This window comes from Cupressus sempervirens, chromosome 3 (assembly GCF_028749045.1).
Source record: "Cupressus sempervirens isolate cs-2001-9-10 chromosome 3, ASM2874904v1, whole genome shotgun sequence".
NCBI classification, from domain to species: Eukaryota; Viridiplantae; Streptophyta; class Pinopsida; order Cupressales; family Cupressaceae; genus Cupressus; species Cupressus sempervirens.
In genome coordinates this window covers 857,512,559-857,800,916 of record NC_143120.1, presented here as the reverse complement: position 1 = coordinate 857,800,916, position 288,358 = coordinate 857,512,559, and the positions used below count along the sequence as shown (strand labels likewise).

The 288,358-nt window shown below is 34.6% G+C and overlaps 1 protein-coding gene across 2 annotated transcripts; it reads left to right on the top strand.

Annotated features, from left to right (window-relative positions):
- Positions 1 to 61,275: 61,275 nt before the first annotated feature.
- LOC149569484 (uncharacterized) lies at positions 61,276 to 283,242 on the top strand. Of its 2 annotated transcripts, XM_089822183.1 has the most exons (13): positions 61,301 to 61,852; positions 61,941 to 62,048; positions 71,700 to 72,016; positions 72,120 to 72,262; positions 72,365 to 72,448; positions 192,130 to 192,177; positions 204,826 to 204,876; positions 258,590 to 258,640; positions 258,762 to 259,753; positions 260,135 to 260,401; positions 260,618 to 261,715; positions 281,699 to 282,286; positions 282,440 to 283,242. In XM_089822183.1, exons 1-13 carry the CDS (start codon positions 61,619 to 61,621, stop codon positions 282,989 to 282,991), a joined length of 4,533 nt encoding a protein of 1,510 aa, XP_089678309.1. In that variant the 5' UTR covers positions 61,301 to 61,618; the 3' UTR covers positions 282,992 to 283,242. The 2 variants fall into 2 exon arrangements, with proteins under 2 accessions (XP_089678310.1, XP_089678309.1); XM_089822184.1 differs by lacking the exons at positions 260,135 to 260,401; positions 260,618 to 261,715 and having other exon boundaries at positions 61,276 to 61,852.
- Positions 283,243 to 288,358: the final 5,116 nt, after the last annotated feature.

Here is a 288,358-nt window from a genome sequence, read left to right as displayed (position 1 = left end):
AAAATGAGGAAAAATTTTAGACTTTTCAAATTTTAATATTTTATTATTGTTTTTTCTCAAATCTCACGTCAGGTTCATTTTAATAAATTTGCCAAATTTATATAGTTTAAACTATATGAAAGTTTTAAATTTTGCAAAAATATATGTTTCAAACCACTGAGTAGAGACTGAGATTTTCAAAAGGCAATATCTGGGGCAATTTTAAACCAAATTGGGCACTCCAATATACCGTTGGAATCGGGAGAGGACGAACTTTCAGATTTTGAAGTCAGTTTTTGCACAGGTATCAGTCAGTTTGAGCTACACGAGATTTTTTATTAGGTACCTAAAGTGCCACCATATTCATACCAGGAAGTTCAGATTTGTTTTTTGTTAAGATAATGACCTGGATATCAGTAGAAGGCAATGGAAATGCAGTTAGGGTCGAATTTGTTCTGATTTACTCAGTAAAAACTCATTTTCACTGGCCTTTTCATGGGGCAATCAGATATTTTGGCAAGTAAAGGGTTTTCATCATTAGGCAAGGATATTTTGCAAATTTGTTACAGATTAATGATGAAACAAAATCAAATCAAAATGGGAGATGGAAGGAAGAAGTTATTCAGTTACAGAGGATTGAATTTCAAGTGGACACTTGTCATCTTGAGAACAGATCCGGGAATTCTTTCTCTTCTATATCTTTCTTTCTCTGATACTTTGTAAAGGTTCCAGTTTTTGCACGGAGAAACCATTCTTCAGCATTTCTTCTTGTATTGAATAGAATTTTAAGTTTTGTAGATAGTTCTTTTCTGTTAGGTGATCTATGAGTTATTTTCTGTACATTTCATGTATTTGATTTCAAGGAAAACAAATAAAGTGCAGCAAAAGTTTGAAGTTCAGTTTGAATCTTGTCTCCTGATTATGGCTTTGTTATTTCTTCTAATTTGTGATCAAAGAGCATGAATTAGGTTGCATTACATTTTGAAATGTATGTGGTTAAAATATCTTGCTTATGGAACAAAGAACCATGTAATTGCTTAATATTTGTCACAGGGTTTGCAGATTTCATGATAGGATTTTTTGAGTATGAGATTCATTCTGTAGCAAATGTCTATCCACAAGGTGAAAGATAGATCAGGGATCTTAATGTAGAGATACGTTTGAGGTTTCCAAGAGATGTATGGTTATGATTCATTTAATTTCCCAATAGATAAGGCACTGGTCAGAGATAGGATCATTAAGTTCTGTTGTTCATACTTGGGTCTTGCTGTTATCAACATATTAAATCAATTTTCCCTTTTATGTTGAAAGCTACTCAATGTTAACCCACACTTAGCTTGCCAGTTTCATGAGTTATGTTCTTAGCTAGTTCATGCTTATGATTCCTGGTTGAGTATAGAAGAAATAAGGGTTTCTATCTGCTTTGTATTAGATTCAGTGTATGCTTTGACAACTGGTACCATATAAGGAATCTAGAGGTTCACCCGCCTAGGTTTTGCAGAGCCTGAAGAAAGAAGAAGGGTCATGCCTTATAGTTGGCCTGGTGTCTGAGTGGATGTGTTGATAATGGGAGTTAGCTGCCCCTAGATGCATCTTGTTCTCATCAGGGTAATTGGAAATGGGTAACATTTTCAAACACCAACAGTTGGAATCCCCTTAAATATTTTTGGGGTCTTGGGGTCATACTCTTCCATCCATTAGCCTAATCCAAATTAGGTGAAAATAGGACTTTTAGGCTTAACTAGTTGGTTTAGCAACATTTTCTTGGGATTGTTATGGGATTGATATGGACCTCTTTCTCTCTCATGGGATGATGTTAAGGCCTTCTTATTAAATATAAAAAAGGAATTTGGACTGTATCTTTTCTCCTCTACAAGCATTGCGCTCTAGCCGAACTCAAGACAGACACACCTAGGGAAAGACCTTAAAATTGAATGTTTTACATTTGAGGACCCTTTATTTTGTACACATGATTTAAATGGAGTCTAATCACTATCCCCAAGAGGTCATATAGATTGAACAGTGGGGAAGTGAGTTAGAGCTCCATCTTCAAGAACTGCCTGGACAAAACTAGTGATAGTGTGGAATCAAAGTAATTTCACAAAAGGTAATAAAAATATTCAAAACCCCTATCTACCAGCACAAAGATTGAAGAAAATATACAAACCAAAATATTTACAAGTGACAATATGGATCTTGCACACCTAACTAACCATTGTCATAAAAAACTAAGAAAATGCTCACAAAATGCTTTAGATTGTTATTTGCAAAAATATACCATCCATGCAATGGACTTCCAACCTTGCTCATAGGTCTTCTCCATCCCTATATAGGATGGTCGGGTGGCTATGGACTCCTTAGAAATCCTTCCCAATGATTTGCAACTATTTTGCAAAAAAATGCTCAAGCAACTTCTAAAAGTTGCAAAGTTATACACTACAACTTTTTACAACTTTCTATCAAATTGGTCAAATGACCTTTCTATCTTATCAAACTTAACCACAAGCCCCAACCATGGTAAAAACCTTACCTTAACTCTTCCTAGATCCTAATGACCTCATGATGATGTCATGATCATGCCTTATGCCAATCAAAGGGATTTCCAACTTCATAGCCCCTAATTACACCTAGTAAAAACATTATTCTAACTCTTCCTAGATCCTAATGACCTCATGATGATGTCATCATCATGTCTTGTGCCAATCAGAGGGCTTTATAACTTCCTAGCCCCTAATTACACCTAGTAAACAACTCTAAAAATCTATGAACAAAACTCTCCAATGTACTCAAACTATGGTCAACATGACCTTATCCTTCACATCCAAAATTCCCTAAGGCTCACACTTACACAAAAAATAAGAAACCTTAGATTTCCTAAGCAATCCTTAGGTGCTCTGACACCATTCTCCCCCTCTCCATAGCTTTCAAAGAACATGAGGAGAAATTAGAGACATGTCAATGCCCAGCTTCTTGAAATTTGCTTCCTCTACCCATGTAGCTTTAACTTATGGTTGTACTTTCCATTGGATTAGGTGTTCCAAGTAGATCATGTGCCTTGCAGACTTCTTGAATCTAGATTCCAAGATCCTATCAACTTGTTGCTTCACCTTAGGAGGTAAGACCTCAATTTTGACATCCTCTAATATCTCTGTATTGTCCTAACCTACCTCTAACAATGGCCCCTTTTATTTAATCATATCAGCCACATTGAACACTAGTAAAATGTTCAAATCTATGGAAATCTCTACCTTGTAGGCATTATGTCCATATTTTTCCAACACTTTGCATGGACCCACTCTCTTCTTTTGCAACTTGGTTGAGACTTCGTTTTCTAGTCTAGATTTTTTAAGTAATACATAACATATTCTCCCACTTCAAACTTTATGTCTTTCCTTGACATGTGCACCTTAGTCTTCATTTTTTTAGTAGCCTTTTTTATGGTCCTTTTTACCTATTCTTGTATCTCTTTCATGGTATGAGAGAAATTCTCTACATGGACACTTCTATACTTCATAGCTCCTAAATCTTTAAGTTCAGACACTCCCCTTAGGTGCATACCATACACTATTTCAAAAGGACTTCTCCCTATTGTTCTATTCACACTATCATTGTAGGCATATTCAGCTTTATGGATGATCAAATCCCATGTCCATCCATACTCCTTGGTTAGGCATCTTAGAAGATTCCCTAACACTTTATTGACCACCTTAGTTTGACCATCATTTTGTGGATGGTAAGATAATCAAAATGATAAATTAGTTCCTAGCCTGCTCCACAGAATCTTCCAAAAATGACTCATTAACTTCACATTTCTATTAGGGACTATGGTTAGGGGAAACCCATGGATTCTTACAATCTCTTTAAAAAATGAATGGGAAATGTAGCTAGCATCATGAGTGGTATTACAAGGAATAAAATGACTCATTTCACTAAACCTACTTACCACCACATAGATATTATCCAATCTTGTTTTAGTCTTAGGAATACCTACCACAAAATCCATACTAATGTACTCCCATGGCCTATTAGGAATAGGTAAGGGTTGGCACAACCATGCATTACTGGATCCTCTTTTTTTCTTTCATGCACACCACACATTTCTCTACATACCTTTTGACATCTATTGGCAACTTGGGCCAATAGTAGAACCTCTGAACCAACTCCAATATTTTATTAACATCAAAATGGCCACTAAGACTTCCATTGTGCTTCTCGTGAATAAGGTTCTCTCTCATTGAACCTAAAGGAAAACATAAATGATTCCCCTTAAACAACAAGCCACTTTGTAGGGTGTATTCAGAGAACTAACTCTAAAAATGATTTTGGAAATCAACACATACCTTATAAGCTTTAGATAAATCTTCATCATCCTTGTAGAGATCCTTGAAACTTTCTATGCCAATGCTCTGCAATTGTACCTCTTGTACTATCAACATTCTCCTACTTAATGCATCCACCACCTTGTTTAGTTGTCCCTTCTTGTGCTTGATAGTGAATGTGAAAGCTTGCAAGTACTCCATCCATTTCAAGTGCCTATTACTCAACTTCTCATGCATATTGATGTAGCTAAGTGCTTGGTTATCGGTAAACACTAAAAATTCCTTAGGTAGGAGATAATGTCTCCATTTCCTTAGTGACTGCACCAAAGCATATAACTTTAATTCATAAGAAGGATACTTCTTCTTGGCTTAATTAAGCTTCTTAATGAAGAAAGCTATAGGTCTTCTTTCTTGGCTCAATACTCCCCCTACTGTAATTCCACTTGCACCACACTCCAATGTGAACAACTTGTCAAAACTAGGCACTAGTAGGATAGTTTGGGTAGCTACTTCTTTCTTTAACTTTTCAAAGGCCTTTCTTGCCTCAAGAGTCCACTTGATATTTGTCTTCAATCTACCTTTAATAGTGTCCAACACTAGTGCATAGATGCCACTAAAGTTCCTAATAAACTTTCTATAAAATTGAGCTAACCCATGGAAACTCCTTAACTTTTTCCTTGTGGTTGGTGTTGGCTGATTCAAGATAGCCTCCACCTTGCTTGGGTCCATCTTTAATGAACCTTGTGATACAAAAAACCCTAGGTATATTGATTCTTTCTTAAGGAAGTCACACTTTTCCAAGTTGATAGACTACTTCTCTTCTTGCATCCTTTTGAGCACAATCTCCAAATGTCTCATATGTTCCTCCCTAGTCTTGCTAAAGATGAGTATGTCATCTAGGTACGCAACTACAAACCCACCAATGTAGTCCTTAAGCACTTCATTCATTAACCTCATGAATGTGCTAGGGGCATTTGTAATCCCAAATGGCATAACCTTCCAGTCATATAACCCTCCACTGGTCTTAAATATTATTTTCCATTCATCTCCCTGTTGGATCCTAATATGATGGTAGCCACTTTTTAAATCCAACTTATTGAATTACCTAGATCAATCCTAGGTATGGGAAATCTATGTATGACTATGATTCTATTAATAACCCTAGAATAAGTACAAAATCTTCACTTAGAACCTTTCTTGGATGCTAACACCATTGGTACTGCACAAGGACTAATGCTTGTCTTTATCAATCCCTGCTCTAGCAACTCCTACACTTGTCTAGCCACTTATTGGCTCTTCTCTGGAGTGAACTTGTAGGCTTCCTTGTTAGGTAATGAGGCCCCTAGAATGAAGTCAATCTAATGACTATTAGCCCTTTCAAGAGGAAATGTTGTAGGTGTTACATCACTAATGATGTCTTTGAACTTACCAAGAAAATTTTGTACTTCTTCTTGTATAGGTATTGGTATGACCTACTCTTCTTCCTTAGGTTGTACTATGATTGCATATCCTTCACCACCTTCTTGGAGAATATTAACAAACTCTTTACCACTACTCAAAAACATACTAGGAGTCTTTGTCTATGGTTCCTCATCCTCCACTAGTGACTATAACTTAAATGTCCTACCATCCTTATTAAAATAAATGGTATTCTCCTTTCCATCATAAATGACACCTCTATCATACTACCATGATTTTCCCAATCAAAGATGACAAGAATCCATAGGCAAGGTGTCACAAGTCAACTTATCCTTTTATTCAACAATAGAGAAATATACCCATGCTTGTTCATTCACTAGGAAACTCTTCAGTTTATTTAACCATGTCACCTTATATGGATTGGTATAGGGTATCTTCTCAATCTTGAGCTTCTTCACTAACTCTTTTGAGATTATGTTATCTGTGAACCTTGAATCCATAATAACCTTGGACACCTTATTAAGTATTTTGCACCTTATTATGAATAAGGCTCTCATTTTCTTTGGCTCCTCCATTACAAGTTGTCTAATCAAAACCCTCCTAAACATCATGTTTTCCCCCATTTCTAACTCAATGTGCTTTATCTTAGGTGACCTGACACCTGATATGTCTTCTTGAGAACATCCAATCCTTTTCTCACTGTTAGAAGATGATGCTTTCTCAATACACCTATAAAAAGGATGACCCAACTATCCATAGTTATAACACTTCATGCTAGCAAAGTAAGAATTACTCCTACCTAAACCCCTTCCTCTATTAGAACCTACTTGATATCCTCTACCTCTTCCATGGCCTCCTCTTGGAGTAGTTTCACCCCCATGCTCTGGAGCTTTAGACTCCCCTTGACTTCTTGATTTAGTTCCTCTACCTTGGTAACCACCTTTATGACCTTTCTGATCTCTTCCTCTACCTTTGGAGGACTAGTCATGCTTTCTGTTGTTCTTTTTTTCAATCTTTATAGCCAACTGATAGCACTAATGTACTATTTTAGGGCTAATATGTGTGATCTCTTCTTGGATGTTCCATCTTAGGCCACTATGTTATCTAGCTACCTTAAGGTTTTCATCCTCTACCACATGTGAGCTTATACAAAGATTTTGAGACTCCTCAATGTAAGAACTTACATCAAAATACCTTTGCTTCAGATTCTGCCTCTTTTGATGCAACTGAATTTCATAGTCTTCTAGCATATATATATGATTCTCTCACCTTCAGAACCATTTCTTTCTATGATGTGATAGGTGTCTTGTCTTATTTTTCCCTATCTTCCTGAATGAATTTCTACCATGTCAAAGGAGGACCTCTCAATATTTCCTTTTCCACTATGACTTTAGAGCCTTTGTGATGCCATCACACTCAAAAAAAAATTTCATCCCTTCTATCTAGTCCATGACTAGGTCTACCTCCATCTTTCCACTCAAGAATCTTCCCACTCATAGTCTTCAACGCCTTAAAGAAAGGATCCTCTATGAGAAAAGGGTCTAGTATAGGAACTTCATCCTCTACAACAACTTTTGGCTATTTTCCATCAACCTTTTCCTTGACTTCATCAGTCTTTTCTTTCACCTGATCCTACTTATCCTCTAGTTGGGCTAATCTCTCCTTGAGAGATTTGTTTTCTTCCACTTGCTCATCCATCTTCTTTGCCAATTCTTCACTAGTCACCACTATGATTTCACCTATTTATTCTTCTTTAGTCTGAAACATCTATCCACAAGCCAAATATTTTATGGCTTTGATACTACTCTGATAGGGAGGTTGGATGAGTCACTCACTTACTCATGCTCATAGTCTTCTTGAAAGAATTCTAGGGTGACTCTTCCTCACCACTTGCTACCTATAGGACCTTAATATTCCTGAGGGTCCCCTAGTTTCACTAGCCAAACCAACTATCAAGAAAGACCATTCTATCAAGCCAAAACTTGATGCATTCACACCTCCTTCACTCTAGCCCTTAAAGAAAATAATAGGGCTCGCAACCCTCAAATCTTGAAATAGGACTTACAGAGGTATGGAGGTATTGAAAGACACTTCTACTCAACCAATTACATATGTTTGATATCCCACCAAGTTTATCTTCCCATCCGATCTCTTACTTTGTTCACAAATAGGCCTAATAGGCTAAGAGCCCCAATTAGGTCTCCTATAGCAAGAAAATAACATTTCTCTCCTATTCCTTCCAAGTAACCATGAATTATTATTTTGGTTTCTTGGTCCATTTTTCATCCCCTTAAATTTTTTTTGCATCTTGAGGTCATACTCTCCCATCCATTACCCTAACCCAAATTAGGTGAAAATAGGGATTTTTAGGCTTTACTGGCTGGTCCAGCAAGCAAGGTTGCCTTGGGATTGTTATGGGATTTATATGAACCTCTCTCTCTCTCTCTCTCATGGTATGATGGTAAAAAATTCTTCTTCAATTTCCAAAAGGAATTTGGACTCTAGCTTTGCTCCTCTATAAGCATTACATACTTAAATGTGCTCTTCCCTAGCCGAACTCACCATAAGCACACCTAGGAAAAGACCTTACAATTGGATGATCTTCATTTAAGGGCCCTTTCTTATTTACACATGATCTATATGGAGTCTACTCGATATCTCAAAGAGACCATATAGAATAAACTATGGGGAAGTGAGTTAGAGCTCCATTTTCAAGACCTACATAGACAAAACGAGTAACAATGTGGAATCAAAGTAATTTCACAAAAGGTAATAAAACTATTCAAAAATCCTATCTACAAGGACACAAATTCAAGAAAACATGCAAAACAAAATATTTACAAGCGATAGTACAAATCTTGCACACCTAGTTCTAATCATTGTCATCAAAAACTAAGAAAATGCTCAAAAAATGCTTTAGATTGTTGTTTGCAAAAACACACCATCTATAAAATGGACTTACAACCCTTCTCATAGGTCTTCTCCAACTTTATATAGGGTGGTTGGGTGGTTATGGGCTCCTTAGAACTCCTTCCCAATGATTTGCAATTTTTTTGCAAAAAGTTTCCCAAGCAACTTTTAAAAGTTGCAAAGTTGCACTATGCAACTTATACAACTTTTTGCAACTTTCTATCAAATTGGTCAAATAACCTTTCTATCTTCTCAAAAAAACCATGGTAAAAACCTTACCCCAACTCTTCGAAGATCCTAATGACCTCACAATGACATAATCTTCATGCCTTACTCCAATCAAAGGACTTTACAACTTCCAAGCCCTTAATTGCACCTAGTAAAAAGGCTTAAGAACCTATGAACAAATATCTCCAATGTGCTCCAACTATGGTCAACATGACCTTATCCTTTAGATACAAAATTCCCTAAGCTCACACTTACACAAAAAATAAGAAACCTTAGATTGCCTAAGCAATCCTTAGGTGCTCCTACAGCCGATTGTTTCTAGAATGAATCCTAAGGGAATTACTAAATTGAGAGCTCTAAACTTTGAGACAAAGAGAGTTTTTAAGCCAAGGAATTCATAGATTTCATGAAGAGTTTACATGAGAAAGTTAAAATGTGTAAAAATTTTCCTAAGGGAAAAATTCACACAGGAACTAAGAACTCAAACACGAACACAACTGTAGACCAAGAGAGACAGTATGGTCAGAATGATGATATATTCAATATGTCATCTTCAAAGTATACTAGGAGTGCCTGTATATAAAGGCCTCTAATATACATCTAGAATGCCTCGTAATCAGCTACATGATAATTCATACAACTAGGCACATGTCCACCAGATATGGGTTATCCTCCATTAAGCACGGAAGTAAGTGCGGTGATGAGAGGATAAGCCTACAAGGGTGTGACATGCAAATTAGTGTTATAGACATCATGTGCTAAAATAGAGTTGCGTACTCTTGTGTTGTCAAGATGATAACTCAAAAAGGTGTAGAAACTCCTAAGTGTCTCACAAATAAAAATAATAAAATAATGCAAAATAATAAAACAATGCATTAACCTATGTAGACTTAAGTGTAAATAGTGAATACTTATTTACACCAACACCCCCCCTTAAGTGCAACTTAGGGGAATGCCCTTAAGCTTATGAAAACTAGGATGAAGATGCAAAATGGGTCCCAGCTACTAGGCCATGTTAGGTACCCATGTACATAATTAAATGTAGTCTCTCATAAAGTAGAGAAAGAGGGAAAACTTCATGGGAAAAACCCTCCCCCAAAAAGAGAGATAAATAGGGATGGATGGATGGATGGAGTAATCAAGACCCCCCCATTACAACATACATCTAGTATATACAAAAGAGAATGAGAGAAGGAAGAGAGACAGAATAGGCTCCCCCCCAAAAAGAAGAATTATGACAAGTGATAGCCGCTCCAAGGAAGAAGCTGGTCTACGAATGCAGAATGGTGTTCCTCACCTTAGGAAGAAACAATGCCAAAGGTACAATCCTGAAGATGTATGGTGGCCCTAAAACCTACTCAAGTATCCCTATGCTGATGTTGATGCTCACCCCTTCCAACTGTGCTGAAAAGAACGAATGCAAATTAGGCAAGGATGTCTATTGAACCTGTTGACTGAACCATCTATCTCCTCAACTAACAAAGAGACCTCCACTAATTGTTGTTCATAAGGATCCATAATCACACCAACCTATGAAGATTGATCATGTAGAGAATGGACATGAGGGTCAGAGTGAGCCCTCACAACAACTATAGAAGGATCACCTTTATTAATGAGAAGATGTAAGTCCTCAAGTTCATCTCCCAAGTCAACTAAAGATGGAGTTGGAAGATGATATGTACCATGTTGAGTTGGACCTTTCACTATGGCAATGTAAGCATGTGGACTATATTGATGAAGTGACATCTCACTACAACTATCAATAGAACCCCACATGTCTGAACCTGTTGAAGCACTATCACATGTGTCACTATTAGTTTCCATTATGTATGATGTGCAAAGAGGAGTAGAGGACAAGCTGGGTGAACTTTCCTCAAAGTGAACATCCTTCTCCATAAGGATCTCACGAGTCTCTAGATCCATAAATCTATAAGCCTTCACATTGTCTTCATATCTAATGAAAGTACAAGGCCTAGGTGTCAGTACCTTGCAACTCTTGGAAGATAGGTTTGCCCATGTTGGACAACCGAAGACTCTAAGGTGACTCACAACTGGTTTTCTGTTGCACCATGCCTCAAAAGGAGTCTTCCCTTCTAAGGCATTATGAGGAGACCTATTAAGTATGTGAGTAGCACTGCTAATGGCTTCAACTTCAAGTGTAGGATCGAGAGACTTGGCTTTTATCATGAAACTTGCCATGGTCTTGAGAGTCCTAATCCTCATTGCTGCAACATCTATCTTGTGTGGATTGAATGTTGGCGGATTCTGAAGATCAATGCCCTCAATTCTGCAAAAGTCCTTATGTCTTTTATCTACATATTTGTTCTCATTGTCCACCCTTAGTACCTTGATGGCTTTCCTTGACTTGTGTTCAACATGAGTCTTGAAGTCTTGAAGCTTATGAACCACTTCATTCTTGTGATGAAGGAAGTGGACCCGAGTGAATCTTTAAAATTCATCAACAAATGTGAGGATTTAGTGGCCTTAACTGATTGAAGTCACTACAAAGGGTCCTGCTAAAACCATGTGAACTAGCTGAAAAACAACTAGAGCTCTAGAAGACTTTCCTTTATCATACTTCTTGAGATTCATATCCACTGAACAAGATGAACACTCTCACTTAGAAAAGTTGATGTTTGGTAGACCTTTGACCGTGTGTTTAGAGAAAAGTTGCTAAAGAGAGCGAAAGTCAAGGTGACCAAACCGCTCATGCCATAAGTTGATTTGTGAATTAGAGTGAGTCAACAAGTATTGAGAAGGAGACTTAGGCACAAAGTGGGAGAAGGAATAAAGCCTTTTTTCATCATTGACTTTCCCCACTACAACCAATGAATCATCTCCTAGACTTCCCACCATCACTGAATCGAGAAGGAACTCAACTTTATAACCATCTCCAAGGTGAGTGATTTGGTAAATTGATAGGAGATTGGAGCTAAGGTTTGGAATGTAGAGAACATTTTTGAATTCCCCATTTTCCATTTCCACATGTCCTTTCCCTTCAACTTCCATTTTAGTATCATCTCCCATGAAGATGTGTGGTACCTTTGACTGCTTCAATGAAGAAAAGTCTCCCTTTGAAGAACCCATATGATAGGAGGCACCTGAGTCGAGTATCCATTCAGAAGAAGAACTTGTGTTTGCCATAAGTGCTTGCCCTTTACCCTTTGAAGAGGTTGGAGTTGAATCCTTGAAAGTACTTGGCACTTGAACCTTGTTCTTCTTGAGTAGATTTTCTAACTCATCGATTCTTTTTGCCTTGCAATGATGCTCGTCATGATTTGACTTTTTGTAGTATGCATAAAAGAGTTTTTCCTCTTTTTCATTACTTCCCTTCTTGTTTGAAGAAGAACCACCTTGTTGAGAGGAGGATTGTTGTGTCTCAGATTGTGTTTTCTGCTTCCACTACTTCTTGTTGTTGTTACTTTTCCCTCCTTGACTTGATTTGTGCTCATCACTAGCCACCAAGGCTTTGGTCTTTGAAGACTTGATAAGTCCTAAATCCATCAAGTGAGATTGTTCAATAATCAACATCTCTGCGAATGCATCAAATGAAGGCTTCTGGTAAGCAAATCCCATGGTCAACCTATGAGTATTGTAACTTAAAAAAAAGGAAGCGTACTTAGAAGATAGCCTCTTTAGGATGTGATGAATCAACTTGTCATCCTTCATGGGATTTACACAATCTTTTAGAAGTGCCCTATACTCATTGGCTTTGATGATGTAATCTTGAATTGTGTCAAAATTATTTGGATCCAAGAGAAGTAGATCATCTTCAATCTTAAATCCCTTTTCTTCATCCACCTTACCATACAATTGTTTAAGTGTATCCCAACCTTCTTTAGATTCTGAACAATTGGTAATGTGAAAGAGTAGATCCCCTTGTACACAACTCCTAATAACTCCTAAAGCCTATCAATCTTGAGTTTTCCAATTAATGAGTTCTTTAGCATCAATAGGTTTTCTGATTGTACCATCAACATAAAGACTATATCCTTTTTCCATTAATCTACTCCATGAAATATCTTTTCATGTAAAATAGTTGTGTGAAGTTAGAGGAGGAAATTTAAAACCCATGATGTAGAAATGAAACGAGCACAATAGAGAGACACAAAAACACAACACACACCCCCCCTTTTCACTCAATCAAAAGACCCCCCCCAAAAAAGATGCTTTTGGCACTTTATAAGTAGTGTGTGTACAATGGGCCACTTGTCAAAATGAACAAAGTGGACTTTCTAATTTTGCTTTTACAACTACCTTATGAGGCTAAAATCTATCACTAAGCACTGTAGCTCAGATTTACAACAATTTTGAAAAAGAATCAAAGCTTTACAATGCCAAAAAAGGCCTAATTCTAAAAGTGAGATTTTGGTCCACACAAATCTAGAATGTGACTTCAAATCTAGAAAGTAGCCAAAAAAATACACACTTTCAAATAAAATGGAACCTAAAAAGGTGACCAGATGTGCCCGTATGGAGCATTTGAAGTTGCAAAATGCAAGATTATGCAGGTATAGTCACAAAAAAATGAAATTTCTACAAAATCTGTGCACAAAAACTAGAAAACAACACCACCACTAGAAAATTTAGGAAATTCTACCCAATTTCAAAAAAAATTGCACCTGAATCAGAGTCCAGATGGCTATGCTATGGGCTCGCAAAGTCAGGCTGCCAAACTGAAAAGCTATCTGGAGAGGGGTCTAGAGAAAAAATTGCTAATCTAAATTTGATGGTCAAATGCTCATCACTGTAGTTGTAAAATGACTAGGTTTGATGGTCAAATGGCTATCAAATTTAACCTAGTGTTCTATTTACGTCAACAAAAAAGCAGCCTGGGTGACATGGTAGACGACTCAGTGTCTATACTTTATGGACTGTACATGTGGAAAAATTTTCATACGATGACATGGAAAAATATGGTGACTTGGATCTACGTGAGGTGTCAATTTGACATGTCTGAGCAAGCTAGGATATGGCAAAGAGTAATGGTCCACATATGTGTAGATGTGTCCACAGTATGCGTGTAGCAAATGTTTTGATGTTGCGTGTCCAAACAGATGTGGCTATGAACAAACCACATGGTAGGGTTACTGTGTAAATGCAAGCTAATATCAAGGTGTAGCGTGTCACAACTGTGAGGCTTCCACATCTAGGAAGGAAGACCTTCCATGTGCAGGCGAGAAAGATTGAACCTCGCTAGAAATCATCCAATCACCGAAAATCATGTAGTTGTCAAAATCTGAGCATGGGCAGAAGGATTGAACAAATACAAAATCTTCGATGGAATATGTGCCTAATGTCGGAGGAGTCTACGACACAGGGAAATGTAGGGCCAGGGCTAGAATTCGCTTACATGGCTGGAAAAACTAAGAATCTGTCGGAGTTTCTTTAATCATGGCCGAAATTATATCTTTCGCCAAAATACCCTGTTGCCACTAGCCAGGATCTTAGTTGTTGTGCCAAAATCTGTAAAGATGCACCAGGGTTTGCAAATCACGATGCAAGAGGTCAAATGGGATTATCCCACATTGATCTCGCAAATGGCATAAGCAGTGTTTAAAAGAAACACTTGTAGAAGTATTAAACAAAGTCTCTGAGTGGGACTATGTAGCCGTTGCGGTGGCTAGTGCTACTGGTCATTGGTATGGAATTGAGGCTAGAATAAATGCCAGATTTTATAGCCAAAAATTGTCAAGTGCTAAATGTCAGGAAATTTGTTGGAATACAATGCGTTCTCGAACAAAAATATGGTACGGCCTCTGTGCCAAATTTTTCCTGCGAACATGCAATAAATTCTTCCAAATGGCAGAGCTAGGGTGTCATTACCTAGTTCTACTAAAAAAATTCCTCTGCTCGGTGCTCAAAGGGCAAAAAAAAATTTGCAAATTCTGACAAAAATAGCAGAGAAAGATCCAAAAATTAAATTAACAAGATCTACAAATGACCATACCCAAACTGCAAATTGGGGCCTTCGAGTTTCGATTTGCACAATTTTTTTTACTTCATGGTCAACTTTGGGCCAAGGTAGCCGAGTTTATAGTTGATCTTCACCAAATCAGTGTTCCAGATGCAATGGTGAGATCAAATCTGGCTTTAGATGCTCCCAATTTTTGCAGTACTCCAAATTCAGGCTGAGGTGCTGAAGCAATAGTGGTCTCAAATGGCTATGTGATGAGAATGTCTCCAAACTCTAATACCATGTAAGAATTTTCCTAAGGGCAAAATTCACCTAGGAACTAAGAACTCAAATACAAGCACAACTGTAGACCAAGAGAGAGAGAGCATGATCAAAATGATGATATATTCAATATGCCATCTTTAGAGTACACTAGGAATGCCTGTATATAAAGGCCTCTGAGATACATCTAGAATGCCTCGTAATCAACTACATGATAAGTCATACAACCAAGAACATGTACACCAGATATGGGTTATCCTCCATTAAGCACGGAAGTAAGTGCGGTGATGAGAGGATAAGCCTACAAGGGTGTGACACACAAATCAGTGTTGTAGACACCATGTGCTAAAATAGAGTTGCATACTCCTGTGTTGTCAACATAACAACTCAAAAAGGTGTGCAAACTCCTAAGTGTCTTACAAATAAAAATAATAAAATAATGCATTAACCTAAGTAAACTTAAGTAAGTGTAAATAGTGAATACTTATTTACACCAACAAAATGGACTTGAGAGACATTAATTTGGAATACAAATAGAGAGATAATAAGAGGATGAGACATAAATATTTTGAAGTTGGTGTTGAGGCTATGATTCATTTAAAAAGGAACAGATTTCTTGTTGGTACCTAAAACAAGCTGAAGTTGAAGAAATTTGGTCCTTGTAATATTTTCAGGAAGTTTGATAGTGGAAATGCTTTTGAAGTTGAATTTCTAGAAGATATGGATATTTCATCTATATTCAACATTGTAGATATCTTCAACTATTTTGAATTAGATGATGAGCTGAAAAATAACTTGGATTTTCCTAAGGAGAAAACATATAGTATTGGAAAGATCTTGAATGACAAAATAACTAAGAGCACTAGTGGAAAATAGTACACAAAATACCTAGTTCAGTGGAAAAATAAACTAGTTGAAGATACTTCATGGATTGCACAAGACAAGTTGGATCTTTATGATTCAAGTCATAATACTAGTCATGTATGATGTGGATACCATTTCTTTATTAACCCTAGGTGTTTGATGCAGGAATGTCATGGTTCTTTGAATAATCTTGCATCAACCAAAAATATTTCTTATTTTATTTACTAGTTTGTTGTTTGAAAAGTAGCCAATGTTGCTACTTGTGTTTTTGTGTTCTACATAGTTTTCATTATGTCAAGGACATAACTTAGATCCTAGTTCTAAGTGTGTGAGTGTTATGTTTGGTCTAATTCAAGTTCTGGGATATTCTTTGCGATCTCTTTTCATTCTATATTTCAGTGAGCAAAGTGATTTGTTCTTATTAGCATGGCTTCTATTAATTATGTGGCATCTTGCACAATTGGGAGATGACTCCTAACATGTGTAGCCCTATCTTTAAGTTTTCATCATTTCATATTATTCTTTAGATTGGTTTTGGTTTACTCTTCCAAGTATGGACCTATATTGGATGAAATTCTTAACTAGTTGACTTGTGGCTTAGCTAGTTGTAAAAGAAGCTTAAATAGATGTATGAGCACATAATATGATATGATATGATCTCTTGATAGGGAATATTAGAAGATAGAATATAGAAGATAGAAGATAAAAGCTAAGGCTTCCATATTAAAATTCTTATTTTTTATAAGGTTGTACTGGAAGGCCTCACATCCAGATATGTTGTGGCTTCTTTATATGCAAAGTAAAATTATTAAACCTACAAATATACTACATTTTCCCTTGTGTTCTTTGTGGTTTCATTGATTTATGCATATCTTATGGATGGTAATCTCTGAGCAGGAGTGTTGGATGACTTAAGTTGACTTTATTCTACACATTGTTCTTGAATCCCTGCATCACCATACCTCTTTTCACCACCTTCTAGTGTATCCACTAGATCTTGTCTATGAGATCTATTGGATACCTTTCTTACACCTTCTAGTATATCCACCAAATTTGTTCTAGTGGATTAAATGGGCCCCTAGAATCTCCTCTATAGAATATATGTCACATTTCTTGCCTTCTTGTTCTTAACATATTAACAATATGTGGTTTAGTGGATGCACTTGACCCCAATCTCTCCTCTCTATGTTCTTATTTGAATGTGATTTGGTGGATATGTGTTGCACACCTTCTCATTTCTAGCATTTCCACTAGATATAGTCTAGTATCTATACATTATTCCCACTTCCCTCTCCTCTTTGGAAAATCTAATATATGTCATTCATTGGATATGGAAAACACATGCCTTATCATTTTGACATATCCATCAAATATCATCTAGAAGGTTCAAATTTATCCATTACTTGTGTTGTTCATCCTCACCAACTAAATTAATACCTAAATGAATCTAAGTAAAATGATGATGGACCTACTAATTTAGGTGGATCTACACAACCTAGTTTCACATGTATCTTCTATAGAAAATGCCAAAAATCAAGAATTTTCAAGTCAACTCACACATGCCATTTTTTGGCTGAAAATTGTTGTGACATGAAGAAATCAAAGACATTTCAAAGGGAAAATTATGTGTAAGAAAATATGAGTAAAAGTAATGCAAATTAAAAGTTACTCAAAACATAAATGCAAAGCAATGTACACTAAAGAAAGCCATAAACACAAGAATGCAAACTAAACAGTGAACCCATGACCTCCTTGATGTAACAATTTATCCATTTATATTTTGTTATATGTGTGATTGCTCAAGATTTTGGTAGCATAATGACACCTCAAGTGAAAAATGGGTGAGTTGATTAATAATGATGGTGAAGTGTTGGATTTATAGAGTTGGAAGGAGATAAATAGATGATCAAGATTGAATGCAAAGATTAAAAGTGGAGGATGATTGAGAGGAATAAAAATAATTTAAAAATTCTTTGTTGAGTACTTAGGGGACAAGGCCACGTAACCAAATATATGGGCCCACAAGCATGATGTGATGGGAAAGTTGACTTTCTTTCCTCATCTTCAAGATTTTAATTGTGAACATAATTAGAGAGGGTGATTAAATTTGATTAAGTGGAATTAGGTTGCATATGGGAAACGTAGGAGGATGTGATTGGAGGAGAGAGAAAAGGTGGGGATTAATCAAGTAACTTATGCTTTTACCTAATAAATTTTGGATTAAATGGTGCAAGTGGGCTTTTTATTATTTTGCAAGTAGGTGGGGTTTCATGATTTTTTAGTTTCTTTTAATTCAAAATAGAGAAATATTGTTTAATTAGATAGACGAGTTTATTTAATTAATAGGGTTTGGGGTTTAGATAAATTAAATGAATTGATTCACCTAGGACTATAGAATAGTTAGAAATTTAATTAATTAATATGACTCTAGACGAATAAACTACAATAACTTAATATGACAAAACCTCCAGTGATCAAATTTAGGTATAATTATACTTAAAAGTGATTAAATATAATAATAATTCCTCTTGAAAATTTAATAATTGCATTAACATACCAGAAAGTAGTTGTTGGGACCGCAAAACATATACAAGTATTTGTATACCCAAATCATCATATGCTTCCTCTATGAGTTTGCATTGCCTTCCAATATTTTTCTTATACTTTATTGGATTCAGTATAACCCTATGCATTAACATTCAAATTCAATAATCAATGCTCTTTCTAGCCAATATTATGATGTAAAAAAAATTCAATAGTTTATGGATAAAACTTACTGCTCATATTTCTTCTCCTTTATCTGAAAAAAACATTGGAACGATGCATCCACAATTGTAGACAATATAGGATCTTCATCTACATGCATTTGATTAAGTATGGGGTAATCCTTAAGCTGATAAAAAAGTCTGGCCAACTCATACATTTTCTTAACGAGATTCCAACACTCTTGTTTATAGAGAAGGATCATATCAAAATTTTCCATAATAGTTGCTATGATTAAGATACCCTTTACTATCATTATTTCTTTAGAAGTGTCATCTGCTTCCATGAAAGATGAACTAGGTATCTGCACACAAAAAAGTACATAATTTTTTCTTATAATAAATAAATGTCAAGTTAAAATACCACATTTTGAATTTCCATTTTTTTCTAGTATGGTTAATTAAAATGATTAAATTTGAAAATCTGAAATATCGGATAAGTCATCTAAATAAATCAATATGTAAAGTGCATATGCAAAGTCAAATCCAAAACAACCAAATAAATTGTTTATTTTTTCTACTAATCAAGCATTAAAATTAGGGGTTGATTCTTACAAAATGACAAGGGTTATGAAATGTTAGACAATACATTACAAAAGGTGATAGATGTTATCATTGAATGCCATAAAAGACATATTTTAGAAGATTAACCAATTTCCTTAAAAGGCCTCTATAGAACAAAGAGTTAAGACTAGCCAATTATAATGCAATGGCCAAAATAGGTCATTAACAAAAGACAAACAACACATAAACAATTGCAAAAAATACCTAAGAATTTGAAAGGCTCGCCAACTATTCACAAAGGTTTGTAAAGTGGTGTAAAAAATCACCCTATAATTAAAGACAACACCCCTCCAACCGAAGCCCCCATATACTACTTTCCACAAAAACAACCTAAGGTCTCACCTCAATAGGAGAAAAAACAAAAGATGATAACACAGTGGATAACCAATAAAAAACACATCACATCCAAATAGCCATAGAAAGGAGAAGACCACCCAAAGTTACAAAACTCCTCATCCATGAAGATGATTCTCACTTGTGTAGTGACCCATCCACCTCTATAGCAATGAGAAAGAGGAAGAAACTTGAAATTAACAACATCCATCACAACCAACTAGAAAGGGTGAAGGAACTCAATCTTGGAACCTAAGGTAAACATTGAAAGAAGCAAAGAAAACTTGTGAACATTCCCTAGCCCATCAATTAAGACACAACATAACACACCTCTAGTCATCACAAAAGCATTATTTTCATTAACATAAATAAATCACATGTTATGATTAATCTACCAATTCCAATTATCATTTTGTCTAATAAAAAACTAAAACTTAAAAAACTAACAAACTCATCTCTAAAAGAAAATATTTCATATTTGTTATTATTCCACTTTTAACAATTATCTTAGTATATTATTAAATCATCATTTTATCAAGTTCTTGTAATAAAGATTAAATTATAATTAAACTATAATTATATAATATTTTAATATATTTTATTATATTTTAATGTTTCTATTAAATTCTTTATAATATCAAATATTATTACTATCAAATTATTGTTATTTTATTATTACATATTTACATTTACATTTAATTTTTGACAAATTGAAGAACATCATTGTGACTATATTTAGCACTCTCATTTATAGAAGTGATGCCAACTCAAGCACTTATAGAATTTCCTCAAGATTAAACTCACTTAACTTGCTACTCTTATTTGTAAAACCTTGAACAAGTGTTGTTTATCAAGCTAGTATCAATAGTTCATTAGATTGCACCTTATGAAACATTCATTAACAAACTAATATAAATGATACAAATACTCAAGCAACTTTATTGACCCTTTGAAAATCTTAATATAACCATCTATCTACAAATCCTAAACTTGAAGACTTCAATGAATTTTATTGCTCACCATTTGAAAATCTCAATGAAACCAAGATCCTAAACAGACGAGGGAAAGCTCTAGGAGTCACTCAAGCTAACTTCATGTACCTATATCTCCTAAACCGTAAGTTGAATTATGTCAATTTATTTAGTGTACTTTTGTATGTGACTCAAGAGCTTTAAGCTAAGGTATCAATGTATGGGAATTTATGAATCTTTCCATAGAGACCATGGAGTGTGAAGTGGTAAAAAAATTGTCATTTTAAAACACTCTCCTGATACCCATTATATTCACCCCCAATAGTTGCTCACCAAAGAGTACTTGAGGTGAAATGTCTCATTATTAGTCATAATGAAATATCCCAATAGTAGTACACAAATAGCCAATCACCAACTAAAAAACTTTAAAATGATGACTAATAGAAATTATCCACCACATTTCCTCTACCATGATTATTAGACCTTCTTGTTCATTATTGGGATCTCGCCCCCTAGAAGATTTGAGAATAATCTTGAAAACACAAAGCGAGGAACAAAGAAAAATATTAGAACTGGACTAAAAGGTAAATGTATAGGGTAGCCATTATCTACCTTTCTTGGCAACCTGCACATGATGGTATATAGCGGCGACGAGGAGGACTGCAATGCATTGACAGACTTGTTCAGATTTTGTTACAAAATATGATGAGCAAACAGATAACAAATTAGAAGGTAGAGAGGGAGGGGGAAACAAAAGAAAGTACCTGAACAGCTGCATCTATACGCTGGATCAAAAGATTGATATAAAAATCATTGTTTTCATGGTTTGATTGAATTGGGCTTACAAGATCAGAGGTTTTTACGTAGAAATTATGTGATGTGCCCAGTTTCCTCATTCTAAAAATTGGGTTTTCTATTCCATTCCCAATCAATTGAAGCGCTATGGAAAATCACCCTTCTCATAAATAGGATAAATAGACAAATTAAAGACTTTTGAGTGATTCACACTGAAATTCGTCTCTGTGGTGTACCAAGGAAGTTAAAAATGCAAGAATACTAGGAAGAGAATGAACACGTAGCACTCTTTTCTTTTGTCATGTCACATCTAAATTGTTTTGATTTGATTAAATCATATTTAAATAAATTTTTATTTTATTTCACCACTGTTATCAAAAATTTTAATGTCTTATTATTATTAAATATTATGTTATATTCTCTTTATTTTCATAAATAATAAGAGTCCATTTTTCCAAATAAAAGAGATGCTTGTGGAAATATCAATGTGTTTGTCTTGGTAGGACACTTAAAGCTAGTGAATATTACACTTTTTAATACTTTGATAATTAAGAAAAATAATTGCTATGAAGTTTTGTTATATTATCATTCTTTATGTCACATCTAAAGAATCCCAAAATTTTCCTAAGAAGTCTCGTGTTCCTTCTTCAATTGTTATGATTTGAATAAGTCATGTATTAATAACATGCTAACATATTCTCTTCTCATTTTATAGTTCAAAAATAAGAATGCTTTTTTAAAATAAAAGAGATGCTTGTGGAAATATGCATTTGTTTGTCTTGGTAGGGTAATTATACCATCATTAAAGCTTGAAACTAGTGCATGACTTAATCTTCTTTAGGCCATGATAGCTTTTCTAAAGGTTAACATTAAAGACAAGTTACTTATTTAGAGGAAAACATATTATTGTATATTAATTTCAGTTCTTTAATTCATATAAAATTTAAATAATAGATGAGAATGTTACATTACAACTAATTTGATGCTAAACAAGTAGCTTCATTTTCATTGTAAATCTTGTTTGTTTAATGTTACATTTAAATCCATTGCAATTTTTCATCTTTATCCATCTATAATGATTTGAACAAGTTATGTTTATATATTCTCTTTTGAATAGAAGATATGTTATAATGTATAAGCACCAAATAGAGTCCTTGATCTTTTTATAATGTTTTGATATATTCTCTCTTCTTTTTTTAGATCAAGAACAATAATTCTTTTTTAAAAAAATAAAAAAGACACTTGAGAAAATATTAATTTGTTTGTCTTGGTAGGTATATCAATATTGAAGCTTTAAAGTAGTGCATAATTTAATCCTTTTTAGACCAAGATAACTTTTTTTGGAAAGATTAATAAATCAATATATGTTGGTTGTTAAAGAGTTGTATTTTGTATTTTTTTCAAATTATTATGATATTAATTTGAGTGTATGTAATTAATGAAGATAGGCATTCTACAATGGATGAGTGGAGTGGGATGGTGTGATCATGTTAATGTTAACTTTTATTCTTCTAGGTTAAATTTGACAACCATCTACATGTCAAAAGTTTAAAAATAATTTAATAAATACCACATAAAATATTTTTTTAAATTATAGTATTTGGAGATATAAAAAATCATCTATTTTTTTATAAATTAAAATAAAAACTTTAAGTTAGCAAAAAGCTAAATAAATGAAGATAAAGGAAATATAAATAATTTTAGATGTAGTACATTAAATTATAATTATTTTGTAGTTTATATCTATTGGCATTTCTTTAGATAGATTTATTTAAGATATCTATATTAAACAAAACGTTCTTTTTTCCAAACAAAGTTCTTAATTTTTTTTAAATACTATTTTGTATTCTCTCTTCCTTTTCCAAATCTAAGATAAGAGTGTTGTTTTTAAAATAAAAGGGATGATTATGGAACTATCCATTTGTTTGTCTTAGCAAGGTAATCCTATCAATATTGAATCCTCAAACTAGTGTTTAACAATTTAGGTAAGTCAACTATTAGAATCTTTTGCATTTTATATAATTTTATAAATTAAGTTGATATTAATTTAGGGTCTATTTGGTTGCTGGAATATAATTTAAGAATTGGCTTCTAGAATGTTGAATTTGGGATTCCAGAGCTTGAAATTTATATTATACTTTTGAGAATTTGGTTTAGGACCATTTGGTTCACCAAGAATTCATTGTGAGAATACACATTTCCTCCCTGTGGTTGCACATTTATAGAATTTGAATACCAACTAGAATAAGCATTATTTATTTATTTTATTTTTTAACATTAATGAAATTAGTTTTTAATATATTTTATTTAAATGTTTTATCTTTATTAGCCATTACAAATTGATTCAGCAAACATTTGTATGACAAATTGTTTTTTCATGACATATATAGACATTCATTATATGATAAATTTATGTAAAGAAAAGAAAAGAATTAATATTCAAACTAAAAATCTATTTTTCACAACCTTCTACTAGCCATAATGAATTGATTTAGTAGACAATTGTATGACAATTATTTTGTCATAGACATTCATTATAAAATAAATTAAATTTATTATCAAAGAAAAGAAAATAAACAACATTTCCATTATTGGTTTGTACACAACAGTGAATCGCTCACGATAATAATATTTTTCCATAAATTGGATTGGAACATGTTCACATAATCACAAAATCAAGAAATGGAATCATAATCTTCATTTTATTTGTAACAAAAGTGATATTCTCGTCTACTACTATTTGTCGCATGCATTAATAGATCTTGGATTCAAATGTGCATAGTCATTTTATTTTTTTAAATGCACTTTTTAAAAATACATCTGTTTCTAAAGCACAAGCAACTTATAGAAATTTGGAGTGAGAACAACTTAATCATTTGAAAAGGAATACTTTGCAATGGGAATAAATGAATCATTTCCCTCAAAAATCTTTTAAACACTATTCAGAGCTATATGTTCTTTCTCAGTCCATACCTGCAGAGGCAACAATGAGTAGAGAAGATATGTGTAGAGTTAGCAATGTTGAAAAATCCATTGCAAAATGAGTTGTCAAAGGAGTGAATATGAAAAAATAATTTTTTTTCAATAATTTGTAGTACTTATTTTTGGAAAAATGGAATTAAAATGGGTATTTGGACAATTCCAACTATTTAGAAGAATACTGAATCCTAGTTTTGGGGCCTAAATAAGGATGTTGAATTTTATTTTTTTCTAATTCCCATTCTCATTTAGTAGACCCAAACAGTGGATTTGAAAATTTTAAGAATTCCATATTCTAATTCCTAATCTAATCCATGATCCAAATGGGCCCTTAAGTGATGTAACTTATTTGAAATTTAGATAAAAATATAAATGGCTATTTTATATTAATTTTTAATAGTATTATAAGTGTTTTAATTTTTTTGACGGGTAATGGGCTAAAGTCAAGTCTAATTATTATTATTTATTGAGGCTAATTATTATTATTTATTAAGCTCAAGTAAACACAAACTCAACACATCCTAGATAAGAGGCTCACAAATTACTATTATGTTGTAGGTTCTTGCCTTATATTTGATGAGGGCACAACTTGAGACAAAATGAATGCAATAGAAAAGAAAATTTATATTATTTGAATGAGTAGCTACACCATTTAATCCAACAAAAATAGACCCAATTACATGCCCTATGAGCTTATAATATTATCAGATCCTAGAGAAAAATCCTTCTCATAGTACATTGTCCCAAACTCCACCAAAAAACTACCTTTACACCTCAAGAATGGGCCTTAAGTAGCCTATTTTAGGTTTAGGTTTAGGAATACATTTTGCATTTTAACATTTGGCAAGTCGCACCAAAATAGAGCTTATAGAAGTCACTTCAGAAGTTGGTGTAAATATATAAGATTCTAGAAAATGGTAGTCCCACTTCCAAGAGGCATAAATTTTGATCTGGGACTCTGATTGATGAAACATTTATATTTCTAGAAAGCTCTCTAGGTGCTCTATAAACCCATGGGCTTCCTATAAGAAACCTCCATTTTTTTTTCTCCATACAAATCCATTTAGTGCCTCTAATAGACTTCAAAGCAATTCTAGGAGGTCTCTAAGCAACTTAAAATTGTAAAAACTAACAAATTGTAAAACCATTTGACCTTTTTTTTTTAAGCTCTTTAAATTTCAATTAAAACCTTTCCTCCAAGTTACACCCTCTAACGCTTCATAATTATGGCTCTGTAACAAAACAAAACAAAAAAAACAAAACTCATTTTTTGCATGTGTGCATATCCCGATGTGCACAAAATCACTAACCCAAAAAATTAATAATGGGCATCTGATAATTGGAATCTCTATTTGGCCCAAATAGATATCCAAAAATAAAAACACATTAAATATAAACTATCAATAAATATATTTTTGGGTGATACAGGATTGCCCTTACACCGATGGATGCTCCTACATCAATATTTGAAGTATATTATTTTAATATACACTTAATTTAATTTTATCTACAAATTAATTTTAACAACTTGATTTTATCAGCCCTATCAATTTTTTGTAGTTAAAATTGAATATGTTTTTATATAATAGAATATATTATAGGCTAAAGATTTAAAGTTGTGTCTCCAAAAAATGACAATGTAAATTAACATGAATCACCTATTTCAAAGGGAGTGAAAATTAAATGGCCAAGACACTATCAAATGAGGTAATTATTGTAAATAGGTAGGCAGAAATTGAGAGGGGGGTGAATCAGCTACTTCCAAAAAATACTTAAACCTTAAAACCCTTGAAATAGTAAACCCTTATTCATATAAACTTTATTATTGATTTACAAAATGTAAGGCATGTAAACACAAATCATAAATCATCAAATCACACAGCACAAATATATTTATCATTAAAACCCAAATAGGGTGAAAATCATAGTGGGTTAAATACCCACAATAAGAATAATACCTTGCTAGAAATATAGCTTATTACAAAATGATGAATGCACATGCATTCAGGTACATTGCATAGAGTTAACTACTCAGTTAGCCTTGAACATCTACCCTAAGGAAGTCTCATTGACTTATAATCATAGTTCAAAAATTGAATTTCCTTACATACACATTTAAAACACCAATCTAATATTGGATAAATTGTATAGTATCATCTCGCTATGCCTTGTTCAATTCCATTTTAGTACAATCAAATATCTTGTTATAGTCATTTACTCAACACTCAAAAAATTATTCCATATATCATTAGATCCATTTATAAGTTCTTCACTAGAAACATCTTCCTTTGGTGATCATCCAAACTCTAGTGTGTATGCACACACACACACACACACACACACCACTACACAATTCAAATCTAGACTCATCATATTTATCAAGAATTATGTTGAAAAAATCTAATCCTCTAACTTCAATCTCTATATGCAAAAATAAATCATTACAATCACTACACACTTTCCAAACATTACATGGGTTTATTGCTAATATCTTGATATCATAATTATAACCCTAAAATATACTACTGATCTCTCATAAGATGGTTTATCATCTTCCCTTAACATGTCATCTAAGAACATAAAAAGACTTTTCAAATTTATTATGGTTGGTCATATCAATCAATGTAAACTACCATGTCATCACACATACAATTATAGATCATCCCAAGGCATCATTAAGCTAAAATATAATCAAATTTATCATACTTTTGGATCTAACAATATTACTTTCTCTAGCTCAAGAACACTATCATCCCCAACTAAATTTCTTGTGATTACCTTGTGGGTTATCATAATCAAGAACCATTTGAATGATAGATATATTATTGTGATATCACTATTAGAATTTAACTATGTATTTTTTGAGTCAAACTCATTGACCCATTTATCACAAGTAGTGATTCAAACATGGATCCTTCTCTCATGAGAATAAATGGAACACTTAGAACTCATTGGATCTAGGTGATGCTCACAAAGGTGAAGCACCGAGACTTCTCGAGAAGTCACCTATCTTAGTACTACTCTAGATCGAGCCGTTTAACTATGAAGTTTCCTCCATGGTTAAACCCACTATACTTGCAACCTCATTTGCACAAAGATACATTACTATTTCATTAAAATTTCTTGGTTTTGTGATCGAATATCTCATCATATGTTCTTGCACAAACTTGATCTCTACAATTATTAAACATTGTTAAATAGTAAAATAAATAGCCTTTATTTGTGACATGATAGCTTGGTCAAATCACTATTTGAATATTAGAATGTTAAGGTTAATCATGTGTAGACAACCTCTACATTATCCCACAAAGTGCAAAAATTCTCATCTTTAGTAACCTTCTTATGTCGCTTATTTGAAAAGCCCTGTTACTAGAAAAACCACATAACTAGCATCATATTGTATGGTAAACATTTAAACTATATAAATAGATGTCCAAAAATCATAATATATATGTTGACATAAATCACAAAAGATCAAAATTTCCAATAATCTCCCCTTATAACATTGATGACAACATGTAAGGGGTAAACAATGTTGCAATAAAAAACTAATAGTAATACCAACTATATCCAAAAACACATCATTGTCTTTTAGAGTCTATCTAACTATGTTATGATATTGTTCATAATTAGGAAAATGTTATTTGATATGGTTACATACTCTTTTCTACATTAGTTTCTCCCTCTTGGATTTTGTCTTCTCTATTGAAACTCCTTATGTACAACTATATAAACTTGATCTTCACATCTGATCTTCTTTCTTCTTCTCTTTCTCTTCATAAATGATTCTCTCTCTCTCTCTCTCTCTCTCTCTCTCTCTCTCTCTCTCTCTACATCCAATTTCACTTTGATTTGTTCATGACTTCTCTCCCAATATTATTTTTCACATATTCTTTCTCTCACCCTTTGACATCAATGACAAATGTGTATCATCAACTCTAGGTCACAATAAACATCCTTACTTTTGATGCAAGAGCATCTTGGGTGTAAGGGAAATCTTGCATCACCTAAACATATTTTTGTTTCTTGCTTTCTCAAAAAGGGTTGTTTTAATGAAAAGTTTCTATTTTTGCAAACTTACTATTTTTAGTAAGTTGGTCACATGATCTCAAAATGTTTAGATTTCATAGGTGGAGGTTCATCTTGGTTATATCATCCCGCAACTGAGTTCCATTGCCATACCATCGGAATTGGTGAATTCATTGAGTATTTTTTGTACAAAATATTTGAGCTCTATTTTGAAGGCCTTAGAGGCTTTGAAATGAGGTCAAACCCAGGTTGACAGAACATGCATCATTAGGGCATTGTAGATCAAGAGCTTCTTTTTTAAAAAATTGGTTATAATAGCAATCAAAGATACAATTAAAATTATATGGCTTCTAGAAATTGGGCTACCTAAACTTATAAATTGATATTATTTTGATCTAGTTCTAATGTAACAAATGTGAAAAATAAAATAATTTAGGGTTGATCAACCTTAAGGGTTAGGGCTAAATTATAGAATCTTCTCGGTGTAAGGAAACTTGCAATAAAGAATATAACCATTTCCACATAACCCATAATAGATCTGAAATAAATATGGAATTAAAATCCACATACAAGAGAATAGACAACATACCCATAAAAATATGACACAAGATATACTTGTGGGCATTAAGTCAAGTTTGTTATTAGTGACAACACTTATTTAGATTATGTATGGTTACCGAGCTCTTTGATTAGTCTCCAGTGTTTGTCATGTAATTAAGTGGTTACCAAGCTTCACAGTTCCTACTGAGCAATCCAGTGGTTACTAAGTGAATTTAGGCAGTGTGAAGTCCAACAGTTCTTATCAAACAATTTAGTGGTTACCAAGCTTTGTAGTGTCTACCAAGTCATCAGTTCTTGTGAAGTGAAGTTAGTGTTAACTGAGCGATGAGATGATTAGTGTTTATTGAGTGCAAGCATGGTAAATGTGGAATTCAATTTCTACGAAGTGACACTATATCTACCAAGTCACCAATGTATACCAAGTTTGAACTATGTTGAAGTGATCTATATGGACCAAGCCTCTACTTCTACCGAGTGCATGATGATGTTGAGTAATGATAGTAGACATCGTGTATCAAAAATTTACCAAGTCAATTTTAGAACTTGAGTATCTACATCTGGGCCAACTCTGTAATATTGGTGTAAACTTGTGTATTGGCCGACCTTGCAATTATGTGAAATGGATGGGTGTATATGTAATATATTGTATCATATCCAAGAGTGAAATGTAATAATATGAGATAATGTGAATGGAATGTAAGCATGCAAATGTGAATTAGTAGTAGAACAAAGTGGATTAGAAGGCCATATAAAGAGCAACAGAGTTACATCTATCACATAAAGGTGATCAATACTTCAAAGATCTCAATTAGAAATTTAGTTGTAAGTAAGAGATCTATTGTTTCATTCAAACAGGTGAATCAACTCCAAATCCTTTAACAGGGTAGACTTAACAGTCTTTTCTTTAAATCTCTTTACCGAGTGCATACTTCATTGTATGTTTGTAAAACCTCTAACAAGGTGGACCTAGTAGTCCTAATTGCTCTGAATAGGGTAGATCATCAAAAGTGATCATTGTAAGCCTTAACAAGCCAACTTTATACTACAGTATTGAAATTTTTTGGGTATCATCCCCACCCCAATTTTACTTTCTATTTGAAAAGTTTTTGGGTCACCAAATATTGTGTTCAAAGTGTTATATGCTTTTAGTTTCTCATGCATGCAGTAGATTAGATCTATTAATGGTAATTGGATTATGCTATTAAGTTTTGAATTTGTTAAAAGTTTTGAGGTTACTAATTCACCCCTCCCCTCTCAGTAACCTAGCTAGTATTGAAATATAACAATTGGTATCAAAGATTTGTGGTTCTCAGGATAAAGTTTGATAGCTTGAGCAAAGATCAAGGATAATGGAGATATTCAGACTTGACAAATCTATTGACAATGAAAAGCTAGATCTAGAGATGGCCATAGCTCAACTCAAGAAAGTAGAAGAGCATCTTTTCCAATCCTTAAAAAGAAGGAAGAAACTTGCAAATTAGATGAATGACCACAAGTATGTTGAAGAAAAGATTGAAGATTTTTTCTGCTCAAGTAGTTCAGATGAAGCAAATGATGCAATCAAAGAACTCCTAGAAAAGAATGGCTCCCTACAAGAAGAAGTAAGAAAATTGAAAAGAAAACAAGAAATTCAGTCAATAAGATTGTGTGAAATCTTATAACAGAGAAATAAGGCAAAAGAAAACTTGGAGGTAAGGAAAAATGAAATTCAAAATCAATCCCCTTAGCAAGAAAATCTTATTAATCAGCTCTCCAATGCAAATGAAGAAATCATGAGTCTAAGATCTAAAAATGAAAGATTAAGAAATGATTTGAACTTTGAAAGGAAAATCAATGAAAGGTTGAAAGTTGATCTAGATTTTGAAAAGCAACTCAATGAAAGAATAATGAAATCCCAAGCAGACATGGATCAAGTGAATCAACAAAATGAGTAAAATCTTTATAGGCAAAAGGGAAAGGCAAGACTTGGATACAAAGAAGAAGGTGAATCCTCCAAACAAGGTACTCAAAGGAATCAAAGACCTACTTGCAATTACTATGGTAATATAGGTCATACATCAAATAAATGTTGGAGTAATGAAAAGGTAAAAGTCAATGGAAAATGTTGCAATTGTAGTCAGCATGGTCATAAAGCTAAAGAATGCAAAGAAAAACCAAAGTTTGAGGGCAAGTGTCACAAATGCAAGAAATAAGGTCACAAGGAATCTGAATGCAGATCTAAGTCATTCAATCCAACTAAACAATTTGTGAAGGCAATATTTGGTTAGGACTACAACACTTGGTGTAGATGTCATTACTATGGAGAATATGCACACATTGGCATAAATTGTGTTAGACATCACATAAGAAGAAAGTATACTACTATAAGATGTTACACATGTACTAAACTTGGTCATATAGCTAAGAATTTCATGAATATATTTAGAGTTGAAGATAAAAGGAAAGAAAAAGTAGATAGCATTAGGAAGCAAATGAGACAGCAGTGGATTCCCAAATCTACAAAGCAAGCTAGTTCAAGCGATGATAGTCATGTCACTCAAGAAGTGGTTGACTCCACCATTTCCAATTAAGTTATTAAGCAATAACTGGAACTATGTTACTAAGGTCACATCTTAAACAATTCCAATTGAAAGGAAGCAAAGACTCATATTGGTATTCAAGATATAGAAGAATCATCAGTAAGATCGGCAATAGTTATCACCAAATTGACTTCTCTACCAAGCAAAGTCGAGAGAAGCATGGTTATGTTTAGTTGCTAAGTCACAAGCTTTCACTGAGTGATATATATAGATAATGGATGATAAGCTGTCATGCACTATGTCATTATGGCTCTCATCGTACCAAGCATTAATGGGAAGTTTTTATCAAAAGGCAAGAAATTGACTTCATTTTCACCATGAATTCAGTATATTGAGAATAGAGTGATTTGCAGAGCATCCTAGTGATCTTGAGCAGAATTTGTAGCAAAAGTTTTTTGAATAATTTTCTCAGCTTATTGAGTTATCATGGCATCCAGTAGCACCAGCAAGGTGAAGAAAGGATCTGAAATGTTGGTGTGAGGTGTTGAATGGAAAGCCCCTAACTTCAAATTGGTGCCAGCGATCACTAAAACCCTCGACCTAAATGGAGCTTAGTCACAGATACCACCTAAGGTACTTCTTATTAATGACATTCAAACTCATTTTAAATGTGTAGTTTAGGAGAGAGGAACCCTTGAAATGGATAATGCCCTAAGTGAACTCTATGTAAATGGAACTCTCAAACTTGAGCACAAAAATTTGGAAGAAAATGGTTTAACCCATATTCCTCACCTGCCTTGAAACTTTCAAATCAAATGGATCAGGTATATCTTAAGTCGAGTTCATAATGGTCAATTGTGGTTAGAGCAACTAGTTTTAATTACCAAGAAAATGATGCATCACATTACTGGTCTCCCCATGCTTACCAAAGCTAAAGTCACTTAAACCCTAGGTCAGGATGAGTTACAAAAGAAAACCCTAGTTGAGTGGGATGGTAGAGGAATGAAAATTAGCAATTTATCTGACACAGAACTAAAATTTGGCATCCATGTGATAGCACATAAGATTTATATCTCAAGTCAACTCAATAGTGTGTCATGTGAAGTAGTTGACTTAGCTTATAAGGTTGTAAAGAAGAATTTGTCATATGACCTAGCAGATTTGTTGTTGAAGTAGCTAAACAAAAATATGGAAAGAATTAGAAGCTCAAAGAATAACCCATGTAAATTTGGTTCATTGTTGACATGTTTGTTTTTCTATGTTCAAAATTTTTTCCCCTCTAAAGGCATAGTTGTATGGAGAAAAGACACACCAATTTTATATCAGATCAATGATATATCGCTGAAATGGGTGAAAATTTTGACAATATCATGGATAATTATTTTGAAACCTTCAAAGAAAAGATGAATAATAGATTCAGGATACTAAAGAAGTTGGTTGAAGATTATAAGGATGATGTTTGCTTTGTGGTTGATAGTGACAGAGTATACATCCAGGCAGTAAGGCCTAGAATTGTGTGGGTAAAACCTCTTCCATGTGAGGTTAACATTGATGAGGCAAAGGAAATCATTGAAGCCTTAGTAAATGAGCCTATAGATCTAAAGGCACCTCTCTTTGGAACCTATGATGAGGCTAAAGCAAGAATTGAACTTGAGATCAAGCTTCCATAGGCAGTGAACAAAGGAAAGAGGAGGGTATCAAAATTGAAAATAGCAAGCACCCCTCTTATGATTACCAAAGGAAAAGAAGAAGATTTGGAATAATCTGAAAATGAAGAGGAAGAAGAAAAGGAAGAAGAGCCTACAAGGAAGAAAGGCAAGGTGATTATCACCAAGCCACCCAAGCCATCCACTATAGTATTTACAAGAAGATCCAAGAAGAAAGCAGGAAATGGTGGTAGTGAAGTTGTGTTTAGTAAGCCTCCTCTCACCCTCCAGGAAAGACTGAAACAAATGGAAGAAGGTGCAAGTATAACCAATTTCAAATCATTAAATTATGAGACCAGGACTGAGGCTGAGAAGAAGAAAATTAAGGAATTGGTACTAACCAAGATGGGAAAATGGAAGTATTCCCCTGATCAGATAGCACCTCAAATTTCTAAGGATCTATTAGAAAGATTGAAGCCAAGATGAGACTCAGCCATGCAGACAGCAAAAGACATATATGAACAAACTTTGAGATAGTTGTTACCAAGCATTACCAATGCTGAGGTAAAAGAATCTATGAAGAAAAATGAAGACAAGATGACTATTAGATTTCATACTTGTTTAATTATGTTAAAAGACATAGAGCATGTTGTCAAGCATGCGACAACTATGTGGAAGAATACTTATCACCTGCATAAACCAAGTGAAAATCTTGTTGAAATCAAAGATGATGAGGATGATGATAGTGACAAGGATGAAGAAAATGAAGAAGACTCCACTCCATTTGTTACAATTGATGCTGAAGAATATCAGGAATTAATGAACGATGATGAAGAAGAAAAAGAGGAAGAAACTGAAGAGGAAGCTAAGCAAGAAGAACAAGAGATTAAAGTAGTCAAGATAGCTACGACTATCAAAGCCTCCCTTCCTCACTCTCCAACAAAAACTACAACATCATCAAGCTCAGAGATAGCTTCAACATCTTTGATTGTGACAACCATTGATACATCAAATGTCCAATCACTCCCTACTACCTCTTAGCTTAGCACATCATAGATAGAAGTATCTACCACTTCATCCACCAAGCTACAGAATCCTTCAGTTACCAAGCCAGTCTTAGCAATAGATATAGAGTGTTCCACAATTTTAAGTTATTTAGCAGTAAGTATAGTTTTGGTTTCTTCATTTTTGACTACTTCAGTTGTACATGCTCTAGTAAGTGCTTTAGTTGTAAATACTCGTGTCAGTACTCCACTTGTGAATACCTCAATTTTGGGAAGTTTGGTAAATACGTCAATTTTTGATTCTATAAAATTCCAGTAAGTATTCCACCAATAGGCACTGCACAAATTTGCACTGCTAGCCCTACTATTTCCTCTATTGTTTCTATTCCAAAATCTAAAGCATTAATTTCAGAAGTTGAACCAAAGACTCAATCAAGACTTTGGACTAGTGGAAAGGAAGTAGAGGAAGATATTGATTTGGATGAGGATATTGAGATTCCCAAATGGGATTTTGACAATGCCACTGTAGATCAAATGAGATTAGTTAGTCAACTCCTCCAAAAGAAAGCCAAGCAGAACCAATTAAGAGAAGAGAGAGACAGAGAATTTAGGATTATTGAAAGTGCTAAAAATATTTTGACAGAAGCTATAGGTGTTGAATTTGATTCTTCTCAACACGTTTTGTTAATAATTGAGAAAGTAGAAAAGAAGTTTGATGACAAAGTGCTTGAGCATATTGCTCCGCAAATAGCTATCCAATAGGTAGAGCTTTCCTCAATTCTGTCAAATCTTGAAATTTCTTACACAAATGTGACATCTCTTTTTGCAAAGTTATGTGATGTTACTGAGCATACTAAGGAAATGAAGAGCAAATTGAATAAAATTGATGAAGATCTGATGGCTAGTGCAAAGCAGTTGCAACTTGACCCCAGTTCAAGCTCTATACATCATATGAAGATTTGATTCTTATCTGATATGCAGGCATAATTATTGAGAAAGGAAGCAAGGATCTAGTCTACACTCATAGAAATTTAGAATATGATCCTTCCCATCATGGATACAATGTAGAAGCACATTGCTTATTCCAAAACATTGATTCATGACAATAATTTCTCAATTGCAGATCACATGATTGAGCTCTCTGTAGAAGTACAAGTTGCTCTTCAAACTTGCAAAGTTTTGCAAGATAACTGGGAGAAGACCTTAACTCTTATTCTTATGGTATATTTTGAATTTATCTCACATTTTGGTGTCTCTTTATAAGTAGGTTGTGTATAAATCTTTGGCATTATTTTCAAAAAGGGGGAGAGACATGTATATATTCAAGAAGGAGAGATATTTGTATGTATCATGAGAAAAAGATTCCATACGAGGAGATACACTTAGTATGACACAATATGTATATTGTCTGGGGGAGTTATATGCAAAAAATGGTATATATAATAGAGTTACAAAGACAAATTTTGAAAAATCTCAAAAAAATCAGTATGCCATACCAAGCTAAGTATCACACTACATTGCATATAAGTTTTGGATGATAAGTGTTTTTTTCACTAATGCCAAAGGGGGAGATTGTTGGCATTAAGTTAAGTTTGTTATTAGTGACAACACTTATTTAGATTTGGTATGGTTACTGAGCTCTTTGATCAGTCTCCAGTGTTTTCCATGTAATTCAGTGGTTACCAAGATTCATAGTTCCTACCGAGCAATCCAATGGTTACCAAGTGAATTCAGGCAGTGTGAAGTCCAGCAGTTCTTTGGTTACCAAGCTTCATATTATCTACTGAGGCATTAGCTCTTGTGAAGTGAAGTTAGTGTTAATTAAGTGCAAGCATAGTAAACGTGGAATTTAGTTTCTACCGAGTGACACTATATCTACCAAGTCATCAGTGTATACCGAGTTCAAAACTACATTGAAGTGATTAGTATGGATCGAGGCTCTACTTCTACCAAGTGCATGAAAATGCCCATTAATGATAGTAGACGCTGTGTGTTAGGAATTCACCAAGTCAATTTCAAAACTTGAGTATCTACATCTGGGCCAACTCTGTAATATTGGTCTTAACTTGTTTATTGGTTGACCTTGCAATTATATGAAATGGATGGGTATATATGTAATGTATTGTATCATATCCAAGAGTGCAATGTAATAATATGAGATAATGTGAATGAAATGCAAGCATGCGAATGTGAATCAGTAGTAGAATAATGTGTATTGGAAGGCCATATAAAAAGCAGTAGAGTTACATCTATCACATAAAGGTGATCAGTATTTCAAAGATCTCAATCAGCAATTTAGTTGTAAGCAAGATATCTACTATTTCATCCTAATAGGTGAATCAACTTCAAATCCATTATCAGGCTTTTCTTTAAATCTCTTTACCGAGTGCATACTTCATTATATGTTTGTAAAACCTCTAACAAGGTGGACCTAGCAATCCTAATTGCTCCTAATAGGGTAGATCATCAGAAGTGATCATTGTAAGCCTTAATAGGCCAACTTTATACTGTAGTATTGAAGTTTTGTGGGTATCATCCCCACCTCAATTTTACTTTCTATTTAGAAGGTTTTTGGGTCACCAAATATTGTGTTCAAAGTGTTATATGATTTTAGTTTCTCATGCATGTAGTAGATTAGATATATTAATGGTAATTGGATTATGCTATTAAGTTCTAAATTTGTTAAAAGTTTTGAGGTTACTGATTCACCCCTCTCCTCTCAGTAACCTAGCTAGTCTTGAATATTTCTAATAATACCTTGGAAAACCCTCATCAAGGTAAAAACCCCACCTCCAAAAGCATTAATCACCATGTTTTATTTAGCAAAAAACTATTTCAATACAACCATGGAAGCCTTCAAAGCCATAGCCACCATCGAGCAATCTATGTGAACAAGCATGAATCCACACATCCCGTGTCATGCTTCCAACCTTCACAAATGCTCCCTTGGCTAACCTATCAAGCCTTGTCCCACTTGACTCTTGCCTTTCTCACTCTCTCACCAACAAATACCCTTGTGGCTGCTTATATAGCAGTAAGTCCCACAAAACCACCAAATGGCATTACATAAACCATGTGCTAAAACCATGTGCTACCTAACCCACTGACCCCACATTTAATATTGGAAATTTAATTCTTTTCTCCAGTATTAAATAATTACATGAAATATTATCACAATGTTACAATACAACTCATCAAGTATATCCCATCAGAATTTTTACATGTTGCACGTCCATCTAGGTGCAACATTACATAATAAAATAAAATAATACAATATAAAATATTATGCAATATGCGCAACACCCATTATCTTAACACCTGGGTGGTGAAAGACTACCTATATAAGGAAGGCTTTTAGGGTTGTCTAGGGTAGTTATGTGTGGTGGTTTGTGGATATGGCTTACAAAATATTGTAAGGAAACACTCATGCGGTTTTGCATGTCATATTTCTAAAAATATGTAACTCTATACTTTTGGAGATAATAAGAAACCCATTTTCTATTCTTGAAAATTGTTGGTGTTTCTTTGTGTGTGTGTGTGTGTGTGTGTGTGTGTGTGTGTGTGTGTGTGTGTGTGTGTGTGTGTGTGTGTGTGTGTGTGTGTATGTGTATATATATGTATATATGTATATATGTATATATATATGTATATATATATGTATATCTATATATATGTATATCTATATATATGTATATATACATATATATACATATACATATACATATATATATACATATACATACATATATATATACATATACATACATACATACATACATACATATATATATATATATATATATATATATATATATATATATATATATATATATATATATATATATATATATATATATATATATATATATATATATATATATATATACATATATCATAAAGTTGAAATTCGATTAAGGATAAAAATTAGATATATATATATATATATATATATATATATATATATATATATACATATATCATAAAGTTGAAATTCGATTAAGGATAAAAATTAGAGCATCAATCACAATAAATATAAAATCCTCATGATCCCAAATTAGGGTAACTAACTATCCTATTATGAATTTCTAGGGTCAAGGTGCCTATATGGATCATGGTTCCATCACCATATCAATAAATATTATGGACGATTTATACTTGTAACTACACACACCTACATCACCAACCAATACACATGCATATCTACATTATCTCATAATACATCATACAATATTATAACAATCAAGTGGGTTAGAAATCCATGAAACTAATAATCCTCATATGAAAAAACATAAATTATATATGTAAATAAGTATATAAGAAATGTATCTCTAAGAATCTCATGCAAAGTAACATCACATCTTCTATCACTAGAAGGAAACATAGATCTAGTACATAATAAGTCTCAAATAAAGTCACTAGGGTGTAACTACATGTGGTATTAAGGAGATTAGCATTCAACAAGTGGTATTAGATTGGAGTTTCCTAAGTGTGTAGATAGATCATTGATTGTGGGGCAATTTGCACCAAGCTCATAGTCAATTCTATCTCATCAATTATCTTTGTATCATAAATCTTAGAGCCAATCACAGTTCTCATTCTATGATTTAAACATTAGACTATTATTTGAATCAATGCATTTCTCACACATCAATTCAAAGAGGGGAAAATGCAATACCCTAAAATTGGCACATTGATATTCTAAACCAGTTTTGATGTATTAGTCTCAAAATATCAATCTCTTAATCAATAAAGTCCTAATTCACTAGGAATTTTTTATCCTAATTGACTCTACTTAATTTGAATATCAATTGTAGACAATCATTAATATGCAATAATCACTTAATCTTAATAAATTCTTAAATATTGAAATAAATTGGCTACTAAACCTTTTGATCAATTAATATAATATCAATTCCTAAAACTTATATTAAATTAATCTCAATTTGCCAATAAACACATAAAAAAGGAATTTATTAAATTAATTGAATTAATCTCTCAAAATATCAATTATTAGATTTTAAAAATTCGTTAATTGAGAAAATAATTTTAAAATGAGAAAATATTTAATTAATATCTTCAAATATTCTTCAAAAATTACCTCTTGAGTTAAAATAGAAATAAATCATCTCTTGAGTTTGAAATTATAAACAAAGCAATTAACTAATTCTCAACTGAATAGTTAACTCCTAAAAACTCTCTAAACCTCCCTCTTTGGTAGAAACTTTTTATTTAAACTCAACTCTAAATCAATCTTGACCTTTCATTCAAATCAATTTCGACCATTGATTTATCTAGGTTTCTATAAAAGGATGTTTTCTACCTCTCATTTGATATGTGCAATTTAAGTATTGAAACTCTGTAGAAGTTGTGCTAGAACTCTCATTGTGTTTGGTCATCATTATTTGCATACCATTTAAAATAGTTTCATTTCTCTCATTTCTAGATTTTAGCTGTATACATTTAGATTGAATTTTTATTATCTAGATTAATACTTGTTTTGCATATCATCTAGAATAGATTTATCCTACTTGCACTAAAAATACAAAAATGTAGATGCATTCATTCTCTTAAATCCTTCATTCTAGTATAGTCTCTAATCACTAAATGCCTTGGTTCTGAGAGCATTTAAACTCTTACTAGATAGAAGGCAACTTGTCACCTTTCTTGATTATTCATGATGGATTTCTTTATATCGACTTGTGAATAAATCATGCATGTAATGACTATGTTGAAGTGTGTTCCTTAATCAATTTTAGTATATACATTTCTTACCTGGTACTCTGTAGCAATTGTGATAGTAAAATCCCTTAATTGGTTGATCCTAACATCTAATATAAACTATTTAACAAGGTGAAATTCTTAGATTAAAGAGTTTAAAATCCTCTAACCAAGTTACTCCTAAATGGGTAAAGAATTTAACTGGTCTCTAGGTAAATCCTTGAAGTACTTAGAATTTAACTATGCTTTTGTAACCTTTAACCATAAAAACTTCTAATAAAGTGTATTAAAGAAGAGTAAACTATTTGAAGGAATCAAGCTCGCACAATAATTTTCACCCTAATCGAGTTCCCATGAGATATATACCAATGTTATTATCGTGTGATTGTTTACTTGATGTTGGATGAATGTTTAATGTTTTTGATATAAAAGTAGCCAAAACTAGGGGGCAGGCTCATTACAACAGTGGTGGCACAACTAGCAAAAAGCCAACCAACAACCAACAAATAGCCACACACAACTCCCTTAATGATTTACATAAAAAAAAGTAATAGAATAATGGTAATTAAAAGTACTAGGGATCTAACCCTTAGGACCAGCAAAGTTTAACATTTTAATAAAAAGCATATAGGTGGTCATCGCATCATACCACCTATAACCCAAAACAAAGTTTAACCAAAAAAACAAAACCATCAACAAAGGATGGAGAGTGAAAACTAGCAGAGTACCACACACAACAAAAAAAAAAAGTCCACTAAGTGGCATCTTTTTTCTTTCCTTTTCTAGCCAGGAGCACCTTGGCCCAATCTTCAGCAAGGAAGCCATAGAGAAGCTTTGATTCCTCCTTCCCCAAGTTGTCCTCCTCTAATGCATCAACCAGCAATCACGTGAGTCACCTTAAGGGTGAACTTTGAGAATAGGGAGAAGCCCTCCTCCACAACATTGCACCTACCTTTAAGCTCCTAGAGATCCTTCTAGGTAACCTCCCCTTTCTCCTTTGTTCCCAACTTTAATTCCTTTTTTTGTGCTAGAGTTTTGCTACTATCCTACACCACAAGATTACTAGTGGGGGCCTTTAGGTTAACTAGACCATCTTTTTTAACCGAGGAGGATATGGTGTCAGGGGAGTTAATCATGGTTTTGGAGTTCTCCTAGTTGTTAGTTGGAGGTTGGGTGATGGTAGCAGAGACATGGGTGGGGTTAAGGGAGGGGTCCTTAATGGGATTGTCCACTTCAAATCTCATGTGCCATCTAGGGTATCATCCCATTTCTCCATCTCCTTCTCCATTTCATCTTTTCCCTTCTCCTAGCCATCTCCCAAGTCCTTGTCACTCTCCTCAGAGTTAGTGTCATCCTCTTCATCCTCCTAAGAGTGACAAGACAATTGCTTAACTCTTCCATGGGTCTTAGCAATTCTTCGTAACCTTCTTCTACCCCCACCAACTTCCTCATATGAATCCCCAATTTCCACCTCTACCCTCTTTTCCATTTTAATTCTCTTATTAGCAATCTATTCTAGGGCCATCTTGTTCTTCCTACCCTTAATAGGGGTTTGTCTAGGGGAAGACTGAGGAGTGGGGGCATAACTACAACCTATAAATTCCAAGTGCAGGAGGCCCCCAAGAGGAGAGGACATTGTCAAAAGAAATCACACAGGGCAGGCAAAGGGAAAAGTGAAATTGGAAAAGGAAAAACATGAGCCCTTGGTGAAGGATAGTGAAGTTGGCCCCTTTCTTCCTTTTTTCTCTAACATCCATCATAGTCTCTTCAAGCACATGCATTAAAAAGAAAGGAATGCAAACAAGATCCCTATTACAAAAATGGTTAAGAATCGAGAAGTGAAAAAGTAATAAACATTGTGCCTTCCATCTAGCATCAGGTGTTTCGTGGTCATCAGAAAAAAAAATTCTGAGGGTTTTAGCATTTTATCCCTCCTAAAACCATCACGGTAATGGTCCAGGGCCTCATTGCCTCTGAAGAAACTAGTCATACTTGCCTCATCCGCCACCTTAGTAACCTACTGCCATTTCCTCCTAGTAATGTTCAATCCTGTCGCCATGGCAATAGACTCCTCATTCACCTAAAACATAATACCATTAATGGTCACACACCTATCCATCCAACTAGAAAAAAATTGTTATAATAGTTCTCATCATAGCCTGTCATAACCTGCATGTAAGGTATGAACCCTCCCTCTAATAGAATCCAAGTGGCCTATCTTTTGGAGAAGTCCTCCATTTTAGTGTGCTGCAACCTATTTAGGTCCTTGCCTATGTGAACAACTTCCTTAGCGATATCCCCTTCCTCAATCTCAGTAATTCTCATTTGCACTCAGAAAATTGCGAAGGGAGGGCTAGAAATGCAGTAGCCAACAGTAAAAAAACTTTCTTTCTTATGCTTCACAAGATTGCAAATTCTAGAATGTACTAACCAATTTAAAGTATCATTATAGGGAGTGTACAAAATCCACACATAATACCTTAAAGATCTAGCCTTAGTCATAATGTGATTTATTTTTGTAATCCTTCCATAATGCCAAAAAATGATGGTGCAAATTTTGAAGCCTATATTATTAATGACATCCCTTTCTCCATGTCCATTCATGAATTGATCCACATAATTAAACCTTCTGAAATGTCTTGTTCAACTCAAGACAATCTTAATTATCATAATGATATCAATTCCACCAAATTGGCCCATTCTCTAAAATTGGAAGGTCGTCTAACCTAATTTAGAGAAGTCTTTACCCTATTGATTAGGGAATTTATAGAGTTAGGCAACAATTAAGTACTCTTCCATCATTTTATGGTCTACAAATCAAAATCCAAACTAGCCAAGGCGTCTACCACTGCATTGCCTTCCTTGTAGGTGTGTTGTAAGTCATAATGATCCAGGGTTGTGAGGTGCTGCCATATGTCACCCAATATATGATGTGTGTTCCACCTAGGTTGTGTACCCCTCTATATAGAGTCAATGATGAGTTTAGAGTCCCCCTCTATGGTTAATCTTTTCACCTTTAATTCCACAACAAATTTTAGCCCCAAAAGTAAGGCAGTAGCCTCCACCACATTATTGTTTCCCTAACCCAAATGTCTTGAGTAGGCAACCAACACATAACCCTTTCCATTCCTAGTACACTTTTAGCTAGCACTTGCGCCCCCCCCCCCCCCCCCCCCCATGACCATAAAAATTGACCATGGACCAATTGGGGGGAAACCAACAGGTATTTTTTTCTAGCAAATAATTTTGAACTTCAAAATTTTGGAAGTCAGGGAGAATATTCCACTTCCCAGCAATATCTACCTCCTTCCTACTCAGCGGTTCCTGTGGCACTTTAAAGTTTTCCACCATAGCATTCTCCATGATGAGCTTACTCAAAATCTCTCCCACCACTTCCTCCCCCCTTTCCTCCTCCTAGAAAACCCTATTGTTTCTCTCCTTCCAAATCCCCAACAAACATGTGGGCGAAGGAGATTCCAGAGGACTCTAAGGCATGGGTAGATGAAGGGGCAGTCCCAAATCTCCACAAATTGTTCCAGACATCTATTAATGACCCAAGCCATCAGGAATTTATTCTAGATGTAGGACTAGACTTTCAGAGAATAGGGGCACTGCAAAAAGAGGTGAACAATACTTTCCTCTTCCTCCTTGTAGAGGTAGCATTGGTTTGTTATCAGAATACCTCTCCTTAAAAGGTTTTTAGTAGTGAGGATTTTACCTTGCATGATTGTCCACCAGAAAAAAAAAAAATTTGGCAGTAATTGTCTATTCTAGACCTTGCTCCAACTAATTGAGGTCTGAGTATTCTCAAAAACAATCTGGTAATAAGAGCCAACCGAGAACTGACCATTAGTCCTCCTATCCCAAATGACCTCATCTGACTCAACATGTATAAGGAGAGTGTGGTGGCACATCATTTCCTCCAATTCTTTAACAAGGGAATCCTCTCTATTAGGGATATCCAAGGTGGCTAACAACTTCCATTTCCTTTGATTATCAATTGATAATCTTCCACCTTTGTTCCCACATTACTCTTTAAGGGTTCATGTATCCCATTGAACTTGATGTAGATGAGTTGTTTCCCTCCTATCAAATTGTCCTCCCATAATCTTATTCTTTTACCATTCCCAACTAGCTATTTCACACCCTTCCATAGGAGGGGCCTGCATTTGAGGATGATGTTCCAAATCTTTGAGCCATTAGGGAGGTCATTATTAAAGAGGTTATATCTAAAGTGAATGTTGGCTAAGTATTTAGCCTTCATGATCCTTCCCCAGCTGGTCTTATTTTCAACCATTCTCCACCTAACCTTGGTGAGTAGAGCCTTATTCATATTAACAATTCTTCTAATTCCTAGCCCCCCCTTATCTTTATGTTTGCACACAGTCTTCCAATTCACAAGGCTCCATTTGTTCCTTTCCTCCATGCTAGATCAAAGGAGGTTCCTTTATAGTTTTTCAAGTTTATTCACCATATTCTAGTTTATCTTGAAAATTGAGAGGAAGTATGTAGGTATTCCTTGAAGAGCTGCCACTAGGAGTTGAAGTTTACCTGGATTACTTAATAATTTTCCTTTCCACCCAACCAACTTTTTTTCCATTCTTTCTAGAATAGAGTTCCAAAAGGTGGTAGAGACTTCCTTGATAGTCAAAGGAAGGCCAAGGCAGGTATTCGAGAGGTTGTTCAACTCACATCCAAGTATATTTTTAACTTTAACCTATAAAACTTCAAGTGTATTAAAAAAATAAATCTTACTTTTAATAAGATTAATTTGCTGACCTGAGCAATTCTCATAATTGGTGAGGAGGGTCCTCCAAGCGCTAGCTTCCTGGATAGAGGATTATCTGAAAAGAAAAGCTTCATCAACAAATTGTTGGATAACCTTAGGTGTTAGCATAGTAGCTAGCTTGATACCTTTCAAGCTGCCCAAACTAGCTAACTTGGTAATTGACCTTCCTAACACTTCAGCCACCATAATGAAAAGGTAAGGGGAAAGAGGATCACCCTATCTCAGGCCTCTTCCAGCTTCAAAGTTACACTAGGAGTCCCATTAAGAAGCACCTCAAATTGGGTAGTTTCCACCATAGTTTTAATGATATTCACAATATTCTTACTAAACCCCACTTGTTCTAGGACATCATAGAGGAAAGACCAATTGACTCTATCATAGGCCTTGGAGATTTCAAGTTTGAGGGCCATACCTGGTATTCCAATTTTATCCATGGAGTAGATGATTTCACATGGTAATCACAACATCCAAGATTTGATGACCCAGGACAAAATCCTTTTAAGGACTCCCAATAACCATGTCTAGGAAAGGTTTAATCATGTTAACTATTAACTAACACCTTAGAGAAGACCTTATAGATGGTATTCCAAAGACTAATTGGCCTAAAATCCCTTATGGTTCTTGGTGTCTAGATTTTAGGCACAGGGACAATAAAGGTTTTATTGATCCTCTTAGCATCCTCCTAGCTCTAATCATATCCTTAGTGGCCCAAATAAGTTATTTTATTATCACTTCCAAGAATTGCTGAAAAAGGGCTGACAAGAAGCCATCTGGGCCCAGAGCCTTATAGGCTTTCATGGAGAACATAATGTTCTTAACCTCCTCTTCTGAGACTTTCTCCTTGAGCTTATCATTTTCTTCCCCCCTAAGACAATTGGGATATTGTTGAGCATACTTCTTTTGATTAAATTGTTGCTCCACTCATCTTCGCTTTTATAAGAATTCATGAAGAACTTCACCACATGTCTTCCTATATATTCTTGTTCCTTCAGGGTCCTCCCTCCTTCCTCCTCTAGAGAGGTAATGGTATTTCTTTTTTTATGATTCAAAGAAGATTTATGGAAGAAGGAAGTATTCATGTCACCTTCAGTCAGCCAAGAAATGCAAGACCTTTACTTCCAAAAGATCTCCTCCTTGCCAATAGTGTCCTTCCACTTATTCCTAATTCTCCCCCTCAAGAGTGGTATCCTTAGTGAAATATCCCACTACCATGGCTAATTGTAGCCTTTAAAGCTCCTTTTCTATTTTAAACACATCCCCAAAGGATCTTTTTGACCAATCCTTAACATTCGTTCTGACATTATCTAGTTTCTGAGTTAGTCAAAACATAGTAGTCCCATTCACCTTGATGTTCCACCATTCTTCCACTTTATTCCTAAAATAAATATGGGAGTGCCACATGATTTCATATCTAAAGGGTTTAGGCCCACTCACAATCACATCCTTCTAGTTGAACAAAATTAGGGAGTGATTCGAAATAGTTCTTGAGAGGTTGACTAGGGATGAGGGGATAATGTGGAGCTAGTCTCTAGAAGTCATGAGTCAATTCAACCTTACTTGGATCAAGTCTTGGCCTTTCCTATTGTTGGACCAAGTAAAGGGGTTGCCCTACAGGTCCACATCCACAAGATCATGGGTGTTAATGAAATCCAAAAGTTACTGCATACGCTCAGAGAAGTCATTGATCCCCCCAAGCTTTTTCGAAGGGCAAAGTGGGGAGATGAAGTCCCCCATACACATCAATATTTTGTCATTCAATTTTTGCACCTTTCTTCCAACCTTATCCCTGACTTCCCTTCTACCAACCCTAATATTTAGGGCATAAATCTTTACCAGATTCCACATCATTCTGTCATTATTGAACTTTGTAATCATGTAGTTCTTTTCTTTATGGATCTCACTACCATTGGGGTTCCACATAGTAGCTAGGCCCCCTGAAGTCCCTTCCACTTTCGAATGGAAGAAGGCTGCCCCAGGCCATATCTTATCAACCAACTTAGTAAAGTTTTAATCAGTCATCTTAGTTTCCTGAATGAGGATATAGTCAATCCTTTCTTAAAAGATACATTATCTAAGAGCATACTATTTTTGGGCATTGTTCAACCCCCTAATCTTCCATGAGAGGAATTTCATTTCTTATCTTTCTTAATTGTTTCCAGTGTAAGCTATCTTCCACTAGCCACCTCCCTTGTTGCTTGCTTCGTATGAGTCGTTTAATGTTATAGTAATTGATAACACTATTATTGGTTGACTAAGCTATAACCAATAAATTTGTTAAGGAATTTTGGGACTACAATTTATTATTTAAGTTAGTGATTACTATTTCACCACCTGCCCATCTCCCCCCCCCCCCACCCACCCCAAGTAATATTTCCCATACTTACAATGTCCTATTGGAGAACTAAGAGAAAGGACATTTTGTAGAAGGCCTAAATGCAAAATGATGGTCATTAGCTCAAGTGGTTGATCTAAACACTAGAGGAATTTACAATGACACTCACGTAGTCATAATATAATCACATACTCTTTCTTTCCTTTACTTGTTCCTATGTTTTTATTTTGATTTTTTCTATACTATCTTCTCATGATTGTTAAGGTGTTCTCCTCATGCTTATTAGGTTTTTTCATGTTTATTGTGATATTTTGGGAAGGGTTAACCCTATCCTTAGATTGCCTTAGAAACATATATTCATCATGGTCTTATCTCCTAACTCAGGGGAGTGATCCATTTATGGTTCCATGTGGTTGGGTGGTAAACTAGTTTTGAGGTATAGTTCATGTTCATAGATGATGTTATATGGATCTTTACTAAGTAGTTGTTGAATATTAAAGTCCTTATATTGTATTTCTTTGGGATAAACCTATGCAATGCATTATAATATGAGCTTTCTTTTGTTTTTAAGGTCATATGTATATGTATCATGAATTGAAATCTATAGGGAGAAGGGTATCTGTAGGAGAAAAGAAGTAAAAAGTAACATGTGTTTTCTCAAATAGTTTAGTAAAGTAGTGATGATGTTATGTCACATATATTTCCCTACACTTATGAATAAGTGATGGTAATAATATGTAAAAGAACCCTATACTTTACTAAAGGTTAATAAGATCTTATAGAATGAATGGTAGGATAGATGTAGTTAGTGAATGAAATATGGTTGGCAATTATGTGAAAATTAAATATACAAATCTAAAGAATATATCATAAAAAAATAACAATACAAGATAAGTAGGATAGTAAATGCATTTGATTTACTAAGTCTTGCATGTTATTTTCTAAGTTGAAAATGGTTAAAATAGTGAGTTGAAGTTGAGTTATCACTTGGAATCAATAAACTAAATGAATATGAAATATTATCTAAATGTTTGGTCTTAGTACCCTAACTCCTATAAGGCTAACTATGTGAAATAACATAAATAGCAGTAACTAAGTCTTACTTGAGATTTAAATATAGAAAAAGTTGATCTTATACTTAATTGATATAATAGAGAAATGGACATTGAGATGAATGATGTACCAAATAAGAAGTGATAAGTGGATGTGAACTAATAGATGGTTTAAATTAAGTAGAGAAGTTGAAATGTTTAAAGGGAAATTAATTGAGTAACATGTAAGCCACTTGCAACTAGGTGATAATGGTTAATCAAATAGCTCATACAAGCAAAACTACTTGAATTAAAAAACTAAGCAATATTATCAAAGAACAATGTTAGGGAACCTATTAGGACTCTTAAATCTATAATTAGGTGAACAAAGAAAGCAAAATATATTCAAGAGAAAAATTCCATCACTAAACTTAGTAAGATTTAGCCTTTTCCTTCCAGGTTCCTTGGTGGGGTGTTAGACTATGTTGAAGTAATAAATCATTGATGATTTGGTCTATTGGAAGCATGCACGATGATCATATTCCTATGGGGGAGTATTGTAGAAACATGATTAGATCATTATTTTGATGATGTATTACATTCATGACTGTGTTTATCATTGATATCAACATAGTAGTTTTCTGTGGTATCTAATAGAAGAACATCGATAAAGATCAAGTTGGCACAGATAGATAATTTAGTATTTTCACCATCAAGGTTAATGGAAGATACTACTAAGTGTCTAGCATATGTAGATAACCTCAGGAACAAAAGATATTAAGTACAAAAGAAGTTATGTAAGTTTTGGTGAAGATTGTTTTGAGATAGAGTTTACTGAAGCATGTTCTAGTAAACTTGTTATATCTCTTAGCAGAGTTGTTATTCAGAGAAGCAAGGTTAAATGTGTGTAGAAGACATGTTGGAGATGATGTGGTTAAGATCACTCATCATAATATTACACATATGGAAAGTTATTCAAGTTACAAGATGACATATTAATGTTATCGCTAAGTATAATGTGTTCTTAATAAGGTCCTACAATAATTAATTGAGGAAGTGTAATAGTCAACTTAGGGAATTGATTTCTGGATTCAGTATAAAGGAAGGACATTTTCCTTTGTTATGAAGAAATGATTGTATGAAGCACAAAGAGTAGAATAGAAGAGAAACAAGTTGATATATGAGGATAAGCAGAGCAGAGTGAAGTTGGAGAAAACTTTGTTGCTAAAGTTTTATTTTAAGATCTAAGATTTGACATTTGGATCTGAGGTTCATGACTTGATCTACAAGCTCTAACAATGATCAGTCTAGTTGAAAGGACAAAGGAAAGAGGATAAAGCACACCACAAACAATTATTTTGCATGGAATAGTTTAGAGATCAATTGGACAGTGAAGTTTAGTGGTCTTGCCCTAGAAGTTATTTGCACAGTGGGTCCTTCTGCCTTCTACAACTCCTAACAAGGTTGGCACAAATCCTAATAGGGTTGGAATCTCCTAACAAGGATTCAAATTCTCCTAATAGGGACTCTTATGTACTGAATGTGTTTATAGACTTGTAACAGGGTCCATCCTCTAACAAGGAATATATATATATATATATATATATATATATATATATATATATATATATATATATATATATATATATATATTAGTATATCTTTGTGGGTATCATTCCCACTGGGGTTTTCCTTCTGATCAAGGGTTTCCCTAGTTAACAAATCTAGTGTAATTGTGTATGTGCATCTTGTTATCGTTATTGTTTACTTTGATTGAATGGTTAAGATTAATTAATATTGATAAATGTTTTAATTGGATAACTGGTTCACACCCCCCCCCTAGTTATCTTGGTGGACTATTATTTCTAATAATTGGTGTCAGAGCATTAGGTCCTTGAATAATAAGCTTAACAACTTTGGGAAATCATGGTGAGAAAAGATAGTCCTAAGTCAAATAGAGGAATTTTTGACATAGAAGAGATTAGAATTGTGTACAGAATTGAGCATTGAGTTTCTGGATAGAAGCACAAGTAAAGACAAATCTAGATCCAAAGAAGACATGGAAATCAAGGAAGGTATTGATCTACTTATGAAAAGAGAACAAGAAGGTCTAAAAAAAATTTCTTGTTGGACATGTAACGAGTTTGGTCATTTTTCATCTACATGCCCTATGAGAGTAAGAAAATATAGAAAGAGTTTTCTTTCTAATGAAGATGAAGAATTTAAAGCAAGTATGGAAAGATTCTTGAATGATTATGATGATAAGAGTGAATTGAAAAAGTAAGTATTAGAAAAGATAGCTTTGGTAACTATTATTGATGATTGTAAAGAAGAGGATAATTATGGAATTGTTAGACAATATGATGAAGTATTCTTTGAGACTAACAAAGATTTACAAAATGAAGGAGAGAAAAGGCAGAACAAACTTCAGAACCTAGAAGTGAGCTAAGAGTTGAGATAACAACTCCTACTTCTAGTAAGAATATGACAAAGAACCATCCACCAAAGCAAATCATTGAAAGTAGAGATAAAGGTGTGATGACAAGAAGCAGATTCAATGAAGAACTATATCTGATATCTCAAGTAGAACCAAAGAATGTAGATGAGGCATGCAAAGATGACTATTGGAAGTAAGCTATGAAAGAATAATTGGATCATATAGTGAAGAATGAGACATGGGAATTGGTCCCTAGACCAATAGACAAGAACGTGATAGGAACAAAATGGGTATTCAGGAACAAAATGAATGAACAAGGTGAAGTTGTAAGGAACATAACAAGATTGGTATGTAAAGGTTACTCATAGTAAGAAGGAATAGACTATGACAAAACCTATGCTCCTATGGTAAGAATTGAAGTAGTAAGGTTATTCTTAGCCTATGCAACACATAATAAATTCAAAGTGTATCAAATGGATGTCAAGTCAACATTTCTGAATGGAGAACTTGAAGAAGTGGTATACATAGAAAAAACCTGAAGGTTTTCCTTTAATAGATGACAAGGACATGGTATGCAGATTAAAGAAAGCATTGTATGACTTAAAACAAGCACCCATAACCTGGTATGCAAGGTTGTACAAGAATTTGACAAATCTTGGATCTAGCAAAAGTATGGAAGATAGTAATCTATACTAGAAAGAAATAGATGATGGATTGATGATTTTGGTAATATTTGTTGATGATATCATATTTGAAGGAGATGACAATGAAAGTGACAAGTTTGTAGAAGAAATGAAGAAGGAATTTGAAATGAGCATGATAGGGGAAATGAAACATTTCTTAGGATTATAGATTGTGTAGGATAAAGAAGGAATCTTTATTTCTTAGACTACATATTTGAAAGATCTATTGAAATGGTTTGGTTTGGAAACATGTAAACCGGTTGGAACACCTATGATAACTGGACACAAATTATCTACAAAGGATGAGACACCTTCTATTGAGCAGAAGAAGTACAGATCTATGATTGAAGGTTTGCAATATCTGACTCATACAAGGCTGGATATAGAAAATGCAATTGGAATTATTGCAAGATTTAAAGATGATCCTAGAGAAGCACATTATGTAGCAGTTAAAAGCATATTTAGATATCTAAAGGGAACACCAAAGTTTGAATTGTGGTATGACATATCTAATGATTTCAATTTATATGCTTATATTGATGTTGATTGGGTAGGCAGTATGGATGACAGAGAAAAAGCACTAATGGTGGAGCATTTTTTCTTGGAGGATGATTGGTTTCTTGGTTAAGAAAGAAGAAAGATTTTATCTCACAGAGTACAATAGAGGAAGAATATATTTCAGCAACAAACAATTGTAATCAAATTGTTTGGACGAAGCAGATGCTAAAGGATATAAGGATAGAATTCAGTGAATTTGTTGTCATACATTGTGATAACACAAGCACAGTACATGTCTAAGAATCTAGTGTTGCATTCTAAGACTAAGCACATTTCTATCAAATATCACATGTTGAGAGAAAAAGTTGCAAAAAAGGAAATCAAATTGGAGTATGTAAGCACCAGAGAGTAGATTACAGATATTTTCACCAAGCCTCTTTCCAAAGAGACTTTTGAGTATTTGGGAGCTATGTTATGGGTTATGCCCCTACCTACATTAGAGTAGATGATGTAAGAGTGCATCAGTCTAGTGATACAGAGCACTAATGTTTGTTTAGACTGTATGTTAATGCTTCCTATATAGGGGAGTATCTGTGATGGACGGAGTCATCTAGGACTCTTGATAGCTATTGTTTTGAATAGTGTCTTTGGACAATTAAGTAGGTCAGAGACAATTGTTGCAATGATAGATAGTTGCTGAAACCTTTGACATTGATGTCAATGGGGGAGAGATTATAACATGAAAAAACATTTTGATACATAAAGTAGTTATAGAGCATATTGAGGTATATCAATGGGGGAGAATGATTGATGAAGAGGATTTGAAAAGAAAGGATAACAATCTTTTATAGTTGGTATTCTTGGAACTAGATGTTTTCCATCTATGTTGTCATCAATTCCAAAGGGGGGAGATTGTTGGAAGAATGAATGTTGATGATATTCCTATGGGGGAGTATTGTAGAAACATGATTAGATCATTATTTTGATGATATGTTACATTCATGACTATGCTTGTCATTGATGGCAACATATCAATTTTTTGTGGTATCTGACAAAAGAATAATGATAAAGATCAAGTTGGTAGGGACATATGGTTGAGTATTTTCACTAGCAAGGTTAATGGGAGATACTACTAAGTGTCTAGCATATGCAGCTAACCTTGAGAGAAAAACATATTAAGTATGGAAGAAGTTATGTAAGTTTTGGTGAAGATTGTACTAAGATAAAGTTTACTAAAGAATGTTCTGGTAAACTTGTTATATCTCTTAGTAGAGTTGTTATTCTGAGAAGCAAGGTTAAAGGCAAGTGGAAGACATGTTTGAGATTCCATGGTTAAGCTCACTCATCATAATATTACACATACATAAATTTATTCAAGTTACAAGGCGACAGATTAATGTTGTCACTAAGTACAACATGTTCTTAATGAGGTCCTATAATAATTAATTGAGAAAGTGTAATAGTCAAGTCAGGGAATTATTTTATGGATTCAGTATAAAGGAAGGACATTTTCCTTTATTATGAAGAAACAATTGAATGAAGCACAAAGAGTCGAATAGAAGAGAAACAAGTTGATATGCGAGGATAAGAAGAGAAGAGTGAAGTTGGAGAAAACTTTGTTGCCAAGGATTTATTTTAAGATCTAAGGTTTGACATTTGGATCTGAGGTTCATGACTTGGTCTACAAGGTTTGATAGTGATTGGTCCAGTTGACAGGACAGAGTAAAAAGGATAAAACACAACACCAACAATTATTCTACAAGGAATAGTTGAGAACTTGAGAGATCAGTTGGATAGTGAAGTTCAATGGCCTTGCCCCAGAATTTATTTGGACAATGGGTCCTTCTACCTTCTACAACTCCTAATAGGGTTGGAATCTCCTAATAGGGATTCAAAGTCTCCTAATAGGGACTCTTATGTACTGAATGTGTTTATAGACTCCTAACAGGGTCCATCCTCTAACAAGGAATATATATATTAGTATATCTTTGTGGGCATCATTCCCACTAGGGTTTTCCCTCTAATCAAGGGTATCTCTAGTTAAATAATTTGGTGTAATTGTGTATGTGCATCTTGTTATGGTTGTTGTTTACTTTTATTGAATGGTTAAGATTAATTAAGGTTGGTAAATGCTTTAATTGGATCATTTCCTAATACAAAAAGGATGTAGAAGAAGAAAGAATGCATCAAGAGAGAGTGTCTATCAACAATAAAGATTCTTGTCACTATGAACCCCAAATCTAGAACATTGTGATTACAAAAGAGCCCAAAACTCATATGAAGACAATTATTAATCCAATCATTATTTGGTGTTAGAGAAAACGTCAAGAGCCAAGCCAAAAATTGATATAAAAGTTTCCATGATTGATCTTCATCCAAAATTCCAATTGAGATTGTGATATTAGTAAAAATCCATTCAATGCAAGTGTGAGTCAGGAACCTAAACTGCATACAATATCTTAAAAGAATAAGTGAGATCCATAAAAGTAAAACATGTCAAATCATAGAGAAGCCATGATTTCCTATCAAATAATATTTGAGAAGGGTTGAATAGGATTCTAAGCATATTCTTTTGTCATAATATTAATCAAGTTGGGGAAATCAAGGAGATTAAGTGGGGAATGTAAAGAGTTAATATAAATCCCATTAGTACCTAAATTAGCCAAACAATCAACAAATAGGTTGGATTCCCTATAAGTATGCATAATATGACATTTAGAGATTGAATCAAGAAGAGACCAGACTTGATGCAATATATATTTTATGGACAATTTATACGTATGACATTTAATACACACATTAATAATAATGGTTGAATCCCCTTCAACATGTAACTTACATATATATAGTGATTTTGCAAGTTCAAAACCAAAAAGCAAGGCCAGGGCCTCAACTTTATTATTAGTACCCGGAAGGAGAGGAGATGATTTTGTTGCAATCACACGACCTTTAAAGTCTCTAATGACTATGCCATGGCCAGAGTTACCTAGATTTAAATTTATATTAAGTTGTTCTTCAAATTAATTTTTTTATTGGTAATCGATGGAAGGATAGATTATTTATTATTCATTTTTATTATTGTTAAGATTAATTATTACTATGTGTTAATTTTGAGTAGATTCAAACCCAAGACCTCCTCGATTAGAGGCTTACAATTTCCTAATGTGTTGTAGGCTCTTGCATTCGAATTAATTTTTTTGATTTAAACTATATAATGCAATTTTATTATTATTATGTATAATATTTTATGTTACATAAATTATTATATTTATATGTAATTTCCTTTAAATAAATTTATTCTCGAACAGTATCCGAATTACATAATTTTAAGGTCCATTAAAATATAATATTGCATATTATTATACATTAAAATTATACAAAACATATAATATTAGACCAATTTCTTGATTGATTGTTACATGAAAAAACTAAAATGTTCAATTTAAACAATTAATTTGACTTAATTGAATACTTTAAAAAATTAATAAATTGGACCATATATTTTTTTTCATGAAGTTAAACCAATGTTCAAGAAATTTATAATATTGTGATGGTGAAAACCACACCTTTAATGTAGTTTATCAATTGATTTGGGTCAATATTTTAATGTACATTTATAGTTACAAAAAACATAAACTATGAGAAGACACAAAATTCTAGTTTATTTTCCTATTTATTATTTATTATCAACCAATCTTTGTCCACAATGTAATGTAATAATTACACACAAATACAACTTGGGTTTTTGACTCGCTTTATGTCTATAGGTATGAAATTGTCCCTACAACCATGATCTTGATGCAATTAAATATAAAAAGACTAAAAACTAAACATTTAGCTAACTTATACTGTTATACACTTCGCACAATTTTTTCCAAGTTGTGTTATGTCAATGTATAAAAACCCACTGCATTCAATTCAAGTCTCACATCATGCCATAATTAATTTTAAATTATGCACTTAATCACCTCTATTACTTACAAGAAATTACTATTAGCATTCAAAAGAACAATCATTCAAATTTAGCCAAACTTGTTGTAGTGCATATGAATCACCTAGCTATTATAATCCTCTTCATTATCTATCTTGAAAACAATCCTTTATAATTCATCTTGATAGTATTATCAAGGTCTGTAGAAATATAAAACTTGAGTGTTTAAACTTTTCTAGGATTTTTTTTAGTAGGTAGTAGGGGCTTCATACCACTTTATTGTTCTAAGCGACAAGTTAGCTCAAGATTATTGTAGAACTGTTAATGGCAGTTGTTGCCATTTAACTCCTCATTGATTAATATGCTTGATCAACAAAGTAATATCAATCAAGATAACAATGATTCCACACCCACCTTACATGCGTAGAAGAAATACACCCCCCCCAATATATTTGCCACTACATCTTTGGACGACTTAAACATCACATGCTAAGGCTTCATTCCTAGACTAAAAGTGTCAATTAGTCAGAGTTGACTTATTTCCAAGCTCAATTTTTCCACTAGTGTGTGATGTTGAAAGGTGGCACTAGATCTCCACCTCTCCAAATTTCCTCTCTCCCTCCAACCTCCTCTCTCTCATTTGTATACCCCTTCTCCATCTCCATTTCCACATATTCTTATAAGTAGATGTATAATTAATTTCAAGCTATCGCTTCTCTATCAAAACTTTTGTTGCCTAAATAACATCATGTTCTAAATATCTTACATATGCACCCAATGTACGAAAATGGCTATGCAGCGAATTAATCAGAGAATTTATGTTAATTATTGTTAGTTGGACAACTGTTATTTCTGACCCAGAAATAGCAGCACTATTTATGGGTAGCTTGGACAGCTGTTCGTCCTTATCTATGAATAGCGGTTGTATTTATGGGTGGTTTGGACAGCTGTTTGTCCGCTTGCCAAAAATTAGTAAATGGTTATTATTTACTAATTTTAGTGATTCCTTTTGGACACCTTGCAACCAATTCTATTATTGGTTATTGAGTTGTCTTAATCTCAGCCGTTGGTTAGATTTAATCTCGGTCGTTGGTTTACCAACAGGAGTAGTATAGAAAGGGGTCATTGGGTCATTTGGACAGTAAGCTTTGCAGGGTTAGCAAGGAAGCTTTTGGAGAAGCAGTTTGCAGTGTTAGCAAACAGTCTTGCAGTGCTAGCAAGGAAGCTTTGGAGAAGCAGTTTGCAATGTTAGCAAACAGTCTTGCAGGAAGCTTTGGATGTGAAGAAGCTTTTGTGAAGCAGTTTGCAGTGTTAGCAAACAGGCTTGCAGTGTTAGCAAGGGCACAGAAGGAAGAAGCTTTGGGAGAAACGTTTGCAGTGTTAGTAAACAGTCTTGCAGTGTTAGCAAGGGCACAGGCAGAAGCATTTTGGAGAAGCTGTTTGCAGTGTTAGCAAACAGTCTTGCAGTGTTAGCAAGGGCACAGTGTGAAGTTTTGGAGAAGCTGTTTGCAGTGTTAGCAAACAGTCTTGCAGTGTTAGCAAGGGCACAGTGTGAAGCTTTGGTGAAGCTGTTTGCAGTGTTAGCAAACAGTCTTGCAGTGTTAGCAAGGGCACAGTGAAAAGCTTTGGAAGAAGCTTTTGTGAAGCAGTTTGCAGTGTTAGCAAACAGTCTTGCAGTGTTAGCAAGGGCGCAGTGTTAGCGCAGGGATAGCAGTGAGAAATATCAGCGGGAGAAATTAGGAGGTTGTTGGAGTTCTGCCAGTGTGAGGCAAGGAATTTTGTATCTCTTGATTTGCTGAAGTTTAATATAATTTCTCATCTGTAGAACTGGTTTTCCCTTAGGGGTTTTTCCAGGGTCAATTTGTCCGAAAATATTGTGTTGATTCTGTTGCGCATTTCTTTCTGTATTTTAAGTGAAGTTGCAGTTGTGTTATTTTTCGATATTAGCTGGGAATTTATTTTCAGCAGTTTAATAATCATTTGTGATAGGAGATTAATAATCAGTGACTGCAATAGTTTGATTTTTCACATGGTATCAGAGCATTGTTAAGGGTAGAAGAGTTTTTGCCCTAGGAAAGAAATTTTGATCTCTTTAGATTTATTATTGCTTTAAACCCTTGAGATGGCTTCAGCTGGTTTGAGAGATCAGGATAGATTGGATGGTGCCTCAAATTTTGGTGTCTGGAAGGCCAGAATTTCTTTATTGTTGGAAGAGAATGGTATCAAGGATTATGCTACCAGTGGTGTACCTGTACCAACGGATGCAACACAGCTTGCAGCATATAGGAAGGACGATGCCAAAGCGAGGAGGATTATCCTTGATGGTGTCAAGGATCATATTGTTCCACATATCTCGGAGCTAGATACAGCAAAGAAGATGTGGGACGCCATTCTAAATCTGTACCAGAATGCTACCACTAACAGGAAGTTGATTCTCAGAGAGAAGCTAAAGAATACCCGGATGAATCAGGGAGAAGACGTCACAAGTTACCTCACCAGGCTCAGACTTGTCAAGGATGAGTTAGCAGCTGTTGGAGATAGCCCTAGTGATGATGAGCTAGTGAGAATAGCCCTAAATGGGTTTACTAAACAATGGAGTGTCTTTGTTCAAGTTGTCAGTGGACGAGATACTTTACCGAGTTGGGATCGACTATGGACTGATTTCACTCAGGAGGAGTTTAGACTAAGTCTTGTCAATGGGGCCAACAAGAGTCAGAAAAATGAGGTGGAACAAGAGAACGTTGCCCTAGTGGGTAAAGGGAAAGCAAAGAAGGGATCTAGCAAAGGATCAAATTCACAAAGTGAAAAGAAGAAGAAGGACCTTTCTAAGGTCAAGTGCTTTGGATGTCACGAGTTTGGCCACTATGTCAGTGATTTCCCAGAGAGGAAAAAGGGTAAGAAGCAAGTGGCAGCTTCAGCAAGTGCAGAAGAACTCTCCAACAGAATGGAAGATGAGTTTGCACTCATAGCTTGTATGGTTAGCTCAACCTCACAGTGTGTTTGGTATATAGATAGTGGGGCGTCATTTCATATGACAGGAGTTAGAGAGTACTTCTCCAGTTACAAGGAGGAGGACACCAACATCCAGATTTCTATGGGAAACTTGTCCAAACTCAACCCTGTTGGGAAAGAGACTGTTCAGTTTCAGAGGGAGAATGGAAAGATAATTCCTCTTCATGATGTGTTATATGTGCCGGGCTTAGGTATGAATTTGATTTCTGTATCTGTTCTTCAGGATAGGGGGTATAATGTACTCTTTAGAGGGACACATGTGTTGATTAAGCACAAGGATTGGAAATCACCCATAACTATTGGAGTTAGGAGTGGTCGCCTTTATAGATTGCAGTTTGATACTCTTAAGGCACTTATGAGCAACAATAATCCTAGAGATCTTGGAGAGCTATGGCATAGGAGGATGGGCCATATTCATCATGGAGCACTTAGATTGCTTCGTGAGACCGTGACAGGTGTTCCGCAGGTGAGCACAGAGCATGACGATACATCTAAGGAGAAAGATGTAGATCCCACTTTATATAGACAGTTGATTGGTACGCTTATGTATTTGGTCAACACTAGACCAGATATAGCATTTGCAGTAAACTCTCTTAGTCAGTTCATGGTTGAACCAAAGAGAATGCATTGGATAGCGGCTAAGCATGTGCTACGTGACTTGTGTGGTACAGTCGAGTATGGGATCAGATATGTTCAAGGTGAAGGTATCAGGTTGATAGGCTATACTGACGCAGATTGGGCAGGAAGTACAACAGACAAAAGGAGCACTTCAGGGTGTTGTTTCAGCTTGGGATCAGGAGTTGTATCTTGGTTCAGCAGGAAGCAGAAGTCTGTGGCTCTAAGTTCAGCAGAAGCATAATACATAGCAGCTAGCATGGCGACATGTGAAGCTATATGGCTTCGGAAGTTGTTAGTAGCCTTGTTTGGTCAGAAGGTTGAGACTACTGTGATACATTGTGATAATCAGAGTTGCATCAAGTTGTCTGAAAATCCAGTGTTTCATGATAGGTCTAAACATATAGATATCAGATATCACTTCATCAGAGATTGTGTACAAAGGGGAGTTGTTCGACTACAATACATACCTACAGATGAGCAGGTAGCAGACATTCTGACGAAGGCTTTGGGAAAGGCCAAATTTATCTTATTCAGAGATAAGATGGGTGTCATGCAGAACAGCTTCCTCGCTAAGAGGGAGTGTTAATTATTGTTAGTTGGATAACTGTTATTTCTGACCCGAAAATAGCAGCACTATTTATGGGTAGCTTGGACAGCTGTTCATCCTTATCTATGAATAGCGGTTGTATTTATGGGTGGTTTGGACAGCTGTTTGTCCACTTGCCAAAAATTAGTAAATGGTTATTATTTACTAATTTTAGTGATTCCTTTTGGACACCTTGCAACCAATTCTATTATTGGCTATTGAGTTGTCTTAATCTCAGCCGTTGGTTAGATTTAATCTCGGTCGTTGGTTTACCAACAGGAGTAGTATAGAAAGGGGTCATTGGGTCATTTGGACAGTAAGCTTTGCAGGGTTAGCAAGGAAGCTTTTGGAGAAGCAGTTTGCAGTGTTAGCAAACAGTCTTGCAGTGCTAGCAAGGAAGCTTTGGAGAAGCAGTTTGCAGTGTTAGCAAACAGTCTTGCAGGAAGCTTTGGATGTGAAGAAGCTTTTGTGAAGCAGTTTGCAGTGTTAGCAAACAGGCTTGCAGTGTTAGCAAGGGCACAGAAGGAAGAAGCTTTGGGAGAAACGTTTGCAGTGTTAGTAAACAGTCTTGCAGTGTTAGCAAGGGCACAGGCAGAAGCATTTTGGAGAAGCTGTTTGCAGTGTTAGCAAACAGTCTTGCAGTGTTAGCAAGGGCACAGTGTGAAGTTTTGGAGAAGCTGTTTGCAGTGTTAGCAAACAGTCTTGCAGTGTTAGCAAGGGCACAGTGTGAAGCTTTGGTGAAGTTGTTTGCAGTGTTAGCAAATAGTCTTGCAGTGTTAGCAAGGGCACAGTGAAAAGCTTTGGAAGAAGCTTTTGTGAAGCAGTTTGCAGTGTTAGCAAACAATCTTGCAGTGTTAGCAAGGGCGCAGTGTTAGCGCAGGGATAGCAGTGAGAAATATCAGCGGGAGAAATTAGGAGGTTGTCGGAGTTCTGCCAGTGTGAGGTAAGGAATTTTGTATCTCTTGATTTGCTGAAGTTTAATATAATTTCTCATTTGTAGAACTGGTTTTCCCTTAGGGGTTTTTCCAGGGACAATTTGTCCGAAAATATTGTGTTGATTCTGTTGCGCATTTCTTTCCGTATTTTAAGTGAAGTTGCAGTTGTGTTATTTTTCGATATTAGCTGGGAATTTATTTTCAGCAGTTTAATAATCATTTGTGATAGGAGATTAATAATCAGTGACTGCAATAGTTTGATTTTTCACAATTTATTTACTAAATATCTTACATATGCACCCAATGTAAGAAAATGGCTATGCAGCCAATTAATTAGAGAATTTATTTACTAAATATCTTACATATGCACCCAATGTACGAAAATGGCTATGCAGCCAATTAGTTAGAGAATTTATTTAAGAGAAGTTTTTTGATAAAAAAAACTTAGTATAACAATTCCCTCTTCATAAGATATCTAAATAACTAGGTGCATATCCCCTGAACCCTTAAGAACTATTCGTAAAAAGAAAATGACGGATCGCATAGCCATTGCCCCTTATGTACAACACAAATGCACTTTGCCCTCAATAAACTTGAATACGTCTTCGACTCCCACCAAGATGCAATCGCTACCTAGTTCATAAATAGAGTGAAAATCTTTTTCTTACATTAAATTTTGAAAAACAAACACGTTGACAGTTCACGGTAGTGTCTAAAGGCAACGATCACTCACTTTATTCCTTGCGTCTGAAGACGAGATCTTCACAACTATCATACACAAGTCATTGCTCGAGTTAAAGGCGCTTTACAGCAACACAGGATTCACGTTTTTTCAGCTAACTGAAGGTAGATGCCAAGCTTAAATCTGAAGCTTGAAGAGAGCGACAGATTAATCTATACCCTGTTCAAATCTGTAGCACTCTGCAACATCAAATGTCAGTTCTTTGAACGTTTGGCTGTTCTCTGTTAGTTGACTTCCTGGAATAGAATGAGCAAAAGTGAGGAGAAGATTGCGAAGAAAGAATTAGGTTGCTCTGCCGCCGTGTTGGCGTGCTTTCCCTCAAAAGCTTCAACTTCTGCTGCAAATCCAGGGAAAGGGAAGAGCAATGGAGCCGCCTCTGATACCGACGAAGGCGCCGCCGATAACGAATCGGAAGGCCTTGATTTCTACGCAACTCTTACGAATCAAATTGAAAACTTCTTAAATCAGGCCAGAGATGAGGTTCGGATTGAATTTGCTCTGTTCGATTCTTTAAACGGAAATTTCGTCATTCTGAAAAGTAATGTTGTGGAATTAAATGTATGTGCAGGATGAGGCGTGGTCAGAGAAGTTGGGGTTGGTTGCCGCTGGCATGTTCACCGTTTCGGCCGGATGGATCGGCTCCTTGTCCTCTGGCTCCAAGAACGCCTATGACAAGGTAGGGTTTTGTTTACATTTCGTTTTGTTGAAATCATTTCGCGCTTTGCGCCATACAAGGGCTGGGATTCGAACTTTGGACTTTCAATTTCTTCTTGCTCGCTTTACTACGGAAATATCGTACCAATACACAAGTTTGCACCAATACACAAGTTTGCAGAACTTTCGTGTTTACCATTGTCCATTCTCTTAGTGATCTGGAACTAGCAGTGCTTTTCAACTAAGAGATGGATGTTAATGTTTTCAGGTCCATTTTATTCTAGTCACCTAGTTAAATGGGCATTCTGAAATTTTGGACTTTTTAATTAAGCTTATAGGCTTTGTGTGGGAACATTTGTTTGTTGGGAGACCTTTTTGTATCCTGAAGAAATTATTTTATTAAAAAAGTTGTAAATTGTAAGGGGTGTGGGGGTTTTTCAAGAGGCACTCAACGCTACAAACGAGGCGTACATACTCTACCCCACAATGGGATTTGAACTTGTGACGTCTCTTTCAAGAGTACAAGTGCTCCACCACAAAGCCAACTCAGGTGATGTCCTATACTAAATTGTGTTGAAAGGCTTTAGGTAATGAAACCATATTTGGATTTTTCCTAATTTGACCATTTTTATCTTTCAATACAAGTTACTATGTTCCTAAATTTAAATATATTCTAGAATAGTTAATCTGAAAAAGGTGTTTCTACATGTTATGTTTTCGGTTTTCTGTATTTAGTGTCGAATGTAATTTAGGGAGAACATTGTAATTTCACAGATTGTCGGGGGAGCTGACGATTAAAGTGGGGAGATTTGCCATGGCATATTTCATCGTAGAAGAAGATGACTTCAAGTTAGATTTAATTGAAGATAAAATTGGTGACAAATTTTCTACGCTAGGTGGGGTCTGTGAAATAGATGGCTTCCCACTGGGCAGACGATTCGCTACATTGAGTGGAATAAATGATCACATAAAGAAGATGATAGATTCGTTTCATAAAACCCAACATTCTTTTGGTCTTTCGAATTGTTGTTTTCACCCTTAATCCGTACCATCTTTCATAATAGAAGTCGATGGAAGTGACGATTCCTCTATTGCAATTGCCCATTGGAGATGCTAAGTAAAAGTGGAGAGCTCGTGCCAATCATATACCCACACTGTCCCACATAGCTGGCGCTAATGACAGGGACGATGATCGTGAGTTGTGTTTCAAGTGGAGAGAAGCATGATGAAACTCTGCACTAGCTCGCTTGTGGAGGTTGTGTTGTTGGACCATTATAGGAGGTCATAATTGGGTAATTGGGAATGCATATCCCACCATCAATCATTTAGGGTTTGTTTGGCGAGCGGAATAGGAATACGTATTCTACAATAGAAAATGGGGTTACTTCTCCGTTTGGTTCAGCCAATATTTGATAGGAATTTGCGGACCCTAAAATTTATGTTTTCTAAAATAAAAAAAAGTGGAATAGGAATACGTATTCCAATAACACCTATTTGGGTGGAATTGCAAAACCCTTTTTTTGGGCCAAAATTGGAATATGTATTCCTATTTTACTTCGTATTCCAATTCTGTTTTGGTGCATCCAAACAAGGAATTCAATTTTTTTGGAATATGTATTCCTATTCCACTCGCCAAACAGGCCCCCTTAGGGTTCATTTGGTTGTTAGAATAGGAATAGAAAATTTGGAATATGTTTTGTATTTTCGGTTTGGCTCGTCGATTAGAATAGGGAATAGGAATAAGTATTCTTAGTTTTCCTCTGAAATGAATTTATACTCATTCCAAAAAATAGTTGTTATTGGAATAGTCATTCCTATTCCCAATATGTATTCCTATTCTCCATTCCTATGTCTGCAACCATATGGACCCTTGGAGAATAGGAATGGAAAAGAATGAGATTTCCTTAAGCTAAGTTTGTGGTTTGAAGGGAAAATACACAAATATTGCATGGTTAGATAAACTACAAGCTACATAAAACATATATTTTATTTTTTATATAAAGTTATTTTATTCTTCAATAAATTATGATATAATAGAGGTCTTGTAGATATTATTTTATATATTTTATATTTTACTAATATATTAATTATTTTTTAAATGTAACACTTTCAAATAGTTTTGAGCGAAATCATTTTTGTTAGTATTCAAATGTATTACTGATAAAAAAAAGGAAAAAACTTGATAGAAAAGTGAGGACAACCATTGTTTTGTTAATGGTGGTGTCTCATTAAGGAATTTTTAATACGCCACTAACTATGTATTTTTTTGGAAGCTTTATGAAGACTTAAATCATGCTTACGATAGTCACCTATACTTATTAATGTTCAAACTCTTGCACAACTTTTCTTTAGCCTTTAGTTTTAGTAGGGTCAACTAATTTGGTTAGTCTAATTGGGTGTTAGGAAGCTTGACTTCAAATGTCCCTCAAAAGTTTTATCGACTTATTAATAAATCTCATAAAATCCTTTTTTGGGTAAATGTTAGATAGTTGGAGAAACTAACTTAATTAAATTTGTTTTATTTTATCATTGTAGATTTATGTTTTACAAAAAAAAAAAAAATTCATGATTTTGGTGATCTACTCTTTGAATTATACAAAATATAACACTTTCTTTAATATCAGAACTCCTATCAGCTACTCATTGCACCACAAAAGCGTGCAACTGCTAGTTGATAACATTTTGGAGCAATAATTATATTGGCTCCAAAATAGAAAGCTTTCATTATGAAGTTATGAATATCTTTTGTTAAGAAACATCAAATATATATTTGATTTAACAAATCATAAACTTAATTTTTATAAAATAAAGTTAATTTAAAAAAATAAAAATCTAAATCCTTTCTTTGTAATATTACATAATCTCCTCAGGAAATATACTTTATTACTTAATTTGGCTAGGTAATATCAATTCTATGTGTGATGAGAAATGCTATTTTGTATAACATGTACCTTAAAATGTAAGCAAGCACCCTACAAAATATACACTTTCAAATGTATGGAAATGAAGCTATGAATCAAGCCTATGATTGACGAATCAAGCCTATGATTGACTAGAAATGAATCATTCTATATCAAAGGATGAATCCACTTGAATAATCCTAGTCTTTGTAATTATAACTATTAAAATTTGAAAGGTATCATTGAACCCTGTGTCATGTTTCTTCTAAAAGGCTATTCACCTACATAAATATTGAGTTTACTTGGATCTTAATAGTACTAACACCTAGTTTTCAGGCTATGAGGAACCCACAACTTCTATTGGTTCTAAAAGACCATCCCCATGCCAATTAAATGGAGTGAACATGATTGAATATCTGCCATAATTAAAAATTAGACCTTACCTTTATATTCATCCTTATATATGCAAATCTTGATGCATAATTATCTAGAAACTGATTCTATGCATTCTAATTATGTGATATATTTTTAGTTTGCCCTTTCTAAATGACCTAGGACATTTATTTTTCATGAAACACTTTGACATTAACATTTTAATGTTTCATTCACGAGTTTCTAGGTAATGAGTAGTTGAGGCCAAGTCATATTAGGTTCATGGTTAAATTCATTGTTAGAAAATGGGGGTCAAGACTTCTCTATATATCCTAAACTAGGTTTCAACCTACTCTAGTAGGCTTGATCAAAGACCCATAACAATAATATTAATGGCTAGATCCAGGGAATGTAGAATTGGATTTAAGACAAATATATATATATATATATATATATATATATATATATATATATATATATATATATATGCAAATTGTACATTACAGTATTACATTAGGGAAAATGGTCAAAATTAGTCTAAAATGATTGTAGAAAAGTTCTACTTTGCATTTTATGCACTTTCAGTTTGTTGGTATGTGGCGAGTAATCATGTTATTGGGCTTAAACTTTGACAGCTTTGACATTCATGTTTTCCTTTCAATAAATTAATAGTAAAACACAATGAGATATAGATCACGATAGGGGTCTTGGTGTAATATCCCCAATGGAGACTACTAGGGGTAGTACCCTTGATTGAGGGCTTTATGGGCATCACCCTCGAAGAAAAAGATGCCCTCGAAGAAAAACATGCAAAATGACTATAACCCTTGATTGAGGGCTTATGGGCTTATGGAGACTACTAGGAGTAGTACACTTTTATAAAGGAAAATGATGATAACATGCAAACTATTCAATTTTAACGACATATAAGTGACATTTGTGTTTAAAATTTGAAGATGATGCAACTTGATGAAATGTTTAAAATTGGATGAAGTTTATGCCTATAATTTTTTTAATAAAAAATTGTGTAATAATTTATCCATTTAAAAAAAAAGTTTAAGTCTATTTTATAATCATTGAAAAATGTTGAAAATATAGGGTTTCGTTCCTACCAAAAATGTATGCAAATGATTTATTTTGTTATGCTTTTAGAATATGTTATAGTTGACATGTATAGTTAGTGCACAAAAAAAAAAAAGGTTCATTTTTAATGTATATTTTCTCCATTATATGTGTTCGAAGTCGAATTGATTAGAGATCAACAATATTTTTCTATCAAGGTTTTCCTATTAAATATACACCTTTTTGAAAATGAATTAATATGTGAAAAAGTGTGACCACTTCTATAGACCATTATTCCCAAGAGATCCCATAGAATTAGGAGTCTTAGAAGGTGACTTGTAGATTCCTATCTATAAAGTGCAATCTAGATCAAGCTACTATATAGTAGTGGCTTTCAAATGAACAAAATAGATGTTACCCATGCAAGGTGCACCGTAGAAAGGAAGATTCAAAGATAGAAAGAAATAGAGATGCATATATCAAAGATCCTCAAAGTGATAAGCAAATACAAAGTAAGGTAGATGAGATTCAAGAATGCAAGATTAATCTAGTATGATATGAAAGCAAAAGAAAGTCAAAGTAATACAATAAGATGATAAATTTACTCCATGAAAAGCCAAGCTAGATGATAGTAAGATAAACTACAAGAAGCTAAACACTAAGCTATATGGGAATGAAAGAGTGCAAAGTGATCAAGTACTCAAGAATCAAAATGATAACATAATAATAGCTCAAGAAAGATGGATATGCAAGAGTGAGGAGAAAGCCTCCTTTTAAAGAAAAGCAATAGTCAAGATTAAGAGGAAAAAATAACGGTGGAGATTAAATATTGGTTGATCCTTGTGCTCATGTCTCTCAAGAGGCAAAATGAGTGGTTGAGGTAAAGAGACAAAATAATTGAGTTGTTGAGATAAAGAGGCAAAAGAATTAGTGGTGGAGATAAAGAGGCAAAAGCCTTTTTCAAAAGTCAAGATTCCACTCACGTTATAAATTGAACTTCTAGAATATAGACAATTTATTTTTTTCTTTTTAAATGTCTTTTTCATGTGCACATAGAATAAGGGGGATTCTTACTTTAAAAGGGAGCATGTTCTTTTAATAAAATAAAACTTAGGATAGAATGGTCAAACATTATGATAGAATCAAATTAAAAATTAATTGATGATTTGATCAATGATAATTTATTTTTATTTATGTGAAATTGATTAAGCCCATATTATGGTCTAGCATAAAGATTTAAAATATTCAGAAAGGAGGCTTATACTTTTTAGACCAAAATTGGGTGATTAAATTTTCCCCTCTTTGAGACAATGTGCAATCGAGCTGAGTAAGCACATTGAATTAAAGAACGATGATGATTTCAAACAATTGATAAGAGACCTCACTCCAAACTTGATTGAATGATGTGAAGCGGAATGAATAACTCTGAAATTGACCGAATCAAGATCAATAAGGTTGAATCTAAAACTGATTAAATGAGAATTAGAGAGATAATACTGAATACATAGCTTCATGTGAAGTGATGAAACTAAACATTAGGAAAATTTTGACAAGACAATACCATAACTGATGTGATGCAATACAAAATGATATGTCTAAGATTGAATTGCACTTCTGCCCCTATCAATTTGATGTGATGTGATGAAATCACTCATGCATAAAGGCTTTAAAGAATCTCAACTTGATATGAAGTGATGAAGTTGAGATGCCCCTAGTGAATAATAACATAGAATAATCAATTTATAGTGTTGAAATATCAATGATAGATTATTCTTTCCCCCTCAAGATCAAAATCAAAATGATGTAGAGGAGATGCCAAAATGAGATAAATTTGACCAAATCAAAATAAGATAAGGTTCATGATGATTGATAAGCAATTCAAAAAGAATACAACTGAGTTTTGACATCAAGTGATGATAATGATCCCCAATTTGAGTAGACAAATATAGAATGAGAATTCGGTTAAAGAAAGAATGGATATGATGACAAGGGGATTTGAATGATGTTTTCCTCAAAAGAGATGGAAGTTGAACCTCAAAGGAGTAGTCAATTGCATTGAAAAGGAAGAAATTCAAATCACAATTTTGACTAATAAGATGAATTAAGAAGTTAATTTTGATCCTGAAAATGAATCTAGGATGTCAAAATAAGGTAAGGGTACAATTTTCGTAGAAATATGAGACAATAAAAAATTCGGTCAAATTCTATATAAGGAGTCCAAAAGGATGTGATGATACGATTAACCCCTTGATTGCAGGATGAAGGAGAAATTGATTATAAGAGGTGATCAAGATTGAAAAATGAATAAGGAATGATCGAGAGGTAGAAGAAGATAAAGAAAGGATGATCAAGCACAATTGATTACAAAAGATATCATGATAAGATTTGTTTGATAGTGAGAGATGTTAAGCCTAAGATGTGACCTAGGATGAAAATGAAAGTACAAAGTGCAAGGGTCTGTAATGGGTCCTTAGTTTTCATCATCAAGCCTTATTAAGGGACATTGCAAGATCATACAATTATCAGTTGTGAAAATGCAACTATGAAGATATGAATATGATCTATATTGGATACAATGTAGGAAACTAACATATGCATGAAAGACACAAAAGTCAAGATGACTTAGGTTAAGTTTCAAATTAATGTGGCTATATTATGCTAACATCAAGACATAGATGTCAAGATTACCATATGCACAATCTTGCAAGAAAAATAAGAATCTAATAGTCAAGAACACGATTCCAACTCACCTAAGTGTCAAAATGAATCAGGTTGAGGTATATGTGACATTCCACTCAAGAGAAGACACTTATCATAGACACCTAATGCACTTGAATGCATAGGATAATCAAAACTACCTCCACAAGCAGAAGATAAAGAAAATATGCCCCATGCCCCTAGTCCTCTAGTCAAGTGGCATCCCAAAGAGAGTAAGGATGAAACATCAACAAAAATCATTAATAACAAACATCATACAAGAAAATATGATTAAGAATAGCTTAGTCATTTCAATTTAATCATGGGGTAAAGATTGTGTCTGGTATTTCTAAGACTTATGTCTGTAAGTGAGATATATCACACCCCCTAGACTACTAGCAAAGTGTTGATCCAAGGTAGACTATCTAGTAAGTATTGAGAAATGATGTTGTGTCCTAGAGACCTAATACAACACGTGACATGCTCCCTAGACCTAGACAAAGACCAATCCTAATTTGCAAAGGTTGACTGGCTCATGGCCAAAGCCATGAGTCTATAGATGAAAGTAAAAAGGTGCAAGTTGTCCCTATATCCAAGTTTTCACAACTTGGCAGTTTTTTTCAAGACATTTTATAATTTCTTTGTATTTTCTAAATAGTTTAGAGATTATTGGTTCTCAAGAAGGATCACAATATTTTGTCTCAGTGTCCAATAAGGTGTAGGACATGACAGATTAACAATCTAGTGGATAAGATGGATAGGTAATGATGCATGAAGCAAGTGAATATGATCCTCAAGGACTGACCCCTCAAGATTACACAGGCTAGGCAAAATATTCATATGAACCATGTTCTAGATAAGCAATGGAAGACAATGAGCAAGATAGCATATAACATAATGACTTGATGTGATGAATGCATTATGTCCAAAAAGAATGGGCATGTTGGAAGGCTTTGGAGAACCATGTTTTGCTTCTTCTTCTTCTTTCTTTTGATCAAGACCAAGGGGTTAATTAGATAGGATGGTGATAGGATAGAATGATTAGGATGAAGCTAGTTATGGAGGCTATGAGTGAATGACTTTATGCATTGTTAGGTAGTAGAGTTGTTACAAAATTCACATTTTGTTGTGTTTGGAGTCAACTCCTTCATTAATACAAGGAAATATAACTCACACATGCCCTCTCATGCCATGGGAAGATGAAGGGATATTAAAGTTTGATTATCTTTCTCAAGAATTTGTTATGCGTAACTGGAAAGGCTTACCGAGAATATCTTTATAATATGCCATGAAAAAGTAGAAAGCAAGTTTTTTTTTTCTTTTTGGAAAATATGGGACATGATAATTTTCTTCTTTGGAGAGAACACAATCATTTTGTTTAGAAGAGAGAACGGTCTCTATGATTTTGTCCAAAAGTGAAGGGGAACTTTTAAATTTTTGCATTTGTTTTTTTTAATGGTTGTCATTTCTTGAGGGTATTGGGGAATTTATCCACAGAGTTTGGCTACTTTTTTTAATAATTTATTTCCTACTTTTCAATTAAAAATATACTAAAAAACTTAAACTATTTCGTAAAAGGGAGTTGTACTTTCAAAATTCAGAGGAAGATCACTTGTTCAACAAACATCTATCCAATTGTTAGTTCTCATTTGTCTTTCATTGTCTTTCATTTTGTTATTATAAGTCAAATTTAAAACTATTTTAAGAAGGGCAAAAATCTGAACTAACACCATGAAAAGATAAATATAATAAATGTAAAAAATTTACATAAATTTTACGAAAGATAAAGTAAACAAAATAAAATTACTATTGAAGGAGAAATATTAAAGAATGAAAAAATGTTAAATAAAATAGTAATCAATAGTGTAAAAACTAACAGAGATAAATGAAGTACCACAACCAACGAATTATGTTATTAATATCTAGTATAATAATACCATATTTCTCAATAAATTTTTAAAAATTACTATTAGTGAGAAGTATAGTTCATTAGATGAATGTAAGTCTAGATAATATTATTCCTAACAATGGGACTAATGGATTAAGATTTTGATCCTAATTTTTAAGATTATGATCCTAACTTTTAATACTAATTAAAGAATGATAATAATGAATGCATATAGATTCCAAATAAATCAACAAGATTACTATGAAGTGTAAATTTCCTTACTAATGGATGATCTCATAGGTCTCATTGGTTGTTCAAATGACATGTATATTTCCTTATTAGGTTGGATGATCTCATAGGTTGCTCAAATGGCATGAAATTTAGTATCATAAATTTGAAAAGTGAATATCATCATACTTGATTGAATTAGAGAAGTGATGAGTGGAAGATCATATGCTAAATGATTCTAGATGACAACTTGGATTGTGTAATATACCTTATACAGACATTAAAATCATATGAATTGTCATATATTTGATATAGTATGGCTATTTTTAGCCATTGATGGCTTAAACATCATACATTAAGACTTGATTCCTACGTTAAAAATGTTAAATAGTCAAAATTAACTTTTTAAATAAAATAAAATATTTTAATAGATAATTATGTAGTTCAAAGTAATTTGGATGAATTACAAGTCAGGTAGGTGGAATTCAAGTCAACATATAATTATGATGCTTCCTGAGTTTTTCAGTTAAAATCTACCAAGTACCAAGACATAGCGAAGACGGCTGAAGAAATATGTGCAGTAATGGGGAAGGCTCATTGGGCTGCAGCAGGTCTCCTTGTTGTAGCTGCTGTTATACACAACATCCTGAGAGCCAGACGCGTTGACAAAGAATGCATCGAATTGCTGGCATCAATTAACACGGTGGGGAAAAGTCTGAGTAGATTTAGCAGATTGCCAGTCATTCCGGATGAAATGAAATCCACTGTAAAAGAGGCAAAGAGCGTAATAGCCAAAAGTGCCGCCTGTTGTCTGTCTATCATACACTCTACAGGACGTCGCAAGTAAGTTTGTCTATTACAACCTTGGTTTCAATAGTTTAAAATGTTCTCTTTAATTCCAAAGTTTCTCCAGTGGAGTTTAAGCCCATCATTTCTAGTGCTGCAGGTTTATTTTTTCCTCGAAGAATGAAGAAGAAATCAATTCGTGTACAAAGCGATTAGAGAAGCTACAGCACGACCTGAGCTTCCAACTCATCTTTGCTGATTATACAGAACGACATGCGGTTAAGGAAAACAAAAAACAAAAAGGTGGTTAATTTATTCAATGCATTATTCTTTTAAATTATCTTGAGCTCATTGTCATTATGATTTTAGATATTAAATGATTTATGATGTTCATCGTTGTATTAGCACGAGAAAAAGCTGCAACAGACAAAGCAGCAACAGAAACAGCCGCACTAGAAAAAGCTGCACCAAATATTCCTCCGAAGGAAGGTAAGTCAACTGATGAGATGGGATAATTCTCTGGTGTGTAAATTTATATCACTAATTGTTTTTTTATTGTAAGTCAATTAATGAGACGAGATAGTTCTCAGATGTGTAAAAGTTACTATTTTTTTATAGGACGAATAGTCTCTTTTTGTTAAGAAAAATATAAAAGTCGGAGGATAGATGATCACTCTTCGAAAGTTCACTTAGTATCGAGATAAAAAACTACTTAACTATTCATAAAAACAGTTAAAACAATATAAAAAGTCTTCAGGTAACAAGAGTAGTGTTAGCCGAGGGAGGTGGATTATGATGGTCATCAAAACTCCATACATCAGCGGGGTTGGGTTGGGAAAAGATCAACTATCATCATCACTTTTTTCATTTTTCTTTTCCTTTTTCTTTTTCTTCCCTGTGATGATCCCAAATCCAATCCTAGACATTTTGCAAAAGAAATGTTTTAAAAAAAATTTCTTATTCTCCCCATTTCCTTGTTTCTCCCTTTTGGCCCTTGGTCTACTGATGAAGTTGAAAGGTTCATAAAGAGCCCACCAGGGATCAAGTCTTGCTAAATGTAAGGCCCCTGACATCTAAAAGGGATGAGGCTGGGATCGTTTCCTAGGCAAATTTGGTGGAATGGATATTTCTTACTCCTTGTGGTGCAGGAGCACCTATGTAAGGCTATCTAACAACCTAAGGTTCCTAGTTGAGTTTTGGCTTGTACTGGCCTTAGCCAAGCCACTAGTGTAATAAGGGGGCTAGTGAGTCCTAGAGTGTGTCTTTGTCATTAGGAGGTATAATTAGGTCCTTAGGAACAAGCAAGATTATATAGTTGTCCAATATTGCTAAGTGTGATGCAATTGTTGGCATTCTTGTCAAAGGTGACATTAGGCATTTAGAGGGCTAGATTAGTCAACTAAGGGGTGGAATGATGTTTTCATGTCATAAGTGACATATCTAAGCACTTGGTAGAGTTTCATGGAGTTTGGACCAAGTTTGGCCTAAATAGGACAAAAGTTGTAAAGTTGCTTGACAATTTTGCAAAAGTCCAAAAGTTGTCCTTTTATTGCAAAAAGTGCAATTTGGATCAGATTGTCGAATAACCACCTCAAAGCGATTGGAGCGGGTGTAATGGATCTACATAAGGCCTCCCTTGACCTGTAACAAGGGTTGCATGGCAGTATGAAGGAATTTGGTTGAATGAGCAAGTAGTTTTTCAGTGTTATTTTATCATAGTACGGGTTTTTGGCTTCTTGAGGCATTTGATTGATTAAATTCCCTATTGTACCTTATTCATGAGTTGTTAGATGTTGTTTACTATTTTTGTGTGTGATTAGATAGTTTGTGGAATCCATTTCATTTCCTTTTTGTAAATACTTTGGTTTGTGCACCGTTGTTGTCCTGAACTAGGTAGTTTGGAAAAATGGAGTCTTAACTCACCTTTCCATTGTGGCAATGGTATGGTCTCTTAGAATGTGTGAGAAGACTCCTTGTGTTATAGGCATGCAAGAGCTTGGGCCCTAGAAAGCTTGTTTGGCCTTTTTGCAGTAATGCCCTAGGCAAGCCAAGTGAGCATGGTTAGGGATCATAGAGCTTGAAACAACAATTAATCAGATTGAATGCAATGAATGCTTTAGTTTAAGTGGATAGAGAGAAGGACATGAGAGTGGAGAAATTCTCTACCAAAGGAGACCACTTGGTGACATGCCTAGACAAGGATTTGACCAAACCCTTATGAATCTTGTCAGCAAATTTGAAAAACCCCAATTTTAGGCTTAAAATCAATATCCCATTGTACGAATGGGTTCGGGAAGTGAGATTGGGTGAATCACAAAGGTCTTCCAAAAGGGTGTCAAGATATGAAGTTAGTTTGCCACTTCATTATGCCTTTTTCTGAGTTAAGTGTCAAAAGGTGAGTTTAGAGGGCTAATTCCTAGTAGCCCTTCTAGGCCAAAATTGGAGAAATTTCTTGACATCAATAGAGATTTCAATGGATTTTTGGTGGATGAGCATTGGAATGGACTCAAAACCCTAGGGACAATCCTCTCTCCATGTTGAGTAGGTTGTGACCATGTGTGGGTGTTTGGTGTAGATGAGCTAGTGAGGCATCTAAGGAGTAGTGATTGGTTGATGTTAAGTTTCACATTAGTGTGGACAAGTTGAAAGAGGAAGAGCTTAGGACTGTGATCCTCCTAAGTTAGGGTTAGTGCAAGAACCTTGATAGGCTAGAGAAGAGGCCTAGAGTATATCCTAGGAGAAGCTAGGGTTAAGGAGCAAGACTTTGTTGACATTTAGTCAAGTTTGTTATTAGTGACAACACTTATTTAGATTTTGTATGGCTACTAAGCTCATTCAACAGTTTACAGTGTTTTCCATGTAATTCAGTAGCCACTGAGCACTACAATTCCTACCAAGCATTTCAATGGTTACCAAGTGAATTCAGTTAGTGTGAAGTCTACCAGTTCAACCCGAGCACTTCAGTGGTTATCGAGCTTTACAGTTTCTACCAAGCTAGCAGTTCATGCAAAGCGAAGTTAGTGTTAACTGAGTTGTTTGATGGTTAGTGTTTACCAACTACAGTCATGGTAAACAAGTAATCTAGTTTGTGCTAAGTTACACAGTATCTACTGAGTCACCAGTGCAGACCGAGTTCAAGACTACATTGAAGTGATTAGTATGGACCGAGCTTCTACTTCTATCGAGTGCATGAAAATGCCAAGTAATGACAATGGACGCCAAGTATTAGAACTTCACTAAGTCAGTCTATAGAACTTGAGGATCTACATATGGGCTGACTTTGTAATATTGGTGTTAACTTGTATAATGGTCGACTTTGTAATTATGTAAATTGGATTGATATATATATATATATGCAATGTATTGTATCATATCCAAGTGGGATATAAGGTATAATTCATGAAGAATGTAAGTAAGAATGCAAATGTGAATCAATAGCAAACAAAGTGTATTGTAAGGCCATATCAATAAAGGAGTGGCAGAGACATATCCATCACAGAAAGGTGATTAGTACTTCAAGGAATCTCTATCAGTAATTCAGTTGTAAGTCAGAGATCTACTATTCCATCCTAGAAGGTGAACCAATCCAAATCTTTTAACAAGGTAGACTTAACAGTCTTTTCTCAAATCTCTCTACTGAGTGCGTACTTCATTGAGTGTTTGTAAAACCTCTAACAAGGTGGACTTAACAGTCCTAATTACTCCTAACATGGAAAATCATTAGAAGTGATCAATGTAAGCCTTAACCGGCCAACTTTATGCTGCAATATTGAAGTTTTGCGGGTATCATCCCCATCCTAGTTTACTTTCTATTTGGAAGGTTTTTGGGTTACCAAATCATTGTGTTCAAATATCATGAATGTTTTATGTTTTCAGTTTCTCTTGCATGCAGTTAGATCATATAAATCAAGATCAGAAAAAGATGGATAATGCCAACATTAGTCAAAATCATAGGAGGAATAGTTTCACTTGTTTCCATTATTAGAGTAAAAGGTTTTAAAGAGGAAGAGGAAGAGAGCAAGGACTGGTAAGAGTTTTCACTATGAAGAAGAAGGTCGTAGAGCTTATGAATTTCCTTAAAGACAAGGAATGACATATAGGAGAGATAAAGGCCAAACAAGAGTCGCACATGTGGATGAAGATGTGAAGTCAGTACATTATGAAGATGCTCAATGAAGAGAAGTCCTAGTTAACCGAAGAGTCCTACTAAGTGGTGAGAATGAACCTACACAAAGGAGGAACTTGTTTCATACTAGGTGCAAGTGTGATGAAAAGCATTGTGATATGATTATTGATAGTGGGAGCACTACGAATTTTCTATTAGAGGAGATGTTTAAAAATTTAAATATCAAGAGAGAGAAACATCCATATTCATATTGGATTTCTTGCGTGTAGGATTATCAAAAGGTCATGGTCAATGAACACTACCTCGTAAAGTTCAATATTGGGTGCTAGCATGATGAGGTACTATGTGATTTCATACCCATGGATGCATGCCATATGTTGCTAAGTAGGTCGTAACAGTTTGAAAGATGCACTGTACATGATGATTGTGTGAATACCAAGTTCTTGACAAAGGATGTAGTGAGACAAGCTGAAGTCATTGAAGAACATAAAAGAAAATGTATATAGTAATGTGATAATATTTTTTGTTTAAGGATTGAAGTTTCTACGAGGTATGAGGCATGAACATATGTATTTTTCCTTAATTCTAAAAGATGGTAAAGATGAAGTAGAAGATGTACCTACAAAAGTCATAGATTTGTTGGATGAGTTTCAATATGTTGTACTCAATAATGTGGCAAATGGATTACCACCTGTAAGGAAGATCAATCATCAGATGGACTTGATTCCATGAGCTATTTTTCCAAATAAGGTAGCACATAGAATGACATTAGCAAAATATGAGGAGTTGAACATGCAAATATAAGAGTTATTGTAGAATGGATTAATTTGAGAAAGTCTATATACATCTATTGTACCACCAATATTATCACCGAAGAAGAAAGAGAATAGAGGATGTGTATGGATTCTCAAGTCATCACCAAAATAAAAATCAAGTAGAAATTTCCCTTGCCAAGGATGGATGATATTATGGACTATATGAGCAGAGTTGTGTATTTCACAAAGATAGATTTGAAGAGTGAGTATCAGTAGATTTACATTAGAGAAGATGATGAATAGAAGACTTCCTTCAAGGGAAAGGAAGACTTGTATGAGTGGTTAGTCATGCCTTTTGGGTTAATCAATGCATTGAGCACCTTGATGCAGCTCATAAATGAGGTACTAAAACAAAGACTAGGTATGTTTGTCATTGTTTGACTAGATGATATTTTGATGTTCAATAAGACATTAGAGGAGAATATAATGCATATTCATAAGGTGTTTGAGAAGTTAAGGAAACAAAAAAATTTGATTAATTTGAAAAAGTGCAATTTTGTAAAGGAGTTAGTATATCTAGGGTTTTTAATTTCAATAGAGGGTCTAAAATTAGACCCTAAGAAGGTAAAGGATATCCTTGAATGAATGACTCCAAGAAGTGTGACTAAGGTAAGATCTCTTCATGTTTTAGCTAGGATTTATAGAAATTCCATCAGGAATTTCAGGAGTGCATGTGGGCTCTTGATTAAAATAATGAGAGGGACATGAAGGAGTTTAGGTGGAGTACATGAGTGGAAAAGATTTTTGAATTGTTGTAACAGAAATTTATAGAAAAACCCATTTTAGTTCTTCTAAATTTGAATAAGGTGTTTCAAGTGGACTTTGATGCCATTGGTTCTTCAATAGGAGTTTTTTTTTCAGCCAGGAAGGTATACATATTTCTTATTTTAGTGGAAAGATAAATGCTGCCAAGAGAAATATTCTATTTATGATCCAAAATTTTATGTTAGAGTTTAAAATTTGAAGAAATAGAGACATTATCTTCTTCCAAAAGAGTTTTTTTTATATACTCATCATTGAGATTTGAAAGATTTGAATAGTCAAGAAAACTCTGACAGTTGCCGATGCTCTTAGTAGGAGAAAACTTTTGCTGACAAAGATTTTAATTAGGTTGATTAGGAGACAACTTTTGTCTATAAGCATGCTTTAGTTAGCATCTGCATTTTAAACTTCAAAATCAATCCCATTAAAAAGAACCTTGGTTGGTTTTGTTACTAATGCTGCCTTTGTAAGGTTTGATCCAAGAAGAATTAGTGTTCTAAGGTCATTTTTAACTTGAACTTGAACCTTAAAAGTTCAAGTTCAGTGGTTCAAAGTTCAAAGATTGAAATGTACAAGCAAAGTTCAGAGTTCAAAGTTCACAAATTTAAAGAGTCAAGATCCAAAGTTCAACATCATGGTTCAAAGTTTGGAGTTCAAGATGTAGATTCCCTAGTTTGAAGGTTCATGATTCCGAGGTTCAATGTTCAATTCAGAATCTCAAGGTGTAGATTCAGAAGTTCAATAGTTCAGAAAGATGAAACAAGTTCATATTCTCATATACAAATTCAGATCCAAGGTTCAAAGTTCAGATTCATTTTGAAGACATGATTAGCATTGTAGTTCATACTTTGAGTTTTGCCAGTTCTAGCGTACTGGTTGAAAATAAAATTGAAAATGCCAATTTGAGAAAATGAACTCGATATTATGAATCTAGAATTACAAGCTTTAAGTTCCATGAAATTAAAAGAAGAAGTACTGTTCTTGAAATGGGAAATATCTCTTCATCAATCAGATACTCAGATGAAATACTCTGGACCATGGTTTGAAGGACATGTGTCAAGGCAATAGACTATGAGTATTCGATATTCATAGCTCATGTAATATGAGACCGATATAAGATCCCCACATTCGTTATGAAGTGTGTCATTAAAGATGAGAATTTTGAATCTGCACATTTGTAGTCTCCACTGGAACCCCAAACTCATATACCTTGGAGAATGGAGTACAGAATTGAAAGAAATCAGTTACAATTATTATCTATGTGCCATTATGATATCAAGACCTTGATGACTTCAAAGACACAATCTAGAGGTTCAAGCCAACACTGATAAATTGAGAGAATCAGTTCAATATGGTTATGCATATAATTCCAAATAAATAAAATCTTTGTTTAGAGCAATTGATGCTTGATTCCTTCAAATAAATGATGGATTTAAAACATAATCAGGATGCGATAGCAAAGATGCACAGTAGATTTGTATCCAACCATAGAAGTCAGTATTGATAGTAAGGAAAAATTCACCAAGATGCTTGATATAATGCATCGAATCTACATGTTGACCATGAAGATGCTTGCGGTTCCACATTTAAGTGGCAACATGTGATGCGGAGCGCACATCAGAAGGGTGAATGAGTCCAATCTAATATCAAAATCAAATATCTCCTTCAAGAAATCAAACATAATTCATTGCATAATCGATTATACCGAAATTCATAGTCTTCTGATATCTCAACGATGAGAATATCAAAAATGTCAAACTACTAATTCAATTCACCAACAACCCATTTGCATTCACATAATAAATCATGAATTTAAGAATAGGGAATTACGAATGGAAATTGAAGAACCGAGTATATAGAATGGAAAATTAAATTGCTCTTTTATTATTTGTTTCCATCACATTCTTTCTTCCTCTACCGATTCTCCACTCTTCTTCTATGCTATTCTACCCCATTCTCCATTACATTGCAGAGATAAAAAGACTTTTCTTCAAAAGTACCTGACAACTAACTCTCATAACTTATTTCTAACTTCTCCACAACCCATTCAAACAACTGATGCTACTATGTCAACTCCACTATAGTACAAAATATTTATTAAATCAAAATGCTTAAGACTTCACCCGACATATTATAAAATAAATCTTGACAATGTCTACATCATCTTGAAGATGTGAAAAGTCTCGAATCTATGAAATAATTTCAATTGCAGGATGCCCCTGCATCATACTCCCGGGGACAGAAAAATTCAAGTCCCATTGAATTGCTGTGATCTTCTTCCGAGTCCTTCAATTGTATGAAGGCAATGTTGTCACCATAAGAAAAACTGAATTGGTGCCGCTTGTCATAACAATTTGGTTCAAATCTTCATGTTGAATACCGTTCGTGGTATCTTCGCTGAATCCTGGAACAAATACATATGACAGCTACATATCACCTGCATAAAAGTACCATCAACTTGATCCTCAATCTAAGCTTCTTCCTGTTTGTATATCTCTACAGCATCACAATGATCATCAAATACTTCATCTGTTACATCAATAGTCTTCTCCTTAGCAAGTATCTCTTGTACTATGTCCTTGTCTTCTTGATCATTTGTATCAACATTTCCATCATCCAGGAAAATCATTTCTTCAACCATTCCTATACCAACTCTCCCTCATCTACAAGAACCTTTTCCTCACAAGGTTCAACAACAACCTCCTGTTGCTCACTCTCACTCTCACTCTCTACACCAACATTCATCTGCTGTCTGTGCCCTTCCAATGGAATGTGTACCACTTCATGATCCTTGTCTTCATCAACAGCTTCATCTTCATCTGCTGCCGTCTCCAAAAGCAATGCTATCCTCTCCCACTTTGCAATACTCTTATCTAACTCTTCTCTAAGATTCTTGTACCTTTCTTCTTCTTGCTTCTTAGCTTCCTCTTCCTTCTTCTTTCTCTTTTTTCTCTCTCCTTTTTATCACCATATAGATACTCCTTCAATGCCTTAATCATTTCTCTTTCACTCCTTGTCAAAGCCATCTTCTCAAACCAATCTAGGGTTCGTTAGATATCCAGCCACCACCTTGGAACACTCTCGGAGGATGGTTCTACTCCAAGCATCAACAAGGGACCTTCAACCTGCCAAATCCTAGATCTTCTTCCTAGACCTTTTGCTGTGCTCTGATACCAATATGATGCGGAGTGCACAATAGAAAGGTGAATGAGTCCAATCTAATATCAAAATCAAATATCTCCTTCAAGAAATCAAACATAATTCATTGCATAACCGATTATATAGAAATTCATAGTCTTCTGATATCTCAACGATGAGAATATCAAAAATGTCAAATTACTAATTCAACTCACCAACAATCCATTTGCATTCACATAATAAATCATGAATTTAAGAATAGGGAATTACGAATGGAAAGTGAAGAACCGAGTATATAGAATGGAAAATTCAATTGCTCTTTTATTATTTTTTTCCATCACATTCTTTCTTCCTCTATCGATTCTCCACTCTTCTTCTACGCTATTCTACTCTCCTCATTCTCCATTACATTGCAGAGATAAAAGGACTTTTCCTCAAAACTACCTGACAACTAACTCTCATGACTTATTTCTAACTTCTCCACAACCGATTCAAACAACTGATGTTACTATGTCAACTCCACGGCAGTACAAAATATTTATTAAATCAAAATACTTAAGAATTCACCTAACATATTATAAAATAAATCTTGATAATGTCTACATCATCTCGAATTTGTGAAATAATTTCAATTGCAAGATGCCCCTGCATCAACATGCAACCTTGAGAGAGCCTGAGTCACATATGCATAACTACTTGACTGGAGTAGACCTTTCATCCAATCCACATGACAGATAAAGAATCTTGACACATGGAAAAGATTATGGGCTATGAACTTCATGCAACGGGTACTCGATGGAAGAGCCAAAAGGTTGTCTCTCAATCATTTGACAAAATGCAAACATCGTCATGGTGTAGAGTCCCTATTGAAAGATGTCAAAGATGTTCATAATGGAAGGTGTGACTATAGCATATGTGAACCCGCACTTTGATAGGCTAATAGAAATATGTTTGAGACACACTTTAGGAAGCTTTGAATGGCTCATGAGAAGAACTACAAGATGCTCAACCCCATCTCATCGATCGAGTTTTTGTGTTTGGAGAGCATCGGCCAAGTCTTTGGCAAGATATCCTAGTTTGTTTCCATCATCAAAAAGAGGCAAATATTCATGGGGATTATGTCGATGATTAGATTCAAATATTTATGATGACCTACTTTGCTAGACAAAGGAAAATGTCCATCACAATTTGAGATTTTGATCATGCCATCTAGTGCAAGTGTTGCTATTTCAAAATGTCATGCTTCAAAAACCCAATGATGAGAATGGAATACATCTAAGGGAAGCTACCTCCCATCTACAACATGTCCATTCAAACACTGGGGCCAACTATAAGGCTATACTCCTTCTTCAGGCTTTGCAAAATCTAGGTAGGCGTATTTCAGACTCACTCATATGGTACTGGTGTGGAAGCATGCACTTGAATCTAACAAAGAAGATAATATCCTTAATCTTCTAGCACTTATACAAAAAATCATGGATATGAAATAGCTAAGGACATAACACATGAATTTGACAAGCTAAGTGGGGGTAACTCTTTTAAGCTCCTAAATAGAAAGGGAAAAGGATTTTGATTTCAGCATAACCAAGACATTAACAACACAACATATCAATCATGTAACTGATCAGTTCCTTATCTATTGGGCAATTCCACAAATCACTGACATACATTGTTGGAAATCATTGAGACATTTCATGTATCAGGACTTTCAGATCAATCCATTCACCTTGTGAATCAGACATATGCATATCTTTGAATCTCATATTCAACTTATCCCTTCATGAAATCTACAACCCCATTATGGTAAATCAAACATTTACATGACTCCTTGAATCACAAGCAAAACATACCACAATATACAACCTAAAACATATTGCAACTGGACTTATTCTCTTTTGTTCACAAATCATAGAAGATTATTAACATCATGAATACGAGACAAGAAATCAGACTGAAGATAAACTTATTGCTACATTTTTATTCATTTCCTTGAAACAAATACATAAAGGATGCATGAAATTGAAATATAAAACTGCTAAATAGACTAGAACTATTTGTACTCATTACTTGTTGTTCATTATATGAGAAAAATGATGACGAATGGTAGAATCATAGTCATGACAGAAATTTCAACCTAATTGGAACCATCCTTGTGGTATCACAGTAGTAAAAAATGTCCAAGAACTAGAACCAATGAAGTGGTCTCATAGTAACAAGACTGAAACTAGAACCATCCTTATGGTATAACAGTCACAAAAAATGGTACTAGAACCCCTTCCTCCACATCCTGGACATTCTTATAAAGAGAAGGATTGCAACAAGCTTCAGATGGGAGGACACATGTCAAAATTCTACAAATACAAAGATATTTTTATATGTTAATTTAGAAAACATTCTCTACATTTGAACAAAATTTGGGGAAGTAGTTGCAACGCTGGAAGCAAACAATTCTTCAACTACACTTAATCATGTATACCTTCAACTGCTTCGGTCAGCATGGATTTAAACTTTGCAACTACTTCCAAAATAGTTAATTCTTTTTAGGTGGTCATTCGGTGAATTTGATTTTATCTAATTTTCCTTTCTCTCATATTCCACCTGAAAATTCAATCACCATCAAGACGGTGTAACTTGAGCACCAATACTCATCCATCTATTCGATGCTGACTTGTACCTTGTTCTACTCTGTATCATTTAATTTCTCCCTCAAGGATGCAATCTCGACCTTCGATCTGAGCTTTAAAACCAATAATTTCTGCCACCTTAGTCAAATTTTTAATTAACTATGCAACAAGAGCCACGTGTCATCATCAGATAGGCTAGACTCATCATCTTGTCTCCTCACATCCTTGTGGCCTTGAACTCAAACTATTGTGTTATGCTTGTGATGATGTGACTCCTCTTTATCACAACATCACAACCCTCTTTCCTTGTTGACCATGTTGACTTGTGATGTTGCAAAGACCTTCATTTCAACCTTAATCACAACCTCACAACTGTTTATGCTTTCTCTTTATCCCTAGCTGTGACCATGTGAAATGGGCTACCTTAGTTGTTTCGCAACTTCACAACCATTTTTCTAAACTATCATGCATGGCCTACGACACTATGATGAATCTCTGACTCAACTATTGACCCTTGTAATGGCACGATCAGAGCATTTTTCCATTTTTGTACTTAGACCTTTGGTTACCTTTAACTCTGTACAATGTTGAGATACCATTAAACTTGACTGAAGTTGCTAACCCCTTTGCACCATTGTGACTTAACCTTTGAGGCTTATTTGACTGAATTTCGAAGGAGTGATACCGATTGAAAATCATCGGCTTTAGTCAACAAACATCTCCTTCAAAATATGACATTACCTTTTTATATCTTTTACAAACTTACGATCATATTATGCTACAATTGTTCTCCTAGAGCATGCCACATGGCATTTTTTTTGATTTACTCACCCTTACTACTAAGCATCCTAGGACCGCAATGCCACATGGCAGATCGTCACTTCCCTACTTTAGTTAAACTTTGAGCATCTTTAAATTCCAGGAAAGTGACAACTCTAGATTCTCATATGATCAACGACTCTAAAACATACATAATCACTACTTGGAAACTGAAGAGAAGGAGGGGCCCATTGGGATAGATGTCAGCTAATCGTGCCTTCATTACAATTTATCCCTTAATATTTTCACTGGTTGCAACCATGTGAAAAGAGTTATCCTTAACTCTTCATAGCTTCACAACTTCTTTTCTTGACCGCTATGTCTGAGCTGCAACAATGCAATAGCCATGAGCATTAACTACCATGAATCCATCTCACAAGCTCGCAACTTAACCTTTAACTCAATATCTAACCCCTGCGAACATGTGACAGAGAACTTCACCACTTCACAGCTTTGACCTTAGGTTATTTTTTACTCTTTGCTATAGTGTGACTACTTTAAACATTAACTACATGGTTATAGTTTGCGCATTCGTGAGTTAAGAGCCCTTCAACATTTTCTGTCCTATGACAGTGCAATTTCAGGTTTTTGCCACTTTGCAACTTAAAACACAGATTTTTCTTAACCCATTGCGAGCATGCAATAGCCTCAAAAGTTAAATACTGTTGCCTTTCTTATTGTCGCGACTTACAATTTCTGAGCCAAAATTAAACCATTATCATGCGACTACATTGATTCACAACCTCGTAGCTGTTGAAAGACTTAGCAATGACAAAGAAGCAATATTGTGCAATGAATGAATATAAAGTGACCAAAGGTTAAAACTTAGGGACATTAGCATATTAGCATATAAGTAAGATTTCTTATACCCATATTTAATAATTCCAATGAAACAAAAGACAAGACAAATGGCCTAGGGTTTTTATATGAGGAAAGGAAGATTTTCAAAAACCCTAAGCAAATTGGGCACAAAATTTTCTTGATATTCACAAAATTTTACAAATTTTTTGATGGGTGAAAATCCAGGCCAATAGTAGGAATGCCAAACATGGGCCCTATCACATCGTGAGTAATGGAAATGGTGATGTCAATGGTCAATGTGGCCATTATTGGTTCTAATAATTACAAGAAATGCCTCTAATTGAGAATACAATGTATCTGATCCTGGTAAGACGGTGAATGAAGATATAAGCTTTATCAGTTGTAAAGCACACATTCATACGTAGGGTTTATCTCCAAACTATTTGTCAGAATTCTCAAAAGGCTTAGACTACGACATGCCATGTGTAGATAAAGACAAAAACTCTACACACTCTATCTATGTTGAAGTAATATGTTAATACATAAACAAGGAAGCACATATAATAAATCATTTTCTTAGAACAGATAAAAATCCCAAGTGTCAACCACCTACAATGATATATATATATAAAACAAGGAACGATACAAGGCATTGTTAAAAAAGGGAGTGTTTCCATATGTCAAACATGAATATGTGCCTCAGATAATAGTTTAGTTGAAATTCCACATAACCATATTGAAATATTGAAAATATCCATAGTTAAATGTTATGTGCGAATTCAGAAAAGAAGTCAAGACACATTTGAATTTTAGGAATCAGTTATGAAAACTGAAAAAGTCTATTGGTAGCAATGAAGTTAAAAATGTAAAGAAAGTGAAAAAGGGGGTAGGGGGGTTGCATATTTTTTGAATGCTAATTCCAAAAGAAAATGGGGAAATGGGTTTTATTTTCTATATTCTATTTGTAATTGTAGGGGTAGATTATCATATGGTTTTTTGTTATATGTTCATAATAAAGATAGGTTATGTGTATCTGATCTTGAGGTCTGAAGATGTGGTTCTTGGATTGTTGTTGATCGTATGATCACTTATTTCGTATTTTGAATCTAGTCTTGTGGTTATTTGTAGTTGTAGAATAAAATAATATTTTTCTTGACTTCTCTATGATGAGAAGAGGATTGATTGATTGGTCATATGGTTGTTTTCTATTCTTTCTCTCTTTATTCTATTGGTAAACCTTGTAATCACATTCATTCCATATTGATGGGTGAATGTTAGAAAACCTTCCTGTTTTAGTTTAAAGACATATTTAATTTATCTAATTCATTGAATATCTTTACACGAGGGAGCTCTACCTTTGAATTCAGATGTTATCAATAAATGATAACTCATCCAAACTATTACTATCTTTTGTTCTTCCATTTGGGTGTTGAGTCATATTTTTCAATTATTTTAAAGGACAAATTTTACTAATAGATTTTTGGTGACTCTATTGGGGAGAGAAATCAAGATTCTAGTGCTTTCTTTCCTTGGATACTTGAAGGTACCTCCTCGAGGATGGAGGTTGGTGACTCTGATTTGATTGGGTGAAATTAGTCTAGTGTGTTATGGCTTTAGTCATAGCTCAGCCATGAGGTGCTTAGATTGGACCATTTTCTTTATGAGCTCTACCTAAAAGATCAAGCAGATACTTCCCAAAGTTTTTTGATGACACAAATCAAGACCCAGATGATCACACTAAAGTAGCTACAATGGCCTGTGGGGTTCTTGGTGTACATGAAGAGAACATCTTTGTCAGAAGCCTCACTGGTAGTGCAAAAGATTTTTTTTGAAATTTTCTAGATAGTTGCATCACTTATTGGAATGATCTTAAGATAAAATTTCTTCAAAGGTTTATGCTCACAGTTGATGTTGCTAAGTTGTTATTAAATTTATTTCAAATCAAGATGGAAAAAGGGGAAGCCATGAGGGATTTCATTGATAGATTCAATAGAAGTGTTGGCAAGATTCCTCTAACCAGCCAACCAAGTGAGGATAACCAGTTGTGTGTTTTCATTGCCACCATGCAAATTGAAGTTAGATTCTTACTTCAGCATCTAAAAGTATAGAGGTTGCAAGATGCACAAAGGGAGGTTGTTAGCTTGGATTATGATATAATCATCAATGGGATGAAATTCACTAAACCCTCATAGGCTGAAATATACACCTATGAACAACAACATTATCTAAAGGTAAACCCTGCTCAAAGAAGACTTGTTCTAAAAAAGGCTAAATTGGCAGCCCCTAGTTCCTCTTGTCAAAATTTGATAGTTTTTAATGATGAAGATTTTCTATTGCCTATTTTCATTGAAAGTAATTCTCATAACATAGCTAGAGCTTATCATCTACATGTTGAGTATGATGATGAGGATCTTGAAGAGCCCACATCTGCTGAAAATGATTCCTTCGATATGGAAAAAGGTTGTTGTTTTCATGTTAAAAATAATGATGAGAACATTCCTCAATCATATGATCTAACACCATGCCTTGTTTTGTTTCCCACCAAAGGAGAACATGGTAGTGACCAATTAAATAAAAGCCTCCCAATGGTTATCTCACGACCAAAATTTGAAATTTCTAATGCTATTTTAGTCATTGGTCATAATCAGAAAAGTATGGTGAATTAGCATGGACAACAAGACATCCATTGTCTTGATACATAGAGCGAATATGAAATCTTCCATTTTGACTATGCATCAAAAGGAGAAAGGTTGAGTCCTAAAGTACTAGAGGAACTAAAGTTCTCTCAAAAAGGCATGGTTGACCGTGCTACACAACCAGAAGCAATAGCAATTTTCTCAGGTATATCTTTTATTCAACACAGATTTGTTGATATTGAATCAGGTGAGAACTTGCTATCAAATGCTTCTTTTTCAGAATTAGAATTTTTTAGATTTGATACTTCTAACATATATTCAACCAATGACTTTGATCAAGGAAGTATAATGGATTAGCAAGACCAATAAATGTGTAGGGGTGGCAATAGTGAAATGGGAAATTTATTGCATATTGATTATGAATGTTTTTGGTTTGGTCACATGGAAACTACTGAAGAATTGTTACAACCCAAGGCATTCAAAGAAATTGAAAAAATTGAAATGTGTGCTAAAGAAAATTCTTTGACTCCAATACTTACATGTTGCACACAATATGAGTTTAGAGTGTTAAAGTTTGATCACGAAGATGGGTTGATTGATACCATTCCTATGTTGAAGTACTTTTGTTTTGAGGCATATATGAGCCAATTCATTCAAAGTAATGAAAAAGTGTTGTGGCCATAATTCTATGGAGTAGAATGGTTGTTTGGGCTTGACATACTAATTAAAAGTTTTGTCCAAAACATGGTGGTCAGATCTATACTCATGACTACTACTAGATGGTTACTTAAGGAGATGCATATTATGTTCCAACCTCTTTTTCACACTGATACATATTTTTCTCAACTAGTCAATGGCTTTCCATGAGCAACCAAATGCATTATTCAAAGTATGGGTCACTCGCTTTATCCTTTGTACATAAAGTTTTTGTTGTGTCTGGATTAGCTTTCTTTTGTTGTTTTGGTAGTGTAGTTGTATAGCTTGTTGCCTTGTCCCCTTTTTCTTCTTTGCAAGTAGTCACTTTGATCTCTATTGTACCCCATGACTCTTTTTTCCAATGGATAAAGCACTGGTCTCCTTCTAGACGGTTCTAGATTCTTCATGTTCCCCTAACCCACATCTCCAATCAGAGCCAATCGTAAGCATGCTTTACCATCCACATTTAAAACTTCAAAATCAACCCCATTAAAAAGAACCTTGGTTGGTTTTGTTACTAAGACCACCTTTGTAAGGTTTGGTCCAAGAAGAATTAGTGTTTTAAGGTCATTTTGAACCTGAACTTGAACCTCAAAAGGTCAAGTTTAGTAGTTCAAATTTCAAATATTGAAATGTACAAGCAAAATCCAGATTTTAAGGATTGTAAATTTAAAGAGTCAAGATTCAAAGTTCGGCTTCGAAGGTTCATGATTTGGAGTTTCAATGTTTAAGTCATAATTTGAGGGTGTAGATTCAGAAGTTCAAGAGTTCAGAAAGATGAAACAAGTTCAGGTTCTGATATGCAAATTCAAATGCAAGGTTCAAAGTTCAACTTCATCTTGAAGACATGATTACCATTGTAGTTCATATTTTGAGTTTTTCCAGTCCAAGAGTATTGGTTCCAAATTTTTTTTTGAATATGCCATTTTGATAAAATGGACTCAATATTATGGATCTAGAATCACAAGCTTTAAGTTCCATGAAATTAAAAGATGCAATGTTCTTGAAATGGGAAATATCTCTTCATCAATCAAATACTCAGATGACATACTTTGGACCATGGCTTGTAGGACTCGTATCAAGGTGGTGGACTATGAGTATTTGGTATTCATTGCTCCTATAATATGAGACCAAGCTAAGATCCACACATTCATTATGAAGTAATTGTGTCATTAAAGCTGAAAATTTCAAATTTGCACATTTGAAGTCTCCCTTGGACAGTATGGAATTGAAAGAAATCAGTTACAAGTATTATCTATGTGCCATGATGATATTGAGACCTTGATGACTTCAAAGACAAAATGTAGAGGTTGAAGCCAACACTGATAAACTGAGAGAATCGGTTCAATATGGTTATGCATAAAATTCCAAATAAATCAAATATTTGTTTAGAGAAATTGATGTCTAATTCCTTCAAATAAATGATGGATTCAAAATGTAATTAGGATGTGACCACAAGGATACACAACGGATTTGTATCCAACCATAGAAGTGAGCATTGATAGTAAGGAAACATTCACCAAGATGTTTGTGTTGAACTTATTCACAAATCATTTGTCTATTAGTGACTTAACACTTAGTCAGTTGTTTACATAGTTACCAAGCTCCATATGTAGAAAGAAGAGTCTCCTAAGGTTCACAGTGTCTATAGAGCATTCGAGATAGAATGCAGTGTAAGCCATGCTTCACAGTTTCTACCAAGCTAGTCATTCAGATTCCAGTGTTTGCTGAGCTTTTCAGATTCTACCGAGTTCATTAGTGCAAACCATGTAGGATATGGTGTTAACCAAACTCTATAGTGCTAACCAAGTTTATCAGTGTCTACTGAGCTATAATGTGTTAACAAGGCATAACGAAGGTAGTGTTGACTAAACTTTAGTGTGAACTGAGAATTATACTATCTACCAAGTTGTTTAGTATTCACCAAGTCATCAAGTGCTAGCCAATTTCCTACTACTACTGAGTGATCAATGTGAACTAGCACCAACGTCAACCGAGTGCCAGAGCTTTTCGAGTGTTGACAAGTATTTTCGAGTGTTAGATCATCACGCAAGTTGTCTTCACAACCTGATTTCCAGCAGTGAGTTGACTTAGTGAAGATTATTGAATTTGGTATTATATCCAACTCTAGAAGGTAATTTATTAGATTGGTACATATTCAATACATCTTATCATATCCAATGCATATAAGTGTAATAAGAAAGAAGCAATGTGATTTTGAATAAAGAAGAAGGCTACAAGAAGTATAAGTAAAAGAAAAGTCTTATCTATCATAGCAAGGCGATCATTGTATTTCAAGGGAATCTCTTTTATAAAACTGAGTTGTAGATCAGAGATTAGCCACTGATTCATGCTAATAGGTGCATCAATTAAATCCTCTAACAAGGTGGAATTAATAGTGTTTTCCAAATCTCCTAATAAAGTGTATACTTCATTGTATGTTGTAAATTTTTTTACAAGGGGAACCTAATAGTCCTTATTTCTCCTAATAGGGTAGATCACCAGAAGTGATCAATTGTAAGCTTTAACAGGCTAACTTTATACTACAGTAATAGAGCTTGTGGGTATCATTCCCACCCTAATTTTACTTTCTATTTGAAAGGTTTCTTGGGTTACCAAATATTGTGTCAAGTGTTATGAATGTTTTATTGCTTTCAACCTTTCATGCATGCAATCAGATCAAATTATATTGAGAAGCTTTAATTGGTGAATTAAAGTATAAGTTTTATTGGTTCCTGATTCACCCCCTCCCCCTCTTAGATACCTAGTCTATATTACATTTCCAACAATTGGTATTAGAGCATTGGTTCTCACATTAGAAGTTTAGTAGCTTGAGAATAGATTAGAGGCAATGAAAGTATATAGACTAGAGAAAGCTATTGAAAATGAAATGTTGGATCTATAATTGGGCATGTAACAATTCAAGAAAATGAAGGAGTAGCTCTCTCAATCCTTGAAAAGAAGAAAATATCTTGCAACACATATGAATGAAAATCTCTACATTGAAGAAAGAATTGTAGACATTTGTCAAGAAAGAAGTTCAGATAAAGTTGATGCAACAATCACAGATCTACTTGAAAAGAATCTTACACTTTATGAAGAAGTCAGAAAGCTAAAAGGAGAATAAGAAATTCATTCAGTCAGAATGTGTGAAGTCACGAAACAAAAGGACAAAGCCAAAGAAGAAATAGAAGAAAAGGATAATGAAATTCATCAACTATCTCTTTAGCAAACAAATCTAATTGATCAACTCAATAATGCAAATCAAGAGCTTATCAACTTGAGGATAGAGAATGAAAGATTACAAAATGATCTTAGCATAGAAAAAGAAACCAATGAGAGGATGACGAAATCTCAAGAAAGCATGAATCAATTGAATGAGAAAAATCAATCTAGACATAAAGGCAAATTTGGATTAGGATATACAAAAGAAGGTGAATCATCTCAGCAAGGATCTCAAAAGAACAAAAGGCCTACATGTAATCATTGTGGAAAGATGGGGCATACATCAAACAAGTGTTGGAGCAATAGAAAACTAGGATTAAATGGAAAGCGTACAGTTGTAACAAGCTAGGACATAGAGCAAGTGAATGCATAGAGAAATCTAAGTTTGAAAGAAAGTGTTTCAATTGTAAGAAAAAAGGGCACAAATCTTTAAAGTGCAATACCAAGAAGTAGAACCCAACTAAGCAACTTGTCAAAGCTATATATGGTTGGGATTACAATACATGGTACATATGTCACTATTGTGGCGAGTATGGGAACATTGGAGAAAATTGCATAAAACATCACACAGGGAAGATAGACACTACAAAGAGATAATTTTGTTGAAAATTGGCTAATGGAGATATGTAATTGTTGTCATTTATGGCAACACATGATGTACATGCTTATAGGAAACCTCAAAAATAAAGATACTTAGCTTTTGGTAATCAGAAAATTGTCTAAGTATGGAATTTGGTATACAACAGTGTATTGTTTTGTTTATAACTTAATATGCTGATGTCATATTATGACTAGTAAAGTTAGATGGAGATAGTATACATGTTGGCGATGACGTGTATAATGTTGGAAGTTAGTATAGACTGTACAAAAAAATATACTCGTGTTACAAGCAAAATAGGACAATAGAATTGAAGGAAATGATCATTTTGTTTACAAAATAATTGTCTAACTAGGACCGACATCCCAGATGTTTACTCTAAGTTGGAAAAATGTATTATGGTCTTAACCAACATAGCAATAATTTTTGTAAAGGCATGGTATTTATGCAAAGGACAACTTGCAATGAGAAGTGATAGTTATATGTGCTAATTGTGATTGTATACAAACTTTTGTAAGACTGATCTATGTGAAAAATTGTGAAAGCTATTTTCTGATCCAAGATCAAGCTAAAGGTCAGAGATCAATCAAAGAAGAAGTTATAGTACCTATATTCCAGAAGTTTGATTTCTTATTTGGGGCAGTGAGCTCTTCTTGTAATTGGAAGTTTATATTTGGGTAGTGGGCTCATCTTGCATCTATTGTACCACCACTCCTAACAGAGTTGGAATCTCCTAATAGGGATTCAAAGTCTCCTAACAAGGACTCCTTATACTAAATTTTACCATTGACTCCTAATATGGTCCATCCTCTAACAAGGAACTTATATATTAATATATTATTTAGTGTGTATCATCCCCACCGGGGTTTCCCGAGTTAACAAAATATGGTGTTATGAGTTATCTTTGTGCATTGTTATTGTTACTATTCAACACTACTTTATTACTTTGTTATGTATGATTTAAAGTAAGAAATAACATCCAATTGGTCACTAAAGCTTGTAGATTATTGATTCACAACACCCCCCCCCCCTCAAGTACAATTGGTAGCAGAGCTCAGTTACTTTGAAGAGGCTTAATAACTTGAGTAAGATCCCTATGGATATGGAACAATTGGTGAAGAACCTTGAAGAAGCTCTTGAACAAATTGATCTCCTTACTGAAGAAAGAGATAAGCTAAAGGAAAGATATGAAGACTTCAAAGTATACATTGGACAATTAAAGAAAAAGATTGAACATCTCAAATCCAAGCCTGAATCTACTAAATTTGGAACTAGTGATGATGATTATTCAAAGTTAAAGACATAGTACAAGATCTTGAAGCATGAATTAAAGATCATGAATCTGAAGTTGACTTTAAGAAATGACCCTAGCAAAGTTGAATTTGATTTGAAGGCTGAGAATGTAGATCTTAGAGCAAGTCTGGCAAAGAAAACATCTAAATTTGAAATATTGAAAGAAGATCATGAAGAACTTCATAAGTACAATACTATTGTGAAAGGTGAATTAATTCAGTGCAAGAAGCAACTTGAGAAGCTTTATGCTAGCAAAGAAAAGATTTATGATTCAATATCAATATAGAGACCTACTTATGATAAGACTAGTCTTGGTTATCTAATTAACATGTCTTTGAAGAAACCTGAGATTAGATCAAATCTGGAAGCAAAAGGAAAATCTGATGATAAGATTGAATCTAGTCAATCTTATGATAAATCCAAAGAATTGGACAAGACAAGGAAGTTGAAATCTTGGATGAACCAAAGCAAGTGGAATCTCCTAAGGAAACTAGGTATGGATTTAGAGGTAAGTTTTTTGCAAGTAATAAAATAGGTCATCTAAAAAGACATTATATAAATAAGTCATTTAAGCATGTTAAGGAATTTTATTGTCATAATTGTCATGGTATGGATCATAAAGCAATTGATTGTAGGAAACTTAAGTATGATAATGATAAAAGGAATAATAGAATGTCTAGAAATACTAATCCTGTAGATAGAAGAAGATCTAATGAAAGGATATCGAGAGAAGGAGGACCTGATGAAGACAGAAGATAGAATGTTTGTTATAAGTGTAACAACTTAAGACACATTGCTTGAAATTGTCATGCACCTGATGATCAAAAAAATCCTAGAAGCAGAGCACTAGTATGTCAGTTATGCAACAACTTCAGACATACAACAAAGTATTGCATAATGAATAGAAACTTTAGAGATAGAAGGAACAATGGAAGAAACTTTGGGAATAGAAAGAATGATGGAAAGAACATCAAAAATGATAGAAGGAACCATAAAAGGAATTCTAGAACTAAGAAAGACAATGAGGACCAAATAAACATAATCAATAAACTTCAAGTAGAACTTAATGAGGAATTTGTAAAAGGAGTAGATATCTCAAAAGAAAAGCTAGATGATGATGAGACAGGTAGATCGAAGTTAGTTATTGAATTTGATTCAACCAAGTTGAATTAAGCTTGTTTTCAGAACCAGAATTTGAGAACTTCATTCAGAGATTGAATTAGAGGTAGTAAAGTTGGGAAAAGGTGTATCTAGTTAATTTTATATGGTAACTAAGCTCGTTTTTAATTTGGAGCTTATCTAAACAAGTTACGAAGGAATTAAGAGTTACTAGTATTCCAGAAAAGGTTAACTCTATAGCAGAAGATGAAAAGTATGTTTTTGTAGAGAATTTTGTGAAGCTAAGTCTTGAGGAGCATTATCATGATTAAAAGGAGGCTATAGTAAACCTTGGGTGGCATTTGAAGATTAGATAGATGATCTTGAGTAGTTATTTGGCTACAAAATGTAATTAACAACTTTTTCTTGTTTGCAAAGTACACAATTAATGAAAGTTCAAGTTGATGGAATAAATGGAGTACAAAATTGATTTTTACTTCATTGTGAATACATCCGAAATGAAGAGCACTCATGAGTGACTTGTCAATGTGATTTTGAAGCAAACCTTATTTTTAGAATGAGGTATTTTATCATTTTTCTGCAAATTTATTTAGTAAAAGTTCATATTTGAATAGAATCATGGATATGTTAGTAGTGCACAATGTTGGGAAGGAGGACATACCTAAGTTGAAGATTGTTTTTGTGAAACCTATTGAAGGAAACCCTAACTCAACATTATCCATTAATCTAAAAAATGTAGTGTATTTGGAAGTTGTAAGGAGATATCTTAATAGTAAATTTGAATCTATTGGGAGTGAAGACATGAAAAAGGATATGGAATTAGTTTTCAGTTATGACATGACTGTGAAGCTTAGATTTGATCATTTGAAGGAACTAGAACTATTCAAATATCATTTCTACCATGAATTGGACATAGATGAATGGACACAGATCATATTAAGTAGGATACATGATGGAAAAATACGGATGCAATATAGTGTAATTGATATTTCTACCAACCTTATTCATGAGGTAATTGGTCTTAGTAAACAAGACAATGTACCTATAGATGAGAAAATGGTCAAGAAGAAAGTTGAATGTTATACTAAAGTAGTGTATAATAGAAAGGCTATGGTGATCAACACCATTAAGCAAGATGACGTAAGATTCTTGAGTAGAATCATTGCCTACTCTATATGTGCAAGCTCAAAGATTGATGAATTATCAACCAGATTCATCCATGCATCATATAAGATATGTGTAAAGAAGGAACAAGTAAACTTCAATGAAAATGAGAGAATGTAATTACTTGAGAACATAGAAAAGATCAAAAGGACTAAGAATAATGTGTTTAGATTTCAGTCACTAATCAATCACATATTATTTCATGTACTTAAAAGATTTCCATATTTATTAGTCACAGATGTAATGAGCAGTGATAGATGTACAATGGAAAAGATCACAAAAGTATGCATAAGACATCTTGTAGATAAGATATTGGATGGTGGGAAATTAATAATGAAGACATTTGAGAATGAGATGAGACAGAGATTTAGAATTGCACCTACAATTGTAGATAGATTTAAACAAGACATTTGTATTATGGTTGATATAGATTATACTTATATTCAAGCAATAGAACTTCTTGAAACATGTCTTGATCCCTTGAGTTATGAATTGAATGATGATATAGCAGTTGATTATATTGATTTATTATTGAAATCTGAGAAGAATAAAGTAGAATATAGATTTGGAACCTATAATGAGATTACCAAGTCAACTCATCAAGCATCCTTGGAGAAGGCATCTCACAAGAAGATAGAGTCAATCATGAAGAAAGCTTTATTAGAGGTCAGTATGACCAAGAGTGAGTCTGAGGTAGTCAGGAAAACCATGAAACAAGGTACACTAAATGTGCAACCTTTGTTAATATCTTTTGTAGGGACATCTTCAAAATAGAGCATTTCGTATGTAGCGTGAGATGTGCAACCTAGCGAGCTGAAGAGAAAATCTGAGAGATTAGTGGAAGCAGTGACCATAAAGACAAAAAGGGTCAAGCGACAAGCCACTAGACTAGGAAAGAGGCAAAAGACATTGTTGACAATTGTCAAATCCAACAATGAAGAAGAAGAATAAGAAGTCAAACAAGAAGAGAAAATTACAAAGCAATCAACAAGTAAAGCTCGGCAACCCTTGAAGCTGAAGATAAAAAAGATTAACTCAATTATTGCTAATGAAGGTAACTTTGTTTAGATGAAAAATTTTTATGACTTGTATAACAATTCTGAAAAAGATAAGATTGATATCTCTATTGTGAGATACATTATAGCAAATAATCTAAAATTGAAAGATATTGAGGGAATAGTAAATCAAAAAGTCTATGATAGAATTATTGAGAAGAAAGCACCAGTAAGAGAAGAAGATTTAGAACTTTGGCAGTCTATGCTAAGAATTATTTGCAAGATTGATGATGAAGAAGAGATTAAGATATTATTGAATAATCTTGCACCTTACCTTGAGAAATAAAGTAAGACCATTTTTTATTATGGTGGGTGAAAAAGATAAATTAAAAATTGAGACTGTAGCAACAATAAGTTAGATAGTAACAAGGCAACATCTCCACAAGCACCCAGAACCTTAGAAGTATCAGTGAGTGGTGACTCTATGTAGATAGATTAGACCAATGTTACCATTGACATTGATGATACTAATCCATTTGAAGGTTCCAAACTTAATGGACCTAATACTGAAGATATTGAAGACAAACTGAGACAAATTGAAGAAGAAAAGAGGTTACTTGAAGAATAAAAGAAGAAAGTAGAAGAGACCAAGCAGAAATTGCTTGAGGATGAGAAGAAAAGAAAGGAAGAGGAGGAAAATAAAAGAATAGTAGAAAAAATAAGAAAGAAAATAGAGGAATAGAAGAAAGAAAATGAAAGAAAAGAAAAATAAAAGGAAAAAAGAAGAAGAGAAAAAAGTAAAAGAGGCAGCCAAGAAGCAAAGGGAGGATGACACTAAACCTTCTAGTTCATCTACTCCACTTTGACTTGCTAGCTTAGCAACTAATGATGATGATCAAACTGATTTGATCTCATCCCAATCAAATCTTATTCAAAAGAATAGAATAGTGAAGAGCCTGCAGAAAACCTTGATGGAGGTTACAAATAGACTACGTAGTACTTTAGCAGTGCAACACATAGAAGTAGATCTAGAACAAAGGGCACATGTAGTGTTGAAGTCATTTGATGAAGAATTTACTAATTTGTTAAGTGTTGCAGATGAAGAGGTACAAATTTCACATGATGCTAACTTGTTTAGCACCATCTATCAAAATATTAAGAATGATTTGATAAGTCTTGATACTTGTATCAAGGAACTTTAGAAGTGTCAACAGGATGGTAAGATATTGTACATTAAGTATACTCTATCATATAAACTAAATAAGGACATTGAAAGTCAGATAGAAGGAAAGATGAGTGAGCTAGAAGCCTTATTTAGCTAGATTCAGCATCCATCTTGTAAAGTTGATGATTTTGAGGGACAAGTGTACAATATTCACAATGATATCAGGAAACTAGAACTCTAAAAGGAAATTTTTTTGAAAAGGATATTGAATTTTAGAGAGTCTATTGTTCTAAAAATATCTTTTGTTGAAAAATAGTTGGAGGAATTTGTCAAGGCCAAGGACACTCATTCTAACTTTTTGTATAAAGATCTTGATGTAGTTGAAATTGCATCGTACACTTTATGTGCAATTCTCACCTCTACTAAATCCACCAAGGAGATGTGGACTTAAGGTATGGATAGTCTTAAGGAAAATTTTGATGACTGCATGAAGATTCTACTAGCTTAAGTCATTAGGACAACATTTTTGACATTTTGACCTTTGTCATTAATGTCAAAGGGGGAGAAGTATGCATGAAAGTTGTTAAGGGGAGAAGTACATTTAAGAGGAGAGATACAATAGGTAAAAATGAGTATAAAGTATATTATAAGGGGAAGCATATGTAAAGATGGACAAATGTAATATGTGCAATGTTACTATATTGTTTATATAGTTTTTGTTAGCCAATTTTTTCGATTTTGTTGCCATCAATGCCAAAGGGGGAGATTGTTGACAATTGGCTAATGGAGATATGCATTTTTTGTCATTTATGGCAACACATGATGTACATGCTTATAGGAAATCTCAGAAACAAAGATACTTAGCTTTTGGTAATCAAAAGATTGTTTAAGAATGGAATTTGGTATACAATAGTGTATTGTTTTGTTTATAACTTGTTTTTGACGTCATATTATGACTAGTGAATTTAGATGGAGATAGTATACATGTTGATGATGACATATATAACCTCATAATTTAGTACAGAGTATATGAAAAATATATACACATTTTTAAAGTGAAACAGGACAACAGAATTGAAGGAAAGGATTATTTTGTTTACAAAATAATTACTTGTCCAATTAGGGCTGACATCCCAGATGTTTACTCTAAGTTGGAAAAATGTATTATGGTCTTAGCCGACCTAGCAACAATTTGTGTAAAGGCATTGGGTTCATGTAAAGGACAACTTGCGATGAGAAGTGGTGATTATATGTGCTAATTGTGATTGTATTCGAACTTTTGTAAGAGCGATATATGCAAAGATTTGTAAAAGTTATTTTGTGATCCGAGATTGAGTTGAAGATTAGAGATCAATCAAGTAAGAAGTTACATTACCTATATTCCATAAGCCTCAGTACTTGTTTGGGTAATGAGCTCTTCCACTAATTGGAAGTGCATGTTTGGGTAGTGGGCTCATCTTGCATCGATTGTACTATAACTCTTAATAGGGTTGGAATCTCCTAACATGGATTCAAAGTCTTCTAATAGGGACTCTTAATACTAAATTTTCTAATTTAATCCTAACAAGGTCCATCCTTTATCAAGGAACTTATATATCAGTATATTATTTAGTGCTCCCAACAGGGTTTTCCCTTGGCCAGGGTTTCCCTAGTTAACAACATATGGTGTTATGAGTTATTTTGTGAATTGTTACTATTATTGTTTAACATTACTTTATTAATTATTTATGTATGGTTTAAAGAGAAATAATATCTAGTTGGTGACTAAAGTTTGTAGATTATTGATTCACACCCCCCCAATAATCCCCGTTTTCAATAGTTTTGTATGTACAAAACTTGGACATCTTGCCAAGAACTATATGAACTAGGGAAGAGTTGAAGATAAAAAGTAAGCAAAGCATGACAATATTAGAAGTCAAATAAAGCAGAAATGGGTAAGGAAATATCTTGAGGATGCAAATCAAAGTCTTGAAAGTGTTGATACCCATGTCAATGAGTTATCCAAATATATTTGTGGTATTTGGGACATGACCTCTTTATCCTCAACTATATCTGAAGTGTCGGATGATAAGACTAATGGCTCTTGTGTGACAACATTAATTTTTCCTATTCCTTCCAACTAGGATAAATTCTTATTTTGTGTTCCTCTATCCTAAACATTTCTGATAAAGGAACTTTGGCAGTAATTTGTGATAGAATTGAAATCATGTCAATGGGATCATAACTTGAAGGCCTTATAGAAATACATGTGGTTGTAGGTGTTTAAACAACAAGTACCTCCTTTTGCTTGATGGTGTCAAAATCTAGTTTCTTTCTTTGAATACTTGCCTTGATAGTTTCAACTCCTTGAAACTACACCTTTTTCATTGGTTTCCACTTCTTGCCTTTGTTACCCTTGAGCTTGGAAATTTAGGAGTGTCCTTGTTCTCATCAGTTGTCTTAACAATAGTATGTTTGATGAAAAACCAACTAGCTTAGCTAGAGCATTGTTAATAGTCTAATTTCTTAAATTGTAAGTACTATGAATTTGAGCCATCATCTCTACAGTAATTATATCAATCTTCTCCTTAGATGGTTTTCTCAAATTTATGAGATCTACCCCTGGCAATACACTACATATAGTCCTCTCATCATGATTTTCATTATCTAAAAATACCTGTTAATGATGCATTTGATATACATTTCTTTAGCTCACAACATCAATCTCAAATTCCTCAATGTTTGATTCCTCCATGTTGTCACAAAGGTTCACCATATTTCATGTCACATCCTCGTAATTTTCTTCTTCCTCTTCCTCTCCATTTTGAGCTTGCTGATTTGCTGCAAATGATTGAGCAACAACACAATATTTAGAGGAGTGAGGGGATTGACATATATTACACCATGACATATCATCATACATGTTCTCAGTGTTTCTCTGTAATGGATCTTGTGTACCTTTATCTTTGCTTCTTTGAGTAGAATTTTGGATGGGCTTCCCATGCTTCCATTGTGTAGTATAAGGGTAGTTCTACATGCTAGGTGCCCTATTAAAAATATTATTAAAAGGTGCCTCCTCAGTAGTATTTGGCTTGTTTGCTTGGTAAATTGTTGGATTCATTTTCTTTAGTAAGCTTAGAACTTACCCCATTGTATCTTCTTTAGGCTTCTTACCTACTACAAGTATTTCACCATCCTTCTTGTTTCCTTTTGGATTGAAAATCTTTGGGTTATCCATTCTTCCTAATTTACCAGAAGCCCTTTTATTATTCTCAATATTGACAGCCATTGTATAAGCCTCCCTCAGAGTTCTAGGATCTTTATCCCTTAGGTTATATGCCATCTTACCATCAAAGTCATTGAAATAAGTTGTGAGACATACATCCTCATCTAGCCTCATTACTTGGAATAATTTATACATCCCTTTGTGAAATCTCACATTAAAATCAAATGTGGACTCATTAGAGTGTCACCATATTGTTCCTTGAACAACCTCTCTAAGTCATTCCATGAGTTGATATTTTTATCAGGTAGCCTTCTAATCCAATCCCTTGCATCTTATATCAGTAAATGAACAAATAACTTCATCACTACAACTTCATGTTTTTCCTCATAGTCATTGAGCATATCAATGATTTTTCTCAAGTGCTCTTCACCAGATATGGCATTGTTGCCTGAGTTTGACAACCTTATCTCTCAGGTCATTAGAGATATGATGGGGAAAAACTAGGAATACCCACAAAGGACATTTTCTTATATTTCTCTAAATAGTTGGGTCTTCTCTAAGGAACAGTGGTATTAGAAGTGCTTGCTCCAACAACTTGACTTTGGATATAGATCTGTGGTTGTTGGGCTTGTTGAACAATTGGCTTTTGGCTAGTGTTAGCGGAAATGGAAGGAGTTGACTGAGATAAACTTTGGTTAGTTGTTGCAACTCCAAAAATGGGAATCGATGGGATAACATGTAAATATGGGTGAGGGAAAGATGCTTAAGCAGAGTTAACTTTGATAAATTGTATCTTTCTCTTAGTTTTAGCCACATGAGCTTTATTTTCTAATTTCTCAAGTTCCTTGGCCAGATCTTCCCTTTCCTTCTTAGCCTTTTCTAGATCTAGGTCAAGCTTAGACATGGTAAGGCTTTTAGACTTAATAGGAAGAACCTAGGGTCATTGATTTGTATTCCAATGACTTTTTACTTTCCCTTATCATAATATTTCATAGTCAAATATGCAAAACTAGGTTGAATAGGTCTATAGGTTTTGACTTGTGTAATAATATGCCCTTCCTTCTCTTTAAGAAAGCATTCCTGCTCTTCGACCTTGGACCTTATCACTTCTACATCTCTAAAAACATCTCAGTGTAGTTTGGAAGACTTTTCTTATAACCTTTTTTTTTTGCTCTTGTAGTGAAGCCATTCTCCCAAGCAGGTTATCTCTTTCAATAAGGATATTCAAAGTAATTTTTTCTTTCTCTTTTTCCAAATGCATGCATTTAGCCTCTTATTCTAAACCCTTTATTTAAGATGGATTAATTCTAGGAACAAATCTTCAGGGTCTAAAGTGGTGGCCTCATAACCTATTGGGTCATCCAGATATATACAATTTACCACATATGTTCCTTATCTAGGACTAAATCTGGTATCCATATTTTCTATAAAAACCCAGTCATGGTTCATTTCATTCACCAGATTTGGTCTATAAGGAACATATCCTATAGGAGACACATTTTTATCATGAAATACCCTATCCTCTCTAAGTAGGGTGCCAAATGTTTCCTCTAGTAGTGTAGTATGCTCAAACTCAAGACTTTTGGAAGGTGACTCTTTCTCAGCCACTAGGTGATATTGTGAATGGGTGGATACATTACCCCTAGAGATCCAAGTAGGATTAGTGTCTGCTCTTTCCTTATTTTGATTCTTTCTACCTTCAGGAAGTAATTTTATGTACAATGGTATTTCTAGGTGGTCCTTTGTAAAAGCACATGCATTTTTCTTCTTATCTTCCTATGGTTAGGATTACTTGGTATATTTATAGTACTAGCTACAAAACCTTAGACTTGAGTCACCACCCTTTTAAGGCAAAAAGTTTGAATACGGGCTTAAGATAATACAAGAAAACTCAGAAAAGGAAATAACACAATAGGTCAAACTAATAAATCTTCAAGACTACACACTGGGTATTAGAAACCTTACTCCATAGACAATGTACTAGTAGATATGACAATATTCTTCACACAAATCCCCAATAGAGTCATGACTTTGTTGGAGTTCTTGCTGGTAAGGAACATACTAGGTTGTTTTAAGCCTAATACCAGAGTACACATGACAGAGATGAAGCCTAAGGAATAGCTAAAACCTATAAATAGTTGGGTTTATCCTAGCTCTGAACCAACTTCAACAGAATCATTATGACTCCCTTCACTTCAAGCTCTGCAAGGCTAAGGTAGGAAAACCTCAGGGATTGATATGACTACTTCTGTGATCTTCTTCTCTTCAAGACAATCCCCATATAGTAGACAACAGTCAACATTCTTCTATAATTTAACAATAACTTCCCTATCATAGTAGCTAGCTATAACTAAAACAATGTTGCAAATAAGTAACTATCAACAAATTTAGTTCTTCATTACATTGAATGGTAAATTGATTGTTTTTAATTTGTGTATTTCAACAACTATGTGAATCATCAATTTTCAACCTAAAAATCAATGACCAATGTCTTATCCATTGGTATATAGAGTCAAAATCAGTAGCTTAGACCTATTTAGTCAACTTGTAACTAAATCTATCAACAGTGAGCTCTAAGTTTCATTCTTATGATATCCTTCTTATAAACCCTAAACCCTATCGCTTATAGAAAGAATTCACTTAATTCTTTGAATTAACAACAATTAGTAAGAGATATACAATTCATTCAAATTGAATTAAACTAAAAGAAACTTCTTCATTTCAATCTCAAGATCAAAGATATATAAAGGAGAGAAAACTCAAAGGCAAAGATATATATAAGATTTATTTTTCTCTTTTATTGATTTCCCTTTGAAAAATGCTTACAATACTAATAGAGACTCAAAAATAACTCAAAATTTGACAACTAATATTCAATATTCACTATATTCTAGAGTATACAAAACTGATTACATCCATCTAATTACAAAAATTGGGTGGACTATAAAAAGGCATAAAACATGAAAATTATATAGATTACTAAGATTTTACTCCACATCTTGGGAATCCTTATATAAAGGATTGCAACAAGCTTCAGATGGGAGGGCAAGTGTCAAAAACTATTTGTTGAAAACAAAAAGTAAAAAAGTTTTTAAAAGTTACATTAATACATTCTTTGCAGTTGGAGAATAGGCAGGAAAGTGGGTGCATAAAGTAGATGTCATTTATGGAAAGAGCCTTTGCTTTAACTGTTGTGTCCTCTTCTATCTCCTTTTATTTTCTAGTAGAAGCTCTATAGTTGTTTTTGTCTAATCATCCTCCTAGGATGGTAGAGCCTTGATGTCTGCAATTAATTCCCAGATGGCCAAATCTGATTCTACTTCCAGCCAAGTAGCATCCCTTACTACTTTTAATTCCTCTACACATTTATTCGACTTAGAATTTGTAATAGCCTTCACATCTCCTGAGAATTTACTCATATCTAATTCTATTCTAAAAAGGAAATCAACTAAATCATATACAACATTTATATCAGTTTCATTATTAGAATATACCAAAAACCTTGGATGCCTCAAAATATCTTCAAAAGAAGAAGACCATTCATGCCAATCCTTAAGATCTCCATTACTATCTATTATACCAGGAACAAAATTTGGTATTCCCACAACAATCAACTTCATTATTCCTTGGATTAATTGTAACTTTCCTATGAAGAAACCATGTAACTACCTTACCCTATTTATCATTTCTCTGGTATTAATGATAACCAGCTTGGGTAAATCCTTTTTCTGGGGTAGTAGAGGGACCAAATTATTGAATAATTGAGCATAGGGCCCCCAAGTTGTAAATAGGGGGGATAAAAGGTCTAATGCCTCTAAGCATCTATATTCAGCTCCTCGTAGGCTTATGTACCTGCTACGCATAATTTGTGAAAGAATTATCTCCACCTCCTTAGCACCATTTGATTCATCAATATCCATATGTTGGGCCTCCACTACAACTACAATCTCAGCTTCAGTCTGAGTTTCTCTATTATTTACCTCAGTAACAAGTTTGGTTACACACCTTAAACTCCTTATTTCTTCTTCCATATGAGCAATTGTCTTTTCTAGGACATAAGTTCTCTTCAATTGTTCTTCATATTTTTGCCAAGCATCAATGGCTATATTGTAGGTTGTGTATAATTGTTCTTACAATGTATCCATTTTTCTCTTCCCCACTAATGATGTTGTATTCACCAAATTATAGATTTGGTCATTGGATATAGTGGAAACATTCCAAAAAGTCACATGTCCCTGGGGGGAACTCCTTTATTTCCATAAGATTTGGTTTATTATCATTAGGATCCATGCTCCATATTGCCATTTTTCTTTTGTCTATGTTGAATCCAGAGCCTTGCAACTCACCAGTGATATTAGTTTCTTTGAAAGAGACTAATCTTTCATGTTTCCTAATCTGATCCAAAGTAAAAGAGGAATTAAGTTCCCAAATAGAAAAGAGTAGCATTCCACTTCTTGTTACTAATTCTCTTGCCTCCTCAATTGTGAGATTCTCACTATTGGGATCATAATCCTACAACCTTTGCACTAGTTTTGCAATTTTTTTAGGTGAATCCCTAGGTTGCAACTACAGGGAAAGTTCATTATGTTTTACTTTATAAAGGAATGACTTAAATTCATTAGAATTTACAAATTGGTCATCCAACATTGAATTCATTAGAATTATACCTAGATTATTCTTTCATCCAACATTTGGGTTTGCAATTCAATTATGTTGGGGATTTTCTCATGCTCACCTTTTTGTTTGATTAGAAAATTGTGTCTAATTGTATCAAAGAATTTTGATCCATGAGGCATAATTTGCACTACCTTTCCTTTGACCTTATCGGGGATATGAACCATCTTTTGTTTCTTTTTTCCTTGATCCCATGAAGAGCTCTCTGGTTGATCGTCTTCAACCTCTATAGTTATAACATCCTCCTATTGAGGAGGTGGAGATTCTGCTCTATCTCTGAATTCTACAGGGACTTGAGTCATTAGCTCATCAAAATTATCCAAGCACTTCTTGTATCTATCAAGGTATGGCACATCATGGTGGAACCCCTTAAATGATGGATTTGTAGCTTTTATGGCTTCTTCTATCTTCATTATATTTTTCCAATTCAGAGTCCTCTCCATCACATCTTTGTTTGCAAGTAGTTAACGATGCAATCTTCTTCCCAGATTGGTTTGCTACTAGGAAGAGTGTACTTCCTCATTTGTTTAAGAGCATTCCTTACCAAATTGTTTGGATCATAGGTCCTAGCTGGGCAGAGGGAAGTTTGAACTCAGCTAAACATTGATCTATTTCATCTATGGCATCTTTCCCTATCTAAAAATCACCTATTTTTGTGTTTATGGCTACAAAAGAGCCTTTCTTGGTAGCAGGGCCTAGATACTCTCTATTCATCATTAGTAGTTGCTAGAAGAATTCTAACTAGCCTAGTCTTTCAAGGACATACCTAGGTAATACATGGGGAGGTTGAGGATAACCAAATACTCGTATAATAGAAAAAATTTCAAAAACAAACTAGCCCAATCATGGCTAAGTACCTTATCCTCATTTGGGCAGGAAGATAGTCTAATTGACATTCTTACCCTTTTCGGTACTCTTTGATTTATATATTTTAACATGTTCATGGTTGGAAATACAAAATTATTATAGAAAGCAATAGTACTAGCATAGGGATAAAACCTTTACCAGAAGTGAGTCCATAATTGCATAGTTGGGGTTTCTCCATTTTCCTCAGTAGCCGTAATGAACTTTGGACTGATGTGCCCTATGTTCTTGAAGAGGATGATGTGCATCAACAATGAATAATGGAAAACCTTGAAGTTTCCCATGGCCCCTTTCTAAGATGCCTCAATTTCCTCATGCATTCTATCAATGATGTATTCCACAAAATCATAATAGACATTATGATTTGGATCCTAGCTATCCAAAGCTATGATATATACATAACCTAGGGCACTCATAGTACCATGAAACCCCAATACCTTCTCAATTCTGAATATGGTGTATTTGAAATATTTGTACAAGAATTCTAATGGCATTAGTTCCCCTACCTTCTTAGGTAGCTCTCCCTTTTCTTTCCTTGATTTAGGAATGTGCCTCCTCATGACAGTTCTAGTGAAGAAACTTTTGGAATTCTTTAAGGTCTCATTCATTTTTTCTTTCTCAATTTTCTTCGTGACAAGCCCTCCTAGGTCAAAAACTTTAGCAAAGGTCTCCCTATCCAATCTATAGAGGACACTCATATCTTTTTTGTGAAAGATCTTGGTAGTCGGATTATAAAACTTAATCAATGCTTTCACCAAATCAACATCAATTGTCACCTTTGGCTTTATTAATTTTGTCATGTTTCTTATCCATGGATTATAGATTGAAGACTTTGCATACCTATTTTGATAAAAATACCAAAATAAATCATTCTCATTAGTCTTGGGCACAATGATGTCCCTACAAAAGGAGTATACATCTCTGATGACATGGGCATTCAGATTTTAAGCATGTGAGGACCCTGAGAGAAAATACACCCACTCCTCTACATATAGAGTTGCCAACTTTGGCTTCACTTGCTTTATGGCCTATGAAGATTCTTCCACATCAACCTATTCTATCATCTTTCCTTCCTCTTATGGCATGATCTTTGTAATTGAATTTTTTTTGGAGCAATATTAGTGAATACTAGCCCTAAGAACTCTGAAAATTCTTTCAAATTCTTGGCACTCAAATTCTTGTTTCTAACTTATGCAAAATACTATAACTAAGGAATTTGTTACATTAGGCTCTTAATGGAGATGAAAGATAACAAAGAAGCATTTATGTCACTTAATGTCAACATGCATGGGAAATCTCAAATTTTGCAAAGTGCAGAGCCATGACATGTATAGCTAGTCATTTTTATGCGCATTTTTGACAAGACATAATTTTTGGAATCATAATGTGGTTTCCAAAAATGATTTTTCACTTATTATTTCCTCCTTACAACCCAGCGATTGCAACATCTTACTTTTTTTGTTGCTTCGCGTTTTGTTCTCTATTATTGACAAATAACCATGCAATCAAGCAATTATAGGTTATGATCCTTTGTTTTACTTCAATCTTGTGGTCGCCACCTTATGTTAGCATCTATACTTAGCATCAGTGACCCTGAGATCATCTTTAATTCGTGAAGTCATGACATTGCACATGGTTAAGTGTTTTAAAACTTTTCTCTTGCGACCTAGCGACTCTTACATTTAGCTTTAAATTTTATTTCATCACATGGTCATAGTCAAACTTCCTTTCATATTTTTGTGACTATGTGACTATGTGATCAAACCCTTCTAACCGTCTTTGCCAAGTCACTGAGTAAATAATTCTTGTCTCTTTTGGTGATGTGACTAGGTGAGAAAACACTTATGTATCATTATAAGAATGATTGCTAGGTCACCAATTATTTCTCTTACTAGATAACTGACATTGTGACTACATGATTCAACATTTCTTTTAAACCTTTTGTCATTTCGTAGTTAACCACAAAATTTTATCAACAGAGTTCTTGACCAAGCGATCAAAATAATCACCCAGTACCACATTTTGCTAGAACACTTTTTTAAGGCAATCACGAGACCAAGGAAACCTTAACTACTTTGCTCAGTCATAGTCTTTGTTGTTGTAGTTTGATTAGGATCCCTGACTGTGTGACTAATCATATTCACATGCTTGTAATTTTTAAAACATAAGAGCCTTTATCAGAAGATAAAAGGTATAAAATAAGGCAACACCTTTTAAGTATTTTGAAAATTTAAAATACAAGGTTATGCTTAGGGTAAAGTATATTCATGAAAATCTCAGAGAAACCCTCGGTGTCTAGCATAAATAAATTTTATAATAAGGTTTTTGCCATGGGATAAAAACGTACTGTCACTAACTCAAATTGCTCAAAGGTATAGAACAATTTTGCAACACAACTTAGATAAAAAGGGCTACTTGAAGTGAGGGATAACATAGGGAATGATACTTCCCAACATGGATGCAATGCAAAAACATATTACACATACCAAAATATTGATCCATGACAATGATTTCTCTATTGTTGATCACAAGATGGAATTATCGGAAGAGGTGCAGATAGCTTTGCATAGATTAAAAGTTTTGCAAGAGAATTGGGACAAGACAATTTCCATACTTGTGAAGGTACATAGTAATTTCCTTTCACATTTTGGAATTACCTTGTAGTTATGCATTTTTGGCATTTGTGTCAAAAAGGGGGAGAATAGTATTATCATACACAAAGGGGAATATATATATACAAGGAAATATATGTATAGTATGAAAGATGTATATACAGAGCACAAAATATGTTTACAAAAATGATTTTGAAAAATAAAAATAAAAAATTGAGTCAGGGATTACTGAGCAGCAACAATAGGCAACAGTCACGACTGAGTTAATGACCCAGACATGTTGATAGGGGGAGTTTTGGATTGTATTTTGAGTATTTAGATTTTTGGTATGATAAATATTTTTGTCACTAATGCCAAAGAGGGAAATTGTTGACCTTATGGTCAAATCATTTGTCTATTAGTAACTTAACACTTAGTTTTTTTATGTTACTAGTGAGCTGCATATGTAGAAAGAAGAGTCTCTTGAGCTTCACAATGTTTACCAAGCATTTCGGATAGAATGTAGTATAAGTCATGCTTCATAGTTTCTACCAAGCTATTCATTCAAATTGTAGTGTTTGCTGAGCTTCACAGAGTCCACTGACTTCATTAGTGAAAACCATACATATTATAATGTTAAATGAGTTTATCAATGTCTACTTAGCTACAGTGTATTAATGAAGAAGAATGAGGGTAATGTTGACCAAAATTCAGTGCCAACTGAGTATTTTAGTTCCTACTAAGTTCTCCAGTATTCACCAAGTCAACAAGTGCTAATCGAGTTCCTACTACTCTTGAGTGGTCAATGTGAACTAGCACCAATGTCAACAAAGTTCTAGAGCTTGCTGAGAGTCGACAAGTGTTGTTGAGTGTCAAAACATCACCCAAGTGGTCTTTAGAACTTGAGTTTTAGCAGTGAGTCGACTTAGTGAAGATTATTGAATTTGGTATTGTAGTCAACTCCAAAAGGTAATTTATTGGTTTGGTATATATGTAATACATCATATCATATCCAATGCATATAAGTGTAATAAGAAAGAAGTAGTATGATTGTGGATAAAGAAGAAGGCTACAAGAAGTATAAGGAAAAGCAAAGTCTTGTCTACCACAAGAAGCTGAACATTATGTTTCAAAGGAATCTCATTCAACAAATAGAGTTGTACATCAGAGATTAGCCACTGATTCATCCTAATAGGTGTATCAATCAAATCCTATAACAAGGTGGACTTAATAGTCTTTTCTAAATCTCCTAACAGAGTGCATAGTTCATTGTATGTTGTAAATCCTTTCACAAGGTGGACCTAATAGTTCTTATTGTTCCTAATAGGGTAGATCACCAGAAGTGATCAATTGTAAGCTTTAATAGCCTAACTTTATATTGTAGTAATAAAGTTTGTGGGTATCATCTTCACCCCAGTTTTACTTTCTATTTGGAAGGTTTTTGGGTTACTAAATATTGTGTCAAGTGTAATGAATTTTTTATTGCTTCAAGTCTTTCATGCATGCAATTAGATAAGATTATATTTTGAATCTTTAATTGGTGAATTAAAGTATAAGTTTTATTGGTTCCTAATTCACCCCCTCCCCCTCTCAGTCACCTAGTCTATATTACATTTCCAATAGTTTGATATAATGCATCAAATCTACATGTTGACCATGGAAGATGCTTGCAGTTCCACATTCCAGTGGCAACATGTAACCTTGAGACAGCTTGAGTTGCATATGCATAACTACTTAACTAGAATAGACCTTTCCTCCAATCCACATGAAAGATAAAGAATCTTGACAAATGGAAAAGATCATGGGCTATGAACTTCATGTGATGGGTATTTGATAGAAGGGTTGAAAGGTTGTCTCTCAATCATTTGACAAAATGAATACACCATTAGGGATGCAGATTCCCCATTGAATGATGTCAAAGATGTTCATAATGGAAGGTGTGACTATAGCATATTTGAACCCATGCTCTAATAGGTTATTACAAATATGTTTGAGACAAACTTTAAGAAGCATTGAATGGCTTGTGAGAAGAACTACAAGATGCTTGACCCCATCTCATTGATTGAGTTTTTGTGTTTGGAGAGCATCAACCAAGTCTTTGACAAGGTATCCGAGTATTTTTTATCATAAAAAAGAAGAAAATATTCATGGGGATTCTACCAATGATCAAATTCAAATATGTATGATGACCTACTTTGCTAGAAAAAGGAAAATGTTCATCACATTTGAGATTTGGATAGTGTTATCCAACATAGGAATATCGAACATGGGCCCTATCACACTATGGGTAATGGAAATGGTGATGTCAATAGTCAATGTGACCATTATTGGTTGTAATAACTACAAGAAATGCCTCTAATTGATGACATAGTGAGCCTGACCCTGGTAAGTGTTGTGGTATTCACAAAACACTCCATTCCTCACTAGGAATGGGGACACCACTAATTTTTTTTGACTCCCAGACTCACGATTCGAGAGTCGGGAGAAGGAAAATTTGATTTGAAAATTAGTCTTAGACTTGAAAAAAAAACAAAAAAAAAATCACCTCCCCTCTACCCGGTGTGCGCACACACTGAGGCACGGTGCGCTTTGCATTTTGTGCAACAGAGAGAGGGCTATAAAACCCTCCCTCCCCCTTTGTTTCATTTTCATTCTTCATAGGAGAGAAAAGAAGGGAGAGGTGAGCCACAAAAACCCCCCTCCCCCCACGCGTGCAACACCTTGTTAGGCACTGCCTTCCCACAGTGCGTCTGCATGGGAGCACCCACATGGCATGTCTGCAGGCAGCGCATGCACGTGAGGTGCCTGCGCGATGCGCCCGAAGGTGGCACTCTGCAGTGTCTTCCGTGGTGGCCCTAGCGTGGTGCCGCTGTGCGGTGGCCCTCACATGGTGAACCTGTGCCAAACCCTCGCGCAGCGTGCTTGCGCCAAACCCTGCGTGGCACATCTGCGCCAAACCCAGCGTGCCGCCACTGCACAATGTGTGCAGTGTGCCAAGCCTCGTGCCAACGCCCGTGCGGTGCCCTCATGCCACACAATGCGCATTGTGTCCTTTTTTATTTTATTTATTATTTTCTTCAAAGTAAAAAATTTGTAAATTTTTTTTTAAAATTAAAAAAATTAAAACAATTTCTAATAAAATGAATAGGTCCCCAAGGGGGACATTTTTTTTCCTCATGTTTTTCACTATCTGTTGACTAATTGTGTCTTCTTTCTCGTAATGCGTAGGTAACACAATCAGATGGCATCTACATCCGGATCAGCAGCGAAACAAATTGTTTACAAGTTTCAAGGCATGACCCCAAAATCATGGTTACACGATGAGTATGCTGAAATCAAAGACACAGACCTCGAACACATAGACTTGGGAGAATTCCTAAGAGTTTGCAACAGTCCGACATGTTGGTGTGATTTTTCATAGTATAGAAAAGTTTCTGATATTTGGTTGAAAAATCAGTTAAATCTTTGATTCTTGCAGATTAGGGCTTTATCTTATGAAATCCTGAAATTTTTTAGATTACCCTAGTTATGCCTTGTTCTGTGGGTTGTATTTTCCTTTTAAATTCTCAGGGTTTGTCTCTCAAATTATCCTTGAAAAGGCCCTAAGTGTGTAAAAACCCTTATACCTTTGTTTTGTGTTGCCCTAGTTTTCAAATTTTAAAAAGGTATTGTTTCAACTATTTTGGCAGGGCATTTTATCCTAATGTTTTGTTTGCATCAGAATTCGTTTTAATCCTTGTGATAAACCTTTCATGTGCTTTAATTGTGATATTCTATTTTAAAAGGACGCCAAGTTGTAATGTTTTTCAACACCGTTGATTTTCTCAAGATCAAGGGTTCTCGCATTCCTGCATTATGAAGTTGCGAGAGTTTTAAATAATGCGGGGAAACGCATTTGTGACACGTAGCCCCTGATAGTTTTTGAGATTCAGTGCGCCACAAAAGGTCTTGTATGTCAGAGTGGGTCAGGACACTTTTTGTAGATTTGTCAATACATTGTGCACGTTCCTGCGCTGTCATTGGTTGTTCAAATCAATGAAAACTTTATCTTATGATCCATATTCATCAACCATGGATCTTGTTTAGATCTAGGGTTCCCGCATTCCCGCATTATCAAGTTGCGAGGTCTTTAAATAATGCAGAGAAACGGGTGCACGACGCATGGCAATGGTGACATCATGGGCCCGCCTTTTGCAGAAAGGTAATAACAGTGTGTCCTCCGTGGTAGTTGTCAGATGACATGGAATGAAGAGGAAGCATTTCATTGGTCCATTCAAATTGATTAAAGTGCACAGTCATTGCAAGATTCTGATCACCATTGATTAAAGCAAAATCAACGGATTGCGCTTTCCCACATTATCAAGCTGCTCAATTTTTAAATAATGTGGGAAAGCGGGCATGGTGGGACCTGAACCAATCTTTAGGAAATGCGCTGAGTCATGCCACGCTGGAAGAGATTAAAAGTAACGAAGTACACTCATGGGTGGAAGGTGACAGGTTTTCCAAGTTGGAAGCAGCGATGTCATGGGCACGAAAACTTCAATTACTGCAATTAAAATTGTCAGAGCACATAGATTAAAGGGTAACATTTTCATTGGTCAAGTTGGTTTAGTGGGCTACCAAATAAAGAGATCTTGGTTCGCCGTCGATCAGGGTAAGATCGATGGTGCCCACATTCTCGCATTTTCAAAATGCGAGGTTTTTAAATAATGCAGGCAAGCAAGTTTTTGACGCGTGGCCGGAGATTCCAGAGTTTTAAGAGACTTTCTAGTTTTGAAACGAAACCGTTCGATGAAAGGGAGATCAACGGGTAGAATTCAAATTCAAGATACAACATGAAAATAGCAGTTGCAGCAATAAATATGATACAGAGTTTCCTTCGTGCGACCTAAAGACTCTGATATAGCATGCGAATTTGCCATTGTTGAAGCATAGTTACATATTTTCTTAGTGCGAAAGGATTTCCAGAGCTAGGGCATGAAATTTTTCAAGGGTTTCAGCAAAATTCGCAGAGAAAAATGTAGAGAAAGGAGGGCAAATTTGGCGGGTAAGTGATCTGTAATTAGTAGAAATAAAAATTTGTTGTTATAAAGGTTTTGAACTCTTAAAGATGCCTCAACGAAAGGATTTTTCTAGGCAAACTGAATATTTAAAAAGGGGTGTGCATGATGATTTTCTGGAACAATTTCCTTTGTCAGTTCATGAGATAACTAAGGGGAGGGAGTTGATTCCTAAAAACCCTAGAGTAGCTGTAGCAGAGGGTTTCTATGACAAGGCCAATTGGGTACGAGATGCTCAGGTATCTATGAGAGGTTTGGAACTATTCAGAAAGTGGTTTTCAGAGCGAAAACTGGATACTCCTCTAAGCAATGTCTGGGAGTTTTATATTGGAAGTTGACAATCCCTACAGTTTTCTTAGACAGTGATTTATTAATGGATTTGGCCAAGAAGTATGACCCAATTATAGGGTGGATAAAGAATCATGCTGGAGTAAACCTCTTAAGGGTCTGTCCCGAACTGATTAGAGAAGTTTTCAATCTTAACCCTAACCATGCTGTGTATGAAACTATTGACATGGGTAACCTATAAGCAAGGTATGATGCACAAAAAACCTACTTGAAAAGAGGGCCACTATAGGAGCATGCTGCCAAGGTTGGTAATTTGTCTATGATTACTATCAGCACCCCAGAGCCACTATTGAAAAGACATTTTAACATTAGGGCTAAGGCATTATATGTTTCTCTTTGTAAGATTTTTGGAATAGATGAGGTAGAACAAATTCCAGGCTCAATTGTCCTCATCATGGCACAAACTCTTCAATTTGGAATGAGCTCTATTCTGGATTTTTCAACATTTCTCACAAGATAGATTCACAATGGTTTGGTTGGGATAGCAAAGGGAAAAGTAGATAAACCATTCTGTTGGTATTCATTGCTTATGCATGTGTGCTTTTATAAGGGATTTACTTTTTTCTCCACAGGTATGGAATTGGAAACAACCAGGGAGGGGGAGAAGAATCCAGTACAGTTGTGGAGTGTAGATATGACCTCAGAAGCCACAGGTGCCAGTTATGTGAGGTTTGATATGTATTTTGCATCAAAGCTTAGACTGCTTTTAAGAGGAGATAGCCCTAGAATCCCACAAGCATTGTTAGAATTGGTAAGACCCAAAGACCATGCTAAAGGGCTACTTGTCAGTCATAACTGGGGGGATATAATCCCCTAAAATGTTTCAACAATGATAAGAGTGTATGGTTTTTTGGGAAAGCCTCATGTGCTACCATTTCATGTGCCTTTGAAGATAGGAATAGTTGAGCTGTTATGGCAGATAGGTACCATAGATGAGAGGGAGTTGACTAGGAAGGGCACATTTTTTCCAATTGTCACTGTGGCCCATGATTTTATTTTTGTAAGGAAAGGGTGGAAACATCTGAACTTGTTTTTAGACAAATATAACATGGTAGAATCTCATGCCAGATTTATTGATCCTGAAGGTTTCTATGATGTCTTCAGGGAGAGAATAAAAGCTTCTCGCATGGTCCAACAAGTCTACTATCCTGAAGATGTGATTAGAAACATTTTCACCTTACAAGAACAAGAATTGAGAAAGGAAAAGTGGATGGTGTTTATCAAAACCCTTGAATTCATTAATGCTTTTGATCCCCACTATGACCCATTGAAAGAAAAGAAATACTGGGGAGCCAAGATGCAGGCCTTGATGAATAATTTTGCTGAGATAACACAAGCTATGAATGAAAAAAGGGCTACATATGTTAGGGCATACACAGACAAGGCTGTAGAAGTGCAGAAAAGAATTAATCGTAAAAACATAGTAGCTACTGGCCTATATACCTTGCAGAAAAGGTCTGGTTATGTAATGATTCAGAGTGTGCAATAGGGTCCTCTTCATCAAGGAAAAAGACCAAGAAGTCCACATACAACAAGTGCTCTACAAAGGCAAAAGTTGGAACATGGATCTTTTTCTTCTCAGCCAGAACAATACTCCCCGAACCAATCCCCAATCAGGATAGATGATGAAGCATCTTTAGGGGAACAATTAAGACAAATTGGTGGAGAAGGGGATATAATTGTTACTTCCACATATCTGGAGATTGGGGAACCACAAGAACTCCCTGCACCTTCCTTGGAGCTTACTGTTGCTGACTATCAAGGTAAGGAAATTGATCCTGTAGTTGCCCAGGCCTCCGAGAGGTTTGTAAATGATGAAAATTTTGTGAGATCTAGAGCATTTGCACAATTTTTGTGGAGGTTGAATATAGGCAATTTTGAAAATACTTGTGAAAAAATAAAAGCAGAGCAACCAGATAAACCAGACTCTGTTATTAAAGAAGAGGTAAAATCTAAATTTTTGAATGATTTTTCCCAATTTACACCTGAGGCCGGGAGGCAATTAATAAAACAATCAGGAGTCCTTATCTTACCTGAATGGGATATAGTGAATGCTATGGTTTTTGATTCAGTAAGAAAACAAAAGGATGTCCAGTTACAAGCTGAAGAAGAGATACTACGGGCTCATAGAGGAGTCAAATTTAGTGATGATCACCAAGCCCTTTTAATTTGGTCAATTGAGAAAAGGGATAAAACTAGGATGTAGGAAATCTCTACTGCAGAACATACTGGTGCATTAACTGTATACAGGGCTGGTGAGGTTGGTAGTAAACAGATAATGGGAATGGCTTCGAAAATGTTAAAATTTGGTAGTGTGGTATCTGGCCAATAAGAAGATAAATTTGCTCAGCTAAATGCTAGATTTGAAGAAGTGTTGAAGGCATATGAAGAGAGGGGCACACACATACAAAATTTGGAGAATTAGGTGTCTCAAATGGAGAAGATACTTGGGAAGAGAAAGGCGGGAGAATCCAGTGCACCTAGAATTGCATACCCTCCACAGTCATTTGTTAGAGCAAACCCTATTGTTGAAATACCAAACACCCCTGAAAGGCCTTAATTCTATACTGCAGAGGACTTTGAAGAAGAAAAAACCAAACTACATGAGTTGCAGGTAGAATTAAAAAATCAATATGAAGGAAAATTAAAGTAGGGTGTGATGTATTTAAGGGATAAAATACAATGGTCAACCTTCTTTGATCAGTTGACAAGAATTACAACCTTCATGGATGAGTTGAACAGAGATGAGGATAAATTGACTCCTCTTGCACAGAAGTGGAGGGAGAGAAATAATGATATCACAATCATGTGTATATCTGCTATCCAAATGCCTTATCATCAAGTAGAGAAATTTTTTGATTTGTTAAATAAACTAGAAGATTTTGATGATAAAAGGGATTCTTTGCATAAAAGATTAATACATTGTTTTTCCCAGTATATTGCTGAAAAAATCATTTTATTTTCTTGTGCTTTAGAATCTGTTCATACAATAAAGGAAAAGGAAAAGTGGAAAAAAGAGTTGGATGAAATATTTTATGAAAGGATCAAGAGCATCATGAGTGAAACTGGCCACTGGTTCTAGGCAAGGACAAACGAAGAGTTGGTAAAGATACTGTTATTTTATAATGCCAAGAGAAAAGAGCTTGATGATTTAGAGGAATTTGCAAATTCTTTAGTGATTATACAAAGAGAGGCTCTAAATTTTGATTGGCCAGATGATGCTACTTATAATAAATGGAAAAATCAGTTCATAGAACAAATGTCAGAAGATGATGAGAGGGAAGATGCAAAAGTAAAAGTTACCCTCATAGTTAATAATGAAGACATGGAGAATCCCCAGATTAAAGTAAGTTTGCAGGTATTTGAAGAGGATACATCACTTTCAAACCTCATGGCCATTTACTCCAAGGATGAAGAATAATTGAAGAATCAGATCATAATTTCTTGTTTCAACAATTGAGAAGTGTAATAGAAAGGGACCCACCAAGGAATGTTCGATGTAATAGCCTTTCTGTTATTTGCTTTTGTCTTTTATGAAAGATGTATGTAAGTATCTTTTTGAAGACACCTGTCACTTTCTCTTAGCCTGAAGCTTGTTGCATCTCACACTATTTAAGTGAGATCCCAAGGCTAAAGAATGGTTCGAATTCTATTTTTCTAAGTGACATGCTTAGTCTGTCTTTGGTCCAATATTTTGAAAACAAGTTTGTGATGTATTTTCTCTTCATTTCTGTGAGAATACATGAATATAGAATGAACTGTGTTTCTTTCTGAAGGTCATTCTGAGTCTACTGTAAATGGTATACAATTTTCAAAGAAAATGAATACAAATTATGAACTGTCTCCATATCAGTTCTTTCTGAATCTTGTCTTCTTTAAATTACTTGGTTATCTTGATGTTGTATAAGTAAAGGCTTGTGCAATTGAATGCAATGCAATTAGGTTGTATATTTGTTTATCATTGCTGTTAATTCAATTGATTAAGTAAAAGCTTTGGTGAATGAGATAAGGTCGCTATAGTAATGGAAAGGGTTTTGAATGATAAATTCTGATAAGAATTGCTGATAAAATTTGTTATAAGGCAACAAATTAGATGTAGAAATTTGTAGTAGACTCTATGCCCTAATGGATTAGGCACTGATCAATTTTGATCTAGCTAAAAGAGGAGTATGTCACAAATGGTTGTCAAAATGCAGAATTAAATCAATATTACTTTTATTTCTTGTAGATCTTCAAAGCTGGCCAGTACTTGTCTGCATGAAATGTTTTAGCTTCAGTTAGCCACTATTGTCGAGAACATCTACAGATCTATAGAAGAATTTTTGGCCATATCTGTTATATGGGATGTATTTAGCAAATTGTCATGAATTATGCATGTATTTGAGGATTTGAGATGAGAATCAGAATGAAACTAAAATAATCCTCATACAATCTTTCCTAGTTGTGAATCATCCCTGGGTACACCCACCCTAGCTTTGCAGAGCCAGAAGAGTAGAAAACCACCCTTGGTTTTGTTGAAGTTGGGCCCAAGTGATTTGCACATACAATTGTTAATAAGAATTGGCTAGTCTTTAGATTGTTTGAGTAATGTCATCTTGGTATTAAGCATTTTTTTGCTTAGTAGTTTTAGTTCAATTTTAAAACACCAACAAAATGGTGACTCTGCTGGGGACTTGTCCAACACATCTGTGAAGAGTACTACAGTTTCTTTGGTCCTGCTGTGTATGTGTGTGTCATGTTATTCAAGTGTTTCCCATGGTTATAAGGGAATCTTTTAGTGACAAACCTTGAGAATTTAAAGAAGATAACACCCAAGTACCATAGCTACACACTGACATATCTAGCCTATCCAAGTGTCTTATCTAACAAGCAAGAGTTGTAGTCTTACAACATCAGTGATTTGTCTATCTATGTCAGATATTTTTGTTTTACTTGTGTGTTGTTTCTTTGAGTCAGCAATAAGTGTCATTGTATATTTTTCTGAGAATAGGGTGGCGACTCAGTCAAGGTTTTGAAGCTAGTGCTTATTTTAACAAAAGATGAATATGGCTGACAAGAGAAAGAACACAAGAGCTTACATGAGAGCCAATCCTGATGTATCAATGTATACTAATCTACCCCAAGGTGGTAGGAAGAACCAAAATAAGAAAAAGACAAATCCAAATCCCACTTGGAAACCTAGAGGCAATGCATCCGTTAATTCTCAGTATCAACCAGTATTAGGAAGAGAGTCTTCTTCACTTAGTTCTGAATTTGAAACCACAAGACTTTTAGGAGGCATTTTCAGTACCCCATTACCAGATGAGAGAGTCTTCCAGGACAAAGATGTGTCCACGGTAGGAATTAATTCATCAAGGCCAGATCTTGTAGTAGATATGAACTATAGGCTAGGATTTAGGAGTTCATTTGATAATCCTTTTAATCCCAGAGCAACCCCATACGTGGAACCAAATCTTATAGATCTGGACGATCCTGCTGATTCAGAAGCTACTTCTGCAAATCCTAAAGAAGTGCATTTTGAGATAGGAGTTTTGAAAAAATGGATTGCTGAGGAAGAAGCTAAACGCATTCGTCTTGAAAAAGAAAAGGAGCAAGCCACTTTGGATGCCATAATAGAAAGGGATGCTTTGCTGAGAAGGATGGCTGCTTTGAAGGAGCAGAATAAAAAGTTAGAAGAAAATACCACAACTCTCCATACTGATGTATTTGGAGACGTAGACAATCTAAGAGCTAAAGTTTAGGAACAAGAAAAACGCCTAAATAAAAGGCAAGAACTAGTTATTGCTCAAGTCCAAGCCTATAAACCTGTTCAAGTGGACCTTGTAGAGCCCACTGCAAAAGCTCCAGATAAAGGGAAAGGCAAAGCTATAGGAATCTAAATAAATGAACCTCAAGCTCTACCAAGCAAACCCATACAACCCTCCATGTCAAAATTGGATCTAGATCTGGAGAAGGCTAGAAAAGAGAGGGAATATCTTGCAAAAGAACTTGAGAAGGTTGAGAATGAAGCTCATGCTGCAGAAACTAGGAGAAAAATTCAATTCATAAAATTTAATTCTGCATTGGCTTCATGGCCCAATTTGTCTATCCCACCTGCAATTCTTGCACCAGCTAGTGGTCCAATAATCTCAACTCAGGGAATACCCCAATCTGCTCCTGCCTCATCTTCCACTATTGGCACCCAAGTCCCATTTGTCCCACCTCAACAATTCCAAGCTGCTCCTCTGAGTCAAGCTAATATAGCTAGTACCTCAAATGTTCCTGATTTCCAGAAGAAACCTGTATACTTGGAAAAGTATAGACAAATATCATTTGCTGGTATTCCTGGTGCTCCACATCCCATATCGTTTGATTTAAGAGACAAAGTGGTTAAGTTCTCTGGGAATAATTCTGTTACTGGTGAAGAACATTTGAGAATTTTCATTGATATGTTGAATGATTATGAAGTTAAACATGAAGATATGGTAATGAAATTGTTTGTGCATTCACTAACTGAGGATGCAAGGGATTGGTTTAGGAGGTTGCCTGATGACAGTATCACCTTGTGGAATGACTTGGAGAAATTGTTCAAGGAGCAATATGGAGACAACACTAATGCAGGATTCATCTTAAATGAATTCAACAACATCAAGAAGAATCCAAACGAGTCCACATTTGATTTTAATGTAAGATTCCAGAAAGGTATGTACATACTATTTCAAGTTATGAGGTTAAATGAAGATGTCTGTCTGACAACATATTTCAATGCTTTTGATAGCAAAATGGCTTATCAATTGAGGGATAAGGATCCCAAGACTTTAAGGGATGCCTATAAAATTGTAGTAAATATAGAGAATAATAGGAAGGCATCTGGTAAACTGGGTAGGAGGGATGACCCAAAGCTTTTTAACCCTAAGAACAATAATAAAAGGGAGAGTGACAAAACTCCTATAGGAAAGAAGCCAGAAGAACCTACTATAGGCTAGGTTTTGGAATTGCTCATGAAGATGAATCCCACTAATTTTAATAAGCCAAATGTTGCTGAGAGAACCCCTGTGAATAATGACAGTTTCAATAGATAGCCTAGAATGCAAAATCACCCTTACACCACTCAGTGGAAAGATGGTAAGCCAGTTCCAAACCAGACCCAAAATGTGAAGGATAAGGGTACTCCAAATCCCCTGCAAAGGAACATTGTGAATATGAATGATGATGTACCATGGTGCATTATATGTCAATCACCTCATTCTGCTGATTATTGTGCTGTTGCTCAATCATTTTCCCAAGGTCAAAGTGTGCAACCTAAAGAAGAAAGTGAAGAGAAAAGCCATGATGATATAAGTTGCAATATGGTAAGCATGTGTGAAGATTTGATAGATTCTGATTCAGAAGAGCTTGAAAATGACATTACCAGTCAGGGAATTGCTTATTATTTACATCATCAGCAAGTTCTTTCAAATGATGAAGGGTATGATACAGATAAGATATGCATTATATCTTTTGATGTAGGTCTCACAAACTTAAGAATGCCCTCCAAAGAGGAGATTGACAGAATTATAGCAGAAATGATTTCACAAGTCCATAGTGACTACAATTTGAGAAATAGAACAATAAATAATGATGTAGGAAAGCCATCCAGTGTATTCATCAAAGATATCACCCATAAGATGAATGATCAAAATAAGAGAGTCAATGAAGATGTGCCTAAGATCAAGGATAATAAGGGTAAGAAATGGGAACCAAAAAAGAAGGTTCAGTTTTAGACAAATGAAGCAACAAAACCAGTGGTGCAACCAAAGAAGTCAGAAACTAGTACTAGCAAACAAATAGTGGTGCCTGCTATTCAAAAGACTCCAACGCCAGGTACTCTTGTAAAACCCACTATTACTGAACATGTTGATATGATATCTATTTTGTCCCAAATAACTGTAAAAGTACCTTTGTTTGAACTTCTTAGAATTGAAGAGCATAAGAGCAAGGCTTTATCATGGTTGGGTGGGATAGGAAACAATAATACTGTTGTAGATCAAACTGTTGCCCAACAAACCCCATTAGTAGTAGAGGATAATGACATCATATCCCAGATTCCCCAAATGTTTTTAGATGATTCCTCAGTGGCATTTATAGAAGATATTGACCCTTTTTTCCTTAGACTAATCATAAAAGGGAAGACCCTAAAAAATTGTATGATAGATTCAGGAGCTTCCAACACCATAATGGCTTTCAAAGTAATGGAAGCCTTAGGATTGAAAGTGGATACCAAGTAGGGCAGATGTAGAGGAATGGATGCTAGGGAAGTCCCAATCATAGGTACTATAAAAGCTTTACCATTCAGATTAGCTGCATATCCCGAAGTAGAGCTAACTATGTCAGTCCTTGTAGTGGATATACGCCCGCACTATGGAATGTTACTTTCTCGCAAATGGAGTGCTGCCATGGGGGGAAGCCTGCAATGTGATCTGACTTATGCTACTTTCCACATAGGGGATAAGCTGTCAGGGTAAATAGAGAGCCAAGGGTTAATCACATTTTAGGGGAAGAAATTGACAAAGATGCCACTTGTTTCTTAGATACTAGGGTCAATGCTTTCAGAGCTGAGTTGATTATTCAAGAAGTGGAGAATTTACGTGCTATAATTGAACATGAAGTTGAATGTTGTACGAACTCACCTAAATTATGGACAATGTTCTTTGATGGGACTAGTTCTAAAGAGGGTGCAGGGGTAGGTGTAGTTTTTGTCTCCCCTAAGAATAATATCTTCAGATATTCATTCACATTGAAGTTTTCCTGCACAAATAATATTGCAGAATATGAGGCATTGTTGCTAGGATTGGAAGTTGCCACACATCATGGGATTAAGAAGTTACATGTTATAGGGGATTCTAAGTTAGTCATCTCCCAGATAAAAGAAACTTATACATCCAAGAATAGGAGACTAAAGAAGTATAGAAATGTAGTTTGGGATTAGATAGAATCCTTTCATGCATTTGGTATCTCATGGAGAGATAGAACTCAAAATAAGATGGCTGATTTGTTAGAAAATGTAGCAATCAAGCCTAAGGAAATATCATTTGCAGGAATATCTCAAATTGAGGTACAAAATAGGCCTTCCATACCCGATAACATTAAGAATTGGCAAGTCTTTGAAGATGACAAAGACATTACAAATTTTTTGTTAAATGAAGATAATGGTCAGGAAATGGATTGCAGTGAACTGATTGAAACCATAGATGGTAAGGAAACCATTTTTGGCCAAGAGATCATGCAATTGAAAACCAATAAAGTGCCTAAGGGGCTAGTGGTCTTGGAAAACATTTTTGATAACCAAGACAGAGTAAAACCAAGAGTTAAGGATCTTAAACCTCAGGAATTAGAAGAGATAAACCTAGGTACTGATGAAGCTCCCAAAAAGTTTTATATTGGCTAAAATCTGCCTATTAAAATCAAACAGACATTGATTGACATGCTTAGAAAGTCTAGACATGTTTTTGCATGGTCATATGATGACCTTAAGGCTTATAGGGAAGACCTGTTCCAGCATGTCATACCCTTAAAAGATAATGTAAAACCTTTTAGACAGAAACAGAGACCAGTAAACCCTACCCTAGCTCCCAAAATGCAAGAAGAGTTGGTGAAACTAAGGGATGGGGGAATAATTAAACCAATTAGGCATTCCACCTGGGTTTTAAATTTGGTACCTGTTAGAAAGAAGAATGGTGATATAAGATTGTGTGTCGATTTCAGGAACTTAAACATTGCATCTTTAAAAGACAATTATGGATTGCCCAATATGGAAGCCAAAGTGCAGATCATAGCTCTTAGAGCATATTTCATCTAGTTTCAGACATTCACATATATTCAGGTAGGTGGTGCATCCATCAATCTGAAGAAGCTCCCAAGGTACCCAAATAACAAGTTGGTCATAATGGGAATATCCAGGCAGATTGAGTCATCTTATGAGAGGATCAAAAGACAATGAAGACCTTGTTGGGATTGGCCTTTTGTAATAGGGGCATATTAGGTGAAGAGAAAGTAGGATATCCAGACTTTTGAGTGGGAATGGGAGAACTACCCTCTTGAAGAGTATAACTCTCTTCGGCCATTCTTTGACAATGTTGGTAAAGTGGAAAGCCTGGCACGAAAGAAGTTTTATCATGAGGATGCCATTGAAGAGCATTGGATGAATGACACAAATGACTAGGATGTCTGCATCAAAGACTATTGTAGGATGGCTTTGTATCTAGCAGAAAAGGCTCTCTATTTGACCATCCCTGATGAGATAAGGCTATAGGACTCCGAGCAACTACTGGATCTTGTATTCAATGCAGATAAAGTGGGTGAGAGACCCATTCTCAATGAAAAATTTGATAAAGAGGAAGGAGATGATATCAATCATCAAGCGAGACATGTCATTTGAATGACAAAGAGTTGGATCAAGAAACCCTTTCCACTTGATCTAGTTGTTGATACTGTAATCTTCAATGCACATCCTCGCCCAGAAAGGGGTAAGGGAAGGAAATTCAGTTCTTTTTTTTGCACTCCAGTCTCCTATTAGGCTAGAGACGGTCTACCACCTTGATAGCCCTGTGGGATATTATCCCCCTCCTAAAAGGAAGGGAAAGAGGAAGAGAACCTCTCCTTAGAGGATTCAGATAGAATAGGTTACAGAACATGTGTCTTTTTAGCAACATGAAAAGAGCTTGCAAGAATCCCAGGATGGTGGAGCTTCTCATATCTAGGTTGAATTTCCATTGCCTCATGTTTTGTCAAGTCAACGAGAAGAGGGAGAAATTCCAGAGACCTCCATTCCTCCAGTGCATGAAGAGCCTGCTTCTATTGTTCTGTAGAAACAAAAGAGGATCAAAGTTAGAATGAACAAGAGGCAAAGAGTCCATAAAAGATTAGTGCCTAATCTATCTATTCCTGAGACAATTCCAGAGGAAGAATTAGATGAGGATGAAACAAAATCAGATGAGGAGGAAGAACAAGTACCCTTAGAAAGGAGAACTTGGTTGGCAAGAGCCACAGAATTGGAGAGAAGGAAGAGTGCCACGAGTAGCCCACCACCCACCCAAGCAGAAACTATAGAACTCTCTTCTTCGAAAGATGAAGTGCAGCGATGTGTGAATGAGCAAAGGAAGCAAGGTGAAGATATTCTCTCCATCCCATATTTTAATTTCATGCTTGTAGGTATAGAGTTAGTTGGGAATAAGATCAGAGACACCCCTATAGGTGAACTTCAATAGCAAGACTGGACGTAGATGCCACCAGAGACACATGGTCCTCATCTCACTCCTCCATCTCCACCACAGGTCATGATGGTAGATAAGGGTTCAGTAACTCCTCCACCTCCAAGTTCAAAAGAGGAACATGTTCAAAAGGAACCATCATTACAAGAGCAACTAGAACCAAGGGTTATTGATGAGCCATCAAAAGAGGTGCAAATAGTAGAATGTGTGCAACAACCTTCTTAGGAAATTGAGGATCAAACTGCAGGATCTACAAAGACCGAGACTACAAAAGAAGAGTCCTCACAATAGGAGACTCTGAGTAAGAGCGATAAAGGGAAGGAGGTAGTTGAACACATCCCTTCATCATCTAGAGCGAAGGTTGTAGAGAGACATATCCCAAGATGGTTTTAGAAAGAAATAATGAGAAGTGCCAAGCATCAGTTCCGTGCTTTAGAGGATGACATTTGTGATATTGGAGAGATCTTGAATAAGCCTGAGTCTCCATTACTTGATGCAATGCCATTTGCGATCGTCACTACTACACAGAACCAGGACTTATTTGCACAAGTGGCTCACCCTCCTGAAGGTATAGATGCAGAAGTTTTTAGTCTTAAGGACTATGAAGTGAAGGATATTATGTTGGGAAAATCTACACGGGATACATCTCGACAGGTGATGACTATGGGAGTCAAAGACGTTCTCAACCACATGGAATAGGATGAGATTGAAATTAGAATACTTCGAAGGCAAGTTGAGATCCTAAAGGGATATCTAGCTGAAGTTATTGGTCCTCTTGATTCTGAATGCCCTGAGGAGACTTTGAATTCCATTCTTAGAGAAGGGGAAGGTGTACGGCTCAATGCATTTTTGAAAACTTTTTAGGATTGGTGAGGCAACCTTGAGGATAAAGGTGTCACTATAATCACAAGATATTTGAAGTTGTTGCATGCTATGAAAGAGAATGTGGATAAGATTGTGGCAATTTTGAGGCAGGACTTTAGCATCATGGATGAGGTATGGGCATGGGACAAAGATTTGCAAACTCTAAAAGCCATAAAAGGGCAGAGGTACTACATTCTAATTGACGTATATACTAAAGAATAGTTAAACATGATAGATGATTGGATAGAGAAGATTGTAGATGGAAACATTACATGATGAGATAAATAGGCTCAAGGACCAAGCCCAAGAGCGAATTTTGGAAGCACAAAAGTTATATAGTGATGCATGCTTGGAAATTTTTGAAGATGAAGAATGAGTGAAGCTATTTCCAGTTGAGGTAGTCATGGAGAATTTCAAGAAGAATTTAGAGGAAGCATCCAGTGATGAAGTTATCAGACAAGCCTTCAGGACAGAGGAAGCACTGTTAGAGTTAAAAACCAAGTGCGGAGATTTTGCAGAGACTCGAATTGAGTTGGAAAACTATAGATAGAAGGTCAAGGACAAGTATGAGGCTTTAGATCTTCCAGATGCAGCTAAGATTACTAAGATGATAGAGAAATTCAGGCGCAAATATCCAAACATAGCTTTGGGGTGAAGATGAACAAAACCCAGATGTCAGAATTTCACTTTTGACACTAAGTAAAATTTTGAGATTTTGACCCAGTCAATTTCCGTAGCTTCGCAGGTCTGAAGCTCCACATTTTCATGTAGCTCCGTAGGTCTGCAACTCCATAATTTAGAGGTGCACCGACAATTGACTGCCAGTTCCAAAAATAACACTTCCCATGCATCGGGAGCGCATTTTGATGGCAAGTTAACTCTGACACATGCTTAGTGAAGGGCTAGCTTCTATTTTTGGCACCTCCATGGACTTCCACTTCGACTGATGGCTTCCTCCTACTTTCTCTCTCATGCTTTCATTGTTTTTGACATGTAAATGGCTCATGCATCCAATTAATGAATAAAATATGGACGGAGTCCTTCTAAACACCAGTTAGATTGTTAGTTTGTATATATTTAGTTTGGTTTAATGTTTGAAAAGCATTTTATTGCATCAAGATATCTCTCACTCTAAACACAAATTGAGGAGATGATTTCTTATAAATACCCCATTGTAAAATGTAATAAAGGCAGCCATTATTATGCAATAAAATTATGCTTTTGGTGCTAGCATTCAGAGTGTAGTTATTTTTGCCTGAATGTGTCATTGTTTTGTAGATTTTATTCATGAGATTGTGATTGAGCCAAAGGTTTATTACGTTATTTCTGGTTGTGCGATCTTTTAGTTCTGGTGTTTGCTACAGATATATGAATTTTCCTAATGTAATGAGCTTGAGAAGAGATCATCTAATTGTGTCTACATAGCTTTTTCTCTCACATGAGGGCACTTTCCATGGCCTTGCGATTTGATAAAGAGTGAAATATCATTTGATTTGTCAAAGTTTCTCACCGACAATTGCATCAGTGGATTCTAGGAAGCACTACTCCTATTTTCATTGGTTTAGTATCGATTTCTTTGAAGGTATAACTCGCAGCGTGTTGTGTTCTGTAGCTTATGTCCATTTAGGAATTTCAATTTCAAGTCATTTGATTTCATGTTATTTGCTTTTAGTTTCGTTATTTTCTTTGCTAACCCCTTTTTAGAATAGGACCTCATAGTAGCTGCATTGTTAGAGTTGCATTCATTAAAAAATACAAAAATACAAAAAATATTATTCTTTTGGTGTGATATTTTGAGACAGTGAATAGATTTACTTTGATTCTAAGATAAAAGAGTTTTTAGAACCAGCAAAGGCCTCCTTGCACGAATGCTCACATTTATCTTCTACTGAGTGGATTTTGGTATGTCGCAACACAAATACTGAACCTTCGAGCAGATCCTTAAAGATATTTGCTTTTCAAGAGAGGAATTATGCAATGGATTCTTGCCTTTGACCTCGTGCAAAATGAACGTTGAACAGAAGTGGTGCTAGAAGGAGGTGCACAAACTAAAGAACATACTCCCAAAAATGAGGAAAATTTGACAAAGTTTTAGAATTTTGTGCACCCTTGCAATAAACTACATTCCGTACAAGTGCAAAATGTACTTCTGAAATTTTCAAAAATTCAAGTACGTAGCTCCGCAAGTTCGTAGGTCTGCAGCTTCGCAGGTTCGTAGGTACATAGGTGCGCAGGTGCGCAGGTTTGCAAAACTCTGTGGTGCACAAAATCCAGAACAGTGAGAAAGTGTACTTCTACAGAGGTGCACTTTTCTCCAAAATTTGATGCAAGCTGGAGGATATTGATCCAAAATCCCCATTTCAGCAAGCATCAAGGTCTACCCCAAGTACACACGAATTTCTTGAGCTTACCCACTTTTGTAAACCACGTAGTGACAAGGGAACATCCCGAGTTCAACCACTCCCTTTCGAACTTTTATCATCTTCTTGAACTCCACCTCCACTCCAACCACTTGGTGAACCACCACATACTTCGATAGCTACTCCCCAACAACCATCGTTAGGTCCACCAAATCCTCCCATGGCCTTTTTCGCAAATGTTGTAGACTCACCAATAAACTTGAGAGCTGCACTCCATGACCTCCCAAAGAATCCCGAGAAGTTTTACTCAAGATTCATCTATGGTGAAACATGGACTGCCAAAAAGATCATGTCAAAGTTTTCAAAGAAATTTGCAACCGAAAGCAAGTGGCTAATGAGGATGTGGTTCTTCATCTATTTCCTTAATCTTTGGAGGAAATTGCCTTCAATTGATACATCAATTTTCCACCTGGATGCATTGGAGATTGGGATACATTTGAAAAATTGTTTTTGGAACAATTCAAAACATTCATCAATCTAGCTGTGATACATCAACGATTCATATCAATAAAAGGGACCCAACTGAGACAGTTTCACACTTCAACCTTCGCTTTCATATGGCCTACCGCAAATTGGAAATGCTATAGACAATACCGGTTGAAGCTACCATTTAGATTTATTTAAATGCTATGGACCCTCTTACTGTGATCTTTCTAAGAAGACTTCCTACAGCAAATATTGACACATTGGACAAAGTCTTTGCAAAAGCGATCATGTTCACAAAGCAAGCTAATCCTAATGGAGGAGAAATGATGCTTCTAGCACAAGCAATCCCTACGATGCCAACATACCCCATGGGGGCACCCACCATGCCTAGCCAGTTCATAACTATGAACCCAATTCATACCTATGAACCCAGTTCATACCTATGAACCCAGTTCCATTGCAGTAGGCACCCACTCCACAAACTCAAGCAATAACATATCCAAAGTATGAGCCCCCAAAAATAGCTATTTTTGAATAGAAAGCAATGGTTGTTGCGGTGGCAGATAACAATCTTCTTTTGAAAGTTGGTCAAATGAAGAAGACCATGTCACAAATGAACAATGAGCTAACACGTCTTAGATTTTCAAAAGGACAAAATAACAACTTCCAAAGGAATAATGTTGGCCCCTACAACAACAATTTTGGTCACAATTACAACAGGAACTTCAACAATAACATCAACAACAACAATGCAAGAAACAACAATGGTGGAGGAACCAACTCCAATCCTCCTGATTGCAACAATGGCTTCCAAAGGCAAAATTGAAAATGGAACACTTGACTGAATAATGGAAGCATTCCTACTAATAAAAACAACAACAACATTCAATATGCTGATATCAATCGGTATGATGATAGCCAAAATGTGCCTAGCAATGATGGTTCATACTACAATGGTAATCAGGAGGTAAATGAAAAGTCATAAGTGAACGACAATCCTCCTCCTGTTCAATTCAATGCAATGCTATTGGAATCTTATGATTCTACACAGAATACACAAGTGGAACAACAAGCGAGGAATTCTCATTCCCATTTAGTGAAGAACCCAATCTTCAATATGATGAGATGTTTGCCTTCCGAAATGACAATCGAAATACATACTATCTCAAAAATAGAAAGGATCCCTTGACAGATGGGATTCCTCCAGGTCTGCAACCAACCCCACCTGATCCAAAAGTAAATAATAATCTATCACCAGTAAGGCCATCCCAAGGAGAACAATAGTATCAAAATCAAGTGAACATACCAACAATACTGAAGAACCCCGCTTGGTCTACCGAAAAGTATAATGCAATAGAAGATTTGAAGAAAACTAAAGCCAATATGTCCATGTTCGACATGTTGTAGAATTGTCCACAACAAAGAGAAGCACTCATGAAGACATTGGATAATACAAAGGTTTCTCACAATACGAATGTTGTCCCTCAAAAGATGGTGCCACAACAAGTAAATGTTGCAGAAGCGATGCCCACTATGTTCAAAGACAAAGTTGAGGTACCCCCATTTTTGCTGAGCATAAGGATATATGGGAAGAATCTTCACAATTGCCTCATTGATTCAGGAGCTTCATGTAATGTAATGCCATTATCAATAACCCAAAGGCTAGGAGTTAGCCCTCAACTCTCTAATTGAGTGGTGATATACTTGGATAAAACATAGGTAAAAGTCATTGGAGTATTGAAAGATGTGCGGACAGTTAATGGTTGATCCTCAGATCCTAGATATTATTGACATACATGTGGTTGACATCCCAGAGATATATGGATTACTTCTGAGTAGAGAATGAACGAAATGTCTCCCAGTATGGTTCTCTATGGACTTCACTCAATTGTGGTTGCCATCGAATGGATTGAACAATCAAATCAAGATAGACATTGAGCCCAAATTGAAAACAATGATCATATATTACAATGCCCCAAATGAGATAACATTCTTACAATTAGATTTGGATTCATACAAAGTGATGGTATTGGATATGGTTCCAAGCCATACACCTCAAGATCAAAATGAAGAACCTAAGGTGTCGGTACCCAAAAGTGAAACCGTGACACAATTCATAGAAAGTATGGTGACTAATTTACAATGTTTAGGAGAAGAAGCCGACCCTAGCATCCTCCTCCTTCTAGGATTTTATCGATTACACAATGTTAGTCACTATGAATTTGAATGTTCATCATGTCAAGAAGCAGTTGCGAAGGTATTGACCCACATGATGAGAAATAGGGATACAAAGACCTTAACATATGAACTCATAGAAAGTCAAGATTCAGTGAATTCATGCAACCTTGCTGAAAAGACTGAAGAAGAAAGTGAAGATCTAAATGTATCGTATAGTGACACCTCTTCAGATGATGGAGGTTTGTCTTCTCCTCCTCCAGGGATGATTAAAGTTCAAAGAAGAAGATGATATGTGAAAGGTAAAGGATGGACTTCAGTAGTCATTCATCTTGAACTTAAAGTTGAGGAAATCAAAGAGCTAATAGGGGAAATTCAAGATAAACAAGAAAAACACACACTTCCTCTATCTACAGATTATGAAAGGGACTCATCAAGTCCTACATGAGGAAAGTTACAATGGGTTCCTAAGAAACAATCATTCAAGCTTCAAGTGAAAGAGAAGCTAAGGAAAAATAAGCATAATGTTAGAAAACCCAAGGAAGATGCAATTTGGACACTCTAATTTGATGGTTCTAGGTACAAGATGGGAGTCAGCGTGGGTATCGAATTAATCAACCCAAAAGGTAGATCTTTCTATGCCGCATATCGATTGCAATTCAAATGTACCAACAATGATGCAAAATATGAGGCGTTAATACAAGGACTTCTCTTTGCACTCAAAAAGGGAGTCACAACTCTTAAAATTGAGGGGGATTCCCAATTGGTCATACGACAAGTAAAATCCATATATTCTTGCAACGACAAAAGATTGCTTGCTTACAGGAAAAGGGTATGGGACATATTGGATGACTTTGAGGCCTTAAACATCAAATCCATTCCAAGGAGAAAGAACATGGTAGTAGATGCTCTTGCCATCTCAACTAGTGCATTGCAACTAGTTGAAAGGACCAAGTTGAAAAGATTTTCAGTAGAATCTGTTGTCATTCCCTCTATCCCTAATAATATCACAAACTTTCAGTACTTTCAAGATGATCAACATATACTTGAGTTTATCATGTGTAGTCGTCATTTTTAGGGATAGGAAGTTGATGATACACCAGATGACATACCTGATGATGATGGACTTGAAGATGAAGATGGGATTCTGAATTTAAAAACTAACACTATTCCAAAAGCAATGGTTGAACTTGAACACATCTTTGATTGTGATGAATCTGCACTTAATAGAAGGGAAACTCAAGAAAAAGGAATTGAAGAATTTGATTCATACAAATTGGGTACCGATGAAGAACCAAGAATGGTATAGATAGGAAAAGTGTGTACCTCACAAGAAAGGGAGGACATGCTCAAATTACTCACGGAGTATAAGGATGTCATTGCCTAGAGCTATGAAGAATTAAAGACTTAGGATCCTACGATTATCACACATGACATCCCGTTGAAACCCAATGCAAAGCCATTTTGGAAAAGACAAAGACCGGTAAATCCTGTTATTGAACCATTGATCATGAAGGAAGTAAACAAGTTACTGGATCTGCTAAGATCATATTTCCTATCTACCATTCCACATGGGTGGCCAATTTGGTTCCCATATGGAAGAAAACAGGAGAGATTCATCTTTGTGTTGACTTTTGTAACTTGAATCTAACATCTTAGAAGGATAACTATCCTCTACCCTCACTGGATGAGGTATTGCAAATTGTTAGTGGTTCAAAAATGATGTCATTCTTGGATGGTTACTTGGGATAAAATTAGGTGATGGTTGACGAAGAAGATAGGCTAAAGACGACTTTCACAACCAAGTGGGGAACTTTTACCCACAGAAGGATGGCTTTTAGATTGATTAATGTGAGGGCTACATTTCAACAAGCAATGGATGAAGCTTTCAAAGGATTGATAAATAGGTGTATAGTCATCTACATGGATGACTTGACTGTCTTTTCAAAAGATTGAAGTAAACATATTGTTAATCTAAGGTAGCTATTCAATAGATGTCGTAAATATGGCATATTCCTCAATCCCAAGAAATGTTCATTCAGTGTTACTAAAGGAAAAGTCCTAGGACATGTCATTTCCAAAGCCGAAATCTCCATTGATCCAGATAGAGTTGAGTCTATTTTGAAGTTGGCACCTCTACATAGTCAAAAGGAATTGAAGTCTTTCTTTGGAAAGATAAACTTTGTGTGAGAATTCATAAGTGGATTTGCAGAGATAGTTCGTCCCCTTAATGATTTGCTCAAGAAAGGAGCTAAGATAGAATGGTCCCTGGAAATTAAGAAATCTTTCAAAGATATTAAGGTTGCCATCTCCATAGCCCTAGTTTTGGTGAGTCCAAATTACGAGTTGCCATTCAAGATCTATTCCTTTTCTTTCGAACACTCTTGCGTAGGGATCCTGACACAAAAGAGAGAGAAGGAAGATGAGCAACCAATTGCTTTTATGAGTTGTCCTTTGAAGAATGTAGAGTTGAAATATTCAAACCTTGATAAACAGTCCTTTGCGTTAATCAAGGTAATAAAGAAGTTCCGTCACTACATACTTAGAAGCAAGGTATATGCAATTGTACCTTATCCAGCAATAAAGACGCTTTTGATGTAGAATGAACTTGGTGAAAGGAGAGGAAAGTGGATGGCCATACTTCAAGAATTTGATCTCAAGATTCAACCGATGAGATTAGTTAGAGGTCAAGGGTTGTCAAAAAAGATAGCTGATAACCAAGATGGAAATGAATAGGAATTCAAGTTTGATGATGAAACAGATGAAGATGATCAAAAGAAGATGGTTGTGTCACAAGTTGATATCAACCAAGGTGTGGTTATAGATGTGTGGTACCAAGACATTGTTTATTATCTCTTACAAAACCAATGCCCCAAATGGATGAATAGTTCACAACGTAGGGGACTTACGATGAAATGTGAGTCTTACATGTTACTTGATAACAAGTTGTATAAAAGGAACTATGAAGGGATCTATCTAAAATGTTTAGGATGTGAAGAAGCTAAGGATGCCTTGGAACATTTCCATGACAAGTATGGTACACGACATGGTTCAGCAGAAGCAATAGCTCACATGATTCTAAGATTAGGTTATTTTTGGCCATCAATATTCAAGGATACTTTTGAGCACGTGTGTTCTTGTCATATATGCCAAACCAGTGCTAACAAAGAGATGAACCTAGTGATGCCATTACAACTGGTGTATGAGGTGCACCCCTTCGCAAAGTGGGGACTAGATTTCATAGGTTCAGTCAATCCATTATCATCAACTGGACATGCATTCATCCTTACAGCTATGGATTATTGTACATGATGGATGAAGGTAGAAACATTTAGAAATTGCACTGCTAAGGTGGTGACTAACTTTTCTAAAGAACACATTGTTACTAGGTTTGGAATGCCATTTTCCCTTGTGTGTGATAACGGATCTGCTTTCGCATCTACATTCTTGACCCAATAGGCATTTGAAAACAATGTCATTATCAAGTTCTCTTCAAATTACTACCTGCAAGGAAATGGGGTAGTGGAATCCACAAACAAGAACTTGATCACAGTAATAAAACGATTGTTGAAGAAGAATCCTAGGGATTGGCATACACAACTAAAATATGCCCTATGGACAGATTGAGTGAGAGTCAAAAATGCCTTGGGGACTTCTCCATATTTGCTTGTTTATGGACAAGAATGAGTGTTCCCACTCAATCTCAGAATTCCAGTTTTGAAATTCATGAGTGGGTATGCTGAAGATGCTGACAAAGTGCAAATTAGATTGATGAATCTCCTAGAAATGGACAAGAAACAAATAGCCGCATTAGAGCACATGGCTAAACATCAAGCGGTTGTAAAAAGATGGTTCGACAAGACGGCCACGATCAAATCATTCAAAATTTCTAACATTGTTCTACTCTGGGATAAAGCGAAAGAAAAGATGGTCAGTCATACCAAGTTTCAATTCTTGTGGACGGGCCCTTATCAAATTGCAGAAATTCTAGGAGAAAACACTTTTAGGCTCAATTCGTTATAGGGGGGATTTCTTCCCTTGCCCATAAATGGGCAATTTCTCAAGCATTATTTTGAAGCCGAAGAGACAAAAAAATAATTAGTTAGATTTCATTTATGCATTTAGCTTAGATTTTCATTCCTGTAAGTGTGTTTATTTTTGCAAGTGTGCTTGCTTTCATGTTGAGTGTTTGCTTTCAGTCCTGTGTTTCCTTTCAAAGTTGTATCAGTCCTAGGGGGTAGGGTGTACTTGAGATTTTCTCTTAGGATTTCACTAACCACTTCTTGGTCCCGATTTTAGGAAGAAGTATTTCTTTGTCAAAACATTTAAACGACTATGTGTCTTATACAAACCAAGCAATGGATATTTCTTGTGGAAATAGGAGACTCTCAATTTGGAAATCAGAGGCTTAGACCATCAAGTTCTCAACACTTTGCAAATTTAAAGATTTGATTGTTTTAGGTGTTGTTGATTTGAAGTCAAAAAATGGCAAGAGATGATCCAAATTTTGACTAAGCTCAAATAGGAAGGGTCTCCTCGAGAAGTTATTAAGATCATTGATTTGGCGTGAGAGTTTTCCTAAAAGTTCTAAAAGAGGAATGGAAGGGATGTTCACAAGAGATCAAATTCGAGAAACGACACCGATGTTCTGACTACACAGTCTAAGCACAGTCAGGATGCAGAAAAAAAAAAAGAAAAAAGAAAAGAAAAGAAAAAGAAAAGCAAATAATACAGTGTTGAGTCTGAAGGGTTCCAAAGATCTAAAATGGAAAAAGATGCGCTCTCAAAATGAAATATCTTGTATTCAAAGTGTCGTTCCATCAAAAATAACATTTTGAACAATATGGAGCGATTATTGAAAAAGCCAGAAACTCAAAAGAATGTGACACCCCACCAAGAGCCCTCGAACTAATTCTCTCATCTGGTCAAGTAATTGATTAATAAAAAACCTTCGGGGAGATCCTGAATGAATGAGCTGGGAGGAGTGGAAGATTGTTTCAAGTTATTGGAAAATTTTGATTTACTGCATCCTGGCACATCAAGGGGAAATGAATACACAATGCACACACTGAGTTTGAAGGTTTTGACTTATGAGATTTTGACTTATGAGATTTTGATTGAAGATTCATCCGAAAGATGCTCGAGATGTTTGAAGTCTGGTTGGTGTTTGACACACGTTGGAAGAATTTTTTCTGATGAAGAAATGTCTTGATCATTTCTTTCCTTTTTCGAGGCTATTTGTTGTGGTATTCACACACACACCCCATTAATTGCGAGGAATGGGGACCCCCCTAATTTTTTTTCGACTCTCAGACTCACAATTCAAGAGTCGGGAGAAGGAAAATTCATTATGAAAGTTAGTCTTAGAGTTGAAAAAAAAACAAAAAAAAATCACCTCCCCTCTACCCCGTACACACCGCACCAAGGCACGGTATGCTTTGCATTTTCCGCAAGAGAGAGAGAGGGCTATAAAACCCTCCCTCCCCTTTGTTTCATTTTCATTCTTCATATGAGAGCAAAGAAGGGAAAGGTGAGACACAAAAACCTCCCTCCCCCCATGGGCGTGGCGCCCTATTAGGGGCACGTGCACACTACCTTCCCGCATCATGTCTACGTAGGAGTGCCTGCACGCAACGCCCACGTGGCGAGTCTAGAGTGGTGCATGTGTCATGCCCTTTCAGGCGTGTGTACGTGAAGCGCTTGCACAACACGCTCAAAGGCGGCACCACGTGACATCTGCTGCCATGCCACCGCGCGGTGGCCCTCGCACAGTGTGCCTGCGCCAAACCCTACGTGGTGCCACTGTGCGGTGGCCCTCACATGGCGCGCCCATGCCAAACCCTCATGCAGTGATCCTCGTGCAGCGCACCTATGCCAAACCCTACATGACATGTCTGAACCAAACCCGGCGCACCACCACCGTGCGGTGACCCTTGTGCAACGCGTGCAGTGTGCCAAGCGTCATGCTCGTGCCTGTGTGGCACCCTCATGCCACGCAGCACGCATTGTGTCCTTTTTTTTATTTTTTAAATTATTTTTTGTAAAGTAAAAAAAATTTAAATTTTAAAAAAAATTCTGATAAAGTGAATAGGTCCCCAAGGGGGACATTTTTTTCCTCGCTTATGCTTTTCACTATCTGTTGATTGATCATGTTTTCTTTCTCGTAATGCGCAGGTAACACAATCAGATGGTGTTTACATCCAGATTAGCAGTGAAACTAGTTGTTTACAAGTTTCAAGGCATTACCCCAAAATCATGGTTACACGATGAGTATGCTAAAATCAAAGACACGGACCTTGGACACACTGACTTGGGAGAATTCCTGAGAGTTTGCAAAAGTCTGACGGAAAGGTCAATTTTGAGGTTCGCATTAATTCATTTCGGAATAGTGAATGTAGCATCACATCCAAGGACTGTACAGTTAGCCAAGTCAATCATGACCTTCTCCTGGCATTTTGTTCCTAATGAAAGAGTGGTTAAGATCATCACTAGAGAAGTGGTCTTAGATTTGTGACCTGTTAACATCGAGAGAGTTTTCCATCTACCTAGAGCTGATTAGTTGATCAAACTCTTGTGTGAAGTAGCTAAGAGATGGTATAAAGATCGCCACCAGGAGGCCATTGACATCATACATTCCTTATACTTCATTGTGAAGCCACCTCGAGGAAAGACAATTAGCAAAGTGGATATGACTCGAGGAAAGATGAAGAATGACATCGGATATTCAATCATTCTCCTGAGTAGAGTCATGGGTTTGCCTACTTTGGGTCATCTTGCTCCATTCATGGTCAACTTCATTGAGACCGTCAGACACGCAAAGATACCACTAGATTGGGCCACCACACTTACCAAGAACATGTGTGATCAGTTGCGGGTAGTAAAAGAAAAGAAGAAGTTCTATATGACTTCTTAGGTGGTGTATCTACTTGTAGCAAGGGCAACCAACTATCCTGGGTTGTACAAAAATGGCAGTATATAGTTTATCCTTAGTTGGTGAAGAAGAAGCTCTCACCGCAGAGCAAGGAGTTCAGAATTGTAAATGATGCCTTCATCTTTGTCGTCATTTGATTCATCGAGGGTGATTATGGGAAGAGATTATCTAATGAAGGCAAAGTGTAGATCACAACTCTTAGAGCTTATTTCATCCAGTTCTCAACATTCACAGACATTTAGTTAGGTGGTGCATCCATCAATTCGAAGAAGCTCCCAAGGTAACCAAGTGACAAGTTGGTCATAATGGAAATATCCAGGCAAATTGAGTCAGCTTATGAGAGGATCAAAAGACAATGAAGACCTTCTTGGGATTGGCCTTTTGTAAAAGGGGCATATCAGGTGAAGAAAAAGCAGGATATCTCAACTTTTGAGTGGGAATGAGAGAACTAGCCTCTTGAAGAGTATAACTCTTTTCAGCCATTCTATGACAATGTTGGTAAAGTGGAAAGCCTGGCAGGAAAGGAGTTCTATCATGAGGATGCCATTGAAGATTATTGGATGAATGCCACAAACGACTACGATGTTTGCATCAGAGACTACTGTAGGATGACTTTGTTTCTAGCATAAAAGGCTGTCCATTTGACCATCCCTAATGAGATAAGGCTATAGGACTCCGAGGAACTATTAGATCCTCTATTCAATGCAGATAAAGTGGGTGAGAGACCCATTCTCAATGTAGAAATTAGTAGAGCAGAAGGAGATGATATCAATCATTGTGGGAGACATGTCATTCGGATGACAAAGAGTTGGATCAAGAAACCCTTTCCACTTGATCCAGTTCTTGATACTATAATGTTCCATGCACATGCTCGCCTAGAAAGGGGTAAGGAAAGGAAAGTCACAGTTCCTATTTTTGCACTCCAGTCTCCTATTAGGCTAGAGACAGTCTATCAACTTGATCACCTAGTGGGATATTATCCCCCTCCTGAAAGAAAGGGAAAGAGGAAGAGAATATCTCCTCAGAGGATTCAGATAGAACAGGTTACAGAACATGTGTCTTTTCAGCAGTATGAACACAACTTGCAAGAATCCTAAAATGGTGGAGCTTCTCATATCCAGGTTGAATTTCCATTGCCTCCTATTTTGTCAAGTCAACAAGAAGAGGGAGAAATTCCAGAGACCTCCATTCCTCCAGTGCACGAAGAGCCCACTTCTATTGTTCCACAAAAACAAAAGAGGATCAAAGTTAGAATAAACAAGAGGCAAAGAGTCCATAAAAGATTAGTGCCTAATCCATCTATTCCTGAGACCATTCTAGAGGAAGAATTAGATGAGGAAGAAACAGAATCAGATGAGGAGGAATAACAAGTACCCTTACAAAGGAGAATTCAGTTGGCAAAAGCCACAGAATTGGAGAGAAGGAAGAGTGCCACGAGTAGCCCACCACCCACCCAAGCATAAACTGTAGAACTCTCTGCTTCAGAAGACAAAGTGTAGTGATGGGTGAATGAGCAAAGTGATTAAGGTGAAGATATTCTCTCCATTCTAGATTTTGATTTCATGCATGTAGGTACAGATTTAGTTGGGCATAAGATCAGAGACACCCCTACAAGTGAACTTCAATAGCAAGACTGGACGCAGATGCCACCAGAGACATAGGGTCCTCAGCTCACTCCTCCATCTCCACCACAGGTCAAGATGGTAGATAAGGGTTCAGTAACTCCTCTGCCTCCAAGTTCAAAAGAGGAACATGTTCAAAAGGAACCATCATTACAAGAGCAACCAGAACCAAGGGTTACTGATGAGCCATCAAAAGAAGCGCAAATAGTAGAATGTGTGCAACAACCTTCTTAGAAAGTTGAGGATAAAACTATAGGATCTAAAGAGACCAAGACTACAGAAGAAGAGTCCTCACAATAGGAGACTCTGAGTAAGAGCAATAAAGGGAAGGAGGTAGTTGAACACATCCCTTCATCATCTAGAGCCAAGGTTGTAGAGAGACATATCCCAAGATGGTTTCGAAAAGACATAATGAGAAGTGCCAAGCATCAGTTCCGTGCTTTAGAGGATGACATTTTTGATATTGCACAGATCTTGAACAAGCCTAAGCCTCCATTACATGATGCAACACCATTTGTATTCGTCACTACTACATGGAACCAGGTCTTATTTGCACAAGTGGCTCACCCTCCTGAAGGTATAGATGCAGAAGCTGTTAGTCTTGAGGACTATGAAGTGAAAGATATTATGTTGGGAAAACCTACATGGGATAGATCTCGATAGATGATGACTATGGAAGTCAAAGAGTTTCTCAGCCACATGGAATAGGACGATATTGAAATAAGAACACTTCGAAGGCAAGTTGAGATCCTAAAGGGATATCTAGCCGAAGTTATTGGTTCTCTTGATTTTAAACGCCCTGAGGAGACTTTGAATTCCATTCTTAGAGAAGGGAAAGGTGTATAACTCAATCCATTTTTGAAAGCTTGTCAGGATTGGTGAGACAGCCTTGAGGATAAAGGTGTCACTATAATCATAGTTAGTTTTACATTGTTGCATGCTACGCAAGAGAATGTAAATAAGATCGTGGAAATTTTGAGGCAGGACTTCAGCATCATATATGAGGTACAGGCATGGGGCAAAGATTTGCAAACTGTACAAGCCATAAAAGGGTAGAGGTATCGCATTCTGATTGATGTATATATACCGGAGAAGAGTTAGACATGATAGATGATTAGATAGAGAAGATTGCAAATGGAAATGAAGTGATGGAAACATTGCATGATGAGATACATAGGCTCAAGGACCAAGCTCGAGAGTGAATTTCGAAAGCAGAAAAGTTGTACAGTGATGCATGCTTGGACATTTTGGAAGATGAAGAATGAGAGAAGTTGTTGCCAGTTGAGGTATTCATGGAGATTTCAAGAAGACTTTAGAGGAAGCATCCAATGATTAAGACATCAGACAAGCCTTCAGGATAGAGGAAGCACTGTTAGAGTTGGACACCAAACTCGTAGATTTTGGAGAGACTCAAATTGAGGTGGACAACTATAGACAAAAGGTCAAGGAAAAATATGAGGCTTTAGATCTTCCAAATGCAGCTAAGATTACTAAGATGATAGAGAAATTCAAGGGCAAATATCCAAACATAGCTTTGGGGTGAAGATGAACAAAACCCAGATGCCAAAATTTCAATTTTGACACTTAGTAAAAATTTTATATTTTGACCCAGTCAAGGTCTGTAGCTCCACATTTTCATTTAGCTTTGCAATTCAGAGGTGTGCTGAAAGTTGATTGCCAGTTCTGAAAATAGCACTTCCCATGCATCAAGAGCGCATTTTGATGGCAAGTTAACTCTGACACATGCTTAGTGAAGGGCTAGCTTCTATTTTTGGAACCTCCATGCACTTCCACTTTGACTGATGGCTTCCTCCTACTTTTTCTCTCATGCTTTCATTTTTTTTGACATGTAAAGGGCTCATGCATCCAACTAATGAATAAAATATGGACAAAGTCCTTCTAAGCACCAGTTAGTTTGTATATATTTAGTTTGTTTTAATGTTTTAAAAGCATTTTATTGCATCAAGATATCTCTCACTCTCAACAGAAATTGAGGAGACAATTTCTTATAAATTCCCCATTGTAAAATGTAAAAAAGGCCACCGTTATGCAATGAAACTATGCTTTTGGTGCTAGCATTCAGAGTGTAGTTATTCTTGCCGGAATGTGTCATTTTTTTGTGGATTTTATTCATGAGATTGTGATTGAGCCAAAGGTTTATTGTGTTGTTTTTGGTTGTGCGATCTTTTTGTTCTAGTGTTTGCTATAGATATACGAATTCCACTAATGTAATGAGCTTGAGAAGAGATCACCCGATTGTGTCTACATAGCTTTTTGTCTCGCATGAGCGCACTTTCCGTGGCCTTGCGATTTAATGAAGAGTGAAATATCATTTGATTTATTAAATTTTCTCATTGATGGTTGTAGCAGTGGATTCTAGGAAGCGTTGTTCCTATTTTCATTGGCTTACTATCAATTTTTTCGAAGGTTTAACTCGTAGCGTGTTGTGTTCTGTAGGCTATGTCTATTTAGGAATTTCAATTTGAAGTCATTTGATTTCATTTTCGTTATTTGCTTTGCTAACCCCTTGTAAGAATAGGACCTCATAGTAGCTGCATTGTTAGAGTTGCATTCATTAAAAAATAGAAAAATGCAAAAAATATTGTTCTTTTGGTGTGATATTTTGAGACAGTGAATAGATTTACTTTGATTATGAGATAAAAGAGTTTTTAGAACCAACAAAGGCCTCCTTGTGAACACGCACATTTATCTTCTACTAAGCGGATTTTGGTATGTTGCAAGACAAATATTGAACCTTGGAGCAGATCCTTAGATTTTTATTTTATTTACAAGTATGAATGCACATGATAACATGATATATAGGGATCATGAAGATTGTAATGGAAGACTTGACGAAAATCCTGACAACCAACGAATCTCCAAATGCCACTATCAAAGTGACACACTCTACTAAAAGATAAAAACCAAAGATGATAATTGAACACGTAATCATCAATCTATTGAGGCCTTGGAATTTAAGCAATCTAAAAGGGTACTCAAATCATCGAATTGCATTCTCCAAAAAATAGCAGAAGTGTCCCTTATTTTTTGCCTGAGAAAACACAGTTGGCAGTCTCGCGTGAGGAAGTACCTCTTTGCATGAGAAAGTACGCTAAACCACACAAGGAAAAACCATCTCACACAAGGGAGTGTTGGGTTTAGTAGCCAAAAAGCATAGCACGGGTGCTGAGGTTCGTGCGAGGAAGTGCTAGGAGCCACGTGAGGAAATGCAAGGCCCTACATGAAACATCTATCATCTCACGTGAGGAATCACAACACTAGAGAGTACCAGATCCACAATTGAGGTATAGACACTCAAATCAAAACAACTGAAAGACAGAAATTGAATCTAACCATCTAATCATATTAGTGAAGGAAAATGACTGGAAGCAACATCTCAGTGTATGAACATAACAAAACTCATGTTTAGTTCCTCCTAGCCATAATAGCTTCATGAGACCTTGATGGTCCTAGCCATCCCCCACATGTAACATGCCAAACTATCAACTAGATATTCGAAGCTGTCTGATGAGGATGTCACTACTAAATCATAATAACATCATAAAAACATGAAATCTAACATGCTGAACCAATAAGCAATAGATACTCCAACTAAAAAAATCTCCTCATCTAATCATATGCTAAACATCATAATAGTAGGACATCTAACATGATAAACCAATAAGAAATAGATATTCCAACTAAACAAATCACATTATCTAATCATATGCAAAACATCAAAATGATAGGAAATCTAACATGCTATAACAGATATTCCAACTAAGAAAATCACATCATCTAATCATATGCTAAACATCATAGTATAGGAATGCATCAACTAGACTAACATCATCTAAACATGATATCCAAGCATTCCAATGAAAACATAAATCACAAGAAAGTATAATTTGGAACCCAAAGTACCAAGTGAAAACATCCAGCAACAGTCGCACTGGGACAATAGACCATCTTTGTACATCAGTCTCTAGTAGTAGTATAGGTAGTTATGCCTCCCAACCACATGAAACTTGTAGGTTCACTCCCATTGTGCTAATGGAGACAATGATCCAACCACAAAAACACATAAAAAAAAATGTCCATGGCTAACACTCACACTAGATAGTAATGATGATTGAAACCAAGAACATGAGACAATGCAAGAACTACAAGTCCTAGTCAGACACTCAATGGGTTACTATATAGGGGTTGAAATCATGGAGAGTCACTTGGCATCGAAAATCCCAAGCTCAGATCATGTGGACTCAACTCCCCAATGAAAGGATCTCACACTAAACATTTTATTATTTTAAGTTTTATTACCACCTAGTGTTTTATTTAGTTATCACTTACTTAAAAATTCCTTTGCTAACCCACTGGGCAATGGTCACTAGGTAGTGAGATAGAAGCCAACTACATATGCTACTCTACCCTACCCATGCTCATCCAATGATGAGTGCCCATAGGCATGCATATTTCCAACCCAACCCCAAATGATCATAATTGCACCAAAATAAAAATGGGAGATCGGGCCTCGTAAGTCACCCAACAAATGTACACACATGTATTTTTGTGTGGTGCACCACCATCACGAAGATCATATCACAAGGACTAGATGAGAACACAAGAAAAATAATACTCAACGAAAAATAAACTTGGGAGGACAGATTCTACATGAATCCCAAGAAACAATCAAACCATACATCATGAACTCACTCAATTGGCCTCAATCCAGGAATGTGGATTCTACATGGATCCCAATGATGCAACAAGAGTAAACATTATGAACTCACTCAATTGGCCTTAATCCTAGAGCATAGATCCTACATGAATCCTAGTGTCCAGGAAAATAATAACAAAGGTCCAAAAGAAATCATAACACTAGGTATAAAAATCACTCAACTAAACACAATGTTTGGAGTATGGATGCAACATGCATCCCAATGCAAACATGAAAGTGCAACAATGGTCTAACTGACATCCTAGAGATGATCTAGGTCCATGACAAACATCATGCCAAGAAAACTTGAGAAAATTGGGTACCACACAAATCAAGGTAAAACCTCCAAAACTCATAAAGTGCAAAAATAAAACTCATTTGGTCTTAGGGCACAAAAGCCATGAAAATCCAATAAAATATGGGTTTGAAGTTCGTATTAAAAAATGACCAGCATAACAGTGCAAGACCTATAAACACTCATCTCAAAAAATAGGGAGATGCTCATACCTACCCAACTCGGTAGAGCTAGCATATAGAAACAGAGGGCAATACTAGTTCTTAGCATCCTAACAAACAACTACAGAAAATAGATGTAGAAATGGAGCTGAAACAATAAAATAGGAGATCCCTACCTTGTAGCCAAAAGGGAAAAACATGAATCTAAACCATAAATAAAAATCCCACAAAAGTAACCGAAAATCATGACAAACCAAGGCCTCCTTGAGCTGGATCCAACAAGACCAATCTCGTGATGATCCCATGCCCGTAGCTCCCACAACGAATAAACTAGAAAATCCTCATTAAGAGGATTTTGGGTTTTACTCTCAAACTTTCTAATTCAAAATTGAGAAGTGAGGAATTAAATTCCTTTTTGGATACTTATTCACTTTTCAAGTGAATAATGGATTAGGGAAAATAACCAGGAGAATTAGTTAAATCCCAAATCAACCCAACTGAAAATAGGCTATTCCAAATAATTAGAATTCATCTATGGAAAAGTTGCTAGAATTAAAATTAATTAAAATAAAGCCTGAAAACCAAAAAACCTAAATCACAGAAAGCCTTAACAACTTCGCAACAATTTGAAACTCTAAATGCATAGACACATTCATAGGTGTAGTCACATAATGCAATTGAGTTTGAATTTATCAAATCAGTGGAAGGTTTAATTTAAACATTTAAATAGGATATGTCGACCATATAGGGATGACATTGGTAAATATGAATAGTTGAATCACTAACTCGATGTGCCACTGCTAGGGATATAATTATTGCACACTAAAATGCATGATCAAGTGCAATTGCATCTAATAACATAGCTGAATCAATAAATGCATTAAATACCCAATTTAGCCATTTATTCAAATATAGTGAAAGAATCTATTTACAACACTCACATTCGCATAAAGCATAACAAAGAAAGAATGAAGTAAATCACCATAGCATTAAATCCACATCCAACATAATCAAAGATATGTCCAAATACTGGATAACCAGATGTCATCACAAGATATACTGTTATCTCAAAAGAAAGCATCATTATGCAGATATGATGAACTAAACAACACAGTAAACTAACATGGACAAGTCATTTTTAATTATTTAAGCATTTAATAATTTTTGTTTAAACAACATGAAAAGGCACTTAAAACACATAAGTGAACACATCCATATACATGACTAACCACTACTATAGGAACCTAGTCTAGTGTAGTAGGATAATAATACACAGCGCAATCTCTGCACACATCTTAGGGTAGTCATGAAACAACATCATGATACCACATCAATCCTGGTAACCACTGGCACAAACCTTAGTGAATCATCTACCAAATCATAATATTGTAAATCAACCATAAGAATAATCAAAGAAACTAATACAGTAACATAAATCCAATCTCCTCAAGGGTGTAGACCATTGATGGTCCCAAAGACAATCCCTTCTCAAGGAGAAATCAACAAGGTTGCATCCATCAGGATGACATACAAAAGTCAATTGGGAGAGGCACTACAACCTACAAACAAGAACACTATGCACTCTATCTATGTTGAAGTAATATGTTATCATCCAAATTTGATGGAAACACATAAACAAGGGAGCACATATAATAAATCATTTTCTTAGAAAATATAAAAATCCCCAAGTGTCAAACACCTGCAATAATATATATAACTAGGAATGATACAAGGCATTGTTAAAAAAAGGGAGTGTTTCCATATGTCAAACATGAATATGAGCCTCAAATAATAGTTTGGTTGAAATTCCACATAACCATATTGAAATATTAAAAATATCCATAGTCAAATGTTTTGTGGGAATTAAGAAAAGAAATTAAGAAACATAATTAGATATGAAAACTGAAAAATTATGTTGGTAGCAAAGAAGTTAAAAATGTAAAGAAAGTGAAAAAAATGGCAGAGGGGGTTCTTCTTTTCAAAAATCCTAAGTCTACAGGGGAAGAGCATATTTTCTAAATGTTGACTACAAGAGAGAATGGAGAAGTGGGTTTTATTTTATGTATTCTGTTTATAATTGCAGGGGTAGATTATCATATGGTTTTCTGTTATATATTCATAATAAAGAGAGGTTATGTTTATCAGATCTTGAGGTCTGGAGATGTAATTCTTGGATTGTTATTGATTATATGGTCGCTTCTTTCGTATTTTTAATCTAGTCTTGTGGTTATTTGTAGTTACAGATTCTTTGTGATGTAAAGAGGAATGATTGATTAGTTGTATGGCTATTTTATTCTTTCTCTCTTTATTCTATTTGTAAACCTTGTAATTGCATTCATTCCATATTGATGGGTGAATTTTAGATAACCTTCATGTCTTTAGGTTAAAGATAATATCAATTTATCTAATTTTTTGAATATCTTTACATGAGTGAGTTGTACCTCTTAGTTTAGAGGAGAGTTATCGATCAATGATAACTCATCCAATTGTTAGTATCTTTTTGTTCTTCCATTTGGGCGTTTTGAGTCATATTTTTCAATTCTTTTGAAGGAAATATCTATTTATTAATAGTACTCATAATTGGGCTTTGGAAGATTTTAATAGTCGAGAAAAGTTAAGTCAAACACATTTAAAATGTGTTGACTTTTTTTTTCAAAATTTTACATTTTTTTAAAAACACAAGAGAGATAAGTCTTACATAGTTGTCGATGCTCTTAGTAGGAGATAACTTTTTCCTGACAAAGATGTTGATTATATTGTTGGGGTCAAGGAACTCAAGAGTTTGTATCTAAAGGATCTTGATTTTGGTGAAACTTAGAAAGCTCATAAATAACATATAGCTATAGACAAAACCAAGTTGTTGGATTTTATCATCCAGAATGTTATGCTAAATCAATTGTGCATTCCAAAGAGTTCTATTAGAAAGAATATCATCAAGGAGAAGCACAGTAGATGGTTCGATGGAGATTTTGGTCAAGATAAAATCATTGCTTTGGTTAGTGAGAATCATTACTAGCCAAAATCATAGCAAGATGTGAAAAAGTTTGTAGAGAGATGCAAAGTATGCAGATGATAGAAGGAGTGAAGAGAAATATAGGGTTGTACCAATCATTACTTATACTAGAGAATTCATGAGAGGATATCAATATGGATTTTGTTTTCAGTTTACCAAGGACTTGGGATGGGCACAATTCAATTTTTGTAGTGATTGACAAGTTTTCAAATATGACACACTTTATTCCCTTCAAAAGGACTAGATGTTGTTCATGTGCCATTGTTTTTTTCCAAAGAAGTGGTAATACTACATGGTCTACCAAAGTGTATAGTTTTAGAGTGAGATACCAAGTTTTGTGGCTATTTGTGATGCACATTGTAGAAGAAGTTGAAAATAAATTGAGGTTTTTGGGTTCAAGGAACTCAAGTGTTTGTACCCAGAGGATTATTGATTTTAGTAAAACTTAGAAAGTTTGTAAATAAATAGGAAGGGGAACAAAATAAGGGTGTGGATGGGTCCAACCACTGAAAATCTAATAGACTTTTATGTTGTTCTTGCTAAGAATAAAAGTCCATGTACAACTAAGAAATTAATACTTGACATCAATAATAACACAATAACTTGTCATTGCATAATCAAATCATCACTATTATTATCATTAGCATATCATTAGTTATGCCAACAAAATACCTACTATCCTTAACCCTCATAAAGCTATAATACCTAAAACAACCCTATATGTCTACAACATTTCTGTTGAAGGCTTTTGAGACTTAAATAATGCACTACATCCACTAGTTTGAGTAAACAATAGAAACTTAAGCAACCTATAGTCCTATGTATAAAGGTAAAGACCCAATTATATATTAAGGAAATTGACAGTGAGAATGATACTGCCCAAACTAGGAAGGAGAAACAAAATAAGGATTTGGGTTAGTCCAACCACCAAAAATTTAATAGACTTACAGATTGTTCTTGTTAAGAAGCAAATTTCATGTACAACTAAGACGGGGGAGAGGGTGAATTAGTTGTGGCCAAATATAATTAAAACCAAACTTATAAATCTAATATTTAATAATTGAAATAATTATGCAAACTAATATAAAACCATACAATATATAAAATAAAATATGTTGACTACATAAACACTTTATAATAGGGAAAACCCTAGTGGGGATAGTACTCACAAGATAATATATTAATATATAAGTTCCTTGTCAAAGGATGTGACCATGTTACGAGTCAAATACAATGCATTTAGTACATTGTCCTTCTTAGTGGACATATTCCTATTAGGAGATCTTTTAAACCCTTGATAGAAGGTTTTGACCTTGTTAAAGGATGAAAGAAAACAGAAATATGTACTTCCTAAATGCTCCAACAAATTTGAAAGGAAATGCTTAAGGATAACATATTCAAAATCATAAACTAACTAGTTTGCATCATACTTGCCAAAATAATTCCTTTGAAGCTCAATCCAGTCATCCAATATCATCAGTTCTTTGTTATGATCATCCAATATATATACTCTTATCCATATACGTCATACATTCACTTCTTGATGTCTAACCAAGGAAAATAACTTTCCTTTATACTCTTAACAAATAAGTAATTAGGACATCATGTTAGAGCTTCCCAATGTACATTTAATTACATATGTCCAAACTAAGACATATAGATCTTTATAAGCATTATAAAAAATTTACAATCTGATTCCCAACACAATTCCCACACGTTACAAAATTAATACCACATTTTCCGATAATATTTTAAACTCTTCCTCAACATAGTTGGCTGCTAGTAAAATCTACCACATGCTACACAATGATGACCTTTCTACAATAATGAAAATTATTTTCAATTATGAACATAAATGCATAGGCAAGTCTTCTATTGCATCCCAACCTTCCTAATATTGATTCTAGCTCACCAATGATCACATTAGAACACTAATCCTCACTCTTACACTTAATACAAAATAAACTCTTCCTCTAATCCAAATCCTCCTCTTCATTTATCAAGGTTCTCCTAACAATGAAGGTTTGTCTCCTCTCAACATTATTTGAGTTCTCATACTAGGCTTCTTCTTTAGCATGCAAAACTCTTGATGGGCCCCTTCATCTCTTCTATATATCATTTCTTGTCATTGGGTATATCCATAGACTTATATGCCATTCTTCACCACAATAGAAACAAGTTCCAAAAAACCTCATCTTCTTTATACTTACCCTCTTTCTCTTCCTCTATGGTCCCTATTATTTTGATCACAAAAATGATTGTGTAATGCTACACCAGGGAACCCAAAAGAAATTAATCTAAAGTTTCACTAATTTTGCCAAACATTTTGTTTTGAAAGATAATAACATCAATAGCAATAGATAATATATTGTGGAAGAAATAACTCACATACTTACAACCATCATAAACAAATTACATCTCTTAAGGGTCCCATGATGTTGGATGACATTTAAATTTAATTAATACTAAATCTGATATATAACAAATCGACCATCAAAGAATAACTACAAGTACAAATCTATTTAAATAATATCCAATTATAGGATGCCATTTGGCATAAACAGAATGCATAATCATCCACTATACAAGTCATAGGGTATGAAAATCTCAAAGAATATACATCATCAATAATATAAAACTCATAAGATCTTTGACAATCAAGTATAGTACCATAGAATATAATTGTCGATCAGAAACACAAAATCTAAAAGAAAGGATCAAATGCATACGTACATCCAATGGTTGCAGCTCAATGGTATAAGAAAAATGCACTACCACTTGACCTCATGGAACCTAAATGGTCCACTCTCATCATGCTAAGGAGATAAACTCAAGTCCCATACATATATCAATTCATAAGACATAGCCAACATTTAGGTCAAGGAAACACCTAAAAGAAAACTAACTCAAAAGTACCAAGACATAAGTATCATCTAATCCTAGAGGCAACAAAGACATGTTGGAAATACACCATGTAAATGGGAAAGTGTCATCACATGAGCCAACTCTAAGGTTACCCTGGAAGCCTCTCTGGACTTTGGCCCCCTAGTGTCTCTATGTAGCACTAGTATCCTTTCATAGAAACAAGGCATACTAATGGAGCAAGGTCACAACCAAACATCCTCTCTACTCCCATCCTAGGCTATACTAGCACTTGAGGCATGGATGAAGAAAATATTGGCTCTTGTTAGTTTATTTTAACCCCATTCAATGAAATGATATCACTTATTAAAACAAATTACAATGGGTTACCTAGATAGCCTCTTAGGACTCAACCTCCATTGTAAGCCACTTCCCAATGTACACATAGATTACCTAGCCTAGGCTCATAAAAAGTACAACTCATAAAATTACAATTTTCACCTCAAACCTTTATAAGCAACTGGAAAGAACATATAGATAAAACACAGTAATCACCTCAGTCCTTTACAAGAAACTGGAGAGCACCTAAAGATAAATCATAACATACACCTCAATCTTTATTCAAGTAGCTAGAAAGCATCAAAAGAAAAATCACAATAATCACCTCAGTCTTATATAAGCAACTAGAAAGCATCCAAAATTTAACTGATAAAAAACTCAAAGGTTGTTAGAAGTACTTTAGAATAACTAAGGGGGGGTGAATCAGTTATTCAAGGTCAAAATGTCCAATAAAAACTCTTTCATTAGATAATATAAGCCTTCAAAATTGTTCATTCATCCAAGCTTAAAATTTTCTACTTAGCAAGTTACTGTAAATCAACATGCAAGCATAACACAAAAAGATCAACACATGACACAGTGATTTACATGGAAACCCAATTTGGGAAAAACTACTAGTAACATGCTAGTCAATTCTCACTCTTTTGAAGTGATGCACTATGAAAGGCCTACCCTATTAAAGGCTACAACACACTATTAAATGTAACCTAGTTAAAGGATTTATCCACCCTGTTAGAAGTGGGCCTTGTTAGAGGACTTAATATCATTCACTTGGAATTTCGCCCTATTAAAGAATTTACAAATGGTTGTTAAACCAACCTAAGTCCATATGATTTTTACCCTAACTAATACAATTGCTGGAGAGTAACAATAAGAGGTTTTGAGCTTATTATAATTCACAATTTATCTTGCAGATTTCAAATCTCAATTCAACTCTTCACATTAGCTGGCTTTCAATTTTTGCAGCTCTAACAACTTGTCCTCCTTTCAAGCTTTGTCTCCTTGAGTTTTCATGCTTGATGTACTAGTGCAATCTTCTTTCTAACCACTTATCGAAGTAGAGTTTTTGTGCTCTATTCTTTCTTCTCCTCTTGATGTCTTCTCCTTGACACCTTTCAACCACTTCACAATTTTGACATTCTAGTAGCTCTAGCTTCTTGGCCTATGACTCCTTAAATAGAAGTCTGGAACTACTTTTCCCACTCGATTCTTCCCTCCTTTAATTTTAGTTCAAATGGATTAGGTAGGATTCATTGAATCTCACTCACATTTTGTTTCTTTTAGAAACATCATGAAGAATCCTGTTGAATTCACTCAAAAATGATTTACATAAAATTTTGTGCCAGCAATTCATCATCCTTATCCTCCAACTAGTTCACAAAATTCAAGGTAGCAAACTTGTTGACTCAGATCTGGTGAATCTTTGACTTTTTCAATAATGTAGGAGCTTGACACTATTGAAATTCTGGTGCTCGACACATACTGTGTTACTCAGCATAAACTACATTTTACTAATGCTCAGCACCTACTGTGGATTCACTTGGCATCCACTAAGTTTTTCTAATGCTCGACACTTGTTACTTTACTCGGCAATTGAACACACTCGGCTCCTTCTATATCACTTGGCACACACTAGATTTTTCATTTCCTCAACGCTAACCAAAAATTTTCTCAGCTTGAATTAGCTTGCTTGGCACTCACTGATGAACTTAGTTTAAGCATTTGAATCAACCTTGTTCCAACTTACTCCTCCAATGTTTCTAAGTGTGACCAACCTCTGTATCTTCAAGTATGTTATCAATACATTATTTTAACCATTGTCTTAGCTGATCCTTGCACTTCATTACAAAACTATAATTCAAACTTTCCCTTAGGTGCTCTTGTTACATCTTGTTGACTAAATCCTCTTCATCAATCAACTAAGTTATAATACTTGGATCTTATAAGCGATTGTCATTCTAACAAAAAGCAGGTTTGAAATCAATGACAAAACAATGATTGAAAATATTCTTTATCAACAATTTACCTTCTTTGTAACAATCTCCCTCTTTCAATCAATCTTCTTCTTATAATGATCTTTTCAATAAGATTTCCAACAGTCTCCCTCTTTGGCATTGATGGCAAACCAAACTGATAAACCAAGTCAACAAAATGCTAATTAGGTTAAAACAATAAATCAAATGCCAAAATGAAAATTGTATTCAAAATTATTCATTCTATCAGCAACATATAAGTTATTTGTTGATAAAGTATCTTCCTTTTATTGATTATTGTCTATATTGATTTCTCCCTCTGAGTTGTAATTTCCTTTTGCATATCTAAACATTATTTTGCTTTATTGACTCCCTCTTACATACATTCTTTCTCCCTCTATATGCATTGATCATCTTCTGGTATTCTGGTATCAACTTCTTCTCTCTCTATCCATAAATCTGATCAATTTCTTGTCACTTCTCCTTCAACTGTTGATCAATCAACTATTTATCTCTCTACTCATTTGATCCTCTATATTTGATCAGTTCTTGACTGCTCCCTCTATCTTCTTTCTACTGCTCTATCCTATTCAATTGAATGTTGTGGATCAAATGTTGTTGTTGATCAGTTTCTTTAGTACTTCTCCCTCTTTGACAACAATGCCAAAGATGTATTGTTTCAACATCTTAGCATGCAAGTGTAGCATTTGTAGGTACTCCAATTTCTCCTTATGTCACCTTGCTTTGTGACTAAGTTGGAAGTGCAACACTTTTAATTACTTCAGGCATGATCCTAAAGTAAACATCCTCTGCATCAATTTGTAATGTGCCAACAATCAACTCATTTGATCTAGGGTAGTCTTGCTTTATCTCAAGTAGACTTGGCTAGGGGTATCACCCCTAACTTACCTCTAAGATACTCAAAAGCATATTTAGGTAGTGCTTTTGTAAGAGTGTCAGCAATCTGTTCCTTTGAACTGACATATTCCATCCTTACTTGCTTGTCTTCCACCAATTCTCTTACATAGTGCTACTTGATTGCAATATACTTTGTTTTGGCATGCATTATAGAATTCTTTGATATGTTGATGGTACTTGTATTATCACAATAGAGTATCATAGGTTCAATTACTTCTTCTTTCATGCCTTGCAATAGATGCTTAATCCATACAATATTAGTGTAGTTGATAGCTGTTTTAACATATTTAGCTTCTTATGTGGACTATGAGGTACAACTTTGCTTTTTGTTGGTCCAAGTAATCAATCTTTTTCCTAAGAAAACTGCTCCTCCATTGGTTTTTTTTCTATCATCAATATTACCTCCCCAATTTACATCAGTGTAGGCTCTCAATTCAAACTTTTCATTCCTCTTGTATTATAAACCAAAGTCATTAGTTCCTTTCAGTTATCTCAATATTCTCTTTATTGCCATCAGATGATTTTCTTTTGGATTAGTAGAAAATCTTGCCACTATTCCAACATCTAATGCAATGTTTGGTCTACTATGTACAATATACTACAACTTTCCAATCATTGATCTATACAATGTCGAATTCACTTTAGCTCACTCATCATTCTTTGATAACTTATGTCCCGTTACCATTGGTGTGCTAACTGGTTTTGAGTCTTCTAATCCAAATGTCTTGAGTACCTCCTTGATATATTTTGATTGGGTCACAAATATGCCATGCTTCAATTGATGTACTTGCAATCCAACAAAATTTTTTATTTCTCCAAACATTGACATTTCAAACTCATGTTTCATTTGATTAGCAAAATCTTTACATAGGGCATCTTTTCCTCCAAATATTATATCATCAACAAAGATTTTAGATATCAAAATGTCTTTACCTTTGTCTGCCTTGATATACAGATTGTTGTTGTCATCTGTATACTCAAATCCTATCTTCACAAGGTATTTATGCAGTCTTTCATACCATGTTGTAGGTGCTTGCTTCAAACCATAGAGTGCTTTATGCAATTTGCAATCATATCCTTATTGTTGTCATCAACAAATCCCTTTGGTTGTTCTATGTAGGCTTCCTCTTCCAGTATACCATTCAAAAAAGCAGACTTCACATCCATTTTTCTAAAGACCCATTTTGTACCAATTACATTTTTATTAGCTGGTCTAGGAACTAAAGTCCAAGTATTGTTCTTCTCAATCTGATCTATTTCCTCTTCCATAGCTTTATACCAATTATCATCGTGTAATGCATCTTTCACTATTTTGGGTTCAACCTTGTTCAGCAGACACGATACATTCCTTAATCTATTCCTTGTCATTGGTCTTACATCCTTGTCACCAATGATTTTTTCTATAGGGTGATGTCTTCTCACATACTTGGCTAGTCTTGGTTATGTCCTTCTTTCCATATTTGATCCTTCAACTTTAGAGTCACTTAGCTCTTCTCCTTCTGGTATTTCATCATCTCTTCCATGTGTGCTATTTTCAGAATTAGAATGTGCATTTTCTTCATTCCGCAACTTGGCATTGACTGGTTGTGACTCGGCTGATACTAAAATTTGTTGTTGATTCCCAACTTGATTGGCAGCTTCATCTTGAATTGGTATTCTTTCATAGAAGTATACAAAAGATTTATAATCTTCTAGTTGCTTGGATTTATCAACTTGGACTTCTGCATGATCATCAAAATTTACATTTGAACTCTCCACAATCTTGTTAGTGTTAGTATTCAAACACTTATATGTTTTGCTTCTAGTGGAGTATCCAAGGAATATGCCTTCATCACTCTTTGCATCAAACTTTTCATTTCTAGTATCTTTAAGAATATAACATTTACAGTCAAATACTTTGAAATGTTTTACATTACGCGAGTGACCATACCATAGTTCAAAAGGTGTTGCATTTGTTCCTTTCTTGACTTGTACTTGATTCAGGGTGTAAATAATAGTACTTACAGCTTCTCTCCAGTACTTTAGAGCAACATTTTTCTCCATCATCAATGTTCTTGCGCAGTCTATTACTGATCTATTCCTTCTTTCTGCAATCCCATTCTATGGGAGAGTTTTTGGTGATGATGTTTTCCTTTTGATTCCTTTATCATTGTAAAATATCTCAAATTCTTTTGATGTAAATTCTCCTCCTCTATCTGACCTTAGGCACTTTAGACTCTTACCTGTTTCCTTCTTGAATTTGGCCAAATACCACTTAAACATTTGAAATTCATTAGACTTTTTCTTTAAGAACATGGCAGTCATCATCCTAGAATAGTCACCTACAAATAGCATTATGTATCTATCTCCTAGGTAGCTTTGCACTTCTATTGGGTGACATAAGTCAGTATGCACTAACTCTAGTACTTCTTTGGAAGTGCAGGTCTTACTTTTGAAACTTGAGTTGGTCATCTTTCCTAGTTGACATTGTTTGCACATTGTATTTTCGAGTTTCCTCAGCTTAGGCAAGCCTCTGACTTTCTTGTTTTTGTTGATGCTAATTAGATTGCCAAAGTTAACATGACACAACCTTTTATGCCATAACCAAACATCATCAAGTCTAACAATAAGACAAGTTGCCTCTTCCATATCTAAGAAAAATAGATTACTCCTAGTTTTCTCACCTTTTCCTATCAAATTTCCATCAATGTCATAGAGTTTGGCAGTTTTATTTCCAAAGTCTACTTTGCAACCTATATTGTCTAACTATGATACACTTAGCAAATTGTAGTCCAATCCTTCAACATAATATGCATTATCACATGAAATTTTCTTTGTAAGTTTATTTGAACATTTTCCTTTGATTTGACATGGATCATGATTTCCAAATCTAACAGTATTTCCATCATACTGGGTAAAGGTAATAAACTTACTTTTGTCTCTATCATGTTATGTGAACATCCAGTGTCTATGATCCACTTGTCATTCTTGTTTACATAAGTTACCAGTGTTGTTGCCTCAATTTCATTTGATTCATCCTTCATGGCTACATAGACTACTTCATCATCATTTTCATCAGAATCTTCTTCAATAATGTAGCATCTTTTGCCTTTGTCCTTGTAATCTCTGCTATCATCCTCTCTTTTGTTCTTGTACTTGTTTCCTTCTTTGTAGTTTTTCTTCTGTGTAAATCTTGCAGCAATATGTCCTACTTCATTACAACTGAAACAAATGATAGGTAGCTTACCTTTGAATTTACCTTTGCCTCTGTGGAATCTTCTAGCTAGTAGTGCTTCCAACTGTTCCACATCTTCCTGATCTGTGTTGTTATCACTGGATGCATGTTTTCCTTTTCTACTTTTCTTCTTTGATTTCACCTCCTTAGTATCTTTTAATGATATCTTAGCCTTGAAAATAGACTCAAGATTCTCAGGTCTGTAGTTATCAAAATTGGACAATCCAAAAGCAATGAGTCTTCCTACTATTCCTTTAAAGGTTAGTATGTTTTATGGGACACAAATTAGCTCTTGGATGGCTGAAACTCTAATGGCATAGATGGGGAACAGAGTTCTTAAGTATTTGCTATTGACAGTATCATCATCCAAACGACCACCTAGTGTCCTTATTGTATTTATGACTTCTTTCATTCTAGAGGCATATTGTGTAGCATCCAAAATACAATTGATCAAAAACTCAAATGTTGTTAAAAGTACTTTAGAATAATTGAGGGGGGGGGGGGGGGGGGGGGGGGGGGTGGCGGTTGAATGAGCTATTCAAGGTCCAAATTTTCAATTAAAACTTTTTCATCAAATATAGTAAGCCTTCAAAACTATTCATTCATCCAAGCTTAAACTTTTCTACTTAGCAAGTTACTGTAAATCAACATGCAAGCATAACACATGAAAAGATCAACACATGACACAATGATTTATGTGGAAACCCAATTTGGAAAAAATCAACAGTAACATGCTTCTCAATCCTCACTCTTCTGAAGTGATGCCCTATGAAAGGCCTACCTTGTGAAAGGCCTACCCTATTAAAGGCTACAACACAACATTAAATGTGACATAGTTAAAGGATTTATCCACCGTGTTAGAAGTGGGCCTTGTTAGAGGACTTAAGAACATTCACTTTGAATGTCACCCTTTTAAAGGATTTACAAATGGCTATCAAAACAACCTAAGCCCATAGGATTTTTACCTTAACTGATACAGTTGCTAGAGAGTAACAATAAGGGGTTTTGATCTAATTACAATTCACAACTTATCTTGCAGATTTCATATCTCAATTCATCTCTTAACATTGCCTAACTTTCAATTTTTGTAGCTCTCACAGCTTGTCCTCCTTTCAAGCTTTGTCTCCTTGAGTCTTCATGCTCAATGTACCAGTGCAATCGTCCTTTTGACCACTTATCGAAGCAGAGTTTCTGTGCTTTGTTCTTCCTTCTCCTCTTGATGTCTTCTCCTTGACACCTTTCAACCACTTTAGCTCTAGCTTCTTGGCCTATGACTCCTTAAATAAAAGTCTGGAACTACTTTTCTCACTCGATTCTTTGCTCCTTTAATTTTAGTTCAAATGGATTAGGTAGGATTCATTGAATCTAACCCACATTCTGTTTCTTCTAGAAAAATCATGAAGGATCATCTTGAATTCGCTCAAAGATGATTTAAATAGAATTCTATGCCACCAGCTCATCATCCTTATCCTCCAACTGGTTCACAAAATTCAAGATAGCAAAATTGTCGGCCTAGAGCTGGCAAATCCTTGACTTTTCCAATAATGCAATAGCTCGACACTATTGAAATTCTAGTGCTCAGCACATACTGTGTTACTCGACATCAACTACATTTTACTGATGCTCAACACCTACTATGGATTCACTCAGCATCCACTACGTTTTTTTGATGCTCGACACCTGTTACTTTACTCAGCACCTGAACACACTCCGCTCCTTCTATATCACTCGGCACATACTAGATTTTTCATTTGCTCGTCACTAACTAAAAATTTTCTCAGCTTGAATTAGCTTGCTTGGCACTCACTAATGAACTTAGTTTAAGCTTTGTAGTCAACCTTGTTCCAACTTAATCCTCCAATGTTTTTAAGTGTGACCAACCTCTATATCTTCAAGTATATTATCAATACATTATTTTAACCATTGTCTTAGCTGATCCTTGCACTTCATTACAAAATCATAATTCAATCTTTCGCTTAGGTGCTCTTGTTACATCTTGTTGACTAAATCCTCTTCATCAATCAACTAAGTGATAGTACTTGGATCTTATAAAAAATTGTCATTCCAGCAAATAGAAGGTTTGACATCAATGACAAAACAATGATTCAAAACATTCTTTATCAACAATCTCCCTTCTTTGCAACAATCTCCCTCTTTCGATCAATTTTCTTTTTACAATGATCTTTTCAATCAAATTTCCAACAAAGGTTACATCAGGAAAACACACCATTCACCTCAGTTCTATACAAGCAACCAAAAAGTATCAACAAACAACGAATCAAACTCATCATAGAAGACATGTGACTACATCATAATGGCTAGGTAGAAAAGATCATATACATGACATCATCATAAAACAAAAACCCCCAAGCCTCTAGTAAAACATCATGTTTGGTCAATGCACTAAAACAAACCCGAACCCAACATATGTAACCACATATTACTTAAAGTGAAAAACAATGTTACTTTCATAACTTGTTAGGTTTTGGAAACACAAAAGGTTAAATTTTTACTTATAGGTTCATTTACATTGCCAAGTATCGTAAATACTAAGTTTTTTGGACAAAAGAAATAAAATTTCCATAATATAAAATTGTTTACAAAGAAACTAAACTATTTAATAAAAATTCAATTTTTGTTGAAGAAACCAATTCATCCTAATTTACAACTATCAATTGACTTCACAGATATATTTTAATAATTGATTAATTAAAAATATTTAATTAAATATTATTAAAATTCAATTCAATACTGCTTAAGTTAATAATGATAATAATAAAATAATTTATGTTAGATTATCAATAAAATAATTATTAGTCTATTAATAAAATAATATTTATTATTATTATTAATTTTTAATTACATTCAATATTTAATAACAATTATTAATTATTAATATTTATCATAAAATGAAACTATTTTAAAATAATACACATTAAAAAACTATTGATAACAATTAAAAACATTTAAAAAAATCAATTTAAAATAACTTAATCCAAACCCCAAATTGGGATCGTTGCCATGCTTACACTATGTATGGTTGACTGCTTTCGATGCCTCAGGTGTCATGGCAGTCAAGCACTGCACGACAGCCTTGGCTGCCATCGCAATCAGCGATGGAATATGGAGGAGAAGGGGGGAGGGGAGGTGGTGGCCCTCGCCGACCCAAAAAACATTTTTAAATTTTTTATTTATTTAAGTAAATTCATGTCCCCCCACCAAAAATCTCAATTTTAATTTATTTTATGTATACATTTATAATTATCACAGTAATTACTAATATATATATATATATATATATATATATATATATATATATATATATATATATATATATATATATATATATATATATATATATATATATATATATATATATTCTCCCATAAAGATCTGATATAGAAACCTGGGAGAAACAACCAAACTTAATTTAAAAATATGAGTTTTCTTTTCTAAACCCATATCCCTATTTAAACAATCCAAATACAAATCCTCAATATCATTATACAAGGGTTTCAAAAAGGTGAAATTCATTCATAGATGTCTTGAAAAAAAAAGAACAATAAATTCACAAACAAGGGCTTCAACCCAAATATAATCTAAAATAATTTTCAATCAGACATGGAGAAAACAGATATTTTTTATGAAAGAACTATTGCACAAAACTCACAAGGTCCTACCTAAATCTAATGCTAAAACAATGAATGCGTAGAGATTGCAAGCAATTCTTTTTCTTCTGAAAACCCTCTTCTCAGAAATTCACTCGTCCAAATCTTAGTATGGAGAAATGAAATCTCATTTCATAATAAAGAGCTTTCCCTAGATTAGGGCTTCAATTGTGCAATCATGTGAAATCTCTTTTCCTTTGTTATTTTTATTTCATGAGCAAACTTTTGCAATTTGATTTAAAATAATGTTTATTAAATTAATGCTTTCTCTCTCTCTCTCTTATTAAATTATGAGATATTTTTAATAATATATTTATTAATTTAACTAATAATATTATTTAGAGTTTATTATTAAAATTAAAGTCCTAAATAATAATTATTAAATTAAATAAATAAATTATACAAAAATTAGAACTTTAATAAAATCTTTTAAATTTAATTAATTTCTCAATTAATTAGATATAATTAAATATTGAATTTTTCTAATAACATTTTCATTAAATTAAATCATGAAATTATCTTTTAATTTGATTTAACTGTAACTAAAAATCACAATAGACCCACAAGACTAGATACAAATACTCAACTAAAAGACAGGATACATAATCAAACTCCAAGGTCAAAATCATGAATTTATGTCACTTGACAAATTTAGAAGGCTAAACAACTTAGATACTTGTCCTACTTTCTAGGATAATTGGCTTAGGGTCAGAATTTGGACTCAAGAATTATCTCCCTTCTTTCATCATTGAGATAATTTGATAGGGCATGCTCATCTTGGCAATTCAGGGAAGTTGATGCCTAATACCTACAATCTGCACAAAATCCATGCATATACATTGTAATGCCCTACCCGGAGATCCTTGGCCCAAGGATAAATAAAAGCCAAGATATATATTTTTAAAACCATGTAAGGATGCACATGACAATCAACATACAAGGATCACAAAGATCAAAACAAAAGACTAAAAAATTTCCAAACGCCAACAAATCTCCAAGTGCCACTAAAGACCAAAAATGACAAAACTACAGAGGTTGCAAATACATTTGAATCTGAAACATCCCAGATTCGAAAGGTCCAACACTATAGTTCAAGAACTCTGTAAAGAGTATCCAAATCACCTGTCAAAACCTTTTGATCAAGTTGAAAAGTGCCCGCTAGTCACCTGAGCATATTTTCTTACAAGGTCATATGACATTTCCAAACAGTCATGCTATACTTTACTAATATCTTACGATATTTCTCAAAAGGTCGTGCAATACTTTGAGAAACTGGGAGACAGAGTTTCCAAGGTTATGCGATACTCTTCTAGTATCATATGACATTTCTCCAATGAGCTTGTAATACTTTTAAGTATCACACAACATTTTTCCTTTGGGCATGTAATACTTTCTAGTATTTCTCAATGCTAGAGCACCATCACCCAGAAATGCAAGAAACATGCCTATGAATGAACATAAGGGAGAGATGGAGCTAGAACCTCCACACTAGGGAGTACTAGATCCACAAGTTGAGGCTTGGACACTCATATACAAGAGCAGCAAGATGGAATCACAAACAACCATCTAATCCATAGCAATAGAAGAAAACATACTGAAAGCAACATCACAATGTACAAAAAATAACTAAACTCTTGTTTAGTTTCTCTCAACCGTAATAGTGTCATGAGACGTCGAAGGCTCTAGCCATAACACATGTGTAACATCCCAAATTGCCAAATTGATAGCCAGAGTTGCCTTATGAAGGCATCATTACTACAATGTAATAACATCATAAGAATAGGAAAGTCTAACATGCTAAATTGATAAAGGAATAAATATTCCAACTAAGTAAATCACATCATCGAACCATATGCTAAACATCATAAATAAGGAATGCATCAAATAAATTAACATCATCTAAACATGATATCCAAGCATTCCAATTAAAGCATAAATCACAAAGAAGCATACTCCGTCATTTCGAATATACCAAGTAAAACATGAAGCACCGATTGCACTGGAATAGTAAATTGTCTTTGTACACTGGACCCCAATAGTGGTATAGGTAGTTACGCCTCCCAACCATGTGAAACCCATAGGTCTACTCCTTTCGTGCTAATGGAGATAATGATCCAACCACAAAGACACATAAATAAAATATCTATGGCTAACACTCATGCTAGACGGTAAAGATGATTGAACCCAAGATCATGAGACAACGCATGTGGATCAAGTTTTGGTTAGACACTCAATGAGTCAACTATGTAGGGACTTGTTGGAGAGTAAATAACTTGGCATCAAATAGCCCAAGATAGTATCATGCAACATAAACTCCCCCGGGGAGGCACATACATTGTGTCCTCGGGTCATCTCTGGGTGCTCACAATGAAGTGTCCTTGGATGAAATCCTACTGCTTACCAACATTTTATAATCTTAAATTGTTACCCTGTTAAATTATTTAGTAATCACTTAATTAATCCCTCCTCATGGAAACCTAGGAAATAGTGACCAAGGTTACAATAGAAGCCCCTCCATGGTGATAAGCTAGCCTACCCATGCTCATCCAACAATGAGTTCCCATATGCATGCATATTCACAACCCAACCCCAAATGAGCATGACCCTGCCAAAATACAATTAGGAGTTCATGTTGGACTGACTATTAGCCTTCCCCTTTAGAATTCATGACATGGTTTATCCACCTCCTATGTTCTCTAAGTCTAGTGGTTGTATCGGGCATTGATAAGTCGATCTTTTGGTGCAATGACAACTATAGCTTGTGACAAGTGATATCAGAGCTTGGTCATAGGTTTGACTCTCCTAGGGTAACACTAAGAAGAGAATTGTTGGACTAACCACCAACCTTCCCCTTTAGGATTCAACTGCCTTCTATGTTCTATAAGTCTAGTGGTTGTATCGGGCATTGATAGGTCAATCTTTTGGTGCAATGGAAACTCTAGCTTGTAACAGTTTGAGCCTTGCAATTTAGCTAACAAATGCATGCACATGTGCTTGTGTATAGGTGCACCACCATCACGAAGATCATAATACAAGGATTGGATGAGAACACAAGCAAAATTGCACTCAACCAGATACAAGCTCAGGAGTATGGATGTGGCACGCATCCCAATACAATATAAAAGTGTAATAATGGTCCAACTGATATCGTATAGATAATCCAAGTCCATGACTAACATCATGCGAAGAAAACTCGAGAAAATTAGGTGACATGCAAATTGAGCTAAAATCCTCAAAACAAAAAAAACTTCAAAATTAGAACCCATTTGGTCTTAGGGCACAAAAGCCATGAAAATCCAATAAATTTGTGTTTGACCAGCATATGAAAAAATTTCTTGCATAATGGTGTGAAACTCCAAACCCTCATCCAAGAAATTAGCTAAATGTTCATACTTAAAAAACTAGGTAGAACTAGCAATCAAAAATAAAGGGGAACACTAGTTCTCAATCTCCTAACTATAACTACTAGAAATGGAAGTAGAAATAGAGGTAAAACATATAAATGGGAGGGCCTACCTGACAACCAAAAGAAAAAAAATGGCAATCAGCCAAATAAAATAAATATCTCACGAAAGTTGTTGGAAGTCGTGGCAAACCAAGGTCTCCTCGAGCAAGATCCAATGAGATCAATTTCATGAAGATCTCATGCCCATAGACACAATCCTCTAGAAGATGATTTGGAAGAAAACTCTCAATTTTCTTATTTCAGAAAGTGAAAAGTGAGGAATAAAATTCTTCTTTGGATACTTATTCACTTTTTGAGTGTATAATTAATTAGGCTAAATAACCATGCAACCTAGTTAAACCACGAATCAATCCAAATGAAAACAAGTTATTCTAAATAATTAGAATTCATTTACGACAAAGCCATTGAGAATTAAAATTGTAAGAATTTGCCTAAGGTAATAATTCAATGCCAAGATGAAGAAGCTCAATAGATAGCACAAGAGAGACAAATGATGATCAAATGAGAATGGATATCAGATGATTGGATGAATACATTATAAAAGTGTCTTGTATATAAAGGTAACTAATACGACTAGGAGTTAGCAAAGAGATAAGCATAAAAACTAAGAACATGTCCACCAAGAGTAGATTATCTTCCATTTTTCATGAATGTATGTGCAACAATGAGAGGATAAGAATGCAAAGGTGTATCTCATAAAGAGATGTAGTAGACAACATGTGCTCAATTGGAGTGTAAACTACTATGTTGTCTATATGACAACTCATATGAATATGCAAACTCTTAGGTGTCTACATAACAACTAATATGAATATGCATTATCTTAAGTAAACTTAAGCAAAGTGTAAATAGTAAATAATTATTTACACCAACACCCCCTCCCGAGTTCAACTTAGGGAAATGTACTTAAGCTTACAAAAGCTAAAAAATAATGCAAGATGGGTTCCAGCTATTAGACCATGTTAGGTACCCATGTACAATATGCAAGTACAAATGATATGCAATGCAATCTCTCATAAAGTGGAGAAAGAGGGAAAACCACATGGGAAAATCCCCCTCCAAAAAGAAAGATAAGCATAATAAAAGAAAATGAGAGAGAAGAAGACCTCATATGAGGTAAAGATCCCATCCATAAGAGAGAAGAAGAGGAAGAGAGACCAAAAAAACCCCCTCAATGTAGAATATACACTAATGGTAGATGCTCTAGGCTCTATGTAGAAAATGATGCATGAGTGTAGAACAATATTCCTCCCCTTAGGAAGAAACAAAACCAAAGGGGTATCAAAGAAGCCTCCCCCATGTGCAGGAAGAAAACTCAAAATGTATGGAATCTCTGAAACCTACTCAAGTGTCCCCATGTCAATATTGAAAGGTGCCTATTCCAAATCATGTGTACTATGCCACTCTGTTGAAAAAGATAAGTCAAGCTCAATTGAGGATGAATATAGAACATGTATCAAAGACTAAAATATCTCCTCTAGAAATAAAGTGACCTCCTCCAACTATTGTATCAAAGGATCTATCATCATGTCAACCTCGAAAGACTGATCAAGTAGAGAATGAAGATGAGGGTCAGAGTGTTCCCTTGCAACAAATGAAGAAGGATCATCTTCACCAAAGAGAAGATGAATGTCATCAATTTAGTGTCTCCCAAATCTGGAATGTAGGACTCCACAAAAAAACTAGAAATATCTGTCAAGTAGTCATCCCATGGAACTAAGTTTGGAAGACAATGAATATCTTGTTGCACTAAATCACTTGAATCCATGGCTATGTGAATACAACTATCATTAGGAATAATAGTAGATCGAATATCAGTAAGAGGAGAAGCAATGGATGGCTAAAGAACTTGATCACATGTGAGAACACCCAAGTTCAAGTAGCCAAAGTTCTCAAAATCTAAATCGTCACTAGAAATATTATCAAAATTGGTTGAAAAATCACTATCATCATCATGACCAAACTATGAAAAGTAGTATAGCTGAGATGCATGATCAACCACCCCTATAGCAATGATCTGTCTAGTCTCCAAGTCTTTGATAAAAACTAAATCAGGTGTGAATTCCATAGTCCTTCTTTCTCCATTAGTGAGCTGATAGATCGAAAGAAGATTATGACTTAGGTGAAGTATACACAACACATCTTTGAACTATCCCTCCCCTTTATCAATAGTTCCTTTCCCAATCACATTCATGTAAGTATGATTTCTCATCAAGATAGGTGAAGTATGACAAGGATCAAATAATGAAAACATAGATTGTAAAGATGCCATATGATGAGAAGCCCTTGAATCTAGAAACTATGTCCTTGAATCTTGACTTGAACTAGCTAAAATGCTTGACCTTTGTCCACGTGATCCTTACCTTTATCAAAATCTGAATGTGAAGAAGAGGGTGAAGTATTCATTCTTGAAGAAAAACTAATTTGATTCTTCTTGAGAAGATTCTTGAGTTCATTAATTTCCTTCTAGTAACAATGATGTTCTTCATGTCCATTCTTCTTTCAATATGGCCAAGTAAGAAACTCCTTCTTGTTATTGTTGGAAAAATACTTGCCTTGTTGTGACAAATTTTGATGTAAGGAGGTAGGTTGATGTGTGGAGGTAGATTGTTGTGTCATATTGTGGCTTAGCCTTCCATATCTTTTGCTGTTGGAATTATGATATATTTGTCATTAGTGCAAACACTTATTCAGTTCTGAATGCTTACCGAGCTCATCACTTAGTCTACAATGTATACTTTGCACTCAGTGGTTACCTTGTAAGTTCAGCAGGTAAACAAAGGACTCAATGTTTACCGAGTGCAAAAGGTTAATGAAGGACAAAGAAGATAGTTTCTACCGAGTGACAATACATCTACCGAGTCACCTATGGTTACCGAGTTCAGTACTACGTCAGGTGATTAGTATGGACCAAGCCTTCACTTCTACCGAATGCATGACGATGCCAAGTAATGTAGTGGATGCTGAGTATCAGAAAGTCACCGAGTTAGTTCAGTGAACCTGAGTTGTTTACTGTTTGACCGACTCAGTAATATTTTGATCACTTGTGTTTTGGCCAACCTTGCAATTATAGTTTTTGGAATGGTATTTATGTAATGTATGATATCATTTGTAGCATGAGATAGATATGAGAACAAAAAGAGAGTGATGTTCGCATGTGAAAAGGTATTTCTATATTTTGAGAAAAGTGAAAAGCGAATCAGCAGCAGAGTAAAAGGAATTCAGCAAGGTCAACATAGGAGCAGAAAAGTTATATCTATCACATCAGGTGATCAATGCAAAAGGATCTTATCAGCAAATAGTTGTAAGCAGATCCATTACTTCATCCTAACAGGTGAATCAGTTTCTAAATCTTTTAACAGGGTAGACTTAATAGTCTTTTTGTAAATCTCCTAACAGAGTGCATACTTCAGTGTATGTTTGTAAATCCTCTAACAAGGTGGACCTAGCAGTCCTTTGCGCTCCTAATAGGGCAGATCACCAGAAGAGATCAATGTAAGCTTTAATTGGCCAACTTCATATTGCAGTAATGAAGTTTTGTGGGTATCATCCCCACCCCAGTTTTACTTTCTAATTGGAAGGTTTCTAGGTCACTAAATCTCTATGTTCATGTGCAATGAATGTTTGTTCTTTCAGTTATACAGTAGATCAGATGAATGAATGGTAAATGATTAAAATGTTGAATTGATTTAAAGTTTTAAAGTTACTGATTCACCCCTCCCCTCTCAGTAACCTATCTTATCCTGAATATTTTCAACAATTGGTATCAAAGCTTTGTGGTTCTCAGGATAAAGTTTGGCAGCTTGAGCAAAGATCAAGGACAATGGAGATATTCAGACTTGACAAATCTATTGAAAATGAAAAGCTAGATCTGGAAATGGCCATGGCTCAACTCAAAGAAGCAAAGGATCATCTTTCTCAATCTTTAAAAAGAAGGAAGGAACTTGCAAGACAAATGAATGATCATCAGTATGTTGAAGAAAAGATTGAAGACCTTTTACCATCAAGCAGTTCAAGTGAAGCTAATGAAGCAATCAAGGAACTCCTAGCAAAGAATGGTTCTGTATAGGAAGAAGTAAGAAAGCTTAAAAGAGAACAAGAAATCGAATCTATTAGGCTATGTGAAGTGTTGGAACAGTGATACAAGGCAAATGAAGACTTAGAGGTAAGAAATAAGAAATCCCTTCAGTATGAAGATCTTGTAGGTCAACTATCTAATGCAAATGAAGAAATTATGAATCTAAGATCTGAGAATGAAAGTTTGAGGAATGATTTAATCACTGAAAGACAAATCAATGCAAGCTTACAAAGTGATCTAAGATCTGAAAGACAAATCAATGAAAGTTTGGAAAATGACTTGATTACTGAAGGACAAATCAATGAGAGAATGATGATATCTCAAACAAACTTGACTCAGTTAAATCAACAAACCGAGCAGAATCTTCATAGACAAAAAGGTAAAGTCGGTCTTGGATTAAAGGAAGAAGGTGAAACCTCCAAACAAGGTGCCCAAAGGAATCAAAGACCTACTTGCAATCACTATGGTAAGTTAGGTCATACATCAAACAAGTGTTGGAGCAATGGAAAAAGAAAATTCAATGGCAAATGCTACAACTGCAGTCAGCATGGTCATAAAGCTAATGAATGCAAAAAGAAACCAAAGTTTGAAGGCAAATGTCACAAATGCAAGGAACAAGGTCACAAGGCATTCCAATGCAGATCAAAAGCATTCAATCCAATTGAACAATTTGTCAAAGCAATCTTTGGATGGGACTACAATACATGGTGTAGGTGTCATTATTGTGGAGAATATGGACATATTGTCAAAGACTGTTCAAGGCATCACTTGAGGAAAAGAGATACAACAATAAGATGTTACACATGTACTGAACTTGGTCATATAGCCAAGATTTGCATAAATACTTGAAGAATTGAAGATGAAAAGAAAGCTAAAGCTGATAACATTCAGAAGCAGATGAGATAACAGTGGATTCCTACATCTACCGAGCAAGACAGTTCAAATGATGGTCATGTCACTCAAGAAATGGGTGACTCCACCATTTCCAATTAGATTTAAGAGGAATCAAGAACTGCATCTTAAAGCCATATTTTAAGCAGTTCTAGAGTGAAAGAGTGCAAATGATCAAATCAGTATTTCAGATACAAAGTTCAAAGAAAGGTTATCATTCATCGTGTTGCATCTACCGAGAAAGGTTGGTTGAAGACCTTACCGAGCTAAGGCGGGCGTATCAAAGATTTTGTTCATCCACCGAGTTGCAAGGTTCTACCGAATAGATCGATGACAGACTGACAAGCACTATGTCATCTCAGCTACCTTCGTACTGAGCATTAATGAAAATATTTTTGTCAAAAGGGCAGAATTTGACTTCATTTTTTATCACGATTTCAAAGCAAGCAAGCACATCTGCAAGCACCAGCAGCAGCAAGGCGAAAAGAGGTTCAGAAATGTTGGTAAAGAATACAGAATGGAAAGCACCCAACTTCAAGATTGTTCTAGCCGTAGCAGAATCACTCGACCCAAATGGAGCTCAATCACAAATACCACCCAAGGTACTTCTTATCAATGATATTCATACTAATTTCAAATGTTCTATTCAAGAAATTGGAAACCTAGAGATGGACAATGCCCTAGGTGAAATGAGTATAGATGGCTCTCTGAAACCCGAATTCAAGCATCTGGAAACCAAGGGCTTGACTCATATCTCGCATATGCCTAGAAACTTCCAAACCAAATGGATTAGGTATATCTTGAGTCAAGTGCATAATGGTCAGTTGTGGTTGGAGCAAATCGTAGTGATAACAAAGAAGATGATTCACAAAATCACGGGTCTCCCTATGCTTAGCAAAGCCAAAGCAAGCAAAACCCTAGGTCAAGAAGAGCTACAGAAACAAACCCTAGCTGAGTGGGATGGTAGAGGTTTAAAGGTCAACACTATACCTGATATCGAATTAAGATTTGGCATTCATATAATTGCATATAAATTATACAGTTCCAACAGATTAAATAGTGTACTTTGTGAAGCTGTGGATTTGGCCCTCAAGATTGTAAAGAAAAACCTTGAATTTAATCTATCGGAAGTATTGCTGAGACAACTAAATAAAAATATGGATAGCATAAGGACTTCCAAGAATAACCCCTGTAAATTTGGTTCTCTATTAATATGTTTATTTTTCTATGTACAAAAATTCTTTCCATCAAAAGGAATAGTAGAATGGAGAAAAGACATTCCAATTTTGTATCAAATAAATGAGTTTTTAGCAGAGATGAGTGAAATTTTTGATAGCATTATGGATAATTATTTTGAAGACTTCAAGGAAAGGATGAATAACAGATTCAGAATTCCTCCCAAGCTTGTTGAAGATTATAAGGATGATGTATGCTTCATGGTTGACTATGACAAGCTATACATTCAGGCAGTCAGACCCCGAGTTGCATGGGTGAAACCTCTTCCCTATGAGGTAAATATTGATGAAGCCAAAGACATCATAAAAGCACTGGTAAATGAGCCAGTAGACCCAAGGCAACAAATTTTTGGAACCTATGACAAAGCTAAGGCCAGAATTGAGCTTGAAATCAAGCTACCACAGGCCATAAGCAAGGGCAAGAGGAAAATAGTAAAATTGAAACCTACAACCGGTCCTCTTATGCTCACCGAGGGAAAAGGTGAAGATGTGGAAGGTGAAGAAGAAGAAGGGGGAGAAGAAGAAGAAGAAGAAGAAGAATCTATAGAAGAACAACCAAAGAAGAAAGGTAAGGTAATCATTACCAAACCTAAGAAGAAGCCTACTGCAGTATTCACAAGAAGGACAAGGAAAAGTAAGCAGGAACCTATACTAGTCAGGCATGCACCCATATTCGAGCAAAGGCTTAAACTACTGGAAGAAGGAGCTAGCATCACAAATTTCAAGGCATTGAAATTTGAAACTAGAACAGATGCTGAGAAAATGCAGATTGAGGAACTGGTACTCAGTAAGATGGGTAAATGGAAATACTCCTCGGACCAGATTGCCCCTCAAATCTCAAAAGAACTACTAGAGTGATTGCAACCGAGATGGGAGTCAGCCACCCAAACGGTTAAAGACATCTATGAGCAATCTCTGAAGAATCTCAAACCAAGTCTCATTGGAGTAGAAGTAAAGACTGAAATGAAAAGCCATGAAGGTAAAATGATGATCAGATTCCACACCTGTTTGATTTTGATCAAAGACATTGAGCATGTTGTAAATGATGCTACAAACATGTGGAAAAACATCTATCATCTGCATAAGCCCAGTGAAGACCCAGTGGAAATCAAAGATGATGACATCAGTGACAATGATGAGTTTGATAGCACTCCATCCATCACAGTCTCACCAAGAGAGTTGCATGCACTGATGGAAGATAAAGAGGAAGAAGACAATGAGGAAGAAGCTGAAGAGGAAGATAAGGAGGAAGATGATCCAGTGAAAATTGCAGTAGCAGTTATTGCATCCCTTCCTCACTCTCCACCTAAAACTATGACATCATCAAGGTTGGAGTCAGCTTCAGAAGGTTTGATAGAATCTACATCAAATTTATCATCTGCACCTGCCACATCACAGCTCTAGGTATCATCAATGGAAGTGTCTACCACTTCATCTACCAAGCTACAACCCTCTTCTTTAGCTACCGAGCCAGCCTCCTCAGCTCCATCATCATCAGTCGGTATAGCAGTAAGTTCCACAATTTTGTCAATTCCAATTTGTTCTACAATTTTGTCAGCATTATCTGCATCTACTTCAAGTCCAGTTAGTTCAGATACTGCATTACCGAGTGTATCACCATTTTTGGGAAGTATTTCAGTTTTTGATCCGGTAAATACTCCTATTGGTATTCAAACCTCAAGTTCTATCCCAGTTTTCACTGCTAGTCCTTCCATCTCCACTATTATGTCTATTCGTAAGGTCAAACCAGTTATCACAGAAGTCAAACAAAAGCAACCATTAATACTTATGATCACTGGAAAGGAAATTCCTGAAAATATTGACTTAGACACAGAGATTGTGATTCCAAAGATTGACTATGAAAATGCAACCATTGAAGAAATGAGGTATGCTAGTCAACTAATTGAGATGAAGGCTACACAGAAGCAGTTGAGGTCTGAAAGGGATAAGGAATTCAGAATAATTGAGAATGCCCAAAATATAATTATAGAAGCTATAGGTGTTGAAGTAGATTCTATTCAACACATTTTGATTTAGTTAGAAGAGGTTGTAAATAAATTCAATGAGGACACCTCTGGTCAGGAAAAACTTATTGAAAAAGCGGAAAGGAAATTTGATAATAAGGTGCTTGAGCACATTGCAATAAAACAGGTGGAATTATCCACAATTTTGGTCAATCTTGAAAATTCTTTTAATAATGTAACTTCACTTTTTGCCAAACTTTGTGATGTTACCGAGTATACGAAGGAGATCAAAGAAAAATTGAATAAAATTGATGAGGATATGAAGGTCAGTGCCCAAATGCTGCAACTTGACCCCAATTCAAGTTCATCCCATCATCTCAAAATCAAATTTTTGTCAGAAAAGTAGGCAGAATTGTTGAGAGAGGAAGCAAGAATCAGATCAACCTTGATTGACATTTAGAATATGATCCTTCCTATCATGGACACAATGCAGAAACACATTGTCTACTCCAAAACATTGATGCATGACAATAATTTTTTAGTCGCGCAGATCATGTGATTGAACTTTCAGCAGAAGTTCAAATAGCACTCTCCACCTGCAAAATTTTGCAAGAGAATTGGGATAAGACTTGACTCTTATTCTCAAGGTACATTATGAGTTTATCTCCCATTTTGGTGTTTCTGTGTCAATACATATTGTTTACTTTGGCATTATTGTCAAAAAGGGGGAGATAGAGTATTAAAGAAGAGATAGAGATATATGTCAATAAAGGCAGCCATGTGTAAAGATAGAGATACTTGTAAATACTCCATGCATATTGTGTGGGGGAGATATATGTAATTCGGTACGTCAAATTTTGCACATTAGTTTTGGTTCATAAGTGTTTTTGTCACTAATGCCAAAGGGGGAGATTGTTGGGATTATGATATATTTGTCATTAGTGCAAACACTTATTCAGTTCTGAATGCTTACCGAGCTCATCACTTAGTCTACAATGTATACTGAGCATTCAGTGGTTACCTTGTAAGTTCAGCAGGTAAACAAAGGACTCAGTGTTTACCAAGTGCAAAAGGTTAATGAAGGACTTTGTGTTCACCGAGCACAACAAGGTAAACGAAGAAGATAGTTTCTACCGAGTGACAATACATCTACCGAGTCACCTATGGTTACCGAGTTCAGAACTACGTCAGGTGATTAGTATGGACCAAGCCTTCACTTCTACCGAGTGCATGACGATACTGAGTAATGTAGTGGATGCCGAGTATCAGAAGGTCACCGAGTTAGTTCAGTGAACCCAAGTTGTTTACTGTTTGGCCAACTCAGTAATATTTTGTTCACTTGTGTTTTGGTCGACCTTGCAATTATAGTTTTTGGAATGGTATTTATGTAATGTATGATATCATTTGTAGCATGAGATAGATATGAGAACAAAAAGAGAGTGATGTTCGCATGTGAAAAGGTATTGCTATATTTTGAGAAAAGTGAAAAACGAATCAGCAGCAGAGTAAAAGGAATTCAGTAAGGTCAACATAGGAGCAAAAAAGTTATATCTATCACATCAGGTGATCAATGCAAAAGAATCTTATCAGCAAATAGTTGTAAGCAGATCCATTGCTTCATCCTAATAGGTGAATCAGTTTCTAAATCTTTTAACAGGGTAGACTTAATAGTCTTTTTGTAAATCTCCTAACAGAGTGCATACTTCAGTGTATGTTTATAAATCCTCTAACAAGGTGGACCTAGCAGTCCTTTGCGCTCCTAATAGGGCAGATCACCAGAAGTGATCAATGTAAGCCTTAACCGGCCAACTTCATATTGCAGTAACGAAGCTTTGTGGGTATCATCCCCACCCCAGTTTTACTTTCTAATTGGAAGGTTTCTAGGTCACCAAATCTCTATGTTCATGTGCAATGAATGTTTATTTTTTCAGTTATATAGTAGATCAGATGAATGAATGGTAAATGATTAAAATGTTGAATTGATTTAAAGTTTTAAAGTTACTGATTCCCTTGATTCCCTTGATTAACATTTTGCTTCTTTTTGGAACTTTTACCACCTTAATTCCCTTGATTCCCTTTATTAGCTACCAAGGCTTTGGACTTGGAAGTCTGGAGAATTTTCATACTAACTTTTTATGTTCTAAGACCAACATTCCTAAAAATGACTTGAATGAAAGCTTAGTGAAGGACTTGCCATTGTTAACTTGTGAGTATTATAACTTGAAACAAAAATTACATATTTAGGAGGAAGATGAGTCATTACATGTTTAATCAACTTTCCATCCTTGATGGGTTCATCACAATCCTTAAGTCATGCCCTATACATGTCTACTTGGGTAAGATAATCTTTTATGGTGTCAAAATTCCTAAGATCCAATTTGAGAAGATTGTCGTCAATGGTGTAGGTCATATCTTCATCTACTATCCCATACAATGCTTTAAGCTTAGCCCAAAATTCTATTAGATTGGTAATGTTCATAATGTGATATTTGATAGGATTTTAGATATTCTTTAGCAAGGTTCCTAAGTTCATCTATTGTTTTCATTCCCTATCTTCTTTATGAGACTCATCAACATCATCATTAGGTTTCTTTGCAGCACCAATTACAATAGCTCCTTTATCTTTTCTTTCCAAGTAGCATAATTATGTGGTGTTAATTTGGAAAAAGAACCCATAATGCAAAAGAAAGAGCATAGTATCAAGGAGATAGAAGAAGACAAGACACACACCCCCTTTTCACTCAATCAAAGAATTACCACCTCAAAAAAAATGATTTGGCACTTTATATTTAGTGCGGGTGCAATAGCCACTTGACAATTTTGGGCCAAAGTGGAACTCTGATTTTTGATATTTACAACTAAAAATATGAAGCTGTATATGACTCAACAAGATAAGACTCAAGACCTCTTAAGGATCTAATTAATTACAAGTGCCAAAATAAGTCAAAAATGACAAAATTCTGAATGTACTATGTCTACACAGAATTACTCCAAATTGATATCAGATCTAGAAAGTAGACAAAAAATTATTCACTTTCAAAAAAAATACAATTGAATATGTGTTCATATTAGCCCGAACGAAGACTCTAAAGTTGTAAAAATTGGGATTGTCTATCTATAGAAAACTTCAAGAATAGAGATCACAAACAAGCTATACCTATCTATAGATCACAAAATTCTACCCCAAAATTAAACAAAAAAATTGCTTAGAAAAAGGAGTTCGTATGGGGGAGATATCACTATTTGAAAATCACCTCTATAATTATTTTTCCTGAACTAGCATCATCACACCTCCAAAAATTAAATGACTTTAGATTTCACTTCAGATGTCCAATTTTGATGAAACAAAATTGAATTTAGGAGATTTTTGACTTTTGAATGTGATGCCAACATTTGATTTACAACAACAAACTCTAATCTTGACCTACAAAAAAAAACTCTCCAATGATTATGCAATGAAACTCTTATGACTTTGATACCATGTAAGAATTTTCCTAAGGCAATAATTCAATGCCAAGATCAAGAAGCTCAATAGATAGTACAAGAGAGACAAATGATGATCAAATGAAAATAGATATTAGATGATTGGATGAATACATCATAGAAGTGTCTTGTATATAAAGGCAACTGATATTAGTAGGAGTCAGTAAAGAGATAAGCATAACAACTAAGCATATATCTACCAAAAGTGGATATCCTCCATTGTGCATGAATATACATGCAACAATGAGAGGATAAGAATGAAAAGGTTTATCTCATAAAGATATATAGTAGATAACATGTGCTCAATTGGAGTGCAAACTACTGTGTTGTCTACATAACAACTCATATGAATATGTAAACTCTTAGGTGTCTACATGACAACTAATATGAATATGCATTATTCTAAGTAAACTTTAGCAAAGTGAAAATAGTAAATACTTATTTACACCAAAAAAAATTAATTAAAATAAATCCTAAAATTTCTTAAACCAAGATCACAAAAATTCTTAATAAAATTTGTGATAAATGCGAACCTCTAAATGCACAGACATGCTCATAGGTGTAATCACATAATGCAAATGAGTCCATATTTAATAAATCACCGGAAGGTTTAATTTAAATAATAAAATAGGATACATTGACCATATAGGGATGACATTGGCTAAATATGTATAGTTGAATCACTAACTCCATGTGCCACTGCTCGATATATAAATCCTGCACACTAAAACACATGATCAAGTGTAATTGCATATAATAACTTAGTTGAAGCAATAAATGCATTAAATAACCTAATTTAACCATTTATTTACTCATACCTAATTAATCTCTTAACATCACTCACATTCACATAAAGCATAACAAAGAAAGCATGAAATAAATAAACATAACATTTAATACAACATATAAACAAAATCAAAGGATATGTCCAAATGCTAGATAACCAGATATCATTATAAAAAACATACTATCATCTCAAAATGGCATCATCATGCAAATATGATAAATTGAAAAACATAGTAATCTAACATCTATGATACTAGAAATCAAAGTATAACATCTAACCAGCAGGTCATCACAATGTAAAAAGATAACATGAGTAACAAGTATCTCTCTAATCAAAAAATAATAGGGTACATGCTGCAAACAAGAGAGGCACTACATGCATACTCATATATTCTAAACTAAATAGGAAATAGTGCGAGTGGTGCATTGTGTAGATCCTGACTAGTACGTGACTATGACTCCCTCCCTCGACCACATCAGGAATGTCAATCATAAAGTAAAGTAGACAAGTACACCATACACATGCAAGTATGGGGTATGTAACAATAGAACTGCATATAAATCCTAAATCTAATTATCATCATGCGATAAATTAAATCACTCTATGAACATACATGCATTATCATAAAAATAATCTTGAACACATGAAATAACTAAGTAACTCATCACATAAATCAACTAAGTATGAAACAACTTCTAATCAAATCTATTAACTAGGTATTGATGATCATAAAATATAATCATAAAATTGGCCTAAAAGAATTTGGTAATACAACATAAAAGTCAACTAGGGGTAGGCATTATAGATTGAAATCATTTCCTCTTTTATTCTAACTACTTCTTACCTCATCATTCATTCTAGCCTCTACACGACCATCCACTAGATATTTTGTTATGATCTCTTTCACCTCACTTTCTTTCAAACTTCTTATTCAATTTATCTTCCACCCTTAAGGAAAAATAGGTATGGCTCTTTAGTATTGGTTAGTCTAACTACACTCAACTTGTATTGAATACTTGGCCTAAACCTAAACTAACACGCAATTTTCCCCTTGTCATCTTCTACATGACTTGTTTTGGTGAGAACTTGATAGAACTCTTATGTATACTCCTAAATCAATCTTCCCTCTTTCTTTAACCCTCACATCTTCTTTAGTAGATCAAGATTATAATCAATAGGAATGAATTATCTCTTTGATTTCTCCACCATTCAATCCCACTTTATGATCTTCTCCTTTCCTCTTCTATTTTTTTCTAATTGAATCTCTTGTAACCAAATTTTTGTATGCCTTCTCAATTTGGCCTTTGCAAATTCAACTTGCTCAAGATCTTTGATTTCTTCATACTCAAAATACTCTTCTAGATCATTGATAAAATTGATCAACTCCTCTAAGTTAAGATTTTTTGAGAATGTGCGGACTTAAATCTTGATTGTTTCTCCAATCTTTGTTGTCTAGCTTTGAAAAATCTATCATCCTCAAGATCCCTAGCCATTTCTACTCCTTTCTATTCAATATTCCCTTCTTCAAATTCATCCTTACATTCATCTCTTACTGCAATATTCATTCCTCTACAAATATCCTCTTGTAATTCTTGCACTTGTCTCTAGAGGGCTTTAAATCCCTTGCTTGTCACACCTCTAGCTCTTCTTTCATTATTCCTTCATGGATACATTTTTGTGCTTATCACTCAAATCCACAACTACAGTCCTAATGCAAGATATCTCACAATTGATGCTCTCTACACACTCAAGTAAACTTATTTTGATACCACTTGATGAAGTGTACTCCCCTTAATAACAGAAACACAAGAGAAATAATAGCAAGTTGCAAGAACATAAAGTTGGCTTCCTATTATCTCCAAAAGTATAGAAATGTAAATTTTATAAACAAAACATAGAAATCCATATGAGAATGTTCTCTTACAATATGTTGTAAGCTAGAGCCACCATAAACATCCCCCAAAATTATCCTAGAAAACCTTATGGGTCTTCTTTATATGGAACATTTTTCACTGTCGTAGAATGGTTTAGAAATTTAACCCTAGATTTTGAGGCCCCAACAACTTTAGGAACCCAAAAGAAATTTGAAGAAATTATATTTCTACCTGTTTCAGATGACATGACTTCTGAAGACTGTAAATCATTGCTTGTCTCTTTCATTAACTATTCGACCCATTTAAATATTGCTATAATGGTAGACTTGCACAAGCTTTAGTCAACTAAGGCTTGACCCCTTTGGAGCCTCTAAAGCCTTCAAAACTGAGTTCAAATTTTTATACTTTTTTGTGAATACCAAAAATCTTTAGTAACTTCACAAATATATTTGATATTGCAATAAAAGTTTACCGTTGGGATGATATATCTAAAATGAACCTCAAAGGATGAAATTAGAACATTCTAAGCTCAAATGACCAACTTAATAAAAATAGTATCCCTCCAAAAATAGTAACTCTGGATGGAGATAACTCTTACTAAAAAACAAATTAGAAGATATCCTAGATGCTCTTATATCACATGATCCATTCCAGGAGATAGGGGCTATTAACACACTACCCAGGACTTGATTACATATCCATATTAGTGGATCAACTTCCATAGCTAGATGAAGTATAGTATGATGCAAGAGTATCCTCAATATAAGAGAAATCTTGTATCAAACAAAAATATTTCATTTTAGTTGTTTGAATAAGGGTTGTCTTAATGCAGATTTATTGTCCATGGAGGCCTACTACTTAGTAAGTCATTCATACAACCTGAGAATGTCCTAATTTCAAAGGTGGATATTGATCTTGGATATATCAACCTACTAGTTAAGGCTCAGTGCCATATCATGTGTATTCATGGATTTGTTGTAGATTTTTGGTTTACAATTTTGGTATAAAAACTTTAGGCTCACCATTGAAGGCCTAAATTTTCCTAGATGAGGCCCAAAAACTCAACAGATGGGTGCTTCCATAGATCCAAGTCTATAAATTAGAAGCTGATGTTTCCAACAAGTGGTTATAATAGCCAATTGGAGAAACATTTCCATATTTATGGCCTTACGAAGTTAGGCCAACCAGAACTTCCAAAAAAAATGTCAAAAATGTATTTGGCCAACTCTATATGTATTTTTAGGGTCTATCAACCCTAGGTATTAAGTTTGAGTGTCTAGAGCCTTCTTAAAAGGCATGAAATTGCCTATTTAAGAAATGCTCAAACATTGTCTAGGATAGCTTTAGGTGATGGTTCATAGAGATTACTGTAATGAAGGCACCCATGTGGGTTAGCATAGTGTAATTCTGAAATCTTTAATTTTGCATTTGTGGTGATAATAAGAAACTCATATTTTATTCTCACAAATTGTTGTTATTTCTTTGCTTTTTTTTATGTGTTAATGGTTTTAAGGGCAACACCCTTCATCAAGTTATATCAAAGCCTAGTTCTCGAATGTGTGGAAAAATTGTCGACTATAAGGCAATTCGCACCAGGACTATGGTTTTCTTTGAGCATGTACACAAATCATCGAGTGTGAGGTAGTTTTCACTAGGGTTTTAGTGAAAGTGCGAAGATGCCTCCATGAAGAGAATGTGGTGGGAGAGTTGTAGGTGTTACACATGACGGTTTTAGAGCCCTCCAAAGATAGATGCAAGCATTAGAAGAATAAATGCATAGAGGGATAAATGTTTCAATAAGAGATGAAAGCAAGGATGAGGACAAAGAAGAAGAAAATGTTGAAGTAGAGGTAGTTCTAAACCTAGAGAAAGAGAGAATTTTTAATGCCATCTACAAGATGCGAAAAAGACCTAAGTTTGAGGTTGCACATATTGGGAAATCTTAACCCAGAGGAGCTAATCCATTGGATCAATGAAATGGAGGAATAATTTGAGTATGAAGATATTCAAGAACTTGATAGGGTCAAGTTTGTGAAAGCAAAACTAAAGGGACATGCAAAGATCTGGTGGCAGGAGATTTCATTGGAGCGAAATAGAAGAGGAAAGGATAAAATCACCAGTTGGGACCAAATGATAGCTAAATTAAAGAGACAATTTATTCCCATGTATTATGAACTAGATCTACTAAAGAAAATGCAAGGGTTGAAGCAAGTAGGAAGATTTGTTTAAGAGTATACTGAAGAGTTCTTCTGAGTTCTCATTAGAATTGGCCATGTAGAAGTTGATAAAGAGAAAGTTTCCTATTATCATAATAGGGTAAGGCCAAACATTAAGGAGTTGAGCCTAGTTCAAATGACCAATATGGAGGAGGTATAGTAGTTTTCCCTAAGATTAGAGGAGAAGTTCAGCAAAAAGTTTGATAACAAAAATAATGGTAGAGGTCATATCAGAAGATCTAGCAAGTGATCTTATGAAGACCAAAATGATGATAAACAAAGTAACGATGAGGCAAGAAGTAGCAATCAGAACCAGAGGGGGAACAATTCCAATTGTTTCCATGATCAAAACAATACAGATTTTAGAGGAAGACATAAAGAACAAGGATCTAGAATAGGAGGCTTTTGTGGACAATATTCTCACTACAGAGAAGAAGGGAATAGAGCATTTGAGTGTTCCCATCGTGAAGGAATGACATATTAGAGAGAAGAAGGAAATTCCAAAGTTTTACATGTTGATGAAGATGCCAAATCATCACATTTTAAAGATGTCGAAAGAGGAGAAGTCGTAGTTAACAAAATTCTACTAAGTGGTGAGAATGAACCTTATCAAAGAAGGATCTTGTTTTGCACATGGTATAGCTAAGAAGATAAGTGTTGTGATGTGAGCATTGATAGTGGAAGAAATGATAATCTGGTGTTAAAAATTATGGTCACAAAGTGAAACTAAAGAGGCAAAAATACATGTCTCCATATCGTATTTCTTGGGTGCAAGATGACCACAAGGTCATGGGTAATGAGCAATGCTCAATGAAGTTCAAGATTGGAAGCTACTAAGATGAGGTGTTGTGTGATATTATACCTATGAAAATATGTCATATGTTGTTGGGTAGGCTATGGGAGTTTGACAGGCATGTTGTACATGATGGGTGAGCAAATACCTATACTATTACAAATGAAGGAGTGAAACATAAGTTGAATTCATTGATAGATAAAGAAGAAAAGGTATCTAGTACTGCCAGAATATGTTTTGTTGATGGAAACGAGTTTCTCAAAGGTATGAAGCATGAGCATATGTGCTTTGCTGTAATACCAAAAGATGGTAAATAAGAAGTAGAGGAGGTACCTACAATAGTTGTAGATTTGCTAAGAGAGTTTCCTGATATTGTTTTAGATAATGTACTTGATTGATTATCCCTAGCGAGGAAGATCAATCACCAAATGAATTTGATTCTAGGAGCTAGTTTGCCAAACAAGCCATTGCATAGAATGACACCAGTAGAAATTGAAGATTTGAACATACAAGTGCACAAGTTATTACATAAGGGGTTTATTTGAGAGTGTTTGAGTCCATGTGTTATACTAGCATTATTAGCACCAAAGAAAAATGTAGAATGGAGGACGTGCGAAGATTATCGTGCTATCAACAACATCACAATCAACTATATATTTCTATTTCCAAGGATAGATGATATTATGGACTATTTGAGTAGAACTATGTATTTCACAAAGATAGATATGAGGAGTGGATACCATCAAAGAAGGAGATGAGTGGAAGACTACCTTCAAAACAAGGGAAGGGTTGTATGAGTAGTTATTCATGCCTTTTGGGCTAACCAATACACCAAGAACCTTCGTGCGGCTCATGAATGAGGTACTAAAGGAGTTTTTGGATAAGCTTGTCATTGTTTACCTAGATGATATTTTTATCTTTAGTAAGACATTAGAGGAATATTTGATGTATATCCAAAAGAAGTTTGATAAGTTGAGGGAAGAAAAGTTGTTGATAGACCTGAAGAAGTGCAATTTTGTGAAGGAGTTGGTGTACCTAAGATTTGTAGTCTCAACAGAAGGTTTGAAAATGGGCCTAGAGAAAGTGAAGACTATCTTTGAATGGCCTACTCCAAAGAGTGCTATAGAGGTGAGATCTTTTCATGGATTGGCTATTTTTTATAAAAAGTTCATAAGAAGTTTTAGCAATATTTGTGGACCTTTGACTGAAACAATGAGAGGGGATAGGAAATAATTTATGTGGACTATAAGACCAAATAAGAGTTTTAATCTATTGAGACAAAAAGTTATAGATCAACCTATTTTAGCACTTCTAGATTTAACAAGGTGTTTCAAGTAGATTGTGATGCTAGTGATACTACAATAGGAGTTTTTCTGAGCCAAGAAGATTGATTGATTCCTTATCTTAGTAAGAAGTTGAATGATGCCAAAAAAGAAGTGAAGACACTATCTTCTTCTTAAGGATTTTATTTTGTATATTGATCATAAAGCTTTGCAACATTTGAATAGTCAAGGAAAATTAAATCAAAGACCTTTGAAGTGGGTTGAGTTTTTCCAGAGTTATACATTTGTTTTGAAACACAAGAGTGGAAAGTCTAAAAAATTGCATATACTATTATTAGAAGAAAAAATTTGTTGACAGAAATGCAGGTTGAGGTGGTTGGGTTCAAGGAACTTAGTAATTTGTATCCAAAACCTATTACAAGACCTATTACACTTGATAGGATAAAGTGGTTGGATTTCATAATCCAAGATGGTATGATGTTCAAAGGAAGTCAGTTGTACATTCCAAGAAGTTCTATGAGAGATAATCTCATCAAAGAGAAGCATAGTGGAGGGTTGGATGGACATTTTGGGAGAGGTACAACCATTTCTTCAGTTGATGAGAATTATTACTAGCCAAAGTTTTAGAAAGATGTGAAAAAATTTGTGTAGAGTTTTAGAGTATGTCAAATGGAAAAAAGAGTTAAGTAGAACCCTAGATTGTATCAACCACTGCTTGTACCAAAGACGCCATGGGTTGACGTCAGCATGGATTTAGTTCTTGGATTACTGAGGATATAGCTTAAGTATGATTCTATTTTTGTGGTGGTTTACAAGCTTTCGAAGATGACACATTTCATTCTTGGCAAGTTGAGTAGTGATGTTGGTCATAAGATAGAGTTGTTTTTCAGAGAAGTGGTGAGACTACATGGTCTGCCAAAGAGTATAGTTTCATATCAAGACACTAAATTTGTTGGTTATTTCTTGCATACATTGTGGAAGAAATTGAAGACATATTTGAAATTTAGTTTATCAGATCATCCACAAATTGATGGATAGACAAAAGTTGTGAATCACAGTTTGGGTAATTTATTGAGATGTTTGGTTGGAGATAAGCCAAAAGGCTAGGATCTAATTTTACACAGGTAGAATTTGCATATAATAATTTTGTCAATAGGAGTGCTAGTAAATCACCATTCATATTGTATATGGGAGCAGTCCCAAATATGCTTTTGAATTGAGGTAGTTGGATAAAGTAGAGATAAGTAGTATTGAAGCAGAAGAATATGCTAAACATTTGAAGAACATCAATGAGGAGGTGAGGAAGTACATTATAAAGATGAATACATAGTACAAAGCTAAGGTAGATGTGAAAAGGAGGTATAAGGAATTTTAGATTAGAGATGAAGTCATGGTTCATTTGCGAAAGGAGTATTTTCCAATGGGTAAATATAACGAGCTAAAAATGAAGAACTTTGGATTAGCAAGATAGTGAAAATGCATGATTCTAGAAATGTGTATGAACTTGAGTTGCCTATTATTTTTGAATATTTCACTAGTATTTAATATTTTAGATTTGAAAGAGTAATATGAAGGAGGTGATGGAGATGAAGTTGTAGAAGTGCAGTGGAGTATTCCAGTAGCTAGTTTGGCTATAGAGGAAATCGAGGAGATATTGGATAGTCATGTTGGAAAAACTACAAGGAACAAAACTTATGAAGAATACTTGGTCAAATCTAAAGGGAGGCTAGTAGAAGACACATCATGGCTAGTAATGGAGGATGATAACCATCTTGGTTTTCCTTTGAATATGCGAGACATTACGAGGTTACTTCTCAAATTGCCCCAAGTGTCTGATGCAAAAGCATCCTAGGTGTAACAGAAATCTTGCATCAACCAAAAATATTTCAGTTTAGTTGTTTCAATAAGGGTTGTCTTAATACAATGTTGTTTTCTATGGAGTCTTGCTACTTAGTAAGTCATTCATACAAGCTCAAAATGTCCTTATTTTAGAGGTGGATATTCATCTTGGATATGTCATCCTACTAGTTGAGGCTTAGTACCATATCACATGTATTCATGGATTTATTGTAGCTTTTAGGTTTGTAATTTTGGTATAAAAACTTTAGGCTGATCGTTGAAGGCCTTAACATTTCCAGATGAGGCCCAAAAACTCGTTGGAAGGATGCTTGTACAAAATACGGGCCTATAGATCAGAAACTGAGGTTTTTGAAAAGTGATTATAGTAACCAATTGGAGCAACAGTTTGAGAGTTATGGCCTTCTGAAGTTGGGCCAACCAAAACTTCCAAAATATATGTCAAAAATGGATTTGGCTAATTTTATATGTATTTTTAGTGTCTGTTTGCCCTAGGTATTATGTTTGAGTGTCTAGAACCTTCCAAAGTGGCATAAAATTTCCTACTTAAGAAATGTCTAAACATTGTGTAGGACAACTCTGGGTGATAGTTCACATTTTTGTCTTGTAGATTACTATAATGAAGGCACTCATGTGGGTTAGCATTTTGTAATTTGGAATTATGTAATTCCACATTTGTAGTGATAATAAGAAGCCCATATTTTTTTCTTGCAAATTGTTGTTATTTCTTTGTTTATGTTATGTCTTTATGTTTTTAAGGGGAGCATCATTCATCATAGTAACACTACACAAAGAACTGCTTAACTTGCTAATTGTATCTGAACCTCCAAAGAATATGCCAGACGCCATGTGATTGGTTTATAAGCCACATGAGAAATCATCACAACACAATTATGGATCACACCAAGAATTGATATTGATTGCAATACTTGAAGACACTATTTATAGATCACTTAAAATGATTCCCAGATCACAAGGAAACATCACAACCAATACCAAGAGCCAAATACAGTTGAAATCAATTTTTAATATCTTCAATCTTGATTTTTAGAATAGTTCAACCTTTGGAAAAATATAATTGATTCCATTTTATATTCAACTACATAGCATTACTGTTGAACCATTGACATCGAGATAGAATTGATGAGTTTTATATGTAAAAAAACAAATCTTTATTACTGAATACAATAAAAACACTTCCCCATCTTCTACTTGATTTGTAGCATTGCAAACATACTTCTCTTCCACTTATGTAACATTAAATACATATCTATCTTTTAGTACTTTGGTTCACTTAAATACATACTTGTCTTCCATGGTTTTATAGGTTTAGTAGCATTAACATGTCAAGTACACAATCTTACTTCTCCAAATATAGAAGACTTCCAACTTACAATGCTTGAAAATGAATAAACACTTCTAGAATACAATGTTTTTCATCAATGACAACATAAAATCAAACATATGCTTATAATAAAGTGAGGTTCCCTTATCAAATTTTGTCATTGTACAATAGACACACAAATATGACCAAGGTGGAAAGATATTTGTATCTAGGAAATAGAAATCTTGAACATGTTTACTTTCAACAAGATGGTTGTAAATATTAGCAATTCTTTATCATTGCCATATAAATTATCCCAATTTTCTATTTGGTAACTACATGAGTCTAACACCATACCAATAGCCATAATTGGAGACCTTCTCTAATGATTTTTTACTTTGTTAGTGCTTCCTTTCTTATGGTGAATGTTGAGGTGAAAATGGTGAAGATATGTTGACCATCTTTGATAACTTTGATGTCTATCATCTATAATTTTTCTTGTATTTGCAAAAACTGAAGATGCTTGTGATATGTGTGCATGATTATTTCCTTGCCTAAAATTTAATGTTTATATTTCTCATAGGCTTGAAAAATTGCATATAATTCTTTGTTATATTGGCATACCCATACACTATATCAGAAAAGGACTTAATATGTTATGCAATCATATGTCCATTATGCATGCATCCATTTGTGTTTGAAAAGACTATTGGACATCTCAAATAGATAAAATTGGTTCTAAGCATAACCTCTATTTTAACTCCTCAAATGTTTATTGTTGAGAACCTATTTATGTGTCCACATTACTTGAAATCCTCCTTCTAGTGACTAATTTAAAGGCGAAACTAGATATGAATTTTTTTAACAAAAATATGTGACAAGAATTTGTCAACCTTAGGAAGTCATGTAGCTCTATGAGGTTTCTTGGATAAGGAAAATCTTTAATTACTTGTATCTTTTTTAGGATCAACATGAACACACTTATTGCCAATAATGTATACTAAATTTTTAATAGTTTGCATATGGAAGAACATTTTTCTTATTTTCATAGAGTGCATGGTATTGCAAGGTTGAGAGTAATTTCTTCACATGTTTCAAATTATCCTCCTATGTTTTTCTAAAAATGAGTATTTCATTAAAATATATAACTACAAAATAATAATTATGACATATGTACATCATTTGTTAAACCCGTGAAAGTGATTTGAGGATTCGTTAGGTCAAATGGCATCTCCAACCATTCAAATATTCCTTCCTTAGATTTGAAAGTAGTCTTCCATAAATTTGTTAGATTGATTGATACTTGATGGTAGCTAGATTTCAAATCATCTTTGGTTAAAAACATAGTCCCTCTTAAGCTGGTCTAAAATATAATCTATTCAAGGATTTGGATAACTCCATTTCACATTAATTTTATTCAATGCTCAATAGTTAATACATAGCATCAATTTTGTATCCCGTTTCTTTGAAAGAACAATTAGGTTACCACATGATGATTAAATTATAGAGATACATCCATTCTGAATTAACTCTTGTATTCATCTTTTGATTTCATCAATTTCTAATGTTAATCTACTATGCATTTTTATTATTAAGAAATGATGTTGTGTTATCAAATACATAGTGTGCTTAACCTAGTTGTGTGATGGTACTCGAGTTGTTAACTCAAATACACTCTAATAATCTATCAATATTCTATCAATTAATCTTTATTGCTTTATTGTAGTGGTCACTTTGGTGTGTGGTTTACACACAATTTTAGTTTCTTCCTTAGGATGAATCATAGACAAATGATCCAATTTGGGAAATCAATTTTATATATTATTTTGTAGAAATGAAAGATGTAGAGTGCAAGATGTACCTTTGGTATTTGATATTTTTCAACAAGTTTAATTTTCATCTTACATGGTCTAGATACATCATGGCATTGATGCATGTATGGTTGCTCTATAAAAAAAAATCACAAACATCCAAAGTAGCTACATCACAAACTACCTCATCCTTAAGTTATCTTGATAGAATATAAATGATAGCATTTCTTGTTCACTTGAATATCTTTCCCTTGGCTATAACCCATCTCATAAAGTAGGGCTATTAGTATGTTGTTTTCTTTAATTTCACTTTTTCATGATCTCAATATAAATTATATTCTTTTGGTTATCACTATCAAAAATAAAAATAAAGTCCTTTTCTCTAACCCACATGTTTGAGTGTAACAATCTCTTGTCATCCTAATGAGGAAATAGTTTTGCAATGGCAGTTGTGGTATATGGGTCTAGCTTAATGCTATGGTCACTATAGTTTTACTTGGAAGAGTTTTTGTTTTAGGTTCAACATCTTTTTCATGTATCTCCATCATTAGATACTTCATATTTTTGCAAAATTTGGTGTTATGGGAGGCAATATTATGAGCTTCACACCATATATATGCAACTTGTTGTATTTTATTTGTAGTCCATGCCTTCTTTGTTGGTGAACTAGAAAATGACTGTTTGGTTATTTTTTCCATATAGGTATACTACTTTCACCTTTTGATTTGGTGGTCATGAAATAATGGACCCTTCTTTTTTTGTTTGACTATTTCCTCAATTTTTGAGTCATTCTTGAAAGCCTTGGATAATATTTGTGTATTTATAAAGTCTAAATTGATTTGGATATACCTATTAAATCTACTACAATATTTCAAAAGTTGATTTTTCTTAGAGTTTGATGTTAAGTTTTGTCAATAGTGACTGAAATTATTTGATATACTTTTGAACTAATTAATCTTTCTTTTGTCAATGCAATTGTCATTGCATGTTCTTTTAATAGCCATCTTAAATAAAGTACTCTTTTATGCTATCCATGAATTCTTCCCATTTAGGTTTTCCATCAAAAGCTATATATCAAATTCTTGTCCATTCTAGGCTTCCTTGGATGTTGATATAAATTTTTATTCTAATTTTACATGTGATTTTTACATCTAAGAAATCATCAATGGAAACATTCCTTTCTCATTTGGATAACCAATTACCAACATCGTGTACATCATTATTTTCCTTCAAATATTGTAATATTAACATTAACCTACACTTTCAATGAGGCGTGTTTGCCAATTATTGAGTTTGTGGTGCACATTGGTTAACTTGATTTTCAAGAATCTAATAAAATTGTACTATGATTTTCTCATGTCATTTGTTTAACACTTCTTCCATCAACTTTTTTTATGGTTTAGTTGATCAATCACTCTGTTCATTTTTCATTTATGATCATGGGCATCTCAAAAGAAGGTCATATGAAGGATCTATTTCTTTCATCCCAAGCTTATGGTATGCTAATCACATGTGATAGAACATACAAAAGAAAACAAGTTCTAATGCGACTAATTCAAGTTATGGACTTGAGATACAATACCTAGTGTATAAATGGTAGAAATGTGGACTTGTTTCAAGAACAAAAAATTCAAAAGAGATGTATATAATTTGAAAGTTAGTTTTCTTAAAAAAATAATTTACACAATTTTCATGAGATCCCAAGGATCTCTAGAACCCCTCAAAATTTAAAATGACTAGTTTGGACTAATATTTACCACGTTAAAAATAAAATATTATCAAATTAATATATATTTTTAGTCTATTTTTGTAGAGCAATAGTTTTTCATTCAATTCTCAAAATTAGGAAGGTCAGTTACACCATTATAAAGATATCAAAGAGCTCTAGTTTCAATCACTTAACATAATGCCTTTGAAAATTGAGTCAAGGGACTACTAAAAGTTTCAAACCTAAATTTTAATATGAATACCTAAAATCTTGATTTATTAAAACATACAAAATCCCAACAAAATAGATTTTTGATATTCTTATTATCATTTGTGCCAACTCCATGTGTTCTCCTAGATTATTTTGTGATAAACTATAATAGTCATTTTCTATAATAAAAAATTTACAATGTCAACTTTATCAGGGATGTTCTTTATGATCTTATTCTTTTTTTAGTCATTTTACTTGAGGATTCGTAGTCCTTAATTCTCTTTTTCTCTCTTTCGCAAAGGAATTCCTTCCCCCTAAGGTTTTCTCCATTTCTTCATTTGTGAGAGTTTCATTGGTTTGTACATGCATATCTCATCAACCTTTAGTGCGTAGGACTCATTCTTGCATTTTGCACCTACATTTTAGTTTAGTTTTTAAAGTTTCATTTAAACATGAGTAGATGGAGGAGAGAAGTGGCGGAGTGTGGTGGGGAGGTAGATAAAGAAAACATATTTGTTGCTTCATGCATATTTCCATATTATTGCATTACTTATTCTTACACATGTTCATGCATAATTGGGGACATACATTCTTAAGTTCAATTTGTAGAAATTAATTGATTTGTAGTTGAGCTTTAGTTGATTTTTCTATCTATTTTTTCACTTATTCTAGAGGTCTTGTTTTCTATAAAGCAATTCTTTGTGCATTATGTTTTTCAGTTTGTATCTTTTTTTATTGGGTATAGATAATCTTTCTTGTTTCTCATATTTGCCAAAGGTCTTTTTTGTTTGATGCATGATCACAAAAATTATGATTACCTTATTATATGAGATGAAAAAACTGTTTAATAGATTATGACCTTATAATATTTAGACCAAGAAAACATAGAATTATTCACATTGAGACTAAAGTGCTACTTAAAAAAAGGTCTATGATTTATATTTTATGTCTATCTTAAAATAAATAAATTTATTTTCCTATCCACCATAATCTCCCATATTCACAATAAATGTATTAGAATGTTATAGATTTATATAAAAGCTTAAGATTCCTTGAGGGAAATACTATTGAAAGAATTAATATAATGTCAACTAGATATTATATAGAAATGATAGATTGTCAAACTAGGATACCTTAAATTGTACATAAACAAAATACTTAAACACACACTAAAATTATAGGTGAAAACTTCTTATACTATATTTATTTGAATCAGATAAATACTCAGTGTTGATGCTATTTGTCATTGAAAGTTAATTTGAAAAAAAAAGAATATTATATATTATTTAATATTTGTTTGGTCATGTCTTTTAATTGCACTCTTAGATACAATGGTATTCTAACAAAAGTAATTCAAAATATATTTTATTGAATCTAATTTCTCAGCTATTCTAGAATGATTGTATAATAATGTCAAGTCTATAGTTCAGAGTATATAATTTTGAATAGATAGTTTTTATCATTTATTGATTAAAATCAAATTTGGAGAAAGTTTATCTAAATTATCAAAAGTCTAATTTTGTTTTCTATATATTTTAAGAACTAATAATATATCTTTTTTATTTTAAAAAAATAGTTATTATTATTTCAATTATATCTTTTTTCATTACATTACACCATACTCAGTCTTATGAATATTATGATAGATGAAACAAGGGGAAGATGCATTCAAATACTCAACATATGCAAACAAGGTACGAACATTCTAAAGCCATTGACTCATTAAGAATACTAAATATATGAATAAGTACTCCTATTTAAATATTTTAAAGCCTCTCTCTCTCTCTCTCTCTCTCTCTCTCTCCAAACACACACACACACACACACATGCACCCATAGAGGCAAAAGGCTAGAGGCGTATAATATATTGCATAAATATATTAAAAAATAGATATAGATAAATTAATTGGATGGGAGACATTGAATATCCACAAATAGGAATAAAAAGTAAGTCATAAAATGTGTGAAGAAGGTAGGAGAGAGTGATAAAGAATCAAAAGAAATGAGATCTAAGAGGAGAGTTGAAATTTCCATTGAAGGACTCTATGAAAAATATTATTTCACAATCTCCAGTGGTAATCCTCCTTCTTAACAAGATCACTTGTAATATTGTAACTATATATTCTACACTCCATCTTTGCCCACACAATAGGCCCATATAGTGCGAAAAGACATTGATGGTCCAATTTTGAAATTGTTGTTATCAATATAGCCTTCTTGACCCCAAATCCATATCTATTAGTGTGTGCAAACAACAAAATATGAGAGGGCTAGTCACTCATGACCATGTATGTCATTTCTTATTGTCGATGTTCAAAATATATAATCCATCTTAATGCCAAGTGGACACAGTAAATTCATATATGGAAGCCAATTTCAAACAAAAGAAGCCAACCTGCAATATTCTATGCATATTTTAATTGCACATCTACTTCTATGCAACTTGTCTTTCTTACAATCTAGCTACATGAAAAAGACATATGTCATAGTATAGATAGTGACCATTAGGTAGTGTATTACTATATCTAATAATAGAAAAAAATTTAAGTTACCCAAATTTTGCCTGCAAACAAAATATTCTTTAAGTTTTATTGCAAAACACAATCTTAAAAGAAATTTCATGATTTTTTGTATGAATTACTTCTATCCACAACTTGTATGTTCAAAACTAATAACTAAGCATTTCAACTATTTTTATACTAGTGTATTCCTTTGTCTTGCCTAAATTATATTAAGTCATGAACCATCTACTTTTGTTGTGTGCTACCTCATATATTGAAAAAATTAAGCAAGTATAGATGGATAAAGCTCTAAGCATAAATTATATGCATTATTCTAATGCTCTTGTACATCTAATATCTCTCCTTGTATCTATATCAAGGTATTATTTTTTCCAAATATAATGGTAATATTTAGGATCTTATTTTACAACATTACTTGGTATGCTTAGTTGGTTAGTGAGTCAACTAGTTAGTCAGTTATTATATTTTGTATATGTCATAATTATAAATAATATAAAGTAGTTATAACATATTCCTAATATTATTATATGTTTTCTTCTCAAAACTTAGAAATAGTTAGAAAATAACATATTAACAAAAAATTAAAATAAAGCATAACTATATTCAATACTAGACTAATCACATTGTGTGATGTCATCATAAATATCTTCTTCCATATAAGATAAGGATTAATTTATGCGTGCATATCAAATTCATTATATTTGAAAATATAGAAAGGTTTGAATCCTTATATGTGCACCCTACCAAAACAAAAAATAATCCATTATACATGAAGTCCAACTCATAAGACCACCACAAGATACTTCTCTAATCTCAATTAAGAATAGGAATGATATCAATGTTGTCATTGTGCCCTTATACCAAAAGAAAAATCATCTCAAAAGGAAAATCATCTCATAAGTCGTGTGCTTCAAGAGTAGATCCAACTAACTATTTTCTAAAGGTAGACCAAGTGGAGAAGCTAGTGTCAATTGGGGTATGCATAAAAATAAAATCATCAATTAGTACAGCGATAACTTTCACTATGAATACCATCAACCAGATTACTAACTCCATTAATGAAAAAATCATCATCAAGTGAAATCTATAAATTATTTTCACTTGGTTCATCCCTACCCCATGGCATTGTGAAGATATACAACCATTTTCATAAAAATCAGTGTTCTCATGGTTTCCTTTATGCTGGTCCTTATAGTCTTCTTTAGTATAATGAACCTCATATAGATAAGGTCAAGTGTAAATATTGTGCTCTCTTTCATTCTTACCAAAAGTATGAATCCCTTCTATTATTTGTATGATATCTTTAGTCTTAGGTTCTTGATCATCATCTTGATGAGTGGTTATACTAGAAATATGATTTTCATCATGATATAATAATTATTGTGTCATATGTAGTTGGGGACACAATTCACCCATCACCTTCTCTTTATTTTCTACCTATTTGATGGCTATATCAATGTCTTTGATTAATTTCATGTAGTGTTATTTCATTCATTCCAATGCCTTATTTAGAGTGTGGAGGTTTGCAATATTGATCCCTTTATTGTTCCCTTCTCCCTTTCAATATTGTTAACTTGTCCCATAGTTTCCTCAATATTTTAAAGGTTTTTATCAAAATGCGCTAAGTTTGTAATGACCATATCATTTGTTACTTTTACCTTATCCTCAAAATTATATTCTCCAAGCTCCTCATCTAGTGATAAATGTAAGGTTCATTTAAATTAGACCATGTTATGTCACCCTCAGGATCTAGCTCAGGTACATAGTTTTGAATAGCCCCTTCGCTAGAAGAACTTTCTTTGTTTGTTGTATTATTTTTAGAATTTTCCACTACCTCAATATTCACAGCCTTACCTTTTATCATGTAATCAAGTTTCAATTATTACCCAACATGGGAGGATTCATTTTCTTCTTTATGATAATTTAAAAGTTCATCAACAACAACCTCCTAATCACTAAGTAAGATGCTAGTATAATCCTTACCATTATCTATAGCTAGTTCTATCACCTGTTAGACACTTGTATAATCCATTAAAATAAATAAAAATTTGTCTTCTACAGAGAGAATCAACAACTCTATTAGACTTCCCACTCTTATGTTTCAAAATAGATGTAAAACTCTGCAAAAACTCAACCCACTTCAAATTGATTTGGTTTAATTTTCTTTGATTGTTCAAATTAGTACGTGCAAAACAATCTTCTTAGGAAGAAGATAGTGTCTCCACTTCTTTAATGCTTGAACTATAACATATTATTCCTTATCATAACCAGAATACTTTCTTTTGGCATCATTCAACTTCTCACTGAAATAAGCAACATGTCTACCTTCTTGGCTAAAAAAACTCCTATTATATTACGAATAGTATCACAGTCTACTTGAAAATACTTGTTAAAATCTAGGAGTGATAAAATAGGTTACTCTATAACTTTTTATTTCAACATATTAAAACTCTTATTTGCTCCTATAGTCCACTTAAATTATTTCCGATCTCCTCTCGTTGTTTTAGTCAAAGGCCCACAAATATTGCTAAAATCTCTAATAAAATTTCTGTAAAAACTAGCCAGTCCATGAAAAGATATTGCCTCTATTGCACTCCTTGGAGTAAGCCATTCAAGTATAGGGTTTACTTTGTTAGGGTCCATTTTTAGACCTTTTTCTAATAGTACAAATCCTTAGTACACCAACTCCTCAAAAAACTACACTTCTTTAGATTTTTTAGCAAATTCTCGTTCCTAAACTTATCAAATGCCTTACGAATATACCTCAAAGTCTCCTCCATTGTCTCACTAAAGATCAAAATATCATCTAGATAAACAATGGAAAACTTACCTAGAAACTCCTTCAGTACCTCATTCATGAGCCTCATGAAAGTGCTTGATGCATTGATTAGCCCAAAAGGCATGACTAACCACTCGTACAATCCTTCCCTTGTCTTGAAGGAAGTCTTCCACTTGTCTCCTTCTCTGATGCAAATCTAATGGTACTCACTCTTTAGATCTATCTTTGTGAAATACATAGCTCCACTCAAACAATCCATAATATCATTCATCCTTGGAAATGGAAATCTATACTTATTTGTGATCTTTTTGATAGCTCGTGAACCTGTGCACATCCTCCATTCTCCATTCTTCTTTGGTGCTAATATTTTTGGTACAACACATGGACTTAGGCTCTCTCAAATTAACCCCTTTTTCAATAACTCATGCATTTGTCTATTCAACTCTTCACTTTCAATTGGTATCATTCTATGTGCTACCTTATTTAGCAAACTGGCTCCTAGGATCAAGATCATCTAGTGACTAATCTTCCTTACTGGGGGTAGTCCATTAGGTACATTATCTAACACAATATCAAAAAACTCTCCCAAAAAATTTGTAATGTCTATAGGTACATCATCTACTTCTTTTTTACCATCTTTTGGGATTACAAATAAACACACATGCACATGCTTCATACCTTTGAGAAACTCCTTTTTGTCAACAAAACATATTCTGGTAGCACTACATACATTTTATTCTTTTCCCTTCCATGACTTCAACTTATGTTTCACTCCATCCTTTGTCAAAGTGTACGTACTTTCTCACCCATTATGCACAAAATGTCTATCAAACTTCCAATCCTACCTAACAACATATGAAATATTTCCATAGGTATGATATCACAAGGCACCTCTACCTAGTAGCTTCCAATCTTGAACTTCACCAGACATTGCTCATTGACCATGACCTTGTGGTTATCCTACATCCAACCAATATGGTATGGATGTAGGTGATTTTTCCTCTTGAGATATAAATTGGTGACCATCTTTTCTAACACTATATTGTTAGTACTTCTACCACAATGATCACATTTCCACCTAGTGTGAAACAAACTCCTCCTTTGATCAGGTTCATTCTCACTATTCATCAAGACTCTCCTACTAACTAGGAGTTCTCCTCTTTCAACATTTTTAGAATGGAATGATTTGGCATCTTCATTAACATGTGCATCTTTGGTCTGGCCTTCTATTCTTTGATCTATCGTTCCTTGGCACTGGGAACATTCAAATGCTCTATGCCCTTCCTCTCCATAATGAAAATATTTTCCACAAAATCCTCCTCTTCTAGATTATTGCCCCTCTTCATCTTCCTCTTTGATATATTTTGTTTAGTTTATGGAAACAACTGGAATGGTTTCCCATTTGGTTCTATCTACTACTACTTGCCAAATTCTTGTTCTTTTGATCATCATTTTGGCATCCATAAGACCATCTACTAGATCTTCAACTGCAAACTCTTCCACTATTCTTGTTATCAAACTTTTTTCTTAGCTTCTCCTTAACTCTTAGAGAAAATTGGTACGTCTCCTCAATATTGGTTTTTCAAACCAGACTCAACTCCTTATGAACCTTTGGCCTTAACCCATTACGATAACATAAAACTTTCTCCTTATCACCTTCTGCATGACACTTTCCAATCAGAACTTAGTAGAACTCTTGAGTATACTCTTGAAAAAATCTTTCCACTTTCTTCAACCCTTGTATTTTCTTTAGCAGATCAATCTCATAATTCATGGGAATGAACTGTCACTTCATTTTAGGTATCATTCGATCCCATCTAGTGATTTTATCCTTCCCTCTTCTATTTCACTTCAATTGGATCACCTGCCACTAGAATTTTGCATTACCCTTTTTGGCCTTTGCAAACTTGACCATATTTAGATCTTCAATATCTTCATATTCAAAGTATTCCTCTTATTCATTGACCTCATCAATTAATTCCTTAAAAGGTTTCCCAAAAATGTGGGAAAATCAAACTTAGGCCTTTTTCCAATCTTGGAAAATAGCCTTAAAAATTCTTGCTAGCCAATTCAATAATAATGTGGATCCAAGATTTTATTTGAGGGGGAATTTATAAAAAATTGAGTAAACTAAACTTATTTTCCTCCATTTTTCCACCTTTAATGCAATTTCATTTGAAGTTATTATATGACCCTTATTGTGGTTAGTGTCAAAAGCTCAAAAGTATGTTTGTCCCTTATTGTTCACTTACAAGATCAATTTATATTTTTAAACTTCATTAAGAAACAAGAGAGATATTATCATTTTGTTGAGAGTATGTTTTTAACTCAAATTATAGTCTTTTATCCCACCAATTTGTCTTAGTCATAATTAATCATAATCTTCTCCTTCCTTGCGAGAATCATGTCTAATTATCAAAAGGGTTGTCATATTTTCATGTTTAGTTCTATATTGTTTCGAAGTTTTTACTTTTGTTAAGAAATTAGAGAGATACATTTTTGTTTTGCTAGGAGCACATCATTGACAATTTTTGGGCACTTGGTTTAGAAGATCTCTAAGTTTACAACTTGGGTGAAGAAATCAATCAACATATACTTGAACAAATAATTTCTCTTAGTCATGAATATCATGCTACAATCATGAAAATATATTAATGTTCATTGTTAACATGAGTTATCCTTTTTGGAGAAAGATTACATCATGTAGAGTGCAACAAGAACTTGCATTATATAAATAATTTGGAAATTAATTTATGAATGATTATTTTTTTATGATTTTACTATTGAGATCTGATTGAAAATATCATTGTTGAAAGAGATTATTAAAAGAGGGAGGTTGTTGAAGAAGAAAATGTGTTTCAATCATTGTTTTGTCACTGATGTCAAACCTACTATTTTTTGGTAAGATAAGTGCTTATAAGATTCAAGTACTATCACTTGGTTGATTGATGAAGATGATTTGATCAATAAGATGTAACAATAGCACCTAGAGGAAAGGTTGAGTTATGGTTATATGTAATGAAGTACAAGGATTAGTTAAGACAATGGTGAAATGATGTATTGATAATCTATGTAACGTTACAAAAGCTGGCTACACTTAGAAACTTTAGAAGAACAAATTGCACAAAGATTGTCTGCCAAGCTTGACGAAGTTAATAGTAGGTGCTCAGAAAATTAAGTGCAAGCCGAGCAAAAAATCAGTTGGAGCTAAGTAAAAGAAAGTTCTAGTGTATGTCGAGTAAAATAGTTCATGCCAAGCAAACACAATATGTGTCAAGCATTAATAAACTTGAATTGATGCCAAGTGAACTCACAGTTGATGTTGAGCAACACAGTATGTGTCGAGTGTTAGAAGATTGATAATTCTGAGCTACTACATTATTATAAAAGTTAAAGATTCACTAAATCTGAGCCAAAAAGTTTGTTTTTTTTAAGTCTGTGAACCAGGTAGAAGATAAGAATGTTGAGCTAGGGGCACAAAATTTGAGGTAAAATGTTTCCAGGTAAATTCAAATAGATTCTAGGAGAAGATTCTAGAATAAAGATGGAATGTGAGGTAGATACATTATATCCTACCTAATCCATCCAAACCCTAAAATGGACAATGGAAAACAACAAAGTATCTTAATTTCTTATTTATAGGAATTTTTGGTCATCAAGCAAAGAGAGACGAGAAGGTCAGAAGATAGAGGAAATAACAGAGAAGAAGGAAGACAGAAAGTCAAGGACTCTGCTTCATCAAGTCGCCAAAAGGCGATTGCATTGGCATACCAAGCAAGAAGGCTCAAGGAGATATATGCTTGAAGGGTGAACAAGCTATTAGAATAGAAAAGTGTGAAAGCCAAGAAAAATTAAGGACTAAACAGTGATCTGAAATCTACAAGAGAAGTTGTAAGTTATATCAGATCATAGCTCTATTGTTAACCTCTAACAATTGTATCAGTTTAGAGTAAAATCCTTTAGACTAAGGTTGACTTAACAGTCATTTGAAAATCCTTTAATAGGGTGGCATTCCAAGTGAATGGCTTAAAGTCCGAAAACAAGGCTCACTTCTAAAAGTGTGATTAAAATCCCTTAACTGGGTCACATTTAAATATGTGTGTGTTGTAACCTTTAACAGGATTGGCCTTTCACAGGGCATCACTTTAGAAGTGTGAAAAGGAGTAGCATGTTATTGGTGGTTTGTCCCAAATTGGGTTTCCACATTAAATCACTATGACAAGTGAGGTGATGAATCTTTATGTTTCATGTTTATATTGCTGCAAGTTGATTTTTGCAATAACTTGCAAGTTTTAGTGATAAGCTTGGATGCATGCACAGATATGATAAGTTTAATGGGTTCACTAAGCTAAGTGGAAAGTTTTATTTGTACATCTAGACCTTGAATAACTGATTCAATCCCCCCCAATTATTCTAAAGAATTCTAACAATTGGCATTAGAGCCATCTACTAAAGAGGACTATTTTGAAGGTACTAGAAGCACAAAGATCAAGATGTCCAAAAGAGAAGTACCCAAGCTTAATAGAGACAACTTTCTTACATGGAAAAGTCTAATGAAGCTACATCTTGGAGGAATAGGAGATCATGCACAATCTACCATCTCAATGGAACATGTTGATCCTACTAGAGTTCCTACTACTGAAGATATGAAGAAGAAGAAAGAACACAATCAGGCAATGTTGGAGATTACCTCTGTCCTAAGCTATGCAAAATTTGATGACATTAAAGGATGTGACACTGCAAAAAAGATATCAAATGCCCTGTACACCATCTATGGAGGAGACAAAAATGTTCAAAGAGGCAAATTTGATGACATGAAAATGGAAGAAGGTGAGAATATTGTTCAATATGTTGCTAGAATAAAAGAAGTTGTTAGTGCAATAAGAGGATCTACTAGTCATATAGATGATTATACTGTTTTAAGCAATGTCTTAAGAAAACTACTACCTATTTATGCTATGAGAGTTTCAGCAATTCAAGAATTGAGATGTATTCTAGGAAATAATGTAACTCTTGAAGGTTTGGTAGGTAGACTTACTGCCTTTGAGCTATCTAACTTCGACAACTACAAACCAGAGAGTCTTGAATATGCTTTCAAGGCTAAATTGTTATTGAAAGATTCTAATGAGAATAAGCAAAAGAAGAAAAGAAAGATAAAACATGTGTCTAGTAACAGTGATACTAATCAAGAAGATGTTGAACAATTGGAAGCACTACTAGAATTAAGATTGCATAGAGGAAAAGGCAAGTTCAAAGGTAAGTTACCCATCATTTGTTTTAATTTCAATGAAATTGGTCATATTGTTGCTAGATGTCCAGAGAAGAAAAACTACAAAGGAAGTGACAAATACAAAGGCCAAAGAAATGAAAACAACAAGGATTACAAAGACAAAGGCAAGAAGTGCTACATTGTTGAAGAGAATGATTTTGATGAACATGATGATGAAGTAATTTATGTTGCAATGAAGGATGAATCTGATGAAGATGAGGCAATTGCACTTGTGACTTATGTGAACAAATATGACAGATAGATCATTGAAAGTGGATGCTCACATCACATGACAGGAGATAAAAGTAAGTCTATTACCTTAAACTATTATGATGGAAATAGTATTAGATTTGGTAATGATGCTTCATGTTTGATAAAATGAAAAGGTTCCATCAAACTTACAGAAAAGATCTCATGTGACAATGCTTACTATGTTGAAGGATTGAATTATAATCTATAGAGTGTGTCGCAACTAAACAATTTGGGATGCAAAGTTGAATTGGGAAACAAGACTACTAAGATATATGACACAAATGGGAAATTGATAGGAAAAGGAGATCAAACTAGAAGTAATCTATTTTACCTTGATATGGAGGATGCTACTTGTCTTGTTGTGAAATTTGATCATGTATGGCTATGGCACAAAAGGTTATGTTATGTTAACTTTGATAACTTGATTAGTATCAGTATCATGAAGATAGTTAGATGATTTCCTAAGCTTAAAAAGTCTGATAATGTGATACGAAAACAATGTCAGCTAGGCAAAATGATAAAGTCAATTTTCAAAAACAAAACTTATACCTCTAAAGAGATATTAGATATTGTTCATACTAACTTGTGTGGACCAATAGAACTGCAAAGCTACAAGGGAGACAAGTACATAATGTTATTTGTAGATGATTATTCTAGAATGATGATAGTAATGTTTCTAAAACAAAAATATGATGTTGTTCAAATGATGATAGCCATGTTTATGAATGATTATTTCTTTATGATTTTACTATTGAGATCTGATTGAAAAGATCATTGTTGAAAGAGATTATTGCAAGAGGGAGATTGTTGAACAAGAAAATATGTTTCAATCATTGTTTTTCATTGATGTCAAACTTGCTATTTGTTGGTAAGACAATTTCTTATAAGATTCAAGTACTATCACTTAGTTGATTGATGAAGACGATTTGATCAATAAGATGTAACAATAACATGTAGAGGAAAAGTTGAGTTATGGTTATGTAATGAAGTACAAGGATCAGTTAAGACAATGATGAAATGTTGTATTGATAATCTACTTAAGGTTACAAAGGTTGGCTACGCTTAGAAACTTTAGAAGAACAAATTGCACAAGGATTGTCTGCCAAGCTTGACAGAGTTGATAGTAGGTGCCAAGAAAAGTTAATGCAAGCCGAGTAGAAAATCAGTTGGAGCTGAGTAAAAGAAAATTCTAGTGTGTGTCGAGTAAAATAGTTGATTCCATGCAAACATAGTATGTGTCGAGCATCAGTAAACTTTAATTGATGTCAAGTGAGCTCACAGTTGATGCTGAGCAATGTAGTATGTGTTGAGTGTCAGAAGATTGATAATGTTGAGCTGCTGCATTATTAGAAAAGTCAAATATTCATCAAATCTAAGCTAGCAAGTTTTTTTTCTTGAAGTCTGTGAACCAGGTGGAAGATAAGAATGATGAGCTGGTGGCACAAAATTTGAGGTAAACTATTTCTAGGAAAATTTAAATTGATTCTAGGAGAAGTTTCTAGAATAAAGATGGAATATGAGGTAGATATATTGTATCCTACCTAATCTGTCCAAACCCTAAAATGGACAATGGAAAATGAATAGTATCTTAATTTCTTATTTATAGGGATGTCTGGTCATGAAGCAAAGAAAGAAGAGAATGTCGAAAGATAGAGGAAATAATAGAGAAGAAGAAAGATAGGAAGTCAAGGACTCTGCTTCATCAAGTGGACAAAAGGTGACTTCATTGGTATACCACGAAAGAAGGCTCAAGGAGATATATGCTTGAAGGGTGAACAAGGTGTCAGAACTGCAAAGTGTGAAAGCCAAGAAAAATTGAGGATTGAACAATGATCTAAAATCTGCAAGAGAAGTTATAAGTTATATCAGATCAAAGCTCTACTGTTACTTTCTAACAATTGTATCAGTTTAGAGTAAAATTCTTTGGACTAAGGTTGACTTAATAGTCATTTGAAAATCCTTTAGTAGGGTGGCATTCCAAGTGAATGGCCTAAAGTTCTCTAACAAGGCTCACTTCTAACAAGGTGATTAAAATCCCTTAACCGGGTCACATTTAACAATGTGTGTTGTAACCTTTAACAAGGTTGGCCTTTCACAAGGCATCACTTCAAAAGAGTGAAATGGAGTAGCATGTTACTGGTGGTTTTTCCCAAATTGGGTTTCCACATTAAATCATTGTGTTAGGTGTGTTGATGAATCTTTATGTTTCATGTTTATATTGTTGCAAGTTGATTTTTATAGTAACCTGCAAGTTTTAGTAATAAGCTTGGATGCATGCATATATATGAAAAGTTTAATGGGTTCACTAAGCTAAGTGAAAAGTTTTATTTATACATCTGGACCTTGAATAACTTATTCACCCCCCCTCCCCCAACTATTCTAAAGTATTCTAATATTTGCATGAAAATTTAAGTGTGTTGGGGGTCTGAAGGAGTCTTCTTTTTCATCTCATGATATCTTCAAATCCTTTTGAAGTGCTTGGGGTTCTTAGCCACACGTGATTTTGATTCCCTTCTATCATGAGTTATTTGATAATTCTTTTTGGCTACATTTTAATACCTTGCACCCTAAAAAAAGACATATTAGATAACAATTTGGATCATATATATTACCAACAATAGATAAAATATTACTTTATATTTTAAACATAAATAAGGTAAAGAACATTTAATCATGACCCAAATCCACTTTAACATCATATACTAAGAAGAAATATAATTTTATTAGGTTAATGATGAGACAATTTATACTCTCATCATTTGGTTATCTTCCTACCAAAATGTGGATGAGATTGCTTTCACAAAATCCTTAAGATAGAACAATAAAATATTAATATTATCAACCCTTTCAAAGATACTTCCTTCCATCTTCTTCTACTATTTAAAAACTACCTTGATTCTTGAAGGCACTCAACATACAGACTTACATGATCAATTAAGAAATTTTTCACTTTCAAAATTTGATCTATGCTTGTGTACTCATTCCTAATGTATTTTTCTAGATCATCTCGATCCATATTTAAATTTTCAAGCTTCTCTAGAATTAATTTGTCATGGAAAGTCAATGACAATTTCAAACTATAATCTCTTGAGTTGTACATAAGGAAACACCTTAAATTATGTTTGATTCTTGGGTGGTGGTTATTGAAACCTTACTTTGACAAAATGAGAATAGTATATGTCATTGTCATTTCTTTGACTGCCTTTTAGACTTGTGTATTTCCTTCCATAATTTTAACAATATATAATACAAAATTATGTAAAATCTTAAAAATTTCTCAATATACTTTATATGTTTGTTCTAACTATTATATAATATCTTCAAGATTGTAGTTATATATTTATGATTTAGAAAAGACAACTTTCAATAATTTGTCATTAGAAGATTACTGTCTCTACCTTAGTTTTCTTGATGGTTCAACCATTTTATCTTTTTCAAATTTTTTAGTTATTTTAATTTTAATTGTTATACTCCTCCATTACACTGCAACATACTAACAATCATTTAAATATTATGATAGATGGAAAAATGAGAAGTTGCAATCAAATGTGCAATAGAAGAAGGAAAAGAGGTGAGAACATTCTAGTGCTACTAAATGATTAAATATAGTAAAGAATTATAATACATATTTTTAATTAAATATTCTAATTAATTAATAAAAAACTATTGCACTAACAAAAATGATAAATCATAAAAAAAATAAAGTAGTTATTATAAATTAGAAAATATATTTGTTTACAAAATTACATGTTGTATTGGTAAAACTATGTTGTGAATAAATAATTCCCAAAGTGTAAACAACTATCTTATGGAAAAATATAATTCTTGTACACATGAATGCTTGTTTGTAATAATTTACTTGCATGCTAGAAAGCAATGGCTAAGAAATTGCACTAATTTCATGCTATGCTACATTATTTTGTTATGACTAAATTATACTGATTCATGAACTCTTTAATTTATTTATATGCTATCTATTATAGATCTCATTCGTTAACTATAAAATGAAACACATACAAATGATTAGTATTTAAATTATGAATTGTGTTTATTATTTTTGAGTCATATGGTTCTAATGTGTCCATTCATATCTATATTTTATTATCATTGTTTGCAAACACAAGGGAAGACATGTGAACTTTATCGCCTAGCATCACCTAGGATAATTATAGGTGTATGCATTGTTAGTATCTATATAACACTTTATTTAAAGTGAAATTCATAGTGCGAATCTTATGGTAGTGGTTTTAATTCATTTATTACACCATTTCTTCTCATGTTTATTCTATAGTTTTTCATTTCTCTATTCCTTGTTGTAACTTAGATTTAGTTTTGACTAGTATTATCCATTCATGTTACAATTGGTGTTCTTGTCATTTTATGTGTGGCCATCCATCAAGTAAATTATATATTTAATCGATAGGCTATAAAAAAAAAAAGAGAGATACCATTTATAATTGTACCATAAAAAGTTGTAAGCACCTAAGTAGTGTACAATTTCACATTTACTTAGCATCCACCTTAGGCTATTTCCACTGTAGCATGCATAATAAGAATTCATGATTACACCTAATTAGAACTTCAATTGAAATATGGGTTATCTATCAATTCAATTTCATTTAAGATTGATATAAGCTCGCATTCCCAAGTGCACTCCTCTATTATCCTCCAAGGAAGGAAGTGTTGAATCAAGAAGGTAAACTTGTTGTTTTCTTTAGTGAGAAGTTGAATGATGCTAAAAGGAAGTATTATGTGTATAATCAAGAGTTTTATGATATTTTTCAAGCCTTGAAGAAGTGGAGACATCATTTGATTCCTAAGGGTTTTGTGTTGTATACTTATCATCAAGCTTTACAATCTTTGGAAAGTCAACATAAGTTGAATCGGAGACATATGAAGTGGGTTGAGTACTTGCAAAGTTTCACATTTGTGATAAAGCATAAGAGTGGAGTTACTAACTGAATTGTTGATGCTTTGAGTAGAAGATGTTCTTTATTGACAAACATGAAGGTTGAAGTTCTTGGTTTTGATGGGATGGAGTTGTATGATACTGACCTTGATTTTTCTGAGGCATGGAGAGAGTGCATAGCACCAAATCTATCAAGTCAAATGAGTAAGTTTGATGAGTAATTCATTCAAGAAGGTGTTTTATTCAAATGAATTCAATTGTGTATACGAAGAAGTTCTATGAGATATAATTTGATTAACAAAAAACATTATTGTGAATTGGCTAGATATTTTGGAATTGATAAGACATTGAGTTTGTTGAAGGATAAGTATTATTGCCCACAAATGTATAAGGATGTCCAGAATTTTGTAAGAAGTTGTGGAATTTGTCAAGTTGCAAAAGAAATATGGCAGAATACTAGATTTTATACACCAATTTTTGTTCCTAAGAAACCTTGGAGTGACATCAGTATGAATTTTGTTGCTACATTACCTAAGACAACAAGAGGGTATGATTCCATATTTGTTGTTGTGGATAAATTTTCTAAGATGGCACATTTCATACCATGTAAGAAGGCATCAAATGTGGTTTATATTGCTAAGATTTCTTCAAAGAGATTGTTAGATTGCATGGATTACAAAAAAGTGTTGTTTTTGATAGAAACAGTAAGTTTGTTGGATATTTTTGGAGGACTTTGAGCTAGCTTGTGTATTTATTTTGGGTCATGAAATTAATGATAGGATCTTGTCATGGGATATGTACAAGCCATTTTAAGGTCGGCCTTTCTATTATGTAATGATCTAGAATCTTCTATAAGCTATTTTGACAAGTATAACTAGGGGTGTTTAGGTTTAGGCTAATCATGACTTAGAGAGTTTAGAGAAGATGTTTCTGGAAATGGAAATTTGAAGCTAGATCGTGGATCTTGAAGTTTTATTCTATATCTGAATGTAACCTAGAAGGCCTTATAGCTAGGCATGTATGTTGATAATTGGTTGAATCAAGTGTTTACTCTCTCTCTCCTTGGTGGTTTTCTATGTGTGTTTGCTTCCATTGTGTTTACTTAGCAAAGTGGTTGGATAGTTAGGTGTACATCTAGCCCTAACTATTCACACCTTCCTTATGTCAAGATGTTCGAGCCCCTACAAATAACCACACAATGGAATATAATTAATAAAATATAGATTTAGATACAATTATTCCAACTCTCACAATAGAATCATAAGATCTGTATTCAACATGTCCAGCTATAAAGCCTTCCAGGTTATTGCCAAATACATAAGCAACTACAATAGTAATTCTACAAGACCTCACAAGATCCAACGATTAGCTAGTCTAGACCCACAATCCAATAGAGAAATCCAAAAAAATCTAAACTTGTGCACGCATGCCGCCAAACAACCTTCTTGTTTCTCAAGCTAAAGCTACTAGATTTGCTAACAAACTTTGCACTCTATGCTACTCCTTGCTTCCTCCATGATGAGCTATAAAATAAATATGACTAGACTTCACAAGAACCTCTACTTATACTAAACCAAGCCACAAGTCGGGATAGCATAATAGACATTAAATAAACACTCTCATTAAATAAATGCTGAAGCCATAAATCAGCTTGGCAACAAACATTAAATACATGAAACAATTAGATACTTAGGACATGCCTCAATTTTACAATTCATAACTAACACATATGACAACATAAGTGTAAGCACACTTAGACATAAGTATGTGCACCATCCAACTATCCAAATCCAAGAGATCACATGCCAACTCCCTCATATCAAAGCTCACACAAATAATCTCCAAGGTATGCCGATAAATTAGGAACACACAACCAATATTTACAAAAATGGCTCTAATTCCAAGAAGATGACTCTAATCATTATGTGCACTTAGGATAACGTTATTCAATATGTCCTGAATAGAACCCCAACTAGATGAACAATAACTCCAAAATTGTAAGCCCAAAGCCCCTACATATAGGATTGTCAACTTCTTTAGGATGGCCCTACATCACTAAGGCTGTGTATTCTTATGAGGTCATATGAGTTAGTTATGCATTGTAAACTGTTGGAAATACAAGATAGATAAGATGCTAAGGGTGGGTGAGGGGGTGGATCAAAATATTATAATTTTTTTTCCTTTTACTTAATTAATCCTTTCTCTGTTCTCTATATTACATAGTTAACATTAAGCATATAATAGTTTTCTTGTAGTTGAAAGTATATTAACTAAATCAACTTCAATGCATAAACTCATGAAAATATAACACATAACACTATGAATTTTGGTATCATAGAAATTCTTGGTCAAAGGAAAAACTATGGTGTGAATGACACCCACAAAGCCATCAGTAATGTAGTAAGAGGTTTCCTTGTTAGGGCTACAATGTTTATCACTTCTAGAGACTTACTCAATTAGGAGTATACAATGAGATTTGCAAGGATCTACCTTTTACAAGGATTTAACAACACTCTTCAAGTGTACATTTGGTAAAGAGATTTCAATATAAGATAATTAAGTCCACCTTTTTGAAGGATTTAAGAGACTATTATAGCAGTTAAACACTAACAACAATGACCTATAGTAGCAATTTACATTTTTTTATTAGATCCTCTTCTTCTATGTAGTTATCACCTTCCTGTGTTAGACCTACAACTCATTACAACTTTGTCTATGTCCTCTTTGACCTCTTATTGTGACCTTGATTCCTTCCTTACTCCTATACTTCTTCACCAAATTTCTAACCAACAACAACATCAACAATAACAACAACCTTTGAAATGTTCTCAACTACTCCTTTTACCATATTTCTTTGATTTTTCATAGCTTAGCTTAACTAGGGTTTTAGAACCTTCTCATTTGATCGCTAATCATGATTAACGGTTCTAGAATCATCCATTGCTTCCTTCTATTTCAACTTTATTTTCATTGGTTTATACTACCTTTGAATCATCAACAATCACTTTATATTCTTGAAGAAAATATTTACAAATCTGTACATTGATTCATGTAAACCATATTTACTTCTCAATAGAATTAGGTAGCATTTGAATCTATGCCAATTCAAATTCAATTTTTGTTCCTACTACACTCAGTAAATCCACTATTCTTTATTTTTGACACTCAATAAACATTCACTCAACATCCTCTATAAAACTCAGTAAACTCTATTCTTGGGGTACAGTTTATTCTTCTCTTTTTGGGCTAAATAGAATTACTTGATGTTGCTTGCATCTTGACTTAGACTCGCTAGATAAAGTATTAATCGAGTTCCACTAGAGTTCAAGTACAATTGTAATAGTTTTCCATTTCCTCCATTTCTCAAGAAACACAATGGCTTGGATGTTATGTGTATTTTGACACTAATAAGGAATATGATTCAACAATTTTTCCCCTCTAACATTAGTCTCAAAAATAATATATAAACAAAGAAGTTGTCCTTCATACAAAACTCTCCTCGTACATATGCTTCCATTCAGCATAGCTTGTGTCTCTCAAAATATTTTTGTATACTTAGAATATCTCCTTATAGCTCCAAAATACTTACAAATAAACATATATACAAAAACAAAAACATAGTATTCCCCCTTGTTTTGACACTCATGTCAAAATAATTCTTAACATGGAAAAATACTTACTTGGCTAGTAAACCAAAATGTTCCAAGAAATATTTTTGATTCTTTAGTATCATTTCCAAATTTTGTCCCAAATGAGCTTGATTAGCTTTAAGCTTTGTGTTTCAATTTTTAGTTTCACCATAAGATCAACCATATGATCAACAATAGATATGCCTAGGGTGGCCATGATATCCTTTTCCTCTTTAATGTGGGTTTGCATAACCTCCAAATAAGGTAATAGAAAATCTTGAATTTCATTAGTCTTGGTTCTTGGATTATTTTCATCTTGTATCAATTGATATTAGAGTCCTTGAAAAAAAATTATGAGAAAGTATAGTTATGTGAAAACATACTAAAATCTTTTCTTAATGCATCTACACTAGAATTCATTTCTTCATCTATTTTCCTCATTTTACCTTTAGCTTCTTGGGTAATGAATGGAATATCACATAACTTTTGAAAACAATGAAACATTTTGAACAATATTCTCTAGTGATATAATGATTGAAGTAGATGGACTCACTTGTTCAATGGCAATCTTAGTAGAGACTTTCTCCAACACTATTTTAAAAAAATTTCTCATTTCTCTCAAGTAGCAATGACCTTGTCTTAACATATAGTTTATTCAACTTGTATATAATTTTCACTAACTTATCCAAGATAGGTGCATTCTCATTCAAATCCATGCCAGTTGTAGCTTCTAAAAGTATATTTTTGACATCATGTAACACCTTCTTTTGTTTATGCTCTCTACTTAGCCTAGCTTGCTCCTCCTTTTGTTCACATAGCTTTAAATAAATACCCTTTTTTTTATCATCAAGAGTGTTTGGATCCCAACTCAATATAATGATATTATCTTCTAATGTGACTAGGCTTGATCAAAATCCATGGGACTCCTTTCTCTTAAGCTTCTTCTCTTTATTGGTGCTTGGTGACATTTTTTGTGGTTGTAGAACTTGAAATTCCTAATTTTGTATTATAATTTTGGTTGTTGCCCTTGGTTTATCTTCTAATTTTAATGATTCATCATTTGGTATAGTTTGAGTAGGTACAAATGGTGCAAGTGCCAAGCTTGGTGTAGGTCCATTTTCCTCCTTGTCCTAATCATTAGTACTCGGTGTCTCTAGTATGTTCATCTCTTGTAGTTTGTAAACTCGTGAGGTCAATTGAGACACTTGATAATGGACTAACAAATGTAAGTCCTCCAGTGTTCTATTTTGGTGCAATAACAAGTTGTTCATGTCCAATTATTCCCTCACTTAAAAGTTTGTGGTTTAGTGCTGAATAACCTGGTGTAGAAGTATATGCATTATGCCCCTTGGATTCACCTCCAACTTGAGAATATTCAATATCATTCTTCTCATCTCTAGTATTACCTATTATGTTTCCCCCTTGTGATGTTGATCCTATTGCTCAGTTCCACCTTCTTGTTGTCTCTAGTTATTCACTATAGTATATGCTAACATATATAGGGATCCAATAGGTGTATCATTGTAATATTAATGCTTGGGTTTGGGGAACTCTTTTATTTATTGTATTGCTAGATCAAATCTAGGTAAATGTGTATGTGCAGATTCATCTAATGTTGTTCCCTCCATATCTCGCTTAATAGACACTATAATGTCCTCATCCTTCCTTATCTCCTTGGTAGGGTCCTCATCAAGAATATCTTCACTAGTAATTTCATTATTTTATCTAGTGATATCTTCAACTACTCCATGTACACCATCAGCAAAATCTTGTAGAGAAATAGTGTCAAATTCATCTTCTTGATTATCAAGATCAATTATTTTCTTAGTATGCGTATCATCGCCATCTATTGTTGCATTTGGATCTTTAATGTTTTAAATTTACTTCCATATCATTTCAAGATCTTCATCCACTAAATTTGGTTGTCTAGATAAGACATAAAGAACTCTACACTTATGAACAAACCTTTTCTCATGTCTCTTTAGATATTTAGTTATATCCTCTAGAAAAAATTCAAGCATCATAGTTGCCAATGATTTGTCCCTCATTTCCTTCTTGGTATTGAAAGCATAATTCCATCTGCTATCAATCTTCTACTATAGACCATTTAGAATTTGACTGCCAATTTTCTAATGTTGCATATTTGACTCTAGTCATCATTATTATCACTTCTTATTCCACCTTTCTCTTATACTCTTCACTCATTGACTCATATTTATAGTATTTGAAGTTACTAAAATATTTACCATTCATCATTATTATGTTTATCTCGTCAATTATCTTTGGTCTTTTTGACATAGGAGCTTTAGATCCTCCTTGTTCATCAAATTCTATACACTCACTTTCCTCAACTTACTCTTCATTATCTTCTTTCAAAATAAAATTTGTTCTCCTTTGGGTTGGTCACTTGACCTATTTTCTTGAGGAATCATGGGTTGGCTTTATTTTTTGGGAATTATTTCTTGATTGTACAATGAGCTTAGTAGTTTTCACAATAGCTTTCTTTATTATGGCCTCTTGAGCTACTCAAGTTCTAGACCATGTGACCTTGGGCTTGTAGGGGTAGCAGTGACAATCCTCTTCTTGACTTTTAATGATTGTGGCTCGATAATAACTATTGCCTAGCCTTTGCCCTCATTTTTAGCTATCTCTTCACCTTTCCCTTCATGATCATTAATGGTTCATTTCCTTCTCCTTTAAGAAATGTAGATTCTAGCTTTTTCATTATTTTCTTTTCTTTTCTCCCCAAGTTTAGTATGACCAGATTCATATTGATTTTCTCTTTACAACCTCATGAGTCCCAAACTAGGGAGCTCTGGGACTAACAGGTTGATTTAGCAATGCTTTAATTGTTGTGGTAGCTTGATCAATATTTATCTCATAATCTATTGGTTGCAACCATGCAACTCTTAGTTTAATTTCTTTCACAACTATGCTATCAGTATTGACTAAGAAACAAATTTCATATTCATGATTTTTTTGAAATAGGGAAGGGGTTATCTTTTATATCAACTGCATTCTCTCTTGAAATTTTCAAAATATTTATTCATCACACTCTCAAAATTGTTACCTAGTGATTGAAAGTGCTCATTGATTTGGTAAGTAACAACGATATCAATTTTCCAATTTACTTCATTGATGCTAGGAAAATGATTGTGCATATAAAATAATATAAATACTAGAAGAGAACAAAATTTGTTTGTATTAGACTTGGTAACTCGGATTGTCTTCATATTGTCTTCCAGTTACCTAAACTGTAACTCAACAATGTCATATTTGTTTCCCTTCTTGACAATTTTATAGCCTAATTCAATTGACATGCATGGAACATTGTTGAATATACTCGATTGAAATATCTTGTAAGCAATTTCATACACACCGAACTTAATTTCCAAATCCTCAATCGTGTCCAATTTCATTCCTTTGTTGTCCCATTGTACCTTTGTATTTTCTTCTATTACTTCCTTGGGCATCATTCTAATGGCATCCACCTTGTTTATGACAGGGTATCTAGTGACCATATGGATTACATCTTTGGTTATCTTATCTAGTGCATCCAACCATATATGCATGTCATGAACTTAACTTAGCACAACCCTGATCTAACTTGTTTTAAAATCCTTGGGAAAATGTAGGGTATTAACGAGTCTAGTCGACTCCAAACATTTAAACTCTCTTTTATTTTTGTGCACACACATTTGATTATAAAATTCTTGTAGTTCAAGGTCTCCAACTTCTCTAATTTTTCAATGGTAAAGTGTACACACACGATTCACAAGTAAAACCGTAGGTGGTATAGCTGATATCCTTATCCATTTATGCAGCTATCTCTAGATATAACTTGTAGTTTGTTGCTTCACATGCCTCACTCCGAATCAACTTGATTGGATTTGCCTTCACCTTTGTTTTCCTTTTCACATTTTTGGAGCTTGAATCCATTTTCATGCAATAGAGTTTCAACAAATACTCAATCTACTCACTCAGTTTCTTCTAACTCACTTGGCTCTCAAATTTTCTCACAAATTCACACCACAAAAAGTGTGCAAATAGTTCTTAACTCAAATCACTCAAATTTTCTCTTATCTCTTTGAATATAGGGTGAGATAATAAAAATTGAAAACCCCAATATATACAACTTAGTTACCTTTTTTTACCATTAGGACACAATAAATATATTGTACACCATTATCTATTGCATTAAATGAACTCGAGTACCTTTAATAGCTTGGTCATGACATGATTCCATCATTACTCAAATGACAAAGTGAACTTGATTATAACTCAAGTAAAGTGTCTTTACATCATAGGTATAGCTAACTCAGTTACCACTATTCGCACATGATTACTGACTAGCTTGGTTAATCTCAACTGATTGCAATATTTCCATACTTCATAATTCTCCTAGTGCATCAAATGTAATGTAGATATGCACTTCCTTCCATTTCATTCTAGAAACTAGTTTTGGGTTTCTCAATGATAATACAATTCCTAACCTTCTTATGTGTTTTAGTTAGAGGTAGATGTTTCACCCAATCTATTCGATGAGGTGTCCACATTTGTTTTACTTTATGTCTCATTTTCTTCCATCTTTCTTACCCATTTCTTGTTCATCTATTCACACATTTCACTTGCACCCATTTTTCCTTTACCTTTAGGATTTTAATCATTTTGTGTTGAGACTCTATTTCTATAGTTTTTGCTTAAATGATCAACCTTATGACAATTATAGCATGCCAAACCAACATTTCTCTAGTTTCCATATCTTCCTCCAAAATATAATCTCATATAGTTTGCAATAATATGACCATACTTTCCACATATTGTACATGAATATGGTATGTTGTAGTCCCCCTTGATAGTATTACCCTTCTTTCTTGGTTTCTAGTTAGAATTCATCTATGATCTATAATCTTGTGACTTATGTCCAAACTTGTTGCAAGTTTAGCAATAAGCATGAAATACTTACCCCTTAGGTATTTAGATAAACTTAGATCTACACTTAGATGCTTGATGCCTATAATTACTGCTGACAGTAACCATTGAATTTGGGAGTAACATGTTAGAAATAGGGAATATTGAGATGAGGTCAATCAGTATTCTACAAACTTTCACCCAAAATTGGATATTATTAATTTCCTTATAACTTGCATATGAAAGTAAACTTACAATACTAAACAATACAAATAGCCATACACGAATAGAACTCATAACACCATATTTTTCTAACTAGGGAAAACCTAACCAAGGGAAAACCCTAGTGGGGATGGTACCCACAAAATGATCTACTTACAAAAGTATTCGGTTAAGGATGTTAACCTTGTCAGGGGCCTATTACATACATATAGTGTCTTGGTCCTTGTTAGAGGACTAGGCCCTATTAAAAGCCTCAACCCTGTTAGGATTTTTTATGTACAAATACAAAATGTACGCAATATGAGCCCACTATCCAAAAATCCAATATATAATGCAGTTCCTTGATACAAAACATATAAATATTAAAAAAAACCTCTTTATAATACTGATATCTTCAATATTTGATCTTTCCTTTGTTGCTCTTTGCATACCCCAAATCATACGTTAGAATTAACATAACCTATAGTTCACATATCATACATGTTCACATAAGTTTTCATATCACTTACAACTTACACACGATTTCACATGTTGTATTCTTTCCTTTATACATTTTCAGTTTACAAAAATTGTCTAGTCAACCTTCAAGCTTTCACATGCTTGGAAAAAAGTAATACTAACTCTTTCCCTTATAGGGTTAATATCTAAGATGTTTTCCCTAATTAGTTAAGTAATTATTTTGTAAAAAAAATAATTCTTTAACCCATAACTCACACTTCTCTATTACACTTTATTCTACATGTACACTATTTGATGGGGAGCTTCTTCTTTTTAGAGCTTCTATGCTCTACCAAGGCTATCTCTTAGCCACCATGTTATTGATGCCCTTCTCATGTTTGATTGTAAAAGTGTAGGATCGTAGGAATTCCATCCATTTAATATGCCTAAGTTTCTCCTGTGAATTAATAAAACTTAGTGCTTGGTTGTTAGTGAAGACCAAAAAACTCCTTAGGTAATAGGTAATGCCTCCATTTCTTAATAGCTTGAACAAGTGCATAGTGTTCCAAGTCATATCCTAAGTATATTGTCTTAGCCTCATTGAATCTTTCATTGAAAAATGTTACAGGCCTCCCTTCTTGCCTTAATACTGCCCCAACTACTATATTATTGGCATCACACTCTACCACAAATGGTTTCTCAAAACTTGGTAGGATCAATACTAGTTGGGTTGCCAACTTCTTCTTTAGCCTTTCAAAACTCTCATCTGTAGATTTGGTCTATGTGAATTTGGTCTCTATACCCCTCTTTATGATATCATTCATAGGTGCACAAATCTCACTAAACTTCCTCACAAACTTCCTATAGAATTGTGGTAGGCCATGAAAATTTTTGACCTCAGTAGTAGATCTAGGAGTAGGCCAACTCAAGATTGCATCTACCTTACCCTTATCCATTTTGAAACTTCCTTGGGAAATCACAAAACCCAAATACACTAGCTCTTCTTTCATGAATTCAATCTTCTCAAGGTTCACTATCAACTTCTCCTCTTGAAGCTTCCTCAACTCCATTTTTAAATGTTTCATATTCTCCTCCTTTGTCTTATTGAAGATGAGGATGTCATCTAGGTGCACAAAAATAAATACTCCTATAATCCTTCAAGACTTCATTTATAACTCTCATGGAGGTTCTTGGTGCATTGGTAAGACCAAATGACATTACCAACCACACATAGAGGCCCTCAGTAGTTTTAAATGTAGACTTCCATTCATCACCCTCCTTCATCCTAATTTGATAATAGCCACTCTTAAGATCAATTTTAGAAAAGTATCTAGCTCCACCAAGATAGTCTATTAGATCCTCTATCCTAGGAATAGGGAATCTATATCTAGTTATAATTCTATTGATTTCCCTAGAGTCTATACACATTCTCCACTTACCTCTCTTTTTAGGGACTAGGACAACTGGGACTGCACATGGACTGATGCTCTTCATAATCAAGCCTTGATGAACAAATTATTGGACTTTCCTTGCTATCTCCTTGTTTTGTTTTGGTGTCATCTTATATGCAGCCTTATTTGGTAAATATGCACCTAGTATGAAGTAAATTTGATGACTTATGGCTCTCTTTGGGGGTAATGTTGGTGGTGCTCCATCACATGTGATATCCTTGAACTGATCTAGTAGTTTTTGTACTTCTATAGGTATAGGTGCTTGTGTTGATGCCTCCTCCTCCTTTGGCTTCACAATGATAGCATATCCATCTCCTTCACCTTCCTTTAGGTCCTTAAGGATCTCTTTCCGACTCATTGCTAATGTCTTAGTAGTGGCCTTTTCTACCTTGTCTTCTTCCAACAATGACTAGATCCTATAGGAGACTCCATCCTTGTTGAAGGAATATTTTTTTTCCTTACCATGGTATACTACCTCCCTATCATACTGCCAAGGTCTTCCTAACAATAGATGGAAAGCATCCATTGAAAGTACATCATATAGGATTCTATCTTGGTACTTACCAATGGTGATATCCACCCATAGTTGTTCATTTGCCAATATATTTTGCCCTTTATTCAACCAAGTTACCTTATAAGGACACATATGTGGATTTTTTTGTCAAACTAAGCTTTTGCACTGCTTCTTCTAATATAATATTATAAATATACCCTAAGTCTATGATTACCTTTCAAAGTACCTTACATTTAGTCTTGAAAAGTGCCCTCCTTTGTTTAGCTTCTTCCTTCACTATTTCCTTGACCAAAACTCTCCTCAACATTAGGTTCTCTCCTTTCTCTAATTCAAGATCCACCTCATTTGAATTTTGACTTCCATCTTCTTATACATAGGTTATTTTCTTCTCACCATAGGATGTTGATGCCTTCTCTGAACATCTATAGGCATGATGCCCTAACTACCTACATTGATAACACTTCATGTTACTAAAATGTGATCCCATGTTGTTATTCCCATATCTTCCTCTGCCACTATTATTGAAACCTCTTCCATTGTTTGTACCTCCCCTTTGACTAGTCTGAATAATCTGTTCAGTCCATTTGGTTTCTCCATAGCTCTTCTAATCAATGGTCCTTCCACTAAAACCATTTCGAAGTTACCTCTAAAGTCTTTAACCCTACCTCTAACTCTAGGGTTTGAGTTGTTATTCTTCCTCAACTTGCCTTCCACCTTATGAGACATATGAAAATAACTATGCAAGGTAGTGAGGCTGAATAAACTTAGCTCATCTTTTATAGCACACTTAAAGACATTTAGGTATCTTTCCACCTTCATGTTTTCTACCTCTTATACCCTTGACCTTAGAGCTAGTTTTTGGTACTCTTCAGTGTAGGAAGCCACATTAAGATACTTTTGTTTGAGATTTTGCCTTTTCTTGTGAAGTTGGACCTCATAGTCGTATGATAAATATGTCTCCTTGATCTTTTCTATCATAGCCTTTCAGTTGGGTATTAGTTTCTTTCCTTCACTCTCTCTTTCCTCTTACACAAACTTACACCAAGTGAGTGCATGTCCTTTCAATTTTGACTTTGCCACTTTTACCTGTTGATCCTCTATTACTCCTTTACATTCAAAATGATTCTCAATCTCTCAATCCATTCTAGGACTACTTCTGTATCCATCTTCCCATGGAACATTAGAATATTATCAAGACTCTTCCTTCCAAATGATTTGAGGGCCTCAAGGAATGGTCCTTTCTCATCAAGTAGAGGATTAGGTTCAGGAATCTCCTCTTCCAAGTCTACCTTTTTTGTTCCCTTGCTAGTATAGGTATCTTCATCTCCCTTTTCTAGAGCTACCTCTTCCATTTCCTTCATTTTTTCCTTCATGTCTTCTATATGCTCATCTAGAAGCCTAGTTTTCTCATCCATGGTCTTCTTCTATTCATCTACCTCCTTAGATAATTATGCATTGGTCACCATCTTTGTAGACCCACTTGATTTAGTAGGAAACAAAATACCACCACAAGCCTTAATCTTATGGCTCTGATACCACTTTGATGAGAAGCTTCTTCTTTTTAGAGCCTCTATGCTCTACCAAGGCTATCTCTTGGACTTATTAGGGTCTCTTCTCTAATGCTAACCTAGAGGATTCTCTCATAATCCACTTCTCCCAAGAAATTCACCAATCAATTCAAGTTTCACTCCTCTAACACTCGAAACCCCAACTATGCACCTTTTGGCCTAACAAGCCAAAATTACACCAAATGCTACTAGGAAGTCAAAATCAAGTTCAAAACTTCCTTTTCAGATTCGTGACACATTTCATGCCATTATACATCATCTTGCTAGGTTTCACACACCCATAACCCATTCTTGATCTATCCTTGTAGCCCTAAGAGCCCTTATTGGCCCTCCTAGAAACAAGGAATTTTTAATAACTTGTAAAATCTCTTAACAAGGCATATTGATTCCTTCTATACTTTTTTCCAATTAACCTAGGCTCAGGGATTTTCTAGGTTTAGGTCTCCATGCTGTCTATACTGTACGTTTTAAAAAAAAACCCTTATTTTGAGGGTTTCAGGGACAATGACAATAATCCAACTTAGAAATTGGTCTAGGTTATGCATCGTACCTTCTCCTTTAGTTTGTGGACACCTAACACCCTACTCCACCAATGCCCAATCAAGATTAGCACATACCAATCCACTGTTCATACTAGAACTCACATGCAAGCATCATTGTGGCTTGCCAAGCTTCCACTAGCTTTCCTAAGGCTCACTTGAAATAATAGAAAAATTTCCTAGGGCTCACTTGAAATAATAGAAAAATTTCCTAGGGCTCACTTGAAATAATAGAAAACTAACTCCCACAACTACCAAAATTAATATTTACATAATGTGTACATGCCATTAGTTTATTCCCAAAGGCCATACGTTTTCAACCATGGGAACTCAAGTTTTAGCCATTTTAGTGAAACCTTGTCAAAACTAAACAATGGGAATAAAGAACTTAAAAAATTTGTAAAACCTAATAAAATGAATACTAATGATCAAAAAAATATTGTGTAGAGTTAACACATGATCACAAACATCTATTCCTTCTAAAATAACAAGCAAATAGATCAAATTCTTGAACCAATCCTTGAAAATCACATTTTCTGTCAGCAAATCTGTCATTCCATTAACTATCCATACATATGACATAACCAACCCACATCAATGAGTTGGAATATGTTTAAATATACTTCCCTATTCTCTCATACCCTTGGGTTGAGTTACAAACTCCCACCTTGCCTTTTCTAGAAAAGTGCAAAAATTGTCATTGCAACTTTGCAAAAGTTGTCAATGAGCAATTTGAGAATTGTTCCAATTTGATTTAAAACCTCCTAAAATGTTCCAAGTACACCTAAAGACCACTTAAAGCCACTCCTTAACCCATTTTAAGGCATTTTTCCATATTTCTCCCTTTAAAGCAATTTTAGCATTTCTAGGCATATCAGGACTTAACTATTAAAATCATGACTCAACCCTAACTCCTATTTATTCACACTCTCTAAACATACCATGGGACTTCTTCCTTAGACCTTATTCATCAAATAATTGGCTAGACCATTCACAAGTCAAAATTGTTTTAGGGTTTTGTCCTTCCCTAAGGTGCTCCTGCACCACTGTTGTAACTCGTAAAACTCCCATAACTCATTATGTACTATCTATACTACCTTGTGCACTTACATATATCACCCTAATAATTTTTATTGTCCATACTCAATTGAGGATGTGCCAATAATGTCTCTATCATCTGTGCACATAGAAACTTTCTCTTTTCTGCTATAACTATCTGATACTTAGACCATTTTTCGTGTCTAACTATAGAATCTTCACTTGTACATAATGTCTTCTTTATAAAAAGTGTATGTTATCATAAATGAAAAGTCTAACATTATTCTAACTTATCCTACTTAGCCAAATTAGAAAGAATCTCCCCTTTGGCAGTGATGGCAACATATGGGAAAATTGGGTAAGTCCCGAATGTTGTTAAAAAAATTTTACAAAAACAAATTAGCCTTTGGAAATTTACAAAACTTCAAACTAGATCATCATATTTTATAAGCATCTTTATGTATATGTACTATTACAATACTTTTCATGATTACTACTTCCCCTTTCTACATTTGTCAATACATCATACTATTACTCTCCTTTACATTATACTTTATATAATTTTCCTATACTACTCTCCCTTTGACATCAATGACAAAGGTGTCAAAATATATATACAATCAAAATTGTAGATCTTTATCTTTGCATTCAAGTAGATAAGTGTGAAATGCATTCATCAAAGCTTTCCTTCAAATTGTTTTAGTTCTTCTCCCATGTGTTCTTAACTCTCTCTGAGATACTAAGTAGAGCGCACAACCCATAGGATGTTATTTCCACAATATTCAAATCTGAATAAACAATCTTATCAAAAGATATCCTTGGTCTCAAACATTCTTCAAATTGCTACTCAAGTGTATTGATGTTCAAGACAACCATTCTCTAAGAAGTGAGAACCTCTTTGTTGTCTTTTCTCAATTCATCTCTATAAGACTTATCTCATCACAACTCTTTCCAATTTGTACTTCAATGTCTTCAATCTTCATACTTGACTATTAAAGATGATCTATTAGTGCATGTAGCCCATCATGCTTCTTTGTTATCTCATTTTTAGTGACCTTGGTAAATTTGAATGACATTGCACATTTGGCATTTAATACCTTTCCTTCTTGTTCACACCTTCTCATCTCCTTGATACAAGCATCAAGAGCTCCTAAATCATTCCTAATGTTCTGACATAAAGTGTCAAACATTTGAGCATCATGCCTTGTTTGAGCTTGTGCAACTGGTATATCAAATAAGGTAGTGAATTCATCATCAAAAGCTTGGTCACAACCTTTTCTCTATCCTTCGGATCTGGATATATCATCCTTACTATAATGGTGCTCTATAACTTTTTTGTCACATCCATTAGAGATTTATGTAGGATTTTTACCTTTTTATTCTTCTCGATGATTTTGTTGAGTGATGAGATCAGTTTAGTTTAATCATCATCATCTGATCCCATTAAGGCTACAAAAGCTAGGGGTGTACTAGATGAGCTAGATGTACTGACCTTCTTCTCTTCTTCCTCCTTTTTCTTCTTCTCCTCTTCTTCCTTTCTTTTCCTCTCTTCCTCTTCCTTTCTTTTATTTTCTACTTCTTTCTTTTTTATTTTCCTATTCTTCCTTCTTCTTCTTGTCTTCATCTTCTTTTCTCTTCATTCCTTCTTTCTTATTTCTTTTCTCCTCTTCCTCCTTTCTCTCCTCTTCTATATTTCTTTCTTTCTTTTCTCTTCTTCTTTCTTTTTCTCCTCTTCTTTCTTTTTTTTCTCCTCTTCTTTATTTTTGGTTCTTCATCTACTTCCTCCTTAGAGTTGATGTTGCTAGAAAAATTGTCAACAATATGTGTACCATAATCCTTAAAAGGATCTTCATTTGTATCAACTGTCACTTTTGTGTTGTCAATTTTCATCGAGTTCTTTCCTATAGTGACTTTAGGTGTTTTGGCTGCCTTATTTAGATCTATCATCATTTGCACAATAGCCTTTTCTATCTCTTCATTGCCTCCTAATATTTACCTCTCATTATCAGTATGACTCTTGTATTGTGCATAAAATAAGGTTCAAGATTCTTCATTGAGCTAGCCATATGTTCATTACTATCAAATTAGTGTAGCTTTCATATCTGGTTTTCTCTTCATCAGCTACTCTTTTTCTTCTATTCAACAATCTTTCATAGAGATCCTTGGGTATCTCATCATTAAAATCTTCAAACTTCTTACTAGATACTATCATGTGTCTAATGATAGCATTATCAAGCTCAAATCTATCAATTCCAGTGTATCATCTTGTTTAATTTAGCAAAATTACTTTCATTGATGATTGTATTGTTTAGCTTTTCCATCTTAGGCTTTCATGCCTTCCTTGCTGAGGTCACAACTTCTAGTTGCTTCTCAGGATCTGTTTGACCTCGCATCTTCTTCATCGATATACTTTGCATAATTTCCTTATGCATCTTTCCTAGTCTAGTTTCCATGACCTTCATTCTTTTCTTTCTAAGAGAGTCATGTGAATTTTTCTTTACCTCAGCTAATCTTACTGACTTCCTCTTCAACTCAACTACTTTCACTTCTTCTTCTCCTTCTGATAACTATGTCAATGGAATTGTAGGTGAAATAGGTGCTTGTTATTGAGACACTAGTGTATATGGTGCAATTGGTGCTATAGTAGCTAGTGTGGCCATTTTCACCCCTTCAGATTGTCTTGTAGTTGCCAAGGGTGAAACATACATTGTCCCTTGTTGACCAATATGTCTCATTCCTATGATGGTTTTTCTCATAGCACTTGCTTCATCTACTATTATTCCATCTTGTTGCATAGTTCTTTTCATGACAATCTCAACTTTCTTCTTAGTTGTCTTCTCTAACTGTACTTGGCCGGCTGATTGAATCCACTCTTTGTAGGTTCGAATTCTACAAAACTCCTCATCCTTGTTAGATTTTAGGATTATCTTTGCATACCCTTTAATTTATTCCTTAGTGATTTCATAGCCCAATGGCTCAACATATAACATTCTAGGTACAACTACTTCAATGTATGAGAAATTTGTATCCACCATAAAACAAATATCATTCTTATACTTCTCTGTCATGTAGGGTGGGACCCTAAATCTTTCCCTCATCTAATTTTGAAATATCTTTACAATCAAAGCAGTACTACTATTGACTTTCTTAATAAGGTGTTTGTTATATATCTCTGAGATCTTTTCCATAGTGCATCTGTCACTGATTATTAATTTTGAGGCTTGCATAAATGGAAATCTCTTAGTTAGGTGGAAAAATGTATGTGTAATCAAGGACTGAAATGTGAATTGGTTGTTTCTAACTTTCTTGATTCTTTCCAAGTTGTCTATCACATGTGCTCTAATGATTTGACACAAATTGACTTTTTATCTATCAATGCAAATCTTATAAGATGCTTGTATAGTTCTTGTTGCCATATCATCCTCTCTAGACCTATAACATATCCTTGCTGCATTAATCTTACATCATCTTGTTTTATCTTGTTGGTAGATAAACATATTTAGTGTTGTCAAGTACCAATTTCTTAAAATTATTTTCGTTGACTGATGTAGTGCCTTCATTGCATAATCTACTAACTTCATGAATAAGGTTAGCTGAGATTTCAATTACATTGTCTCCTAGCCAAAATTTTCCATCATAGATTCTTTTCAATATCACTTTAGTCCATTCCTAATTACCAAACTCATAATAAAACATAAACTTAACTAGGTCATTGTCCTTTAAGTATTCAAATCCTTGTTGGTAACTCATGTCCTAGTTGTAAATCTTGTTGAATACCTCAGAGATGTGTTCTTCTCCTACAATTTCAAATTTGCTTCTCCAATAACTATTGGGTAAAAGCGCAAACTTGTGTCAACTTTTATAAAGAAACAAGATATCAAAATGTGATAGTTCAACATAAATGACAAAAAAATGGTATTTATGTTTAGAATTTGAAAATGGTGTAAACTAATGCAATTTGTAGAATTGAATGAATTTTATGCCTATAATTTTTATAATTTTTTTGAGTAAGAATTTATTCATTTTCTTTTATTTTGAAGTCCCTTTTTTAATTATAAAATATATAGGGTGTAGTCCCCGTCAAACAACTATATGCAAATCATCTTTTCTTGTTTTGATTTGAAAATATCTTATAGATGACATGTATAGCTAGGGAACCAAAAAAGAAATAATTATTTTTGATGTCTATTTTCTTTGTTATAATTACTCAAGCTCGACCTTATTAGAATCCAACAGTTTTTTCCTCCTATCAAAATGTCCCTTTCAACTCTACATCTTCTTGAAAAAAATCACATATTCGTGAAGAGGACTCTCTCTTCTAGAGATAAATATAAACTTTTACTTTTTTTGTTATGATTTACTATTTTTTTTCTTTTTTTGAGGGAGCATCTTTTGAAATGTTAAAATATCAATTTATAATATTTTGAAATTATAACATATTATAACTAATCAAAATACTCAAAAATTTATAAAATGATGATGTTGAATTTGAGATCTATAGAAGGGTATTTTTATTTTTTGAAAAAAAATGAGTCTTGATAGAGAAATGAGATTTAACCAAAATAGGTTTTGGTATCCTAAACAGTGATACAGATCTATGCTTTTACCCTACTCACATCCTCTAAGTGAATGACGTTCTCATGTGTTTTAGACAACGTGTTTCTAGGGTCATCAACTATTTTTTTTAGAGGGTTTATCTTCATCTTGGGTCTTGCTACCTCCTAAACATTATGAATCAACAACTTATCCATTTCAATACTTGAGTTAACCAAATTTACTAAAAACTTTTCTTAAGAATAAAATATCTTTCTTTGACATGTAACTTAGAGCTATTTGATCTTCATACAACAAATTGACTTGAATTAGATTTTAAATCACCTTTACTTTGTGCTTTACTACTTCTTAACTGTTCACATGATCGAATGATACAATCATGCTTAGATGGTTTATATCTCACCAAATCAATGTCAGCATTAATTGCACATGCACACAACTCACATAAAGTTGTTTATGCTTACCAATCAACTTATTTTCTTTTGTATAACTTTATGTGATCTTCGAATCATCTGTGCACTTAACCATAGCTTCCACATGTCTTTTTCTACCTCATATTAACTGCACAACCCTTAGCTTGATTGCTAATTATGGTTAGGTACTCGATCTTTAATAAATAGATTCTTAATTCAAATAGGATGAATCACACATAATAACTATCTCCAATCTTTCATCAAGTGTATCAAAATATTGTTCTTCTAATACTACATGTGAACTTGATAGATCTTTTTCTTTGACAAATGCCTTTTTGAATTCTTTCACATGTTATCTCGATTCATCTATCTGAATATTATTATTGCTATCATTCCTGTAGACATTTTTATTATTATTCCTTCTAAAATATGGATTCCTATTGATGTTCCTCATGTCTATTCTAAAAAATCTTGCTATGTGAACAAAGTTGTTGCATAGTTCGTATATTGGTGTACTTCTTCTTTGATTTGGTTCAAAGATTGATTAGCTAGTGCTCTGCATTTCTAGCAATATATTCAAAGTTGTTACACTTGTAGCATACAATGTGATTTATTTCTTCATTAGGGCTTTCATTTGATATCCTTTCATTAGATGTCCTTAAACTAGATTTCCTTCTATAATTTCCTCCAAGGTTAGTATCTCTATATATTCTACTATTTTTATTATTACTATCAAATCTAGATTTCTTACAATCAACTGCTTTAATGACCAAAATTGTGACAATTGTAATAATAAAAATTAGTAATATGTTTGAATGACTTAACTGTATATTGTCTCTTCATATGACCAACTTCATTACATATAAAGCATCTACCTTTAAATTCATACCTTGCCTCTTTAGGTGACTCAACTTGCTCTGTCTTCTTAGGTTCATCACTTGTCTCAGGTTGACTTTATTGCTCAACTTCATTTGGGGCATCTTTAGATTAATTTGGTTTAATCTTATCCTAGTCATCCATCTTATGTTTAGGTTGTTCAACAACTAGACTTGGTTCCTTTCTTGCTTTAGATTTATTTGCTGAGTTTTCTCTACTAAAATATCCAAGACCAGTTTTATCATAGGAAGGTCTCTGAAAATATTGTTGCTCATCAATTTTCTGACTACTGGAATATAACTTTTCTAACTGTTGCTTAGCCTGGGTTAACTCTCCTTTCATAATAGTATTATATTTATTAAGTTCTACATGTTTCAACTTGATGGATTCAAGTTCAAATGTCACTTTTGTAAGATGGGATCTTAGATCTTCATTCTTAAATTTTCGATCTGACTCAACTTTGTTGTCATCTTTCTTTGAACTCAGTTTTAGTTCAATGATCTTCAACTCATGTTGCAGAATCTTGTTTTCCTTCTTCAACTTTGATACTTCATCATTATCTTTTTTTTTAATCTTTATGTTCCTTAATGGATTAAAGATGATCAATCTTTTCTTTCAATTTTTCAATGTAGTATTTTGCATCTTCATAGCTTTCTTTCAGGTTATCTCTTTCTTTGGTAAGAAGATCAATATGCTCAAGAGCTTCTTCAAGATTCTTTTGCAACTATTCCATATCCATAGGGATCTTATTCAAGTTGTTAGGCATCTTTTGAGTAAATGTTCTCTGATAAAAATTATTAGAAATAGGTGTTACTAAGAGGGGGGTGAATCAGTATTCTACAAACTTTTGCCCAAAACTAGATATTATTAATTGCCCTGTAACTTGCATATGAAAGTAAAATAACAATTTTGAATAGTAAAAATAGCCATACACAAAGAGAAATCATAACACCATATTTTGTTAACTAGGGAAAACCCTGGTGGGGATGCTACCCACAAAATGATCCACTAAACAAAAGTATTTGGTTAAGAATGTTGACCCTATTAGGAGTCTATTACATACGTATAGTGTCTCAGTCCTTATCAGAAAACTAGGCCCTATTAAAATTCTTAACCCTATTAGGAGATGTTATGTACAAATACAAAATATATGCAAGATGAGCCCACTACCCAAACATGCAATATATAATGTATTTCCTTGATATAAAAGAAATAGATACAAAAACCTCTTTACAATGTTGATATTGTCAATATATGATATGTCCTTTCTTGCTCTTCACATACTTCTAATCACACATCAAAATTCGCATCACCTATATTTCACATATCATACATATAGTTTTCACATAAGTTTGCATATCATTGAGAACTTACACATGATTTCTCATATTATATTCTTTCCTTAATACCTTTTCATTTGACAAAAAATTTCCAGTCAGGTTTAAAGCTTTCATACACTTGGAAAAATGTAATACTAACTCTTTCCCTCTTAGGGTTAACATATATGATGTTATCCCTAATTAGTTAAGTAATTATTTTACAAAAAAAAAAAAAAAAAATCCTTAACCCATAACTCACACTTCTTTGTTGGACTCTATTAAGCATGTGCATTGTCTTAACTGGTAAAACTATCATAACTCCTTATGTATTATTTGTACTACCTCACTCAGTTACACACATCACCCTGATACTCTATATAATCCATATGCAATTGCACATGTGCCACTAACATCTCTGGCATCCATGCACATCAAAACTATTTATGCTCTGCTAGATAATTGTGTAATACTTAGACAATTTTCCATGTCTAACTATAGAATTTTGACCTGTACATAATGTCTTCTTTATAGAAAGTGTATATTTCCATAAATGAAAACTCTAGGATTATTCCAACTTATGATCCTACTTAGCCAAATTGCCAACATAAAATTGCTCTTACCATTTTTAATCATGCATACATTTGTTGTGTCCAGGCTTTCCACAATGATAGCATGTTAGTTTCTTTGACTTTGGATTGCTACTCTCATTCATTTTTTGGACTTGCTTTGATGATTCACCTTGTTTGGTAGTATAGTGCCTGGTATAGCCAAGGGAAAATGTTTCCTTTGGTCTCGTTTATGCTCGTTTTGCTCGGTGGCTACTTTGGAGTTCATGGGAGGAGGCTCGGTAGTTGCTTTGGTGGGTGCTTGCACTGGTACTCAGTTGAAGAAGGAATTTGGAGGTCGGCATGCTCTGGTAGCTTGGCATGTTCGATGGAGCTCAACATGGTTTGGGAGCTTGGCATGGTCTTGGGAGCTCGGCATGGTCTAGTAGCTTGGCATGTTCGATGGAGCTCGGCATGCTCTGGGAGCTCGGCATGGTCTGGTAGCTCGACATGTTTGGTGGAGCTTGGCATGGTCTTGGGAGCTCGGCATGGTGTGGTAGCTCAGCATGGTCTTGGGAGCTCGGCATGGTCTGGTAGCTCGGCATGTTTGATGGAGCTTGGCATGGTCTTGGGAGCTCGGCATGGTCTATGGAGCTCGGCATGATCTAGGGAGCTCGGCATGGTCTATGTAGCTCAACTTGGTCTAGAGCTTGAAAATGCTTGGAATTTTACTAGTGCTCGGCTTTGTTTTGCTGACACTTGACTTGGTCTTGGCTGTTGGTGCCGAGTTGTTTGTGAGCCGACTTTTGGCATTTAATTTTGTATGGGTTATTTAATTAGTGTTGTAGCCGACTTGTGGCTTGACCTATATTAAATGTAAGAGATTTAATTTAGTTTGTAGTTAGTTGGGCCAACTTGTGGCTTAGATTGGTATAAGTAGGCGTTGTGGGGAAGTCTTTAGAATTATTCATCCATCTAGGAGAAGTAGAGGAGCTTGGAAGAGTGAATTTTGAGAAGGGCTAGTAGCTGCGGCTTGGAAAACAATGAGATTGCTTGGTGGGCTTGCGAGCACAAGTTGAGATCTTCCTTGGAGGTTTCTACTAGAGTGTGGATCTGGACTAGCTAGGGTTTTGGATTTGGATCTTGAGGGATCTTGCAGATCTATTACTTGCTTTGTATTTGGCCATAACCAAGAAGGCCTTATAGCCTAGCACATTGCATGTAATTGTTATTTTATAAATAAAGAGTTGTGATTTGGTATCAGATCTTGTATTATTGCTCTTTGTTTGTTGTATTTTCACTGCATGGTTTTATAGTTGGGGGCTAGGACCTCTCCTTTGGGGATTCTCAATTGGTATCAGAGCTTGAGGTTCATCATTGTGGAGATTGGATCATGTAGAACCCTAGTTTGGATTTGGTTGTAGGGTGGTAGATCTACGGATTTGACCTATAACTTGTAGAGGGTTATGATCTTGTAGGATCCTAATTTGTAAAGATGGTTCGTGGTAGAGGAAATAATGTTGATAATACTATATTGGATCAGTTGAGACAAATTGCAGCCAGATTAGATGTTGTGGAGATAGCCCAGAGGAGAGGAGCACATCTTGATGATGTAAGTGATGATGAAATAGCAACACCAAACCCTAATCAAGAACCTGAAGAAGACCAAGATGAAGCAAGATTGTTGAGAGTATTGTCTAGAGAGAATTCAAAGCTTGCTGTAGAAGTTGTTCCTTATGATGGAAAATTGGACACCAATGTTGTGTTGGATTGGTTCTCTAATATGGAGAAGTTCTTTGAGTATGAAACCACTCCTGATAATAGAAAGGTGAAGATTGCAGTCACTAGGTCGAAAGGTCATGCATCTCTATGGTGGGAGCACTTACAAACTAATAGACAAATGAGAGGAAAAGAGAATATCAAAACATGGCCAAAGATGGTGAACAAGGTAAAGAACAAATTCCTTCCTGCTGATTACCGAGTTAGCTTTTTGAGAAAAATGCAAAATTTGAAACAAAAGGACATGACTATAAAAGAATATACCGAGGCATTCTATAGATTAGACATCAATTCTGGACATGTGGATGATGATGTTGAGAAAATTGCAAGGTACATTAATGGATTGAGATTTGGAATACAAGATGAGATAAGTTTTGTGAAGCTGGAAAGTGTAGAAGAAGCATATCAATATGCCTTGAAAGCTAAGGAGATCTTGACAAAGAAGCATGAACAAAGACAGAGAGGTAGAGGTGGTAGATTCCAGAGAGGCAGAGCTAGATCTTATGGAGAAAGTGGCAGATTTGACAGTTCTGTGCAAGATAAAGGAAAATCTGAATAGAAGAATGATGACAAAGGAAAGATTGAACGAAAAAGTGATAATTCTTACCGAGGAAGAGGTAATTCTTATTCTAGAGGTGGATTTCATGGTAATTGTTTTAGATGTGGCAAAGAAGGGCATAGATCCTTTGAATGTAGATCTTCTGAAGGTGGGTAGAATAATAGAAATGTTCTGATTCAAGAAGACATGGAGAGTTCACCAAGTGGACCTAAGGCTAGAGAAAATTTGATGGTGAGAAGAACCTTATGTAATAAGGGAGGTGATGAAGAACCTATTTTAAGGAGAAGTCTTTTCAAGACAAGATGTAAGATGGCTGGAAAATGCTATAAAGTGATCATTGACAGTGGAAGTTCTACAAATCTGGCATCGGAAGAGTTAGTTACAAAGTTGTAGTTGCAGAGGCTGAAACACCCAAATCCAAATTAGGGTTCTACATGATCCAATCTCCACAATGATGAACCTCAAGCTCTGATACCACTTGAGAATCCCCAAAGGAGAGGTCCTAGCCCCCAGCTATAAAACCATGTAGTGAAAATACAACAAACAAAGAGCAATAATACAAGATCTGATACCAAATCACAACTCTTTATTTATAAAATAACAATTACATGCAATGTGCTAGGCTATAAGGCCTTCTTGGTTATGGCCAAATACAAAGCAAGTAATAGTTCTGCAAGATCCCTCAAGATCCAAATCCAAAACCCTAGCTAGTCCAGATCCACACTCTAGTAGAAACCTCCAAGGAAGATCTCAACTTGTGCTCGCAAGCCCACCAAGCAATCTCATTGTTTTTCAAGCCACAGCTACTAGCCCTTCTCAAAATTCACTCTTCCAAGCTCCTCTACTTCTCCTAGATGGATGAATAATTCTAAAGACTTCCCCACAAGTTGGCCCAACTAACTAAAAACTAAATTAAATCTCTTACATTTAATATAGGTCAAGCCACAAGTCGGCTACAACACTAATTAAATAACCCATACAAAATTAAATGCCAAAAGTCAGCTCACAGACAACTCGGCACCAACAGCCAAGACCAAGTCAAGTGTCAGCAAAACAAAGCCGAGCACCAGTAAAATTCCAAGCATTTTCAAGCTCTAGACCAAGTTGAGCTGCATAGACCATGCCGAGCTCCCAAGACCATGCCAAGCTCCATCAAACATGCCGAGCTACTAGACCATGCCGAGCTTCCAAGACCATGCTGAGCTACCACACCATGCCGAGGTCCAAATTCCTTCTTCAACTAAGTACTAGTCCAAGCACCCACCAAAGCAACTACCGAGCCTCCTCCTATGAACTCCAAAGTAGCCACCAAGCAAAACGAAATGCTCCTACATCAGACTCTCCAAGTAAATAGAAAAGTGTGTCCCACACTTTGATGCCCAAAGAAAGAGTAACAACCAACTTCATCTTCACCAAAGGCTTCCACTCCAACAGGGATAAGAAAACCAATCTGCACATCATCCACATCCACATCATTGTGTCAAATACCAGAATCTCAACCATCCAATCAGCATGCTCACTCCTAGGAACAAACTAAATATAATGCTTCAACATCAAATCCTCATCCACAACAACAACTAGTGAATCCACATCAATAGCAACAAACTCCATATCAGCCGCAATATGAAGATCTCCATCAACACATGCCAAACCCTCAACACCAACCATCTCATTGCTCACAAAAAGATGCTTTGCAACACACAACTCACCGCCAATAGCAACCAGATCATCCACGACCAAGTGCTCTACAATTTCCATGTCAGACTCAGCCAACTGATCATGAAAACCAATGTCCATCCCAGCATCAACAAGGTTAGGAATATCTTTAGCAACAACTTCTAGATGCTCTACAAGTTTTGTATCAGACTCCACAAACTGATGAACAAAACCAACCTCTTCCACCTTGACCTTCTTAGCTTGATCAGCCAATCTAGCAACCAACCAAGAAAACATCTTAGAAAAATTCCTCTCCACTATATCATGGAGTTTTCCAATCATCTTAGGGTCCAATCCTCTCGGAGCCATTTCCTAAGATCTTCGAAAACCCTCTGCAACAAATCCTTCCCACGCTCTTTGTGACAACCAAATTGTTTGCAAGTCAGATCGCAACCTGCCACCTCACATGAACAATCAGGAACTGCATCACAAGTCTAGGACCACGGATTGGCAATCCACAAACTCTCTATGATCATGCCTCAACAAGATCAGTCTTCCATCTTTGCATCCATCGATCCATCTACAAGCCCTCAGATTTACTTCTCCAACCAAGTCCTGGTGCAAACTGCCTCAACTTCAGCGATCTGTCTACACACTCAAGAACAACCTTCGCTCTGATACCACCTGACATAGTGCAATGCAAGAGCATCCCCAAAGGGGATGTCCTAGCCCCCTACTATAAAACCACGCAGCGGAAACACAATAACAAATATCAATAATGCAAGATCTGATACCAAATCACAACTCTTTATTTATAAAATAACATTTACATGCAATGTGTCGGGCTATAAGGCCTTCTCGGTCATGGCCAAATACAAAGAAAGTAACAGTTCTGCAAGATCCCTCAAGATTCAAATCCAAAACCCTATCTAGTCCAGATCCACACTCTGGTAGAAACCTCCAAGGAAGATGTCAACTTGTGCTCACAAGCCCACCAAGCAATCTCCTTGTTTTCCAAGCCGCGGCTACTAGCCCTTCTCAAAATTCGCTCTTCCAAGCTCCTCTACTTCTCCTAGATGGATGAATAATTCTAAAGACTTCCCCACAACCCCTACTTATACCAATCTAAGCCACAAGTCGGCCCAACTAACTAAAAACTAAATTAAATCCCTTACATTTAATATAGGTCAAGCCACAAGTCGGCTACAACACTAATTAAATAACCCATACAAAATTAAATGCCAAAAGTCGGCTCAGAGACAACTCGGCACCAACAGCCAAGACCAAGCCGAGTGTCAGCAAAACAAAGTCGAGCACCAGTAAAATTCCAAGCATTGTCGAGCTCTAGACCAAGCCGAGCTGCATAGACCATGCCGAGCTCCCTAGACCATGCCGAGCTCCCAAGACCATGCCAAGCTACCAAACCATGCCGAGCTCCATCGAACATGTCGAGCTACCAGACCATGCTGAGCTCCCAAGACCATACCGATCTGCCAGACCATGCCGAGCTCCTAGAGCATGCCGAGCTCCATCGAACATGCCGAGCTCCCAGAGCATGCCGAGCTCCAAATTCCTTCTTCAACTGAGTACCAGTCCAAGCACCCACCAAAGCAACTATTGAGCCTCCTCCCATGATCTCCAAAGTAGCCACCGAGCAAAACCAATATGCTCCTGCATCAATTACTCTTGATTGTAACACTAACGAAGACAATTTTTTTTTTGATGTACTAAAATATAATATTTTGAGTGGTGGATAGCTAGTTGATAAGAGATATCAGCTACAACTCATAGAGAAGATATGTATTATCAAGGATAAGAATGGTAAGATGATTAATACTGGCATAAGATCAAGAGGTAATCTTTTTCAATGGAATCCTATAGGGATGACATACTTGGTTGCTAAAGTTGATAATAGTTGGTTGTGGCATAAAAGGTTTTGTCATATAAATTTTGATGACATTGTGAAAGTGAGTAGTACACTTGTTATGGATTTTCCTAAAATAGTGAAACCTACTAACATGGTATGCAAGGAATGTGTTATGGAAAAGAAGAAGAAAATATCTTTTCTAGGAAAGAAGTTCACAATGTTATCAAAGTTGGAGATAGTGCACACAAATTTGAGCAGTCCTACAAAAATAAGAGCATTCTATGGTGAAAGGTAATTTATTGTTCTTGTTGATGATTTTACTGGAATGATGTGGTTAGCATTTCTTATAGAAAAGTTTGAAGCAATTGCGAAGTATAAGTTGTTCAAGAATAGAGCTGAGAATGAATCTTGATTGAAGATTAAATGTCTAAGATCTGATAGATGTGGAGAATTTAATTCAAATGAGTTTAACACTTTTTGTGAAGTGAATAGGATTAAGAGACATATTTCATCCCCTAAAACACCTAATCAGAATGGTATAGGTGAGAGAAGAAACATGTCTATAACAAAAGTAATAAGAGCTATGATGTTTGAGAATGATGTATCAAAGATATTTTTGAGAGGAGTAGTTAATACAACAGTATGCATTGAATAGAGTGTAGATAAACAAGGGTACGAATAAGACTCTTTATGAATTATGGTTTGGACATGCACCATTAGTCAAGTATTTCAGAATTTTTGGAAGCAAATGTTATATTAATAGAGACGATGACATTTGTAAGTTTGATGGAAGAAGTAATGAAGGTATGTTCCATGGTATTCATTGAAAATAACATATTATAGATGTTTTAATCTTAGGACTAAAACTATTTTTGAGAGCACAAATGTGAAAGTGGATGAGGAGTTTCGAATTCAAGAGAGAATACTTGATCACAATTATGATGAAGAAGTTAATCCTAAAACTAATCATGAGAATGTTGATTTGTTTTATGAAACTAACAATGACTTGTAGAATAACATTCAAGTTGTAGAACAAAGAGAAGAACCAAGATTTGAACCTAGACCAAAAGTAAGAGTTGAGATAGCGATGCCAACACCAAACAAGAATTTGACAAAGAATCACCATATTGAACAAATTATTGGAAGCAAAGATAGAGGAGTTATGACAAGAAATAGGGTAGATGAAGAGTTGTGTCTAATTTCTAAGGTTGAACCAAAGAGTGCAGATGAAGCATGCACGGATGGTCATTGGGTTCAAGTAACAAAGGAAGAACTAGATCATATTGTGAAGAATGATACATGAGAATTGGTTCCTTAGACCCAAGGACAAAAATATTATAGGAACTTAGTTTTCAAAAACAAGGTTAATGAACAAGGTGAAGTGGAGAGAATTTTTTTTTAAAGTATGTAAATGGTATTCACAATAAGAAGGTATAGAATATGAAGACACATTTGCACTTGTTTCCATAATTGAAGTAGTGAGAATGTTCTTAGTTTATGCAAAAAATAAGAAGTTCAAAGTGTATTAGATGGATGTGAAGTCAACAATTTTTAATGGAGAACTTGAAGAAGAAGTTTGTATTGAGAAACCTAAAGGATTTCCTTTGACAAAAGAAGGATATATGGTATGAAAGTTGAAGAAAGAATTGTAAAAACTAAAGAAAGCAAATAAAATGTGGTATGCAAGGTTGGATAAGTATTTGAAAAAATTGGGATTTTCTAAACGTACTACAAATAGTATTTGGAAGAAATCGAGAATGGTTTATTGATCTCAGTATGATATTTGTGGATGATATAATCTTTGGAGGTGATGATGAAGCAAGTGACAAATTTGCTGATGAAATGAAGAAGGAATTTGAGATAAGCTTGATTTGTGAGATGAAATATTCAGTTGGTTTACAGATTGTGCACAATAGTGATGGCATTTTCCTACTAGAGACCAAGTATTTGAAAGACTTGTTGAAGAGATTTGGCTTGGAAAATTGTAAACCTGTTGGCACACCTATGATAATTGGTCACAAGTTATCTACCATAGATGAGACATCTATAGTTGAGTAGAAGAAAAATACATATCCATGATTGGAGATTTGCAATATCTAACTCACACAAGACTAGATATAGCAAATGCAGTTGGTATAGTTACAAGATTTCAAGCTTATCCTAAGAAATCGTACTAAGAAATGGTAAAAAGGATATCCAAATATTTGAAAGGTACACTTGATTTTAGATTATGGTATGATAGATTATATGTATTTACACTGTTGGAATTATTTAGAATAACTGAGAGGAAGTGAATTAGTTATCCAAGGTCTAGATGTACAAATAAAACTTTTCAAAACTTAGTAAACCCATATTCATATAATATTTTCATGCATACATCTATTAGATCATACAATACTTAAACTTTGTAGGTTACTATCAAAACAACTTTGTAGAAATATAATCATGAAACATAATAGATCTAATAACATATTTGACACAATAAATTTATGTGAAAACCAAATTTGGAAAAAACCACCAGTAACATGCTACTAATTCTCACTATTCTTAAGTAATGCCTTGTGAAAGGTCAACCCTATTAAAGGTTACAATACACATTGTTAAATGTGCCTTGGTTAGAGGATTCCAATCACTCTATTAGGAGTGAGCCTTATTAGAATACTTTAGATCATTCATTTGGAATTTTACCCAATTAAAGGATTTACAAATGACTATTAGGTTAACCTTAATCCAAAGGATTTACCCTAGACTGATACAATGATTAGAAAGAAATAGTAAGGCTTGATTTGATAATAATTTACAACTCACTTCTAGATTATAGATCTTTGTTTCATTCCTCCATTCTACTTGGCTTTCACACACTTCAGCTCTGATAGCTTGTTCATCCTTCAAGCATTCATACTCTTATGCCTTCTTTCTTTACATGCCAATAGAAGTCTTTTCTGTTCGACCACTAAATGAAGCAAACACCCTAGACTCCTTGTCTTCCTTAGATTCTCACACATGACAACCTTTGCTTATAACCAGTTATCTCTACAAATAGAGATTTAAGATCTTTTGCATTCAACCTCAATCATCTATTTTAGGGTTAGGTAGGATTAGATAGGATTCAATAAATCTACCTAGTTTTCCATTTGGTTCCTCTAGAAACTTCTTCCTTAATCTTCTTTGAATCTTCCTTGAATTCACCTCAGAAAAGTTTACTTGAATTTTGTGTCACCAGCTCATCATAGTTATCTTCCACACGCTTCACACAATTCAAGAAAACAAAATAGTCAACTCAGATTTGTCAAATCTATGATTTAACATGAATACTGGCACTCAACATCAATATGTTGTCACTCAGCTTCCATATTGTTCTTCCATTGATCACCCACTAGTTAACTCAACAAACACTAAAGTTTACTAGTGCTCGGCATCAACTAAACTCTACTTGGCTTACACTAAGTTCACTTGACATATACTAAACTTTCACTTTTCTTGGCTCCGACTGATTTTATGCTCAGCTTACACTAACTTTTCTTGGCACCTACTATCCACTCAGTCAAGCTTGGTAGACTCAATTCTTCTTACTTATTTTTCTAGACTTAATTGGTGTGTCCAACCTTTGTAGCCTTGATAATCAATATACTATAACATTGACATTATCTTAATTGATCTTTGTACTCCTTTTTCATATCATAACTCAACCTTTCCTCTAGGTGCTCTTGTTATCATATTTGATCAAAAACCTCCTTATCAATCAAATAAATGATAGTACTCAAATCAACTAAGCAGTTATCTTACCAGGAAGAAGTAGGTTTGACATTAGTGACAAAACAATGATTGAAATATTACATTTTTTTTACTTCAAAACAATCTCATATCAACAATCTCCCTCTTTGAAATTGATAGCAAACCAATACCAACAACAATACCAAAATGAAAATAATTCCTTGTATTGAAATCTCTCCCTTGTTAGCATATTTCAACTTCTATATAGGGTACAAAATTTTGTTATGATCAATAGACAATCAATACTTCCTTATGACTTATATCTCCTTCAATATTTTCTCCCTCTCACTAGGTAGATGTATTTCTTTCAGTCATTTCTCTCTCTTTAGTAAACATTAGGTACACTATCTCTGTCTGAGTAGATATTATTTATTTCTCCATGTTCTTATATCTCCATTTTTCTCGCTTTGATTGGTATTCTATATTTCTCCCTTTGCTATTTCTTTACTTTCTCCCTCTTTGACAACAATGCCAAAGACTTGTCATCTCAACATGCAAATGTTAACAATTTTAGTTTCTCCCTCTGTCAGCTTTGATGTGACTAATCTATTATTCAAGCTCTTTAATTATGTTAGACAACTCTTGAAGTAAGATCTTCTACATCAATGTGTAAGATACCACATTCAGCTCTAGTTGATGCAAGGCACTACTTGTGTGTCTATGATAGCTTTAGATAGAGGTATCACCCCTAGTTTAGCTCTTAGATACTCATAAGCATCCTTAGGTAATACTTTTGTAAAGATATCATCTATCTACTCTTTTGTATTCGCATATTCCATCTTCACCTCTTTATCTTGAACTAACTCTCTCAAGTAATGATACATGATTGCAATGTGTTTAGTCTTTGTGTCCATCACAAGGTTCTTTGATATATTTGTAGCACTTGTATTATCACAATAAAGTACCATAGGTTCAACTTCTTCAGTAGAATAAGATATGCAATTTTGTTTCTTGTTGTTCCAAGTGACCAACCTCTTTCCTATGAAAAATGATCCTCCACTAGTGTTTTTTCTTTCATCAATGTTTCTATTCCAATCAACATCAATTTAGGCTCTCAACTTAAACTTCTCATTTTTCTTGTGGTAGAGACCATTGTCTTCTGTTCCTTTTAGATATCTCACTATTCTCTTAACAACCATCAAATGATTCTCCTTAGGATTAGCAAAGAATCTTGCAACTATCCCAACATATAATGCACTGTGAGGTCTGCTATGCACTACATATTACAATTTGTCAATCATAGACTTACACAATATTTGATTCACATGAGTTGAATCATCATTCTTTAATAACTTTTGTCCTATCACCAAAGGAGTGCTAACTGGTTTGGAATCTTCCAATCTAAAAAATTTCAATATTTTCTTCACATATTTAGACTAAGTGATGTATATACCATATTGCATATAATATACTTGCAAACCAACAAAGAACTTGATCTCTCCAAACATAGACATCTCAAATTATTTCTTCATTTGATTTGCAAATGCCTTACATAATCCCTCTTAACCTCCAAATATGATATCATCAACAAAAATTTCTACTGGTAAAATACATTTTCTTTTTTTTGTCTTCAAGTACAGATTGTTGTTATCATCAGTCCTTTCAAATCCAATCTTCACAAGATAATTGTGAATCCTTTCATATCATGCTCTTGGTGCTTTGCTTCAAACCATATAAAGCTTTGGGTAGTCTACATACCATGTTCTTTTTGTTAGCATCAACAGATCCTTCTGGCTATTCTATATAGACCTCTTCTTCTAATATGTCATTTAGAATTGTAGATTTCACATCCATTTGATAAACTTTGAAACCTTTGTATGTAGAGTACGCAAGAAAAGTTCTTACTCCTTGCAATCTTGCAACAGGGGCAAATGTCTATCCATAGTTTATCTCTTCTTCTTGTGCATGCCCTTTGCAAACTAATATTTCCTTTTTCCTTGTGAATTCACCATTTTCATCTAACTTGTTTCTGTACACCCACGTTGTTCCAATTAAATTCTTATCCTCTAGTCTGGGAACAGTCCACGTCTTGTTCTTTTTAAACTGCTCAATTCCTTCTTTCATGGCTTTACTCCAGTCCTCATAGTCTAAGGCATCATTCACTATCTTAGGCTTATGCATGCTCAACAAACATGTATCACTTCTTAGCCTATTTCTTCTCATTGGTCTAGCATTTCTATCTCCAATAACTTGTTTAGCAGGGTGATGTCTCTTGACATACTTTGACAAACTTGGTTCTACTATATTTCCCTCATTAGGTCTATCAACTTCTGAATCACTACATACTTCTCTATCGGGTAATTAAAAATATCTTTCATGTACACTAATCTCAGAATCAAAATATGCCTCAACTTCAATCTATAACTCGGCACCTGATTGCATCTCGATTCCTGAATGCAACTCGACATTCATTGTATGTGACTTGACAATCATCGAGACTTCTTGTTAATTTGCAACTTGATTTATAACATCTTCATCAGTAGGCATACCTTTATAAAAGTATACAAAAGATGTGTATTCCTCTAGTTCCTTCATAGGTTCAGCCTCATGTACCTCTGTATATTCATCAAATTTCACATTTGCACTTTCCACAACTTTGTTATTGTTAGTATTTGAAAACTTATAAGATTTACTTCTTGTGGAATAGCCAAGGAATATACCTTCTTCACTTTTACCATTCCTAAAATCTTTGAAAATATAGCACTTTCTTCCAGATACCTTAAAATATTTTACATTAGGTGAGTATCCATACCATAATTGAAAAGGTGTTGAATGAGTACCTTTCTTGACTTGCACATGGTTCAAGATATAGACAACTATAGTTATAGCTTCTCTCCAATATTTCAAAGCAACATTCTTCTCCATCATGAGTGTCCTAGACAATCCATTATAGATATGTTCCTCCTTTTAGCAATTCCATTTTGTGGAGGGGTCCTAGGTGCAGATGTTTACCTTTTGGTTCCTTTGTCATTACAAAACATCTCAAACTCATTCGATGTAAATTCTCCTCTGTTGGATCTCATACATTCCAAGCTTTTACATGTTTCCTATCCAACTCTTGCTAACTACCACTTAAACATTTGGAAAGCAACATGTTTCTATTCTAGAAACATAATTTTCATCATCTTACAATAATCATCAGCAAATAGCATAATGTACTTGTCACCTTTGTAGCTTTTCACATTAATTGGTCCACACAAATTAGTATAAACAATCTCCAAAATTCCTTTAGAGGTGTGAGTCTTACTTTTAAAACTAGAGCTTGTCATTTTTTCTAACTGACATTTGTTGCAAATTATATTGTCAAGTTTCTTCAATTTAGACAAACCTCTCACTCTTCTCATGCTACTAATACTAACCAAGGTATCAAAATTAACATGGCATAACTTCTTGTGTCATAACCACACATCATCAAATTCTACAACAAGACAACTAGCATCATCCATATCAAAATAAAATAGATTACCTCTTGTTTGATCACCTTTCCCAATTAGTTTCCCATCGGTATCATAGATCTTATCTATCTTTTTCTCAAACTCAACCTTGCAACCTGAACTATTTAGTTGTGACACACTCAAAAAATTATAGTTAAGCCCTTCAACACAATAAGCAGTGTCACACAAAATCTTTTTAATGATTTTGATAGATCATATTCCTTCTATCAGACATGGTGCATCATTACCAAACCTTACACTATTCCCATCATAATAATTCAGAAGAATGAACTTACCTTTATTTTCATTCATGTGATGTGACCATCCACTATCAATGATCCATCTATCATTCTTGTTCACATAAGACACCAGTATAGTTGCCTTATCCTCATCAGAATCATCCTTCATTGCAACATACACCACTTCATCATGATGATCATCAAATCCATCTTTGGTTTCCTCTTCTATAATGTAGCAAGACTTCTTCCCTTTGTCTTTGTAATCTTCTAAAGTTCTTCTTTGGACATCTTGCAACAATATGACCAACCTCATTGCAATTAAAACACATTATAAGTAACTTACCTTTGAATTTTCCTTTGTCTTTGTGAAATCTCCTTGCTAGCAATGCTTCAAGTTGCTCTACATCCTCCTCATCCATGTCACTATCACTAGAAACATATTTGACCTTTTTTTTCTTCTCCTTAGGTTCCTTTAATGACATCTTATCTTTGAAAGAGGACTCAATATCATCAAATTTGAAGTTATCCAAATTAGAGACCTAAAAGATAGTAACCCTATCTACCAAACCTTCAAGAGTTAGATTAGAACCCAGTATACATCTCACTTCTTGTATGTAAAAAACTCTAATACAATAGATGGGCATCAGTGTTCTCAAAACTTTTCTAATATAGTAGCATCATCTATCTTACCAGTGGATCCTCTTATAGCATTAACGTCATCTTTTATTCTAGAGCAATATTGAGCAACATTCTCACCTTCTTGCAGTCTCATATCATCAAACTTGCCTCTAAGACTTTTAGATTTCGCTTTTTGAACATTTGTGTCTACTCCATAAATGGTGTGCAGAGCATCCTACATCTTTGCACTGTCACAAATCTTTATATCATCAAACTCAGAATAACTTAGGGTAGAGGCAATCTCCAACATTGCCTGGCTGTATTCTTTCTTCTTTTTTAGATCTTCAATAGTTAGGACTCTAGTAGGATTAACATAATCTGCGATAATGGTAAATTGTGCATGATCTTCAAGACCTCCTAGGTGTAGCTTCATCAGACTTTTCCATGTGGGGAAGTTATCCTTGTTAAGCTTGGGTACCTCTCTTTTTTACGTCTTGATCTTTTGCTTCTAGTACCTTCAAACTAGTCCTCTTAAGTAGATGGCTCTGATACCAATTGTTGAAATTCTTTAGAATAACTGAGAGTGGGGGTGGATTAGTTATCCAAGGTTCAGATGTACAAATAAAGCTTTTCACATTTTAGTGAACCCATATCCACAAAACATTTTCATGCATGCATCCATTAGATCATACAATACTTAAACTTTGTAGGTTACTATCAAAACAATTTTGTTGAAATGTAATCATGAAACATAACATATTCAATAACACATTTGACACAATGATTATATGTGGCAACCCAATTTGGGAAAAACCATTACTAACATGTTGTTAATTCTCACTATTCTAAAGTGATGCCCTATGACAGGTAAACCTTTTTAAAGTTTTGAATACACACTGTTAAATGTGATCTAGCTTGATGATTTCAATCACCCTATTAGGAGTAAGCCTTGTTAGAGGACTTTAGCTAATTCACTTGAAATGTTACTCGGTTAAAAGATTTATAAATGACTGTTAGGTCAACCTTAATCCAAAAGATTCAAACCTTAATCCAAAGAATTTACCCTATATTGATACAATGATTATAAAGTAATAGTAAAGCTTGATCTGATAATAATTTACAATTCACTTACAAATTATAGATCTCTATTTTAGTCCCCCATTATGCTTGGCTTTCACACACTTCAACTCTAATAGCTTGTTCACCCTTCAAGCATTCATACTCTTAAGCCTTCTTGTTTTACATGCCAATAGTGGTCTCTTATGTTTGGCTATTGAATGAAGAAAATACACTAGATTCCTTGTCTTCCTTAGGTTCTCACACATGACAACCTTTGCTTTTGACTAGCTCTCTCTATAAATAGAGATTTAAGATCTTTTGTCATTCAGCCTCAATCATTCATTTTAAGGTTAGGTAGGATTAGGTAGGATTCGATGAACCTACCCACTTTTCCTTTTGATTTCTCTAAAAACTTCTTACTCATTCTTCCTTGAATTCACCTGAAAATGGTTTACCTTTAATTTTGTGCCACTAGCTCATAATAGTTATCTTCCACACAGTTCACACAATTCAAGAAAATAAAATAGTCATCTCAGATTCGTCAAATCTACAATTTAACATGAATACTAGAACTCAGCCTCAAGATGTTGTCACTTGACTTCCATATTGTCCTTCCACTCATCATCCACTAGTTAACTCGAAAAACACTAAAGTTTACTAGTGCTTGGCATCAACTAAACTTTACTCTACGTACACTAAGTTTACTCAACATACACTGAACTTTCACTTTTCTTAGCTCCAACTTATTTTTTTCTCAGTTTGCACTAACTTTTCTTGGCACCTACTGTCTACTTAATCAAGCTTGGCAGACTCAATTCTTCTTACTTGTTCTTCTAGACTTAATCAATGTATCCAACCTTTGTAGCCTTAAGTAGATAATCAATACACTATAATATCACTATCTTAAATGATCTTTGTAATCCTTTTTCATATCATAACTCAACCTTTCCTCTAGGTGCTTTTGTTATCATATTTGATCAAAAACCTCCTTATCAATCAAACAAATGATATTACTCAAATCAATTAAGTAGTTAAATTACATGTTCTTTACTTCAAAATAATCTCATATATACATACTCTATGTGTATATATTGATGTAGACTGGATGAATAGTATGGATAATAGAAAGAGTACAAGTGGTGGAGCATTTTTCCTTGAAGAAAGATTGGTTTATTGGCTAAGAAAGAAACAAGATTGTATTTCATAGAGTATAGCAGAAGCAGAGTATGTAGAAACAACCAACAATTGTAATTAGATCATGTGTATGCAACAAATGTTGAAGGATATTGGGATAGATTATTGAGAACCTCTTATGATATATTGTGATAACACAAGTACAATGAGTATGTTTAAGAATCTCACGTTACATTCTAAGACAAAGCACAAATCTGTTAAGTATCATGTTTTGAGATAGAAAGTTGCAGATATAGAGATCATATTGGAGTATGTTAATACAAAGGAGAAGATTGCAAATATTTTTACAATGCCTTTTGCTAAAGATAAATTTGAGTATTTGTGAAGTATGCTTGGGATTATGCCCCTATCCACTTATGAGTAGATTATGCAGAGATAGCATCAATCAAGTGGTACACAATACTATTGTTTATCTAGACTGAATGCTAACACTTCCTTTATGGGGATTATTTATGTTTCACGTGTCATAAGGGACTCTTGGTAGCTAGTATTAAACAATGTTTTTGGAGACTTGAGCTAGTTGAAGACATTGAGTAGTAGATTGATATAATGGTGCCTTTGTCATTGATGTCAATGGGGAAAAGTGAGTGCATGAAAAACATCTCCTGTAAATGGGGGAGAGTTATGAAGAAGAGATCAATTTCAATGGGGAAGAATGCATGGAAGGATTTCATAAAGGATGGGGGAGATTTGTTCTTAATACTTTCAGATTTGATTGATGAAGATGATTTGAAAAGATGAGAGGAACAACAACAAAAATTATATGTTTGGTATTCCTAGAACTTAGATGTTTTAAATCTATGTTGCCATAAATGCGGAAGGGGGAGGTTGTTAGCATGAATATCGATGATATTCCTATGGGGGTGTATCCTAGTATTGTTGGAGCATTGGAGAGATTGGCAACACGACTTTGTGTTGCATTTATGACTATGTTTGTCATTGACGTCAACATACTAAGAAGATATGCAGAATAGCAGACAAAGATTGAGGTCTTACAGATCAAGTATTGTAGATAAGGTTAAGTGTAGCTAGAACATGTTCTACAACATGTCTTGATTTAGTGGTCAAGTGCATGTGCAAAAATTCAAAGACTGGTAGCAGTTATGTGTGATTTACATAAGACAATTTATAGACAGAGTTCCAAAGAAGTGATTTCTTGTAATTGGATTATATCTCTTAAAAGAGATATAATATGGTTAACCATAGTTAGATAGAGATACAAGACAACTTGTTCATGATGTCAATGAGTGCGTGAAGTCTAAGGTTACACATGTGAGAAATTATAAAGACTATGAGCCAATAGTATTTTTTAATTATGAAAAGATATATGCAACATGTATCTTAATGAGGTCCTATTGTAATTGTAATTAGGAAAGCCTCAAAGCCAACTCAATGAATTATTTTGAGGACATGGGATAAAGCAAAGTTATTCTCCTTATGATGAAGTATTAAAGTGCTTGTAAATGCGATAAGTGAAGTGTATCAATAAATATGAGTAAGCGATCAAACGAATCATTGTGATACGATTTTGTGGATCTACTATTGAGACTTGAGAAGTCTTTGGGTGTGAAAGAGGCACAGTAAGGAGATAGAGAAAGAGTTTGAGTTGTTGAGATCAGTTGCATTTCTATTATTCTGAAAGGAATAATATAGAGGCTGACTGGACACTGAGTTTGGTAGTCTTTGCCTTGAATCCATTTCGATAGTGGGTCCTTTTTCCTTCTACAACTCCTAACAGGGTTGATAGAAATCCTAAAAGGGTTGGAATCTCCTTGCAGGGATTTAAAGTTTCCTAACATGAACCGATATGTACTAAATGTATTTCATTGGATGCTAATAGAGTCCATCCTCTTATAATGAACTTATATATTAGTACATCATTTTGTGGGTACCATCCCCACTAGGGTTTTCCCTCTAATCAAGGGTTTCCCTAGTTAACATATCTGGTGTTATTGTGTATATGTGTCTTATTATGGTTTTTTTTGATATTGGTTGCATGTTTAGGATTTAATAAGGTTAATAAAAGTTATATTGATCTAATAACTTATTCACCCTCCCCTCTCAGTTATCTTTGTGGGCTTTACTCTCTAACAAGTAAGACTATGATTCTTCTCAAGTAGATTAGCAATAACATCATTAGTTTCATCATATGTGCTTCTATCAGACAATTCTTCAATAACTTGTTCCTGGTAGGTCTCATTATTTTGTTGAGAAATTTCTTTTCACATGTTCAAGGATAGCTTCATATTGTTCTTCAATTCACGAATTTGACTCATGGCCATCCGTAGTTCCAATACTTGATTCTCAATAGTCCTATCCAATCTATACTTATCTATAACTTAGATCTTCACTTTCAAACAATAAAACCTTCAACAAGAGAACCTAGGTCTGATACTAATTATTGAAAATACAAGATAGATGGGATGTTAAGTGGGGGGTGGGAGGCGTAAATCAGTATCCTCTAAAACTTTTCCTTTTACTCAATTAATCTTTTCTTTGTTCTCATTGAGTCAGTTAACATTAAGCATGTGATAGTTTGCTTGCAATTGAAAGTATATCAACTTAATCAAATTCAACACATAAACTCATGAAAACATAACACATAACACAATGAATTTTGGTATCGCAAAAAACCTTGGTTAGAGAGAAAAGTGTGGTGTGGATGACACCCACAAATTCATCACTACTGCAATAAGATGTTTCCTTTTTAGGGCTATAATGTTTATCACTAATAGTGACTTACTTAGTTAGGAGTATACAATATGATCTATAAGGATCTACCTTTTACAAGGATTTAACAATAATCATCAAGTGTGTACTCGGTTAAGAGATTTACATACAAGAGTGTTAAGTCCACCTTTTTCAAGGATTTAAGAAGCTACTATAGTGGTTAAACAATAGCATCAATAACCTATTCGAGAAACTTACTTTGCTTGACTAGATCTTCTTATGCTTTAAAGTTATTAGATGCTTATGACAAATCTACAACTCATTACAACACTACCTTTGCCCTCTCTGACCTCTGATTGTGACCTTGGTTACTCCCTTATTGCAATACTTCTTCACAAAAATTCTAACCAACAACAACATCAACAACAACCACAATCTTTAAAATGTTCTTAATTTCTCCTTTGTACTATTCTTTTGTCATTTCACAACTTGACCTAATTAGGGTTTTAGAACCTTCTCGATTTGATCTTTGGTCATGATAAATGATTTTGAAATCATCCATTCCTTCCTTCTATTTCAACCTTATTTTTATTGGTTTAAACTAGCTTGGAATCATCAATAATCATTTTACATTCTTCAAGAAAATCTTTACAAATCTTTACCTTGATTCATGTAATGTTTTTCCTTTCTCGATAGAATTAGGTAGCATTTAAATTTGTGCCGATTCAAATTCTGATTTTGTTGTTGTAACACTTAGTAAATACGTTGTTCTTTATTTCTGACACATGACAAAAATTCACTTAGCATCCTCTGTATAACTTGGTAAACTCTGTGTTCAGGGTATAATTTGTTCTCTTATACTTGGATTAATTAGAATTACTCAATGTGGCTTGTAGCTTGACTTAGACTCGATAGATAAAGTATTACTCGAGTTTCACTAGAGCTCAAGTACAATTGTAATTGTCTTCCATTTCCTCCTTCATTGCTTGGGAAACATAATGACTCGGATGTTAGGTGCTTTTTGATACTAACAGGCAATATGAGTCAACTTAAACTTGGGGCATATTGTAAGTATTTAGTTATTTTATGTATTTAATGTTTGTTGCCAAACTAACTTGTCACTTGAGGATTTAATTAATATTTAAGTGTTTATTTAATGTAGCTTTCTAGGCTGACTTTTGGCTTGGTTTAGTATAAGTAGAGGGTCTTGTGGAGTCTAGGGGGATAATTTTATTTTAGAGGATGGAGTTCAGCATAGAGTAGCTGAGAGGAGCAAAGTTTAACAAAGCTAGTAGCTAAGTGTGGGATGGAAAAACAAGAAGGATCACAAGTTTAGATTCTTCTTTGGGTTTTCTACTAGATTTCAAGTTTGGGCTAGCTAGAGTTTGGATCTTACGAGTTCTTAAAGAACTATTATTGTAATTTCTAATGTATTTGGTGGTAACTTGAAAGGCTTTACAATTGGGCATGTTGGATGTAAATCTTATGATTCTATTATAAGAATTGACATTGTTGTGGATTTAAATCTCTATAGTATTATTTATATTCATTATGTGGTTATTTTTTAGGGGTTAGGACATCTCCTTTGGAGACTCTCCTAGCTTGCACTGTGTCAAGTGGTATTAGAGCTAGTTGTGATCTACTAGGTTGATCTAGTTGATCTTATCAAAGTGAATGCTGGATCTAGGTAATTATAGTGCTAGTTGATCTTTTGAATTTTTTGTCATAGGTTCGCAAAGAACTTGGAAGATGCCTTTGAGAAGATTGGACCCTAGGGAGATTGCAAATATCTATGATATTGTCGAGTTGAGAATTTTAGAGAAGATTAGATTAGATTTCATATCTAAGATGGAGTTGATGAATACTGATATAGTGACTGAAATCATGAGAGATCTAACTAGTGTAACTAGGAATGTGGGTACTGAAGATGGTTATGAAGAAGCTATTGAAGACTTTGAAGCTATTGGATCTAGTAGTGATGATAAAGCTAATCAAATAGACATACCTATGAAAGTTAGGGTAGGGCAATTAGATAGATCTAGAGCTCAGTTGAAACTAAAGCATAAGACATATGTTTCTAATTTCTCAAGTACTTTGAATCCTAAAGACCTAATTGATTAGATTAGTGAGATGAAAGACTTCTTTGAGTTAGAGGATATTGGTGATCCACTTAGAGTGAGGTTGGCACAAACTAAGTTGAAAGGGCACTCTACTTTATGGTAGAAAGAATTACAAAGGGATATATAAGAAGAAGGTGAAAGGAAGATCACTAGATGGAGATTGATGGTGACAAAATTGAAGGCTAAGTTCATTCCTATTGATTATGAACTTGAATTATCTAAAAGGATGCAAAATCTGAAGTAGAAGTATTTTTCAGTGAATGATTGTACTGAGGAGTTCTACAAGTTAAAAAATAGGTCTAGGCATAGAGAACTTTCTAAGGAGAAGGTGGCTAGATATGTTGATGATTTGAGATTCAATATCCAGGATGAGATTGTTATGTTTTATATTTCTTTAGTTAATGATGCTTATTAGTATGCTTTGAGGGAAAAAGAAAAGTTAAATAGAAGACATCAAGGTAATTCCACAAGGAAGGAAAAGAAGGAGCACCCTGAAAAGGATAAACATATTGCTGAGGATGAACCAATACCTATTGAGTAGAAGAGAATAACATGTAAGGTTGCATTTTAGGGTCATTGTTTCAAATATGGTGAAGAAGGAGACATATCTTTTGAATGTCCCAATATTGATAGAAAGGTTGGTGGTAGAAGAGTTGATGTGGTACATGAGAATGGGGATTTAGTGAATGAGCCTAAGGTGGAGGAGAACTTGCTGATTCAGCAAGTGTTGCTTGGTAAGAAAGTGTTGGAACCTTGTTAAAGGAGGAATTTGTTTAGGACTCGATGCAAGTTGGAAGGAAAATGTTGGAATGTGATTGTGGATGATGGTAGAAAAATAACCTAGTTGTTAAGGAGATGGTTCATAAACTTGGTTTGAAGAGAATAAGACAACCTTATCCTTATAGGATCAATTACTTACAAGATAAACATGCTTTAGAAGTGAGGAAGAAATGTCTTGTTGATTTTTAGATTGAACAGTATATTGATCAAGTGTTATGTAATATTGTGGACATGAGTAGTTGTCATGTATTACTAGGTAGAACTTGGCAGTATGATTGCAGGGAAGTGCATGATTGTGTTAGGAAAGTGTTTACTATTGACAAGGGTGGAAGAAAAATTCCATGATTCCTTTACACGATGCAAAGCTTGGTAGGAGGAACCTAGGTTTTGGTAGGCAAGTTGAGTTGAGAGATTCTAAAAAGGTAGATATCAAAAAACCTATTGCACATTGAGAACAACTATTAAGAATTAGAGAAAACACTTGACACTTGTTGGAAATAATTTGCTGGTAATGTTGATGATTAAAAAAACACAAGGTAGAGCTTTTTGTTTAGGAGAAAGGCTAATTACATGGTTAAGTGAGAAATAGAGTTGCATTTCACAATCTACTATTGAAGCTAAGTATGTTGATGTTGCAATCAATTGTTCAAATACTGTCTGGATTAAGCAACTATTGGAAGGTATGCAAGAAGAGATAATCAAGTTTGTTACTGTTTATTGTGATAACACTAGTGCAATACATATATCAAAGAATCAGGTGATGCACACAAAGAAAAAACATATATCAATCAAGTATCACTACTCGAGGGAGAAAGTACAAGAGAAACAAGTTAGGCTTCAATATGTGAAGCCTAAAGGGAAAATTGTAAACATATTTACTAAGCCATTGCCTAAGGATTCTTTTTAGTATTTGTTGGTTAACAATTTGTCCCTCTTGCTAACTTGGCTTTACCTTGACTCTAGATAACTAGAATGTGAGGAAACAAAAGGATGTCACCAACAAATGGGTTAGTGCATGTATTATATTATTTCCCTCTAAATTATAAGGTACAACTCCCTAATATGAAATATATGTAATGAATTGTGTTTTTAAAATATCATTGCGATAGGGGTTATGCTCTTAACCTAAGAGCAGAAGAGGAAAAACCAAGATGCTCATAACTACAAACACCCAAGGCATAAATAGATTTGGGCAACCTATAACACCCAGTGAAATGGATATCACAAGCTACCTTGAAGTTCTTTTAACATCTCATCCTAATTATAAGTGTAGATTAGTCCTACTGAGATGTAATCTAGAGATAGAGCAGAGATGCATATGAAAGATGAAATGGAATCCAACTTAACTGATAACTCTCCACTAAAATGGAATTTAGTAAGATATTATCAGCTTCAAATACATCTGCAATCCCATAGAAATTATTCTAAAATGCAAGGTTAGCTTGGCTAAAGGAGATAATAAATAGAACATTAGCAATGTTGATCCTAAATGGAATTAAGACCACATAAAACCTAGTTATAGATATCAATCAAATCCTTCATTTCATACAACCTCTTGATCCTCAAGTATCTAGAAATATAGGGGGAGAAGTTGCATAATTTTTTTAATCTTTTCTATTAACTTAGAAAATACATATAGGCCCCCTCTTAGGGTTCTTGGCTAGTTACAAATACATCAGTTACATTAATAGAGCACTTGAATCACTTAGAAATCCAATAGTCTTCAATTGGAATTCAATACATTAGGGGAAGAAAGCGAAAATGATTAGAATTCCTCAAAATGGTTCACATTCTCCTCTAATCTATAGCAATCACCTTGGCACCAAATCCATTTAATTTGAATATGAATGATTACTATAGGTTTGAATTCTGGTTGTCAATCTTAGATCAATGATCAAGATTAAAACATAACCATCTTCTTTATTTCTCCCTCATTGCTCCTTGGCAACCTTCTTTCGTTCAATATCTTTATTCAATGTGATGATGCGATCAACAATTATTATTTTATTTTGCAGTTTTGCCACTTAAACTATTTTGAATCATTTTAGCCCTCTACATTGCAACTCCTCTCATTCACCATGTTGCAACATAAAATGTCTCTGATACCTTTTATCCCACAATCATGCGATCACTATTTACCTTAACTTTTACTAGTTTTTGCATCGTCATTGTGGTTTATCCCTCAACATCTTCTTAGATTGTGATCCCACGAAAAGGTTTACCTTGGCTAGCAACCTTGCGCACACCCTTGATTTGATCTCATCCAACAACCAAGGATCCATTTTTGAAAGAAATTGATTTTTCAACCCATGACATGGAGATTCAAATGCATTTCAAGTCGTTAATTTGATGTCAACTTTGTTCTTTGCCACCTTTGACTGTGTTCTTCGCCATTTCTGTATCTTTCACCATTCACTCTACATTGAATTCAACTAATCTTTCTTCTAGCTCATTCTCACGATTTGCATATTGTCTTAAACCTCGGTCCTCATATTCTTTGCTTCCATTTGTTCTGAATATGTCTATGATCTTTTTCTTAAATGCATCTTGTCTTCACCATGAACACTTGATCAGAGTATTAGGATTTTAGAACAACTTCCCTCTCATCTAGGAAATGCATAGACTTACCCATGCTTTCCCAATCACCTAATATGAATGAATGCATTAGATTGCTTTTTAATTCCCACATAGGTGCACAAAAATGGATAGATGAGAGGAGAAGTTCCTTAAGGGAAATCTAGACACAATAAGAACACCACATTGACTCAACCCTAATCCTATAAGTTTAAAAACTATAGGGGACTGAAGTCATGGCAACAATATCTAAGCTCGATAAACTGGGGTTGTTGTCCCTATCCAAAATTCACTAAGTAAATATGCATGTTGCATCATTTCATAGATGAAGAGAAATACCTTTATGAAGTTGATGCAAGTGTTCACACTTTAGAAGCAATTATGAAGTTGTGAAAATGATTGGAATTCAATTGATGTAAATAGTACATGCAAGGTATAAGGATAACTACATGGTCCTATAAGTTTCACATTGGAACTTATAGTTACCTTTGGCATTGTTGTCGAAGGGGGCGAGAATCAGTAAGGAAGACTAAGTCAAATGGGGAGAATATGAATAGCAAAGGGAGAAAATTTGTGGAGACAGAGAGACTAAGTTTGGAGAGAATATGTAAAGGGAATAAGTGAATGAGAAAGATCATTATCATAGACGGATGACGATGAAGTCAGAGGTTGTTAAGCAGAAGAAGACCATATCTTAAGGGGGAGAAATGTTGACCAATTTCTCTACTACTAAAGATATAGACTAGGTACACCTGATGATGTTGCAAAGAACTTGAATGAAGTTAGAGAGATGAATAGTTATATTATTGTTAATGCACACATTTGAATCTTATCTAATATTTTATAATGTCAAATCATATGTTATATGTTGCTATCAATACCAAAGGGGGAGATTGTTAACCCCAACCGACAATGTAACTAAGAATACAATGAATATATGTAAACAAGTCATATTAGTTGTTATGTTGTCATTGATGTCAAGTCTTAGTTGAATAGAAATTAATTCAGTAGAGTGTCATATCATTTTATTGATGAAGATGAATTGAAGAAAGTAGGTTCATAACATAGTTGATAAGTATGGTATTCAAAGGGCACTTGAATGAGTCGGAGAAATGATAATGTTATGTTGGTTTGATTATTTTACAATCAAGTAATCTTCTAGTGTAATGAGCCATACAAGATAATTGACAAGGTGAAAGAAGGAAGACAATGTTCATCAAGTGACTATAGTTATCACTAAGTAGTTGGTAAAGCAAGTTAAAGATCAGTGCTAACTTGAGCAAGTTTAGTGTTCATGGAGTGATGTATTACCTAAGCGAAATGTTATGTTCACTGAGTAACAAGTGGAAGAACATGTTTATAAAGATGAAACCTAAGGCTGACTTATGATGAAAATAAAGAATGTTCGAGAAGTTCGAAGGCTAGAGTCAAAGGTTGTTACAAGATCTACGACTGAAAATATACAATGAAGATCTGGTGATGGAGATTGAAGAAGGATAAGGATGAGCACAAAGTTTAATAAAAGTTATATTTTTTGAGTGCCTAGATTCATTGTATTTGGTATGAATTTGAGATCAAAGATTGTGGTTAAGCAACAAAACTTGGAAGAATCTAGAGACAAAGAGACTACTATTTAAGAAGATGACTGAGCAAGTTTTTGGTTGTTGATTAAGTTACTAATCATTGTTGGAATTTTTGGAGAAAGCATATCAAAGTGAAAAGTTGTTGAAGCTAAAGGAAGCAAGGAGAATCAAGTAGAGTAGAAGGAAGATCAAGTAAAATTAAATGCAAAGTGAAAGATTAGAGGAGTGAATCAACCAAAAGAAAGAGACTGAGTAGAACAAAGATATGAGCAAGCAGGGTAGTGCCAAACCTAATAGATCATTTGAATTGTTATTTTCTAACAATTGTAGTAGAAAAATCACTTAACTAAGTGGACCTAACAAGTTTGTGAAATCCGATATGGTAACATCAATTAGTGATTTTTGTAAGTCCTTTAGAGAAGACCACTCTTTAGACAGTAGTAAGGAGTAATAAGTTCTAGATGATCTTTTGGTATAAATCCTCTAATCAGAAATGTAAAGATTTACAAATACTAATTAACAATAAATTAGTGGATCGTTATAACTAATTACTATTTATTGCCCCTCATTGAAATTATTATGTTAATACTTGGTGAAGTTAGTGAATCTTGCAAATTCACTTTTTTATTGCCCAATATCATGACATTTGACGTCACCTGGATATGATTAGCTTTCATAATGGTCACGTGGTGTATATTACATAAGGTGAGATCAATATGGAGATTGTATTTGCAAAGTATTCACATGGTTTTTGGTCTTTCGTATGCTTTGCACATATTTACAAAAGGTGGATAATTATTATTCTGCATTGGTACTATGGAGATCTTTGATTATCGGTTTATAATTGGTGACAATGGCCTCTCCAATTTCACATACTAACGAAAAAGAGTGATCTTGGGTATACTCTATTTGAAAATGTCTTTGCCTTTAGAGTCATGTGTTAAATGTGAATCTTGCAATCAATTTCACTGGTCCTTGTTGCCCAAAAATTACCAAATATGGATTAATTTGAAAGTTAATGAAGTTGTTTTGCCCTTGTGAATTGATGATAGGGTCATGGATGAGATGTTCTCTATTAATTCTCCTACGATTCGATAAGCCCTTCGACAGGTAATTGGCGAAGAAATTTTATGCCCTTCTGTGAAACACTTCATGTATCCATCAAATGTTGTGTCCATTTTCCTTTCAAATGCCATGGATTTGTTACAGTCGGTCCACTTTCTTGAAATTATGGCAAGAAAAGTTGTTCTTCCCCAATTTTGGAATGAAAATAAACTTGCAAATGCTATGCAACAGTATGATTTATGGTCTGGTAATGCATTAGTTGGTGGTCTTTTTCAAAGATCTCAACTATTACATCGACATGAATACATGGTCATGTTTGATGTTCTTCAGAAAGCCTTTGAAAGACATAATCCTCGCATTATGAAATCCGCTCTCCAAATCACTGCAAGGGATTGGGTTTTCAGTTGGAAAAAAAGAGTTAAGCATACTGGTTATGCTATTTTGGATATGCTAAGCCTGTCCAATATTAATTATGTTTCTCATATTTATGAAGGGCCTTCCTCAAGTGTATTTCAAGAGATATGGCATGGTTCACATGATGACTATGTGATTACTAACCGGGAGCATGGGCATGGAACATCGACTGAGACATGGGGGCGGCTACTGGTGGGGAGACGACCACTGGATCAAGCTGAGAACAATGGGAAAATGAAGTTGTTGGTTGGTCTCCCTCCGCTTTGAACTTAGAGAACAGATTAGGGTGGTAGAAATCACCCATTATTCCTTCTTCTGTTGAATGGGGATGTAATTAAAATAATCTGGGCAATGCACATGGGGAGGTATGTGTAGATATGGAGGATATGGAGGAGTAAGATTGGAAACAAAAATTTTGTGTTTTTGAAATATGTTTAAACAATGTTCAAATCTGATGTATCTACATTTTATTTGCTCAAAATTTTGTAAATAAGGGAGGAAGGATACTCCACTTATATGATTGAGCAACTTATCATTGATATAAATAGTTGTAAATATTGATGAGCTTTATATTTTGTGCGAGGAGGCTAGGTTTTCTTCCTGATTCTTTCCTAATTGAGCTTTTTTGAATAAGTTTTTTTAATAAAAATATATTCAGTGGCTTGTCCACTTTTGCCAAAAAAGAAAAAGAAATGATTTGTATGTAAACCTTTAACAAGGTTGGCTTCTAGCAAAGCTCACTTTAGAAGAGTGAAATAATCTGTGTTGCCAATCTGAGGTGGTTTTTTCTTTTACAGGGTTTTTATGTTAAAGATCTTGGTATCAAATGTGTGAATGTTGTTATGTTGCAAGTTGAATTTTCATGATATTTACTTATTACTACAACTCGGTAACAGTAAAATTATATTTTTGATATTCGGTAGTAACTAAAACAACACAATTTAATAGTTTGGTATAAATTGATTATAACAGTTAATTGTGAAGTTAAATGACATCATCGAGTTATTGCTATTGAAGTTTACAAAGTTTTATTGGTACTAAAGTGTTTGAGGGGGCTATAGGATAACTGGACATAACTGATTCAACCCCTCCCCCCCCCCCCCCAACTAGTTATCTAACAGACCTAAGAAAGTTTGATCCTAAAAGTGAAGGATTTTTTCTTGGTTATTCTCCAAAGGGAAAAGCATACAAATGCTACAACAAAAAGATTGAGAAATATGGTTGAAAGTGTTATTGTTAAGGTTGATGAAAGAAATAAGAGACAAGCAAGATGTTATGTGTATGATTCAAATGACGAGGATATCAATGCAAGTCAAGGAACACAAACTTCACCACAGAATCAATTGTAGATTGTTCTTAGAAATCAAAATGATGAAGATGACTAATGAATGATGAAGAAGAAAATCAATAATAAAAACTCATACAAACGCAAAGACTCTGAAGGATGTAAGATTGAATCATTCTTAAAATCAAATAATAGGTGATAGAGACATGTATTTTCAAACTAAAAGAAGATTAGTAATAAATAGATAATATATTTTTTTGACATCAAAGATAGAACCTAAGAATGAGAGTGAAGCATGTAAAGATGAATTTTGGTTGAGATCTATGGAAGGAGAGTTAGATCTAATTAAGAAGAATAATCACATACCTAAGGATAAGAATGTGATTGGTACTAAGTAGGTATTTATAAAATAAACAAGACAAATAAATACTTATTTGCATTATTTTAATACTCAATTTTACAATTATTCTTAGTTGTTGCTTTCAATTCATTTAGGAGAATTTATACATAGTTTTGAAATACCATGTTCTCATCAGGATACATTTAACATAATATTTTTGCAGTCACATAATTTGACCTTTTTGGCTTGCAATTTTCTTGATGCGGGAGCATCCTACTCAATTGTGTCAGAATGGAGAGCTAGCAACTATTGTCAACATCCTACTCGCCTATAGATGTTTAAGTTAGTTCACCTTACTTTAGACACTTAAGAAGTGATATGGTAGATTGTAAAATGCAATTCTAAGATAGAAGAGGAATTTTTGAAATGAGTTAGTAATCGATACAATTTAAATGCAGAAAAATAAGAATCAAATTTTAAAAAGGAAAGAAAAATGACTTATTGCTAAATAGGTAATGGGGAGAGACATGACTATAAAATAAGAAAAGCATAATTATTCCATTAATTTTTTTCATACATTGGAAAATTTAATGGCAAATTTGCAATTGATACACCCCTCTTTTGCTTTAGGGACCCCCTTCAACTTAGTGTTTGGCAACCATTGTCATGACAATATCAATCCATCAATTTGAATGTGCATACGATGGTATTCATTATATAATTAATTAATAAAAATAAAAATAATGATATATTATGAAATCCACTTTAATTTAAACAATCAAATGCACATTCAGAATTGAATGCATAATATGTATCACGTCACTTTCATTGTCCATTTAATTGTTTTCTAAGTTGGGCTTAGCTTCATTATTGAATGTGATATTTAAATATTATGGGCCAGATCTGTTAACTAGAGTTAGTGAGTACACGACTATCATGAGCAAGGTTGCCTCTAAACCTGAAGGCTATGTAGATCTATGCAAACCATTTAGCACTACATATAAACATGATTAAAATTTAATTTACTACATCTAAAAATATTTTTATTTCAATTCTTTTTAAAACTTTTTTATGTAATATTTATTCATTTATTTTTATATAAAAAATATAATATTTATAAAATTTAACCTAAAAAGTAAATGTTAACATTAACACACTCACACCCTCCCACTCTACCCACTCCACCCATTCTACCATGGTAAAATACCTATCCCATTAACAAATGTAAGATAAGGTGTTGATAAAAAAAACATCAGGAAAGTAGGGGACTAACATCCTTGAACAATGTGGTAGATTATATTAACTAGATGTGCTGTTTGTCTACCTTTTTGGTTTGGCGTTGTTCAAGATGGGCCAGCGCCTCAAAGTGCTACAACCTCTGATGCTGAAAAAGATTCAGGTACATATTAAAAAGAAATCTCTTTTGTCCCTGAGATTTATTCAGGAATATTGTTTCGGTTTAGAATATATGTTATATTTGATGATTTTTTCGATGCTATTTTGCTCACTGTTACAAACAGCTGTCAAAATTATGGAGATGCTTGTGCTTGATAGAGAAGAACAGGCAGTTGCAGTTTTCGTATGTGGTGCGTGGAGAACAGGGAAATCCAGAGTCGCTGATAAAGTCTTCTCAAAGCTGAAAAATTGGAAACAAATGAAAATAAAAGTCACTGAATTCGACACGGCCAAAGAAGGATCCGTATCCGATTTAGACTTGGTACCTGATGTGCGCTCCAAAATTTTAGCCAAATTGCGGTCAACTGGAAATGAAAAAGAAATAGAAAGTGATAATGAATGGCAGAAAGAGATCTCAAGCAGTTTAAGTGTTGAGTCCAATAAGAAGGTACTTATTTACCTTGATAATGTCCCCAGTGCAGAATTCCTCAAAAAGATTATGCCCAAGAGGATAAGCAAAGGAAATAAGATGAGACTACTCCTTACCATTGTTGATAAAAATGTAGCATCTGCTACAGAGGGGTCCGTGTTTCAAAAAAAAGTGTATGTCATTAGATCTCTCAGTTATAACCAAGCACTGGAATTTTTCGGCAAAATGTTGCCGGTTGAGAAGACTCATACGTTTGTACTGAGGAACATTATAAAGATATGTGAGGGGTATAAGACCCAGATGAGAATAGTCAGGGACTATTTGATGAAGTACTTCATGGACGATGAGGCTTTCAGGAGATTAACAGAATGGATTGAGACTGAGAAACCCAATTTTCCTAAACTCAAGGACTATCTGAGTTGTGAAGAACAGTTCATCCACCAACCGGCAATTATAAAGGAGGCTCTTCTAGACATTTGTTCATTCTTCAGTGGGTGGGAATGGAATCAAACAGCCTGCATACTGGACAAGGACGTACTCGAACAGCTCAAGGAGTTGGAGCTGGTGAAGAGAGAGTCAAACAAAGTATGTGTGCCAGATAAAGTCATGACCTATTGTCTTGCTCGGGGAAAAGGAACTCGAATGACTAACGCCACTGACCTGCATGCTGTGCTAGCACAAGACAAGGTAAGTAGTTCTTGTATCTAATGTTCAAAACAAACAAGTGGATAAAACTATATTTTAAGAGCGAAAAAATTAGCAGGAAGTTACTTGCCCAAACTTTTGTAGGTTATTTAGGTAAAAGCTTTGAATCATCAAAAAAACTTGATTTGTTAAAGAATCATGGACTGACATTAGGTAGTATTGATTTTATATGGGCTGTATATAATGGTGGTCTGTACATTCCAATAAAATCAGATTTCTCTGGTTATATATGAGTTGAGTCAGAAACAGCCACCATTTCCTTCTATTAGAAAAAGTTTGGCATGTATCTTATGATTTCCCTCTTACATACTATCTGATTCACTAGCGCTTTTGTTCGTGTTGATTTGATTTCGCCCCCTGAAGCTTCAAACAGTAAAAGGAATTTGGCTGGTACAAAACAAGTGCCTAGTCCCTATATTGTCACAAAAGCTGGATAAAATGTCAAATTTAAGAGTCCTTGCATTAGGAGACTCGACGATAGTGGAAGGTGTCTGCAAAGAGAATTTTACCCAACTCAGATATTTTCAAGCGGGAAGAGTTGAACACCTGCCCTTCGATATCAGCCGCTTAGACAACATAAGGTTCTTGGACAACAATTCTGAGCTGAACATGGGAATCGGCACGCCACAGGTCTGTATTAATTTGTTTGCTTCTTTAAATGCTAGGGATTTTGTTTTACTTGGTGAAAAAACTTTCCTGTAGCAGTGATGGCCAAAAATTAAATGTAGAGTATGCTAAGTCGACCTGACTCTTTCATGTTTGCTTTCTAAACCTAAATAGACAAGTTTCTAATTTTAGCATTAGCTGAAACTTTGAATATCAGTTTACTTTTTATTCTGCCTGCAGGTTCCCTCCACACTCAGAATGGTGAGATTTAAGGGATTGGAACACAAACAAATATTAAACAATCTGCCCAAGGAGTGTAAAGTCATAGAGTTGGACATTGGAGGCAACGATGTGGACACATTACCAGCCACTCTCTGTAAACTGGATGCTTTACAGAAGTTGACTTTGAATAAATGCAACAAATTGTGGAGTTTGCCAAGATCCTTCGGGAAGCTCAGATGTTTGAAGATGGTGGATCTAAGCTACTGTTCAGCTTTGTGTTACTTGCCTTCAGATTTTGGGTGGTTAAGCAATCTTGAGAAGCTTAACCTTTCCTACTGTAGAAACTTAAAGAATCTTCCTGCAAGTATAGGTTTGCTGACCTCTGCTAAGGAAATTGATTTGTCATATTGCAAGCGCCTCAAGAAACTTCCCGAAAGCTTGGTGAAACTAACCACATTGCATTTGTTGAATTTGAGAGCCTGTACTCATTTGATGGAATTGCCAGAAGGATTTGAAGACTTGGCTCTCAAGGGACTCCATCTCGAGTCATGCAAGAGACTGAAAGCTCTTCCTGGGAAAAATGGAGAAATAATGTTGCTGGACAAGAGAGTGTCCCTGAGTTGGTGTTTAAGTGTACAGGACTTATCAAAAGGATTCATCACTTTCATCAAGGCTCATGTGGAAGAACTCATTTTAGTGGATTGCATCAGTTTGAAGTCTCTTCCAGAGGATTTTCCGATGGAACTGAGTGGTCTTAAAAGCCTCAACTTGAGCGGTTGTAGAAGCCTTACATGCCTCCCCAAACGTTTCTACAAGCTTGAACATCTGGAAAAATTGAATTTGAGTTCATGTGAAAATTTAAAGGAGCCCTCTAATAAACTGAGCCATCTATCATCATTGGTAGAGGTGAATCTGTCTAACTGTGAAGGACTCAAGGGACACTGGCTGATAAGTTTGAGTAAGATACATAGCTTGACTTTTATAGACATTAATGACAGCCCACAACTAGTGGATACATGGAATCAGATGATGAAAGAGAATAAAATTTACCACTTCACAGTGGCCACATCCCGAACTCCTATGGCAGCTTGCCTTCTAGACCATTCCCTTCCATCGGTAAGTTCTCTTGTTCAAGATACAAGGCAATGCACAATGCATTTTCTCATTATTATTATTATTATTTTATCTCAATACTCTTTGTAACACCTATAATTTCCAAGCTTTAAGTATACTTTTTATCTTTAACAATAATAAACAAACTAGCTATCCATTCACATGAAAGAGAAATAATGAAAATAACTGTTTAATTTTATTCTCATGCTAAGGTCTTAACTAACAGCAGAAAATTAACTATTCTTTGACAACAAGAAGAATCGATCAAATAGATTAGCTGAAATATATTACACATGATATATTTAAAAATATATTACACATGATCATTGATATATTTAAGATAATGCAACTTGAAGATATATAGCTGAAACTGAAATATGATGCAATTAGAAAAGAGGCCAATGAAATACTAGCAAGGTTCAGATCACATCATGTCAAGTGAAGTAGAATCCGATCTCTTATGTGCAAGTCTTGGCATTTGGAGGAAAAGAGAAGCATTGACAGAGGCTTAATCTCCCAACCATGGACCTAATCTAATCCCCTCATTCACATCTGAGAATGGCCCTACCCTGCATGGGAGAGCACACGTGTTCACCATCTCATCTTGCTACCTGAGTATTCTGGTGTTAAGAGTTAACTACATAGCCGGCTCGACTGCAGAACCTTCCTAATAGACTATCCATCCGACTATGAGTTATCTTGACCTCTAGTGATCATAGCAGCACATTCACCACTAAACCTATCCTAGCTAGGGATTTCTAAGGACATTGCGTGCTTGGTCAATCACCACTCAACTTGACAGACAAGACAATACCCTATTTCCACCATTAACTAACTAGATTACTAAGTTCAGTTTGTAGTTCATCTTAATTCTGATACATCTTTCTATTTTCTGCAACTTATTTTGACACAAGGCTGAGGTATCCCAAGGAGAAAACCCCAAGCTGCCCTTGCTTAGGAGTTACACATGGAAGCTTGCTCAAACAATCAACAAGGAACAAGAGGTTATATGTTGCAATTCAATAGGTGTAATTGTTTGACTTCACATATAAAGACAACAACATGCCTGGTTGTGAGGGCTTCCGGGTTGTGGCCTTATACAAAGTAAAGTTTACAATTCAATGTCCAAGCTCACATCTTCTATCTTCTATTCTCTAAGAATTCTAAGTATACTCAAAATTGCCTTTTGTACATCTAACCGAGCTTATTGTATAGTTAGTTAAGCCACAAGTCGGCTAATCAAGCATTTAATTACATTATAGGTCCAGTCTTGGAAGAGTAAACCAAACCCAAGCAAAGAACAACATAAGATCATACACACTTATTAGATTTATCAAATATTTTGCAGCAGCTATCTTCAAATACAACCTTTTTGTTCTTTTCTAGAAGTTGTCCTATACTCAAGACTATGTTGTAACTTTGACATGAAGAAAGTATTATATATATGATTCTTTGCGTTAGAAGACTCTCCTTCATAACTAGCTCTTGACTTATTCTAGTCAGATTTCTTCTTCCTGCACTCAGATCTATAGTGCCCATATCTTTCACAATATCTGCACTGTCTACTCCTTTGATCAATAGAACATCGTTGTCTTCCTCTTCCTCTACATCTATTATTACTAGAAAATTCACCGAAGATTCACCTTAAAATTTAGTAGTATGAGAGGGAAGAGATCTAGAATTTTCCTCAATATTCATAGAGCACTAGAAAGCTTGCACAAAATGTTTCATAGAATGCTGCATACACTCTTCCTGCGATTGCAAAGAACCAATTAACTATACAACTTTGGAAGTAGTTAAATCTTTACTTTCTTCTACATCAATCACTATTGGATCAAATTTAGGAGAAAGAGACCTCAAAAAAATTTCTACAATTTTTGGATCTCATATAATTTCAACTTGAGTCCTAAGCTGATTCATAGTACTTTGAGTCCTAGTAATAATTCAAGAATAGACTCAGTTTCCTTCATCCTCAAATTTTCAAATTTCAAAAAGGTTCATCCTAGTTGCTTTTATATGTACCTTGGTTATAGTTTGTAGAGCCTCTCCTGCATCCTTTGATTTTGTTAAAGAAGCAATCTGGGAGAAAATTAAAACATCCAAGGCAAATGGAATAGTGAAAAGAGCTTTGTTAATCTTCTTTCTATCTTCTTTCAGTTGAGTGTTTTTTTGTAGTGTCCATGTATTCAATGTATTCTGAACAGCAGGTTCTTGGTATCCAACTTCCATTAGTTTCCGGAGATCTTGAGATAATAGTAGAGTCTTCATTTTGATACTCCAATAATCATAGTTGTCTCCTGTAAACGATGTAAGATGAAATTCTAAATATTTTCCATTGTCCATATTGATGTATAGCGTCTGTAGAAGTAATCAGTCATATGCAAACCTGTATCATATTTCTCTGATAATTATTACTGTTGTTCTCTCTCTCTCTCTCACACACACACACACACGCACACACACACACACACATGAGTTGTTAATGATTACAATAAACATGCAGTTGATACTCTTGTCAGCAGATTAGATAATCAACAGACTGCTTTGTATTGGCATTGTGTTATTACCGATGGCAGTGATATAAATCGATGGCATTGTCGATTGCTTGTATTAAAGTAGTATTTTTTTACTCCAAACTAACTATTAGTTATGCTTTCGTAGAGGCATGACCCTACATGGCCAAAGGCCACGTAGAGTCATGACTCTACGGGTCATAACCATTGCATATTTACATATATCAAATGCAGATCGATGGGAATGTTATCTATTCACGGCATCTCAGACCCAGCAATCTGCATAATAAACATTAAAAATACTTTCCAGTACTTTTCCTATGCGATCTAATCTGCAGGATCATTGTCATATTCAGTATACAATCTATATTATTAGCAATATGCAGAAAAGGAGATTTTGCATATAATCAATTCGAAGATCACCATTATTTGAAGAACGACTCTGCACTACTGTGGTACAAGTAAGAGTATCTATTGTTCCCATATTTATTGTAATAGTTTTATCTATCAGAGATCCACAAAAACTAACATGGTATCAGAGCCATTCTGATAAGAAAAGCTATTACTCAAAATTAAAATCTAAAATTTCAGATTTTTTCAAAAGCTAAATTATATTATTAAAATGGTGAATCATGTGAGACTAGAAGATAGGCTTGAGGGTGCATCTAATTTCTCATCATGGAAAATTAGAGTAATGATAATATTAAGGGAAATGAAATTAGAGGAATATATTGAAACAAACATGTCCATGCCTAAAAATCAACTAGAGAAAGTAACATGAAAAAGACATAATAATAAAGCAATAAAAATCATAATAGATTTTGTAGAAGATGTTATTCTTCCATCCACATCTAGTCTCAAGATTGCATTTGAGATGTTCTCCACTATTCAAAATACATTTGAAATCAACAATACTAGTAGATTATTAACCCTAAAATAAGATCTACTATATACAAAGATGAAAAATGGAGAATCTATTACTTCATACTTTTTAAGGATTTCTGAATTAAAAGATCAACTTGCAACAATGGAAAATCAAGTGGATGACAAAGAACTCAGCATGATAGCACTAAGAGGTCTTCCTTTATCATGGGAAACATTTATTCGAGGTTTAAGCGCTCGACCCTAACTCCCTAAATTCGATTTATTAAAGAATGAATGCACACAAGAAGAATCTAGATTAGTCTCAAAAGGACGAAGTACAAATTGAGAAATTCAAGAACTTCATGTGAAATCAAACAAGAAAAGAAAATTCAAATACAACAAAAAGGAATCTAACAAATCATATAAGCAACGTGATTGGTCCAAAATTAGATGTTTTAAATGTGATACATTTGGTCACTCCCATAACTTCTACCTTGAAAAGAAGAAAATTCAAGCAGCCTTAGTAGAAATCAAAGGAGAGGGTGTAGAGAAAGAAGAAAGAGAAAACTATGCTTTTTACTTAGCCCTTTCAAGTGAATTAAACTCAAACCACAACACTTGGATCATAGATAGTGGAACATCTTAGCAAATCACAAATTTTAAAGACAAATTTGAAACTTTCTCTGAACAAACCTTAGAAGAAGTTACCATTGGAGATAACTCTACTCATCCTATTAAAGGAATTGGTTCTTGTTCAATTTACCTAAATTCAGGAATTACACTACAACTAAAAAATGTTTTATATGCACTAGGAATAAAGAGAAACTTAGTCTCTTTTCCTGGTCTTGCTGATCAAGGATTCAAAATCACATTTCAAGAGGACAAAGTTCTATCTTGGCCAAAGAACTTTAATATCAAAAAAGCCATTTCCATCGGATTTAGAGATGGAAGTCTTTATAAATTTTGTAATAATCAAAACCTAGCTCTTAGTCATGAAACTTCAAATTCCACCGAAATTTGGCATACGAGGCTAGGTCACCTTCACTATCGTGCATTATCATCCATAGGAAAAATTGTAAAAGGTTTACCTAGTCTCAAAGCTGGTCACTTAAGTATTTGCAAAGGATGTGCTTTAGGCAAAAATACTAAACAATCATTTCCTAAAAGTGTTCACAAATCTGAATCCACTCTTGAACTGATCCACATTGATCTTTGCGGTCATATGTCTATACCTTCTCTTAATGGTGCTTCTTCTATGTATTTTTATTGATGATTACTCTAGAAGAACTTGGATCTACTTTATGAAATAGAAAAAATCAGCTGAAGTTTTATCAAAATTCAAAGAGTTCAAAGCCTTAGTTGAAAATCAGTCAGGATAGAAAATTAAAACTCTCAGGTCAGACAATGGAGGTGAATACATGTTTGATATTTTTAAGAATTTTTGCATTGCTGTTGGGATTGAGGGAGTTTTCTGTACCTTATAATCCTCAATAGAATGGAGTTTTTGAACATAAAAATAGATCAATTGTTGAATCTGCCAAAGCAATGATGCATGATCAAAACCTTCATACTTCCTTCTAGGCTAAAGCATCTAACGCTGTAGTCTACATTCAAAATAGATGTCCACACTCAGTATTAGAGAAAACCACTCCAAAAGAAGTACTCACAAGCATTAAACCTGATCTAAGCCATCTAAGAATATTTGGATGTCTAGTTTATATCCACATTCCTAAAGAAAAAGAACAAAACTAGAACCTTCCAGAAAGAAGAGGATACTTATTGGATATAGTGAAACAACAGAAGGATATAGAGTCTTCATTCCAGGTCAAAGAACAATTGAGATTGGTAGAGATGTGAAATTTGAAGAAGATATTGCCTTTAATATTTCTAGAAACAATGATGAATCTATTACTGAATCTATTCCTGAAGTAGATGAAAATCAACAAGCAAAAATTGAGAGGAAGAATGATATTGAACCATCCTCTTCCACCATGTCTAATCATGAAGATTCTGAAAATGTCAACAATACAAAGAGGCCACTTTGGGCTAGGAAAAGTATAGAAAAAAATCAGTTTGAATCTAATGACGTGATTCGAGAAAACAAAAGAATAAGAAATCAATCATGTTATGTTGCTTTATTAACTGAACTTACAACAACTGAACCTTCTAATGTTAAAGAAGCACTTTCAATTCAATCTTGGAAAGAAGCAATCATTGAAGAATATAACTCTATACTTAAAAATGATGTATGGGATGTTGTACTAAGACCTAAAAACAAATCAGTTGTTTCTTCCAAATGGCTGTTTAAAATTAAGAATGTAGCTGATGGCAGTATAGAAAAGTAAAAAGCCAAGTTTGTAGCACAGAGTTTCTCACAAAAAGAAGGCATTGATTATGAAGAAACATTTACACCAGTTGTTAGATATACTTCAGTCAGAACCATCTTGGCTATTGCAGCATCCAAAAGATGGAGGTTCATCAAATGGATGTCAAAGCAATATTCCTAAATGACGAAATTGAAGAAGTTTATATCGAGCAACCGAAAAGATTCAACACTATGATAGCATAACTCATGTTTGTAAATTAAAAAAAGCTCTTTATGGTCTCAAACAGGCCCCTAGAGCATGGTATAAAAGGATAGACAACTATCTAATGAAATTAGGATATTCTAAAATGAAGCCAATCCTAACTTATACTTCAAGATAGATGATGATGATATGATTATTCTTGTGTTATATGTTGATGCTTTGTTGATAACAGGTGAGAAACATCTCATAAAGAAATGCAAATAAGAACTCATAGCAGAATTTGAAATGAAAGACTTAGGTCTACTTTACTACTTTCTTGGATTAGAAGTCTGGCAATCGGATAACTACATTCTTCTGAATCAAGGAAAATATATAGTCGACATTTTAACAAAATTTGGAATGATGGAATGTAAACTAGCTACTATTCCTATGGAAGTAAATCTACACAAGTTGAAGGATGATATGATCAAATCAAAACTTACAGATTCAACTTACTACAGGCAGATTATTAGATCTTTAATGTATTTAGTGAATACTTGTCCTAACATATGTTATGCTACTAACACCTTAAGTCAGTTTATGTGTGCACCAAAGAAGATACATCTACATGCAGCTAAATACATTTTGAGATATCTAAAAGGTACTATTGGAATGGGAATCAAATGTGATAAAGTTAACATCAAACTTCATGGATATTTTGATTCTGATTGGGCAAGTAGTCCTATTGAACGTAAGAGTACTTTTGGATATTGCTTCAGTCTAGGATCTGGTATGGTTTCTTGGTCCAGCAGAAAATAGACTTCAGTTGCATTAAGTACCACCAAAGCATAATACATTGCATCTTCTTTGGGTGCTAGAGAAGCGGTAATGCTACGGAAGTTGTTAGCAGATTTGTTCAAAAGACCTTTGAAGCCTACTATGATTCATTGTGTTAATTAAAGTTGCATCAAGCTTTCAACCAATCCGGTTTTCCACAATCGCTCCAAACATATTGAAATTCCTTATCACTACATTCGAGATATGGTGAATCAAGGAATAATTCAACTAGAGTACATCTGTACTAATGAGCAAACAGTTGATATCTTTACCAAGCCTCTTGCTAAAGTGAAGTTGAAATACTTCAGAGAAAAACTTGGTATGATTAATTTGTAATATTGAATATTGAATTAAATAAAATTATTCATGTAATTTTGTGCTTCTATTGTTGCTTAGTCGCATCAGATATATGATGAAAGGTGACGATCTTTCATGGACATTTATTCAGAAGGTAATTGTTTGCAAGGTGACGATCTTGCAAATGATAGGCCTGTTATCATGGACATCTCTAGATATTGCTTCAGGCAATTAGAGATCATAGATAACAAACTCATTTGTTACCATGGACATCTCTAGATATTGTTTCGGATAATTAAAGATCACGAGTAATGAATTTCTATGTTATTACTATGGACATCTCTAGATATTGCTTTGGGCAATTAGAGATCATAGATAACATATTCATTATGATTACTCTAGATATTGTTTCGGACAATTAGAGATAATGATGTATGTTATGATAGTGTTCATAGCTTGGTGATTTTTTATTATCTGACTAGTCACTATTTCAGAGTGTTAAGATCAGATAAAGTAATCAGATATTCTATTCTGAAATCTAAGGTATATTACTTCTCCCTTGCTAAGAGGGAGTGTTGATGTATAGCGTCTGTAAAAGTAATTAGTCATATGCAAACCTGTATCATATTTATCTCATAATCATTACTGTTGTTCTCTCTCTCTCTCTCTCTCTCTCACACACACACACACACACACACACACACACACGAGTTGTTAATGATTACAAAAAACATGCGGTTGATACTCTTGTTGGCAGATTAGATAATCAACAAACTGCTTTGTATTGGCATTGTGTTATAGCCGATGGCAGTGATATAAATCAATGGCATTGTCGATTGCTTGTATTAAAGCAGTATTGTTTTACTCCAAACTAACTATTAGTTATGCTTCCGTAGAGGCATGACCCTATGTGGCCAAAGGCCACAGAGAGTCATGACTCTATGGGTCATAACCGTTGCATACTTATATATCAAATGCAGATCGTTGGGAATGTTATCTATTCACGGCATCTCAGACCCAGCGATCTGCATAATAAACATTACAAATACTTTCCAGTACTTTTTCTCTGCGACCTAATCTGCAGGATCATTGTCATATTCAGTATACAATCTATATTATCAGCAATATACAGAGAAGGAGATTCTGCATATAATCAATTCGAAGATCATCATTATTTGAAAAACCACTCTGCACTACTGTGGTACAAGTAAGAGTATCTATTGTTCCCATATTTATTGTAATAGTTTTATCTATTAGAGATCCACAAAAACTAACAGTCCATTTGCAAATAACTGCTGCTATATTCTTGCTGCCTGCACAATCAAAACTCTTGCAACCTGCTCTGATACTAAATGAAGAATTATAATAAAAAAAGGACACAACACAAAACTAAGAAGACTGATAAAAAAAAATATAGACACAGAGAACTTAAACACAGAGTTACAATAACAGTAATTGTCTTGTAGAAAATTGTTTTTCTAAGAATAGATAGAAAGTACAAAACTGAAAACAATAGTAATCTTAGCAACTTTCGTATAGCTGTTCAAATAAAGCATAAAACTAAAACAGTAAGATTCTTAACATTTTTACAAACTGCCGAATCATTAAAGCAAAATACTAAAATAAAAATTGTTTTAATGAAAGCGAAAAATAATCTGTCTCCATTATAGCATATCCCTCCAGCTCATCATTCATCCTTATCTTTGATTCTTCAACTTAGGTAAAAGTAAAAACATCAGAAGAGTCTTCAAATTGCAATTTATTTAGAGTAGAAAACAAGACACATAATCTGTTTAAAAAATGCAGCCAAAGATATTTATACTCAACAACAGAATTCCTATAGGAATCTAAAATTTTGAAGAGGAATTAAATTGAAAGTAAAAATAGCAGATGAAAAATAAACAAGATAAGTCCACCATTATTTATAGTGGTTCACCACAAATGTGGCTACTATTAGAATAATATTTATATTTCTTTTTAATGCTCTCTATTCTATCTTATTTTATCTCTATAAATATTAGAATGTTTCTAATCTCTAGGTGTGGTCTAGAATAGAATGTTTCTATTCTATTCGACTCTCATCTTTGTATATATAGATCATTTGATCTCTGATTAATATGTCAACTATTCTGCCATTACATTTGTAACATGGTATCAGAGCCATTATAAGGAATTTTTCGAAAACTCTTATAATTTCGTGACTGAAATTTTCGAAATTCTTTGGGTCTGTTTTCTTTCGAATTTTTTTGAAAATCTGGGCATAGTCTTTTCTGAGTGCAGTTTATGGTCTCTTTCTTGCACAAATTGTGTCGTTTTTAACTTCACAATCCAAAAACGACTTCATTGCTGGAAGCCAACAGCGTTTTGTTTAACAAATCCGCCATTATTATCAAGAAATCTGAATTTTTTTTCAAGCTTTTTTCAGCCAGGGCCTTTTTTTTCAAAACCTTAATTTTTGGGCTTAGAAATTTTTTCTGATTAGAGATTCTTGGTGGGCTTTTTGAGATCTCAAATGGGGGGTTGTCAGATTTTTCTGGGTGCCTCGATTTTTGTGACTCAATTTTTGAGCTAGCAGATCTGGATTTCGATAGCATATTATTTCTGGGTGTGGTCTAGAATAGAATGTTTCTATTCTATTCGACTCTCATCTTTGTAGATATAGATCATTTGATCTCTAATTAATATGTCAACTATTTTGCCATTACATTTGTAACATGGTATCAGAGCCATTATAAGGAATTTTTCGAAAACTCTTATAATTTCGTGACTGAAATTTTCGAAATTCTTTGGGTCTGTTTTCTTTCGAATTTTTTTGAAAATCTGGGCATAGTCTTTTCTGAGTGCAGTTTATGGTCTCTTTCTTGCACAAATTGTGTCATTTTTAACTTCACAATCCAAAAACGACTTCATTGCTGGAAGCCAACAGCGTTTTGTTTAACAAATCCGCCATTATTATCAAGAAATCTGAGATTTTTTTCAAGCTTTTTTCAGCCAGGGCCTTTTTTTTCAAAACCTTAATTTTTGGGCTCAAAATTTTTTTCTGATTAGAGATTCTTGGTGGGTTTTTTGAGATCTCAAATGGGGGGTTGTCAGATTTTTCTGGGTGCCTCGATTTTTGTGCCTCAATTTTTGAGCTAGCGGATCTGGATTTCAATAGCATATTATTTCTGGGTTTTTCGAGCTCTCTTATGTCTACTTTGATTTTTTTGAGTCTTTCATTTTCTCACCTCGAAGTTTGTGCCATTTGAGATATTCACATATTATGAGCATATGTATTAGCAGCTTCAGAAGTCAGACTCAATTAAAAAGCAAGCCAATGCTGCCCAACACTCAGAGCAGAAAGAATCCATCTACCATGCCTTTATGGCCAGCATACCTGTAGATCATGTGAAATCTTCTGCCTGGTACATAGATTCTGGTGCCTCCCGACATTTCACTCATAGGCGTGATTGGTTTGTTGAATTCACTCCCTATTCGTGGCGAGGAATACAATATTGTCGGCAAGGGCCATATTCAAATTGAAGAAGACTCATGTTCCTCAATGCATGTTATGTTCCTGGCATGAAACATAATCTTCTGTCTGTTAGTTAGATTATGAAGCACTCCCCTTAGTTGGATGTCGTTTTCAGTGGAAATAAATGTTCAATTATTGATCATGCTTCTCGTAGTACACTTGCTATCGGTCTTGAGGATCATGGTATTTATAGGCTTGTAGATTCAGGCGATTCCCTTGAGTGTGCCTTCATCGCCAATTCATCCACTCTCAGCAGCCTCTAGCATCAACGTTACAGTCACCTGAACATTCAATATCTAGTACAACTTGCTCAGGGTGATTTAGTCCACGGCCTACTTGATATCCAGACCTAGAACCATCGCATTTGCGGAGCTTGCCAAGCAAGGAAGCAACATAGGACACCATTTAAGGATGGTGAATCATGGCGGGCATCTAAAGTACTCCAACTTGTCCACGCTGATGTATGTGGTCCTATGAATACTCTTGTTACTGGGAACGGGTCCTTACTCTTTGTGGATGATTTCAGTCACAAAATGTGGGTATATTTTCTTAAGCAAAAATCAGATGCTTATCCTGTATTTCAGTTGTTTAAAGCCCTAGTAGAAAGAGTTTGGTTCCCCCATCTGTACTCTTAGGACCGATAATGGGGGGCAATTTTTTTCTTCTTTCTCTGCCTTCTGTGCTACTCATGGCATTAGACGTCAGTTCACCACACCTCACACCCCTCAGCAAAACGGTGTTGTAGAGTGTCGAAACTGTACCATCACAAAAATGGCTAGGGCTATGCTAGGACATAGAAATGTTCCCATAAAATATTGGGCAGAAGCAGTATCCACAGCTGTCTACCTTCTTAACCGGTCAACCACTCTTGCAATTAAACATAAGACTCTTGCACTAAGTTTAACGGTTATCAGCAAAACGTGTATCAATCAGTTTGTAGGCCAAGTGCACTAAGTTGGATTTCAAAAGCCAGAAACTCATGCTTACAAGATACAATTACACACATAAGGCCTACAAACTGATTGATGTAAACACTGATCGTTTAATCTTCAGTCGTAATGTTGTATTTGACAAGGAACTCAAACCATTTCAGCTCTTTGCCTCCTCGCCGCATTCTGAGATTCAGTCTTTAGCAATTTCTGACTTGGGTCCTTCTATTTTTTATGAGTCATCTGATGCTATTGATACACCACCTTAGCCACCTCCAGATAATACAACTCCTTTTCCTGCTCCAGTTATTCCGACAACATTTGATATTGGCTCCTCTACTCTTCGGCCAAAATGGTGGGCTCAAATGATTAGTGATCTTCATCCTGATGAACTGATTGAGGGTAGAACCTCTAGAAATAAGAGCATTCAGCACAACAGAGTTAATGTTGCTGTTATGGCCAACATCCATAGTATCCCTGAGCCCCAGACATATGTAGAGGCCAAAGGAATTCCAGAATGGGAACAGGCAATGGATGGTAAGCTTCAGAGTCTTCAAAAGAACCACACCTAAGTTCTTTCAAATCTCCCTCGTGGGAAGAAACCCATAAGCTGTAAATGGGTCTATAAGGTCAAGTACCATGCAGATGGTAACTTGGACAAATACAAAGCCAGACTCGTTGCTCGAGGATTCACCTAGCGCGAAGGCATTAACTATGAGTAGACCTTTGCCTCGACAGCCAAGATGAGCACCATTTGCCTTCTTGCCATTGCAGCTCAATATGGTTGGAAAGTTCATTAGGTGGATGTGAAGAGTGCTTTTCTCAATGGTGAATTACAGGAAGAAGTCTACATGACGCAACCCCCAAGTTTCAAGGTTGCCAATTCAAAACCAAAAGTATGTAGACTCTAGAAGGCCCTCTATGGTCTTAAACAGGCCCATCAGGCTTGGTACATAAAGATTAGTCTATGGAAATAATGAGCCATACAAAGATTTATATAGATGTGCAGAACAACCTTCATATAGAAGGCCACCAGCCCACCATTTCCCTCCAACAATTAGGTTTCACAATATAACAAATCTCCCACTTCAAGTTTAACTGGAAAACTGCTCAGAAGAAGCTCCCCTACTCAGTCCTTTATTGTCACGTCTTAAACAGAGCAAGAGAAGTCCTACAGAATTCAAACTTCTCTGTGGGAACAATCTTGATTTTTGTGTCAATTTTTACAACATGCAATCTGCCTTCTTCAACCACATGGCGAACAAAATGAAACTGAATATCAATGTGCTTGGAGTGACACTAAGAAGAATGATTGCGAGCCGTGAAAATAGTGTTGTGGCTATCACAAAATAGAACACAATTATTTTGTTGACATCTCAAGTCATTAATCAATTTTTGTAACCAAATCATTTCCCTGGCATCTTTAGAAAGAGCCATGTATTCAGCTTCTACAGTAGCAAGAGCAACTGAATGTTGCAACATTGAGGTCCAACTAATAGAATCTCTAGCAAAAGTGAAGACACAACCAGTAGTAGATCTGCACTTGTCTAAATCTCCGGCTGAATTTGAATCAGTAGAACCTTGTAATTGAACATTGCCCCGCCACCCCTGCCACCCACCCACCCACCCACCCACCCAAAACATGATGCATAATCTAAAGTACCTTTAAGATACCTTAATATCCACTTGACTACCTCCCAATGTGGTTGTCGGGATTGCTCATGAACCTGCTCACAACTCCCACTACATCAGAAATGTCTCCACTGAATGATAAGGAATGCTTTGCATAGATTGTTGATCTTCTTGTGTCTTAGGACACATATAAAAAGTTAGACGGAAATGACCAGCAAGCAGAATGCTAAAAACCTTAGCACTGGTCATACCAAACCTTTCGTCAACTTTATCAATGTATTGTTTTTGAGATAATCTGAATTCCTTTTTCTCTCGATCCCTTATAATGTTCATCCCAAGCATCTTCTTTGCAGCCCCTAGGTCCTTCATAGAAAAGTGACTAGCTAATTCTTTCTTCAATTTACCAACAATCCATGTAGAAGAACTGACTACCAACATATCATCAACATAGAGCAAAAGAATAATAAAATCACCATTTGGAACCTGTTTGTAGTAAATGCACAGATCCGATTCACATCAAATAAAATTATGTGCAATCATGAAGCGGTCAATCTTAAAATACCACTTTCTTGGGGCTTTCTTGAGCCCATACAAGCTATGCTTCAATTGGCAATAAAGGTGTTCTTGTTCCTTTTAAACAAAGCCTTCATGTTGTTCCATATATAACTTCTCATTGATGTCACCATGTAGAAATGTTGTCTTGACATCAAGCTACTCCAACTCAAGATCCCATATTGCTGCCAATCCCAAACTGCCCGATTGTAGTCATTCACACAATTGGCGAGAAAATATCATCAATGTATTCCTTTCTGCTGAGCGTATCCTTTGACAACCAAGCAAGCATGATATCTTTTCCTACCTCCAGCTTCCTCTTTTAGTTTTTACACCCAATGATTCTTCAAAGGTTTGCTATTGGGTGGAAGTGACACCGAATCGCAGGTTTGGTTAACTTGGAGTGAATTCACTTCTTCCATCATAATCATCCATCGATCCTAATCACTCCTCTGACAAGTATCTTTAAAATTGAATGGTTCAATTTGATCAAAGATCAATAATTCGGGCTCTAAGTCTGCCAAGCATAACAATTCATAATCTGAATATTTAGCAGGCACTTTTCTCTATCTAGAAGATTCCTTAAATAAGAAGCTTCACATTGTATCTGTGGTAATCTTACATTTGAGTTACCGCCAGCGTGCTCTATAGAATTCTTGTCAAATCTGTTTGAATTCTTAATTGCTTTGTGGTGGATGGTGACTGTCTGGGGATCATTCCTTTGTAAGAGTTGTCCTTGGTACCTTGGCCGATATGACCATTGATAGTGGTTTCCAAACAATAAATGGATACTTCGTCTTCCTTTTCATCCAAAGGGTATCGACCAGATTGTTAATTGGTACATTGAGATGTAGATGCCTCACAGGGTGATCCATATGAGTTGCCAAACTCGTGGTTTCTTACTGGTATAATTGGTGTGGGAAACCGAGAACCCAGTTCGCAGCATGGGTGATCCAAACCTTGGTCAGCAAGTATCTAAATTAGTCTGTCATCTCCAAACTTTCAACCCTACTTAGCTGACAAGTCCTCAATGGAATTGACCATGCATACTTAAAGTGCATTGTGACTATGCATAGCAAAACCAACTGTGGTTCCTAATCCATTCACGGGTCCTTTGGGATCTTGACACATGAGCAGAGGTAAAATTGGGGAAAACATATTTGTGTCAGGGTTATCTAGAATCCTTTCTCTTTATGCGGATATTTCTTGCCACTAAAGATAATATGGGATTGTGCAATTCCATGTTACAAGGGAACGTAATTCAGAGCAACCACCATATCTTATATGCAAACCTTGCTCTGTTTTTTGATAGCAATCTAAGCCTCTGCAAGTAGGAGAGCTTCCAAAGACCCCATTATTATCTAAAGATTGTTCATTGTCTTGAGATGAAAAATTAAAAAACTCGTGGTGAATTAACATTATCGTTGCCTATGTGCCTAGATACAAAGGGTGATAACAAAGCAGGAATTGGGGATAAAACAAAGGTGGGTGAAGAAGACATAGGTTGGGAAATTTTAGTTGTATGTCCTTGTGATGAAACATTGGCATTATTAACAATATCCTCTAGGGGAATATATTTTTTGTCCTAAGTTTCCTCCTTTAAGTCTGGAAACGTTGTTTCTTTAAAAACCACATCTCTACTTTGAATAATCCTCTTATTAGTTAAACTCGAAAGTCTAAAGCCAAACTGATCTTATCCATACCCAAGAAATATGCACTGCTGTGATCTTGGATCCAACCTGCTTCTCTTCTCCTTAGGAACTTGAACAAAGGCTTGACAACCAAAAAATCAAAGATGTGAGTATGAAATTCTTCTTCCCAACCATTCCTCTTCTGCAATTTCGAAACCTAAGTGAGATGAATGACTTCGATTGATTAAATACACTGTTGTGTTACACACTTCAGCCCAAAGCACATTTCTAGCTTTCTCAAAAATGGCTCTATTGAGCCTTTCTGCTGCTCCATTTTCTTGAGGGGTAAAAGGAACAACTTTTATCCTCCGAATGACATTATCTACACAAAAACTATTGAAATCCAACTAACAAAATTCACCTCCATTATCCATTTTCAAACATTTAAACTTGTGACCACTTGGGTTTTCAAGAAGGGCTTTGAAAACTTTAAATTTTGAAAATTCTTCAGATTTCCTAGATATCATATAAATCCAAATTTTCCTAGTATAATCATCAAGGAAAGCAACAAAGTGTCTTGCGGCTCCTAAAGAGGTTACCTCAATATGACCAAAAACATCCAAGTGTACTAATTCCAATGATGTTGTCTTCCTGTCATGTCCTATAAAGACCCTGACTGGCCCCTACTCTTTTTGCTGATGAATGCAAAGTTATTTTTGTTTGTTTGTTGTTGTTTTGAATATGTAATTGCATCAATGGAAATACTGAAAATAATGGACAATTTCTACAATATGCAAAACACTGAAAGGAGAACATGTAATTTATCTTCACAAAAGGCTACAATTTGCAATGAACTTTTATCATTCCTAAGGAATTACAAAATACAGCAAACCTATCATAACCACTATATCTCAGCCTGAATAAATTCTCCAGCCACTTCCCAATATGGCTCATGTGGCCTTCTATGAATGCAGAGAGAGGCCGCTGAATGATGACATTACTTGCCAGCAGGGATGGATGCCAAGGAAAATGTGTAGTTGCAGGAGCTCCTGGAAAGTAATGGCCCAGGACTACCGAGAGTCACTGCTGTAGAAAACACAACTTTTGCAAGGTAACTGTCTGCCCGAACACAGTCGCCAACAGCTCCCATATATGCAGTCTAAAATGTCTAGGAAAGACGTTAGTATTTGCAGACATTTGGCCTGTAAATCTTTACCAAATGGCCACCAAATCACAATGCCAATAATAGTGAAATTTAGGTGCTTGAGAACTGATGAAAAATTTACCAATAATATTGCCTACAATAGATAATTTGCCCACACAAAAATCAGAGAAAATGGATGCCAAACCCCAGTGATGATAAACCCCAAATTGTATTTGAAGATTACTATCGATTTCCTCAAAACAACACTATCTCCCAACCATAGAAATCACTGCTTATGGAAGATAGCAACGATTCCCAGTATTACAATTTCCAATTCCACTTTACTTCAGCAGTGAATTGGAATTCAGAACTCAATCTTCAGAAACCTCAGATCAAAACCCTTATACCTCAACAAGGGAAATGAAATCACCAAACTCAGAAACCTTCATAAAGACAACAAAAGAAAAATAGACAATGGGATGCTTTTCTCACTAAATGGGCTCATATTTATAACATAATTTGGCATTTATCTTCTTCATTACACCTTTCATTTAAGAAGCTTCATCTAACAACTCCATTTTATGACATTAAATATCATAAGGTGCTTTTATATTAATGAAGACTCATTAAATAATTAATCATCATGAACCCATCAATTAAATAGCTCTATCCACTGCAGATGATGACCAATTGCCAGTGCCACCAACTGCAATGCCAAATTTAGCAACTGTCCAAAAAAGACTTACTAAAAATAACAAGTCCACAACTAAGACTCTCAAATCTCACTATCAGCTCACAAGGGTCATGATGATGAACTGACCTGGCCAACTACAGAGATTCACCAAAAATGAGGACATTACATGTCCATCCTTCAAGAAGTTGATCTGCCTTTGTTTGTCATAGAGACAACGTTCGCAAAACTCCAAGTTTGCTGATTGAAGACCTGGTAGTTGATCTTGTTTGAGCATAACCTCGAGTCTCTTCTTACTCGTTGCCTAGCCTTTGATGCCAAAGTGCCACATCACTTCCCACAATAGTCATAGCAGCTCCCACTTTAGTAGGACTCTCAAAAAGATACAAACTACCAACCTTATTGAGTTTGGCGATAACCATGGAGTCTTTGGTTACCTTCCAAGAATCCACAAAGAAGAAAATATGGAAGCCTTGTATGTAAAGCTGACTAACGGAAATCAGATTTTGCCTCAATTTGGGAACATGTCAAACATCTTTCAGCAACCATTGACCTCCTCCATTTTGAGGCAAGGCAACATCATCTTTTCGAACTATCTCACATGCTTTTTTTATCTCCCAGAAACACTTTCCCAAACTGCCCTTCTTGATAGTTTGTAAAACATTCTGTACATGAGGTGGCATGAAAAGAGGCTCCAAAATCTAACACCCAAGAATCTGAAGTGGTGTCAGATGTTGAAAGGATTAAAATACTATCATCCTTCTCACTGGCTGTATTGACTTCGTTGTTTTGCATTTTTTCTTGTGCCTTCTTGTGAGAACGACAATTTCTCTTTGTGTGGCTAGCCTTCCCACAAAACCAACATTCTCTATTTCTACAGCTTGACTTTGATCTATTAGCAGATTTAGATCTTCTCCGGTTATGATTGTTGCCTCTATTATGACTTCTTACCCTATTCTTGGTGCTTACCACAGTTCGAGCATCACTAGATGAAGACTCTTCGTTTCTCCTTCTCATATCTTCACTTAGAAGAGTGGAAGCAACATCATCAAAGACCAATTTATTTTAATCGAGAACTGAAGTAGTAAGCACTGTCAGAATGCCATCCCAATTTCTAGGGAGCGAACATAGTAAGAGAATGGCTATGTTCTCATCATCTTGTGTCATGCTCACCAAATTTGCTTGGCTGACAAGAGTGTAAAACTCATTGAGGTGATTGGAAATAATCCCTCCTTCATTTTGAGTTTATATAACGTCTTCGTGATGAAAACCTGGTTTGTAGTTGATGCTACTGTATACATGGGTGCAAGTTTGTCCCATATCACCTTTGTGGTTTTCTCATTTGAGACATTGAAGAGGACATTATTTGACAAGAAGAAAAAAAATTGATGCCTTTGCCACCTTGTCTTAAGTTTCTCAATCTTTGTCTTTCATTGATGCTAATTTCTTTACATTCCTTCCAGTGCAAGAGCAAGGTCTTGTTTAATTAACAATGACTCCATTTGCACCTTTCAAAAAGCTGAAAATCTACCCTGCAAATTTCTCTACTCTGGCATCCTCCATTGTTCTAAATATCTTCACCATTTCCAACCAACTCAGCCTGAGCTCTAGTACCAATTGAAGAGGAATTAAATCGAAAGTAAAAACAACAGATGGAAAATGAACAAGCCAAGTGCACTAGTATTTATCGTGGTCCACACTAAAGAGCAGGGGAGTTCTTTATTAATGAACATGTGTCTTTGAGAACTATATGGAAATAATGAGCCATACAAAGAGTTTTTATAGATGTGCAGAACAACCTCTATATGGAAGGCCAACAACCCACCATTTCCCTCCAATGGTTGGGTTTCACAATATAACAAATTCTCTCTATTTTGGTTATATATTTGTAGACAACTATATGATCCTGGTAGCAATTTTGGGCGAGCCCTCTAAGGATGGGAGGATACCTTGCTTGAGGGAGTTTATTTACTTCTACTCCAAAGTCAATCCTGTAAAGTGGCAGAATCCCTAGGGGATTGAGTTACAGTTTTTTTGCGTCTATCTAGTTTACGGATTTGGGTTGAGTTGATCTATCACTCTTTTGCTGAATGTAGGTTTGGAAAACAGTGAAGTATCATCTTTGATCTTGGTATTAAACAGTTCGTTTTAATTTTCTTTTCTAGAAGAAAAGATTCAGTAATTGAACATATTTCAATAGTTAGGATAACATTTGTTGATATAACATCTATCATTTTAAATAATATTTCACTAATAACTGTGACTCTAGAGTTGTTTGAATTAATCATGAGTTTTCATAATTGAATGAAATGATTTTTTTGGGACCTAAAACTCCACAAATTACATGATGCTATATTAACACACCTAAAAACATGACTTAATCTACAACTATGGTGTATTTTTTCCTCCTTGGAGTCTTTTTCGGACACTTCAACAAACTTTTTGTTGCTGTGGTCCTGAGACTTCAGTCTGTGTATTAAAGAAGCCAAGAAAACAAGGGCCTGTCCCGTTACTAAAGGAAGGTCCATAGTGGATTATCAGGTCATCATCAGCATATAGGCTGCACAACAGGTGCGGACTAGAATTACAAAAAACAGCCTAACACAAAGCACAAAGACTTTGGCCCAAGCAAAAAGGGTCAAGCTCACACCACAACGAAATGAAGACGAGAGTTCTTTCTTGTCGTTGAACAATCCTTATCTGCATCAGAAAGTCCCATTGTTTTGTGCTGTCTTTAACTATATTCTCTTTTATTGTCTTCCTCTAGCCTTTTTGACCAATTAGAATAGAGCGAGACTCTGCATCAACTAGAAACAATGTAATGTAGAGCCAAAAGTTCTTTCAATTGTTGATCATGCATCCTTCCATATTGCAGGATTCGCACATTAAGAAGTTGCAACAAGGATCATTCAATTTCTTCGATGGCAAATGGGGTTTTGTAGATGTGAACGGAAGGCCATTTCATCCCTCTACTAGTCTTGATGAAGGCATGACCATAGCTGTTATTTTCTACCATAGCTATCAGAAAGAAGAGCTCCAAGCGCTGGGAATAATACTTGATGATCTTCAAGCCAGTTATAAGGATATGCAGGTACTACAAGTGAGCAAATTTGTGCTTTCATTGGCAAGAGAGCTGGGTGGCAGGCATCATATTTTCACTTGTGATAACTATGAAGCACAAGTGTTCTTTGAAAAAGCTTTGTCCACTGTCAAATCCTTTGATCAGGAGATAGATTATGCTATGATCATTAGTGATGTAGAAGGTGGACCAAAGCATAAAACTTTTTCTAGGTGGATGGGTATAACAAAGAATAGCTTACGCGCCATGACAGTGGAAGTTCCAAGAACAGAATACCTGCGGTTGAAGGAACTTACAGACACCCCTCAGCAGAGTAATATCAAATTGCTTCAAACATTGTTACTCACAAAAGAAATAGATTTCCTTGTTACAAGGACAAGTCAGGTATTATTTATGTTTTTTTGCCTATTTCAATGTATAATCAGAAAAGCCAAGTGATTTTTAAACCCCTTTTTGACCTATTTTTCATTTCCATTTCCATTTGATGTTTTCCAATAGGTTATGAATAAATTTTCTGTCAATTGCTTATTTGCTCAGATGGGTATCGAACATCTTGAAGGGAAATTTGTTTTCCTATTAGTGTCCTGGCTTCATGACATTGAAGAAGAAAGCGAACATTTCAAAAGTGTGTACGAGAAGCTCAAAGAGATGTTGCAAAAGAAGCCCATGGAAAACAAGGCAGAGTTTGAGGCAGTATGGATTCCAAGAGTCATCCATGGCAGAGAGAGTAGAAATCTTCATGCAAGAGGTGTTCAAGAAATAGGTTTCCTATCAATTGCAGATCCCTGGTCTATGAACCCTGCAGTTATGCGTCTGTTAAGGAGGCACTCCACCTTCAATGAGTTGCCCTTGATACTTGCAATTGACCCCGAAGGAGTATTGTACTTGGATAATTTGATACCCGAAATGGAAAACACTTATGAGGGCGTTGATGTAGTGAAGGTAACGGATGCATTATACGACTTCTTGAACGTAGGGAACAAGTCGCGCTCAACAAAGTCAAAGGAATATGCGCAGTTCCAAACCGAGGACCAAATTTTGGAAGCGGAAGATGGTGGTGCGGAGTCTTTATCTGTTGACTTCTATTAAGATTGAAGTTGTTGCAGCAACATTTCAGAGTTTTAAATGAAATGCTTTGAGAAATCGAACTCAAGTAGTGGAGAGAACATATTTATACACGCTTCAAGTTTTAACTTTTAATACGATTATTCATAAATACGATTATACTAAATGTCATGTAATCAGTTATGGATGCATGAGTATTTACTCTTTGCTTTTGTAATGGGGAAGTTTATATATTTTTGAGTAATTTCTAAATAATTTTATGTTTATTTTTATAAGTGTCTTGGTACATTGATATATATTTATAGTATAGCTGTTTTAAATAAATTTATATAAAAATGTCCATAGATATCTACTATAAAATTATTAAAATTTAATTTAGTACATGTAAAACTATTTATATTTCTTTTATTTCTATTTATTTATTTGAAAAAAGTGATAATTTATTTCTCTAAAGACTATAATTTTAACAAATATTTTATGTGGTGTTTATTAAATTATTTTAAAAGTATATTCTGTTTATAATTAAATTTAAAATTTTGACATGTAGATGGTTGTCAAATTTAACGTATAAAGATAAAAATTAACAGTAACACACTCACACTATCTCACTCCACCCTTTATTCTTGTACACTCAACTCTTACTTTATTCTTGTAATCTCACATTTCAATAAAATTTCTCTATCCATTCGTTCATCATGACCATACAAGCACACATTACCTATTAACTCCTTTATTTTTACCTCAACCCTTCCAAAATGTGATGTCCCCTTCTAGCTAGAGACATCACTTTAGCTGGTGATTAGCCTATCAAAGACCCTCGTAGGCTAATAAGATTGGATAGAGGGTCACCTTGGTGTGGAGATCCTCCAAGGACCAGAGCAGAGTACTCTTCTGGGTTGCCAGAGTTTGTTTATGATGAGTTTTCCTTTGAGTTTGGCTTGGTCAGGCTATTTTTAGCAGTTTTTGGAGTTATAAAGATAGACCCCTGCTATTTTTAGAAAAGGGGTATGGTCATATGCAGTTCTATCATGTTAGCTCCCAGTCCAAACCACATTAAAAAATGTTGAGTAATAATGGAGATATTAATGTTTATTTAGTTAAAATAAACATTATTGGTTTTAAGCCTATATTGTTAAGTTATAATATATAACTTAAGTGAGGGTCATGATATCATAAAAGGGGCCATCGTTTCAATTAATTGTGGGTCCAAGCTTATGGAAAAATTAAAAGGAATTTTCTAAGTTTTAATGTAATAACATTTTTTATGTTATTATTATATCTTTTATCCCACATTGAGCGTGGAGACTCATTCTGGAGTTGAGGAGTCCTTATAAACAAACCTTGTCTTCTTTCAAGAGGAGGTTATGAGAATTGCTTAAAAACTTTGCCTTGTGAAATTTCTTGAAGTTGTGGCAACAAGGGTTTCTACAAGTTTGAGAAGAATTCAGACTGTGGAGAATGTAGTATCTTCAGAGTTGATGCAATTTGAGGGTGTGAAATATCACTTGAATTTTGCCTGTGAGTTGACTTCATTCTGGAGTCAATATTGTGTTTCAGTAGGAAAAAAGTGGATGAATCTGTTTACAGGTTGGAAGGGGTTATAACAGCAGCTACAGTGCTGTGAACAGTACAGCGCTACAGTGAATTAAAAATCAGAGATTTAATATTGCGGTTTTTGATAGGCGCTGCCCAAGGAGGAAGCAACCAGCAGCGTGGTTGCATATTGGAGACAAAAATCAGGTTTTTTTTCAACTATTAATGATGATGTTTTTAATGTATTCTTCCAGCAATAAGTATTGTACATACATTAGGAGCCATCCGAATAAATGAATTTGATTAGCATTATAACCAGATTTGAGTTATAATTTTAGGTAAGATTAGTTTTCAATATTTGTATTTTCTTTTCATCAACTCAAAAACCCAAAAACAGCTTAAAACATTCAAAAACAAACCAAAAACAATCATTACACCCAGGGAAACAAACAGTGAACAGCGTAGAGCCTATTTGGGGTTCTTACACAAAACTCATAATTTCACATAACCACCACTAAAACCCTTTATTCTTGTACACTCAACTCTTACTTTATTCTTGTAATCGCACATTTCAATAAAATTTCTCTATCCATTCATTCATCAAGACCATACAAGCACACATTACCTATTAACTCCTTAATTTTTACCTCGACCCTTCCAAAACTCATAATTTCACATAACCACCACTAATTCTTCTCCCTCTGAAGGCTATTTAAAGGTATTTAATGCGTCCGTTTTATATCAGCTATAATTTATAGTTCTTGCATTTTTAGGCATTGCAATACTTAAATTAGTGTGATGAAAAGAAACATAGATCCATGTGAACATTCTTGGCGCACATGCATGTTTAAAAGATATTGTCTTTTATTTTGATTTCTCCCAAATTCCCATAATCTTGGAGTAATAAACTATCTTGAAAGCCAAAAACAATTCTTCAAGAGAGTGAGATAAGGGTATATCAATTTTATTTTGTTTAATATGATAGAGCCAATGCTTGAGAATGGACACATTCTCCCCTTAACTTTGATATTAGCTAGATGCAAGAGGATATTCCTAGATGTATCTTTGTAGGAAACCTACATAATGAATGATGAATTACACTTCCCCAATTATAAACTAAACCTCTTACATGCTTGGTCCCAAATTTATCACTTAGCTTGAGATTAACTAGTCGCTTGCAAAACCTCTTATTAAGTACAAAACTACATCCTTCCATATGCATGTGCTATCATAAAAACATAAAACATGCTCACTAATGAATCCACTTTACATTCTATACACATTGCACAAGTTGAAAGTGCAAGCATAAGACAATTTATTTACAATCCTACAATTTTTGGAATAATGTAGAAGGACTCTTGAGTTACGTGAAAACATGTGGAACATTAATCTAACCTTAAACTACTTTGACCAAAGAGATAATTGAAGGCAACATATTTGGTGCTTTACCTCTTAGACCAATGCTTATTGCATTAATAATTAAATTCATAATATAAAGGGAAAGGGGAATACATGTACAAAGCATAAATGGAACTAGATGTACACATGTGGTGATGGGGACACGACCCAAGCACAAAATGGACACAACAGGAAAGGAAAATTTTATTAACTTTGTAAATAAGCTAATACATCCAGTACAGAGAAAATAGACTTCAAAACATGCCCTATGGGCTTACAATAGCATAAATCTAGAGATAATTTCTCCTTTCAGTACCTCCTCTCAAACTCCACTCCGAACTGCCTTTTACAATGCCAGAAATGTCCTTAAATAGACCCCGGAGGGTTAAGGACTAGGAATACATTCTAGAAAGTGCTAGTAGGCATCCACCGACCAAATAGAAGGCTCCAGAAGCTGCATTAGAAGTCGATGCAAATCTAGAAGAATCCAGAAACGATAACCGAACTTCCGGGAGGCATAACTTTTGAACCGTAGCTCCGATTGACGAACCGTTTACATTTTCAGAAAGCTTTTGAAGTGCTCTATAGCCCTATGGACGAGCTTTGCTTGTCCACCATTTCTCGGCCCTTTCCGAGGTCATTTAATGCCCCTAACCTGACTTTGAAGCATTCTTAGGAGGTCTCCAAAACTCGAAAAGCTGCAATAACTTTCAATTTGTGGGGCCTTTTGACTTGATTCTTTTTCTAGAATGCTCTAAATTACAATTACATTCATCTGGCCAATTTACACCTTCTAGTTCACCAAAATGATGGCTCAATTACATACTCCTATTTTTTTTGGCATTTACACGTATCCCAAGGTGTTCAAATACTCTATCCTAGAACACTGATAGTGGAATTGTGAGAGTTGGAACCTTTATTTGACCCAAATGGGTATCCAGAAATGAAAACACATGAAATAGAAACTAAGTCTAAGTACCTTTTTTTGAGTGACACAGGATTTCCCTTATACCTCTGGATGCTCCTGCATCAAACACCCAGGGTAAATTGAAAAGTGACCCTGTCACTTTATGAATGGTAGAGGAAATCCCAAATGGGAAACCTCATCTGCTGAAATCCAAGTTGAGTCCTCTATTGGCCATCCTTTCCACTTGACCAAATACTCTTCATACTACCTATTTCTGGTACTTCTACCCACACAATGATCCAAAATGTCTTCTATCTCCTCCTTCTTAGAAGTAGGAATTGGACATGGCTCTAACACTAGCTCCTCATCTGCACCATCATCATGATACTCTGTTAAGTCTGCAATGTTGAAAATAGGAGAAATGTGAATACCATCTGGCAGCTCCACCTCATATGCATTTCCTGAGTCATGTTTCTTCAGAATTTTGCAGGGACCAAATTTCTTCATTTTCAGCTTGTTGTAAGTACCGACTGGAAATCTTTCTTTTCTTAAGTGCACCATGATGAGATCCCCTACTTGGAATTCCTTATGTCTTCTCCTTTGATCAGCTCTAGCTTTATACTCTTGATTCATCTTGGTAATGTGTGCTTGAACCTCCTCATGTAGACGCTTGATATGTTCACCAAATTCCTCAGCTTCAGCACTTTGTCATGCCCAAACTATGAGGGCAAGAACACAACAAATTTTTTTTTTTTTTTTTAATAACGATAAAATTACTCTAAGTTTGAAAATGATTGTGATTACAGTTTAAGTCAGTTTCTCTATATTACGTCTTAAGATTATAAACAAGAGGATGGTTACATCCTTAAGATTTTGAAACTTTTGTTATAAGATTGATATCGATCATAGTCACGTTATTATATTAACTTCACAACAACATACTAAAATTATTTAAATAGCAATCTAAAAGAGTACGGTTAAATTAAATTGCAATATCTAATCAAGAACTCATTAAAAGACATATCGCATCCACCCATACACCTATATAAACTATACTTCATCTAATTCCGATCGAAATTTTATAAAATCAAATACAACCTTTCTAATATAATGACCATATAAATTTAAATTAAGGTAATAAAAGTATTTCATGAAACGTTATCTACAATTTTTTTTTTTACAATATTTTAACAAAACTGAAACATTATTGGCTATAATTTTAAAAAAATCATTCTGATTATCATTTTATTAAAGTCTATTAATTCACCAATCATTAATTTAAAACTTTAATAAATAGTAAAAACAACTAAATTAAATTACATTATAACTCATTACTAAACTAGATACTTAACTTAATACTACTCAAACTAAAACAAAATAAACATCTAACACAAATCTAAAATGATATTAAAGTTTAGACAAACATAATTGTGACTAAACACAACTCCTAACACCTACATTAACCTCTAACACTAACAACTTCATTAACAAAAATTACTAATACTAACAAAAATAATTAAAACAAAAATTAACCAAAATAAACAATCTTAACA

Bases quoted from the DNA above. Each gene is read 5' to 3' on its own strand.
- LOC149569484 (XM_089822183.1), top strand. From the start codon at position 61,619: ATGAGCAAAAGTGAGGAGAAGATTGCGAAGAAAGAATTAGGTTGCTCT. The intron at 204,877-258,589 runs GTGAGAACATTC...GCGTTGTTCAAG, and splicing joins CAATAGAAGAAGGAAAAGAG to ATGGGCCAGCGCCTCAAAGT. The intron at 259,754-260,134 runs GTAAGTAGTTCT...CGCCCCCTGAAG, and splicing joins CTGTGCTAGCACAAGACAAG to CTTCAAACAGTAAAAGGAAT.